A 283,440-nucleotide genomic window follows, 5' to 3' on the forward strand; every position below is an offset into this window, starting at 1 on the left:
GGCCCGGGGCAGTGGTGCAGAGGGCACAGCAGAGCACACACAAACACACACACACATGGCTGTTGTGGAGAGACAATAATTACCATCACTGGGGTATTTAAAGACTATACAGCTGGGGCAACAACACACCACTAATGACTCACTGCACGCTGATCTATAGCTGTTTAGGATAGTGAAATGGTTCATTAACACACATGCACACACACACACACACAGGCACGCCCTCACGCACACTCACACACGCATAAGCCTTGTTTTCAGCTGTCATCAGTTGTCAGGGTTTCCATCCGTGAACAAGGAGAATAAAAAACCAAGTAGAAAATAAATGGCACTTAGTCAAAGAGGAAAGCAGCAAGGTCACCAGTCAGTCACCACTAAATAACATGCTAATACCCCTGCACTTACTGTACTACCCATGTTCTGCTGTGTCAAACAAAACATACCAGGCCTGTCTGTTGGGGCTTAGAGTCTAATTTGGTTCTGGATTGCTGAGATTAGTTGGGGGTTAAACCTCTTGAAATGGGAATGGGCCTTTGACTACTGGTATGTATGAACTATAATGAACGAAAAATATAAACGCAACATTTAAGTGTTGGTCCCATGTTTCATGAGCTGAAATAAAAGATCCCGGAAATGTTCCAAACGCACAAAAAGCTTATTTCACTCAAATGTTGTACACACATTTCTTTACAGCCCAGGATCTCCATATCCAGCTTCTTCTGGGGGGCAGAGTGGTGCAGCGGTCTAAGGCACTGCATCGCAGTGCTAGAGGCGTCACTACAGACTCAGGTTTGATCCCAGCTGTATCACAACCGGCTGTGATCTGGAGTCCCATAGGACAGTGCACAATTGGCCCAGCGTCATCCGGGTTAGTGGAGGGTTTGGCCAGGGTAGGCCATCATTGTAAAAAATGATTTGTTCTTAACTGACTTGCCTAGTTAAATAAAGGTAAAATGAAATAAAAATGTACATTTACCAGCAGGATCGCCTGAGCTAGCCACCCGAACAGCTGATGACACTGAGTAGTTCTGTCTGTAATAAAGCCGTTTTGTGGGGAAAACATTCTGATTGGCTGGGCCTGGCTCCACCCATGGCTGCACCCCTGCCCAGTCATGTGAAGTTGACGGATTTCCTTAAATGAACTGTAACTCAGTAAAATCATTGAAATTGTTGCATGTTGCGCTTATATTTTTGTTCAGTATAGTTACCTGTCATGTTGTATGTTGTTTCACCGTCCATCGGAATTCCACTATGGCATTCCCATGCACATGCTATAGCTTATTTTGTCATCACATGATGCCCCTGGTCCACTGACAGCCTTTGAAATGATGTCAATACCTTTTCTCCACAAGATTCAACCTAGCATACAGTGCTAGGACCTGTTTGCATTTATAACACTATTAGTAAGATAGCTTGCAGACCAGCGGGAAAATATGACCCATAGCACTCATTGTTGGTGTTTGACTGAGTCACTGCTAAAATATTACCTCCCATTAATTATCTCCCATTAATAAACCTGAGATTAGCTGTTGTGCTTGTTCAATGCATGATTTAGCTATTTTCTTTGTTTCTTAAAGAACATTCAAGGTGGATGAAATCTATGGGTTTAGGCCTGTACCTATTTTGCGATACTTGTGGTAGCCTATAGCTGTTCTGTCATAATGAAAGTCCCCCTTGTGCTAAAAGGCAGACATATCACAGTTCACAGCTTTCTGCTTGGTAAAAGCTCCTCCTGTGTGCTCTCTCTGTGTGCACACATCATTGGACCAGCCATGAGTAAATATATAGAGAGGCTCCAGCTGTGCTCTTTCCCACCCCTGTGCCTCAGCCCTCTTATCCCCCCCCACCCCAGCCCTGCCTGCCTGGCTGGCTGGCTGGTCCTTCTCCCTGTCTATGGACTGGCTGTGGTTGAGTGGCTGGAAGGCTGAAAGATAATGACTGATCACTCTTCTCTGTGGGGTGCCCGTGCTAGCATCCTAGCACACAAGACCCAGCCTACAGACTACAGCCAGCCACATAACAGCAGTTGCAGTCCACAGCACTCTCTTATTTTAGGACAGTAGCTCACCAGGAATTCCCATCAGCTCCTCTGGTGGAATTAGCTGCTAGCCACCATTGACTGTACCATTATGACTGAGTGGTTTAAGGTTTGGCCTTAAGCACATTTTAGAGGAAAGAACAAAGAAAACAATCTCATACAAAGAGCTATTGTTATTTCATGCCGAAACTCCATATTTTTCAACTGTTGTAGATTATCTCCACAATTTCTAAATGGCTCCGAAAGGTTATTCCTCACAGAGGGATATGCATGTAAGCATGCCGAGAGAGCAATCAGCACACAGATGTGGAATAGTAATGACTGTAAAGGCATGCAGAAAATCTTATTTACCTGCACGGTTGAAGGCAGGCAGTGTGTAACCTACAAGCAACGGAATACGTTTCACGGCAAAGGAATACATTGTTGGCTCCCAGTACAACAGGAGAACTATTGAGATTTAGGCCAGGTTTCAGACTCTGTCTATTTGTTGTTGAGTTGGGAGGATTATCCTCAAACGAGCTGAATCGTCATGCTTCTGGTTCTGAATCTCCACTGACTGTGTTTAGGTAAAAGGGTCAGTCTCAGTCGGTCAACATCCCTCCCAATGATAAGAGAAGCATTTTGATTAAAGAATTCTAAGGCTTTGTCTGGTTTAATAGCATCCCTTGATAGTTGCAACTCACTGCATATGATAATTTTCAGGGACTGGTTAAGCAGTATAATCAAACGGCTGTTCTGACAGACTAATCTCGGTTAACCCAGAACTAAAGTCTCACATAATTGGTCAGCTGCTCGATTAAGTTCTGGGTCCATAAATGTTAATAGAAGACATCAAGAAATGCTCCCGGGTGGCGCAGTGGTTAAGGGCGCTGTACAGCACCAGCTGTGCCATCAGAGACTCTGGGTTCGCGCCCAGGCTCTGTCGTAACCGGCTGCGACCGGGAGGTCCATGGGGCAACGCACAATTGGCCTAGCGTCGCCCGGGTTAGGGAGGGGTTGGCCGGTAGGGATGTCCTTGTCTCATCGCGCACCAGCGACTCCTGTGGCGGGCCGGGCGAAGTGCGCGCTAACCAAGGTTGCCGGGTGTACGGTGTTTCCTCTGACACACCCGACTGGCTCCGGGTTGGATGCGCGCTGTGTTAAGAAGCAGTGCGGCTTGGTTGGGTTGTGTATCGGAGGACGCATGACTTTCAACCTTCGTCTCTCCCGAGCCCGTACGGGAGTTGTAGCGATGAGACAAGATAGCAGCTACTAAAACAATTGGATACCGTGAAATTGGGGAGAAAACAGGGTAAAATAAAAAAAATGTTAAAAAAGAAGACATCAAGAAATGCTAGAATGAGGAGCAAGATATGGGCGAATGTCCCCTCTCCTTCCGACATACGAAAGATGTGCCTAACGCCTGCAAAATCGATAGAGGTAAAGGCTGTAAGCATGAAGCTCTCCAGTGTGTCTGTGTGTGTCTTTAATGTGTCTATAATTATGTGATAATGTACTGCCTGCCTGTAAGCTCTCCCTGCCGTAACAAAGAAATATTTGTCTAATGGTGTTGTATTGTTTCTGTATATTAACATCACTTTTAAAACAATCATGGTTTTTATTCAGTTCATAGCGGCTTCTACCCTCATGGATGCGGCTCTTAGTTTGAGCTGTCTGAGTTGGAATACATTGTTGGTTTTCAGTAGTCAAGATCTGTTTCTCAGGAATGGCCTTTTTTTCTCAGGTGCATTTCCTAGTAAACATCCATGTGTGTCCTTGAGGGTTTTTTACTGTAGTACTGAGTGTTCTGTGTTGAGTTCTAGAAGCAGGATGCTAGAGATGTATGATCAAGTCATCAATGATACTTGTCCTCTTTAGTATGACACATCATTTAGGGCTGAGATTATGGTTTCAAAAGTAATAGGATGGACATGGACCACAGTGCAGGATTTTTTCTGGATTAAAATGCGGCTTAGGTGGAGGGCGTGGCAGGGAGTGGGCGTGGCCAATGGCACGGTTGGCAACCAGAACTTTTAGATGTCCTCCTCTTGGCCGCAGAGACAGAATGATGCTGTTTTACATCTAATTTCCTGCAATTATACACATTTTGTGATGAGGCACAGAGAAAATTGTACAGTTTTAAATATGGTTTTAGCAGTTTAAGGTTACACTGAAAACTTTTTACCATCCCGGCTTAGGCGGACCAAGATAAAACGTAGAAGACTTTTCGTCCAAGACGTCCAAGACTTTTCTATGCAGAAAAAACCCTGCAGTGTCTGTAATGGACTCATCCTTGCCCGTCGCCTTCATCAAACCGTTGTCAGCCCAGCACAATATCACTTAGGATCCTTGAACACACTGAAAATTCTGCATCATAATAATCCCATCTCGGTGGCGGGATCTGTGATGAAAGGACTTCTCAAGGCTCCCCTGACTTTGTTGTGCTAATATTGATGGTGCTTCCTTACTATTACCATAATGATTACTGAGTTGGTTTGAGTTCCACCCCCTCAACACACACACACATGGGTCAGTGGGTCCTTAAGGATGAGTGATTTGGATTGATTACTCAGAGAGTAACCAGCCAGGTCTATTTGCTGTGCAGTGAAACTCCTTATGGGTGAGGATGGAACAATATCGATCTGGTTGTGATGTGACGACCCTCGTCTGGGTATGAGGGGCTAAGCTCCTCCTGGCTGTGAGAGGATGATCCATGGATGATTCCATTGGCCGTTTGTCATCAGTATCGCCAATTCAAAGGCTGCTTCACCTCTGTGTGTATGACTTGTTACTGAGGCAGATGCATGGACACACGCACACACGCGAACACACACACACCACACACACCACACACACACACACACACACACACATACACGCACAGATGCACCATTCCATTCCTAGACATAATCAGTGGCTTGGGGCCAGTATTTAATATATATCTGGTGAGACAGTTGATTAGGCTTCCCAATGTAATTGTTAGCCAATTTGCAGATGAGTGAAACTCAATCATAATATTGTGCCCTGTAGGAAGAATTAACCATACCATGTAATTTCCCTGTAGAGATTGTCAGGTCTGGTTATTTTCAGTATTGCTAGTCGTAGTAATAACAGTGCTTCTAGCCACCAGAGGATATGTATTTGTATTCAGATATAAGCCACTGGTAGCCACTAGCCTAGCCACTAGCCTATAATTACCTTACAGCAGTGGTATTACCTGACTGTGGTATCAGCCAGCTACTGATTACTAGTGTAGTGAAAGGTAAGCCATGAATGCTTCCTTTAGCGGGATCATATTCCCAGACAGTGTACTGCAGAGAGATAGAGACGATGGATAGATAGGGAAATTGGATTTCATGGGTTCCCATCAGGAGAGTTGCTGATTTGATGTACTCTGCTGCTGTTGCTAGCAGCGTGATTGTGTTAGCATGCTCCCTCGACATGCATAACATTTAATCAGGACCCCAGACCTGGCCGTGCTAGGGATCTGCTGTAGCTACAGTATGCAGGGAGCCAGAGAGTCACATTATGTACAGACAGACTCAGAGGTTGTGTCCCAAATGCCACCCTATTCCCTACATGGTGCACTACTTTTGACCAGGGCCCTATAGGGAATAGGGTGTCATTTGGGATTAAGCCAGAGAGCTACAGTATGACCACTAGAGCCACCATGTTGCCAGGGGATATAGGTTACATTACTGTCTGTGGCTCTATGCAATGGATGGCATGTCCCTCCCTCCTAGTAAATTGTGTGGTGTTGTTAGTGAAAGCCATCATCACCCGCAGTAAGAGTAAAATGGAAAACGCTAACCTAACCTAGCCTTTATTCTTATATTGACCTGTGTCAATAGATCATTTGAAGAGCACAACCAATAATGTGACTATAGAAATGTATGAGCCTGTCCTGTTTTTAATCTATGTGTGTCACTGTGTTCATTGTGTATTGTGTCTGTTCATCACTCAATCGATTGTCTCTCTCTCTAATTGACTGATCATAAAATACTCTAGCGGTTGCCAGCACCAAGCCCCTGTTATCCATGTCCTTCTCCACAAAACAAATCAGTAGAGGACATTTTTTACGACGTCCGGTGGTCCTGTATTTAGGTATCCCCCTCAGTAAACAAACATTCAGCTTCAGCGAGGCTACAAACAATGCATTGTTCCTCTCTAGGGGGTATCACACAAGTAGCCATTGTGTGGTCCTGAAGGTAGCAGAATGCAGCGGAAGGGATGCTCTGTTAATTTACACAATGTGACTGTAAACACAGTGCCCGTAAAATGGTTCCTCTTCCTCTCTGTAGTACGGAAAACATTTATAGACGGTGGTGGTCTTAAGGAGACTCTTATATCCTGTGTGTGTGGGGGAATGAATGTATTTCCTGATGTGCTCATTGGTATTGTGTTGGGGGGAAATCCCTTTTTCCATGCTGCATTCTCACAGCATCATGGGCTGCTGACGTCATCCACCTGAGAAAGAGATGGGCCACCCATAATTCAGTATTGTTCTCACACTGTGCCAGTCCCTCCTTCACTCTCTGAGTCATGAACCACACTAAATGGAGTATCCCTAAAGAAAGTGACAGCGTCACACAGTTATTTTCTTTCTTTCTTGCACACTCACTCACTCTCTTCCTCTCTCTCTCTCTCTCTCTCTCTCTCTCTCTGTCTCTTTCTCTCTCTCTCTCTCTCTCTCTCTATCCCTCCCTCCATAAAAGACTGTCAGTGACTCAAGGCCCCATGCATTATTGAGTCCGGTGGTGGAGCCCTCATAAATTATACATCTCTGAGTCGCTGGCCGGGCCGGGTCGGGCGGAGTGAGGCAGCGGACGCAACGTCCCTGGACTCAGCCAAGAGACCACATTCAGCCACCCAGCTAGCCAGCCAGCCAGCCACCTAACCAGCCATACAGACAGTCAGACAGCCAGCCACCTAACCAGCCACCTAACTAGCCATACGGGCAGTCAGCCAGCCAGCTAACCGGCCAGACAGACAGCCAGCCAGACCAGAGAAGATAAATCTTTCTCACCCCAAAGCTGAAGGCCACAAACGGGCATGTCGCCCTGCCAACCTTTCTCCTTTAGTGTCATGTACAGTGATGTGTTTGAATTTAGTGGGCAGATCAATAGGCATTTTATACACATTTTTCAATGTCAGGCTTTTACACTGTGTTGGCTATGCAAATGTTCACTGTGAATCATTTTTCAGGCAATACACTTTGAGGTGTGGGACCACTGTGTGCTGATGGTTGGTTGTGTTAAGTGGTGTTTGATAGTATGAATCTCAGGTGATTATTTGCAATACATAATCCCTCTCCTCCTCCTCCATGCCACCATCGATCCCCTGACCTGTGACCTCGCCCGAGCCATAAGCCGTTACACCATTGAAGCATTTGAACAGTTCTGCATTATTTGTGTGTGTGTGTGTGTGTGTGCGTGCGTGTGTGTGTGTGTGTGTGTGTGTGTGTGTGTGTGTGTGTGTGTGTGTGTGTGTGTGTGTGTGTGTGTGTGTGTGTGTGTGTGTGTGCGTGCGTGTGTGTGTGCGTGTGTGTGTGTGTGTGCGCGCAGACAGAGGAGGGAGTATTTTGTGTATGCAGCACCCCTTGGGGAGATAGAGGCTGGCCTGACCCTGTAGCTGTGTTGAGTGCTGATAATGGATAGGCTGGAGGCTGGAGGCTGAAGCCAAGGCTTCTCCTTTCTACATCACTAATGTATTACTGAGAGACCAAACCAAAACAAGGAAGCAGAGTAATTGGTGTTTTAAAAAGGTCCGATGGTATTGAACAGGGCTAGTTCAGTAGAGATGCTTTTTTGTTGCTGAGAATTGGAAAATGCAAACTTGTAGTGTATTTGAGGTTTTAAAAGGCTTCTAAAGTTTGTAATTTCCACTTTAAAATGTCAAATTTGATTTGCCCTAACAAAAAATTGATCAACGCCTACAGAACATGTCTATTAATTATAATCCACATATATTTCACATTTCCTGTTGCTGCAGGATTATATTCCTGCTGTAACAAACTGGCTCAAATGAAGGTCCTACATCTGGAGATTGTCATTGACTGGTAGGCAAGGGTGTTGTGGTACCCCGAACACACACACACACACACACACACACACACACACACAGTCCCCCACCCCCTGGCTATCACCCATTTGACCTTATGGCTGCTGTCTTTTGCTGTTCAGTTTCACTGCAGGCTCTGGGAGCTGTTGTTCCCATAGGAAACAGGGCGGGTGCTTGGGTCATAGCTGCTGGAGGATTATCCCTGTGGTCCATATGCCCTGTAACTGTAATAGGCTGTAAATACCAAGCATCATCACAGAGTAATTACTAGAGCAACCTGCAGGCTAAATACCCTCAGTGAGCTGACACTGACCCCTGGGAATGCAATGCAACAGAATGCATTTTGATCTTGATTTTGTATATTTTCATCTGAAAATAGCAGTGAATTTATCCCTTCTGGACATATGAGATGAATTCTAGTACATAACATTGGTCATCTGTGGCTCAGTGGGTAGAGGCATGGCATTTGCAATGGCAGGATTGTAGGTTCAATTCCTGGGAGCACCCATATGTCAAATTAGGAGAAAAACCTCTGCTGGAGGGCATGTATTTGATCAGTTCTAACTTTACCAATGTCATATTTGTATTATTAAGATAATAATTTATTTCAGAACAGATGTCCATGTAATTTATATAATAAATGCTATTTATTACATTCATTTGTTTAGATTAATTTAATTCCATTTTGGTTAATGGGACAGATTAGTGCTATTCAGGACACATTGTGAATGAATGGGCAGCTTTTATTTAGCAACAGTCATCAAAATTGTTAAAATATTTTCAAAACAATTCTAATAAATGCAACAGTTTGACAATGGATGAAGATACTCCAAACTTTTAGAATTTTGAAAATCAATCAGATCTTGACTGAATTATAGTACATAAATATTTTACTTGCTTTGACAAATAATTCATGGATTTCAGAGATTATGGTGGAAATTCATGTATTCAATTTATTGTAAAATATTACTTTCCTTTTCTTAGAATTCATTCATATATACATTTTGTGTTAAAATAAAGAAATTTACAGACCAGGGTCACAGGCTGTGTCACAACCGGCCGTAACCGGAGTCCCATAGGGTGGCGCACAATTGGCCCAGTGTCGTCCGGGTTAGGGGAGGGTTTGTGGTGGGCCATGCGCCTGCAGGCAGACTTTGGTCATCAGTTGAAGGGTGTCTCCTCTGACACATTGGTGCGGCTGGCTTCCGGCTTAAGCAGGCAGGGGTTAAGAAGCACGGTTTGGCGGGTCATGTTTCGGAGGACGCATGACTCGACCTTCGCACTCCCGAGCCCGTTGGGGAGTTGCAGCGATGAGACAAGATCATAATTGGATCACAATTGGATATCACGAAATTGGGTTGGAAAAGAGGGTAAAATCCCACCCCCCACACAATTTTTTTTAAACATATTTTTTATGTGCCTAATTTTCTTAAACACACTGGGTGTACTTATGTATATGAATAAATGAATGCTTGCTGTGTCTAGGCTTACCTGCATTCACCTGCGCTGTCAATACTGTTGTTGTCACGTTCTGTTGCATAATTCAACAAGTGTGTCAATAGTAGGATACTCTCGGATTAAAAATGAACAAGCTTGGGTCTAGATTGCACCCATCTATACATACTTTACATTGTTTGACAGGTCAGTGTACTGTTTAAAGTGTTTGACAGGTCAGTGTACTGTTTAAAGTGTTTGACAGGTCAGTGTACTGTTTAAAGTGTTTGACAGGTCAGTGTACTGTTTAAAGTGTTTGACAGGTCAGTGTACTGTTTAAAGTGTTTGACAGGTCAGTGTACTGTTTAAAGTGTTTGACAGGTCAGTGTACTGTTTAAAGTGTTTGACAGGTCAGTGTACTGTTTAAAGTGTTTGACAGGTCAGTGTACTGTTTAAAGTGTTTGACAGGTCAGTGTACTGTTTAAAGTGTTTGACAGGTCAGTGTACTGTTTAAAGTGTTTGACAGGTCAGTGTACTGTTTAAAGTGTTTGACAGGTCAGTGTACTGTTTAAAGTGTTTGACAGGTCAGTGTACTGTTTAAAGTGTTTGACAGGTCAGTGTACTGTTTAAAGTGTTTGACAGGTCAGTGTACTGTTTAAAGTGTTTGACAGGTCAGTGTACTGTTTAAAGTGTTTGACAGGTCAGTGTACTGTTTAAAGTGTTTGACAGGTCAGTGTACTGTTTAAAGTGTTTGACAGGTCATTACAAATATTTCCGCAGTCGTAACATTAACAGGAAAAAACGACAGGCGCAAGCAAGAGTATGAAAGAGTCGCAGGAGTAAAATGAAAGCAATCAATCCAGCGAGATTTAAATGACAAGTGGATATTGCACCTCTCAAACACAGGAAATAGATTGCTGAAAAATACACATCCTCAGATGGGCGGGGCATGTGAGATGCTACTTTATAAGTCAGGTCCTTGTTACATCACTGTCAGGCTGTGTGATTAATTAAGGAGAATGAATAGCAGAATTAAAGGACCATGACACAGCGCCCCTGTCTTATTGTGTGTGGGCAGGCATGTGTGTTTGTGTGTGAGAGAGAGACAGAGACAGACAGACAGACACAGCCAGGCAGGCAGGCAGGCAGGCAGGCAGACAGACAGACAGACAGACAGACAGACAGACAGACAGACAGACAGACAGACAGACAGACAGACAGACAGACAGACAGACAGACAGACAGACAGACAGACAGACAGACAGACAGAGAGAGAGAGAATGTGTGCACACGGGAGAAGAGGAAGTACCCCATTAGCCCCCCCAGTGAGTTGGACGTGTGTTTCGGAGAGAAACCGAGAGAAAGAGAGTTAGACAGATAGAGAGAGAGGAGTAACAGAGAGGATAAAGAGATTGAGTAGAAAGCACCTCGGCACTTGAACAGGGCTGCTGCCTGCCCCGCTTCCCGGTTCCCATGCCGACGGGGAGGGTTGTTCAGTTGGAGCATGCTCAGTAGGGCTCCCTTCCCTTGCCTGTGACAATAGCCAGGCAGAGAGAGGGCTGGAGTATTCACACACACATACACATACGCTGCTAGAGGAGAGAGCAGAGGAGAGGGTGTCTGCCTACCTGCTGTACTAAACTGAGCTCATAGGGACGGCTACACGCACTTACAACAAAGGTGGGTCGGCATAGCGTCATGTCTCTCATGTTTTATGCATGTTTACAATTTTGTTGTGTAGTATTTTTCTCTTTCATGGGAAAAGGACTGGAGAGAAAACTGATGACAGTTGTTGCTGATAAATGGGCATTTTGTGAAAGGGCATTTAGCTGAAAACTCTGTCATGGTTAATGATTTGAGGAATGATTGTGTGTACTCATTATGTAGTAAAAAATATATATACTTTTTTGTGAGCAATCTGAATGTGAGACAGTCAGACTTCTGCATCAGTAGGCTGTTGATGGTCTGTAGGGGCTGTACGAACATGCAGCTATGTAGAATATCCAGAGTGTTATTGTTGGCGTGAAGTGCACATTTTGATTTCATTCTGAATGGCTATAGTAAGCATAGCTTAGGGAAAGCATATCTTGCAAGGTGTTGTGTTTTTAAGGCTGTATGTATTTGAGAGATACTTTAAATCAATTATTCATCAAGTAACATTGAATAGGAAACTCCTCGGATGACACATGGTGAATTGTCTGCTCTGCGTGTAACACAGTGCAACCTCTGTGTTCTGTACTGTACACACTTCTGACAGGACTGGAGACAAACCCGATTTACATGTTTGCCTATTCCGAACAGACATCAGATGTCAGCCTTTAGCCCTGTGTGTGTGTGTGTGTGTGTGTGTGTGTGTGTGCGTGTGTGTGTGTGTGTGTGTGTGTGTGTGTGTGTGTGTGTGTGTGTGTGTGTGTGTGTGGGGTGTGTGTACATGTGTGCGTGTGTGTTTTCATGTCCTTCCACTCCGGTGAGCAGAAAAATGCTGAATATGAGGATCTTCATCCAACACCCCTGTCACATGACCGGTGAAGGGTTGGGCAATATTTGGTACTCCAAATATCCTGATATTCGATATAATCGTTTTGCGCTGTTAATGACCAGATCATTCTAGACAGCTTATTTACGGTATTATAGTTGCATTCTTATTAAATAATCTTAGTATACTGAAAAACTAAGGCTTTGTTAATTCATTTAGACTTCTTTTTAAACATATTGATACAGCCTAGCAGATAAAACTGCACAGTTTTTTTTATTTTTGAAGTTCAAATAGAGTATAGTCCTGCACATCACGATATATCGTCAATGTCAAATATCACAATATTTGATTGAATCATTTATCGGCCCAACTCTAGACTTGTGTGTCGTGAGAAGGAACTTTGCAGTCACTGACCCTGTGATGCTTAGGTTGTAGCGGAGCAAGGCAGAGGCAGGGCCCAGGGTCATAACCATAGACATAGCAATAGAATTACCAGTCGTTCAGTGTACCCAGGAGTCAAATTCCTGTGGTCTGAGGGACATTTTCCATTCTAGTAATTCTATGTTTATGGTCATAACACTGGAGGGCTGGTCTGTTATTCCATTATACTGTATGTAATCTCTCATCTCGCTCCATTTCTGTCTGGCCCACATGGATTGGGATTAGTCACCCGGCCTCCCACCAGATGAATTGGGCAAGCTCGATGGGAGGATCGATGGTGTGTTCCTGTGCACTGGATCGTATCATGGTCTCATCTGGTCTGGGCTGCAGCCTGCAGCAGAGACAATGTTGTGTCTATGGGCGCTGGTCAAAAGTAGTGCACTACATAGGGGAATAGGGTGCCATTTGGGATGCAGATATTGACTGGCTCTGTCTTCTGACCTCAGTCGCACCAGGACGACCAGGGAGTAGGGAGCAGCCAGAGGAGAGGAGGGGAGAGGAGAGGAGGGGAGAGGGTAGGAGAGAGGGAGAGGAGAGGAGAGGAGAGGAGAGGAGAGGAGGGAGAGGAGAGGAGAGGAGAGGAGAGGAGAGGAGAGGAGAGGAGGAGAGGAGAGGAGAGGAGAGGAGAGGAGAGGAGAGGAGGTAGCAGAGCAGCAGCAGTCAGAAGCGTTAGGTGTCAGCTACCAGTCATGTGGGTGGAAACAGCACAGCATGCCGGCTCCCCTGAATATTTCATCTGCTGAAAGAGAGATAGAGAGCAGGAGAGAGAAGGAGAGAGACTGGGAGCAAGAGAGAGAGAGAGAAAGAGAGGGGAGCGAGAGAGCAGTAGAGATAGAGAGAAAGTAGGAGAGAGGTAGAGATAGATGGAGAAGATGAGATGGGGAGTGAGGGTAAAAAATAGAGGGGAGAGTCAACTCCCAGGAAATTAGAAAATATTTCCAGGTTTGTACAGTTTCCGTCAGAGCGAAGAAAATGTAGGTTGTGTAAAGGGTTCGGGACCAACCAGGTTCAGATGGGGGGTAATCATTTTGATTGCCACCAGTCAAGACTACTAACTAGAGGATATCCTAGGGTCATTCACAGAATATGGCTCCCCCACTCACTACTCTCACTGTAAAAGCAAAAATGGCACTCGTGCTACCTGCTAAAAAGGTTGATTTTTCAGTTGGCATATTATGTTTTTATTCAATTATAATGGAAACCCCTCTGGCGTTAGCTACAATTGAATAAATCAGACACACTAATGCTGAACATGCTTCCAGGATGAGAAGTTGTCACAGCTCCCAGGTAAAAATACTGTACTGCTATTTTTGGCTCAGTTGAATTAAAATAGTAGTAGACAGTTCAGGCTGCCAAATTTCATTCCTAAACAGTACAGCAGGTTGTGTAGGACTTTATGTGGCTCTGAACTGGCACATAGTGTGACTGTCTGTCTCCCTGCAACCCAGATATGACAGCAGCTCCATATCCCTACTGTGCTCTGCTGTGCTGGGTCTGTCTGAATGATAGTGATTGTAGAGCTGTGAGGAGTGATAGACAGCTATGTGTTCATCACACCAGCATGAGTGAGAGAGAAAGAAAGGGACTGAAAGAGAGAGAGGAGAGAGAGAGACTTATACCCTTTACAGACAGACTTTACAGTATGTTGCCTGAAAAAAATAATAATAATCTGCCAATGTTTTTTAGAGCCCAATTCATACAATCCAATTTACCACATTCTTGCTAGTGTAAGTCTTTTATATCTCCCGTGCACATGCTGGCACGTTTAGGATTGGGAGTAGATACATCCATTGAATAATCCATTGTTCTCCCAAGTGGCACTGCATCTCAGTGTAAGAGGCGTCACTACAGTCCCTGGTTTGAATTCAGGCTGTATCACATCCGGCCGTGATTGGGAGTCCCATAGGGTGATTGGCAGCCGTCGTTGTAAATAAGAATTTGTTCTTAACTGACCTGCCTAGTTAAATAATAATTTCCAAAAATCTAAATACACCATCACAAAGAAATCCATTATTCATTTATTTTAGGCAGGTCCTAAGAAACATTATAAGACAAATAAAATATATTTTCCAAAGAATAGAATTGCATATTTTGAATGTGATTGTGTTACTGGTCTGTGCAGCCTATATGCTAAATGGCTGCGCCATGCACATGAAATCAATACTTACTTTGTTCATTAAACATACAATACACATAGGATCACAGTCAACACACATACAGGCTATTTAATAGTAGGCTAAGAATATAATGAAATATACAGAATATAATACAAATAATATTTTTCTCACACAACTTGCGTCATGGCAACAGGTGGAACCACTGTCATATAAAAAAAGCCCATGCTTTTTTTGAATCCACATTTCATATTTTTCCTTCCTTTCCGCTTTGTTAGGGAGCTGGGGTTGGTCTTGCATTACGAGCAGGCCTTTCTTCACCGTCTCGTGTTCATGTTTCACAACCACCGCGGGCTTTTGCAGTTGCCTATACGCGCAATAATAATAGGCCTTCACTTGATTTAGGCTACAGTATTGCATGCTAAATGTTTCTGATCATTGATAGATGAGCAAATTAATAGATGCGCTATACCACCCTTCCACTTATTTGCCCAGCCAGAAACCCATGAACCAAGTAGCCTATACAGACAGAGATTCAGTTAAACAAAATCACATTGATTGATTAAGTAAAGTCACAGGTTTTGGTTGGGAGGAGGCCTAGGATACTAAACGACTGAGTGAAGAGCAAAATAATCCACTTGTTAAGCTAAATAACATTCTGGCAAAATGTTTGGATCACAAGCTCGGTTTCCATCCAATTGGCAACAGATTTTCATGTGACTATTCAAAAATCAGCATAAAAACAATATGCATATTTCCCCACTCGTGTTTCTTCCATCAAATGGACTTGTTGTGGATAAAAGGCTGTGCGTTATGACATAGTGCATATAAAAATAACTTTTGCGGTTGAATTCCCATGTACTGAATAAAAATGTAAAAAATGTAGTGGGTTTCCATTGCATTTTTAACTCTACTGATGGTTTTCTCACAAGAAAATGGCATCATGTAGTGAGTGTGCCTACTCTGCTATTGAAACTTAACTTACTTCATCTGTAATAAACTGCTTTCTGGACAAGTCGTAGTGGGAGGACCACACAACATGTCATCACGTGACTCCAAGTTTACTTCGTAATGATAGTTATTATATAAATATTTGTGCATAAATGTACAGTGTTTTCAGAAAGTTTTCCGACCCTATCACTTTTTCCACATTTTGTTACATTACAGCCTTATTCTAAAATTGATGAAATATTTTTTTCCCCTAATCAATCTACACAGAATACCCCATAGTGACAAAGCGAAAACATGTTTTACATTTTTTTTTGCAAATGTATAAAACATAAAAAACTGAAATATCACATTTACATAAGTATTCAGACCCTTTACTCAGTACTTTGTTGAAGCACCTTTGGCAGTGATTACAGCCTCGAGTCTTATTGGGCATGATGCTGGAAGCTTGGCACACCTGTATTTGGGGAGTTTCTCTCATTCCTCTCTGCAGATCCTCTCAAGCTCTGTCAGGTTGGATGGGCAGTGTCGCTGCACATCTATTTTCAGGTCTCTCCAGAGATGTTCGATCGGGTTCTGGCTGGGCCAATCAAGGACATTCAGAAATTTGTCAGGAAGCCACTCCTGCGTTGTCTTGGCTGTGTGTTTAGGGTCATTGTCCTGTTGGAAGGTGAATCTTCACCCCAGCCTGAGGACCCTGGAGCATGTTTTCATCAAGGATCTCTCTGTTCTTTGCTCTGTTCGTCTTTCCCTCAATCCTAACTAGTCTCCCAGTCCCTGCCACTGAAAAACATCCCCACAGCATGATGCTGCCGCCACCATGCTTCACCGTTGGGATGGTGCCAGGATTCCTCCAGACGTGACGCTTGGCATTCAGGCCAAAAATTTCAACCTTGGTTTCATCAGACCATAGAATCTTGTTTATCATGGTCTGAGAGTCTGTAAGTGCCTTTTGGCAAACCCCAAGCGGGCTGTCATGTGAGGAGTGGGTCAGTCTGGCCACTCTACCATAAAGGCCTGATTGGTGGAGTGCTGCAGAGATCGTTGTCCTTCTGGAAGGTTCTACCATCTCCACAGAGGAACTCTGGAGCTCTGTCAGAGTGACCATCGGGTTCTTGGTCACCTGCCTGACCAAGGCCCTTATCCCCCTGATTGCTCAGTTTGGCCCGGGCGGCCAGCTCCAGGAAGAGTCTTGGTGTTTCAAAATGTCTTCCATTTAAGAATGATGTAGGCCAGTGTGTTCTTGGGGACCTTCGATGCTGCAGAAATGTTTTAGTACACTTCCCCAGATCTTTGCCTCAACCGAAACCAAAACACTGTATATAGACAGTTGTGTGCCTTTCCCAATCATGTCCAATCAATTGATTTTACTACAGGTGGACTCCAATCAAGTTGTAGAAACATCTCAAAGATGATTAACGGAAACAGGATGCACCTGAGCTCAATTTCGAGTCTCATAGCAAAGTGTCTGAATACTTATGTACCTTTTTCTATATTTGTAAAAATGTCTAAAAACCAGTTTTTCGCTTTGTCAATATGGGGTATTGTGTTTAGATTAATGAGGAAATATTTTTATTTAATACATTTTAGAATAAGGCTGTAACGTAACAAAATGCAGAAAAACTGAAAAACGTCTTGGTTTGAAAGGCTTAAAAGAGACGGGGTTGGGGATACCCATTCAGTTGTACATCTGAATGCCTTCAACTGAAATGTGTCTTCCGCATTTAACCCTGAATCAGAGAGGTGCGGGGGGCTGCCATAATCGACATCCACGTCTTCGGTGCCCAGGGAACAGTGGGATAGCCTTGCTCAGGGGCAGAATGACAGATTTTCAACTTGCCAGCTTGGGGATACGATCCAGCAACCTTTCGAGAGAGAGAGAGAGAGAGAGAGATGGTGTTTAGCTCCTCGGCAAACAGATGACAGCTGATCAATGACTCTCCTCCCCTTTTATCCCAAATCACCTCCCCTGACCTCTCCTCATCCCCTCCTTCTCTCCCCTCCTCCCGCATGTAAGCCCATTACTAGCCTGGCCTTGGCTTAGGGAGACTAGGAGACCCAGGGAGCCCACCACTCCCCTGCTTTGATCTCTCCTCTCCCCCCTTTCCTCTCCTCTCTCTATGTTGGTTGTCACAGTTAGCTGTGTGATCCCTGTTCTGACACCAGACCCCAGAGCAATGAATGAAGGGCTCTGGGGGGAACGATCCTCTTCAGGTGTATGCCAATACTTTGATCAGCTCCTCATGGGGAAAAGCTACTACCGACATGACATTCTCAGGCAGCAGGGTGAAAGGGCCACATTGATCTGTTCTTTAAAAAGACAAAACCACGAGAGCATGTGGTTGCCTGATTGAATGTTTTGAATGCATGTATTGGTTTGAAGTCGTATTTAGTATGCATTTTTTATTACGATGGGATGTCTAATCATTTTCTATTGTAAAAGTTCTCATTATATTCTTTGGTGTTCCGTCCCACTTTCACAGAATGATTTCTCTGAGAAGAGAGCCTTTGAAACAGGAGGTTTATTAATAAGCACACTAACATGGGTAGAATTTTCTATTCGTTATTTTTTCTTGTGTGAGTCAAGGACAGAGCAGTCAGATACAGGGTGGTGATGTGATGGAAGACATGACTGATATCAATCACTCTAGACAGGAGCTACTTTAGGTCCCCCTTCTCCCTCCTCTCCTTCTCCCTCACTGCCCCGATCTTTCTCCATCTTTCTCTCCTTTCTCCACCCTCTCTCTCCATTCCCCTGTCAGTGATATGAATGAGTCATTCTGCCATCTGTTCCTGAGTAAATTCTCCCTTATTACCCTCTCTTTGTTTATCGACAACACTCCTGGGATTAACTCTCTCATTCTCTATCTTTATCTCTTGCTCCCTCATTCTCTCTCCTGTCTCTCTCAATCTCTCTCTCTCACACTCTTGCTGTGTCTCTCTGTCTTGCTCTCTCTATCTCACTCTCTGTTCACCCTGTCTCTCTTTCTCGATCTCTCTCTGCCCTCTCTCTCTCCCTCTATCGCTCTCTCTTTTTCTCTTTTTCTCTCTTTCATGCTTCCTCTCCCATGCTACCTACCGTCTTTAAGTCATGCGCCATCATTATTTGTTAGTATCTCTCTCTCTACCTCTCTCGCTTTCCCTCTTATCTCATTTCCCATTTCGCTCTCCTGCTCCTCCTCCTCCTTTTCTGTTTCGTCAACACATATTGTTTCCCCAAAGCTTTTATGTTTCCCCCTTCCCCTCTACCTCTCTACCTCTCTCTCTCTATCACTCTACCCCAGCCTCTCTCTCCTACTCTCTCTCTCTCTCTCTCTCTCTCTCTCTCTCTCTCTCTCTCTCTCAGGAGATGTATCGTGTAGGAATGAGATCACACTCATCTCACAGAGGTCCCTAGATTGTTTTTGTTATTGTTACCGTTGCCGCGGTGGTGGCGGTGTTGATGTCATTACCCCCTGCAGCAGTAACAACAACAAAAATAGGAAACACTGTAAAGGCGACAGCCGAGCTAGGAAGCCTCACTACTAGACTACACTGCCTGGGCTTACAGAGACCTCTATCTGAACCCAAATACTGTACTCTACTGGATCAGATCAGGTTGTTTTGTTTCCATCAGCCTGGAAAACAACAATGTTTTGTTTCCATTGCATTGTACATTTCTATAAGGCATAAGGTGTATTTAAATGAGACAGCAAACATACATATTTGATTTCAAGTAGTTTATCAACAACAAGAAACATACAGATGTAGGATCGTATTTGATCACCCTGTTGCAGGAGAACTATCCTGCAATCCAGTGTATTTTAGGTTTAAAAAGGCCTCTGAAGTTTGTGATTTCCACTTTGAAATTTCAGACTTGATTTTCCCTTATGAAAAATGTATCAACCCCTACAAAAATGTCCATACATTATAATTCACATAATAATTCACATTTCCTGTAGTTGCAGGATTATTTTCCTCCTGTAGCAAACTGGCTCAAATGAATTCCAAACACCGGTTCCTGTTGGGGGTACTCGAGGACTGGACTTGGGAGCCACTGTGTGTAGCCTACAATTAGATTTAAAGTAGTTGTAATTAGACCTCTAAATTCAATTTTTTTTACAGGGGTCTGCTGTCGGAACCCACGTTGTTTTGTATCCATTGCGTTAAACCTTTCTGTAGGGCTGATTATTTAAATGAGACAGGAAAGATATTTGATTTGAGGTAGTTATCAACAATCAGGTCCTGTGTTTATACAACGAGCCATTGAATTGAGAGAAACCTCTTGTGATACTCTTGTGTATAAACTAGGAATGAAATGCCTAATTGACAGAGCGCTACAAACACTGAGCTAGCATAGCTTGCTTCATTTTAAAAATAGTGCAGCTCTTTGTCACAGAAATGCCAAAAGTGGGGATGGGAGCGCGACCACCATCTTTGCCTCATGTTGTCCATGCAGCTGAACAGACATGGGTCCAAAAAGTGAACACTATCCGAAATCGTTCAAATACTTTGAGCGATTGGTTTAGCCCGTCTGGAATGCCTGACAGGCGAGGTTTATAATTTCGTGACAATTCTATTGTTTCCATTTTTGCCAGGCAAGCTCAATAAAACAAAGGTGAAGCTTTTGAAATGCTGTGAAATAGTATTTGAACCCAGGTGTGCAGCGGACAGAGCCCAGGGTTTCATATTATGTTCGAAGGAGAAGAAGAACAGCCTTCAGGGATGGAAGAGAGAGAGGAATGCTGTCTGCATGGACAACATTGATTCATAAGTCTAAAAGAGAATTAGAATGCTGCTTCGTTTTCATTCAGAGTCCCGATGGGGAAACCAGCTCACTATCGGGTTATGTTACATGATATACTGTACAGCAGCCATGCTCTCTCCAGGCCTACTGTACTGTATTCATCAGATCAAATCACATGTGGATAGGAATTATGATATTACTAACAATACAGTAGCATCTTCATCTCACTAAGGGCTGTCTGCCTGCCTCTCTCCAGGCCTACTGTACTTTATTCATCAGATCAAATCATGCACTGTCACATGTGGATAGGAATTCATATATTACTAACAATACAGTAGCATCTTCATCTCACTAAGGGCTGTCTGCCTGCCTCTCTCCAGGCCTACTGTACTTTATTCATCAGATCAAATCATGCACTGCCACATGTGGATAGGAATTAATATATTACTAACAATACAGTAGCATCTTCATCTCACTAAGGGCTGTCTGCCTGCCTCTCTCCAGGCCTACTGTACTGTATTCATCAGATCAAATCATGCACTGTCACATGTGGATAGGAATTAATATATTACTAACAATACAGTATCATCTTCATCTCACTAAGGGCTGTCTGCCTGCCTCTCTCCAGGCCTACTGTACTGTATTCATCAGCTTATGCACTGTCACATGTGGTTAGCAATTATTAGTCTACTGTACAGTACAGTACAGTACCATGTCATTAAGGTCTGGACTGTTTGATTGCGTAAGAGGGGAGAGCAATCTGCAAATGGAAAAAAGTAACTCTGGGAACTCACCAATGTAAAGCCCTTCAATTCACCATAAAAACTAGGAACTCAGATTCCCTGTGTTCCCCCTATTTCCAACCCTGGGAGTCTGCTTTATTTTGGGCTGTGTCCAAAGAAGCTGGTGGTAGTGACAGATCCATGATGGATCTATAACCCTCCATGAGTCAATACCCTAGCCGGAATGGAGTGACAGATACCCACTCCTCTGATTGGCTCTATTACACTGGATGTGTTCCAAATAGTGCACTATGTACATAATAGGGTGTCATTTGGGACATAGACACTGTTATTGGGTTGGCTGCTATTTACATCATACCCTCACCTCTAGTGCATTTGTGATCATTGGGTGATTACTTTATGTGGTGATTCTACAGAAGTGGTGCAAATTGCAGTACCACAAATATATATATATATATATATATGTAAATATGTATATATTTTTTAAACTGTTAAGTCTCCAAACGTAGGATATTTATTTATTATTTTCTAGTATTGAGATGCATAGCCAGCAAGGGGGCACCAACCCTCCAAGATCCCAAGCATTGACATCTAGTTGGCCAAAACATAGACATCTATAATGTGCTATACTGTACTGTACTGTACGGCACTCTGTACTGTATACTACTGTACTCTACTATACTATACTGTACTCAAGTTTACTCTACTTGATGGCAATATCTATACTAAAATGAGTCATACCCATCTACAGTCTATACTAAAACGAGTTATACCCATCTACAGTCAATACTAAAACGAGTTATACCCATCTACAGTCAATACTAAAACGAGTTATACCCATCTACAGTCTATACTAAAACGAGTTATACCCATCTACAGTCTATACTAAAACGAGTTATACCCATCTACAGTCTATACTAAAACGAGTTATACCCATCTACAGTCTATACTAAAACGAGTTATACCCATCTACAGTCTATACTAAAACGAGTTATACCCATCTACAGTCTATACTAAAACGAGTTATACCCATCTACAGTCTATACTAAAACGAGTTATACCCATCTACAGTCTATACTAAAACGAGTTATACCCATCTACAGTCTATACTAAAACGAGCTATACCCATCTAGTCTATACTAAAACAAGTTATACCCATCTACAGTCTATACTAAAACGAGTATATACTAAACAATTGTTGGAAAAATTACTTGTGTCATGCACAAAGTAGATGTCCTAACCGACTTGCCAAAACTATAGTTTGTTACCAAGAAATGTGTGGAGTGGTTGAAAAACAAGTTTTAATGACTCCAACCTAAGTGTATGTAAACTTCCAACTTCAACTGTATGTCTACCCAGCATATGTTGGAAGACATGTGTACTGAAAGTTTTGGAGAAATAGGATACAAATTAGAATTTTTTTCCCAGACCCCAATTTGCAACACTTCTGTAGAATGACCCATAGCAGCATATGGCTTCTGAACCTTCAATTAACCATAACGATGAACTATGTCGACATGGAAAACATATTGATTCTGGTTGGTATCTACATTGTCCATCTGTCTCTTTGACTTTCACAGTGGCACCAGCACCCTATTGACAGGTACAGTATACTACTATTGCTAAACCAGCCAGGGGTAAATTGTACCAATGCAAAGCTATATCATCTTGTACCCTAAAGGCACGGACACACCGGTAGCGTTTGCTGGCCGAGAGTAGTAAGCACCTCTGAACAGAGTGCCAAACGCAATTTGCAATCCAATTCTACATGTAGGAATGGCCGAAAACGTCCGCGGTCAGACACCTAACCCGGCGGGTGGCACCTAAACACACCGCGCCGAATGAACGGCGAACAAACAGCAGGTGAAAGGTGTGTGTGGTTCCTAACACTGTTACTGAGAAAGATGTGTCCATCAGTCGCTGAAGAACATACCAATACATTAGGCCTGCCATTTTCCACTCAATCAAATTGAAACATCCTATGTGCGTTACAACAAGCAAATATATGAAGAGGTCCACAGAACAAGCACATAGTTATTGCTCAAATAGTTTGGGACATATTTGACTTTGCTCATCATCCCTTCATTTAAACCATCATCCCAGCTTCTTATCTTTATAGTCTTTTATGATAGCCTTCCCTGGACATGATTTGCATGGATTGGTTGGATGTGTTCCTTTGAACAGTCTCTCTCTCTCTATTGAAGACTCTATTCATTGTCTCTTTGAATAAATAGAGTGAAGCGAAGCTGCATTTGGCTCCTCTGTGCTCATGGAAAAAATCATACAAAAGAAGAAAGGTGGCCGTGTCTGTGCTATCTATGAGTGTCCAAATGGCAGTTGCAGCCTATTCCCTATATAGTGCACTACTTTTGACCAGAGTCCTACGGGCCCTTGTCCAAAATAGTGTACTATATAAGAAAAAGGGTGCAATTTGGAAGGTAACCTACATATCACCTCATTCCCTGTCTGTATTATTCATAGAGCCAGTTAACAACTCAGACTGGTGAAATATTCAGTGGAAGGTAATGAATGACCTCCACTCACTCACCCACCGTCCAGGAACAGAACAGAGACATGCCCAGCCTTCACCTGAGCTGTAATCAGTGATGTGAAACATTCGGCACAATGCAGATAGAATTAAAGAATAGAGATGACATGTATTCTATCAATCATACAATCATGTCTGTTCTACACAATACAGTTGTATGTGATCGTTCTGTAACGTTACGTTCTCCCGAACAGGCCTGTGCACTACTAAACAGATAACCGTTTCACAATGACCCGTACAGTGCTGTTCTCGCTCAGATATTTTTCTTTCACATTGTCCTTTCCAGCATGGTTCAAGCAACTGGGGTGGATTCGTAACCAGACAAGCACAGCACTTGACTTGGCTTGACTCAGCTCAACAGTTGTCTTAGCTCTCTCTTTATGTAGTGTTGTCTCCCTCTTGTTGTGATGTGTGTTTTGTCCTATATTTATATTGTATTTTATTTTTTTAATACCAGGCCCCCGTCCCCACAGGATGTTTTTGCCTTTTGGTAGGCTGTCATTGTAAATAAGAATTTGTTCTTAACTGACTTGCCTAGTTAAATAAAGGTTAAATAAACAAATAAACAAATAATGAGAAAAGGGTAACACAGTAGACTCTTAGAAGAAAAGGTGCTATCTAGAACCTAAAAGGGTTCTTGGCTGTCCCCATAGGAGAATCCTTTGAAGAACCCTATTTGGTTTCAGGTAAAAACCCTTTTTGGTTCCATGTAGAACCCTTTCTACGGAGGGTTCTACATGGAACCTAAAAGGGTTCTACCTGGTACCAAAAAGGGTTCTACCTGGAACCAGAAAGGGTTCTCCTATGGGGACAGCCAAAGAACCCTTTTGGAACCTTTTTTTTCTAAGAACGTAGAGTGTATTCTCTGTGTTCTGAGTCTAAACTACACCCCCTCTACACAGCCTCTCCTCCCCATGGCCTTGTAGTTCACACACATCCCAGGGACATGTTGCCTAATTAACTCCAGACTTCCACGTTAGACCTTTGATGTTGCCAGAACGCTACTATGCTAGTCGTCTATACCCAGGTGGTGCTCTGTGGAGAGACTCTGTAGAGAGTGGTAGTAGGAGTTGATGACTGCTGAGCCCGGGATGATTCTTATTAACCCACATTTCTCTGACTGATGAAAGGGGAGAGAGGTGGGGAAATGGAGGTTATGCCTTCTTTTTTTGTCTCCTGGCATCTTGCTCTCGTTCAGGCTCTCTCTCTCTCGTCTGGTTGAGTATTCTGTCTCCTCCTACTTTAAAGAGTTCATCTGTCTGCACCTACAATAAGGATGGCTTGTCAGGATCCACTCACCCCTTCCCACCACTTCTCTCTCTAACCTCTCCTCCCTCCCACTTTTCCCCTCCCTCCTCTCCTCTCCCCTCCACTCTCTCTCCTCTCATTCCCTTGCCTTCCCTTGCCTTCCCTCCTCTCTCTCCCCATCCACCTCTTCTCCTCCCCTCCTCTACTTTCAACTTCCCTCTCTCTGTCTACCCTTTCCTCCCCCCTCTCCTCTGCTCTAGGGCTGACAGGAGACGGACAGGTACTCCACTTCATCAGGATCCCAGCATCTTATCACCCTGCCTGTACCTATATCAGCCTCCTGTGTTTGACTTTTTATTCAGCCTCTCCTGTTTACATGTTAGTCATTTAGCAGACACTCTTATCCAGAGCTACATACAGTTTGCCATTATACTCAGTGTACTTATTGTCTGTGAAGGTGTTGTGTCCTGTGTGCTGGTATTACAAACAGAGAGGCCAGAGGAAGCAGCCATAAACCTGTGTAATTTCAGTCCTTTCCAAGGGCAATTAGTGTTATTTCATATACAGACCTACATCAAGCTCACCATTTCATTGGTGTAAGTTCAGCTATGCGAGGCCTAAAATTAAGTAATAAGAGCCGAGGAGGTGTGGCATATAGCCAATATACCACGGCCAAGGGCTGTTCATATACACGACCCAACGCGGAGTGCCTGGAAACAGCCCTTAGCCGTGGTATATTGGCCATATACCACAAAGCCCTGAGGTGCCTTGTTTTTATTATAAACTGGTTACCAACGTAATTAGAGTATCAAGGTAAGACCCAGATGCAGAACTTGTCGAAGTAACAATGTTTATTACAGCAACAGGGGCAAAGGTACAGGACCGCAGGCAGGGTCAGGTTAGGCAGAGGTCGGTAATCCAGAGGTTGGGCAAAGGTACAGGATGGCAGGCAGGCTCAGGGGCAGGCAGAGTGGTCAGGCGGGTGGGTACAGGGTCAGGACAGGCAAGGGTCAAAAACCAGGAGGACGAGAAAAGAGAGACTGGGGAAAGCAGGAGCTGAGACAAAAACGCTGGTTGGCTTGACAAACTGAACAACAGACAATCAGAGAACACAGGTATAAATACACAGGGGATAATGGGGAAGATGGTTGACACCTGGAGGGGGGTGGAGACAATCACAAAGACAGATGAAACAGATCAGGGTGTGACATAGAGCAGTAAATATAAATGTTTTGTCGTACCCGTAATATACCACGGCTGTCAGCCAATCAGCATTCAGGGCTCGAACCACCCAGTTTATAATGTGTTTAAATTATTAGATTCCATCAGTAACTATTAAGTGTATGTGGTTTGTTTTAGTGAAATTATCTGGAGATTGATTCCCTTGGTGAGACCAGTATTCCATTGAAGGGTCATGTGAATGAATGGTTGTGTTACATAAGATATTGGCGATAAGCATCTCTAGTCGATCAATAAGCCCTTGGTATCCAAGGCTTCCAGCCTATCGGATTGCTACATGACCAGATCAGATGCAATCTCTGGGATTAATAGTCACCGCTGGAGTCCTTCCCCCAGCCCGTAAGACAGACAGGTTGTAGAATCTAATGCCAACATGGCCACTCTGTTTTGCTCTCTAAACTAAGGCAGGTAGCCTAGTGGTTAACAGTGTTGTAACCAAAAGGTTGCTGGTTCGGATCCCAGAGCCGACTAGGTGAAAAGTCTGTCAATGTGCCCTTGAGCAATGCACTTAACCCTAATTGCTCCTGTAATTTGCTCTGGATTAGAGTGTCTGCTAAAATGTAAATTCATGTGTTTTTAAGAAGAGTGGTATTCCACCCTGCTTTTGTAGTATTAGAGCTTTATTCAGGCAGTATGGAAATAGAGGCAGGAGACAGATCAGGAGGAAGCAGAACATGTGGAAGTAGGGATTGAACTCAGGACTATATCGAGCATCTAATAATGTGCTTACTGCCAGGAGTGTTCCCACTTGACCAGACATGCTCTCTAAATCAGAGCTTGTCTGACTGACTGCCAGTCTGCCACATACCAGCAGATCAGATCAGTCATCACAGGGAACCTGGTCTGAGTGAGTTAATTCCTAGTGGAGCAAAGGGCCTCAACATTGCATCTCCAGTGATCCTTGTTCTGGCCTTTTTTTAATCTTCAGTCCTGGCCTGGGTATATTACTAGCCTAATTTACTGAAGGACACTGCTGTTACTGATGCTCCGGTGACCTCGTAATGTTACTGCACCTGTATAATGGCAACTTCACCGTACGTCTGTCTCGGCTTATTGTAAAGCACAACATGAAAAGACCCTATATGGCATAGCTGACACACCAGTGGATAGGCCTAGATCACGTGTCAAACACGTTCCACGGAGGGCCAAGTGTCTGCGGATTTTCGCTTCACCCTTGTACTTAATTGATGAATTAAGGTCACTAATTAGTAAAGAACTCACGTCACCTGCTTGTCTAGGTCTTAAGTGAAAGGAAAACCCAGAAACCCGCTGATACTCCCCTGGCCTAGATGATACCTGTATTTGTACTGTTATCCAATGCCCAATACATTGCATTCACTGACCGTAGGACAATCTGGATAAGAGGTTTTGCTGAATTAACAAATGCATGTCTAACAGTTTAAACCTGTCTCATAGTCCAGCTCTCTACCTTTTAACCATCCACATAGCCATCCTACGTTCTAACTCTTGTCTTGACCATAACTTTGTTGTCAGAGGTCAATGTTATTATGGCAGCAGTGACACATGACACAGTCGTTGAGAATAGCATGGTGGTGGAAGAACCAAGACATTTTCCTGTGTGTGGATACGGTCTAGTGAATAGTCACTTCGTCTTAGTGCAGAATGACTGAGGCTGAGCCTTCAAATCTCCAACTGGCCAGGTTTTGTCTGTGTTTTCAGGCTCAATGCCACCTAATGACACGGGCTGTTGTATACTGTACAGGGCTTGGCTTGCACACACACCACCACGGATCCCACCCAAGTTTGGTACTGAGAAGTCAGTGAAGGGAACACTGAACACATCACCACACTTCACATCAGTCCACACTTCACCAGTAGCACCATCCCATGGTGTCCCAGAGTGAGGGACGGCCATTCCCTGCTCTCCAGCTGGGTTTGCTGGTGCTCCCTGTCACTCACACAGTACTCACACAGTATGGAGGATTAGCTTAAAAACACCTGCTGGGCCATCATAGTGGTCCATGATGTTTAGACAGACAGCCACTTACCACCCGCAGAGTATACACATGCACATGTGCGAGCACACAAACACACACACACACACGCTAGTACAACAGCACATACAAAGACAGGCATTTTCCGACTCAGACACACACGCACACACACACACACGCACGCACGCACACACACACACACACACACACACACACACACACACACGCACACACACTCACGCACGCACGCACACACACACACACACACACACACACACACACACACACACACACACACACACACACACACACACACACACACACACACACACACACAGAGACAGTCCCTGGGCCTTTATTTCTGCCAAAGTGGTTTTCTCCTTCTTGGTTGTCTTCCAGGGCAGGGAGATGATCTGAGACAGACAGACCCAGCACACATCACCTAGATGAGTCAGTGTGTGTGTGTGTGTGTGTGTGTGTGTGTGTGTGTGTGTGGGGGTGTGTGTTTCCTTTCTCCCTGGATAGGAACGGCTGGAGGGGGTGTCACAACTAACTGGCATGTTATTATCACATAATTATAGACTGTGTAAGAGTGCTCAGTGGTTAATGCTCAATGGGATACTGATACACACAGACAAACACACAGACAAACACACAAACAAACACACAGAGAAACAGACACACACACACGAAAAGTAATTAATACACGATAGTCAACTCATTGGGGCACTGGTATCCACTGATAGTGATGTCCCACATGACATACTGGATAAAAATGACTCCGACACCTGTCCAGAAGAGAAAGAAACGCACACCTATTTAGGCGAGGTGCTGGCTAGCGGAGTAGAAAACTTGAAAATAAAAGAGAGCCACTCAGATGCAAAAATGTAATTACCAACGTTTCGACAGCCAAGCTGTCTTCATCAGGGTATAACAAATGACACCTGTCCAAACACACACAGCTGCAATGTGTGTCAGATCAGGATATTGTTGTGGTAAGCAGGAAGTGAAGTGAGCAGCACCACCGTGGTTTTAAAGATAGATGAAAGAAGCTACTGGGCTGCAGCTCGTGTGTGTGTGTGTGTGTGTGTGTGTGTGTGTGTGTGTGTGTGTGTGTGTGTGTGTGTGTGTGTGTGTGTGTGTGTGTGTGTGTGTGTGTGTGTGTGTGTGTGTGTGTGTGTGTGTGTCAGCTCCTCTGATGCTGCTGCTGCTGCCTCACGTTCTACGTTCTAGGCACTTTGCTACTCCATTCTCCACCCTCCCCGCTACCTACCGAGGGGGTTGTCACAAATGGAAACTGTCTGGCTTCTAAAAGAAGTAACGTGTGCCGTCAGTGGCTGTGCTGCTTTTAGGCTCTGTCTCTCCCAGGTAGCTATGATGACTGAGGACGCAGAGATGCGTGTGTCGAGGATGGGATAGGGTCCTTTGGAATGGAAGACATAGGAATATATTCTCGAGGCTGGAAGCAAGTTTAGAACTAGGTAAGAATGTGCTTCTGTGATATTTTCTGACTTCTATTTCTGTGGAAATAGTTGTGTGATCCTTTCAGTTCTTCAGAGTTGTCTGTAGTTTGGCAAGAGATGTGTAGTTTGACATGAGATGTGTGATTTCGACTGTCTTGGTTGGTCTTGTATTTGTGCAGTTTTGTCATGGTGGAAAATGTTGTGTAATGTTGTCATTCAGCTTTGAAGCCCAGTAGTTGAATTGCATGATACAGTGACTAGAGTTGGATGTGTGAACATCAGTGTGTGTGTTTTCCTGAACTAATAATCAAACTCTAATGATGTTACTCACTTACGGCTAATTCAGTTCAGTTCGGCTTTTTTTACACTATTAAATACATCTAGAAGTATCTCTCTCGCTCAATTTCTCTCTCTCTCTCTCTCCCCCACCCCCTTGGGCTGGGAATTGCCAGAGACCTCACGGTATGATTTTATCATGATACTTAGGTGCCGATACAATGTTTATTGTGATTCTCACGATTCTATAAGTATTGCTGAAAACAAATTGGCTTCCTATTGAAAAAGAAGATGGAGAACAGGCTATGAAGGGAAAATACTGGAGTTTTGGTTCAGGTACAGCCAACGAACGCAAAAATAAGACTGCAATATTGTCAAAATTATACGCTACGATATATAATCAAAAATAATATCCCAATATGTAGCTATACATTTTTCCCCCCATCACTACCTCATAGAAGACAGAAATACTAGTTTCAGCTGTTTCTGCTGGTTTGTTTATTTGACTCTTATGAATCCACTTATTGATGGATTTGTATCTCTCTCTTCTTGCTCCAGGCCAGGACTGTCTGGGAATCTGGATGCTGTAATCTCTAGACTAGACACACTGTTGTTCTTCACTGAAGACAGACTGTGAAGAAACCAAAGAGGCTGTGTGTTTGGGATGGAGCCAATGACCAGGAGGCTAAACTGAAGGAGAACAAGGCCACCGAGATTGGATTCAAATGGGGTAAGTTTAGACTGCTACTGGGCTTAACGGGTGGTGATCAGAAGGTTACCGACATGATAGTTCACTGGAATATGATGCTTGAGGTTGTTGTGTAACCTCCTGAGAGCTAGACACACACACTGACTCATCTAGGTGATCAAACACACACACACACACACACACACACACACACACACACACACACACACACACACACACACACACACACACACACTGCCTCATCTAGGTGATTCAACACACACACACATACACACACACACTTCAACCAACACTGAAAGGAAGTCACCTTCCAGCAAAAACAAAACTTTCCCATATCATTTACGAACTAGCTCCTCTCTCTTATTAACTGGGGCCCTCTTCTCCTCACAGAGGATCAGTATGACTGATTTACTATGGGGTCAGAGGAGATGAAATACACCCTGGTTAGTGGCAGTGACAGTAGGAGCAGAGAGAGCAGGGAAAGTCGAGGCCCTAATAAAGCCTGCCTCACTGTGTGCCTTTAGATTAGCTGTAATTCAATCAGAAAGGGAGAGAAGCTTCAGAGACATTGGTTCTCATACACACGTACGCCACGCATGTACACACACACACATACACACACACACACACCTCTCACGCGCTTATCAGACACACGCTCTTAATGCAAATTAAGTCTGTATATTCACATCTGTATTTTTTTCTTCGAAAAGCGAGAGATACCCACATGCGAGAACACAACCCGGGGCAAAAAGGGCTTTCACAAGAATGATTGACAACCTCCAGCGCTGAAAGGATCCACTTGCCTGCGTACATTTAGATGCAGAGATAAATACCAGAGCCTTTGTCAAGGCACGCAGCTCATTCAATCCAGCCTAGCGGAGTTTTAAATTAAACCTGAATATCGTTCTTTTACCTCCAGCATGTTAAGAATATTAATATACTTATTATCTACCATCAAACTAAGCTATTGTTTTTCTCTAGCGCCATAGAGCCAGCTGGTAAGAGAGGAGGGGTGCATTGCTAAATAAACCTCATCTTATTGCATTCATCTATGCATCAGGGAGGGATGAGGGATGATGATTCTGCCTAACGCAGCCCTATTTTATAACTAAGTGCTGTCTGTCTCTTGACCCTAATTCGTGCTGAAGATTACAGAGAGGTAGCTAGCTATATGTATGGCCCTGTCCTGGCCCCCAGCCATGCAATTTGTACTAATTACAGCGATAGAGAGAGGAGTTGGTCCACTACGCAGCACTATTGCTCTCTTTCATTATTTCTCCTCTCTCTCTCTCTCTCTTCCTCTTCCTCTTCCTCTCTCTCTCTCTCTCTCTCTCTCTCTCTCTCTCTCTCTTCTCCTCCTAATCCACTGCTTTTATTTTACTGTTATATTTTCCTCCTCTCCGTTTTCATCATGGCCCAAGCGGATAGAGAGAGAGGGAAATAAATCCCTTCTTTTATTCATTGCTGCGGAGCGATGCCATTTAGAAAAAAATGAATGTGATTGTTCAAGTTAAGGGAAGAAAGCACGCATCAGGGACAATGAACTCGTTTGGAGGAGGGGATATTATCCACATGGCCAAAACCACAGTATCAACATCAGTGTTGTAGTACTCGAGTCCTGTCTCCAGACCACAGATTGAGTGTCTCTGTGTCAGATAACTTTTTTCGTTCTCGGACCATGAGGACTCATAATTTCTTCCCTAGTGCAGCTGAGACTAGCGGAGTGAAAAACACATTATTATCAGCTCCCATTCAGTAAGAGCATAAGAATTTCCTTGATTCACTGGTAGGGAAGAGTGGGGGAAATAGTTTGAAAGTTGAACGCTCACTATTAGTAAGGGGAGACTGGAGGAAGTTGTAACATATTTAGTATTGTTTTCTAGTATAGACCTGTTTGGGTTAGGGATCATTAGTAGAGTGGCTCTCTATTTCCCTCAGCATTCTGACTGTCTAAAGAATCCATATGTTGTTCTGAAATATCAATACAGAAATATTGGACATTTTGAACTTTAATTATGATGGCGATTTGACACAATTACAATCGTGGTCTTGAATTGGACCTTTTTCTGGTCTCGGTCTTGGTCTTGACTCAGTCTCACCCCTCTCCCGGTCTTTGTCTTGACTCGGTCTCACCCCTCCCGGTCTTGGTCTTGACTCGGTCTCACCCCCTCCCGGTCTTGGTCTTGACTCGGTCTCACCCCCTCCCGGTCTTTGTCTTGACTCAGTCTCACCCCCTCCCGGTCTTTGTCTTGACTCAGTCTCACCCCTCTCCCGGTCTTGGTCTTGACTCGGACTCGATTTGATCCGGTCTTGGTCTTGAATTGCTCTCCCTATAGGTGGTCTCGAACACAAGCTCAGAAGCTCAGAATGTTTTGGAAAATAATTTTGATCTCATTCATAACATTTGCTGTATGTACAGTGTGGAATGTATTTGCTATTTCAAGGATTATCTCAACAACCCTCAGTGTCTGTCCTTCAAATGAAATTCCTGAAATGTGTTAGAACAGCTCATGTATAGATGCACTGTGGCAGTGTGTGTGTGTGTGTGTGTGTGTGTGTGTGTGTGTGTGTGTGTGTGTGTGTGTGTGTGTGTGTGTGTGTGTGTGTGTGTGTGTGTGTGTGTGTGTGTATGTATGTGTGTGTGTGTGTGTGTGTGTGTGTGTGTGTGTGTGTGTGTGTGTGTGTGTGTGTGTGTGTGTGTGTGTGTGTGTGTGTGTGTGTGCATGTGTGTGCGTGCGTATGTATGTGCGTGCGTCCGTGCCTCTCCTTGCTCATTCTCCTGTGTCTCCTCTCTGTCCTTTAGGGCCAGTTTCCCAGAGCCTCTCTCTGCAGTATGGTGGCTCATACTGCAGCCATGCCGGACGTGAAGGCCCCTCCGCCATGTGATTACCCCTCAGCGGGCTGCTCCCCCGGCCACGGCCCTGCGGGTTACACCTGCACCGCTGGTCTCACCATGGACCTGGAGCCCTGCCTCAGCCTCACCGACCTGCCCCTTCCCCAACCCCTTTCTGGCTTCAGAGGCCACAGCGTACCCCCCTACCCTCCTTACCCAGGCCAGTGCCCCGTCATGCCCCGGTGTAACAGCAGTGCCCTGTTGACTAATCTTGGCCTTCGTTACTGCTCCACCAACAGTGTGCAGCACCCACCCAGGGGGCCTGACTCTGGGCTGGGGTTAGGGTCAGGGTTAGGCCTGGAGCCGGACCACGCAGGGCCCTGTGTGAACATTAACCCAGACAGCGGGACTAGACTCTACCGCAGCATGGAGAACCTGAACTGGAGTAATTCTGTGTCTGAACCAGGCCTCTACTCCTCCCCCTATAGCGCCCCCCACAGGGGCAGCATGGACAGTGAGTTCATCTTCCGCTGCACTGCCACCAGCCACTGGTACGATGGGCCCCCGGTGGGGACAGGGCCCCAGGGCTACAGTCCTGAGACCCTTGCCTTCTACCCCAATGCTCGTCTGGGGGGAGGTCTAGGGGGTCTGGGGAGGAAGGATCTGCCCATCTTCCCCCAGTGGCTGTTCCCCGGCATGGATGACTGGGGGGTGAACGCTACCACCACCGCCAGGAAGGGGTTAAGGGAGAAGCTCCGCCTCCAGAGTGCTCGGGCAGCAGCAGAACCCCTAAAGCCTCTTCGACCGCAGATAACCCCAGGCAGTACCACTCCCATCCTGGGGGGGTGCTCAGAGAGGGACTCATCGCCCTACCAGGGGTACGTTGTGAAACCCCTGTGTGTCCGGCGCATCACCAGCCCTGAGGAAATCAAGAAAGAGGTTCTGAGACGCCTGCAGCTCCGCCGGCAGAACAGCACCCCAAACCTGACCCTCCACGCCTCCCCTGAGAACCCTCAGACCCCGGACATGACCAAGTCCTACACCACCGAGTCCATCTCTGTCGCTGGGAGTTGTGCAGAGATAATAGCCGAACGCAAGAAACCCCCCATGGGCCGCCTGCACATCCCCACCTTTGAGGAGTTTAAGAGAATGAGGCAGAGAGAGGGAGAGGGTGGTCAGACAGAGAGCCAGGGTAATGTCACTACAGTAACAGCTTCAATATACCAACAGCCAGAGCCTGGTACTGGCAGTCAGACCCCAGGGACGGGCAGAGACTGTAAGACTCAGACAGCTCTATTGGGAAGGAGAGACTCTCAGTCTCCCACTGTGGGACTAAAGGAGGAGGAGAGGGAGAGCAGTGAGAGGATAGGCAGTGGAGAGATAGAAGAGATGGGGAGCTGTGAGGGGACAAGCAGTGGAGAGGCCAGGCAGAGTGACAGCTCCCCTGGGGCTCCACCACCTTGTCATCCAGACTTAAGAGCAGAGGAGAGGGTGATGGTGGTTGCGCCAGCTCCCACAGCCAGTGCTACTAACTCAGCCACTCTCATCTTTACCGGACCCACTCCCCAGCCAACAACCAGCATTCAGACCACAGTCTCTACCATGGCTATATGTACCGGCCCTACTCCCCGCTCTCCCCTCCAGCCCTCCAGTCAGACGCAGGGGCAGGGGACCATGGACCATGCCCAGGCCCAAGTCAGCAACCCCAGTGTGGAGATCAGTGTGCCGGGGGCCTCCTTAGTCCCCTTCCCTCCTCCACGCAGGGAGAGTGCTGAGGGACCCTCCAGCTGCTGCCCAGCCCTGCTCCTGGACAGGACTGATCTCTCCAGCTACGGAGCTAAGATCTACAAGATGAAGGATGGCTTTATCGGATCAGCCCTGGACCTCATCAAGAAGAGGTTAGTAAGAAGGTAGAGTTAGGGATAGTTGTCATGATCAACACGATCATCAATGGGCTTCAGTATTGCACAATATTGTACAGTAATGAGCTGTTTATCTATCTCAGTTTGACTCGTTATCTTGCCCTACTTTGTGGAAGTTATGTGCATACTCAGATGAAAGGTACAATTCTAAATGAAATGCAATATTGGACCTTAGCCATGTAAAGAAAGGATTAACTAGAAAATCCATTTATTTAGTAGTTTGTCAATCTGTGTAGCCTTCATTTAAGATGAACATACTTTTGACAAAAAGCTTGTTTTGAAATCTTGTAAAGCTCTTTGATGGCTAAATTGAATCTCATGGGTCCCAGCAAACATGACCCCATTGGCCCATGTGGGTATTCGGTGGGCAAGGTGGGCACGGGTTAGCCCACAACAAGCCCACATCAAAGCCCAACACAGGCTAGCCCACACCAGCCCAACACGGGCCATCCCACACCATCCCAACAGGGGCTAGCCCACACCAAGCCCAGCTAGAGGCGGGGGCTCATTAGAATAGTTGGGAGCGTGGAATGCACACAGTTCTTTTTGTGCAACCGTTACTGAGTTTGCTCTAACTGTTTAAGTGTTCTGTTGTGTGATGCCCAATTTTTCTTTAGATTGTACACTACCAATGATAGTCTTTAAAAATACTTAAATAAGTGCATGTGATATCAAATCAAATCAAATTTTATTTGTCACATACACATGGTTAGCAGATGTTAATGCGAGTGTAGCGAAATGCTTGTGCTTCTAGTTCCGACCATGCAGTAATAACGAACAAGTAATCTAACTAACAATTCCAAAAAAACTACTGTCTTATACACAGTGTAAGGGGATAAAGAATATGTACATAAGGATATATGAATGAGTGATGGTACAGAGCAGCATAGGCAAGATACAGTAGATGATATCGAGTACAGTATATACATATGAGATAAGTATGTAAACCAAGTGGCATAGTTAAAGTGGCTAGTGATACATGTATTACATAAGGATGCAGTCGATGATATAGAGTACAGTATCAACGTATGCATATGAGATGAATAATGTAGGGTAAGTAACATTATATAAGGTAGCATTGTTTAAAGTGGCTAGTGATATATTTACATAATTTCCCATCAATTCCCATGATTAAAGTGGCTGGAGTAGAGTCAGTGTCATTGACAGTGTGTTGGCAGTAGCCACTCAATGTTAGTGGTGGCTGTTTAACAGTCTGATGGCCTTGAGATAGAAGCTGTTTTTCAGTCTCTCGGTCCCAGCTTTGATGCACCTGTACTGACCTCGCCTTCTGGATGACAGCGGGGTGAACAGGCAGTGGCTCGGGTGGTTGATGTCCTTGATGATCTTTATGGCCTTCCTGTAGCATCGGGTGGTGTAGGTGTCCTGGAGGGCAGGTAGTTTGCCCCCGGTGATGCGTTGTGCAGACCTCACTACCCTCTGGAGAGCCTTACGGTTGAGGGCGGTGCAGTTGCCATACCAGGCGGTGATACAGCCCGCCAGGATGCTCTCGATTGTGCATCTGTAGAAGTTTGTGAGTGCTTTTGGTGACAAGCCGAATTTCTTCAGCCTCCTGAGGTTGAAGAGGCGCTGCTGCGCCTTCCTCACGATGCTGTCTGTGTGAGTGGACCAATTCAGTTTGTCTGTGATGTGTATGCCAAGGAACTTAAAACTTGCTACCCTCTCCACTACTGTTCCATCGATGTGGATGGGGGTGTTCCCTCTGCTGTTTCCTGAAGTCCACAATCATCTCCTTAGTTTTGTTGACGTTGAGTGTGAGGTTATTTTCCTGACACCACACTCCGAGGGCCCTCACCTCCTCCCTGTAGGCCGTCTCGTCGTTGTTGGTAATCAAGCCTACCACTGTTGTGTCGTCCGCAAACTTGATGATTGAGTTGGAGGCGTGCATGGCCACGCAGTCGTCGGTGAACAGGGAGTACAGGAGAGGGCTCAGAACGCACCCTTGTGGTGCCCCAGTGTTGAGGATCAGCGGGGAGGAGATGTTGTTGCCTACCCTCACCACCTGGGGGCGGCCCGTCAGGAAGTCCAGTACCCAGTTGCACAGGGCGGGGTCGAGACCCAGGGTCTCGAGCTTGATGACGAGCTTGGAGGGTACTATGGTGTTGAATGCCGAGCTGTAGTCGATGAACAGCATTCTCACATAGGTATTCCTCTTGTCCAGATGGGTTAGGGCAGTGTGCAGTGTGGTTGAGATTGCATCGTCTGTGGACCTATTTGGGCGGTAAGCAAATTGGAGTGGGTCAAGGGTGTCAGGTAGGGTGGAGGTGATGTGGTCCTTGACTAGTCTCTCAAAGCACTTCATGATGACGGATGTGAGTGCTACGGGGCGGTAGTCGTTTAGCTCAGTTACCTTAGCTTTCTTGGGAACAGGAACAATGGTGGCCCTCTTGAAGCATGTGGGAACAGCAGACTGGCATAGGGATTGATTGAATATGTCCGTAAACACACCGGCCAGCTGGTCTGCGCATGCTCTGAGGGCGCGGCTGGGGATGCCGTCTGGGCCTGCAGCCTTGCGAGGGTTAACACGTTTAAATGTCTTACTCACTTCGGCTGCAGTGAAGGAGAGACCGCATGTTTCCGTTGCAGGCCGTGTCAGTGGCACTGTATTGTCCTCAAAGCGGGCAAAACAGTTATTTAGTCTGCCTGGGAGCAAGACATCCTGGTCCGTGACTGGGCTGGGTTTCTTCCTGTAGTCCGTGATTGACTGTAGACCCTGCCACATGCCTCTTGTGTCTGAGCCGTTGAATTGAGATTCTACTTTGTCTCTGTACTGGCGCTTAGCTTGTTTGACGCAATACGAAACATCTCCCAGTCCACGTGATGGAAGCAGTCTTGGAGTGTGGAGTCAGCTTGGTCAGACCAGCGTTGGACAGACCTCAGCGTGGGAGCTTCTTGTTTTAGTTTCTGTCTGTAGGCAGGGATCAACAAAATGGAGTCGTGGTCAGCTTTTCCGAAAGGGGCCTTATATGCGTCGCGGAAGTTAGAGTAACAATGATCCAGGGTCCTTCCACCCCTGGTTGCGCAATCGATATGCTGATAAAATTTAGGGAGTCTTGTTTTCAGATTAGCCTTGTTAAAATCCCCAGCTACAATGAATGCAGCCTCCGGATAAATCGTTTCCAGTTTGCAGAGAGTTAAATAAAGTTCGTTCAGAGCCATCGATGTGTCTGCTTGGGGGGATATATACGGCTGTGATTATAATCGAAGAGAATTCTCTTGGTAGATAATGCGGTCTACATTTGATTGTGAGGAATTCTAAATCAGGTGAACAGAAGGATTTGAGTTCCTGTATGTTTCTTTCATCACACCATGTCACGTTGGCCATAAGGCATACGCCCCCGCCCGTCTTCTTACCAGAAAGATGTTTGTTTCTGTCGGCGCGATGCGTGGAGAAACCCGCTGGCTGCACCGCTTCGGATTGTGTCTCTCCAGTTAGCCATGTTTCCGTGAAGCAGAGAACGTTACAGTCTCTGATGTCCCTCTGGAATGCTACCCTTGCTCGGATTTCATCAACCTTGTTGTCAAGAGACTGGACATTGGCAAGAAGAATGCTAGGGAGTGGTGCACGATGTGCCCGTCTCCGGAGTCTGACCAGAAGACCGCTTCGTTTCCCTCTTTTTCTGAGTCGTTTTTTTTTTGGGTCGCTGCATGTGATCCACTCGGTTACACTGGTTGTAAGGCAGAACACAGGATCCGCATCGCGAAAAACATATTCTTGGTCGTACTGATGGTGAGTTGACGCTGATCTTATATTCAGTAGTTCTTCTCGGCTGTATGTAATGAAACCTAAGATGACCTGGGGTACTAGTGTAAGAAATAACACGTAAAAAAACAAAAAACTGCATAGTTTCCTAGGAACGCGAAGCGAGGCGGCCATCTCTGTCGGCGCCGGAAGTATTCCGATATGTGAGAAACTTAACATTTTCTCTTGTAAAAAATATACTGAACAGAAATATTAACGCACCATGCAACAATTTCAATGATTTTACTGAGTTACAGTTCGTATAAGGAAATCAGTCAATTGAAATAAATTCATTAGGCCCTAATCTATGGATTTCACATGACTGGGCAGTGGTGAAGCCATGGGTGGGCCAGGGAGGACATAAGCCCACCCACTGGGAAGCCAGGCCCAGCCAATCAGAATGAGTTTTCCCCACAAAAGAGCATTATTACAGACAGAAAGAATCCTCAGTATCACCAGCTGTCCGGGTGGCTGGTCTCAGACAATCCCACAGGTGAAGAAGCCAGATGTAGAGGCCCTGGGCTGGCGTGGTTACATGTGGTCAGCGGTTACGAGGCCAGTTGGATGTACAGCCAAATTCTCTAGAACGATGTTGGAGGTGGCATATGATAGAGAAATTAACATTAAATTATCTGGCAACAGCTATGGTGGACATTCCTGCAGTCAGCATGCCAATTGCACGCTCCCTCAAAACTTTAGACATCTGTGGCATTGTGTTGTGTCACTAAACTTCATATTTTACAGTGGCCTTTTATTGTCCCCAGCACAAAGGTGCATCTGTGTAATGATTATGCTGTTTAATCAGCTTCCTGATATGCCACAAGTGTCAGGTGGATGGATTATCATAGCAAAGGAGAAATGCTCACTTACAGAGATGTAAACAAATTTGTGCACAAAATTGGAGAGAAATATGCTTTTTGTGCGTTTGAAACATTTCTGGGATCTTTTATTTCAGCTCATGAAACCAACACTTTACATGTTGCGTTTATATTTTTGTTCAGTATACATATACAGTGGGGAGAACAAGTATTTGATAACCTGCAAAATCGGCAGTGTTTCCTACTTACAAAGCATGTAGAGGTCTGTCATTTTTATCATAGGTACACTTCAACTGTGAGAGACGGAATCTAAAACAAAAATCCAGAAAATCACATTGTATGATTTTTAAGTAATTAATTAGCATTTTATTGCATGACATAAGTATTTGATACATCAGAAAAGCAGAATTTAATATTTGGTACAGAAATATTTGTTTGCAATTACAGAGATCATACGTTTTCTGTAGTTCTTGACCAGGTTTGCACACACTGCAGCAGGGATTTTGGCCCACTCCTCCATACAGACCTTCTCCAGATCCTTCAGGTTTCTTGGCTGTCGCTGGGCAAGACGGACTTTCAGCCCCCTCCAAAGATTTTCTATTGGGTTCAGGTCTGGAGACTGGCTAGGCCACTCCAGGACCTTGAGATGCTTCTTACGGAGCCACTCCTTAGTAGCCCAGCCACAACCCATCTTCAATGCTCTTACTGAGGGAAGGAGGTTGTTGGCCAAGATCTTACGATACATGGCCCCATCCATCCTCCCCTCAATACGGTGCAGTCGTCCTGTCCCCTTTGCAGAAAAGCATCCCCAAAGAATAATGATCCCACCTCCATGCTTCACGGTTGGCATGGTGTTCTTGGGGTTGTACTCATTCTTCTTCTTCCTCCAAACACGGCAAGTGGAGTTTAGACCAAAAAGCTCTATTTTTGTCTCATCAGACCACATGACCTTCTCCCATTCCTCCTCTGGATCATCCAGATGGTCATCGGCAAACTTCAGACGGGCCTGGACATGCGCTGGCTTGAGCAGGTGGACCTTGCGTGCGCTGCAGGATTTTAATCCATGACGGCGTAGTGTGTTACTAATGGTTTTCTTTGAGACTGTGGTCCCAGCTCTCTTCAGGTCATTGACCAGGTCCTGCCGTGTAGTTCTAGGCTGATCCCTCACCTTCCTCATGATCATTGATGCCCCACGAGGTGAGATCTTGCATGGAGCCCCAGACCGAGGGTGATTGACCGTCATCTTGAACTTCTTCCATTTTCTAATAATTGCACCAACAGTTGTTGCCTTCTCTCCAAGCTGCTTGCCTATTGTCCTGTAGCCCATCCCAGCCTTGTGCAGGTCTACAATTTAACCCTGATGTCCTTACACAGCTCTCTGGTCTTGGCCATTGTGGATAGGTTGGCGTCTGTTTGATTGAGTGTGTGGACAGGTGTCTTTTATACAGGTAACGAGTTCAAACAGGTGCAGTTAATACAGGTAATGAGTGGAGAACAGGAGGGCTTCTTAAAGAAAAACTAACAGGTCTGTGAGAGCCGGAATTCTTACTGGTTAGTAGGTGATCAAATACTTATGTCATGCAATAAAATGCAAATTAATTACTTAAAAGTCATACAATGTGATTTTCTGGATTTTTGTTTAAGATTCCGTCTCTCACAGTTTAAGTGTACCTATGATAAAATTGACAGACCTCTACATGCTTTGTAAGTAGGAAAATCGGCAAAATCGGCAGTGTATCAAATACTTGTTCTCCCCACTGTATGATAGTAACAACTTTGTTGTCTTTCTGACACTCTATCATGTTCCCTTTAAGGCTTGAAAATAATGCAATTCATGCATTGAATTAAACTGTAATAAATGTATTAAATTAATTCATATTAAATAGAAAAAGGGCATCGTCCCAATGTGGGCAGCCTACATGGGGCCAATATTTTAGCGCGCATTGGTCTCACATCGTGCAAATGTGGGCATGTTTGCTGGGAAAAGATGGGTATATTTCAGGCAAAGTGAGTGCTGCCTTCAGCAGATATGGGCTGGCCACACTGGGCAAATGCCTTGGGGGCCAACGTGGAGCCGATGAGCAAAGGCTCATTGGCCCAATCTTGGCAGCCTACATAGGGCCAATATTTTAGCCCGCATTGGGCCCACAGACTTCAGTCTGGTGTGGTTTGGCAAATCAAGGAGAGACGTAAAGCCTGCTTTGGCATTGTTCATAGGCTTACAACCTGGCATCACCCAAGCCAGCACACAACATTCGACTCAGACAGGCACATGTAGCCTCAGACATGGGAAACACTTTCCCTGAGACATGGCTGTAGACTCCTATGGTATCTAACAGCCATACCCAGTGAACATTACTGATTGAAAACACCTAATTTCATTGACAAAAATGGTTTAAATGACATATTTTCGACCAGTTTTGCTCACTGGGATAGGATTCTACAACCATGTCTCAGGACAAGATGCAGTGGACTCGAGAAGAGTTATAGGACTGTACGTGTCAGTGGTGACCATGAGAGAAATGGATAGCCTTGTATTCTTCTCTCTCTCTCATGTCACAAATGGCTGTCTCCCTGACAGTCAAAGTCAGGGTTCTCCTCTGTGTTTGTTCCCACCCATAGATATCACTGTGTCCCTCACCTCTCTCAGAGAGTACTATAGAGGTGATGATGGATGATACAGACTGCGGACTGAACTGCATGATACCACAGAAGATATATTATATAGGTGGTGTGTTCACCAGATAGGAAAGCTATGTGACGTACTGTACATTCAAATACTACACTCCTTACACATGTTGGACATGGGACAGAGGGACCAGAGGACAAGGGACCGAGGGAGGTTTATTCGTTTTTCATCCCCATGCTAGGAATTCCTAGAATTGATGAGGTAGCTTTTACCAAGTGTATTAACACATGTATGTAGGAAATTTTACTAATATACAGTATGTTCATATTCTAACACAAAATGTATTCTTAATGGGTTTTAATATGACCTCTGTTACATATCCGTGATCTTTGTGAATATTGTAATAGTATAAAGTTGGTTATTCAAAATGAATCATTTTCTATTGTTATGTGTGCACCCCAAGGGTCTAGTTTTAACGACTCTGTTTCCCTCAGCTCCATTAAACAAGTCTTGTGTTTGCGCTCGTCTGTGTCCCATGCAGACTTACGATCACGATGGCTATCGAACTGTGGCTAGTCTGATGGGTTTTTCACCAGGCAATTACAATACTGGAGTTTACACCTGATGGGATGGTGGAGCAGGAATCTATTAATGGTGGGATGTTCTAGAACAGTGCTCTTGGGTGTGCTTAGTGTGCATTAAGATGTGGTTGCTCTCGCTCTCTCCTCATGACAAATACACAGGTTAGGTTGTGGTGTGTTGTTTTTTTCCTCACATTTTCCTCACAAAGACATTAACAGAGAGATTACAGAGTCACCATCCATGTTTAGAATATACAGTATGGATTCCTTATGAACAAACATGATATGGCTGGAGCGACTATATACTAATTTCAATAGCACAGTGTACCGCAGGCAGAGAGAGGTAATATATCATACACAGTCCATGAGCTAATAAATTACGTTTCAGGTTATTACCCCACATGAATCATCTACAGGCTGACAGGTAATAGTTGGAAGGAAAGGTTTTAATGAAAGTTATTCCAGTTGGAAGGAAGGATACGCACCAGCCTCTGGTTTTATTGCCTCTTTCTGGCAATATTCCCTACATCAGGGTTCCCTAATAGGCGGCCCGCATGCCAAATTCAGCCCGCAGGTGATTTTATTGGACTGTAAAATCACCAGGAAATCATCTCAAGAGTGATTTTAATTTAGGAATCTGTTCTCACAAATTTTCACACATAAACAGAGTGGCATATGTGAACATATTCCAATGTAATCCAGGTTTAACATTTCAAATGCTAAATCTGTTTGGGATTCTTGAGGTCAGTTTGCACTGTACAAATGATTTGTAACTATGTTGAATGTAATTGGGGACCCCTGCCCTACATAGTGCACTACTTTTGACCAGAGCCATATGGGAATAATGTTCTATATAGGGAATAGGGTGCCATTTGGGACACATCCCTAAAGAAGGGCCATATTAATTATTCATGTTATGCCCATGGCACCTGCATCGTCTGAAGATAAAGAGTTTGCTTTGTTGCATTTGAAAGATTTCAAAACTTTAGCAAATGCTAGTGAGTGTTGCTAATGTGTAGGCCAGTTGGTGTGTGTGTGTGTGAGTGTTGCTAGTGTGTAGGCCAGTTGGTGTGTGTGTGTGTTCGTGTGTGCGTGCATGGTGCCGGTGTGTGTTACTGATGGGAAGTTCGGCTCTTTTTACTGACTCTGATCTTTTCAACTCGTTCAGTCAAAAGAACGAATCCTTCGTTCATTCATTTGAGACAGTAATGTCCAGAGCACGCAGGACCCACTACCGGCGAACGATGAACTCAAAACAGTCATGATTCTACAAGCCTCTCGTTCACCTCGTTCAACATAAAAAGGCACTGCATGTTCAAAGTACGGAGCTCATTTTGACCTCTTAATGCCTCCGGATGCTCGGCAATTGTGTCACCCCTTCCATACAGAGCCTCCGACTCCATTCCAGATCAAGCATAAATTGGCTTTAAGGTGCTTATTGGAGCTGTTATTTGTAACTGAGACTTGTAGTAAAAGAGTGATTTAAACAATGTACATTTGTTCATTACGAGGCATACAAATACAATTATTTATTGGTACATTTGAAACAAGGTCTAGTTGTGGCCGCAACCGGACTAGATTGTGAACGACTCCTGGCGGAATGCATTGCTTGACTGCAGTGAGGGTGATTGATAAGCACAATATCAATTGCGAACTGCAGTACCCCAAACGGTTCGTTCTCGAGTTCCGAGTTTGCTGAGCAGAGGTTGTGTATGTTTTGCATCTACAAAGCTATGTCCGTCATAACATTCAATAATCAATTAACTGCATTCATTCTTGCACCATACGATCAATTACCAGTTCTAAACATGTATTTTGTTCTCTATCCTGCCTGCAGCACGATCTATTTTGCCTGCACGCCGGAGGAGCGCATATTAAAGGCTCTGTGTGGTCAATCTGAAGTCTGAAGTGGCCGTACAGTTTTAACTGCGATGCAGCCTCCTCAGACGTCAGGGCTTTCATACTTATTGCGCTTAGCAGAGCAGAGCTGTTGTGAAGGAAGTTGTCAAGGAAGTGAGTTTGTGTTTATATAGGATGTACCGCCCCCACCTACCATAAACCAATCATGTCAATGTGGAGCTATACGGAGCCCTCCGCATTGTTACAGCATTTGAGAGGCACACCTTGATGCGGTACAGAGCTTGATTTGGCCTCTGCGTGCCTCCAGAGGCTCCACAATTGCATCACACCCTCCATACGAAGCCTTCAACCATATTTTTGGATCACGCATAAATTGACTCTTTTTTTTAATGTTTTTTTTTCTTTCATTTTTTCCACAAACAAACAAACAAATAAAAAACATTGTAAAGCATAAAAACATTGAGCATGACATCCAGACATATCCTCCAACATAGCACACAGTCAAACAGTATCTCACAAGCTACAATAGTGAACTAAATGGGTTCACAAGCATAAGTAATCACCTCCCAGTCTGAGAAACATGACAAGTAAAACGCATCCAGCTTCTAGAATTGTTGTTTCTACCAGTGATCCGAGCAAGTATTTGTTCATAAGATGCCACCTCCAACATTGATTCTATCCACTGTTTCAGAATAGGAGTGTCATGAACCTTACTCTAGCTGCTGTAACCATACCAACAGTGATCAGTGCAAATTCCTCCTTTGTTACATTAGGTAACTCTGTTCTATCGCCTAAGAGACATTTTCTCAGTGAAACTGGAATTGTTAACCCCAACCATTCCTCCAGCTATTTCAAAACATCCTTCCAGAAAGGTAGCACTAATGTACATTCTCATATTGCGTGTAAAAATGTCCCAGTGTCTTTTTGGCATTTCCAATACAAAGAACTGTTGGTCAGCCACATCTTATGAAGCCTTGTTGGGGTCCAATAAAACCTATGTAGTATCTTATATTGAGTACGTTTTCCCCTGGCTTCCCTTATGTTCCTCCCTGAGCTGGACAAGATCTTCAACCAGGTATCATCCTCAATTTCCCATATTGAGGAAAAAATGGCTGCTTTATGTTTGGGTAATTCCAAATACTCAGCTATTGGGTTCTTTCCTGGATGTTGTTGATAGCCGGTTAACAAACATTCTCTCAATTGTAAATATTTCCAGAAATGTCCCTTGTCTCTGACATATTTTTGTACCAAATCTGAGTATGACATTTAAAAATCTTCATTGTACAGATAACTTATAGTATGAATTCCTTTCATTAGCCACTGTTTCCAGTACACAGACTTTTTTCCTATCTGTAAGCCTAGGATTGTGCCACAATGACGAGTATCCTTGTTTTAGATGTGATATTCCACATATCTTGTGTACTGTTCTCCACACCTCTTTTGAGGGTAACAAAATTGGGTTGGGAGTTTCAACAAACCTCTCCCCTGTAAGACTATGTGACAGAGTATCAATAGAGGTGAAAGTATAACTTAGTTCAAACTCTATTTTTATCCAATCCAAGCCAGCATCCCTTTTGCCCCAATGCTTCGCAAATTTAGCCATTTCAAATGATAAATTGTACAATTTAACATATGGTAAAGCCAAGCCTCCTACATCCCTTGGTGAGCACACCTTCTTCATATTAATCCTGGGTTTTTTCTTTTCCCACAAAAAGTATTTAGTTAATTTGTCATATTGTTTTAAAATACCGGTCTGGAATATTCTGTTGTGACTTGACTTTAACATTAATCTGAAGACTGTTATTTATGTAATTAACTATGTTTGATTGTTACCCGATTTAAATTAATCATGTAAAAATGAACTCATTAGGATCTGGGGCACCACGAGAGCGGGTTCTTTGAAAGAGTTACCATCTCCCGAATTAAACTCTAAAAGGTCTTTAGCTATCACATCTATAAACAGTCAATTTATTAATCATAACCTCGTATCATATCACCATTCTGAATAGTTGTAATCTCCTTGCATCTGCAAAAACCAGAGCCTTATTTATGATTCAGTACTACACAAATTGGTTTAATTATTTATTTACTGCCTAATTAAATGGAAACACAAGATAAACATACATACTCTGCACCGGTTATTGACTGGCTGAAAACAGGTCCCTAGCGGAATGACAACAACATGGATACTTGTTAAGAAGAGATGGAGAGGGAGCAAGGGACAGAGACACTTAACATTGGCAGATTCAGAAACTACTCTCACCTACACTAACCATATACTTTACACACGAGCCTCCGCCCACTTTGAGAAAGAAATCATGAATTTATTTACGTGAAATGCCTGGGTTTGCCGGGGATCTCTCAGTGAACGGGGCAGCCTTGGAAAGTGGGTTGGGCCTTTTCGCGGCACGCTTGTAAGGCACTGATTGTCCGAAATGGTTCCAACAACATCTCTACTGTTGTCCTTTTTCGTAGTTGTCCAGTATGCGGTGACTTGTCGTGTAGTCTTGAACAGAACTACAGAATTTATTTTTCTTCCATTCGCTATTGAAGATGCTTATTTGAAGATAGGCTAGCCATCTGTATTGATGGTTCCCAAATGGGGTGATGAGAGTAGTGTAATATTATGGTTTGAGCAGAGTAACAGGATGGTCCTACTTAAATTCACTTTCGAAGATACTTTACTTCACGCTTTTTCTGGAACGCTGTGATAATTCGTATCCCATCATTTACACCTTTTGCTCAAAAGGGGCGGTTCTGGCAGGCTGGCACAACTCCTGAACTCACTTCGGGCGGTTATTACTCACTGTGTAAAGTTATGGAAAACAATTATCTCTTATAACTTTATACTTCTGTTATAGTATAGTGCAGGTCCTGTACCTGGCCATCTGATAATCTAAGTAATTCTATACCAGATGAAAAAGTATCCATATCTATGGGGCTCTCTGAATAGGAGGATGAATATCAATTTTCATAAAAACATTGAAACACACTGTTTATCTCTTTCAATGAGGTCACCATCTTATTGCCCTTTATTGATGGAATTACATTAGAAGTGTTCTGCATTTTGTGTTGTCTTGCTAGTAGCCTGCCTTTCTTCTCACCTCCCTCATAAAAACTGGTTCTAAGTCTAAACAGTGCATATTCTGCCTTTTTTAAATACATTTCGTGCAACTGAAATTTCTATTTGCAGGCAGTTTGAAATGTGCTATCTGTGAAATGTCTTGCCAAATCCCTTTCCTGGCCACATATCTCAGATTCTAATCTTTTTACTGCCTCAGCCCCTTCTCTCTTCTTTTTTGGACTCATGTGCTATTCTTTTCCCTCAAATATATGCTTTAGAGGTTTCCAATACTGTGGAAACCTTTTCAGTTGACCCTATGTTGATTTCAAAAAGGATCTAAGATCATCTGCTTGTGTTTGGGTAAATATCTCATCTTGTAATAGAATGGTGTTGAGGCTAAATCTACCCTTCCTCACATTTTCGGAGTTTATATCAACATGTAACACTACTATTACATGATATGTGAGGGCAACGGGCCCAATCTTGCAATCAATCACATTATTAACCATGAAATGAGATATCAAGAAGAAATCTATTCTGGAGTGTGTTATGACAGTGAGAGAAGAAAGTATATTCTCTATCATTAGGATGGACTAATCTCCATATGTCTCTAAGGCCCATATCTTCTACTAGCATAAGTATTGCAAGTCTATCCATTGGTGTGGAGTTACTTGTACATGTACTTCTATCAATCATATTGTCCATTACTTGGTTAAAGTCTCCAGCAAGGACGATCTGCCCCTCCATATTTCCCAGTACAGTTGACCTCATAATCTGGATACTCCTTCTTTTATGTTGCATAATACTCCCTTAATCCCATTTATAAGAGCCTCAATGCAGATACACCTGCCAAATTCATCAGAGTGTTGCTTCAAAATTACAAAATTAACTATTTTGTTAATCAGAATAATCACCCCATTTTGTTTGGAATTAAATGAGCTATGATAAACTTCTGCAACCCAGTCTACTCTAAATTTCAGTGCCTCTGTATCTGTTAAATGTGATTCCTGTATGAACACAATATCTGCCTGTTTGGATTTTAAATATGTTACAATCGTTTCCTCTTCTTGGTTACCACAACCTTTTATAGTCCAAGAGATTATGTTTACATAACCATTAGCCATATTTGCGCTGAGTAGTTATAGCCTGTGAGCGTGAAGTGTCCCATTTAACACTCGTGACAACTCTAATGAACATCAATATATAACATTATATATGCTCTAGCTGTACAAAAAACAGTGTAAATAAACGTAGAAAACCAATCCCAAAATAAAACAAAACAACTAGGAACGTAACGTTGCTTCTCAATGAGTTAATCATCACAGAACTGTCTTTGATGCTGCAAAAGATAACCTGCTGTCTCAACTCAAAATTCCTTATGGGCCGTGAGACGCTTGAAAGGCTAAATTACTGTAGCAACACTCCCCAGAATCCCACAAACACATAGGCTGTACCTTGTCTCGTCTTCTTTATCTGGGCTAAACACCTTGCTCCAGCAAGAATCTCTCTGCCTCCACATTGTCCGTGAAAATAATCCCTTCCAAGTAAAGAGCGGGGTCACTGGGAATGCCAGTGTATGCCTGACTTTCTTCTCGTGTAGTTGGTTCTTCGCCATTGCAAACGTATTCCTCTTCATTGCTAGTTCCTTGGACAGGTCCAGCCGGCTGCCTTCTCACTGAACACCACTTTTTTCTTGCGCCGCTTTTAGTACCTTGTCCCGGGGTGTAGATCGTAGGAAGCGGATGAGAACCATTCTCGGGGGCCTATTCTTGTCAGGCATGGTTAAACTACGATGGGTTTGTTCAATTTCGAACTTCGTGCCTGTCATCAAATCCTTCTGCAATGATTTTCTGAGTTAGAGAGGGAGGCTTCAGACAGGGACACCACAGAGTTGTGTAACTACCAATTAAGAGGACAAATTATGCAAATTCACAGAGTAGATGTTATTCTGCATGACAGACCAGAGATAGATGGCAGTACAGCAGGTTAAATGGGACTAGAGAGACAGGGTTTGTGAAATAGTGTAGGGCCGTGATGTGAGATGACAAGACAAAGCAAATACACCACGAATGGGCAATTGGGCGGCCAGCCCCTCTTTTGTAGACCAATAATAATATATAAATATATATCTATTTTTTTAATGGGGGGGACTCAGTTGGGGTCTCAACATTCTGTTGCGAATTAGAATAATTATTACACAAGGCGCAATTTAGAAATTTGGTTGTGCATCAGCAGTCAATCAGTTGGCACATGTCAGCAAATATTTTTTAGATTGGTAAATTAGTCTAGCGGCCAGCTACAGTGCCTCAGCAATCTACACACAATACCCCATAATGACAAAGCGAAAAACAGGTTTTTAGGTTTGTTTGCAAAACAGAAATACCTCATTTACATAACTATTCAGTAAACCCTTTGTTATGAGACTAGAGCTGGCCTCCTGACCAAACTGGGCAATCAGGGGAGTAGGGCCTTGGTCAGGGAGGTGACCAAGAACCCCATGGTCACTCTGACAGAGCTCCAGAGTTCCTCTGTGGAGATGGAAGAACCTTCCAGAAGGACAACCATCTCTGCAGCATTCCACCAATCAGGCCTTCATGGTAGAGTGGCCAGACTGACCCACTCCTCACATGACAGCCCGCTTGGAGTTTGCCAAAAGGCACCTAAACACTCTCAGTCCATGAGAAACAAGATTCTCTGGTCTGATGAAACCAAGATTGAACTCTTTGGACTGAATGCCAAGCGTCACGTCTGGAGGAATCCTGGCACCATCCTTTGGTGAAGCATGGTGGTGGCAGCATCATGCTGTGGGGATGTTTTTCAGTGGCAGGGAATGGGAGACTATTCAGGATATAAGCAAAGATGAACGGAGCAAAGTACAGAGAGATCCTTGATGAAAACCTGCTCCAGAGAGCTCAGGACCTAAGACTGGGGCGAAGGTTCACCTTCCAATAGGACAACGACCCCAAGCACACAGCCAAGACAACGCAGGAGTGGCTTTGGGACAAGTCTCTGTATGTCCTTGGGTGTCCCAGCCAGAGCCCGGACTTGAACCCGACCGAACATCCCTGGAGAGACCTGAAAACACCTGTGCAGCAACGCTCCCCATCCAACCTGACAGAGCTTGAGAGGATCTGCAGAGATGATTGGGAGAAACTCCCCAAATACATGTGTGCCAAGATTGTAGCGTCATATCCAAGAAGACGCGAGGCTGGAATCGCTGCCAAAGGTGCTTCAAAAAAGTACTGAGGAAAGGGTCTGAATACTTATTTATATGTGATATTTCATTTTTTATATATATAATATGTAAATTTGCAAAAATGTCTAAAATCCTGTTGTTGCTATGTCATTATTGGCTATTGTGTGTAGATTGATGATAAATTAATAAAACATTTATAAAACCTATTTAATTATTTTAGAATATGGCTGTAACGTAACAAAATGTAGAAAAAGTCAAGGTCTGAATACTTTCCGAAGGTACTGTATCTAAACTTGTAGTAAGCATGTTCGAATTACCGACTGGTCTGGGGCCCATTGATCATCAGTTATCATATTAAAAACTGCAAACATTTCTCTCCACCCCATGGCAAAATGTGTAGAATTGCAGGAAATTAGCTGTAAAACTGCACATTTTTATCTCCACCCCATGGCAGAATGTGTAGAAATTCAGCAGACTTGCTTTAAAACGGCAACATTTTCTCTACGCCCTGTGGCAAAATGTGTAGAATTGCAAGGAATTTACTTTAAACATATTTTTTTCCCTCTTCACTGTCACAGGGGGGCTGCTATAATGTTTTGCTTGCAAGGAGGGGAGTGGGTATGGATGTGGGTACGCAGACCCACGAGCCACTGCGGCCCCTCATGAGTTCCGTCAAAATTGCCCATCCCTGAAATACACAAACATGATGTAAATATTGACTTTCACACTGATGATTGATGGAAATGAATAAAATGTAGAATGTTGCAAATTGCTAGGGTACAGTTTACATCCCTGGCCAAATAGCTAGGGTACAGTTTACATCCCTGGCCAAATAGCTAGGGTACAGTTTACATCCCTGGCCAAATAGCTAGGGTACAGTTTACATCCCTGGCCAAATAGCTAGGCTATTTTCTTGCCAGGAGAGATACATTTAAATGGAGCTTTGGGAAGGATATTGTGATTTTTCTTCTCCATTGTCTGTATAGTGCAGTCAATCACAATGTGACGTGAACAGACACCATGATTGTGGAAGGCAGACTGATCTGTTCTAATGTTCATTCAGCAGCTAGCTCATACTGTCTGTGTGTGTGTACATGTGTGCGTATGCGTGTATGCATGCCCACATACATGCATGTCTATGTGGAGAGAGCTCAGGAGCAGGCAATGTCCCTGGGTGCGCACACACACGGCTGACACATGCTCGGAGTATGGCTGGTCGGCACACAAAGGAACCAGAGGCAGATGTGTGATGCATGTAGAGTGATGGGAGGCAGCATCTTGCCATCCTGCCCTGTGGTCCAGGAGTTCAGGTGTTAATGGGAATTGATGCGTCAAATTACCCAGCCCCTGAGCCCCTCTGCTGGGGAGAGAAGAAGGAGAGGAGGGGGAAAGGTCCCTGGAGGGGTGGAGAGGAGGAGGAAGGAGAGGGAGAGAGGGAAGAGAGGAGGAGGGGGAGGTCTGATGAAACTGAATGATTTGGATGGTGGGAGGAGAGGAGAGAGGTGCCAGGAATCATAATTCTATCCTCTGCCATTCTGCCATCTCTAACACCCCTCATCTCTTCCCCTCACTCACTCCCTCTTTCTTTCTTTATCTCTATTCTTTCTCTCTCTCTCCTCTCTTTTTTCCCTATTCCCCCCGTCTTTCTCGTCTCCAGCTGCAGTGCAGAGATTGCAGCGGCGGAGGCCCCCGTCAGGCTGTCAGGTGACCAGGACGAAAGCACTGACATCACCGCTCCCCCACCGGACTGTCACTCCTCTGCTGTTTCCATGACAACCACGACGGCCTGCGGAGCGGAGTCTTGCGACAAGCCTGTAGCAGGAGGAGCAGGAGGAGAGGAACTAGCTGCAGAATGTGTAAGGAGAATCTCTCCCTCTCTCTCTCTCTCTCTCTTTCTGTCTCTCACTCACTCAACATGCTGGGGATAGCAGTGGGCTGAAGCACGCACACAGACAGGGGAATGTGAGGATGGTTAGGGAAGAACAGAACAGAATAGAGGGATTGCGTATCCAGGCAGGCAGGCGGACTACACACACACACACACACACACATTCATAGCCAGGCAGGCAGGCAGATGTATGTGATGAGCCCCTGACAACTGCAGGCATGCAGGTATGCAGCTCCAGCCTCAGCCTCAGCGTCTTCCTCCCAGCTCAGCTCAGCTTTGCATCTGCCTGGGAACAGGAGTCAGCAGAGAGGGAGGATTGAAGAGCAGGTTCATGGTGGTAACTAACTGGACTTCTTCATCTAATCTTTGTGCTGTGCTGTGCTATGCTGCTCTGCTGGCTCGGCTGTCTGTCTGGTCCTCTCTGTGTGAAACAACGCAGCTATCCAGACGCTAGCCGTCCGTCAGTAGCTGTCGGTGCATTGTGTTAATTTCTGCTATAATCCGAGCAACACGTCTCAGCCTCTGCTGGGGTTGAGGTTACAGCAGCAGCATCGATAGCCAGGGTCGTTGGGTTTATGGCCGTCATGTATTTTGTATGAGGAAGGATGCTATAGGTGAGAACGAATGCTAACGTTGTATATGCCACCATTGCTTTTTGCTCATAGTCATTGTTGCTGTTGCATGCACTGTTTATTAAATGCATGGAGAATGGCTGTGCATGTTTCCAGCAATGGCAAACCGCAATTCATTAGTACCTGCATCGAACTGCGTCATTAATTGTTCTGTGCGATACTAGAGCCTTAGCTATGAGTCTTATTTCCCATCCTCGTTTTGTTTGAATATGAAAACTTACCCCAATGCCCTTTTATCCACAGCAATGTTGTTTATCATGTAATGGTCTGCAGCTATCTGCTGTTTATCAAGCGGATGCTAGGAACCACAGAATCTAGACATTAGCAGTTTGGGGGCCGATCAATGATGATCTGTCAATCAATGAGCTGCTATCACTCAATGCTGTCAATCGCCTAATGATGCTGAATGTGCGTCTGTAGAGAGTTGAGGGGTCAGGGGTGAGGGTTCAGCGGTTACAAGTCAGTCTGATGACCTTTCACCTGATCCATAGTTCCATAATGAGGCCCACCATGAATAATTTGACAGACACCAACGCAATCCACCCAATCCATTCTTGAACAGCATCTAGCATGTGTTGTTGGGAAATTCCATTGTTTATCTAAAAAGGATAGACTTGTCCTGTTGTCTCTGCTATTTGGGATATTTTCTACAACCTCAAAGGTTTCCCTTGCATTCCTATTCCCTAGAATTCCTATTCCATTCCATTCCAAGGCTTCCCAAGTAATTCCGTGAAGGAAACAAATGTGTGCCCTTTGTCGGTCGGTCAGGCAGTCTGTCTGTCGGTCTGTCTGTTGGTCTGAGTACATACAACATTGAGAGACTCTCAGAGTCAAAGCTGTCCTGTTTAAAGTACAGTCTGTGTCTCAGGATGTTAAACACCATTTCATCTGTCAAACCAATCAGGTTCAGAATGGATTAATATCTGTTGCAATTCAGCCCATGATGGCACCATTAACAGGGGTAGTCTATGCTACAGAGATTGCTCTCTCAGGCCCCTGAGTGTATGATACAGTGAACCCACTTCCTATAGCCTCTCACATGACGCTTACATCTCTCTCTCTGTCTCCCTCTCTCTATCAACACTGACCATGCCTCTTTCAGCCACTAGCAGATGACATGTACAGTGTATTGACTGGTGTGTTTCTCCAATCAGCTTAACTCTGGCCTGGGCTGCAGGCGCTCCAGCTCAGACGCAGCCTATGAGCCGGCCGAGTCGGTGAGGGCCCAGCGCGAGTGCCGCCTCCGGCCCCACTACAGCGACCCCATGCCGGCCGATGCAACCAAGCGCAAACAGCTGGAGATGAAGATCGCTGCAGCTGCATGCCTCCACAGCCAGCGTCGGGACAGGGACAGTGGTGAGTGGAGCTACATATCAAGCATCCCTGTTCAGCCCATATCAAGCATCCCTGTTCAGCCCATATCAAGCATCCCTGTTCAGCCCATATCAAACATCCCTCTCTAGCCCATATCAAACATCCCTCTCTAGCCCATATCAAGCATCCCTGTTCAGCCCATATGAAACATCCCTGTCTAGCCCATATCAAACATCCCTGTCTAGCCCATATCAAGCATCCCTGTCTAGCCCATATCAAACATCCCTGTCTAGCCCATATCAAACATCCCTGTCTAGCCCATATCAAACATCCCTCTCTAGCCCATATCAAACATCCCTGTTCAGCCCATATCAAACATTTCTGTCTAGCCCATATCAAACATCCCTGTTCAGCCCATATCAAGCATCCCTGTTCAGCCCATATGAAACATCCCTGTCTAGCCCATATGAAACATCCCTGTCTAGCCCATATGAAACATCCCTGTCTAGCCCATATCAAACATTCCTGTCTAGCCCATATCAAACATCCCTGTTCAGCCCATATGAAACATCCCTGTCTAGCCCATATGAAACATCCCTGTCTAGCCCATATCAAACATCCCTGTCTAGCCCATATCAAACATTCCTGTCTAGCCCATATCAAACATCCCTGTTCAGCCCTTTTCAAGCACTCCTGTTCAGCCCATATTAAACATCCCTGTCTAGCACATATCAAACATCCCTGTCCAACCCATATCAAATCAACACTCCAACTTCATCATAATCACACATTTTCCTCTTTATCCAATAGTCTTTCCTAACACAAGCCTCTCTTCGTGTGTTAATTCCTCTGACAACGCACCATTCCACAAAACTACCCCAAAAAGTAATCACACACATCCTTTTCATCCTACTTACCGTTTGGGCAGTCTTCTCAGAGGCTTTGTCTGGCATGGAGCCCATGTTTTACAGTCTAACAATGAGCCAGATTAAGAAACCAAAACCCACATGAACCCAACCTCAGGCTGCCCAAACGCCCAAATAGTTCCACTGCCACAAACATTATTGTTCTTGGCTATGACCTCACTTACTCTCTCTAAAGTGCTGGCCTCAGCTTTACATTATGGACCTCAACACTGCAGTGTGACTGTCTTTCTGCCATTGAAACATTCTGAATCACTGGGCTCATATTTAGAGCCTCAGCCCCCCTCTCTGTTTTCCTCAGATTGTGTTCAGGGCAGCCAGCTGAATCACTGTAAAGGAGCTAGCTATCGCATGTGATTTTAGATGGCAATCTTTAGAGGCCCTTACACTAACTTACCCTGACATTTTAAGATTGGGCCTGTTTTGAAGAGTAGGAGCCTACAAGTATTGTCTCTTCAGGATAGGGCTGCTGTGCCGAGGTATATAACAACATACTCTCAGAATGTTTGTGACCTTTCACTCCCTAATTCCCTTATTGCTAACAGGAATTCAGCTAAAAATGTGTTTATTTTAGAACATCTGTTTCCAAGTATTCCCACAACTAAAAAAATGTTTGTGATCGCGTCTCAATGTAATCAAGGTATGAAATTATTGTTATTTTCAAATACACTCTCTTTTTGGGGCGGCAGGTAGCCTAGTGGTTAGAGCGTTGGACTAGTTAACTGAAAGGTTACTGGACTGAATCCCTGAGCTGACAAGGTAAAAATCTGCCGTTCTTCCCCTGAACAAGGCAGTTAACCCACTGTTCCCCGATAGCCCATCATTGTAAATAATAATTTGCTCTCAACTGACTTGCCTAGTTAAATAAAAAACAACTTGTATTCAATTTGCAGTGTATAAATTATTAGAATTGTGTTCCAACAAAAATTGGTCTGCGGCTGAATCTAGTTGCCTACCCCTGCTATATAGTAATGTTGACCTTACACTACTGACATTATTGTTAGAACAAGGGTCAAGCCTTAGAGGTGTGGGGGTAAGATTGTTTTTTACATATCTGACCATGTTATCCATTTAAAACTTTTGCGTTACAACAATGTGGGATTGATTGGAGACAGGGAGGCCTCCTGTACACTTGTTAACAATGACGTGTGACTTGAATCTAGCCCATAGACATATTGTGTGTTTATAAACATTAGTTGGTCTAACCTGTGTTCCTTTCTGTGCATGTGTGTCCCATAGCACCTGCCTCGGTGCGGGTGCGCTCTGAGCCCCGCGGTGAGGAGCGTCTTGGGGTTCTGGGCGTGACAAGGGCTGGGCATAACCGCTGGAGCACTGTGAGCAGCCTCAGTGCCGACAGCGGCGTGGTGGGCCTATGTGACGACCGCGACGATGACGAAGATACCCGGAGAATACACAGCAGCGGAGGGGCAGAGGTAGAACGGGTGGACAGCGGGATTGGACCCTGTCTGGCTCGCGGCTGGAAGAGACCCTCTAACTCCCTTCGGGCCTGGGAGGCCCAAAGACCCTGCCCAGACTGTGGCCAGAGAGACGGGCACGGGGTGGCCCGGACGGACGGGGAGGGTACCGGTATGTGTGAGCGCTGCTCCAAGCTGAGGACAGAGAGGAAGGAAGCCATCTTGGAGTTCCTGAACACGGAGTCAAGCTACGGGGAGGACCTGAGGATCATCAAGGAGGAGTTCTACGGTCCCATGCAGAGCGCCGGGCTGCTGACCTCAGAACAGCTGACTGTGGTGTTCAGCAACGTTCAGGAGCTCATAGACGTCAACGAACGCTTCACTGAACATCTGCAGGACAGCATCGATCAGGCCTTTGACCAGGTGAGGTGACACTTTCGAACCTAGAGCACCAGTCAGCTCAACAAATGTTTAAAATGATGCCAATCTCATAGGCAGCAAATCCTTGCATTCATGGCTCTGATTTTGAGTTGTGGTTACACAGTGATCAATGGAATCATTGTCATTGTTGTTGTTCCCTTTCAGGGAGATGAGGACCTCCTAACAGTGTGCATTGGAGAGATTTTCCTGGAGTTTGTCAACATGCTGCCAGCCTTCCAGACATACTGCCTGCAGCAGTCCACTTCTGTCAACATGCTCAACACCTTGGAGAAGGAGAAGGAACTGCTCAGGTAAAGACTGTATTTTTCCTAATTCAAGATCGAGAGTAAGATAAAATGTACACAAAATGTATTGTTTAGGAATTCTCTGCGCTCTTGCACTCTTCTGTGCTCTGAGTACTGGAACAGTAACTTTGAACCATAAGTTCCTACTGCGCAGTGTTATTCTTAATGGAAAAGACGGAAGGTTATGATTAATTCATAACTGGTCCTATTTTGAGAACAGTGCTGAAGTCATAACTTTTTTTAGACACAGCCAACTACATCACATCTCACCCATAATGACTCAGCCTGCCTTGTCTTCCCACTGGGCACAAACATCTGTTCAACGTCTAGCTTTGATTTCCTTATGGTTGAGTTGTCAACTAATGTGACATCAACAAAAAATGTCACCATGTCATTGGATTTAGATTAAAAGTTGGGTGAAAAAAAAGATGAAATGATGTGGAAACAACGTTGATTCAACCAGTTTTTGCCCAGTGGGTTGTGATTCCCACTTCTTTCAAATTTAGAATTAGGTCTGAGAACCTCTGGCCTACAATCGCAATTAAACAGTATGATAATATCATTCTTTGCCCTTCTTTCTCTTTCTCTCTCTCCCTCCCTCGCTCTTTCTCCCTACCTTCTCTCTCTCTTTCTCTCACTTTCTCTCTTTCTTTCTCCCTCCATCCCTCTCACTCTCACTCCTCTCCTCCCAGGATCTTCCTGGATGTCTCCCAGAATGACAATACAGCCCTGCGGCGTATGAACCTGCGGTCATTCCTCATGGCTCCCCTCCAGAGGGTCACCAAGTACCCCCTCCTGCTGAGCCGCATCAGCAAGGCCACCACAGAGTGCCACCCGGACCACGCCCGCCTCAGAGAGGCCAAAAGCCGCGTGGAGTCACACCTGGAGCACATCAACATGAAGACCAAGCAGGAAGGAACACTCACCTGGTCGCTGCGTTCCTTTCGCCGCGACAGCCGCAAGAACCGTGAGGTCATCAACATTGAGATGCGGGAGATGTCCATGAAGACGGTGGGCTGGGCCAGGGAGAACACACGCTTCGTCATGGAGGGGCCCCTGCAGCTTTCCCAGCCCGCAGACGGACAGTGGGTAAAGAAGGGCAGTAAAGGCCTCAAGTTCCAGAATGTCCAGAGCCTGCTGATGGTGCGTACACAGCGTCCTGGGGAGGGGCTGTCTCCGACAGATGGCGGGGCTAAGGTGGAGCAGCAGGAGCACGGTGTCTGGGATGGTGTGCTGGTGCTCATCAAAGACAAGAGCAGCGGCAAGTTCACTGTGCTCAGGGAGCCCATCTGCCTGGCCAACTGTGTAGTGTCGGCCGACCCTGACTGTGAGGACACCTTTGAGGTGCTGGATATACGGAAGGAGGCCTTTGTTTTCAGGGCATCTGACAAATCCCGCACGCAGCAGTGGTTCCGGCAGATCAAGAGGTATACCCGTGACCTGGGACCGTGGAGGAAGAGGCGTAACGCGCTCCCCAATATTATGATAAACACAAACCAGGGCAGGTCCTGAGACCGAACGCTGAGGAACACCGTTTTACTCTTTGGCGGGATACCAGTGTAAATAGATGTACTACTCCTGCAAAAACAAATGATCATGCTTCTGGTGGACCAATTGTTTCTGAAGTTTTAGGATGGGGTTTGTCTGAGGCTTGTGAGGTTCAATGTTATGATGAGGATAACACTTTTTTCTTAGAAAACTACAAGTGCACCATATTGTAACGAAATGTATGAAGATATACACTGAACAAAAATATAAAAGCAACGTGCTACAATTTCAAAGATTTTACAGTTCATATAAGGAAATCAGTCAATTGAAATAAATTCATTAGGCCCTAATCTATGGATTTCACATGACTGAGAATACAGACATGCATCTGTTGGTCAAAGATACCTTTAAAAAAAAGGTAGGGGCATGGATCAGAAAACCAGTATCTGATGTGACCACCATTTGCCTCATGCAAAGCGACACATCTCCTTCGCATAGAGTTGATTAGGTTGTTGATTGTGGCCTGTGGAATGTTGTCCCATTCCTCTTCAATGGCTGTGCAAAGTTGCTGGATATTGGCAGGAACTGGAACACGCTGTCGTACACGTTGATCCATAACATCCCAGACATGCTCAATGGGTGACATGTCTGGTGAGTATGCATGCCATGGAAGAACTGGTACATTTTCAGCTGAATTGTGTACAGATCCTTGCGACTTGGGGCCATGCATTATCATGCTGAAACATGAGGTGATGGCGGGGGATGAATGGCACGACAATGGGCCTCAGGATCTCGTAATAGTATGTCTGTGTATTCAAATTGCCATCGATAAAATGCAATTGTGTTCGTTGTCCGTAGCTTATGCCTGCCCATACCATAACCCCACCTCCACACTAGGGCACTCTGTTCACAACGTTGACATCAGCAAACCGCTCTCTCACACGTCTGCCATCTGCCTGGTACAGTTGAGACCTGGATTAATCTGTGAAGAGCATACTTCTCCAGCGTGCCAGTGGCCATCGAAGGTGAGCATTTGCCTACTGAAGTCAGTTACGACGCCGAACTGCAGTCAAGACCCTGGTGTGGACAAGCACGCAAATGAGCTTCCCTGAGACAGTTTTTGACCGTTTGTGCAGAATTTCTTCAGTTGTCCAAAGCCACAGTTTCATCAGCTGTCCTGGTGGCTGGTCTCTGATGATTCCGCAGGTGAAGAAGCCGGATGTGGAGGTCCTGGGCTGGTGTTGTTACATGTGGTCTGTGGTTGTGATACTTCCAGCTTATGGTAGAGAAATTAACATTAAATTCTCCAGCAAAAGCTCTGGTGGACATTCCTGCAGTCAGAATGCCAACTGTATGTTCCCTCAAAACTTGAGACATCTGTGGCATTGTGTTGTGTGACAAAACTGCACATTTTAGAGTGGCCTTTTACTGTCCCCAGCACAAGATGCACCTGTGTAATTATCATGCTGTTTAATCTTGATATGCTAAACCTGTCAGGTGGATGGATTATCTTGGCAAAGGAGAAATGCTCACTAACATGGATGTAAACAAATTTGTGGCAAGAATTTGAGAGAAATAAGCATTTTGTGCATATGGAAATGATTTTGAATCTTTTACTTGAGCTCATGAAACATTGGACCAACTCTTTACATGTTGCGTTTATATTTTTGTTCAGTGTAGTTTTTAGCTTCTGTCAAAAAACGATCAGCCACTTGGATGACCAAAAAAGACACATGGTTGGTTGGGAACACTGCCGGCCTTGATTGTCAAAATGGTTTGCTCTTAAAGAAGAATAGATAATTGTTTTCAGTATACTGACTAACAAGGTGTCTGCGCTGAAAAGCATGGTTGAAGTTGAAGATTGAAAAAACATGAAAAGGTTTACTCTGTAGTATTCATGAAAATGCACAAATGAGTGAAAAACAATGTTAAGTTATACAATGGGGACTTAGTAAAAAAAGACAGGAACTTTAGTTTTTTGTTTACCTGACCAAGGTAAGTCAAAAGCACTGGGTTCTTCCCTCTTTTTTTACCTTCTGTGTCAGGAGCACTGTCCACTGCCAGGAGAGAAGAGCAGCTATACGGCATCCAAATAAGAAAGTCACTCAAAACTCCCTACTACCCCATGAGACTTCCTACAGTACTATGGATGCCAGGCAGACCGTGTCTTTCAGACACATTGGGTGGACGTACTTATATCACTGGGCTGGGTTCAAGTCACAAAGCAGCAATAATTTGTGCAATTTTAGCTATTTAGTTTTGTTTCTTTACATCTGATCAGACTGTAATTGGTGTAAATTGAGAGCTTATTATACCACCTATGAGTGTCAGTGATATTATAGACACAAATGAGCCACAGAAGTTACCCTAGAATAATGTGCACTTGAACTTCAATCCTAGGCCTGGTTTTGCCCCAACCAGTATTTTCCAAACGCTTATTCATACTCGAAAAAGCCTTTACCTGTAACTGAATGTGGTAGTAGAGCTTGGCCAAAGTGGAGGTGGAAAGGCCTCAAACACTGGTTGGTCAACCTGGACCATGAGTTTAGTAGCTAAAGCAAACAGTAGCTCCACTCAAATGTCCCCACAGTGCTCCGTTCCACGACAAGCAGATGGGGAAATTATGAGCTTTTGTGCCTTGTGTATTTATTTCACTCTAAATTAACAAAAATAATTTTTTGTTGTTGTCAGTCACAGTAACATTGATAAAACGTTGAGTATCTGGAGATGGTCACCGAGTCAGACAGCCCTCTGCCCCTAGGTAGCAAAAGTGACATATAGCCTGGTTATACCAGTCTGAACACTGCATTTACCAATCTGGATGCCAGACTAGACCTTACAGGCAATACTTATCACTCAATCTGGCTACTAGTGTTACTACATTATTACGTCATAGTTTACCTGAGCTCTTATCTCAAGTGTGACTTCCCTACTTCTAACGTGTTTTTGTGTCTGATGTTTCTGAATCTAAAGGCCCTTCTTTCTGTTTGATGCACTTTATAATTAAGACTACAAACTAGATCCAGAGAATGGTGCAACTGTCACTCTCCAACAACGCTATCTGCAGTTCATGAATTCAAAAAGCTTTATTCTGTCTGTTGTATGGTTTATTTACAGAACTCTTTATGTTAGGGAAACGTAGAAGACCACAGCTGACTACACACAGCAGGTCAAGGCAATACTTATCATCTAAATCTAACCTATGTATACTGTTCAGTCTGATTAGGTCTAGTCCAGGAGTAGCACATGTCAATGAGGTAGTGAATCTACTTTGGGGCAGAGAATGGTGTACAGAGTAGACTACTGCCTGTCTCTTACTGTTCATCACCTTCCAATGGCGTTACCCTGTTTACAATCATAGAATTAGAATATCATTCTATTTCTAGAATCCCAATCTATTACTATGGTTAGAATTCTTTCCTGTTCCATCTTGTTCCACTAAATGATTACTACCGTGCAGAATATGAGAAGACTGATGCTGTGTAACAGTTTGAAAATGCCCTTTTCAATATCCTAGACCTGCTGAACTGTCAAATGTTTTCCTCTGTATTTTAAAGACCTAATGTAATATTTCCTTTATGTAAGATATTGTGAATTATATTAAAAAATGACATGTTAAATACATATGTCTTTGTACGTAACTTCTTTCCACTTATTGCTATCCATTGGCATCCACTGTGCCTTGAGGTAAGTGATATTCTGAAATAGTGAACAAGGTGTTCTCTTATGCAAATAAGGCTTGGTTCGTTCAGAAAAGGTACAAGGCAATTGGACTTACATGTACTGTAGCATGTTGTTTGGACAGAAGTCTCCCTTTTCAGTGAAAAGTGCTTCTTTGACACCAAATAGGACAAAAAAAAACAATACATACTATTATGTAGAAATATTTATTTGGAACATTTTCAAATTCATAAAAAAGACACAATATTCCTTTAAATCAGGTGGAATTGTTTGAAAGGAGTAACAAATAAAAAAATGCACATAGGAAGTGCCACAATACATTAACTACAATAACGTACATATGCAGTAGATGCATGGAGAGTGGCCATAACAACGTATCAAAATCTATATTTTAAGACAAAGCTTTTCCATGAATGAAGTACAGTATTTTCCTCTGTCTCCAGCTGACACTTCCATGTCTGCTGTGTACATAGCTGAGTGATGAGACGCCATTAGCAGACGTCAATAACCATTTTAACCTAAACCGGGATAGATCTCAATTGTATTTCCTTGATTACTCACATGCTTTCTTCTCGCCTTCTCACATGCAACGAGTACAACAGGCGTTAACTTTACCGTGAAATGCTTACTTACGAGCTCTTTCCCAACAATGCAATTGAGAAATGTAAGAAAATATGCGCATTGGAGCAGAAGCTCTGGGGTTACTCCCCTTGGATTCTTCAAGGAAATAAAGGAAATACTATAATTGAGATTCACCATGGCTCTTTCTTATGGAGATTCTCCATTGGTAAGGTAACTCCTCTCTCCTCCTTTTGAAAAAGATCAAAGGTAATCAAAGAGAAGAGGCAAGTACATGTGGAAACAAATGCATTTGTATGAACTGAGACTCTCCTTGTCCATAACCGGGTCATCAGGCAAATTACGTTTACAGAGGATTCTCAAAAGGTGTAAAGTAGTAAACATTTATTTTGCTAGTTGTTGCAGACATTTTATAGATAAAACTATAAGTAGCATATCGTTTTTAAACGTGGCAATTTTTTCTCCTCCAACAAAACAGCTGATTCAAAGGGGTGTGGCAAATATCAAAACTCTTCCGCGAACGACTCAGGTAGGATAAACATGACTATCTTCAACGAAAGTTGGTTATCGAGTATCAGTATCACTACTTGCACATCATCATCTGCTCATCTATCACCCCAGTGTTAATCTGCTAAATTGTAATTACTTCGCTACTATGGCCTATTTATTGCCTTAGCTCCTCAGCCATTTGCACACACTGTATATAGACTTTCTTTTTTTCTCTCTTGTGTTATTGACAGTACGCTTGTTTATTCCATGTGTAACTCTGTGTTGTTGTTTGTGTCGCACTGCTTTGCTTTATCCTGGCCAGGTCACAGTTGCAAATGAGAACTTGTTCTACCTGGTTAAATAAAGGTGAAATAAAAAATCAAGGAGGGGAGGACACTTCCGTTCGCTTACTAACAAATTGACACTCTCCTGACCAATTATCGGTTTCTGAGTCATCGAGGAGAGGATGGTCTTTTTACCAAATGAGAATCTCCCTGTGATTCATCTTGTCCTCTCCTACTAGGATGAACCTCAATTGCCTACTCCTCGCCTCTTTCTCAAAACCCATTGGATGAGACAGCCAGAGGTGCCGTCCCTCTGACCTTCTCCTACAATGGGTTTTGAGAAGGAGGCAAGGAGTAGGCAATTGAGATTCTCCCCTAGTCTCCTTGCTTCCCTCTGATGTTTTGTTGATTGGTTTTTTGAACATGTTGAGATATAAACCCTGAATAGAACAATCAGAGACCAAACTAGCCATATGAAAATTCCTATGTTATATCACGTGGCTTTTGGCAGACAAATGGCACAAAATCATTATTTATTTGCTCGTGAACTAAAACAAAATAAGCGCTTCTTAAACATGGTAGTTAACACTCTCTTTTCTTCTGGGTGGAGGTTTACACCCAGTCATCACCCCCCTTAAATGAAATGAACAACAATAATTCATACCAGTACAAAACATCAGTTCAAAATGTATGAACAGCAAAAACCACTGAAAGATAATAACAGGAATATTACAGTATGATGTTGGATATTACAGTGAACATTTCCAAACACCAGTAATCAAACTGGAACAACCCCTCCCCTTCAAACTGTGCCTCTATATCAAAGGCTTTCAAACCCCACTGACAAGACTGTCATTCATCACATGCACAAGTCTGTCCTAGGCTACTGGGGCCACAGACCTCCTATTCCTGCCATTCAGCAGGTCAAGACTCCACAGTCCCAGTTATGGAGAGGTCAGGTGCCAGCCTAGGGTAGAGCCCCAGCCCTACACCCAACAGCTCTACTTGTTTCCCCCAGCCTCCTGCTCCTTGGTCAGGCCACGGATAGACAGGTCGTAGACCACCTCTATCTTCTCCACGTCGTACTTGAGGCCGTCGTAGCGCTTCCTCAGGGGGTCGTTCTTGAGGTTAAGCAGTCGGAAGCCAGAGTCCAGCTCGTTGGAGATTCGGAGGGGGCGGCCAAAGTCCCCTGCTGTGACGCTGTTCACCGCCAGGCGAGACTAGAGAGAACAGACACAGATGAGTTTATACATGTAAATAATCCATCCAAAACGTAATCATATATTATTGAAAATGGTATTGTCTGATGTTATAGAATTTATGAAGCCACATAATTCATTCTCACCAGTTCACTGGCCATGATCAGCACACCTGCCAGGTAATCTTCAACATCCAGGTGGAATCCCTTCTTTCGCACCACCTCGACTGCAAGAAATAGGGAAAATGTATGACCACCACAGCATACTACTTGACTGCCGATTGACTGTCTGAGAGAAACAGTCTGCGAATGCACCCATTCCCTTAAGAAAAGCTCAACTCAAGGCAATAGGTGCATTCGTATTAGCTTGCCTAGTGCTCATGGTGGGAAGAGATTTACCAATGGAATGGTCTAAAATGTTCAAACTCCATCCACCGGGGGAACCGGGCAAGCTAAAAAAAGCACCAAAATGAACTGATCCCTACTTCCTAGTATTTGTGCCACTTCATCGCGTGTCATGAGACACGCACTCTCCAGGTAGACCTCGAACGCTGCCAGGAAGGCCAGGCGCTGCAGAACAAACCTCCAGTGCTCGTGGAACCTAGAAGCAGAGTGGAGGATGGAAAATTACGTGTTAGATTGTCCTTTCAATAACAAGGCGAGAAGACACGCAGACAATATCATTCCATCTCTTCACATGGTAATACAGTGACTTGAAATTTCCCTTGAATTTCATTCTGTGGACCGGGAACTGTGAATAAGTAGTTATGAATAAGTAGCCAACTTTAGATTCACCCATGTGTAGGGCCTACCTGTAGTACTGCTCCACTGGGAACTTGTTTTTGAGTTCTCCAAGTTGCGTCCTGACTGTACAAAACAGTTCCTTGGCCTTTGTGCACTTACTGGGGACTTGTGACAGACAGGGGGACAAGAAAGAGACGTTTACGTAGCTACCTGTAATGCTGTTCCAGGGGGAATTTTGGTTTGAGCTCTCCAAAGTACATACGGACTGTGCTTAATTAACAGTTCCAGAGCAATTACACACTTACTGGGAACTAGAGTGACAAAACAGAAACAGTTACGTCAAGGTGATGGAGACCTGCAAAGCAATGAGTCAGTCAGGAAGGTAAGCCACCATAAGTGATAGTCCAGAGTCGTATTCACTAGGCTAAAAACAGAAGAAACCGGAACACAACAAGTTAGGGACTACCTTAACTGATTCCAAAACGTTTTGCTACGGTTCACTAATGAATAACTAACTTATTGGGCACTCACTCTCTTTGAAGCCAGATGGTTGATGGACACTTTGGAGCAGGGTGAGGATCTCCCTCGCCGTCTGTTCCAGAACCTGTACCACTTTTCTTATGTCCTGCAAGAGAACGTCCGCTGTTAGCTAGCAAGACATCTGTAGTTATGATTTTGAAGAAACGAAATGCATGCATGTGTCCTATCAGCGGCCCTGACGTTAGTTAGCAATACATACATTTGCACACAGTGTTGAACATACAGTGCATTTAATGGATGCTATTATATTCCTCACATATTCAATGCAAACCTTACTGACTGTATAACTGACTGCGAGTGGTTCGGTGCTAGCTCGATTGACAAAAACATTAGCAAGCAGCCTGTTGATTGATTACCTCTTATTTCTTGATCCGCACTCAGAAAAGCCTGAATGTAGCTGAACATTTCCGTCACAGACATATTACACAAGTATTTTGCAAAAATATATGCTAGTTTGGTTCTTTCTGCAAAATGAATCAAAATAGTTGGTAGTTAAACCACAGTTTCTAAACCCAGAGCCGCAACATCGCGAGATTTCTGGGAACGCTTGGGAAACAGACCAAGTAAAGCAGACCAAGCCCGGGTTTGAGCAGTCAATGAGAGAAGTAAAAAATGATTCCTTAGTTGTTAATGTTTCTAGAAATCTAAAGTTACAACATAGTTTCGAGCCAAATGTATTTATATAGCCCTTCTTACATCAGCTGATATCTCAAAGTGCTGTACAGAAACCCAGCCTAAAACCCCAAACAGCAAGCAATGCAGGTGTAGAAGCACGGTGGCTAGGAAAAACTCCCTAGAAAGGCTAAAACCTAGGAAGAAACCTAGAGAGGAACCAGGCTATGAGGGGTGGCCAGTCCTCTTCTGGCTGTGCCAGGTGGAGATTATAACAGAACATGGCCAAGATGTTCAAATGTTCATAAATGACCAGCATGGTCAAATAATAATAATCACAGTAGTTGTCGAGGGTGCAACAAGTCAGCACCTCAGGAGTAAATGTCAGTTGGCTTTTCATAGCCGATCATTAAGAGTATCTCTACCGCTTCTGCTGTATCTAGAGAGTTGAAAAAAGCAGGTCTGGGACAGGTAGCACGTCCGTCCGGTGAACAGGTCAATGTTCCATAGAACAGTTGAAACTGGAGCAGCAGCATGGTTATTACCCCCACCTCGTGAAAGTGACACACTGACACGTTTTAATCTTTGTCAAATACATACTAGCTGTGTTCGAATAGTCATACTTAGTTTATTTTTTATTAACAAATCGATTCAAAACGTACATGGGGAACACAAGCATATACAAAGAAAATACAAAGGACATGTGGGCTAGGCCCGGGGTACAATATCACATTATACAAGGACCTTAAGGGACATACACACATTTATAATTCTAACAGCTTTTTTTTAGTATTTAATTGTCTTAAAATATTGTTCAATTTATTTTTGCAAGGTAATCAAATGTGGTGTTTTGTTTGTAAATTTACATTTGTGAATATGAATTTGGCTTGGGTGCTTGACTGCCGTTGAACGCTCAGATCAAACCTACTCCTCGGGCCAGAGCTGGCCAGAGCGTCCAAATTTTACAAATGGACAATCTGACAGCTCTCAGGATTTAGGAAGGCCCAGAGCACACTCTGGCACCCCAGATTGAATTTACGAACACACCCAAAATCATAAAATGTCTGGCTGGTCATGTGTTACGCTAACAAGCTAGCAAGACATTACATAGCAACAGCATCAACTTCCGGTAGACAGTCAAAGCTCTAGTACACTCAACTGGAACGATACTCTTAGTTTACAGTATACTAAAATCAACTAATAGTATTGTAAGGACCTGGGTTTATAAGCGCGGAAATCGACTCTGCTGCACTAGCATACTTTTGCAGCACAGTCGATAGCGAGCCGGACCTCGGGCCTGAAGGTCGAGGGTTCGAGACCTGCTCCCTGCTGTTTCGTTACAGTATGTAGTATATACTCATTAAGTATACAGTATGTTAGTGTAGGTATTCGAACACAGCTACTTAGTGCTTGAGTTGACAGCCAACACATGCGCAGTTTGGCGCGAAACGACTGTTACCAAAGATGATCGATCTCTCCTTGTTAACCATTTGAATCGTTGTCGACGAAGAGGGAATGGGGGCTGCGGATCCTTTAGGATCGGTGGATACGTCTCATTATTGTAGTTATTTGAATATTCAATGAGGGTTGTTGACGTCAACTGCCTGTATTCAATGGAGAGAGACGCTATGCTACTAGCCTTAGCCTCATGTCAGGAAACACCTGAGGGGCCCCAGTGTTAAGGATCAGCGTGGCAGAGGTGTTGTTGCCTACTCTTACCACCTGGGGTGGCCAGTCAGGAAGTCCAGGATCCAGTTGCAGAGGGAGGTGTTTAGTCCCAGAGTCCTTAGCTTAGTGATGAGCTTCGTGGGCACTATGATGTTGAACGCTGAGCTGTAGTCAATGAACAGCATTCTCACATAGGTGTTCCTTTTGTCCAGGTGAGAAAGGGCAGTGTGGAGTGTGATTGAGATTGCGTCATCTGTGGATCTGTTGCGGTGGTATGCAAATTGGATTGGGTCTAGGGTGTCTGGGAGGATGCTGTTGATGTGAGCCATGACCAGCCTTTCAAAGTACTTCATGGTTACCGACATAATCATTTAGGCATTCAGAGAACTGGCAGTGTGGTGCCAGGACAACAACCTCTCCCTCAATGTAAGCAAGACAAAAGAGCTGATCGTGGACTACAGGAAAAGGCAAGCCGAACAGGTCCCCATTGACATCGACAGGGTTGTAGTGGAGCGGGTCGAGAGTTTCAAGTTCTTTGGTGTCCACATCACCAACGAACTATCATGGTCCAAACATACAAAGACAGTCGCAAAGAGGGCACAACAAAACCTTTTCCCTCTCCGGAGACTGAATAGATTTGGCATGGGTCCCCAGATCCTCAAAAGGTTCTACAGCTGCACCATCGAGAGCATCCTGACCGGTTGCATCACCGCCTGGTATGGCAACTGCTCGGCATCTGACCGTAAGGCGCTACAATAGGGTAGTGCGAACGGCCCAGTACATCGCTAGGGCCCAGCTCCCTGCCATCCAGGACCTATATAATAGGCGGTGTCAGAGGAAAGCCCATAAAATTGTCAGAGACTCCAGTCACCAGACTGTTTTCTCTGCTACCGCACGGCAAGTAGTACCAGAGCACCAAGTCTAGGACCAAAAGGCTCCTCAACAGCTTCTACTTCCAAGCCATAAGACTGCTGAACAATTCATAAAATCGCCACTGGCCCTGCTACTTGCTGTTTGTTTGTTACCTATGCATAGTCACTTCACCCCCATTACCTCAACTAGCCTGTACCCCTGCACACTGACTCAGTACCGGTGCCCCCTGTATACAGCCTCGTTATTCTTATTGTGTTACTTTTTATTTTAGTCTACTTGGTAAATATTTTCTTCTTCTTGAACTGCACTGTTGGTTAAGGGCTTGTAAAGTAAGCATTTCACGGAAAAGCCTACACTTGTTTTATTCGGTGCATGTGACAAATAAAGTTTGCTTTGATTTGAATATGTGTAACAGTATAGCTTCAGTCCCTTTCCTCACCCCTACCTGGGCTCCTCTGCACACAGCAACAAATGCCTCCCACGATGCATCGTTACCCAACGCTCCACAAAAGCCGCGGCCCTTGCAGCAGAGCAAGGGGAACAACTACTTCAAGGTCTCAGAGTGAGTGACGTCACCGATTGAAACGCTGTTAGCGCGCACCCGCTAACTAGCTAGCCATTTCACATCGGTTACATATTCATAGCCATCTCGAATTCCGATATAAAAAAATGTTTTCTCAAAATACCGGGATGCCACGTGTCCTGCTTATATCAATACGCTCATAACTTAAGCATTACGAAACTTCTATTCGATCAAATAAACATCACGTAGCAAATAAACCATTCATTTTTTTATTTATTATTAAACAGTGACCTGCAAAACACAAGAAACAGAACAGCCAGGGGGATTACACAAAGAAATAAGGAAGAGAACCAAAAAACTATAATACAAAGCCAGTTTTATGATGTACTGACGTTCAATTGTGTAACCAGAGTAGTAAAATAACATGTCAAATTTAGATATATCAGTGGTTGTATGCATTTTCTTGCCATGGTATAGTTTAACATGAGTCCAGAACACCTCACTATGTAAACAATTACATAATAAGTGTTCAATAGATTCATTTTCTAGTTCACAAAAACTGCATTCACTGGTAACATCAGGTATATACTTTGAAATCAAGCTATTACACGGATATAATCTATGGATAATCTTAAAGGAGATGTCCTATACTTTATTGGTCACCATACATTTGTGTGGAGTGAGCCTAGCACAGCTCAAGTTTACATCAAACGATGAAGCCCAAAAACATATTGCAGAGGGAATAGATTTCCTGTAGAAAATATCCCTTAATAAACGATTGTTGAATTTCTTATAATAGTAAAGCTATGCCATTCACCTGGATATCGCTTACAATAATGTTCCAAAATATGCATTATTCTGAAGTAAAGATTTTATCCCACTAGGTATAGCTTTTATAACAGTGTCATATTCCTTGCTTGAAACCTCAAAGTTGTATCTTTCCATAAATTCTCTCTGCGTAAATAGATTCCCACTAATACTAACTAATGTGCTGACAAGGACAATGCTTTTCGAGAACCAGTTATGGTAAAATCTGGTTTCTATGTAATATCGACCCATTATTCCATATAAAACATTTATGAGGTGAAAAGTTGTTGCCATTCATTTTTGTGTTGAGCAAATTCGACACTCATTGACCTCCATACAAAACTCCTTGCTTGGTCTTGCATGGGTCCTTCGTAAATGTGTGCATTTAGATGATGTCATAATATCCCTACATCATCTTTTTTAAATTGTATTTTTAAAGTTTTTTTATTTTATTTTTTATTTTTATTAATATCAAATCAATACATAAAGCACATGAGGGAACACAAGCATACATAGATTACAAAAAATAGACAATCGAGCTAGGGGGTACAATATCACATTACAATTACACAAGGACCTTAAGGGACATGCATATACTTACAATTCTAACAGCTTTTTTGTTAGTAGAGCATTTAACCGTCTTAAAATACAGTTAAATTTCCTTTTGTAGGGTACGAAAATGTGTTTTTCTGTTTGTAAATTTTGCAACGTTTTTCACTGCAGTTCCAAAGGTCGTCACTAGTTACCACAGCCACAAAGTCATAAACTTCGCCTATTTCTACAATTTATCTTCTTAAAATGTGATTTTAACCCTAACATTAACCACACTGCTATCCCTTATGCCGAACCCTAACCTTAAATGTAGTAGCCTATTTTGACTGTGGCCGAGTGCCATCTAGTGGAAACCAGTTACAAATGATCAAAATAATGAAAATGTATCCATTGTACAATGTACATTGCAGAATAATATGAAATATGAATATAACGAGAGGAAATGTTTGTTTGTTGTGTTCATTTATTTGTCTCTAAGTAGAACACTTAAATCTAAAAGTACAATACATGCAAAAACATATTTAATATAATATCTGTTATTTCTGTCCTTTTTTATACATTATCAATATGAAAAACATCCATGTCCACTAGATGACAACCATAGTCCAGATTTTCAGTGAAGACAAATCCACTAAGCTTTATCCCCATTTTTCAGTTTGAATAATATCTCTTCTGGTCTTTCGTTTAAGCATATCACTAATACAAAACATAACTACACACTGATTCTTCATATGTCATGTGTAATTAACCATTATTCATATGCAAATATTTTGAAAACTGAATATATGCAGTGAAAAACATTTGTATCAAAACACAGCAGACAACTCCTGTAACACGACATAGTGAATACCTTGTCTCTACAAAGACCAAAGGAACCATAAGTGCTTGCCATCACAGAGTGGGTGGTTTCAAGGCATTCCCAGCCTCTGACAGACTATTTGCTGTTTTCTGAGGGTTCTGTAAGTTCGGGGGTGTCGTGTTCTTGGCTGCAGCTGCCTTGTCGCTTTGTGCTCGGATCAGTTTCTCTCTCTCTAGGGCTTTCTCCATCTCTGTGTAGTAGTCCAGGGCCTTACGCACCGGGTCTATGATGTGCTGCTACAGGGGCACAGAGAGGAAAAGGGATCTGGATATGTTTACACAAATATGGCAGCTAGGCAGTGCTTTAGTTGGGCCAGTGCCAACCAGTACAGAATACCGGCACAGCTGCACCTTGCATTTTCTACTGCTTGAGTAACGGCACCCCTTTTCACTCCAAAATATTCACTCTTAAATATTCACTCTAAAATATGAATGAGTCCCAGTACCTTTCGATTCCACTTCATGCAGAGCAGTTGGGGATGAAGTTGCATCACAGTGAAGCTACATTAGTGTAGTGGTTGTAGACTGGGAGCTCTTACCTCCAGGCAGGGGAAAAGGTTAGCCAGCTCTATGAAGAGGGGTAAGAGGACGAAGCCAATGAAGCCTGTCTGAGAGGATGGCTTGGTCACCTTGTCCCTGTCCATGAACGGGGTGACAGGAAGACCCTCCAGCTTCTCCTTGTCACTCTGAGGGAGGCCAGTTGAGAGCAGGACTGAATTAATATTACATTGTAGTAGGCTATCTCTATGGTACACAGTAGCATACCATTTAGAATTAAGCAGTGTTTTAGCCACACATTCCAAGTTGTATGCTGGAAGTTATATTGGAACATAACCAATATCTGTGTTGGTGTGCTTAGTTACCTGGTTGTAGAACTCCTGCAGGAGGCAGTCTAACCAGGGTTCAGCCACATCCATAGGCCGTGCTTCGTTGGAGATGTCACTCACTTTGATCATGATCATCATCAGCTGGAGGGAGACAGGGGGGATATACACTATTGTTCAGAAGTTTGGGGTCACTTAGAAATGTCATTGTTTTTGAAAGAAAAGCAAAAAAAATCCATTCAAATAACATCAAATTGAGCAGAAATAGTGTAGACATTGTTAATGTTATAAATGACGATTGTAGCTGGAAACGGCAGATTTTTAATGGAATATCTACATAGGCGTACAGAGGCCCATTATCAGCAACCATCACTCCTGTGTTCCAATGGCACGTTGTGTTACCTAATCCAAGTTTATCATTTTAAAAGGCTAATTGATCATTAGAAAACACTTTTGCAATTATGTTAGCACAGCTGAAAACTGTTGTGCTGATGAAAGAAGTGTCAACAGTGAACGGTAGTGTACATATCACTTTAATCCAGTCAGGAAGAGCCCCAGGCTGGTACCCTATCAGCACGAGTAGATACCAAGATTCTCCCATCTGATGTTGCTAGGCAACATGGCTGTAGACTCCTATGGTACCATGGCAACATCTGACTAAAAAGGAACAGGGAGTACCAGGATGACATTTACCTGACATCCAGTCAGGGTGACATTTACATGACACCTCATAAACACTGGGCTAAACATAGGACTATTTCTGAAACATACTGTTTATTCATATCCTTTCTTACCACGTCTCTGTGGTCCTTGTTGCTGAAGTCAAAGACAAGCAGGATGGACTTGAATTTGTTCAGGATCTCGTTATGTCTCGTCATATCAGTGGCCAGGATGCATCTAAGAATAAATGAAATGCCTTGAGTTGATGCACTCGCCACACATTACGGTTAGATCAAAGTAAACATATATTTGTGTTGGTGAAGAGGATGCAAAGAAATACATTCTTACTTGATTATGCCCTCTCTTATCCGTTTATACTGTTCAGTTGTCAGATTTCTGAAAATGTTGTTTTCATTCTGTAAGAAAGACAAACACTTTACTGTTGACATCTGAAAAGTTGGCCCACACACACCACAGCCCAACTTCAGTCACCCATGCCAATACCACCCATAACTTCTCCAGTCATCCATACTCATACCTTCTCCAGGATCTCAAAAGCCACAGCACAGTGGTGGTTCTCAAGGGGGGAAATGTCATTGTAGCGCAGGGCCAGTTCTGTACGAGCATTTATCTGAAAGATAGAGCTGATAGTGAGTTATCAATTCATACACACACATACAGTGCCTTGCGAAAGTATTCGGCCCCCTTGAACTTTGCGACCTTTTGCCACATTTCAGGCTTCAAACATAAAGATATAAAACTGTATTTTTTTTGTGAAGAATCAACAACAAGTGGGACACAATCATGAAGTGGAACGACATTTATTGGATATTTCAAACTTTTTTAACAAATCAAAAACTGAAAAATTGGGCGTGCAAAATTATTCAGCCCCCTTAAGTTAATACTTTGTAGCGCCACCTTTTGCTGCGATTACAGCTGTAAGTCGCTTGGGGTATGTCTCTATCAGTTTTGCACATCGAGAGACTGAAATTTTTTCCCATTCCTCCTTGCAAAACAGCTTGAGCTCAGTGAGGTTGGATGGAGAGCATTTGTGAACAGCAGTTTTCAGTTCTTTCCACAGATTCTCGATTGGATTCAGGTCTGGACTTTGACTTGGCCATTCTAACACCTGGATATGTTTATTTTTGAACCATTCTATTGTAGATTTTGCTTTATGTTTTGGATCATTGTCTTGTTGGAAGACAAATCTCCGTCCCAGTCTCAGGTCTTTTGCAGACTCCATCAGGTTTTCTTCCAGAATGGTCCTGTATTTGGCTCCATCCATCTTCCCATCAATATTAACCATCTTCCCTGTCCCTGCTGAAGAAAAGCATGCCCAAACCATGATGCTGCCACCACCATGTTTGACAGAGGGGATGGTGTGTTCAGGGTGATGAGCTGTGTTGCTTTTACGCCAAACATAACGTTTTGCATTGTTGCCAAAAAGTTCAATTTTGGTTTCATCTGACCAGAGCACCTTCTTCCACATGTTTGGTGTGTCTCCCAGGTGGCTTGTGGCAAACTTTAAACAACACTTTTTATGGATATCTTTAAGAAATGGCTTTCTTCTTGCCACTCTTCCATAAAGGTCAGATTTGTGCAATATACGACTGATTGTTGTCCTATGGACAGTCTCCCACCTCAGCTGTAGATCTCTGCAGTTCACCCAGAGTGATCATGGGCCTCTTGGCTGCATCTCTGATCAGTCTTCTCCTTGTATGAGCTGAAAGTTTAGAGGGACGGCCAGGTCTTGGTAGATTTGCAGTGGTCTGATACTCCTTCCATTTCAATATTATCGCTTGCACAGTGCTCCTTGGGATGTTTAAAGCTTGGGAAATCTTTTTGTATCCAAATCCGGCTTTAAAATTCTTCACAACAGTATCTCGGACCTGCCTGGTGTGTTCCTTGTTCTTCATGATGCTCTCCGCGCTTTTAACGGACCTCTGAGACTATCACAGTGCAGGTGCATTTATACGGAGACTTGATTACACACAGGTGGATTGTATTTATCATCATTAGTCATTTAGGTCAACATTGGATCATTCAGAGATCCTCACTGAACTTCTGGAGAGAGTTTGCTGCACTGAAAGTAAAGGGGCTGAATAATTTTGCACGCCCAATTTTTCAGTTTTTGATTTGTTAAAAAAGTTTGAAATATCCAATAAATGTCGTTCCACTTCATGATTGTGTCCCACTTGTTGTTGATTCTTCACAAAAAAATACAGTTTTATATCTTTAAAGACTGAAATGTGGCAAAAGGTCGCAAAGTTCAAGGGGGCCCGAATACTTTCGCAAGGCACTGTACATATCTGTGGTGGTCAGATAGATAGGTCACCTGGTAAGCATTGTTGTATCCCGTGTGATCAAGGTCGTGACAGACTGCAGAGGTCAGCATGGTGAGCAGGTCAATGCTGTCAATCTTACTTTTCAGGTCCGTCAGCCAGATCAGCCCATACATCTATCAGAGAATAAAGAATTGCAAGAGCAGCAGTCCAGAGAGAATACAACTCAATGATGGATAATTGCTATAACATTCATCCACAGGAATTATATGGATAGAAACATTGACATTTGTTTTTGTTTATTTCAAAAGGACTTTTAATGGTGGTGTGCAGTTGCACTGGTGTGTTATTGCATGTTATTTAAACTGTATATGCCAGGTTGTTCATTCTACATCATGGCAGGTTGTTATCCCCTGTGGGTAATAACGCAATGTCTTAACCGGCAAACCTCTGAATGATTATATTGAGTCTATTTCTAAAATCGGTTAAGGGGTCTGGATGTCCTAACCAATCAGGGTTTAGGGTGATTGGATAATTGGATCATTTTATATGATTTCACAGAGGAATGGGACTACATGATTTCCCTGACCACCCTCTTTTTCACACACACACACACACACACACACACACACACACACACACACACACACACACACACACACACACACACACACACACACACACACACACACACACACACACACACACACACACACACACACACACACACACACACACTCTCTCACCATCTGGGTGACACAGAAGCAGTGTTTGAAGTTGTGGAAGGGGATGTTGTTGTAGCGTTTGTACACCTCATACAGGAACTGGTGCAGCACCTCAGGCTCTATGTTAAAGGTGGCAATGAAGTCCAGGTCTGTGTACATGACCTGCAGTAGAACCATGATCTCTGCATCCTCCCACTGCCTGCACACACATAGCAGGACAAGTCAAGTGTCAAAAGGTCAAATCATTCATTTTTAGGAGGTCATAAAACCGCTTGTGTATATACTGACAATCACAAGTATAGCTTTCTTGAGATGAATATAGGCGTGCCCCAGGGTTCCATTTTAGCTCCTGTGTTGTTCTCAATTTTTATTAATGATTTGGGGAAATGGGATGCAACCAGCAAAGTTACATCTGTATGCAGATGATACAGTTATATATTCATGTGCTCCTTCTCTAGTTCAGGCTGTTGAAGAGCTCCAGACTGCTTTTCAGTCACTCCCTCACTCTCAAACTGGTCTTGAATGTACAAAAAACTAAATTCATGACCTTTACCAGAGCTAGAACTCTGCCAGAAAACATTAGCATTGTCACATCTGGTAGCTTATCCATTGAAAGTGTCATCCTACAAATATCTAGGTATTTGGTTGGATGACAAGTTGTCCTTTAAAGTTCACGTGGATAATGTTGTGACAAAGCTTAAATTGAAATTGGGTTTTTATTTTTGTAATAAGGCTTGCTTCCCACTTATGGCTAGAAAGAAGCTTGTTCAGGCCACTTTTCTCTCTGTAATTGATTACGGTGACTTGTTGTATATGCGTGCAACCTCCTCCGTCTTACAGAGACTGGACTCTTTATCATGCATCCTTGCCCTTTATTACAAATGCCAAGTCACTCACCCACCATTGCACATTGTACTAAATGGTAGGTTGGACCTCACTGTATATGTGCAGAAAGATACATTTGTATGTGTTCATCTACTGTACAAAGCCCTTTTGGGTAAACTCCCTCTTTACCTCTGTAGTCTGGTCTCCTACACTACTAGCAGTTACCATACCCGATCTGCTAGGTGGTTGCTACTTAGTCCTTAGGACATTCACAGTATTAGGCAAGACTGTCTTCTCTTCTTGTGCACTAAACACATGGAATAACATAAAATCCATGCTTCATCTAGATATGTTAGTGCCACTGAATGAATTTAAAATATTGATTGGAGACTGTCACAGAGGAGTGTAAATGCTTTTTTTAAAGGTTGGATCATGTTGTTGTATTGTTGTATGTTTTAATGATGTAATATATTGATTGTTGCTGCCTTCTTGGCCAGGTCTCCCTTGAAAAAGAGACTCTGGGTCTCAATGGGCTTTTCCATTGAAGGTTAAATATATATTTTTAAACACGGTACTAACTGTAACCTACTGTATGCTTCATATGTAGCAATAACCACTTTAAATGTGCCCTTTAGTGTCCTGGCCAAGGGTTGATAAATAAGGTAAAGTGATGGATTAATAGATTTCTGGATGCAGTAGCTCTGGGTGAGCTGCCCTTTTGACTAATCTCTGTACGGGTCTAACAAACACTTACTTGGAATATTTAATCATATATATTCAGAGAACAGTTTTGAAAGTGGTCCTAGTGTACATGTCACAAAAATATGGGTTATTGTATGGTAGCTAGGGTTTAAAAATTCCAGGAACTTTAAATAAATTCCCTGGTTTTCCCAAAATCCTGTTTGGAGGATCCCAGAACCAAGAGGAATTAAGCAGGAAATCCGAAACCCTCCAACCAGGATTTCTGGAAAAGTAGGGAATTTATTGACAGTTCCCTGAATTTCGTAACCCTAATGGTAGCTTTAGTTTTTTCCCCAAGTGGCCAGTATATATTCCCTCTTTTGAAGTGAGGTATTCACCTTATGTTAGTTCTAAAAGGCCCTGAAGTAATACATACTGTAACCAAACTGGACTGAAAGCTGTGATGTGTATGTCGTACGCATAATGCATCCTTCAAAAGTGCCCGTGTTAACGAAGCTTGTTATAAAGACCTCCTTTTGATTGGTAAACCCATAGCAGACAGCCATTCATATTGATATGAGCCTGTACGACAGATGAAAGGGTTGAATAACCCCATCCTCTTCAGGCCCTGCTCCCTGTCTCTCTTTTGAAGCAGCAGGTGCAGATGCTGTTTGTTTATCACGCAACAGAGACATTGCTCGACCCTCTCACCTCCCACGCACAACCAGCACTCACAGGACCCTGTCTGTAGTCTCTCTGTAACTCCTACTGTGTAAAAAAGTCCATTAGCACATTTTCTAAGGAAAGTAGAAAAAAGGAAAATAGATGGGGAACTCACCAGTTGTCAAAAGTTGGGGTCTTGAGGTACTGTCTCACTTCCTCTGAAACCTCCAGGGAACTATGGAGAACATAAAATTACTATTCTGTTATTTTCATCTCAAATTTTTATAATATGATATCCAAATTGTGATCTCAATTGCAACACCACTATTCAAGCAATGGAGTCTTGATAAGAGTGGCACAGCCTATTCATCTGATGACACATGGTCTCTATCATCATTGAGCTTAAGTAAACATGCCTCATCTGCAGGAACTTTTCTCGTACATGTTCACATTCCTCTCTGGTCTTGCGCAGTGTTCTCTTGTGGTAGAAAGGAGAGGGCTTCTGTGTTCCCTCAGATAGCTCTTTGAATAGGCCCAGCCAGCTGAGATGCTCAACACTCTGTGGAGACACAGATACACTAGGCTAGGCAGACACAGTGAACTTACATGATACTGGTATATGAATGAGCTTTTACACATAATTTATCAAATTCTATCTATACAGCATCAATAACACAACGTACCTCAAGTTTCTCCCGGAATGACTCCACCTGTCTCTTCATCTCATACACGACTGCAGGAGTCTCACCAGCCTCGATCAGGATCTTCTTCTCCAAGCCCTGCAGTCTGGGGTACAAAACAGATGGCCCTCCTGACTCACACAGCCCTGAAGTCTATGGCAATGCTCCCTCGAAGCTGCGGGTGTGCACGGGCACACAGCTCCCGGGACTGCCAAAGAAGAAATATCAGCCCACGGAGAGAAACACATGATTCAACTTCACTCAACTTTCTATAGTTTTCCCTGTTAGTTAATTAACACTATCAATGTTTTCCTTTACTGTGGGAATTGTGATTTAATCAATGCAATATAAGCCACTTTCAAGGCAATATACAAAAACAAAACAAATTATGCATGAGATTTTGTTGTAGGCAGAATGCATCCGAGTCCCGTACTCTACATAGACCGGTACGCCATAACCAATCAGAGTTGCAGTAGGCGTATATGCAAATGAGCCATTTCCATACAGTATATGGATCTGTGCCGTTCACTTTGAACTGGAATGTTTCTACAGCTTGAGCGGTCGTGAGTAGATGCGCTTGTTTTGAGATCAAAGTGAGAGCTTGATATAGCGACATTTGGACATTTGTTCATATCCTTTGCTAGTTAGTGAGTTATTAGCCCAGTTATAGATCATTTGTAGTCAGCATTGGGGGAGTGATTGCCTCCTACAAGAGCACAAAACGTGTGCATTTCTAGACATCTTTGAAAAGCGAGTCAAGTAAAGAGACTTTTTTTGTCTCAAAAGGGGCAGTGTTGTATTTTAAGACAGGCTTTAATAAGCTAAGTGGCCAATAGGCAGAGTACCCCATAATTTGTCTGATTCTCTGTAATAATGTTATGGGAACAATGATGCACTTTATTTTGTAAAGTGGTTTCTTGCATCAAACAACAACATCATCATTTGCAGTCACCTCCTTGTCTGAAGGACAAGTGGATAAACTGGTTAATGTCAATCCCTGCATTTTCTTGTTCAAAAGTCTCATAGAATGTAGGCCTACATTGAACACCACACATTGGCTGCTACTATTGGCTGAATGATAGAACTATTTCCATGTTCAAATGTTATGGGGGGCATTTTCTCCATTGTTTTTGATGGTAAGCAACTCTGGTATGTTTTTCATGGTATGCCACTCTGGTAGGCCTACATTTTGATCAAATAGCCACAGTAGCCTACGTGACCACTGTTAAAACTAACTTAAAGCGGGTACAACCTCAGTGTTCACAGTAAACACACGCCGGAAGTTGTACAGAATTTTTCACAACGTTCAAGTTTGCGCTCAGCAGACCTGAGATTTGCTCAGTGACTAAAACAATTAGAGGGAACATTGGTCTGGGGTACAGAACATGTGGTTTTCCTGACTCCCACAGCCCTGCAGTCTGGGGTACAGAACATATGGTCTTCCTGACTCACACAGCCCTGCAGTCTGGGGTACAGAACATATGGTCTTCCTGACTCACACAGCCCTGCAGTCTGGGATACATAACATATGGTCTTCCTGACTCACACAGCCCTGCAGTCTGGGATACATAACATATGGTCTTCCTGACTCACACAGCCCTGCAGTCTGGGATACATAACATATGGTCTTCCTGACTCCCACAGCCCTGCAGTCTGGGGTACAGAACATATGGTCTTCCTGACTCCCACAGCCCTGCAGTCTGGGATATAGAACATATGGCCCTCCTGACTCACACAGCTTGATCCCTTACATGGTCTGACAGTTTCAGAATGGGCCCCAACCTTGAGAATGGTCACTCCTGTATACACCATGTAAGGCTTACCTTTTCTCCATGGAGGAGAGGTCAAATCCTAGTGCCACAGCAAGCTCCACACCTTCAACATGAGGTACACAATTAAAATATTAACATCAATATACACAGGCCCTAATGAAACAAACAAGAGTTACAACACAATAACAATGCAAGTATGCCCACTGTCAGCCAATGTCTCTGGCGCCATGGCAGAGAATACCTAATGGCTCACTGTTGCAGTCAGCAGCCACCACCTCTAGCTTATAACAGGAGTTAGGACTGTTGGGCTCCAGGCGCGGGGAGATGTTGATGATGTTGCCCTTAGGGTTGTACAGCTTCAGAATGTCATGGGGTCCTGCCTCAGCTGCAGAGCGGAACAGATCTTGAAAGTAACAAACACACACGTGCATGCAAACACAGACAACATTTTAAGTTGATCTCCTGTGAAAATAGCTCAGGCAACCAAGAGCTATTTTTTCCAATACTGGACACTTCAATCAACACTAGTTTCGAGTTTTGCAATCAAACACACACAAACACCCCCTAGATCTCTCTCTGTACAGCAGGTGAACAAAATAATAGGTTTTTATGTGCTCAGCAGCTTGGCCAAGCTTTTGTCAATGCCATTCATACACACAAAGATTAGAAGAGAGGGACTATTATTGCCCGAGGCAGCTCTGTAAAGGGGTAATCTAAAGCTATCAATTCACACCGTGTCTGTGCCTAAATAGACGTGCAAAACATCTACCAAAGGAATAAAAGGGAGAAGAAAAGAGGCGAAATGAGAAGGTAAAGGATTCGAAAGATCATTTCAAACCCACAATCAATTGCACTTTATGATTGCATTTTATATCAATGCTATTTTTGTGCGCTACAATGGGGTTTATAGGCAGTCAAATCTACAGACAGTAGGCAGAATCTTTGAAAGAAAATTAATTATCATTACATTAGCATCTATGAGATGGATCTCAAGCTATTTGATCACTGAATTAAATTACATTCCTTTATGCCTGTCCTTGGTACTGTTTGGAAAATAATATTATTGACATGTTATGTATTTATTTATTTTAATGGACTTTCAATAACCCCTTCCCTCTCTCATTAGAGTAACAACCCACAACAATGCTGAGACCTCAATAACCCTCACATCAATACGTCACATCTCGACTCTATTCTAAAGATGCCATATGTACACCATATGTTAGCTTTGACGCAAATGCAAGTGCAGAGTGTTGTTGTCAGCTGCACCTGTCTCTATCCTGCTGAAGCATCAAGCATGCACTATTTCTCTCTATCAATTCAGAGACTGTTTGCTTCTTTTGATGAAGACAATGATTGCAGGTCTTTGCATCTTCTGATGGATTGCACTTACATAACTATTTTAGGTCTCAGTGCTTTACTTGAGTTCTGATCCATTGTTTGATCTGGTAGAGAAGCAATAAAAGTGCTTTGTGATTTTAACCTTTCCATGTATGTACTTTGTTTATATATTTCAAATCAAAATCAAATCAATTCAAAAATAAACGTTTATTGGATGTGTACACAGTATAGCAGATGTTATTGTGGGTGTAGAGAAATGCTTGTGTTACTAGCTCCTAACAGTGCTGTGAAATGTCAAACAAGTATACAAATCTTAAATAATTCAGAGGTTTTGAGAGGTTTTTCATATCAGAGTAATGAGTTCAAAAACAAAATCATGCTTCAGACAACAGTCAAATTTGATGATATTTCAAAGACACCAAAATAAAAAGGTGATATTATTTTAATTGCCTACCTTTGACATCCTGGGCAGGGCAATCCACTGGAAACTCTGCCTGCTCTGGTCTTCCATTCACAGTAAAGTAGATTATTTTTGTTGCCATATCAGTTTTTAAAGCCACTGCCCTCACTGTTCTGAATTTATTGTGTGACCACATTAATTTAGTAGACCCACTCCAACGACCCCTCCTCCCTCTCCCTCTGACACACACACACACACACACACACACACCCTCCCTTTGCAACAATTGAATCTGATGCCATGGATTTCCATAAACATTGCACTTCCCATATGATATACATTTTATTCAAAGTGATATTGCAAGTATTTTTCGGTACTCACTATTTTCCAAACTGTCATCATTAGTTCTTGTGAATAATATTGTTTTTGTGGTCAAGATAAGGCTTGCTGTCTTGATACCGCCAAAACGATATATGACGCTGTCTCTCATGTATATGCTGAGTCTAGTCACGTGTGTTAATGACGTCTGGAAGAAGAAACGTGTTTTCGGTCTCGCGAATCGTTTTATTTATGTAAAAATGGTCAAATAAGTGCCATGAGAGAAACTAAGGCACCGGCTAAAGCTTTTTTGGCTCTGAATCTGAAAGAGGAGCCTGAATTCAAGACGAAAGTCCAGGAGATGAAGAAGCGACCCAAAAAGGTTGGTTTGCCCAAATTGCACTGGACTGAAATCCACATCATGCACGTGGGGCCAAGTTCTCAAGCTAGCTAGAGTTTTAATACCCAAAACCTATACATTTGATTCTAAACAATAGATGTGTTCGTTCATCTAATCACATTGTTTCCGCAAGGGGTGTGCTATAACCACATTATCCTGGTAGGTAGCTAACTAGCAAGCTAGCTAACATCACCCAAAATTCAACCCAGTTTCTAAACCCAGAGACGCAACATCGCGAGACTTCCGGGGACGCTTGCGAAGCAGACCAAATCCATTTTTATTGGTCACATACACGTGTTTAGCAGATGCTATTGCAGGTGTAGCGAAATTCTTGTGTTTCTAGCTCCAACAGTGCAGTAATATGTAACAAGTTATATCAAACAATTTCACAACAATACACACATTTTAAAGTGAAGGAATGGAATTAAAAATATATAAATATTTGGATGAGCAATGTCAGAGCGTCGTAGACTTAAGATACAGTATAACGTAAACTCACATAAACTCGTACATCGCCATGGTCCGTACAATTGCCCTTATTTTAGCGCCCCAAAAACGTAATAATTCCAGATGAACTGTAATGTCAATACCTTTGTAAAGCACAATTTCTCCCCTTTCCAACAGAATCAATTACATGACCTAAACACTGCCCGTTTCTGCATAATTCAAGCAGGCAATGAGCCCCGTCGGGATGGCCGGTGGGGAATCGAAACTAATAGTGAGAAGGAGAGATGTCGTGTGTGAAAATTGCTTTTTTTCACTCGATCTGTCCAACTTATCACCATATCGCCTCTAAAATTTAAATAAAACACTATAAAGAGTTTATATAATGTGTAATTACATACCTATTTGAAGGTTTGTGTCGAATTTGAATGAGGTTTTTAGGGCGGTGTTAAAGTGATCTTAAAAGTAAACAGCGGCTTTGAGAATGATGATTGCATGCAATGATGACGCAAAAAATTACTAGGTATCCCCCCCCCCTTACCCCCATCACTGTCCATTTCTTGTTTTTAAAGGATGAGAGAAGTGCTATACCTGGTGGAGAGAGATTGTAAGACAGAAATAGTTGCTTTATGCATGCTGTACATTACGACATGTCTAGATGTAATGGAGGGTCTGTTTTTTTCAACTTTTCTCCAATACTATACAGCCATTACCATGTCGATCAACGCTTGAATAGAAACCTAGTTCACACCCCCGTTTTTTGAAGTCAACACAGTCACTACAGTCCCATTAGTTTTCTTTGTAGCCTCGTTTGAATGTTGCGCACATTTGTACGGAATGGGGTGAGTTTACGTTATACATATGAGATGAGTAATGCAAAATATGTTAACAGTGACTACTGTTCCATTATTAAAGTGGCCAGTGATTTCAAGTCTGCCTATAGGTCAGCAGCCCCTAATGTGCTAATGATTGCTATTTAACAGTCTGATGGCCTTGAGATAGAGGTTGTTTTTCAGTCTCTCAGTCCCAGGTCGGATACACCTGTTCTGACCTCGACTTCTGGATGATAGCGGGGTGAACAGGCAGTGGTTCGGGTGGTTATTGTCCTTGATGATCTTTTTGGCCTTCCTGGCCGGTGTATGGGGTTTGAGATGTCAATGAGAGAAGTAAACCATTATTCCTTAGCTATTAATTTTCTTAATCTAAAGGCACAACCTAAATACGAGACAATGTCTGAAGTAGTTGAACATGTTATAACACCAATCTCGTGAAAGTGACAAACTGACACATTTTAGTTTTCCTCAAAAACAACTTTATATAAGGAGTGCCTTGGAGTTGAAGTAGTTTGGCGTGAGGTGACTATTAGACCCAATGACGTGATTCTGCACATTTTCTTATCTACCCAATGTCGCCATGACATCGCCTACAAACCTGATCAGGGATTTCTATAGGAGAAGTAGTTTTAGCACATCTTCACACTGTACTGTCTTTGGTTCACGCTTCGTGGGGTCGCCAGAATGCAGATGTTTCAGGGATACAGTATTTTCAACCTAACTTCCGTTTCCCCTAAAAAACAGTTGTGGAGACTCTACTCATACGTCCTTTTATGCCTGCTACGTTAGGTTACCCAACATTTGAGTGACAGCATTTATTTGACTTAAAAGTTAGTAGTTAGTTAGTTAGCTAACTACTAGCCAGCAGATCCGACCCGCATGCTTACAACTGCACTAAGATCGGATAGCATTCCTGTGTATTCATGGTTTGCATGTTTCGTTACAATATTGTTTTGAACATTCGTTTTGTACATCCTCGACTGAGCATTCTACACAATGCATTGTCAATGAGGGCTGATGAAGATTTAATCAAAAGTGCATTACAGTTGCTTGGAAATACAATGACATTAAGAGGGAGGCATAACTAGTAGGAAAACCTTTTGTCATTTTGATGTCGCTAGATTTACTTTAGATGCAGTATAACATTAGCTAGCTAGCTAAGATCGAGGGCTTGCTACCTGATTTTAGCTAGCTAACGTTACCATAGTGTAATTTAGACTAAACAGTAGTTAAACCCAGTTATTCTGGACAGAGGCTATCACCACTTTAGGGCACCACTATGGCACCGCTGGTAAAGGGTGGCTTGAGAGCATTCTTAACAATGGTATGACGCAATGGAGATGCAACCAAAGGATATTCATCCTTAAGTCTATTGATGCAGACATGCATCAATCTAATTAACATGATTTAAAAAATAGCCTTCAAAATCCGTCAATTTAAGATAATGTTTTTTTTGCATGGGCTGTGTCTCAATCCACTGCATCCACCTGTCTCAATCCACTGCATCCACCTATATCCACCTAATATGTTTTGCTCTACAACCCCGACAGGTTTCACAGGACTCGTCTGATAGTAACCTATACAAATGAATGCACGTATGTGGGTAGTTTTGTGCGACCCCTGCTGGAGAGTGAACTTTGAGTGATGTTAGCTAGCTAGCAAGGCAAGTTAGCTAGCTACCAGGCCTTAGCTACTGTTCACTAGCTAGCAGGCTAATGCGGCTATAGCACATCCCTTGTGGAAACAATGTGGTTGGATAAACTATAAAATGTATTGTATGAAAATGACAGTATACTTAAACTAGCAGTTGTTTAATTTATTCGGTGTAACAGTAAATGTTAATGATAATGGGACAATTCGGAGTACAACGAATTTCTACACATACACAATGTTCTGTCTTACCCACATTTTCCTCTTTCTTTACAGGGACAACAAACAAGTCCAAGAGTGATTTATGTTGGCCATCTTCCCACTGGGTTGTTTGAGCCTCAGCTCAAATCCTACATTGAACAGTTTGGAAATGTTGTCAGGTTACAACTGGCCAGGAGTAAAATGGAAAAAAAAACTTGGGATCCATTATCTTGAAAATGTAAGAGTGGAATGTGTGTGTGATGCACAGGTGTGAAGAATGGCACCGTCTGAAAATTACCTCAGATGTAACAGTTGTCTGTGGTGAGATAACTGTGCCGACAGTATTGTGGTACGTTAAGCTTATTGCCTGCTTTGTATAGCAGTGTGATTAAACCCATGTCCCAACATTACAGCCCTTGACTCATGGAAACAGCCATGCACCAATCAGATTTAGATACCATTGTTAGAGTTCATATTGGGAGGTGATACAGGCTAAATTATTTGACCTTATACCACAGTGTTGTTGAATATTCGTTTCTGATTGGCTAGAAGGGCATTTTACCCAGATATTGGGACAGTTGGATGTCCTGATTACTGAAAGACCAATGGATTTTTTAAAGGCTGGTGATGATTTTTGGGGATCAAAGAGGCAGATGGACAATATATATCAATATCATTAAATTGGAAAAATTGACCAAATTTCCCAGACAGCCATGTATGCATTATTGCATCTGTTTTAAAATCAAAGAAATGTGACTTAGATTAGTAAAAAACAAACTACATAACATAATGGTAATCATTTTATTTGAATGGTAAAATCTCTGAATAAACTGGGTAAATTAAGATGGAATAGGCCTACTCACAATACAGGTGAATGCATATTCAATAGGAATGTGTGCATTTGAGTTATTGATCTTGTTACGGCTGATCAGTAAAATATATATTTTTAAATTGGAAGAAGCCTTTGACTGCATTCTGAAGTGCCACAGTACACAGCAGTTATTGTTTAGGGAGCACAAAAGGGTTTACATCAGCAAGAGCAGTACAGGCCGTGCTCATGATTGAGAACACCTATCCATTGCAGTGTGTAATGCAGTGTAGCCTAGTTTTATATACGTCATTCCAGCAGCACAAAAACTAGAAGGAAGTACATTTTCTTAGAAATATGACTTTGCCATACCCTAGGCCTATAGTTTAGGCTATGGATAATTTTGAGACCACACTCTGCGCACTTGGTATAGTGTGCCCAGCAGGGAATCAGTGTTGAGGGGCACACATGGACATCACAAATTATCAAACTCTGAGCAATATGACATTTCATCAATTACAAATTACATGACCCTCCCTTGGACTAAAAAAAGACTAAACCCTCCCCCTGACTGAAATTGAAAAAAGCAGGACCCTCCCCCATTTTCCTCCGGGTAACAATTATGTACATTTTGACCACTCCCTTATCTGAAGAAATAATCCACCTTTTCATTTATTTAATTCTAGAATCATATGTTCAGGTTTAACATTTCCCCTAGCACTTGATGTCTTGTAGTGTGCGTGCATGTTGTGGGAGGAGAGCAGCAGACCCATTTCAGCTTTACCAGAACTGGGATAATAAAGTTCTATTGCATTCTCCAGGTAATCAGGTTCCTACTGAGGTGCATGAGGAGTTGTTTGTGGGATCACAGAGCGCTTTTAAGAAGCTGTAGCTCGCTACAACGAGACACACACCAGAGGAGGTCAAGGAGATGACCGGACGACTCCTACATAAAGAGGCCAAGCTCCGTAAAAGGCTGGCAGACAAGGGAATCCACTACGACTTCCCAGGGTTTGTAAGTGTTGCATTTGACTCATCGGTTCAAAATATATATATATATATTATATATATATTTTGTATTCCTGACTTTTTAAACTATTTTAACTTGCATTATTTTCTTGTAGCCTAATTGTAAACTCTCTTTTTGAAGGCTTCTCAAGTGCAACAGAAGAAAAATTTAGATGACACTGTGAATGCATCCACGTGTAATGAGGTAAGGACAATTAATCTGAACTAGGCAACACTTTTGTGAATGACTACATCAAAGTACACGATTGCAATTTTTTTATGCATTTAGCTTTGATTTAGGCACAGTCTGAAAATTCCCTTCGATTTGCCAGTTGCCTGGGGTGAGAACTGTGCCGACAGTATTGTGGTACGTTAAGCTTATTGCCTGCTCTGTATAGCAAGGTGATTAAACCCATGTGCCCACATTCACTTCGCAACATCTAACAAGTAAGGGATTCTTGCACTCGGTAGGAATTAACATGTTCCCATCCATGGAAGAAAATCATTGGAGATGCTAATAGAGCCCCATACCTCCAAAATGTAAAACGTTGTTTCTCTGTGTTGTAAGATTCTCTGTGTTAATATGTCTTTCTCCTCAAGACGTGACTCCAGTGTGAACCACCTCAGTTCTGGACAGGAGGAGGTCCATGAAGATCCAGGATGAGGATGGTGAAATCAAGAATACCCCCGCCCAAAAAAAGTCTAAAGGCAAATGTAAAGAGAAAGGGGGAAACCTAGTCAGACTGTACAACTGAACGCATTCAACTGAATGCCTTCCGCATTTAACCCCAACCCCTCTGAATCAGAGAGGTGCGGGGTGCTGCTTTAATCGATATCCGTGTCTTTGGCACCTGGGGAACAGCGGGTTAACTGCCTTGCTCTGGCAGAATGACAGATTTTTACCTTGTCTGCTCGGGAATACGATCGAGCAACCCAAGGAGCAGAGTCTGACTTAGATTCCTCCTCTGAGGAAGAGGAGACTGAGGAGGAGTCCTTCCTAGAAGGGAGTGAGAAGCCCACAACGTGTGAAGAGCCCTCAGGGGACAAGAGCCAGTCATATAGGAAGGAGCATAGTGAACGGATGTCAACGCCTTGTTGTTTAAGGGACAATGACTCAATTGAATTGCCTTGCTTGTAAAAATGTATCTGCTTTACAAGGTGGTTGGTCCTCTATATAATTGCACAGAGGAGAAGGACTAGAGAGTCAATGACTGTTTGACAGTGTTAGAGCCTATGCACCTGTATAGCACCTCCTAAATTCCCATAGCCAAGGCCTAAAATTAACACCTGCCAAATGTGGGTAGATTTTGGTATTTGCTGGTAAGATGTTGATTTCACCAGCCCAGTTGGGGGTGGTCAGGGCTCCACAGTGCAAGCATTTCACTCGCATTTGTGAATAAAAATAGTAGAAGTATGATGACATTTATATAAAATAAATGCTGGAGTAGCTGTTTTCAAATTATTTCTGCCGTTTTGTTTCAGAGCTGGTAAATTAATTCACAAAGTCAAAGAACTAGCAACGAATCCTGGGTTGCACCGCCGTCTCTCTGTTGTGTTGTTGCCATTGTTATCAACGTTCTACAGATGCCGCAGCATATTGATGTCTGACTGATGTTTAATGGAAAGTCTTTCTGAACAGGGCTAATGACTGTTTTTTGTCAAATTTACTCTATAGTGGCCTGGAAATACAATGACAAAAAAACCTTGTCATCATTATGTCAAGTATATTTATATATTTTTTAATTCACATTTTTTTATTTCATTTTTATCCACTGGGCTGATATGCTTGATCCATTTTTGCTGTAGCTTTCTGCTCCCCAGATTGCTGAATCATATTGAATCACCTGACTATGATATCTGGTACTATCCCCAAGGTTTGGAAGGTGGCCCATGTACTCCCCCTTCACAAAGGTGGAGACCCTTGTGACCTACAGTTGAAGTCGGAAGTTTACATACACCTTAGCCAAATACATTTAAACTCATTTTTCCACAATTCCTAACATTTAATCCTAGTAAAAATTCCCTGTCTTAGGTCAGTTAGGATCACCCCTTTATTTTAATAATGTGAAATGTCAGAATAATAGCAGAGAGATTTATTTTAGCTTTTATTTCTTTCATCACATTCCCAGTGGGTCAGAAGTTTACATACACTCAATTAGTATTTGGTAGCATTGCCTTTAAATTGGTTAACTTGGGTCAAACGTTTCGGGTAGACTTCCACAAGCTTCCCACAATAAGTTGGGTGAATTTGGGCCCATTCCTCCTGACAGAGCTGGTGTAACTGAGTCAGGTTTGTAGGCCTCCTTGCTCGCACACGCTTTTTCAGTTCTGCCCACAAATGTTCTATAGGATTCAGGTCAGGGCTTTGTGATGGCCACTCCAATACCTTGAATTTGTTGTCCTTAAGCCATTTTACCACAGCTTTGGAAGTATGCTTGTGGTCATTGTTCATATGGAAGACCCATTTGTGACCAAGCTTTAACTTCCAGACTGATGTCTTGAGATGTTGCTTCAATATATCCACATCATTTTCCTGCCTCATGATGCCATCCATTTAGTGAAGTGCACCAGTCCCTCCAGCAGCAAAGCACCCCCACAACATGATGTGCCACCCCTGTGCTTCAAGGTTGGGATGGTATTCTTTGGCTTGCAAACATCCCCTTTTTTCTCCAAACATAACGATGGTCATTGTGGTCAAATGATTCTATTTTTGTTTCATCAGATCAGAGGACATTTCTCCAAAAGGTATGATCTTTGTCCCCATGCGCAGTTGCAAACCATAGTCTGGCTTTTTTATGGCAGTTTTGGAGCAGTGGCTTCTTCCTTGCTGAGCGGCCTTTCAGGTTATGTCGATATAGGACTTGTTTTACTGTGGATATAGATACTTTTGTACCTGTTTCCTCCAGCATCTTCACAAGGTCCTTTGCTGTTCTGGGATTGATTTGCACTTTTCGCACCAAAGTATGTTAATCTCTAGGAGACAGAATGCTTCTCCTTCCTGAACGGTATGACGGCTGCGTGGTCCCATGGTGTTTATACCTGTGTACTATTGTTTGTACAGATGAACGTGGTACCTTCAGGCATTTGGAAATTACTCCCAAGGATGAACCAGACTTGTGGAGGTCTACAATTTGTTTTCTGAGGTCTTGGCTGATTTCTTTTGATTTTCCCATGATGTCAAGCAAAGAGGCACTGATTTTGGAGGTAGGCCTTGAAATGCATCCACAGGTACACCTCCAATTAACTCAAATTGTCATTTAGCCTTCCAGAAGCTTCTAAAGCCATGACATAATTTTCTGGAATTTTCCAAGCTGTTTAAAGGCACAGACAACTCAGTGTATGTAAACTTCTGACCCACTGGAATTGTGATTAAGTGAAATAATCTGCCTGTAAACAATTATTGGAGAAATTACTTGTGTCATGCACAAAGTAGATGTCCTAACCGACTTGCCAAAACTATAGTTTGTTTAAGAAGTTTGTGGAGTGGTTGAAGAATGAGTTTTAATGACTCCAACCTAAGTGTATGTAAACTTCCAACTTTATATAATTATCGCCATATTTCTAAACTTTCTTGCCTAGCTAAAATATTAGAATCTTTGGTTAATTCACAGCCAAGATCTTTATCTTTGAAATGTAATCGAAATGTCCATCAATCGGGTTTTAGACCAGGTCATAGCACTATCTCTGCTGCATCCCTAGTTATAAATTATGTGGTTAACTGTATGGATAAAAGGCAACATTGTGCTGCCCTCTTCATTGACCTGTCAAAGGCTCTCGATACTGTTGATCACTCACGGCTAATTCAGAGGCTTTCCTCAATTGGCCTAGACCAGGCTGCATGTAACTGGTTTACAAATTACTTGACAGATGGACCTCAGTGTATCGACTGATGGTGTTAAATCAGGTTTCCTGGATGTTACGAAAGGTGTCCTGCACAGGTCGATTCTGGGTCCTCTACCTTTTACAGTTTACATTAACAATATCGACTTTTCTGTAAAAAACGAACCTGCACTTGTATGCCAATGATATTGTTGTGTATGCTATTCCCCCCCATGGTTGACCAGGCTCTATCTGAACTACAGTCTGCCTTCATTGTATTAAAGAACATCTTTATTGACCTGAAATTAGTATTGAATGCAGGTTAAACTAAGTATATAATGTTCTCTAGAGCTCATAAAAATTACTCTGATTTAAGCATGTGTACTTTTGATGGTGTCCATATTGATGATAGTGTCCCTGCTTACAAATATCTGGATAGATGAAACGCTGTCTTTTAAAAAGCATATTGAGGCGTTAGTAAAGAAGCTGAGAATAAAAATGGGCTTCTATAGAAATAGATCCTGCCTCTCACTAAACAGTAGAAATCAGATTATTCAGTCGACGTTCCTATGGGTCCTAGACTATGACGACGTCTATATAAATGCAGCTGCCACTTCATTAAAGCCTTCAGATGCAGTTTATCATAGTGCACTGCACTTTATTATAGGCAATAATTTTAGTACTCATCACTGCATTCTCTATCAAAGTTGGTTGGCCCTCTTTGATGTCATGTAGGTTGATACATTGCTATGTTATTTGTGGAACAATCTTCAAAATGTTCTAAAATGTTATGTTTTGGTGCCTCTAGGGAAATTCAGAAGGATAATTGAGGACCTTAATACTGATTGTTTTTTTTTATGACCATGTGTTACTTTCTACTTGCATTTTGTATTTATATTGATGTGTAATTTATGGCTTTCTGTAAAAGAGACCTTGGTCTCAGTATGACTCCTTGATAAAATAAAGGTTAAATAGAACGTTTTAAAGAGATGGCAATGTTTGCATGAGTAACTAGTAGAAACGTTGTTTTCGCTTCCCTGGCAGTTGAAACTCAAACAGAAGTTATACTGCATCTGGAGACATCACAATGATGACAAGCTTTTTCTACTAATTTTTTGCCTCCTTTTGAAATGTCTTTGTGTTTCCAAGCCAAAGTAATGCATTTTAGACAAAATCTTAATCAGTTGCAATTGAGACTGCATTGGGTTGAATGCTCAGCTAGGCATCAATCCTAAAACGAACATTCCTAACATTATTGTGACGAAACGTGCAGCCATGAATATAGCCTATTCCAACTCGCGCTGCAACATTGCCTGGATGGGGGCTGTGCGCACGTGAAGAGCTATGCACAGACAAAAAAGTTGTTCTAATTTACTTGAAACAAAAGTCTAAAGTAAGACTTTGTCCTTGAGTTTGTTGGCAATTCACTATGTATTGTTCACAAGCAAAGTTGTTTTTCTATGTTTGAGTTTCAACTGCTAGGGAAGTGAAAACAACATTTCTACTAGTTAGACTCAATTCAAGGGGCATTATTGGCATGGGAAACATGTTTACATTGCCAACGCACCTGAAATGGATAAACAAAAGTGAAATAAACAGTAAATATTACACTCACAAGTTCCAAAATAATGGAGACATTTCAAATGTTATGTGTTATACAGTGTTGTAACGATGTGCAAATAGTTAAAGTACAAATAGGAAAATAAATAAATATAAATATGGGTTGTATTTACAATAGTGTTTGTTCTTCACTGGTTGCCCTTGTGGCAACAGGTCACAAATCTTGCTGCTGTGATTGCACACTGTGGTATTTCACCCAATCGAGATGGGAGTTTATCAAAATTGTGTTTTTCTAATTCTTTGTGGGTCTGTGTAATCTGAGGGAAATATGTGTCTCTAATATGGTCATACATTTGGCAGGAGGTTAGGAAGTGCAGCTCAGTTTCCACCTCATTTTGTGGGCAGTGTGCACACAGCCTGTTTTCTCTTGAGAACCAGGTCTGTCACTGTGTACAGTACTCTCTGTTTCGGGCCAAATAGCATTCTTGTTTGCTCTGTTAATTTTTTCCAATGTGTCAAGTAATTATATTTTTGTTTTCTCATGATTTGGTTTGGTCTAATTGTGTTGCTGTCCTGGGGCTCGGTGGGGTCTGTGTGTTTGAACAGAGCCCCAGGACCAGATTGCTTAAGGGACTCTTACAGGTTAATCTCTCTGTAGGTATTGGCTTTGTATTTGAAGGTTTGGGAATCGCTTCCTTTTAGGTGGTTGTAGAATTTAACGTCTCTTTTCTAGATTTAGATCATTAGCGGGTATCTGCTTAATTCTTCTGCATGCATTATTTGGTCATTTACATTGTACTCAGAGGATATTTTGCAGAATTCTGCATGCAGTCTCAATTTGGTGTGTCTCATTTTGTGAATTCTTGGTTGGTGAGTGGACCCCAGACCTCCCAACCATAAAGGGCAATGAGTTCTATAACTGATTCAAGTATTTTTTGCCAGATCCTAATTGGTATGTCAGATTTTATGTTCCTTTTGATGATGGCATAGAAGGCCCTTCTTGCCTTGTCCCTCAGATCGTTCACAGCTCTGTGGAAGTTAACTGTGGCGCTGATGTTTAGGCCGAGGTATGTATAGTTTTTTTCTGTGCTCTAGGGCAACGGTGTCTAGATTTAATTTGTATTTGTGGACCTGGCAACTGGACCTTTTCTGGAACACTATTACTTTTGTCTTACTGAGATTTACTGTCAGGGCCCAGGTCTGGATGAATCTATGCAGAAGATCTAGGTGCTGCTGTAGGCCCTCCTTGGTTGGTGACAGAAGTACCAGATCATCAGCAAACAGTAGACATTTGACTTCAGATTCTAGTAGGATGAGGCCGGGTGCTGCAGACTGTTCTAGTGCCCTTGCCAATTTGTTGATATACATGTTGAAGAGGGTGGGGCTTAAGCTGCATCCCTGTTTCACCCCACGGCCCTGTGGAAAGAAATGTGTGTTTTTTGCCCATTTTAACCGCACACTTGTTGTACATGGATTTTACAATATGTTTTTCCCCAACACCACTTTCCATCCATTTTTATAGCAGACCCTCATGCCATATTGAGTCAAGCTTTTTTGAAGTCAACAATGCATGAGCAGACTTTTCCTTTGTTTTGGCTGGTTTGTCAATTAGGGTGTGCAGGGTGAATATGTGGTCTGTTGTACGGTAATTTGGTTAAAAGCCCATTTGACATTTGCTCAGTATTCAGACCCTTTACTCAGTACTTTGTTGAAGCACCTTTGGCTGCTGGGCCCTCAGGTCATTTGTGCCTATGTAATGGATGTGAAACGGCTAGCTTAGTTAGCGGTGCGCGCTAAATAGCGTTTCAATCGGTGACGTCACTTGCTCTGAGACCTTGAAGTAGTAGTTCCCCTTGCTCTGCAAGGGCCGCGGCTTTTGTGGAGTGATGGGTAAAAATGCTTCTAGGGTGTCTGTTGTTGATGTGTGCAGAGGGTCCCTGGTTCGCGTCTGGGTATGGGCGAGGGGACGGTCTAAAGTTATACTGTTAAACCTAATGTGAATTATAATGTACCTGGGGGGACCCTAGTCTGTCCTCTAACAGCTCCAGGGCATGCCTAGTGTTTGGGCACCAGTGTTCTAGCCACTTTGTGTTGGGGAAAATGTTTATGCTCTTGAATGTATTTGGCATTTGAGTTAATGAGGAGCACAATTTCTGCTTTTGTGTGTCCCCAGTGGATGTGTGGGGGTTGTCAGGAAAGCTATCGGGGGAGCTGACAGGGAGTCTGTTGGGTTGGTGGGTCCTGTACTGTCTGTCCCATTGTGGTATTGAGGTTGTGGTCGAGGTCTGAGGTGGGCTGTTCTGCTGGCTTTTCAATCTCACAGGCACAAACATGACTCGAGTCACGTGACCACAGTAACCTCCCACTTTTAATTAAAGTAGCAGATTAATATTTTTTTCTCATCTGATATTTTGCTAAAAAGAGAGAAATTTAACAATATACCACATGACTTCTTACTAGTAACACATTTATTGTTTTAGAAACGTAACAAAGCATGCTCATCTGTTTTTTGTGTGTGTGTGTGTGTCTAATTTGAGCAACAACAAAAAATATTTTGGCTGGTAAAAAGAAAATCTGAGTGGCTGGTACTGTAGATTTATTTATCTAACTGCCACAGTGGCTGGTGGACCAAAAAGTTCATTTTATGCCCTGCTCACAGCTTTACCATAAAGTGAAGTGAATTCTCAACAACAAAGGATCATAATTACTTGTGTCCTGCCTGAGGCGGCTCTGAAGTGAGCCACACATTTTTGTAAATATAACAAACCATGAGAAAATACCCATTCTCAATATTGATCATGTCGCATTTGACATTACATGGACTCTAGCCATACTGACTAAAATTGTAATTATTTTTTAATTCTATATAAACTTGGACTCATGCTTCTCTTATCCATCTGCAGTTATGCTTGATAAGGTTTATTTGTCAATGTGCTTTGATATTTTGGGTTGTGAAATAAATATGGTAACATCAAAATGTATTTGTTGCATACACAGTATAGCAGATGTTATAGCAGACGCAGCAAAATGCTTATGTTACTAGCTCCAAACAATGCAGTAAAATGTCAAACAAGTACACATCTTTTTATAGGCTATTTTTTTTTTTACAAGAAATATTGGAACTAGGTCAACATTGGATCATTCAGAGATCCTCACTGAACTTCTGGAGAGAGTTTGCTGCACTGAAAGTAAAGGGGCTGAATAATTTTGCACGCCCAATTTTTCAGTTTTTGATTTGTTAAAAAAGTTTGAAATATCCAATAAATGTCGTTCCACTTCATGATTGTGTCCCACTTGTTGTTGATTCTTCACAAAAAAAATACAGTTTTATATCTTTATGTTTGAAGACTGAAATGTGGCAAAAGGTCGCAAAGTTCAAGGGGGCCCGAATACTTTCGCAAGGCACTGTAATCCAATTGACGACCAAAATAGCACTGTAACAGTAAACCAGATGCAATCTTTACACTAGATATACTAAGAATATGTACAGCAGTAGATACTGTATATTTGTGAGCTTTGTCAAGAATCCAGTATATAAATAAATATGTGGTGTGTATAAAGTGTAACTAAAATGCAATGTGGAATGCAGTGTTTAAATACACGGTACAAAACCCCATGGCAAATGGATAGGATTGTAGGAAATTAGCATCCGGAATATAAATATTTGTGAATGTTGTGTAGACAGTATATGAAAAGAAAAGTTATGTACAGCAGTAGTTATAGGATAAGCCTTGAATAGAAAACTGTATATAAACTCAGCAAAAAAAGAAACGTCCCTTTTTCAGTACCCTGTCTTTGAAAGATAATTTGTAAAAATCCAAATAAATTCACAGATCTTCATTGTAAAGGGTTTTAACACTGTTTCCCATGCTTGTTCAATGAATCATAAACAATTAATGAACATGCCCCTGTGGAATGGTCATTAAGACACTAACAGCTTACAGATGGTAGGCAATTAAGGTCACAGTTATGAAAACTTAGGACACTAAAGAGGCCTTTCCACTGACTCTGAAAAACACCAAAAGAAAGATGCCCAGTGTCCCTGCTCATCTGCGTGAACGTGCCTTAGGCATGCTGCAAGGAGGCATGAGGAAGGCAGATGTGGCCAGGGCAATACATTGCAATGTCCACACTGTGAGACGCCTTCGACAGTGCTACAGGGAGACAGGACGGACAGCTGATTGCCCTCGCAGTGGCAGACCATGTGTAACAACACCTGCACAGGATCGGTACATCCGAACATCACACCTGCGGAACAACAACTGCCCGAGTTACACCAGGAACGCACAATCCCTCCATCAGTGCTCAGACTGTCCACAATAGGCTGAGAGAGCCTGGATTGAGGGCTTGTAGGCCTGTTGTAAGGCAGGTCTTCACCAGACAACACCGGCAACAACGTCGCCTATGGGCACAAACCCACCGTCGCTGGACCAGACAGACAGGACTGGCAAAAAGTGCTCTTCATCTGACGAGTCACGATTTTGTCGCACCAGGTGTGATGGTCGGATTCGCGTTTATCGTCGAAGGAATGAGCGTTACACCGAGGCCTGTACTTTGGAGCGGGATCGATTTGGAGGTGGAGGATCCGTCATGGTCTGGGGCGGTGTGTCACAGCATCATCGGACTGAGCTTGTTGTCATTGCAGGCAATCTCAACGCTGTGCGTTACAGGGAAGACATCCTCCTCCCTCATGTGGTACCCTTCCTGCAGGCTCATCCTGACATGACCCTCCAGCATGACAATGCCATACTGCTCGTTCTGTGCGTGATTAGGCATGCAAGACAGGAATGTGACCGTGTTCTGCCATGGCCAGCGAAGAGCCCGGATCTCAATCCCATTGAGCACGTCTGGGACCTGTTGGATCGGAGGGTGAGGGCTAGGGCCATTCCCCCCCAGACATGTCTGGAAACTTGCAGGTGCCTTGGCAGAAGAGAGGGGTAACATCTCACAGCAAGAACTGGAAAATCTGGTGCAGTCCATGAGGAGATGCACTGCAGTACTTAATGCAGTCGTTTTGCCATACCAGACACTGACTGTTACTTTTGAGTTTGACCCCCCTTTGTTCAGGGACACATTATTCCATTTCTGTTAGTCACATGTCTGTGGAACTTGTTCAGTTTACAGTATGTCTCAGTTGTTGAATCTTGTTATGTTGATACAAATATTTACAAGTTAAGTGTGCTGAAAATATACGCAGTTGACAGTGAGAGGACGTTTCTTTTTTTTGCTAAGTTTACATATAAAATGTCCAGAGTTGAATTATTATTATATATATGTTTTATTTAACCTTTATTTAATTAGGCAAATCAATTAATAACAAATTCTTATTTACAATGATGGCCTACCCTGTGCACCACCCCTATGGGACTCCCTATCACGGCCGGTTGTGATATAGTCTGGAATCGAACCAGGGTATGCAGTGATGCCTCTAGCACTGAGACGCAGTGCCTTAGACCGTTGCACCACTCGGGAGCCCCAATGACTATGTACAGCTGTCTCTAAGGTTCAGGACAGGGTACTGGCCGGAGGTATGCTAGTGATGACTGTTTAAGAGTGATGGCCTGGAGACAGAAGCTGTTTATCAGTCTCGGTCCCAGCTTTACTGTATCTGTAATGTCTCTGTCTTCTAGATGTAGCTGGGTGAACAGCCTGTGGCTCAGGTCCTTGATGATCTCCTTGGACTTCCTGTTACACAGGGTGCTGTAGATATCCTGTAGGGCAGGCAGTGTGCCTGGGATGATGTGGTGGAAAAAGTACCCAGTTGTTATACTTGAGTAAAAGTATAGATACCTTAATAGGTTAATCAAGTGAAAGTTACCCAGTAAAATGTAGTATTTGGTTATAAATATACTTAAGTATCAAAAGTTAATGTAATTGTTCAAATATTTGTATTTTATATTATTTCACCATTATTTAACCAGGTAGGCAAGTTGAGAACAAGTTCTCATTTACAATTGCGACCTGGCCAAGATAAAGCAAAGCAGTTCGACACATACAACAACACAGAGTTACACATGGAGTAAAACAAAAATGCAATCAATAATACAGTAGAAAAATAAGTCTATATACGATGTGAGCAAATGAGGTGAGATAAGGGAGGTAAAGGCAAAAAAAAGGCCATGGTGGCGAAGTAAATACAATATAGCAAGTAAAACACTGGAATGGTAGATTTGCAGTGGAAGAATGTGTGAAGTTGAAATAGAAATAATGGGGTGCAAAGGAGCAAAAAGAAATAAATACAGTAGGGGAAGAGGTAGTTGTTTGGGCTAAATTATAGATGGGCTATCTACAGTAATCTGTGAGCTGCTCTGACAGGTGGTGCTTAAAGCTAGTGAGGGAGGTAAGTGTTTCCAGTTTCAGAAATGTATGTAGTTCGTTCCAGTCATTGGCAGCAGAGAACTGGAAGGAGAGGTGGCCAAAGGAAGAATTGGTATACTTAAGTATCAAAAGTAAACATAGCAAATGCCTTATATTAAGCAAAGTAGATGGCACCATTTTCTTGTTTTAAAAATGTACAGACAGCCAAAGGCACACACTCAGACATCTATACTTTTATAAAGAATGCATTTGTATTTTGTGAGTCCGCCAGGTCAGAGGCAGTAGGGATGGCCATGTGTTCTCTTGATGAGTGAGTGAATTCGTCCATTTTCCTGTCCTGTTAAGCATTCAAAATATGAGTACTTTTGGGTGTCAGGGAAAATGTATGGAGAAAAAGTACATTATTTTCTTTAGGAATATAGTAAAGTAAAAGTTCAGATTCCCCCCAAAACTACTTTAGTAGTACTTTAAAGTATTTATACTTAAGTACTGGGGCTGATCTCGCCAACCTCTGGAGAGCCCTGCAGTTGCGGGCAGTGCTGTTGCCGTATCATGCGGCGTTACAGCATCTAGAAGTTTGTGAGGGTCTTATGGGCGTTGGTCCTCAGTGATGTGCACGCCTAGGAACTTTAAGCTTTTTAGCCTCTCCATAGCGGCCCATTCGATGTGGATGGGCGATCTGTATTTAACATATGATCTGTAATAAATATAATATATACTATTCAATTAAATTTCAATTTGACACCAAATGTAAAACTATTCTCTATTTAGGCCACACGATGTCACCAAAGACTCGTGGCACTGGCTTGACAGGTTTCAGAGCATCGGAATGGGAGTCAAATGGGTGGCACAATTTCGCCTCCCTTTAGTTCTAAAGGTTCTGAGTTGCTGTAGCACTCTCTTCAAATGAAGAAACGATGCATTCACGGAAGTACTGGTTACATAGATGGCCATGTGATCCAGGAAATGAAATATATTTATCTAGTAGAGTGAAGTAGTGAACAACAGAAATGTGCATGCGTCAATTTCCAAGTGCCAAAATCCCCAGATTGACGCGTGCGCACGACAATCCCATTCTTTGTCCACCAAACGGCATTCCGGGGTGGAGACTGAGGTGCCTCGATGCTACTGTCATAACCCGACAATATTTACAAAGCTGTTAGACTTCAGATATTTGTGTTGCTCTTTCTGAACAGGGTATGGTAAGTACGATATTAACCTATTCAAATGTATTCATGCATGCTTTCATTCAGAGTAGATCCTCACATTGTGTGTTCTGGCAGCTACACTAGCTGTGTGTGATCGGACGTTTAGCTAGCTAATCAATGAAAAAGGGTTAGCGCCATCTAGCTTGCTTGCTAGCTAGCTAGTTCGTTCAAATATAGGGTTTCTACTGTAGCGGTTGACTCCGATCCATAGGAACACTCGTCAAAATATGCGGTTATTTTTATTGTGTTTCCACTGAACTACTGCATTTTTGGTTTATTTGAACCAGATAGAGCCTGACTAAGTAATAACGGTTTAGCAATATGAGTGATACGAATGGATACGGCTGCTGTTGCTTTGAGTTATCTGTCAGCCACAAGCAAATACAAAAACTAGCTAGGTAATGTTAACTACAGTACTAGGCTACTGTACAAAGATTCAAACACAAGGATGTTGGTCAGAATTATATCTGTTCATTCATTGTAGCTAAACGTTTGGTTTCTCTGACGTACATTCAGACAGTGTAAATAACAAAACAAAAGAATGGTGTCGTACAAGTCCTACGTTTGTTCTATGACTGCTTAGTTTGTGGGTAGCTTTAGGACACTGCATCGGGAGTCTGTGTATTGATTGGACACCAACCAAGTAAGACTCACGATGATGTGTCCCAGAGCTAGGTTGTGGGTCTGAAAGTCTTTGTTTGAATAATCCTTTGTGAGTGTGCTGTGTCTTCATGCAATCTGACAGTACCCACAAACTGAGAACCATGCTAATAAAACCGTACAGTTGACATGAAATTAGATGATATAACCTGGTCCCAAAATTCACATGGCATAACAACTACCATGGGAGTTAGTAAAACAACACAGACTTAGGCCAGGGTATATCACTGCTGCATTTACAGTTATTTATTTGACAGATATTTCATATAAGATATACTTCATGGTTCTTAGTATGTGGGTAATGTCAGAATTTCTGGCAGTGCAAATCTCTTAGCCCTTTACCAGTTTGGCATATCTGACCAAACACTTTGACTACAAATGTATTGTCCAGACAGAGACATATTCTACGTACTTAGGAGAAGTAGGCATTGCTCGCTGGCAGGTCACTTCATACACAAACAAAGCCATCTTATTTGCAGTGAACAAGCTGTCAGCATGTCAAAGAGAGAGAGAGCAAGTGGTATGAATGTGTTTGAAATGGCATGTGTCAACGCTGCAGTAACACACTGGGTTTGGGTGCTCCCGTGAACTCTTCACTGACCCCAGTTGCTATGGCAGCAGGTTGTTGAGCATTTACTATTTGAAGAGAGGAGGGTGGGATTGTGTTAACTGTCTCCCCTTCTCTATCCTTGACCCCGGTAGGGCTTCCTGGGAACCAGGGACCACTAAGTTATGAAGCTCTTTCCTTCCAGACCTTCCCTGTACTCCAGTTACTGTCACAGCCTAAGCTTTACCCGCTGCTGCTCTCCCAACCACCATCTCTGCTCTCCCAACCACCATCTCTGCTCAGCCTGGTACTAGCAGCTTGGCTCAGACTCACTTCATCACAAAGAAGAAAAAAAGAGAAAGAGAGAGGGAGAAGAGATCCCTCCCCAGCTGCCATCCAGACACACATGGTGCATAGCTGCCATTCTCTAGCCTCCATCTATCTCCGTGACCCGGCCTCCAGCTAGCTCCTGGCACACATCACATAGCCTAGCCTAGCCCAAGGCGCTCCCAAGGGATATAAATAGGCAGCATCCAGCTAGTGTGTGGAGTGTGCACTTGTTTCCTTTTTTCCCCGGGTCATACACACGCCTAGTAGGGGTCACACCCATTTGTTTTCTGTCTTCCCTCTGCCTGGAGCAGTGGTAGTTAGTGGTGGGACCGAGGAGAGAGTGACGAGGCAGAGACCATGGAGGTCAATATGGAGTATTGTCTGGCCCAGGTGGTGCAGAAAGACCTGGGGCGGAAGGTGCAGGTGGGACAGGAGCTCATAGATTACATCATGGATAAGGACAAGTCCCAGGACCTGGAGCAAGACCAGACGGCTCTGGACAGGATGGTGGACGGCATCGCTACCACCTGGGTCAACTCCTCCAATTTCAAGGTAAGAAGGGTATTCATACCCCTTGATGTATTCCTTATTTTGTTGTGTTACAGCCTGAAATGAACATTTTGTTAAATAAAACATTTTCTGTAACTAGGACACTCAAACAGTCAATGTCGTATTGGTAAGCAACTGCAGTGTATATTTGGCCTTGTGTTTTAGGTTAGTGTCCTGCTGAAAGGTGAATTTGTCTCCCAATGTCTGTAGGATAGCAGACTGAATCAGGGTTTCCTCTAGGATTTTGCCAGTGCTTACCTCTTCTGTTTCTTTTTATCCTGAAACTCCCTAGTCCTTGCCGATGACAAGCATACCCATAAAATTATGCAGCCACCACGGTGCTTGAAAATATGGAGAGTGGAACTCAGTAATATGTTGTATTGGGTTTGCCCCCAACATAACACTTTGTATTCAGGACATAAAGTTAATTTCTTTGCCATGTTTTTTGCAGTTTTACTTTTGTGCCTTATTTCAATCAGGAGGCATGTATAATACTATTTTTATTCTGTACAGTCTTCCTTCTTTTCACTCTATATAATTTAGGTTAGTATTGTGGAGTAACTAGAATGTTTTTGATCCATCCTTTTCTCCTATCACAGCCATTAAACTCTGTAACTCTTTTAAAGTCACCATTGGCCTCATGGAGAAATTCCTGAGCAGTGTCTTCCTTTCCGGCAACTGAGTTAGTAAGCACGCCTGTATCTTTGTAGTGATTGGGTGTATTGATACTTTGAACTTCCAAAGTGTAGTTGATAACTTAACCATGTTCAAAGGGCTATTAATATCTGCTTTTTTTATTGCTACCCATCTACCAATAGGTTCCCTTCTTTGCAAGGCATTGGAAAACCTCCCTGGTCTTTGGTTGAATCACTGTTTGAAATTCACTGCTTTACTGAGGGACCTTACAGATAATTGTATGTTTGGGGTACAGAAATCAGATAATCATTCAAAAATCATGTTAAACACTATTATTGTAGGGGCCTCCCGACGTGGTGCAGCGGTTTGGGGGGGGGCTTTACTTGTCCTATCGCGCTCTAGCGGCGGGCCGGGTGCCTACAGGCTGACTTCGGTCGTCAGCGAATGGTGTTTCCTTCGACACATTGGTGCGGCTGGCTTCTGGATTAAGCAGGCGGGTGTTAATAAAAAGAGCAGTTTGGCTGTTCATGTTTTGGAGGACGCATGACTAGACCTTTGCCTCTCCTGAGCCCATTGGGGAGTTGCAGCGATTTTATTTATTTATTTATTTCACCTTTATTTAACCAGGTAGGCTAGTTGAGAACAAGTTCTCATTTACAACTGCGACCTGGCCAAGATAAAGCATAGCAGTGTGAACAGACAACAACACAGAGTTACACTTGGAGTAAACAATAAACAAGTCAATAACACAGTAGGGGAAAAAATAGTATATACAGTGGGGCAAAAAAGTATTTAGTCAGCCACCAATTGTGCAAGTTCTCCCACTTAAAAAGATGAGAGAGGCCTGTAATTTTCATCATAGGTACACTTCAACTATGACAGACAAAATGAGAAAAAAAATCCAGAAAATCACATTGTAGGATTTTTTATGAATTTATTTGCAAATTATGGTGTAAAATAAACTTTTGTTATTGACCAAATACTTATCTCAATACTTTGTTATATACCCTTTGTTGGCAATGACAGAGGTCAAATGTGTTCTGTAAGTCTTCACAAGGTTTTCACACACACTTGCTGGTATTTTGGCCCATTCCTCCATGCAGATCTCCTCTAGAGCAGTGATGTTTTGGGGCTGTTGCTGGGCAACACGGACTTTCAACTCTCTCCAAAGATTTTCTATGGGGTTGAGATCTGGAGACTGGCTAGGCCACTCCAGGACCTTGAAATGCTTCCTACGAAGCCACTCCTTCGTTGCCCGGGCGGTGTGTTTGGGATCATTGTTATGCTGAAAGACCCAGCCACGTTTCATCTTCAATGCCCTTGCTGATTGAGTGTGAACCTCCTTCCATCTCACGATACTATGGCCCCATTCATTCTTTCCTTTACACGGATCAGTCGTCCTGGTCCCTTTGCAGAAAAACAGCCCCAAAGCATGTTTCCACCCCCATGCTTAACAGTAGGTATGGTGTTCTTTGGATACAACTCAGCATTCTTTGTCCTCCAAACACGAGTTGAGTTTTTACCAAAAAGTTATATTTTGGTTGTCATATGGTCAGATGAATTCTCCCAATCTTCTTCTGGATCATCCAAATGCTCTCTAGCAAACTTCAGACGGGCCTGGACATGTACTGGCTTAAGCAGGGGGACACGTCTGGCACTGCAGGATATGATTTCCCTGGTGGCGTAGTGTGTTACTGATGGTAGGCTTTGTTACTTTGGTCCCAGCTCTCTGCAGGTCATTCACTAGGTCCCCCCGTGTGGTTCTGGGATTTTTGCTCACTGTTCTTGTGATCATTTTGACCCCACGGGGTGAGATCTTGCGTGGAGCCCCAGATCGAGGGAGATTATCAGTGGTCTTGTATGTCTTCCATTTCCTAATAATTGCTCCCACAGTTGATTTCTTCAAACCAAGCTGCTTACCTATTGCAGATTCAGTCTTCCCAGCCTGGTGCAGGTCTACAATTTTGTTTCTGGTGTCCTTTGACAGCTCTTTGGTCTTGCCCATAGTGGCGTTTGGAGTGTGACTGTTTGAGGTTGTGGACAGGTGTCTTTTATACTGATAACAAGTTCAAACAGGTGCCATTAATACAGGTAACGAGTGGAGGACAGAGGAGCCTCTTAAAGAAGAAGTTACAGGTCTGTGAGAGCCAGAAATCTTGCTTGTTTGTAGGTGACCAAATACTTATTTTCCACCATAAATTGCAAATAAATTCATTAAAAATCCTACAATGTGATTTTCTGGATTTTTTTCTCATTTTGTCTGTCATAGTTGAAGTGTACCTATGACGAAAATTACAGGCCTCATCTTTTTAAGTGGGAGAACTTGCACAATTGGTGGCTGACTAAATACTTTTTTGCCCCACTGTACATTGTGTGCAAAAGGCATGAGGAGGTTGGCGAACAATTTAGCAGATTAACACTGGAGTGATAAATGATCAGATGGTCATGTGCAGGTAGAGATACTGGTGTGCAAAAGAGCAGAAAAGTAAATAAAAACAGTATGGGGATGAGGTAGGTAAATTGGGTGGGCTATTTACTGATGGACTATGTACAGCTGCAGCGATCGGTTATCTACTCAGATAGCAGATGTTTGAAGTTGGTGAGGGAGATAAAAGTCTCCAACTTCAACGATTTTTGCAATTCGTTCCAGTCACAGGCAGCAGAGAACTGGAAGGAAAGGCGGCCAAATGAGGTGTTGGCTTTAGGGATGGTCAGTGAGCTACACCTGCTGGAGCGTGTGCTACGGGTGGGTGTTGCCATCGTGACCAGTGAACTGAGATAAAGCGGAGCTTTACCTAGCATGGACTTGTAGATGACCTGGAGCCAGTGGGGCTGGCGACGAATATGTAGGGAGGGCCAGCCGACTAGAGCATACAGGTCGCAGTGGTGGGTGGTATAAGGTGCTTTAGTGACAAAACAGACGGCACTGTGATAAACTGCATCCAGTTTGCTGATTACAGTATTGGAAGCTATTTTGTAGCTGACATCGCCGAAGTCGAGGATCGGTAGTATAGTCAGTTTTACTAGGGTAAGTTTGGCGGCGTGAGATAGCTCGCAATTGGATATCACCCCTTTGTTAAATTGGGGAGAAAAGAGGGGGTAGAGTGAGTCCATGTGACTTGTTAAGCACATTACACCTGAACTAATTTAGGCTTGCCATAGCACTTAATACTTATTGACTCAAGACATTTCAGCTTTTCATTTTTAATTCATTTGTAAAAAATAAACAAAATTCCACTTTGACATTATGGGGTATTGTGTGTAGGTCAGTGACACAAAATCTCAATTAAATCCATTTTAAATTCAGGCTGTAACACAACAAAATGTGGAAAAATTCAAGCGGTGTGAAAACTTTCTGAATGCACTGTACAGTTAGCTCCATGTCTGTCATCACGTAGAGATATGAAGGTTCATGAGTGTAGCTAGCTGCATGTCATCGTTCAATAGAGAGAGATATCAGTCACTGGAGATATTGAGAGTAGAGTATTGATATTCACTATTGGATGTTCTTATAGGCACTATAGTATTGCCAGCCTAATCTCGGAAGTTGATAGGCTTGAAGTCATAAACAGCGCAATGCTTGAAGCATTGTGAAGAGCAGCTGGCAAACGCAGGGAAGTGCTGTTTGAATGAATGCTTACGAGCCTGCTGCTGCCTACCACCACTCTGTCAGACTGCTCTATCAAATATCAAATCATAGACTTAATTATAATATAATAAACACACAGAAATATGAGCCTTAGGTCAATAATATGGTCAAATCCAGAAACTTTTATTTAGAAAACAAAACGTTTATTCTTTCAGTGAAATAAGGAAAACAGTTCCGTATTTTATCGAATGGGTGGCAACCCTAAGTCTAAATATTGCTGTTACATTGTACAACCTTCAATGTTATGTCATAATTATGTAAAATTCTGGCACATTAATTACGGTCTTTGTCAGGAAGAAATGGTCTTCACACAGTTCACAATGAGCCAGGCGGCCCAAACTGCTGCATATTACCTGACGCGAATGCGCTTTTGTTAAATCATCACCCGTTTGGCGAAGTAGGCTGTCATTCGATGATAAATTAACAGGCACCACATTGATTATATGCAATGCAGGACAAGCTAGTTAAACTAGTAATATCATCAATCATGTGTAGTTAACTAGTGATTATGTTAAGATTGATTGTTTTTTATAAGATATGTGTCATGCTAGCTAGCAACTTACCTTGGCTCCTTGCTGCACTCGCGTAACAGGTGATCAGCCTGCTACGCTGTTTCCTCGTGGATTGCAATGTAATTGGCCATAATCGTCATCCAAAAAGGCCGATTTACCGATTGTTATAACTTGAAATCGTCCCTAATTAATTTGCCATGCCGATTAATCGGTCGACCTCTAATTGAGAGTAGGGCTGTTGCGTTGACGGTATTACTGCCACACTGGCGTTCACGAGTCATGAAAGCAGTCAAATTCCACGTGACCGTTTAGTCACGGTAATTAGGCTTTTCCAAGCGCTGATGCTGCTCATGGTCATTAGAAGCCTACCAAACTTGCTAACTGCCTTGTTCTCTACATTCTATTGTCCCTCTAATCACTCTGACATCAATGCAAATGTATTTGAAAATCTAATCAAACACTTCATGAGCTCATGTTGCGCAACATTTCTATAGGCTATGCAATTGTGTGAGAGAACTGAGTGATGGCCTCTACTAAAAAGAGGATCCCATCAGCTTTCTATTGGCTAGGCCTACTTCTCAGCTTTCCTAATATTAAGCACATTTTTTATCTTTACAACTGGAGTATAGCCTACTAGGCTGGCATGAAAATGAAAATAGTTGTCGATTCGCTAATTAAAGTGCATAAATGCCATGTAAAATAAAAAGTAATAATGCCACGAAATTCTAAGCAAATCTTGTCTGCTAAATTAACTAGTGTAGCCCAGATCAGGACCTAACATAAGGACAACTCAGAGTATGCTATACTGTTCTTCTGAAATAGGTCTAAAGAAGCATGTCGTCTATCTAAAATAAATCATGGATTTATTGTGAAGGTGTTCCAAAGGTCTGCGTCAGTGGCTTGTAGGAGATGCTAAATGTGTTTGCTAATTAACGGTCAATTACCGGGAGGCCGACATTTATTAGCTTGACAATCACCAGATGACTAAATTTTGTGACCACCACAGCCCTATGTGAGAGCATCAAATGGATGCAGGCTGAAGGGCTTGCTTTCAAGAGATGATTCAGGGGAATTGGACAGTTAGAGCAAGGAAAAGAAGTTAAGAGAGGTTTTACTGGTTGGTCAGACTGTCCAATATCCTTTGTCCTTAGGCTGTCGTGGAGCATGTTCAGTTGGTAGACAGAGTAGGCTAATGGCATCGATCCTGTGTTGGAATTCGAACATTAGCCTGTTGGTTTTCAGAGGTCAGAGTAAATTTGCCATGTCATCCGAGTAATTCAATAGTCACCAACATAATCACGCTTTTCAGATGAAAGATTGGAATAGACATCTTTTTGGGGGGGGAAAGCACACTTTCATTTCAGATAGTTGGACACATTTGATGATCATTTTATGTGCTCTGAGAACAATTATGTTAGAATTAATGCTGATTTGTAAAGGAAGCATCTTCGATTAAGTGGTGTCATTAAGTTTAATGACATGAATCCACAAACATGATTAAAACATGAATGTCATATATTATGCTGCTGTCCCATAAGATATCCGCTCCAAAGCAGATCTTAACAGGGTAATGGTTTAAAATCTCCTTACCATGCATGTTTTTTTACAGCAATAAACTGGCCTATGTATGTAGCATATGTTATGTGCCTGGGACAAACGGACGAACTCCACTGAATTAGAATGGCAGTACGGACATTTTACCTGAATCCTTCCTTCCCAATTCTCGAAGAATCACTTCTCCTGAATAACGTGAGATGCATTGCACCTTAACATAAACTCAATCGTTCCCCTTCAAAAACAGATATTCATACAAAAATGATTACATAGGCCTATGACTTATCTATCACAATTGTGAGGACATCAACAGGCCAATTTATCAATGTGCCTTTTCTTTCCCATCTGTCTGTGTTGATATTTCCTGTTATTATTTACAAAGCTGGTGATTTCTTGTTGTGATACGTAGTTTATTGTATGCTGGTACCGCAGATCTCTATCTGAACAAAGCCATACTTGCCCTGGCCTACATAGTTTAGTTGGATTCAGACATTTGTGTCTGCCCTGTTTTGCACCCTTGCAGTCTTTGTGTTTAGCTGTTTCTGCCTCAGGCCCTCTGAGCTGGTAAACTAAGGCAGAGCACTAGAAGGTGGTCTTTAGGACCTGAAAGCTGTGTTGAAAAAGAGAGAGGCCTCATTGGAGATGCCCTGGCCTGGCTACTGCTTGGATGAAGGGACTCCATAGAGGTTCAGTGATGACTAAGTGAGAGGGGTTCAGGCATGGGGCTCCACAGGTCCTAAGAGGGTTGTAATCACTTTTTGATTGCAGCCCAGACGTACCGCAATCCATATTGATCCTTCACAGTGATGACACTAGTGCAGTGTCACAGGTTAAAAGTTGGAAGTCTTCATTGTCTGGTAGTGTAATGATTTCTCTGCTGTGCCTCTGAACAGCATGCCAGGCAGTGGCTGTGCCTCGGAGCGATGCTTGCCTGGATGCAGACTGCGGTTAATGGGCCGAGTAATGTGGAAAGTATTTGGGTAGAACCAGAGAGAGAGTCTGTGTATGGGGCATTCTCCATAAATGGAGAATTGGGGTAGATGCCTGAGAACATTTTAAGGTCAGACTAAGTAGCGCAGGCTTTATGGTCACTGACATCTCCCAATACATTGCCCTGTAGCCTAACCAAAGGATATCCACAGCTTTTCACTTTGAACACATTGACTGATCCTCAAACCTAGAACTAGGCCTATATCTGGTCCTGTCGTCACTACAGGCCTGTTGTTTGTCTCTGTTGAATGGATCAAGATAATATATAATGGAATGAAGAAGTGGCATACTCTCCAATCCCTCATGGAAGAATAGTGAATCTCCTGCTCTTCTACATGTAGCCTAGTCCTAGCCCGCCTACGTAGTAACTGACACTGCACTAGCTTAGTGTGTGATGTGTGTGGAATTACTATAGTAGTAGTACTGTAGTATTTAGTCAAAGATTTTTGTAACTAAACCAAGATAGACCACAGCTTGTCGTTTCCAATGGGAACAAATTAGTCATAGTGGGCATAACAAGCAAGGAGGTGGGCAGAACCAAGCACGCGCTAGTGATTATCCTATTGGCTCGTTCTAGTATGCATCTGCATATTTCCGTTAGGGAACGCCTACTCTGTGAAGTGTGTATGTGCAATAACTCAACTCAACTTTTGCAAAGGGTAAAGTCTACAAAATGTAGTCCACTTTGTTCATAACAGATTTTAGTTTTGGGTACAGAAAACTATATTGAGATCCAAATGTTTAATCGATGAGAAAATTTCCAGAATGTCGGCCAAAATCTATCTCGTTCCATCTACTCCTACTGCCCGCCATATTTGGTAGTGAGTGGAAACGCCAACCGGATGCTTCACATTTATACATCCGCTGAAATATCTGTCTCATTGTTCGGTCTGTGATTTAGTCCTTCATTTGGCAGACTGTCCCATTAAGACTTACACAGAGGGCAGGGATAACAACAGTACATGTCTGTACTCTCAGCTCACAGTGGACATCATCATGATTTGTACATATGTAATGAGGACATACAGGCTAACAACCGAGGGAGAACTGTGATCAGTGTGCTAGTAGTTGACATTTCCTTTCTCACAATGGTTTCTCTGCTGCAGTCTTTCTTTTCACGTCTCTGCCATACAAGGGTGTGTCTGTAGACCCATCAGCCTTGCCTCTCTTCAACTCTAAAACAACATTTAACATGTAATGGCAGACCTAATGATAGTTTAATGATGCAGGTGTGTCTGATGTTGAATAAATATCACAAAAATGGGAGCAGTATTTTTCAAAGGCATATTACACTGCCATTATAGCAGCTAATCCTGAGGTTTCTCCAGGCAAGATGAATGTGTGTCTAATGTCTGTGCACTGTGGCCTGTCAGAACATAGGCCTGCTTGCGGTACTGTGTGTTTATGTTTGGTTCAGTGCTTGCTGGCCCTGCTCTCCTGGCGCTGCAGTATCCCTTGAGGCATCCACACTCAGGATCACGTCTTCTGCAGCAATTGCCACCTGATTCTGCCCTGCTCCAATCCACCAAAACACACTAAACCTCTCTACCAAAACACACCAAATTCCTGTAGCTCTATTTAAATCTGTTTTGTTACCCAAAGCAGCAGCTTACGCAGATTCTATAGCTCAGGAAATAATACTCAACTCCAAGCTCAGCAAAATAGAACCTAAGCTCTTGCCTTTGTCTCACATTTTTGCCACTTCTAAATCTGAGCAGGATAGGGCTACTCTCTCTCTTACTTCTCTCAGCCATCAATCTGCCACTCACACTGTAGCACACCGTAACCCTGGGAAACCAGGTAAGCTGGGCCGTCTCTCTGACCAAATCAATGACCTCACAGAATCAGCTGTTTTGATGAGGCTTGAAGAAACCAGTTAGACAACTCTGCCTCAATGTCTCCACTCAGCCTTCTTAACTTTCCTACCCTCCCCATGTCTCAGTGGATGGTTCAATGGTCCTCTCTCTCTCTCTTTCCCAATAACTATTTTTCTCTCCCTCTCTTTCTCTCTCTCTCTGCCTTTGTCACGCCCTTTCTCTTTCTCCCATATGTCCCTCTGACTCACTCTTTCCCTATACCTCTCTCTCTCTTTCTGTCTGGTTCAGAGACACCCCAGCAAGAATCCTGTCTCTCTAGATTGGGCTGAAGCGTTGTCACCCTGTGCCAGGGTGTTAGTGAAGTCTCTGTTTGCACCGAGGCACAGAGCCTTATGACACTGAGGTGCCCTATAGGCCCTGGTCAAAAGTAGTGCACTGCAGGGAATAGGATGCCATTTGGGACAAATACCCTGTGTCTTACAGGCTGCAGCAGTGAAAGAGAGGTTGGCTCACTAGCTGGTGTAGTCCTGACCTCTGGCTGGAGGAGTCCTGTGTGTCGCCCCCACTGTCCCCCTCTCCTCTGAGGATGATGGCCATCTGCCAGAAGAGAAGAGGACAGAGGGCACAAATCTCACAAAACCATTATAGTGGCTGGCTGATATTGGCCTTGTTGCTGTACTGACATGATATACAGTATGCAGTGTCAAAATCAGGATAAGCCAATAAGCCCTGTGGGTACATTGAAGGTGTATTAGCATTAAGTTGTCACTGAAGAGGCCACCTAAATCATACAAACCTGAGGCAAACTGGCACTGGTCCAACGCATCCTCAAACCATATTCTATGTATACAACTAGTTCCTCAATAATATGTTCTGCTAATTGTGCAATACTGCTTGTCCAATGTAGCCTCAAACCATATTCTATGTTCTACATACTTCCTCAGTCAGTATATTCTGCATTGCTAATCCAGTACTGCTACTTGTCTTTCCCCTGGGGATGTTCTTTTATGATAGATGGCATTTGTCATGGAAAGCTGCTCCTTCGTTTAGCTCAGCTGCAGTTGTTCACGGTCCCACTTGGCTTCAGGTGGTGAGAGGCAAGGAGATGAACATGTCCCTTGTTTGAGTGATGGGAGCAGTAAGCCTCAAACCTTTCCCCAAAGCCTGTGCTAATGCTCTGGTCTTAATTCACCTTGTATGATATGTACTGTACAGAGCAACACAGCACTATGTGTGGCTTACTGGCTTGTTTGTCACTGTAATATGATGCACTCTGTACAGCACAGCAGCAAGCCCAGCCTTTTCTTCTTGGAAACCTGACTGACTGACTAGCTGACTGACTGTTGAAGCTAGCACTACTGTGGGACAGGTATGACTGTAGGGTTCAGTACTGAAACGTCTCTGGGGTCATGTCAACCCACTGAGGAGGACTTTGTGCCGGTAGAACCAAGACAAACGCAAGCCTGTGTTAAACGTTAATCCAAAATATTTCCTTGTTATGTTTTGCGAAGCCTTAGGAATGCACTGAGCCCCAGTGTAAGGATTAGGCAGAGGAAGTCTGAGTGGACACAGTCTCTCTCCGTGTTCTTCTTGTAATGTAGTGTAGCTATTTATTTGGTGCAAACAGCCGTTAGACTGTAAACACTGATGTGCGGTTGGAGGGAACACAAGGCTGCAGTCAGTGATGTTTACAAGGGGGGGTTAGGTGTTCTATCTTAGCTTCCTGTCCTCTGCTCTGGGCCTCCACACGACCTCCACACACTGTCTGTCTTTCTGCCCCCATCTGAGCCAATGCACTATTGGAAGACTGCCATCTACCTCCTTGTTCTCTTGTGAGATTCCTCTTAACCCTGTCTGAGACTAGCCCCCATATGGCAGTCCTTCTGCATCATATTTAATTTCTTTAGCTAGCTACATTCTGTCCTTGTTCTCTGAACTGAAGTCATTGGATGGATGATCATATTGTATCTTGCTGCAACGTGTTTGTGTCTGTATCCATGATCATATGTGTGTGAGTGTGCAGTTAACCTAAGTGCCTGTTCGTGTGCTGTGCAGCAGGTTTTAATGCCGGTGCTGCTGCGGTAGTGGTGTTTTTAAGGTGGCAGCGCTGTACTGTGGTGATGTGGGGCACCAGCGAGAGCACTTCCGGGCTGGCAGCAGGGCAGCGCCATGTTGGGGTTGACACAGAGGGGAGGAGGATGGGATAGCATGGGGAGAAAGGGGACTGGAGTATGTCTTAATGAACTGATACTGGACTGCTAGTGTGTGTCTTCTCCTCTCTTTGGCTGCCTGCCAGCTCCCCTTTTCTCTCCCTCCCCTCTGTCTTCTCTTGTTAACCCTGTCAAGGCATCATCTCTAGGCTAAACACAACCCAGAGTCATGACAAGCTCTTTGTTGTCAGTGTCCCTGCTGCAGTCTCATCTGTGTCTTATTGGGCTGCATCTCTGCTTTGTCTGTCACGCCTCTTTGTACTGTTAATATTTAATTTGGGCTGTTATTTAATCTGTGGGGTAGTTTATTTGTCGAGTTAGGCAGCATTGCACATCTCAATCCCAGGCATGCTTACATTTTCCTTATACGTTGCATTTTTTCTGTGTATTCTGTGGTTGTGTCAAAGCATTATGCTGGAGGGAAAGAGAACCGATTTTGAAAAGTAAGCAAACATTCAATGTTATCACTCTTAAAATTCTTAACCTAGTTCACCAGCAGGTGAAATATGGGATCTCTGTGGCAACCAGACAAAAGAGATGGGAAAGGATAGGCATTACCTCACTCAGTCCTGCCCTCAGATGCTCATTAGAGCCCTTTCAGAGATGATTGGGGAACATTTGATCATATTATTCATCAGGCCAATTAGAGAAAGGTTTGGTTTCCTGTGAGATTTATCTAAGATGATAGGCCTATTTCTCTAATTAAAGGTAGGTAGGATATATGTAACATATGGATTTCCATTAGTATACACACACAGTCCCAATGCAAAGTTAGACCTGACTTTACTTTCTCAAGTTGTTACATAAAAACGATCAGAATGCCAGAAGGAGTACCCGGAAACGTCAAAGTGTATTCAGGAGTTTCAGACCCTTTTGACTTTTTCCACATTTTGTTACGTTACAGCCTTATTCTAAAATGGATTAAATCATTTCCCCCCCCCATCAATCTACACACAATACCCTATAATGACAAAGTAAAAAAAGGTTTTTAAACATTTTAGCAAAATTATTAAAAATAGAAAACTGATATCACATTTACATGAGTATTCAGATCCTTTAATCAGTACTTTGTTGAAGCACCTTTGGCAGTGATTACAGCCTCGTCTTCTTGGGTATGACGCTACAAGCTTGGCACACCTGTATTTGGGGAGTTTCTCCCATTGTTCTCTGCAGATCCTCTCAAGCTCTGTCAGGTTGGATGGGGAGTGTCGCTGCACAGCTATTTTAGTATTTAAATTACTATTATTATTATTATTATTATTATTATTAAAATGTAGAGCATTTGATTGCTAAATCTGGGAGTGAGTGAAGTGATAGTAATGGGAAACGGGTTGAATTTCCAATGTGTTTTGTTTTGAGTCAGTGAGGCTTCTGCCCATACTGTACAGTTCTCCATCAGGCCCTTTGTTGAGCGGAGAGAGAACCTTTGAGTGTAGCTGCTGTCCATAGTGCTGCAGTCCGTCAAGACTCAATATGACTCAAGCACAGCTGAAGGTGCCCGTTGACCATCTAATAGCATTTTCGACTCCTCTGTATCTGAGACTTCTAAATTCTGACACTGTACAATATAATGCCTGTTTATATGAGATGTACTGTACCTTCTGTTTTACTATAATACCGTGTGGTCTTGGTCAGTATCCGTGCTGCAGAATTCTGTATGTTTTGCAGTTGACCAATAGCTTTCTTGGGTAGACCAGACAGAAGAGCATTACAGTAGGGAAGCCTTCTTGTAACCAAAGCATGGATGAGTCTCTCTGTATCAGCCTGAGAGAGAAATGTCCTCACCTTGACAATGTTCCCCAGGTGGTAAAAAGCTATTTTGGTTACATTCCTAATGTGTGTGTGTGATGAAATTTAATTCAGAATCTAAAATAACAACTAGGTTTTTTGCCTGGTGTTTTATCTGTATTGCCTGTGATTTCAAATGTGTGGCTAGATTCTAAGTAAAAGGTAAATAAATAAAAAATTCTCTCTGTGCTTTGGCTCCAACAATAAGTACCTCGATCTTGTCTTGATTTAGCTGGAGGAAGTTGTGAGCCATCCAAGTATTTAAATCACTAATACGGTTTATTAATTTATCCGTAGAGCTAAAATCCTCTGGTGACACAGAAATATAAAGTTGTGTATCGTCTCTGTAGCAGTGAAAATCAATGCTGTGCTTTCTGATAACGCTGCCAAGGGGTAACATATAAACTGAACAGTGCAGGACGCAAAATCGAACTTTGGAACGCCAGGTGATATGTATTTTCTCTGAGTTATGTTCACCAAGGGTGACAAACTCTTGACTGGTTAAATAGGTGTTAAACCAATTTAGAACTTGACCGGGTAGGCCACCCACCTCTCCAGTCTGAGTACAAGGACAGAGAGCTGTTTGGCATCTGTGTTGGTCCTAAGATAATTTACCACTTTAACTAAGGCTGTTTCTGTAGTGTGGTGGGCACAAAAATCTGATTGGAATTGTAAAAAAATACAGTTGGCATTTAAAACATTTAGCTGTTGCTAGCGTCCCACCTGGCCATCATCCGGGGAAATTGCAGAGCGCCAAATTCAAAAACAGAAATAATCATAATAAAAATTCAAAAAACATACAAGTGTTATACATCGGCTTAAATATGAACTTCTTGTTAATCCAACTGTTGTGTCAGATTTCAAAAGGGCTTTACGGCAAAAGCATACCATACGATTATCTGAGGACAGCGCCCAGCACACACAACATTACAAACAGTTACCAGCCAAGTACAGGAGTAACAACAGTCGGAAATAGCGACAAAGTTAATAACTTACCTTTGATGATCTTCATGTGGTTGCACTCACAAGACTCCCAGTTACCCAATAAATGTTTATTTGTTCGATAAAGTCCCTCTTTATATCCAAAAACCTATTTTTTGGTGCGTTTTGTTCAGTAATCCAATGGCTCCACGGCGGTCACCACAGGCAGATGAAAAATCCCAAAAGTATCAGTTAAGGTCGCAGAAACATGTCAAACGATGTTTATAATCAATCCTCAGGTTGTTTTTAGTCATAATAATCAATAATATTTCAACCGGACAATAGCTTCGTCAATATAAACAAGAAAGGGGCGCTCTCGGTCGCGCGTAGTAAACAGCTCTGGGAAACTGCAGGGTCCACTCATTCAAAGTGGTCTTACTCTCTCATTTTTCAGAATACAAGCCTGAAACAATTTCTAAAGACTGTTGACATCTAGTGGAAGCCATAGGAAGTGAATTTGAGTCCTAAGTCAATGGATACTGTAATGGCATTCAATAGAAAACTACAAACATAAAAAAAAAAACACTTCCTGGATAGATTTTTCTCAGGTTTTCGCCTGCCATATCAGTTCTGTTGTACTCACAGACATTATTTTAACAGTTTTGGAAACTTTAGTGTTTTCTATTCAAATCTATATGCATATCCTAGCTTCTGGACCTGAGTAGCAGGCAGTTTACTTTGGGCACACTTTTCATCTGGAGGTGAAAATAGTGCCCCGTACCCTAGTGAGGTTAAGAATGGAAGGTTGGAGATTGGCCAAAAATTGCTGAACGCTGAAGAATCAAGATTACTTTTCTTCAGAGGGGGTTTCACCATAGCTGGGGTTTTTTGCAGTGGAGAAAGTGCCTTTGAACAGGGAGTGATTAACAATAGCTTTCACTTCTTCAGATATGCAATTCATTTTTTTTATAAGAAGGTGGTGAGGATAGGATCCAGAAGGCAGGTAGAAGGCTTAAGTTGTGATATCACTTTCCTGAGCATGTCTGTGTCAACCAGGGAAAATAAATCCGTAGTGCCTTTGCGTGGTAAGCTAGGGAACGTATCATCAAACTTCTCATCAGGTCTTGCTTGACTGATACCCAGCCTAATGTTGGTTATTTTATCTCTGAAGTATGCCGCAATCTCATCACATTTAGATTAGGAGGAAAGTTCACATAGGTTTGCGGGGTAGGATTTATCAGGCTATCAATGGTCGAGAAGAGCACTCTTGAATTATTCTGATTTAATAGTGATCAAGTTAGAATAAGCATTTCTAATTGCCTTGTTGTATATGCCAAGTTCCTCTCTCAGAATATCATAATTGACCTGCAACTTTGACTTTCTCCACTTCCGCTCTGCCTTTCTGCAATTTCTCTTTAATTGATTAGTTTCCTCACTCATCCAAGGGGCTCTCCCTTTTGGATGTGGCCTTTTTCAACTTTACTGGAGCCATGGCATCAATGGTTGCCCTTTAATTTGCTATTAAAGTTATCAACTAAATCAACACAAGAGGAAGGCAAAATAGGGGATGGAGTATTGTTCATACACTCAGTAAAGAGGTAAGATAGCGTTTCTTAATAATGCGTTCAGTATTACCCTGTGCTATGGGCAACATGGTAGTACAAAATACACAGTGGTGATCAGATAAAGCAACATCAACAATCGAGGATATGTCAATAGAAAGCCCCTTGGTAATAACCAGGTCCAAAGTATGGCCGCGGTTATGGGTTGGCCCAGTAACATGTTGGGAGAAAGTCCATAGTAGAGCTCGACCGATTATGATTTTTCAACGGCGATACCGATTATTGGAGGACCAAAAAAGCCGATACCGATTAATCGGGCGTTTTTAAAATATTTTATATATATATTTTGCATTTATTTATTTGTAATAATGACAATTACAACAATACTGAATTAACACTTATTTTAACTTAATATAATACATCAGTAAAATCAATTTAGCCTCAAATAAATAATGAAACGTGTTCAATTTGGTTTAAATAATGCAAAAACAAAGTGTTGAAGAAGAAAGTAAAAGTGCAATATGTAGCATGTAAGAAAGCTTTCGTTTAAGTTCCTTGCTCAGAACATGAGAACATATGAAAGCTGGTGGTTCCTTTTAGCATGAGTCTACAATATTCCCAGGTAAGAAGTTTTAGGTTGTAGTTATTATAGGAATTATAGGACTATTTCCCTCTACCATTTGGATTTCATTAACCTTTTGACTATTGGATGTTCTTATAGGCACTTTAGTATTGCCAGTGTAACAGTATAGCTTCCGTCCCTCTCCTCGCTCCTCCCTGGGCTCGAACCAGCAACACAACGACAATTAGCGCGCGCTAACTAGCTAGCCATTTCACTTCGGTTACACGAGCCTCATCTCGGGAGTTGATAGGCTTGAAGTCATAAACAGCGCAATGCTTGACACACAACGAAGAGCTGCTGGCAAAATGCATGAAAGTGCTGTTTGTTTGAATGTTTACGCACCTGCTTCTGCCTACCACCGCTCAGTCAGATACTTGTATGCTTGTATGCTCAGTCAGATTATATGCAACGCAGGACACGCTAGATAATATCTAGTGATATCATCAACCATGTGTAGTTAACTAGTGATTATGATTGATTGTTTTTTATAAGATAAGTTTAATGCTAGATAGCAACTTACCGTGGCTTACTGCATTCGCGTAACAGGCAGTCTCCTTGTGGAGTGCAACAAGAGAGAGGCAGGTCGTTATTGCGTTGGACTAGTTAACTGTAAGGTTGCAAGATTGGATCCCTCGAGCTGACATGGTGAAAATGTGTTGTTCTGCCCCTGAACGAGGCAGTTAACCCACCGTTCCTAGGCAGTCATTGAAAATAAGAATGTGTTCTTAACTGACTTGCCTAGTTAAATAAAGGTATAAAAAATATAAAAATATCGGCAAATCCGCACCCAAAAATACCGATTTCCGATTGTTATGTAAACTTGAAATCGACCCTAATTAATCGGCCATTCCGATTGATCGGTCGACCTCTAGTCAATAGAGCTCAAAAGATTCATAAATTCAATGGGCTTTGTCGACATAAATATTTAAATCGCCCCACACAATGATTTTATCAAGGACAATAGTTCATATAAATCAGTAAAGAAAGTGGGGCAGTACTTGGTGACCTATACAGGGTTATGGCCAGCACTGGTGGCCGACATTTAACATGATGCTCAAAATACCCAAAGACGCCGATCGAAATGCCTTACAGCTGAGAGCATTAATAAAAATAGAGGCCGTCGCCCCACTCTTTTCCCTTTTCTGATAGAGTATGAAAAGCTGCAGCCCGGGGAGGCTTCAATAAGAGAAGCACTACAGTCTGAAGACAGCCATGTTTCAGTGAGAAACATGCAATCAAATTTGTGCTCAGTAATGAGGTCATTCACGAGAAAGGTTTTACTTGTGATTGCTCAAACATTTAAAACAGCCATATTCAATGAGTGTGGGCTACTCTGCCCCTGGGGCATCTGCCTCAAGGTAACGAATAGAATAACTACCAAATGATTAACTTTACAACCATTTTTTCTGACAGTCTCCAATCTTTCATAATGGTAACACATGACAGTTTGTATAAACTTACTAGAAGGCGGAGTTAAAGGAACATAAATTAGGTTACTCATAATAACCATAGTGCCATGTCTACAGGAGTTGATATGCTTTCCAAGTCCTCCGTTGCTTATTCTGACAGGGAGAACTGGAGCACTACCAGACCCTGTCCATCAGTCTCTAAAACAGTTTCGATGTTGCTGGAAATAATACTGGAACCCCTGCGGTTGGGGTGAATCCGGTCTCTTTTTTTAAGAAGTGCTGGTTGCTCCCACAGCAAATCAAAGATGTCACAAAAAGAGACATTCCTGTCGTTGCAAACTTTCTTCAGTACTTGTTCAGGGCAAAGAGTCGGCTGAAATGTTCCAAATCCCTTCGGCAGCCTGAGAGAATTATTCTCTTCCCTGTGCTAGCGAGAGTGTTTAAAAAAAAATGTTTATAGTCTTCCCTCAGTTCCACAGATGACCTAAAACATAGGTAACCTATGAGCGTGACGATGGTTTCAGTATTGGAGTAGTTGGCCAGAACCGTGGGCAAGGGAGAGTTGATGTCATGGACATGGGCTCCTGGATGACCGTGGACCTTGGTCGGTCCACAGATCGTAGGCAGGCCAAACTCTCACCTTCGAGCTTCCCACAATGATGGTGATCGTGCTGGAATCCGATGGGGAAGCGACCTTCTGCACTGCGGTGGGCGTGGGGGAGGGTGCCACTGGGAGGCCGCCGGCTGTTGGTATACACCAAGGATCTGTGCTGACTCCCGGGGCTGGTAGGTCCATCTCAAGCAGGGCAAAGCTGTTTGATAGCTGGATCAGATCTTCTCAGGTAGGCCGCGGAGTTGATTTTGAACATCTGTCCGTTAGATTGGGACAGATCAACGCTGCCCGACTTATTGACAGCTTTCCTACAGGAGGCATTTAAAGCTAAGATTGGGTTTGCTTGGGTTACAGCAAGGTCGGGTGTACTTAGAAAGCAGGTCATCTTTTTCTCCCAGCCAAGCTAACAGCCGGAGGATCTCTTCCCTAAACTGCTTGATGGTGGTGCATTTAGGGCAGACAAATCCCTGTCCATCCAGTTCCACCTTCATCTTGATCTTGTGATTGTGTGGAAATCCTCTCCCACCTGAAGTATTTCTGCCCAGACGTGGATAAAAACGCCGGTGGGCTAGCGCTGCTAGCATTCGCCTGCTCTGTTTTGAGGATGACAAGTAGCAGTTAGCTGCTAAACAGGAATCCGGGGACACAAACTTGCGGTCCCAGCCGTAAAGGCTGACCGCGTCGCGGAATCTGTAGCAGTACAAACTTTAGCTATGATTTAAAAACTATTTCATAAAAAAAACATACTGAGTGTAGACAGTACACTGTTCTGTTCTGTGCTTTGATGATGTCTGAAGGTTATCTTGGGTATATCTTGCCTGTCATCGGTATTCAAACTTTGCTACAGGACAGGTGACACTCTCCCTGACATTCTGCTTCTCTGTCGTTGTTTGAGTGACTAGGATCTGTCAGTGTCAATCAATCACTCCAGCCAGACTTTGATGTTTTCTTTTCTCTCTGTCCTCTCTTCTTGTGATGAACAATACATCTGGCTGACTTGTGTGCTCAGCACACTCCAATGTGTTTTCTTAGGCTTTGTGGCAGCCTCTCCTTTAGCAATTGGATTACCACAGCATTGCATAGGGCTAGGCTGGCCTGCTTTGAAGTAGAAACCAGGCCCTAACAGACTCAATAAGCAGACTGGCTGTCTCTGAACCTGCTCTGTCACCGATAAACAGGATTATAGTGGAGAAGGGCCTGTCAAGGCTGCACTTCCTGAGATACTGATTCTTCTGAAGACCCCTTGGGCATAGATCCATGCAAATTGTTATTGACCCTTTGTGCAGGTTAGATGTTTCTGTTCAAATGGTTTTTAGGAGAACACCTTCCGTTAATCCTCTGGATTCTGCCCTATCATTTTCCTGTGTATCTATTCTATCTATATCGCATTGTCAGAGTTGTTCCGTTTTGCCCAGTCAGCCTTACTGAGGAAGTGAGTACAGGTTAGGCTAGAGCTGCTGTGTCATGGCAGCTCTACACAGCTAGCACCACTGTTCTGCTGATCGACAACAATATGATACTGTAACTGTACCACCATTCTACTGATCAACTCACATCTACATCCTTATAGGGTTATTGGTGAAGGGAAGGGTGCTGGAGGTTCTGCAGCACCCCTGATAAATGGAAATGCATTTTGCCGAAGTTATAGAATTACTGTTGTCAGTTCAGAAAGAAATGAAATAGTTCAGGATACAGCAGGAGTAGGCCTATAATATAGCCACAGATAAATAGCTTGTTTTTAAAAAACACAGATTGGAAAGCAAATGGCTCCTGCTGAAAATAGAAGACAAACATACCAAATATGTTATCAACTTCCAAATAGGCCTATTGAGCGAACAGCATTGTTTTACAAAGTTAAACGAGAGAGAGGCTTTTTACACAAAGACTGAGTGAGCCTTGCATTCTTGGGTGCGTCAGTGGAACTGGAAAGTTTTTTGAGGACTAATTTCCTCCTCATATTGTCCAGTATGTGTGTCTCCATACACCTAGGCCTAGGCTATTTATGGATTCAAGACAAGTTTGTTGTTATTGATCTCAGATTCTCAAGATGAAATGCGTTCATAAAAGGCCAACTTTTTCCCGGACCCGAGGCTACAAAAAAATTCCCCATGTGTGCAACTTCTGCAAGTGTCTCTACTGCGCTATGCCAGAATGCAAAAGTGATGATAGTGCCATGCAATGCTTTATTATAAAGGTGGGGGTGTTTTCAGGCATTCCGGTACCTCCCAATTTACAAGCACTGGAGAGAATGCAACACCTTAGCAAGCACCTACACCAATTAATATATGTCTGAGGAACACATCTCAAACACTCTTCATGTGTTAGAAACACAAAAGTGAAGATGGGGACCTGTCTCCTCTCCCTGACCCATGCTCTGTAATCCAATCATTCAGAGTGATGACTTTACATGGGTTGCACAGGCCCATAGCCTCTCTTGAAGATGGAATATGTTCTCTTAAATGAGTACTACAGTATGCATTATGCTTATCTGGACCTGATGGACAGGCTGAGTGTTATTTACACTGAATTCATGGTTTAAAGTTACATAACAGTATGAGTGTATACTGTAGCTCCTATTTTTTCAACGGCTGTGGTTAAATGAGCTAGTGCTCCATGTGCAAACAGTTACGCCTAAATCCGTTATCAACAATACACGCGATAGGTAGCTAAGCGCTGACAACTGTCCTAACCCAACAAGCAGGTCCCATCTCCAACATCAACAATTTGCACGCTGATTAGACCTACACAACAACTGATTGTACTGTCAGCGGTTGGAATTCTATCTCAGATGCCCCATCATGACCTCCTTTATGAGTGACCTTTAACCCTGAGGTCAGTGGCTATCAGCGTGCAAATTGATTTAACAACTCATGGTGTAATTGTAACAACATACAAGAACTCAAAGTCCTTTTGTTCACCTGACCTAGAATTCCTTACAATCAAATGTCGACCGTATTATCTCCCAAGAGAACTCTCCTCGCTTATCGTCACAGCCGTGTTTATCCCCCCACAAGCGGATACCAAAACGGCCATCAGGGAACTTCACTGGACTTTATGCAAACTGGAAACCATATATCCTGAGGATGCATTTATTGTAGCTGGGGATTTTAACAAAGCTAATCTGAGAACAAGGTTCCCTAAATTCTATCAGCATATCGAATCCAGTACACGAGTGAGTAACACACTCGACCACTGTTACTCTAACTTCCGCGATGCATTCAAGGCCCTCCCCCGCCCTCCTTTTGGCAAATCTGACCATGACTCCATCTTGTTGCTACCCTCCTATAGGCAGAAACTAAAACAGGAAGCGCCCGTGCTTAGGTTTATCCAACGCTGGTCTGGCCAATCGGATTCCACGCTTCAAGATTGCTTCGATCACGTGGACTGGGATATGTTCCGGGTAGCCTCAGACAATAACGTTGATGTATACGCTGACTCGGTGAGCGAGTTTATAAGGAAGTGTATAGGAGATGTTGTACCCACTGTGACTATTAAAACCTTCCCTAACAAGAAACCGTGGCTACATGGCAGCATTTGCGCAAAACTGAAAGCATGTACCATCGCATTTAATCATGGCAAGGCATCTGGAAACATGGCCGAATACAAACTGTGTAGTTATTCTCTGCGTAAGGCAATCAAACAAGCAAAGCGTCATTATAGAGACAAAGTGAAGTTGCAATTCAATGGCTCAAACACGAGACGTTTGTGGCAGGGTCTACAGACAATCACGGATTACAAAAATAAAACCAGCCCTGTCGCAGACATCAACGTCTTCCTCCGACACAAATTAAACAACTTCTTTGAGGACAATACAGTGCCATCGACACGGCCCGCTACCAAAGACTGTGGGCTCTCCTCCTCCGTAGCCGACGTGAGTAAAACATTTAAACGTGTTAACGCTCGCAAGGCTGCCGGCCCAGACGGCATCCCTAGCCGCGTCCTCACAGCATGCGTAGACTAGCTGGCTGGTGTGTTTACGGACATATTCAATCAATCCCTATCCCAGTCTGCTGTTCCCACATGCTTCAAGATGGCCACCATTGTTCCTGTTCCCAAGAAAGCTAAGGTAACTGAACTAAATGACTATCGTCCCGTAGCACTCACTTCTGTCATCATGAAGTGCTTTGAGAGACTAGTCAAGGATCATATCACCTCCACCTTACCTGTCACCCTAGACTCCAATTTGCTTACCGCCCCAATAGGTCCACAGACGATGCAATCACCATCACACTGCACACTGCCCTATCCCATCTAAACAAAATAAATACCTCCAACTCAATCATCAAGTTTGCAGACGACACAGTGGTAGGCTTGATTACCAACAACAACGAGACAGCCTACAGGGAGTAGATGAGGGCAATCTGAGTGTGGTGTCAGGAAAATAACCCCTCAATGTCAGCAAAACAAAAGAGATGAATGTGGACTTCAGGAAACAGCAAAGGGAGCACCTCCCTATCCACATTGACGGGACAGCAGTGGAGAAGGTGGAAAGTTTTAAGTTCCTCGGCATACACATCACGGACAAACTGAAATGGTCCACGCACAGACAGTGTGGTGAAGAAGGCGCAACAGATACTGCTGCACTGTCGGATCTAGAAGCATAAGCATTTCGCTACACTCGCAATAACATCTGCTAACCATGTGTATGTGACCAATAACATTTGATTTGATCTATTATCAGTCTTCAGAGTTGGGATTCCCCCAAATGTTTGCTCTTTACCACCTTATCCCACTGACCTCAGACATACAGTGGGGCAAAAACGTATTTAATCAGCCACCAATTGTCCAAGTTCTCTCACTTAAAAAGATGAGAGAGGCCTGTAATTTTCATCATAGGTACACTTCAACTATGACAGACAATGACAGCTGCTGTGTGGTATTCTGACTTACAGAGACTACACACTGAGGAAACACACAAACACATGGACATACTTGACACACACACACACGGGTAAGTCTATGTCAGAGAAAAGGAAATGGCCTGCCTCCTCTATAAGGACGGGGTGTGGATGTTTGTGGTAATTCTGCCTGCCCCTCCTGTCTTCTGTTATGGGTTGGTCTTAGCTAGTCAGGGCTTCATTCCTGCCCTTCTGTCTCTACAGGTAGCCACAACCTCATTCTTTACCTTCTAATAGCATTCTGAAAGATAGCAATCTCAAAGGTTTCCCCTAGCTACTAACTACATGATACCAGCAAGAGACCAACAGTTAGGCTACAACAGTTAGCCCATCTTCTCCATGAAAGAGACTTCTTTGTTCAATAACATGAATGGTGTTCGTTTGTGGAATGTTGATCAAATATGTCCCCTGTTCTCTTCTTGTTTGTTTCCATGGGCTAGCCAATGCTTAGCCTATTTAATAGCTTGGGCCAAACTTGAGGGAGTCTCTTTTTTGACCCATTTTACCTGCAAAACTAGTCACTTTAAGACAAGTCCTCCCAGAGAAGAGGCAGTCCGATCAGGCTGTAGATCCCAGATTTCTGTCATGTAGTGTCAAACATCACAAATTAGCTGCTTCCTGTATGTCATCATGTTGCAGACTGATGCCCTTTTCTATCCTGTAGGACAGGCCTGTCCCGTTACTGGCACTGTGCTTCCGCTGTCCGTGTGTGTGCGGGTGTGTGTTTGTGTATCTATCCCTGTGCATGTGTGTGAGGGGAATGTGTGTGTGGTCACTCTGTCCTCAGCCCAAGTCGACCCAGCCTGGCCCTACCCTGCCCTGCCCCGTCTGGTGATGGTGTGTCATTTTCACTCACTGCCTCTGCCCAAAGAATAGGCTTGGAGGGGGAGAAGACAAAGGGCTAGGGGAGGGCAAGCGGTAAACCTGCTGAGTAAAACATCAGCTGCCACTAGGGTTGCAAAGGGTCGTAAACTTTCCAGTAAATTTCCAGATTATCCCCCAGAATCTTCCATGGAAATGTTGCTTAAATTCATCAAAAAAAGATGGCTTATAACAGTGAACCTTTTTTGTGGGATACACACAAGGCAATTCTAGATCTTGTGGCATATTTTGGTTGAACTATCCCCAAATTATCCCCAATTCAATGGAATTGCAACCTTCTGCATGCACAGTGCATTTTTCCATCACTTCCATCACATGTAAAGCTGATTCTCAAGATCTTGCATGCTAATGAGATGCTATTGAGCTCACACTACTACACTGTCTGAGCCAAGGACTATGTGCTTTCTGGTAAGTTTTTGATTACAATACAGGATGGGGTGAATATAATTTATATAGTAAATAGTAACCTGCAGCAAAGTGTTTAAATCATTTCTAACTTGTTAACAATTTCTACTAGTTAGTTTTTTGCTACCATGTGGGTTTTAGCTTGTTTGAGCCTGCTAACTGAGGAGTGTTAATTCACCTGTTTCCATACTTGTTTCATTTTAAAACATTTATCTTTTTAAGGAGTTGTTTAATGTAACTACTTAACTATTCATCTGTACATGGGAAGGAAATTTTTATTTTATTTAAGTAAATAAATATTTTTCATCTTTATAGGAAAATGCCACCGGCACTATCTGATGTGTGGAGACATTTCACTGCAGCTAATGTAGAAGGAAAAGATGTGTACATTTGCAAATACTGTGCCAAATCATATGTGAAGAATGCAACAAAGATGCAGAATCATCTGGCCAAGTGCATAAAGTTCCCTCAGCGCTCACAACAAGCAACCTCTGACAAAAGTCCCTCTACTTCTATTCAAGGTTAAAATGGTAGCAACAGCTCATGGTCCTCCTGGAACCATGTTTTTTTTACTCAATGGAGTCAAAGAAATGTCTCAGAGAAATGCTGGGACAACAGGCACACCGGTCTCTACATTGCAGATGAGCTGAAGGCAGTCATCAATGACCTTGGACCACAAAAAGTATTTGCACTGGTGACAGACAATGCTGCGAACATGAAGGCTGCTTGGTCTGAAGTGGAGGAATCCTACCTGCACATCACACCCATTGGCTGTGCTGCTCATGCATTGAATCTGCTCTTCAAGGACATCATGGCAAGGAAATGGTTCGGTATGTGAATGGTCATCAAGTTATAGCAGCAATCTACCTCACCAAGCAAAATTAGAAGATTAAGAGCACCACATTGAAGCTGCCCAGCAACACCCGTTCGGTGGTTGACAGTCTCCTGGAGGGAAGGAGTCTCTCCAAGAAATGGTCATATCACAATCTGCCGATATGGACAGCCCCATCAAGAGGATCCTCCTGGATGATGTATTTTGGGAGAGAGTGGTAAGCAGCCTGAAACTCCTGAAACCTATAGCAGTAGCCATTGCACAGATTGAGGGAGACAATGCCATCCTGTCTGATGTTCAGACTCTGCTTGCAGATGTAAGAGAAGAAAACCGTACTGCAGTTCTGAAATGCATCAAGAAGTGTAAAGACTTCTGCCTGAAGCCCATACACGCCACAGCGTACATGTTGGACCCCAAGTGTGCTGGCAAGAGCATCCTGTCTGGTGCAGAGATCAACAAGGTCTATGGTGTCATCACTACTGTGTCTCGCCACCTTTGCCTGGATGAGGGCAAGGTTCTTGGCAGTCTGGCAAAGTACACTTCCAAGCAAGGGCTTTGGGATGGAGATGCAATATGGCAGTTGTGCCAACATATCTCATCAGCCACCTGGTGGAAGGGACTTTGTGGATCTGAGGCTCTTTCCCCTGTTGCCTCAATCATCTTCCAAATCCCACCAACATCAGCCGCCTCAGAGCGCAAGTGGTCCTTGTTTGGGAACACACACATCAAAGCACACAACAGGCTGACCAATACAAGGGTTGAACAATTGGTGGACATCCAGGCAATTTTGAGGCTTTTTGAGCCTGACAACGAGCCATCCTCAACAAGGTTGAAAAGTGACAGTGAAGATGAGGCCTCAGTCTGATGTTCAAGAGGTGGACATTGAGGAGGTCCAGGGAGAAGACAGGAAAGCCTGAGAGGAAGTTTCTAGACTAAAGCTTTGGTTGTCTATCATTTTACATATGTTGAAAATGTATTTGGGAGATGCGATGGATCATTGGGATCATTCAATATTCCCTTTTGTTGGTTCAGTGAAATCATAATTAGTTCAGTTCAATTAATAACTAAATCGTTTTTTTATTTCGATTGGAAGGATTTAATAATTAGCAATTGTCTACTTATGATAAGGTTTATGTTTCGGTCTTCATGTGATATGGTAAATATATCCAATGCAAAAAACATCTACATTTAAATGGTATTAATGTTGCATATATTCCCGTTAATTCCCATGGAAATTTTCCACCTCTGAATATTCCCCAAAATGTGCAACCCTAGCTGCCGTGTGTGTGTGAGAGAGAGAGTTGTGTTTGACGTGTTGTCAGAGGCTACCCTTTAACTCAGCTTTTCATTTATCCTGCGCTCATACACCGACAGATTGTCATGGAGGAGCATAATACTTGTTACGCAATAATGTTCGCCTAACAAACCTGCAAATCCTCTCTATCGTCACTTCATCATAACAGTGTATTTTTTACATAGTGTCAGTATGTTGTGTGGTCACGTTGCTACGCATCCTGCCTGCAGTAACCGGTCCCATGCGCACCTCCAGAACATCAGAACACTGGTCCCTTACACACAGTTTGCCTAAAAACACCAGACTATCAGAACATTGATGTCCCATGGTTTGGGCCTAATACATAGAAATAGATGGAGTGTTTATATTCATCTCTATGGCCTCTCTCTTATAACTCTCTACCTATGCCTCCAGCACCCATCTCTATACTGAACTATGTGAGATGGAGGAGGTGTGGGGAATGTAACTCGTGGATGGTAGTGAGCTGTCTAACAGGCTAGTGTTAGTTCTGTAGGGATGGTTGTACAGCCTCAGGCAGGAGCAGGGATGTGGCCTTTACTAGATGCAGTAATGTGGAGGTGTGGAGACACAGAGCCAGGGCTAAAGCCTCTGCACACACGCAGATACACACCGCTTATCTGGAAGCCCTGTCCCATGTAATATCTCATCTCGATCTGAGATGTGACCATAACACAGCACTAGGGAATGGCTGAGTCTAGTGAATATGCATATAGGGCCTAAGCATGAAGAATACACGTTGGAGCTTAAGTTCAGGCCGAATCGTCGGCCTTTAGACCCTGGGGCGGCAGGGTAGCCTAGTGGTGAGAGCGTTGGACTAGTAACCGGAAGGTTGCAAGTCCCCCGAGCTGACAAGGTACACATCTGTCGTTTTGAACAGGCAGTTAACCCACTGTTTCAAGGCCGTCATTGAAAGTAAGAATTTGTTCTTAACTGACTTGCCTAGTTAAATAAAGGTAAAATAAAAAAAGATAAGTCTACTATGTCCAGTAAACGATAAATACCAGAGCTATAGCCGTAGTACCTCCTGTAGTACTGCATTCAGCAGAGAGAAGATATGATGGGTAGGCTACTCATCTCTATAGAACTGGAGGAGGAGACTCTTATTTCACGGTTTTCACTTCAGGAATTCAAGCATTAACAGGGGGAGTCAGGGAGCATCATATGTGTAAAGTGGACTGGAAATACTGGTGTGTGTGTTTGTTTTGTGTTTACTTGTTAGTTTTTTTACCCTACTTTAGTACTGCCTGCTGACTAGCCTACCTATTGCTGAGTCACTGTGCTAGGCTGCTGGGAACAACACACACAGTAGCTGTAGCATAATATTATCAGGATCACTCACTAACAGCCCCAAGCACTGGTCTAGGACCAGTCCAGTCAACCCCCAGTTCTGACTCCAACCATGGTAGTGCTAAGAACACAAAACTGATCCAGAATCAGCTGCTAAACCTTTGATATGAGGGAGGGAAGGAGGGTCAGGCATCCAGAGTAATGACAGGGTGCTATGTGTTAGGTAACTATGGTGTAGCTCTGCCTCTGGGCTCTGTCTGTCCGGACAGGGACAGGTTGTCTAACTGGCTGGCTGTCCTCTCCTCTCCTCTCCTCCAGCCATTCAACCACTCAGCCCAGCTGTTCCCCTGACTCATGGAAAATCACTGCAGTGAGAGCCCACAGTGTGTGTGTACGTGCATATGAATCTGCATTACATCCATGCCTGTCTGATCTAATATGTACTTCTACTGTCTCAGCAGAAAAGGGAGGGAGGTCACTCTGCGTTTGTGTGTGTGTGTGGTTTGTCAAGCTACTGGAAGTAAAATAAAAGGGAATGGGCTTTGCCATGATTAAATCTAAGCCTGGTCCAGCCACATCAGAGGAGTGTGGGGGGAATCCTTCTTTTCCATGACTCACAGGGATGAATAGCAGACATGTTTGAGTGAATGAGATGTCATTAAGTGTCCATTGTAATACAGATTGGCTGATGGATTTTGGCACAAGAGGAAACTGTCTACTAATGGAGAACACATATAGCTGACTATACCGAGCTAGGACTGGCTGGCTATACCGAGCTAGCCCTACTGGCTGGCTATACCGAGCTAGCCCTACTGGCTGGCTATACCGAGCTAGCCCTACTGGCTGGCTATACCGAGCTAGCCCTACTGGCTGGCTATACCGAGCTAGCCCTACTGGCTGGCTATACCGAGCTAGCCCTACTGGCTGGCTATACCGAGCTAGCCCTACTGGCTGGCTATACCGAGCTAGCCCTACTGGCTGGCTATACCGAGCTAGCCCTACTGGCTGGCTATACCGAGCTAGCCCTACTGGCTGGCTATACCGAGCTAGCCCTACTGGCTGGCTATACCGAGCTAGCACTACTGGCTGGCTATACCGAGCTAGCCCTACTGGCTGGCTATACCGAGCTAGCCCTACTGGCTGGGGCCGCTTGCTTTGTGTGGCATGTCTTCATGCTAGTAGGATGGGCATGTACTCCTCTGATGTCCCCTTCCTTGTTTATTATCTTTGACAGCCATTCAACCACTGTGTGTAGGACTGTAGGTGCTGTTTGTCATATATAATTGTCTGAGTCATTTGTCCTCTTGGCAAGTGATGCCACTGTATGCTAGAGATGGCTACAGCATACAGTGCTGTAGCGAGAGCTGCAGGTTTAATGGGGACGCGGGTCCCACAGCGACTGAGCTGAGCTTATTTTTACCAGCGTGTCATCAGACAGGATGGCCACCAGCCTCAATATCCTTTAGCATATATCTCTGGGTGGGTATCCATACTCTGTTACTCGCTAGTTAGCCAAGGTGGGACAGACAGACAGGTCTGGGAATTGTCTAATTGTGTTGTAGGTCAGAATTGATTTGGGCTGGCGGGAGAGGGGAGAGTGTACATTCTGCCTGTATTTATTCTTCATCACCACCTCCTGTGAACTTTTAAAACAAACAAGATAAACAAAGTGTTGACTAAAAGTAGAACGGTAGACCCAGTCAGTCTGCCAGCTTGTCTCAGAACATCAACATTCCCCTGGTGAAAGTCACAGAGGGGAAATGACAGAGAAGGCCATGTTGAAATGAAGTGTAGAGTATTCATGATCATAGGACAAATCCCTACTATGTTTACCAGCCCTGAGCCAGGGGGAGACAGGAGGGGGTAGCCATCTGTCTGTCTGAAGGGACCAGGGAGTGGGAGGGGTCTGTCTCTCAGACTGGGGGTGGAGACTAGAGAGAGGACGCACACACACACACGCACACATACCACACACACACTACCAACAGGCAGGAAGGGGGCACTGCAGCAGCCATCCTCCATCCGCCTCTCCCCCTGATGACCCTGCCTCCCGGTACTATTGGCCAACACCCAAGTCTGACATTGTGTGTGTCTGTGTGTAGATGAGTACAGGAAGAGTGTGCATATGAGTGTAATCATACGCTTTTGACAGCAATGGGGTAAGCAGATTCTGGGGTGAGAAGTTTCTGTCCATAGAGGGAATCTAAATTCTGCTCCGAGAAGAGACTAAATGTGGTTGAAATTAGAGCTGCAGTTTGGGGCTCTTTTTAAGGTCTGACTCACTGTACTGTTGTCCTCTCCTCTGGCCACCCAGTTTTAGTTCTCTCCTCCAGGCCTTTTGTTTCAGGCTTGTCATCAGTATAATTACTGTAATTCCCATTTGTCTGCGCCTGGGAACAAAGGATCAGGATTATACCCCCAGAGGAGACATGCCTGCTGCTGGTAGTGTTCAAGTAAACTTTAACCAGTCTGTAGCCTAAATTGAGGAAAGGATATTTATTTTGTTAAAGTTGTGCAGTATAAGGAAGCTGACTGTTTACTGTTAAATTGGATAACATGGACCAGGGTTCCCCAATATTTATTCAGTTATTTATTTTATTATTGGACATAAGACTTAAAACACCAGCCAATCAGCACCAAATTCTAAACTTTTTTCCCCGAAATATTCCCGAACATAATAAAGGTTTAAAATTATTATTTTAGTCAAATCTATTTTTAGGATTTTTTTGCGGTCAATTTACAGTCAGCAAATTATTTGTAATTTAGTAATGGCCCCCTGACCATTGGCTGAAGAAAAAAATCGACCTTGGCTGAATCAAGTTGATGATCCCTGAAGCTGTAATGATGTCTGGAAAATCCTACATTTCTCACACATACCAGTAGATGCCAGTATTCTTCAATGCAGCTGGGATCCTTGGTCAGTGTGGCATGTTATTTTACAAGATTAGGTTCCAAAAATTGCACCATGGACTGAGCAAGCTCAGGTGATGCTTATGTGTCGTTATGGTGTTAGCAGGGCTACTCTCACTAGACGTTCATTGAGCAGCTCCCTCACCCCATGACAAGGAAAGTTGTATACATTGGGGGGGCAGTGCACTTACCTTACATCAGCCATGGTTTTCCCATGGTGGGTGGCAATTCTTTAAATAATTTTTCTATGGCAGTGCTGTACTAAAGTGTAATAGGTCAACATTACAAAGGTTTCAGATCAGCAGCATCATCCATTGTTCTCTTATGAGCAGATCAAGTGAGGATATTTCAGTTTACCCACAATCCTTTGCAACAATAATTTGCATACGGAACTCAATCTGAAGGTGGGGGAAATTGTTCGTTTTAGTATAATAATGTTGGTAAAAAATGACATTTTATGATGTTGTAATTTCTATGTGGCTTTTCATATTTTGTCATTTTGTATTTTTATGTTTATTAAAAATGTCCCTCTTGTGTTTTCCAGGTGGCTTTGCTAGGTATAGACCTTTTATCTGCCTTAGTGACAAGGTTACAGGACCGATTTAGGAACCATGTGGGAACAGGTAAGATTGTCATTTTATTATTTAAAAAATATAACTTTCTTCATGGTTAAATTAGTTCAAATATAAATAGGTTTCTAGACAAAATGTCTGACTAAAAAACACTGTATTGTATCCCTGCATAGACTAGACTATTGAGCTTCATTGGATTTTAACTCCTTGTTCACACCTTTTAGATAACAATGCTACCTCTTTCCCTGTCTGTTCTTCTCTTCTCTGTGTCTCCATCTCTCTCCTGTGTCTCTAGTACTGGCCAGTCTGATAGATCGTCTGGGTGATTCCAAAGACCAAGTCAGAGACCAAGATCAAATCCTGCTGCTGAAGATCATGGAGCAGGCTGCCTCCCCACAGGTACACACACACAGGCAGACGAGTTATTGACAAACCAGGATCATAGGATTCCCTGGCTTTCTTGTTGAGATACTACAGTACTATCAAAGGTCAATCTTACAATCTCAAATTGATAAATTCCAAGTTTATTGATTTCTGAATCCCTAGTACTCTTTGATTCCTGACTCGATTGTATGTTAATTTATATGACCCTGATCCATGATAAAAATAAAAATAAATGTGATTGATTGTTGACCTGGTACAAATATCCTGTCCTCTCCTCCCTAGTATGTTTGGGACAGAATGCTGGGAGGCTTCAAACACAAGAACAACAGAACCAGAGAGGGAGCGTGCCTTTGTCTCATCTCAACTCTCAACATGTAAGACTGCCTGGCCTCTCAATCACCCATCTTTGAATCTGTTTTTTCTTCCTATACACCAGATGTGTATTACAGCTCTCAGCTGATTTATTTTAACATTGCTGATGTTTTTTGTCATTAGTGCGTAATGGACAGGGTATAAGTATCTGATAGCAATGGACATTTTGCTGACTGCCAAGAGTATGGATGAGCCTTGATTTGATTTAAAATGTGACAATATTATCTGATGTGTATCATAGAGATCTATACAATGATATTATGGTAAGGTCTTTATTTTCTTGTGATGCTATAGCTAATGCTTACCAAATGATGTCATTGACATCCTCTGTCTTTGTTCTTCCAGGTACGGAGCCCAAGGCCTAACCCTCAGTAAAATAGTCCCTCACATATGTAATCTTCTAGGAGATCCCACCAGTCAGGTATGTACAGCCTATTTGTGTCCCAGTCTGTTTGCTGTGTCATGAATCCGTTTATTACATTGCTGGCCAGGGAGAGAGAGAGAGAGCTCTAGCACAGACAAAGGAGTCGACTGCAGCAGCATTTTACCATAGGGACATGGAGCCCCCTAGTGGCTATACAGACATGTACAACTATACAACATGACAGTGCCATCTGCTGGTGGAGGCAGGTTAAATGTTTATCTACAGTTACTGTTTTAAGAGCATTAGACATATACTAGTGGGTGTATAAACATCTGTTGAACGTTTTCAAGTAATATGGCTGAAACAGGGTTTATATAAGTGAATGATAATTGCATTCTCCAGCTAGTTCTAACAGACAGTTGATCCAGTCTAAGAACGCTAAGATTGCCTTTTGAACCTTACCCCCGTTGTCCTCAGGTGAGAGACGCAGCTATGGGCTGCCTGGTGGAGATCTACAGACACGTGGGGGAGAGGGTGAGGATGGATCTTAGCAAGAAGGGCCTGCCACAGTCACGGTACGATGGACCGCCTGTCTCTCTCTGTGTGTGTGTGTCCGTCCTCTCTCTCGCTCGCATTCTCCCCCATCACTATTCATACTTCTTTCTCCCCCTTCCACCCCTCTTACTGTACCGAGCGTGTAAATGGGTCAGGTATAGTGCTGATTCAGCAGCCTTCCCAGCACAGGGTGTTAGGTTGTGATCATAGTTAAAAACACTGAAGCAGAATAAAGGAATTTGATTTCTTAGTTGAAAAACAATGTGCATTGATCAGGTAAACACTTCCCAGAGTGGGAGGCAGTGTGTGTATGGAGGGTAGGACACACACCTCAGCCCCACCCCCAGGTTATTGTGCAAATACTGTAGCCAACAACAAAGGAAAAGAGGGGTGTGGTCTAATTTAAAGGCCTCTTCCATTTCATCTTAAAGTGCTTATTGTACACGTTCTCTGATCCTTTCAACAGCCTACAGAACACTGTAGACCAGAACACTCAAAACAATGTAGACCAGAACACTGTAGACCAGAACTCTGTCAAAACACTGTAGACCAGAACTCTGTCAAAACACTGTAGACCAGAACCCTGTAGACCAGAACACTGCCAAAACCCTGTAGACCAGAATACTGTAGACCAGAACACTGTTAAAACACTGTAGATCAGAACCCTGTAGACCAAAACACTATAGACCAGAACCCTGTAGACCAGAACACTGTCAAAACACTGTAGACCAGAACACTGTCAAAACTGTGTAGACCAGAACACTGTAGACCAGAACCCTGTAGAAATGCCCCTGTAGACCAGAACCCTGTAGGCCAGAACCCTGTAGACCAGACCAATGTGGAGGAGGTGTTGGTCTCGTGTAAAGGAAACAACCTAGACTAAATGATCTGTTGATATCAAGTGTTAGATGTGTTTCATTCAAGATTACTGTATAACACTGACAATACAGAATCTTTCAATCAAAAGTGCATTCTGAAAATGATCGTCTCACTTTTCTGCAGTGCCTCACTGAAAGCTGATCATTTCATTTGTCCCTAGTGTCCAGCTATCCACATAAAGCCTCATATCCTCTGGTAGCCTCAGACCATAACCCCAGAATGGCTGTCTAGTGTCTTCTATCAGCGGTCATAATCTACTGATCCCCCTCCACGAGCTCTGCCCTGCAGCGTTTAATAAAGGAACACTCCTCCATAACCACCAGCTAGCTGCCCTTTCACTGTGGCTGTCAGACCTCCAATTAGTGAAGCACCATGGGTAATATATAACGTTACCGCTGCCGCAACAGCCTGCCTGTGGATTGGCTGTAGGGAAGGGATAGAGTGTTGTAGCCAGACGTCAGTCTTTATTGAATGAATCCATACACCAATACACTTGTTATTGGATTAGACCGTCCACTGTATCGTGATGCCTCATTGGAGAACAGCTACTGAGGAGAGCTTGGACGCAGGCCTGCGATAGGCTAATTTTGGCCACAGAGGCTCTTGAGTTGCCCTTGAAGTCTCTCAGTGATATGATACGAAGTGATACCACAGTATTTAATCATGATGGTAGTGGGTGTGACGGGGACCATTGTGATGACTCAGCCTGGCCTCCAGCTAAGTGCCTGCATGGTTGAGCGGGGAAAGAGAAGCAGATTGATTAATTCCCATTTGTCTCTGTGGTTCGAGAGTTAAAGGGGAACATCTGTTCTGACCGAGCCATCTGTCTCTCTGATCGCCCCCCCCAATTTAGTTTACTGCTGCCATTTTTGGTCCTTGTATTATTTATCATACCACTCTTCATTGTTTTAGCTAGTATTGCAAAACTATTTCCCAGACCCAAAGGGAAGAGATGCCTTTTTATAAAGGGAACGTGAAGAGGGTAAGCTTATTTGGTCTCCCTTTAGGAGTGCTTCCTCTGTCCACGATTAGATTTGGTCTGGGGTGTAGGCCAGGGTGGGTGCTGAGGCTCTCTTGTGGCCACCTGTGCCCTCCTTCTGTCTGTCGTCACACTCTCAATCCGTTTACTCCAAGAGATCCATGAGCAATTACAATGGAGATGAGTTAGATCCAGTTAAATACTAACTAAGCCTTCATATCCATATGTTCAGAGGAGATTCCTCCTGCCAAATAGCTTGTATTTATTTGATTCAACATTTTTAATAAAGCTTTGAATACATCAGTCTTCCACAGTTAGATATAATGAATGTGATTTAAAGTCACTGTCCAGTGAAAATCTCACTTTTAAAATTCAAATAAGATTCTGTTACCCACATAATGTTGTTGACTCATCCTATTTTGTGTTTTGTATTTGTGTCCAAAGCATAAATTGGAGAAAAAAAACACTTAAAAAAAAACCCCACCAAAAAATTGTTTCAAAAATGCTTTCTATTTCCTCATAGAGGATGATGTCATCCTCCTGAGGAGGAGCAGCTGGCCAATCAGCGATCTACTCTGATTTATATTTTGTATGAATTGCTATACACCCACACCATTCTGTTGTTGGAGTGTGACCACATCAGGGTTTCCGTTAGCCGGTAATTGTTGTCTTTTTGGTCATGAAAAAATATAATGAAAAGCTGATAAATAAAAATGTGGCCAGCCAAAATGACTGGGAGAAAAACAAAGCACTCCAAACAAAAGACAGTGAAAACATTTATACTCGTAAATGACGATTATGAAATAAACCAAATCTTGTTTCTCAGAAGTGAACTCTACAATGTTTCTCTCAGAGAACGGTAAATGACTGTATGCCTAATTAGTAATACAATGCACTTCTAGAGTGAGAGGACAAAAACAGAAACAGTTATGTCGAGGGGATGGAGACCTGCAAAGCAATGAGTCAGAAAGGAATGTAACCAAATGATGGGTATTAACAGTTACTGTACATTTACGATGTGTGACATATGTAATGGGGAATTTGTCAAAATAAACAATCAATCAAGAACAAACAATTCACATGAAATAATGAATGCACAAAATTGACAGGAGACAGCTGAGTGGATTCTGGAGGCCTGAGCGCATGCATTCTGGAGAGAGACGGGTCTGTAGGCTATTTTCGCCTCACACCCCTCCCCTTCTTCTTGTCTCAACATTTTAAATTATACTCAAGACACATTATCTTCACACATATTTCACACGTAACTCAATAATCAGCTTTTTGCCACTCGCCCTGCCTATGAAAGACTACCTCAAATGCCATTTCCCTCCTGTTCTATTGGTTTTCATATCAACAGTTCTTTCATTGTCTAGAAGACAAATGCACAATCCTAGTCACAGTAGCAACCCATCCTAGTTGTTGCATCTTTAAATTCACCCTCTTTCTGAGTTTTCTAGATGAGATTTTCACCTCTGTCATATACCGCTTGCATCAGGTGTGCTTTTTATGCTGTTTTCCCTTTTCCACGTGAATCGCATTTTGGCAAATGTTTGAAAATGACTTTTTATTCGCTGCTTCCTTACAGGAGTTGCATGTTTTGTTAAGATGAATTGCCATAATGGAAATGTGATTTGTGTCATGCGGAGAACTGCTAGTGGACGCCCTAATGTGTTACACACCCAACGCATAAGTGTCCGGTAAATTTCTCTATTGGCCGGTAAATTAAAATCTTCCCGGTCACGTTGTCTGGCGTCATATGTTCTTAACGGAAACCCTGGACCACACCGTTCCAACACAGAAAAGCAGCTTTTTAAAGTACTTAATAAAAAATAAATGGAAGGAAAACAATTTCACTCATATTGTAGTTAATTAATTATAGGATATATTTAATAGAAATCTGGAAACACTGGACAGTTACTTTAAATAACCTATGTTGCACACAGTGTGAGAATGTCATTCTAATTTTGTCAATTTAACAAACTGCCATCTGTGGGAAAAGGGGATATTGAATTAGAACTGCTTGCGAGGCCCCTTTTATACTATACCAAGTATACCAAACATTAAGAACACCTTCCTAATATTGAGTTGCACCCCCCCTTTTGCCCTCAGAACAGCCTAAATTTGTCCAGTCTTGGACTCTACAAGGTGTCCAAAGTATTCCACAGTGATGCTGGCCCATCTCGACTCCAATGCTTCCCACAGTTGTGTCAAGTTGGCTGGATGTCTTTTGGGTGGAAAAACCCAGCAGCGTTGCAGTTCTTGACACATACCGGTGCGCTTGGCACCTACTACCATACCCCATTCAAAGCCACTTAAATATTTTGTCTTGCCCATTCACCTTCTAAATGGCACACATACACTATCCATGTCTCAATTGTCTTGAGGCTTACATTTTAAATTTTTTTTAAAAAACTTGTCTCCTCCCCTTCATCTACACTGATTGAAGTTGATTTACCAAGTGACATCAATAAGGGATCATAGCTTTCACCTGGATTCACCTGGTCAGTAATGTTATGGACAGAGCAGGTGTTCTTAATGTTTGGTATACACAGTATATGTGTATGTGAATATAATGAGAGCAAATTGTGTAAAATTGCATTCGAGTGTAAAAGGATTTAGCTGCCTACTAGACACGTTTTTGTTAAGTGCGTCTATGCAGCATTTTCCCTATTTGACACCAAATATGTTCCCTGGCTCATTTTATCAGTGTAATGCAGTGATGATAAACCCTAAATCTGTAGTACATCATACAGTACGTCTATACATGTTGTTGATTTGAGTTTGCAGAGAACTGTAGCTTAGAAATATCTGTGTCGTAAACATTAGTTAGTTAGCGACCGCTCTCAACACAGCAGCTGAGCCAGTCCTCACATATTGAAATTCCTCTGTCACTTTTTGTGTTTGAACTGATGTCTCTGGGACTGTCAGTGACTGATTATCCCTGTTCACTAAATAACACATTCTTTAGATGAGATGGAGAGGATCTGTGTAAGTATGAGTCAGCAGTAATTCTCCAAGTGCTGCAGGATGCTTTTGACTTACAGGTACAATATGGATACAGAGACACTGACAGAAACACGTATGTGTCTCTTCCCCACTGTAAGGGGAGAGAATCGTTATTATGTAGAATGGGGGAACTTAGAATGTAATACAATTTTATCAGTCCTGCCTTCAGGTTTCTATTCTACATTCTCCTGGCCACGGTCATTCCAAACATCCATTCCACCTATTAAATGATCAACTGCCAGTTTTATTTGATCTATTTTAGGGGTGGGAATTGCCAGCGACCTCACGATACGATATTATCATAATACTAACACTACTATTCAGAAGTTTGGGGTCACTTAGAAATGCCTTTGTCTTTGAAAGAAAAGTAAAATATTAAAATACATCAAATTGATCAGAAATACAGTGTAGACATTGTTAATGTTGTAAATGGCTATTGTTGCTGGAACGGCTGCCCCGGTGCACAACTGAGCAGGAGGACAAGTACATTAGTGTCTAGTTTGAGAAACAGACGCCTCACAAGTCCTCAAATGGCAGCTTCATTAAATAGTACATGCAAAACACCAGTCTCAACGTCAACAGTGAAGAGGCGACTCCGGGATGCTGGCCTTCTAGGCAGAGTTGCAAAGAAACAGCCATATCTCAGATTGGCCAATAAAAATAAAATATTAAGATGAGCAAAATAACACAGAGCCTGGACAGAGGAACTCTGCCTAGAAGGCCAGCATCCCAGAGTCGCCTCTTCACAGTTGACATTGAGACTGGTGTTTTGCATGTACTATTTAATGAAGCTGCCAGTTGAGGACTTGTGAGACGTCTGTTTCTTAAACTAGACACACTAATGCACTTGTCCTCTTGCTCAATTGTGCACCAGGGCCTCCCACACCTCTATTCTGGTTAGGGCCAGTTTGCGTTGTTCTGTGAAGGGAGTAGTACACAGCGTTGTATGAGAACTTCAGTTTCTTGGCAATTTCTCACATCGAATAGCCTTCATTTCTCAGAACAATAATAGACTGACGATTTTCAGAAGAAAGGTCTTTGTTTCTTGCCATTTGAAGCCTGTAATCGAACCGACAAATGCTGATGCTCCAGATACTCAACTAGTCTAAAGAAGGCCAGTTTTATTGCTTCTTTAATCAGAAGAACAGTTTTCAGCTGTGCTAACATAGTTGCAGCCAGCTACAATAGTCATTTACAACATTAACAATGTCTACACTGTATTTCTGATCAATTTGATGTATTTAATGGACAACATTTTTCTAAGTGACCCCAAACTTTTGAACCGTGGTGTAGATGCCAATACGATATGAATTGCGATTCACACGATGCTTTATATATTTGCGATTCGATACTTAGATTTTTATTGCGATTTGATATTCCAAACATATTGCTCACCATATATCTGCAGTAGTGGGACCAGAGAGCCATAAGACAATTGAGCTTTGATCTGTCATTGAAATAAATGTGCGGAACACAAATTGTCTCCCTATTTAAAAAGAAGATGGGGAACAAGCTAGGAAGGAAAAATACCGGCGTTTTGGTGCAGGTACAGCCAACTTGTGCAACAATTCTATTCCGATTATTGTCAAAATCATACGATATAGAGTCAAGAATAACATCCCAATATGTAACTGTATTGAGCTTCTTCCCCCCCATCCCTAGTCTAGTTTGGCTCTCCACTCTTCTGAGCAGGCCAGGGGGAAATGTTCTCTCTGACAAGTGGAGATCAATACAGTCCGTTGAGTCTCGGCGATTCATCTTCCTGTCTCTCTCTCTCTGTTTCCTGACTTGTTTTCTCTCTCTTCTTTTCTCTTCCTTCCTTTCCTCAATCTCTTAGGTTGAATATAACCCTCTGTAACTCATCTTTTGGTTGAATATAACCCTCTGTAACTCATCTTTTGGTTGAATATAACCCTCTGTAACTCATCTTTTGGTTGAATATAACCCTCTGTAACTCATCTTTTGGTTGAATATAACCCTCTGTAACTCATCTTTTGGTTGAATATAACCCTCTGTAACTCATCTTTTGGTTGAATGTAACCCTCTGTAACTCATCTTTTGGTTGAATGTAACCCTCTGTAACTCATCTTTTGGTTGAATATAACCCTCTGTAACTCATCTTTTGGTTGAATGTAACCCTCTGTAACTCATCTTTTGGTTGAATATAACCCTCTGTAACTCATCTTTTGGTTGAATTTAACCCTCTAACTCTCCTTTTGCAGGTTGAATGTAATCTTCAGCCGATTTGATGAAGTCCAAAGATCTGGGAACATGATCCCATCCTCAGGTTCAGGTGAGTGATGCAGCTGTTGATTCATGGTTATTACCATGGCTTCTCGAGGTGTTTGTCTATGATTGCTTCCTGTGTTCCTCTCGTTCCTGTTCCTGTGTATTTTGTATGCGCTTCTAGTTTCTGGAACTATTTGAAGGACTCCACATACGGTGTTATTGACTGATGTTGACTAAGCTGAAAGCAGTTTCTCATGAAGCTATAGGGCTCTGCAGTGTTGGCAATGAGGAGATTACCCCATCTCTCTCTGTCTTGCACGTGACTCTGTCTCTGTAGGCTGGATATTTAGGCACATTTTGATTTGGGCTGTTTGTCTGTCTTAGTTTTTGTTGTTCTCATCTGTGTGAGAGAACTAGGCCAGCAGCTATGCTTAGAAATGGAGTTCCTCTCTCCTACGGTTGTATTCTCACTCACTCCTCAATCGTTCCTCAGCTTTCTCTCTTCCCCCTCTCTCACCACTTGTTTTCCGTCCTCTCCTTCCTCCCCCTTGCTGTTCGCACCTTTGTGGCCTGGCTGTCTCCTGCCCATGTTAGGTCCACTCAGCCGTCATGCCAGTGTGTGGGTTAGTGTGTTGGTGAGAGGAGGCCTGAGGGCCAGACGGACATCCTGGGGCTTGAGTGGAGGAGTTTCCCCACAGGAGGGCAGGCTCCTCTGGGCCTCAGATGTCGCATTCCCTCAGTGTGTGCGTGTGTGCGCGTAAGACTGTCCTTGTGTGTTTCATAGAAATTTCAGTGTTCACTGTCGGTGTATAAGCAGAGCTGTGAGTTCTCTTTGCAGTGTCATGGGCAATGGCTCGCTGACTCCATCACATTCTAGCTGACTGGGTGTAGTGTTTGTCTGCAGGACAGGTAGAATGGCTGAGCTGAGGAGAACTGTAGAAGCTGCTCAGCATTTAGGAACTATTTTCCATGCCCTCAGTAACTTCTCCCTCAAGGACAATTACTATGGACTTTACTGAGAGACAACACATCTATCATGGCAATCTAACCACCCTGAGAAGTAGCCCAGTGAATATATTATATTTAAGTTAACCATATGTTTTCTGTTTTATTGTGCATCACAGCATTAACAATCCACCATGTCTGCTTTTGCTCAGTGTTGATCAGAGTCCAACTTTACAAAGGGAGGAAACCGTTCAAGGACATCTCTCTCGGTGTAAGGGCTTTGTTGCTTCACCCCCTCACTATTTAAACTCATATTTCCAGATTACTTTTGGGCTCACACGGTTTTGATGACATTTTCATCGGAAAAGGAAAAGTAATAGATGATTAATTCCATGACACTTATTAAACTGTTCATTATGTACTTGGCGCTGTCGTTTTGTTCTCCCCTAACGCTTCTGCTCAAATTAGGCGATGACTAAGATTTTCCCCTTAGCTTGCAACAAGGAGCTCAGCTCTCCACTCTGAGGGAAATAGTTTCTGTGGGTACGTAAATAGCAGAGGACAGGAGTGCAGTCAACAGAACACAACATGTAATGAGGGCCTTTTTGTTGTAGAGACGTGGGTCATATTCATTATGCACCAAACAGACTGAAACCGGGAGGGACTACCTGAACTTGGCCAATAAGAGATGCTTGTTGTTGTTGCAATGTGTTCTAATGAGCACTGCCATGTGCTGTGCAGTGTTGTGTGGGCCCGCTAGCCGTTGCCTGGAGACACAGATTGGGGTCAGAATGCTCTCAGCTAGTCAGTGAACTGAAGGAGTAGCTGTTCCTTTCCTTCGGACGAGATTAACCTCAGCCTCTCCTCAACCAGCTGTATCACCCCAAAGGAACACAGTAGAAATGTGGCTAATGGACTGAAACCAAAGGAAAGGGCATTGATTGTTTGTTGGAGTCGTTATAAATAATGTTCTGAATTGCATGCCCAAACATTTGTCTCCCTCTCCCTGGGCCAGTTTGGTTAGAGCAAGGAGACTGAGTACTACTTCTACTGTCAGGAGGAAAACGTATACAGTATCTCCCTCCACAAGAGTACACTTCAGAAACCTATTTCATCTCTATCTCTAGTCGTAATCTATATTCCCCTAAAAGGCATACATATGCTGCAAGTAGACCATGCTCCAGTTCAGTTGACATGAAATAGGAGCTTTAGCAATGAATCGTCCTTGGATAGAGAGATGATGGAATATGATGTTTGGACTGTCCTGACTCCTGAGGTGTCAGCACTGGGCTTTCCTCCTCGAGAGGTGAAAGGTTGTGATATGTAGGGCGCTTGGCTGCTTTCTGATTGTGGCCTGGAATCTCATAAAAACGTACAGTGATGTCACATTGCTACATTGTGATTTGGCCTAACTCTCCAGATGACTCTTGCAGAAGGCTTCTAGGTACTGTTGATGATACACTTATGAGATAAAGATACAGACAGAGCAGCCATCTATTGACTCAGTTTGTGCTGCTTGTCGTACTGTATGTTCACCCTCCATGAGGTCTCTGTTAAATCTCATGCCGAAGTGGTAGGAGAAATGTTTTTCAGCTGAAAGCCCAAATGTTACTCCTCTGCAAAATGAGGGGGCCACTGCAGCCTGAGCCTCTTGTTCTGGTGAGGGAGAGGTATGGCAACGGTATCGGGTGCAGTAGTCACAAGACTAGAACAGGATGAAGGAAAGGGAGGGGATGGAGAGAGGAGAACAGGGAGAGAGACACACGCAGACGTAAAGCAACATTCTCCCTGACTGTTCACTCTTCTCTCTGCGTGGAAGGAAGGAAGGCTTTGCACTATGACAGCCGGGGAAGGTAAGAGCATGATTGGACTGGACTCTTTAATGTCAAGGGCAGAACACACTGGACTCTGGTTCAGGTGCTAATGGTTGTAGAGCTTTTCCTTCCATCTTTCTCTCTTTCCTCGCTCTCTCTCCTGGCCTATTTAGAGTTGCTACTGCGGAGGGGGGCAGTGTTTTGCAAGGGAGAGAAAATCATATTAACCCTTTTCCTATTTATTTTGTGTCTTTCTTATGAGACAATGTACCAGTTTGAGATTGTATGCTCAGTTCATATTGTCCAGACGATGGGCTGTTGTATTCCAGCACTCTGATTAGAGAAGGATTTGTTGTTATTTACTATGTGAGCCATTCTGACTCTAGGAGTTGTTATTATGATAAAACAGACCACTGTTTTGGTGTGTAGTTTTATATAGCCTATATCACACTGCTAACATTTCAAACATTGTGTTTCACGCCTCTTTGCCTCCCTGCAGTTTTAATGTAGGAATTGTTTCGCCCCCTCAGCCTGCTGCTTCACGAGTCTGTTGTTGGGTTCTGCTGTTTTGGCGATGCTGCGTCGTCGGTCACGGCTCAATCTCACTGTACCTGTGCCTAACCTCAGATCATCCTGTTCAATAAGCAGTATTGAGGGCACTTTAACTAACATGTGTTTAATAGCCTACCTCAGGTAATGATCTCTTATTGAGGTCTCCTCCAAGATGTCCCTCTCCCTCTTCACAACAGGAGGCTGCAGTGCCCCCAACACTTTGTGACGTCTGTGTAAAACCTTTTTTGTTTATTTTTGTTGCAGGACATTTCTAGAAGTCATATACATAATGCAGTGAGAGGACTGAAGGATGGCTCTCATTGGGGTGTTATTAATAACTCTGCCTGGGTGATGGGTCTGAGCCAAGTCACTGTGAATTATGCTGGAATTATAATGTGTCAGCTGGTGCTTTGGTTAGAAAGCATCCTTGTTGTGTTAAATCCTTGGGGTTCCATGGTACGTTAGCTCATGTTAAGACTGTTTGTCTCCTACACGGTCCTGTGGGTGGGTGTGTTATATTAAACACTGCAGACTGGAGATGGCCTGCTTGTCTTTCCCACAAGGCTCAGCTCTGAGGAAGCAGAACACCAGTTGTTGCCTTGTTGTCACAGTTAAGACCATGTACCTGTTATAATGAGTCACACGCCTCACCTTCTACTGCTAGTGTTGTGGTGCTGACTGGGAGCGCTGTGTGAGCAGCCTTCAGTGTGTGTGTGTGTGTGTGTGTGTGTGTGTGTGTGTGTGTGTGTGTGCAAGGTTCTTGAAAGGGACATTTTAAAGGAGTGGAAGAGACGGGTAACAAAGAACAGAGATGGAATTAAGATTCAAAAGAAAGCCTTTTAATTACATCACACACTGAGGATTGCACGGTGCAAGCTGCGACACACACACACACTGAGGATCGCACGGTGCAAGCTGCGACACACACACACACACACACTGAGGATCGCACGGTGCAAGCTGCCACACACACACACACACACACACACTGAGGATCGCACGGTGCAAGCTGCGACACACACACACACTGAGGATCGCACGGTGCAAGCTGCGACACACACACACACTGAGGATTGCACGGTGCAAGCTGCGACACACACACACACTGAGGATCGCACGGTGCAAGCTGCGACACACACACACACACACACACACACTGAGGATCGCACGGTGCAAGCTGCGACACACACACACACACACACACTGAGGATCGCACGGTGCAAGCTGCGACACACACACACACACACACACACACACACACTGAGGATCGCACGGTGCAAGCTGCGACACACACACTGAGGATCGCACGGTGCAAGCTGCGACACACACACACACACACACACTGAGGATCGCACGGTGCAAGCTGCGACACACACACACACACACACTGAGGATCGCAGGGTGCAAGCTGCGACACACACACACACACACACACACACACACACACTGAGGATCGCACGGTGCAAGCTGCGACACACACACACACACACTGAGGATCGCACGGTGCAAGCTGCGACACACACACACACACACACACATTGAGGATCGCACGGTGCAAGCTGCGACACACACACACACACACACACACACACACTGAGGATCGCACGGTGCAAGCTGCGACACACACACACTGAGGATCGCACGGTGCAAGCTGCGACACACACACACACACACACACTGAGGATCGCACGGTGCAAGCTGCGACACACACACACACACACACTGAGGATCGCAGGGTGCAAGCTGCGACACACACACACACACACACACACACACTGAGGATCGCACGGTGCAAGCTGCGACACACACACACTGAGGATCGCACGGTGCAAGCTGCGACACACACACACACACACACACACACACACACTGAGGATCGCACGGTGCAAGCTGCGACACACACACACACACACACACACTGAGGATCGCACGGTGCAAGCTGCGACACACACACACACACACTGAGGATCGCACGGTGCAAGCTGCGACACACACACACACACACTGAGGATCGCACGGTGCAAGCTGCGACACACACACACACACTGAGGATCGCACGGTGCAAGCTGCGACACACACACACACTGAGGATCGCACGGTGCAAGCTGCGACACACACACACACACACACACACACACTGAGGATCGCACGGTGCAAGCTGCGACACACACACACACACACACTGAGGATCGCACGGTGCAAGCTGCGACACACACACACACACACACACACTGAGGATCGCACGGTGCAAGCTGCGACACACACACACACACACACACTGAGGATCGCACGGTGCAAGCTGCGACACACACACACACACACTGAGGATCGCACGGTGCAAGCTGCGACACACACACACACACACTGAGGATCGCACGGTGCAAGCTGCGACAAGCTGCGACACACACACACACACTGAGGATCGCACGGTGCAAGCTGCGACACACACACTGAGGATCGCACGGTGCAAGCTGCGACACACACACACACACACACACACACTGAGGATCGCACGGTGCAAGCTGCGACACACACACACACACACTGAGGATCGCACGGTGCAAGCTGCGACACACACACACACACACACACATTGAGGATCGCACGGTGCAAGCTGCGACACACACACACACACACACACACACACACTGAGGATCGCACGGTGCAAGCTGCGACACACACACACTGAGGATCGCACGGTGCAAGCTGCGACACACACACACACACACACACTGAGGATCGCACGGTGCAAGCTGCGACACACACACACACACACACTGAGGATCGCAGGGTGCAAGCTGCGACACACACACACACACACACACACACACACACACTGAGGATCGCACGGTGCAAGCTGCGACACACACACACTGAGGATCGCACGGTGCAAGCTGCGACACACACACACACACACACACACACACACACTGAGGATCGCACGGTGCAAGCTGCGACACACACACACACACACACACTGAGGATCGCACGGTGCAAGCTGCGACACACACACACACACACTGAGGATCGCACGGTGCAAGCTGCGACACACACACACACACACTGAGGATCGCACGGTGCAAGCTGCGACACACACACACACACTGAGGATCGCACGGTGCAAGCTGCGACACACACACACACTGAGGATCGCACGGTGCAAGCTGCGACACACACACACACACACACACACACACACACACTGAGGATCGCACGGTGCAAGCTGCGACACACACACACACACACACTGAGGATCGCACGGTGCAAGCTGCGACACACACACACACACACACACTGAGGATCGCACGGTGCACGCTGCGACACACACACACACACACACACTGAGGATCGCACGGTGCAAGCTGCGACACACACACACTGAGGATCGCACGGTGCAAGCTGCGACACACACACACACACACTGAGGATCGCACGGTGCAAGCTGCGACACACACACACACACTGAGGATCGCACGGTGCAAGCTGCGACAAGCTGCGACACACACACACACACTGAGGATCGCACGGTGCAAGCTGCGACACACACACTGAGGATCGCACGGTGCAAGCTGCGACACACACACACACACACACACACACACTGAGGATCGCACGGTGCAAGCTGCGACACACACACACACACACACTGAGGATCGCACGGTGCAAGCTGCGACACACACACACACACACACTGAGGATCGCACGGTGCAAGCTGCGACACACACACACACACACACACACACACACTGAGGATCGCACGGTGCAAGCTGCGACACACACACACACACTGAGGATCGCACGGTGCAAGCTGCGACACACACACACACACACACACTGAGGATCGCACGGTGCAAGCTGCGACACACACACACACACACACACTGAGGATCGCACGGTGCAAGCTGCGACACACACACACACACACTGAGGATCGCACGGTGCAAGCTGCGACACACACACACACACACACACACTGAGGATCGCACGGTGCAAGCTGCGACACACACACACACACACACACTGAGGATCGCACGGTGCAAGCTGCGACACACACACACACACACACACACTGAGGATCGCACGGTGCAAGCTGCGACACACACACACACACACACACTGAGGATCGCACGGTGCAAGCTGCCACACACACACACACACACACACACTGAGGATCGCACGGTGCAAGCTGCGACACACACACACACACACACACACACACACACACACTGAGGATCGCACGGTGCAAGCTGCGACACACACACACACACACACACACTGAGGATCGCACGGTGCAAGCTGCGACACACACACACACACACACACTGAGGATCGCACGGTGCAAGCTGCGACACACACACACACACACACACACTGAGGATCGCACGGTGCAAGCTGCGACACACACACACACACACTGAGGATCGCACGGTGCAAGCTGCGACACACACACACACACACACACATTGAGGATCGCACGGTGCAAGCTGCGACACACACACACACACACACACACACTGAGGATCGCACGGTGCAAGCTGCGACACACACACACTGAGGATCGCACGGTGCAAGCTGCGACACACACACACACACACACACTGAGGATCGCACGGTGCAAGCTGCGACACACACACACACACACACTGAGGATCGCAGGGTGCAAGCTGCACACACACACACACACACACACACACACACACACACACACTGAGGATCGCACGGTGCAAGCTGCGACACACACACACACACACACACACACTGAGGATCGCACGGTGCAAGCTGCGACACACACACACACACACTGAGGATCGCACGGTGCAAGCTGCGACACACACACACACTGAGGATCGCACGGTGCAAGCTGCGACACACACACACACACACTGAGGATCGCACGGTGCAAGCTGCGACACACACACACACTGAGGATCGCACGGTGCAAGCTGCGACACACACACACACACACACACACACACACTGAGGATCGCACGGTGCAAGCTGCGACACACACACACACACACACTGAGGATCGCACGGTGCAAGCTGCGACACACACACACACACACACACACACACACACACACACACTGAGGATCGCACGGTGCAAGCTGCGACACACACACACACACACACACTGAGGATCGCACGGTGCAAGCTGCGACACACACACACACACACACACACTGAGGATCGCACGGTGCAAGCTGCGACACACACACACTGAGGATCGCACGGTGCAAGCTGCGACACACACACACACACACTGAGGATCGCACGGTGCAAGCTGCGACACACACACACACACTGAGGATCGCACGGTGCAAGCTGCGACAAGCTGCGACACACACACACACACTGAGGATCGCACGGTGCAAGCTGCGACACACACACACACACACACACTGAGGATCGCACGGTGCAAGCTGCGACACACACACTGAGGATCGCACGGTGCAAGCTGCGACACACACACACACACACACCCACACTGAGGATCGCACGGTGCAAGCTGCGACACACACACACACACACACTGAGGATCGCACGGTGCAAGCTGCGACACACACACACACACACACTGAGGATCGCACGGTGCAAGCTGCGACACACACACACACACACACACACTGAGGATCGCACGGTGCAAGCTGCGACACACACACACTGAGGATCGCACGGTGCAAGCTGCGACACACACACACACACACACACACACTGAGGATCGCACGGTGCAAGCTGCGACACACACACACACACACACTGAGGATCGCACGGTGCAAGCTGCGACACACACACACACACACACTGAGGATCGCACGGTACAAGCTGCGACACACACACACACACACACACACACACACTGAGGATCGCACGGTGCAAGCTGCGACACACACACACACACACACTGAGGATCGCACGGTGCAAGCTGCGACACACACACACACACACTGAGGATCGCACGGTGCAAGCTGCGACACACACACACACACACACACACACTGAGGATCGCACGGTGCAAGCTGCGACACACACACACACACACTGAGGATCGCACGGTGCAAGCTGCGACACACACACACACACACACACACTGAGGATCGCACGGTGCAAGCTGCGACACACACACACACACACTGAGGATCGCACGGTGCAAGCTGCGACACACACACACACACACACACTGAGGATCGCACGGTGCAAGCTGCGACACACACACACACACACTGAGGATCGCACGGTGCAAGCTGCGACACACACACACACACACACACTGAGGATCGCACGGTGCAAGCTGCGACACACACACACACACACACTGAGGATCGCACGGTGCAAGCTGCGACACACACACACTGAGGATCGCACGGTGCAAGCTGCGACACACACACACACACACACACACACACACACACTGAGGATCGCACGGTGCAAGCTGCGACACACACACACTGAGGATCGCACGGTGCAAGCTGCGACACACACACACACACACACACACACTGAGGATCGCACGGTGCAAGCTGCGACACACACACACACACACACACACACTGAGGATCGCACGGTGCAAGCTGCGACACACACACACACACACACTGAGGATCGCACGGTGCAAGCTGCGACACACACACACACACTGAGGATCGCACGGTGCAAGCTGCGACAAGCTGCGACACACACACACACACTGAGGATCGCACGGTGCAAGCTGCGACACACACACACACACTGAGGATCGCACGGTGCAAGCTGCGACACACACACTGAGGATCGCACGGTGCAAGCTGCGACACACACACACACACACACACACACACTGAGGATCGCACGGTGCAAGCTGCGACACACACACACACACACACTGAGGATCGCACGGTGCAAGCTGCGACACACACACACACACACACACTGAGGATCGCACGGTGCAAGCTGCGACACACACACACACACACACTGAGGATCGCACGGTGCAAGCTGCGACACACACACACTGAGGATCGCACGGTGCAAGCTGCGACACACACACACACACACACACACACTGAGGATCGCACGGTGCAAGCTGCGACACACACACACACACACACTGAGGATCGCACGGTGCAAGCTGCGACACACACACACTGAGGATCGCACGGTACAAGCTGCGACACACACACACACACACACACACACACACACTGAGGATCGCACGGTGCAAGCTGCGACACACACACACACACACTGAGGATCGCACGGTGCAAGCTGCGACACACAACACACACACACTGAGGATCGCACGGTGCAAGCTGCGACACACACACACACACACACACACTGAGGATCGCACGGTGCAAGCTGCGACACACACACACACACACACTGAGGATCGCACGGTGCAAGCTGCGACACACACACACACACACACACACACTGAGGATCGCACGGTGCAAGCTGCGACACACACACACACACACACACACACTGAGGATCGCACGGTGCAAGCTGCGACACACACACACACACACACACTGAGGATCGCACGGTGCAAGCTGCGACACACACACACACACACTGAGGATCGCACGGTGCAAGCTGCGACACACACACACACACACACTGAGGATCGCACGGTGCAAGCTGCGACACACACACACACACACACACTGAGGATCGCACGGTGCAAGCTGCGACACACACACACACACACACTGAGGATCGCACAGTGCAAGCTGCGACACACACACACACACACACTGGATGCTGCAGCTCTGTGCAAGCTGCGACACACACACACACACACACACACACACTGGATGCTGCAGCTCTGTGCAAGCTGCGACACACACACACACACACACACACACACACACACTGGATGCTGCAGCTCTGTGCAAGCTGCGACACACACACACACACACACACACACACACTGGATGCTGCAGCTCTGTGCAGCATAAAGAAGTGTTAAGTGCTCCACACGGTCTACACAACAGATTCGACGGAGCATCATTTGCGTTGGTCTCTGCGTAGTTCAACGTACTTTTCTGCGGCGGAATTTCTGGAACGTGACGCAAACTGTGAAATCGCTGTGGCGAGCCCTTTGAAGAGAGTCTGTTAATAGCTGTACTGTTATGTAAACACCAGAGTTCAGTCGGTTTTGTGCTGAGTCTGACGGTGTTGGACCTGGTGCATTGACCTGCTCAGGTAAGATGGCCCACCGTGGTCTCTGTCTTTCCTCCCTGTGGTGACGGAAGACGGCAGGTTGAATTTAGTGCTGTTTTCTGCGCTCTTAAAATGCCACAACCACCCAATGGCCCAAACAGCTCTGCACTTAACAGTGGTCAGTGACTCATAATTTGTTTGTTGTTTGTGACTGAGTAACTTCATGGGGCTGGCTGTCATGCATCAGGTCAAGCTGCTTTTTACCCTGTCGTGAAAGCTTTGTGTTTGTTCCCAGATTCAGAAGATATTTGGAAGGAAAAGCTTAGCTCATATTTTCATCCAGCAGCTTTTTGATCAAAGCTTTCGCTGTCAGACACGCTAGACTACGGCCGGGCAATACATAACCACACAGTTGATGCTCGGTCCTCCCTGGAAGAATCCATCTTGTCTGTTGTGACAGAGAGCTGAAAGCTGCTAGGAATTTCAGATGGGGTTGGTCAATATTATGGTGAAATGAGAAGATTAGATGTACACAGGCAATTTGATCTTTTGACTTCCGATTTATACCACCTCCATATGTGGATCTGAATCCTAATACAAAGCCGATCCTCCATATGCCACCTCTGTCTGGACGCTCGGATCAGATTTATGTTCCTCTGAAGTGGTTTTTATGCACATGACCTGCTGTTACCACGGCAACCAAATCAAATCAATCAAATGTTACATGCTTTGTAAACAACAGGTGTAGACTAAAAGTAAAACGCTTACTGACAGGTCCTGTTCCAACAATTCAAGTTAAAGATTAAAACAATTGAAATAGTGACACAAGGAATAAATAAACAGTGAATAACAATAACGAGTAAAAAATAACATGGCTATATACGGGGAGTGCCGAGTCGATGTGCAGGGGTACGAGGTAACAACCACCCCAAAACTTAAAGGAACAGTGACACGATATGATCACTACATCTGTTTGCTACATCAAGAGGCTGCATCAGAGTGAATGTGCACATTTTATATGGGTCACGTTCCAGTCACTGGGGCAGAGTACCATTCCAGTGCTGGTCACTGGGGCAGAGTACCATTTCAGTGCTGGTCACTGGGGCAGAGTGGGGGTGGTGGCGGTGGCAGGGTGTACGTAACTTAGACCCTAGATAGCTGTGTGTGTGTGTGTGAAGGGTGGACGAAACACCAGAGGCCTGGTGAGAATAACCTGTACCCATTCATCAACTTCCAAGTGCTAGTATGTAAGAGAAGTAGCCTACGTGTCCACGGGGATAAAAGAGAGAGTTCAAGGACAGAGTGAAGCTCTGTTCATTCAAACCAACCATTTGTTATGGCTTTTATTCTCTCTTTGACTCCCTATCATATCCCCATCACTGTTGTTGGGAAATGTGATGCATAAATATGGACATGCATGTTGTTCATTAGATAAGAGATACAACTGTTGGTTTTGATAAGATGGATCTTGAATGATGTATTATGTTTTTGATTCCAGAGACCGAGTAAGCGAGACTGAAATCACTTACCATAAACCAACTGTGTGAATGTCCCTGTTGTCCACTTCATTCTCTGTCCATGAGGGTGCCAACCAAGTGGATTCTGTGAATAGCCATCTGCCCACGTGGACCTTGTAATGAATGAATGGATGTCTTTGAGGTTTGTGTAAGGGTTACAGGACCTACTTGCCAGGGCATGGGCGGCTCTGCCAAAGCTTAACTAAAGGTTTGCCACCCATCGGGGAAAACAGTCAGTGCATGTTACCAACTGGGTTTTTGCTTGGCCTACTAATCTGGTCTTCAGACAGTTTTCATCAAGTATGTTTGTTGTTGTCTGCTGTAACAGTGTTGGTTTTCAAAAATCTCTCCCGGCTTCAGTGTTCATTTGATCGGACTGTGTGTGATGGGACTTGTGTGTCTCAAATGCAAAACAAGCCGTTGCTATGTGTACAGTCTTAACAGCAGCAGTCAATGCACTGTGACTCTCTCTTTCTCTGCTCATCCCTCTGCTGCCTGCTCAGAGGAAATGGCTTCTGATACATAACACACGGCCTCATTGCCTTCGTATCATCACCTCTCTGCCATCAGAAATAAATGAAGCTCTGAGTCTTTAATTCAGTTGCACATTAACTATTGGAGCCCAAAGACAGTCACATTAACTAGCTGTTGAATGTCATTAGCTGAACTCTGCTCTGCTGCCACTACAGTCATGTTTATGCTTCCTACAGGGAGATAACGGGAAATTAATGCCTTTGACAGTAGGGGGGTGCATGAGACAAATTATAAGATATATATCCGGCCGCATCCTAACAAATGAGATGACCATAGAAAGGTATTATACAAAGAACGCTAGGACTATAATTTCACTGCGTTATGTTGCTGAAGCTATGGCTGGGCCAGTCAGACCCCTAGGTGAAAAGTTGATGCACTGACCTCTCTTACTGCCCTTGCTACAACCATAGGAGTACCAGTGACAGAATATCCATGATCTATCACTGTCTGTCTTGCCATAGACCCGGGGGATATCTCAAAGTTCTATCAGTGTTGGGTTAACTGACGTTGCCCTTCAGCCTGCTGTATGGCCTTCCTCACTGACAGATAGATGGCTGCTGTCTTTCATCTCAACCTTTTTGATTGACTTGTCATTAGAACTATATGCTCCTCTGTAGACAGACAGATGGACAGAGAGCAAGGGAGAGAGAGAGAGCAAGGGAGAGAGAGAGAGCAAGGGAGAGAGAGAGAGCAAGGGAGAGAGAGAGAGCAAGGGAGAGAGAGAGAGCAAGGGAGAGAGAGAGCAAGGGAGAGAGAGAGAGCAAGGGAGAGAGAGAGAGCGAGAGAGAGAGAGAGCAAGGGAGAGAGAGAGAGCAAGGGAGAGAGAGAGCAAGGGAGAGAGAGAGAGCAAGGGAGAGAGAGAGAGCAAGGGAGAGAGAGAGAGCAAGGGAGACAGAGAGAGAGCAAGGAGAGAGAGAGAAGCAAGGGAGAGGGAGAGAGAGCAAGGGAGAGAGAGAGCAAGGGAGAGAGAGAGCAAGGGAGAGAGAGAGCAAGGGAGAGAGAGAGAGCAAGGGAGAGAGAGAGAGAGCAAGGGAGAGAGAGAGCAAGGGAGAGAGAGAGCAAGGAGAGAGAGAGAGCAAGGGAGAGAGAGAGAGCAAGGGAGAGAGAGAGCAAGGGAGAGAGAGAGAGCAAGATGAAGAGAGAGCAAGGGAGAGAGAGAGAGCAAGGGAGAGAGAGAGCAAGGGAGAGAGAGAGAGAGCAAGGGAGAGAGAGAGCAAGGGAGAGAGAGAGAGCAAGGGAGAGAGAGAGAGCAAGGGAGAGAGAGAGAGCAAGGGAGAGAGAGAGAGCAAGGGAGAGAGAGAGAGCAAGGGAGAGAGAGAGAGCAAGGGAGAGAGAGAGAGCAAGGGAGAGAGAGAGAGCAAGGGAGAGAGAGAGAGCAAGGGAGAGAGAGAGAGAGGGAGCAAGCAGGGAGAGAGAGAGAGCAAGGGAGAGAAGAGCAAGGGAGAGAGAGAGCAAGGGAGAGAGAGAGCAAGGGAGAAGAGAGAGAGCAAGGGAGAGAGAGCAAGGGAGAGAGAGAGCAAGGGAGAGAGAGAGCAAGGGAGAGAGAGAGAGCAAGAGAGAGAGAGAAGAGCAAGAGAGAGAGAGAGAGAGAGAGCAAGGGAGAGAGAGAGCAAGGGAGAGAGAGAGAGCAAGGGAGAGAGCAAGGGAGAGAGCAAGGGAGAGAGAGCAAGGGAGAGAGAGAGCAAGGGAGAGAGAGAGAGCAAGGGAGAGAGAGAGAGCAAGGGAGAGAGAGAGAGAGAGAGAGAGAAAGGAGAGAGAGAGAGCAAGGGAGAGAGAGAGAGCAAGGGAGAGAGAGAGCAAGGGAGAGAGAGAGCAAGGGAGAGAGAGAGAGCAAGGGAGAGAGAGAGCAAGGGAGAAGGAGAGAAGGGAGAGAGAGAGCAAGGGAGAGAGAGAGAGCAAGGGAGAGAGAGAGAGAGCAAGGGAGAGAGAGAGAGAGAGCAAGGGAGAGAAGGGAGAGAGAGAGCAAGGGAGAGAGAGAGAGCAAGGGAGAGAGAGAGAAGGGAGAGAGAGCAGAGAGAAGGGAGAAGAGAGAGAGAGAGCAAGGGAGAGAGAGAGAGCAAGGGAGAGAGAGAGAGCAAGGGAGAGAGAGAGAGCAAGGGAGAGAGAGAGAAGGGAGAGAAGGGAGAGAGAGAGAGCAAGGGAGAGAGAGAGAGAGCAAGGGAGAGAGAGAGCAAGGGAAGGGAGAGAGAGAGAGAGAGAGAGCAAGGGAGAGAGAGAGCAAGGGAGAGAGAGAGCAAGGGAGAGAGAGAGAGCAAGGGAGAGAGAGAGCAAGGGAGAGAGAGAGAGCAAGGGAGAGAGAGAGAGCAAGGGAGAGAGAGAGAGCAAGGGAGAGAGAGAGAGCAAGGGAGAGAGAGAGAGCAAGGGAGAGAGAGAGAGCAAGGGAGAGAGAGAAGGGAGAGAGAGAGCAAGGGAGAGAGAGCAAGGGAGAGAGAGAGCAAGGGAGAGAGAGAGCAAGGGAGAGAGAGAGCAAGGGAGAGAGAGAGAGCAAGGGAGAGAGAGAGAGCAAGGGAGAGAGAGAGAGCAAGGGAGAGAGAGAGAGCAAGGGAGAGAGAGAGCAAGGGAGAGAGAGAGAGCAAGGAGAGAGAGAGCAAGGGAGAGAGAGAGAGCAAGGGAGAGAGAGAGAGCAAGGGAGAGAGAGAGAGAGCAAGGGAGAGAGAGAGAGAGCAAGGGAGAGAGAGAGCAAGGGAGAGAGAGAGCAAGGGAGAGAGAGAGCAAGGGAGAGAGAGAGCAAGGGAGAGAGAGAGCAAGGGAGAGAGAGAGAGCAAGGGAGAGAGAGAGAGCAAGAGAGAAGGGAGAGAGAGAGAGCAAGGGAGAGAGAGAGAGCAAGGGAGAGAGAGAGAGCAAGGGAGAGAGAGAGAGCAAGGGAGAGAGAGAGCAAGGGAGAGAGAGAGAGCAAGGGAGAGAGAGAGCAAGGGAGAGAGAGAGGAAGAGAGAGAGAGCAAGGGAGAGAGAGAGCAAGGGAGAGAGAGAGCAAGGGAGAGAGAGAGAGCAAGGGAGAGAGAGAGAGCAAGGGAGAGAGAGAGAGCAAGGGAGAGAGAGAGAAGGGAGCAAGAGAGAGAGAGAGAGAGCAAGGGAGAGAGAGAGAGCAAGGGAGAGAGAGAGAGCAAGGGAGAGAGAGAGAGCAAGGGAGAGAGAGAGAGCAAGGAGAGAGAGAGAGCAAGGGAGAGAGAGAGAGCAAGGGAGAGAGAGAGAGCAAGGGAGAGAGAGAGAGCAAGGGAGAGAGAGAGCAAGGGAGAGAGAGAGAGCAAGGGAGAGAGAGAGCAAGGGAGAGAGAGAGCAAGGGAGAAGGAGCAAGAGAGAGAGAGCAAGGGAGAGAGAGAGAGAGAAGGAGCAAGAGAGAGAGAGCAAGGGAGAGAGAGGAGAGAGAGAGAGCAAGGGAGAGAGAGAGAGCAAGGGAGAGAGAGAGAGCAAGGGGAGAGAGAGAGAGCAAGGGAGAGAGAGAGCAAGGGAGAGAGAGAGAGCAAGGGAGAGAGAGAGAGCAAGGGAGAGAGAGAGCAAGGGAGAGAGAGAGAGCAAGGGAGAGAGAGAGAGCAAGGGAGAGAGAGAGCAAGGGAGAGAGAGAGAGCAAGGGAGAGAGAGAGAGCAAGGGAGAGAGAGAGCAAGGGAGAGAGAGAGCAAGGGAGAGAGAGAGAGCAAGGGAGAGAGAGAGCAAGGGAGAGAGAGAGAGCAAGGGAGAGAGAGAGGGAGAGAAGAGCAAGGGAGAGAGAGAGAGCAAGGGAGAGAGAGAGAGCAAGGGAGAGAGAGAGAGCAAGGGAGAGAGAGAGAGAGCAAGGGAGAGAGAGAGAGCAAGGGAGAGAGAGAGAGCAAGGGAGAGAGAGAGAGCAAGGGAGAGAGAGCAAGGGAGAGAGAGAGCAAGGGAGAGAGAGGGAGAGCAAGAGCAGCAGGAGAGAGAGAGCAAGGGAGAGAGAGAGAGCAAGGGAGAGAGAGAGAGCAAGGGAGAGAGAGAGAGCAAGGGAGAGAGAGAGAGCAAGAGAGAGAGAGCAAGAGAGAGAGAGCAAGGGAGAGAGAGAGCAAGGGAGAGAGAGAGCAAGGGAGAGAGAGAGAGCAAGGGAGAGAGAGAGCAAGGGAGACAGAGAGGGCAAGGGAGAGAGAGGGCAAGGGAGAGAGAGGGCAAGGGAGAGAGAGAGCAAGGGAGAGAGAGAGAGCAAGGAAGAGAGAGAGAGCAAGGGAGAGAGAGAGCAAGGGAGAGAGAGAGCAAGGGAGAGAGAGAGAGCAAGGGAGAGAGAGAGAGCAAGGGAGAGAGAGAGAGCAAGGGAGAGAGAGAAGATGAAGAGAACAAGGGAGAGAGGGAGCAAGATGAAGAGAACAAGGGAGAGAGAGCAAGGGAGGGAGAGAGCAAGGGAGGGAGAGAGCAAGGGAGGGAGAGAGCAAGGGAGAGGAGAGAGCAAGGGAGGGAGAGAGCAAGGGAGAGAGAGAGCAAGGGAGGGAGAGAGCAAGGGAGGGAGAGAGCAAGGGAGAGAGAGAGCAAGGGAGAGAGAGAGCAAGGGAGAGGGAGAGCGTGAAGCAGAGAGACTGGCAACTGTGAATTTTGACTTCTATGTTTAGTTATAATGAGGTCATATAGCCCAGGCCATTGAAATGGCTGCAGTGTGTCTCACAGTACAAATGTGTGTCTGCTGTGATAACATTTCCCCCCAAAAATGGCCTTTGTTTGTTTTCTGTCCATGGTATTTTAGAGCCTGTGTGTTCCCCCCCCCCTTCAGATCTGCCCTTTTAGTATCAAATTTGTCATAGCAGAGTCTGAACCCAAGCTTTTAGTGTACTGCCCAGTCTGAACTAGGCCTGGACTTATCTTTTTTGTTGAATGCTTTTTGCGAATGTCATGGTTCAGAATACATTCTATGTTGTCTGGACTTGAAGAGATAACTAAGCATTTCCCCTAACCCTGACTGTTAGGATGCTGTTGCCTGCTCTGTAGCCCCAGTCAGTCTGTCTTTTTTGTCCAGCTGTTACATTGGAAATTCACCTTCTGCTCCCCTCAAATCCCTATTACAACACTAAAACACACATATTTGAGAGGAGCACAGTTAAGCTAGTTTTGCCCTGCTTAAGGGTACAACGGTAGAATTGATAGGTGACCTCATGACAGTAGTACACAACCTGCTAATAACATTTTATTTGTCACATGCTTCGTAAACAACCGGTGTAGACTAACAGTGAAATTCTTACTTTCGGCCCTTCCCCATAATGCAGAGGGAGATAATAGAAAAATAATAACACAAGGAATAAATAACTTCTATATACACAGGGTGCCTGTACCGAGTCTATGTGCTGGGATATACAGGTCATTGAGGTAGATGTGTACATATAGGTAGGGTTAAAGTGACTAGGCAACAGGATAGATAATAAACATTAACAGCAGTGTATGTGATGAGTCTAAAGAGTTAGTGCAAAAAAGAAGTGCCATGTATGTGAAATGTGTGTAGAAATACATGCAACAAAAGAAAAACCTGTAAAACCTTTGAAAAACAACAACACTACCATTAAGTTTAGGGTCACTTAGAAATGTCCTTGTTTTTGAAAGAAAAGCACATTTTTTGTCCATTTAAAAAAACATCAAATTGATCAGAAATACAGTGTAGACATGGTTAATGTTGTAAATTACTATTGTATCTGGAAATGGCAGATTTTTTAATGGAATATCTACATAGGCGTACAGAGGCCCATTATCAGCAACCATCACTCCTGTGTTCCAATGGCACGTTGTTTTAGCTAATCCAAGTTTATCATTTTAAAAGGCTAATTGATCATTATAGAAGGCCAGCATCCGGAGTCACCACTTCACTGTTGACATTGAGACTGGTGTTTTGCGGGTACTATTTAATGAAGCTGCCAGTTGAGGACTTGTGAGACGTCTGTTTACTCATTCAAGGGGTTTTCTATATTTTACTATTTTCTACATTGTAGAGTTATGAAATAACACATATGGAATCATGTAGTAACCAAAAACGTGTTAAATGAAAATATATTTGAGATACTTCAAAGTATCCACTCTTTGCCTTGATGACAGCTTTGCACACTCTTGACATTCTCTCAACCAGCTTCATGAGGTAGTCCACTGGAATGCATTTCAATTAACAGGTGTGCATAGTTAAAAAATTAATTTGTGGAATTAATTTCCTTAATGCGTTTGAGCCAGTCAGTTGTGTTGTGACAAGTTAGGGGGGGTATACAGACGATAGCCCTATTTGGTAAAAGCCCAAGTCCATATTATGGCAAGAACAGCTCAAATAAGCAAAGAGAAATGACAGTCCATCGTTACTTTAAGACAGAACATTTTGCAGTCTCAAAAACCATCAAGCGCTATGATGAAACTGGCTCTCATGAGGACCACCACAGGTAAGGAAGACCCAGAGTTACCTCTTCTGCAGAGGATAAGTTCATTAGTATAACTGCCCCTCAGATTGCAGCCCAAATAAATGCTTCACAGAGTTCAACTAACAGACACATCTCAACATCAACTGTTCAGAGGAGACTGCTGTTGGGGCTGTATGCAAAATGGAGTGGGTCCAGGGTGTCTGGCATGATGGTGTTGATGTGATCCATGACCAGCCTTTCAAGGCATTTCATGGCTACAGATGTGAGTGCAACGGGGCCGTAGTCATTTAGACATGTTACCTTGGCGTTCTTGTGCACAAGGACTATGGTGGTCTGCTTGAACTATGTAGGTATTACATACTGGGTCAGGGAGAGGTTGAAAATGTCAGAGGCCTTTACTTGTGTTTCTTAAGCAGAGGAGATGTACTTTACGATGAGAGCCAGCACTCTGTTGACTTTAACACAGTCTCGTCTACAGGACTAAACATTTACCCTTTACTTGGCCACACTTTAGGATGAATACTTTGCCTCTGCTCTTTTTCAGCGGTTGCTCATTCCTGTCTGCTCACCCTGGCAACCATGTAGGCAATCACCAATCATGGCCCTTAAGTAGGAGAGACCCCACTGGGATGGCAGCTCCTTGGGGACAGAATTAGTCTACCTTCCGGAGGACAGCATTTTTACTTTGTTGGCAGTCTAACACCCAGCTAGGCTAAAATTAATGAGTAGGTAATGTCAAGCACAGAAGGGCCTTCATTAATGATCCGTGGTTTCTTATTGAAAGGAGTGGAGAGTTTTTGTGCTCTCTTATCATTGGCTGACCAGGCAGAGTTTGACCAGGCAGAAGAGCTCTGGTCCTCTGTGACACAGGCTCAACCAAGAGTCTCAGTGGTTTGTCACAGCTGTTCTATGGTTACTTTACCATTGCAACAGAGTGAATGTGAGCTCCTCCCATAGCGGGCTATCAAGGAATGATATCAAGAAAGAGAACTCTATTCTCTTCTTCCCTCTCTCTTTTCCTAGTCCCAGTATTAGATTCACATGTATTTCAAATCTCTGCATTATAGGGAAGAAAATTGTCAAACGCTTTAGTCATGGTTATTATTATTCAGTGCTGCATGAGGTACAGTTGAATGGGAAGTTTACATATACTTAGGTTGGAGTCATTAAAACTAGTTTTTCAACCACTCCACAAATTTCTTGTTAACAAACTATAGTTTTGGCAAGTCGGTTAGGACATCTACTTTGTGCATGACACAAGTAATTTTTCCAACAATTGTTTGCAGACAGATTATTTCACTGTATCACAATTCCAGTGGGTCAGAAGTTTACGTACACTAAGTTGACTGTGCCTTTAAACAGCTTGGAAAATTCCTGAAAATGATGTCATGGCTTTAGAAGCTTCTGATAGGCTATTTGACATAATTTGAGTCAATTGGAGGTGTACCTGTGGATGTATTTCAAGGCCTACCTTCAAACTCAGGGCCTCTTTGCCTGACGAATCAAAAGGAATCAGCCAAGACCTCAGAAAAAAAAGGTATTGGAGTGGTCAAGGTATTGGAGTGGCCATCACAAAGCCCAAGTTAAACAATTTAAAGGCAATGCTACCAAATACTGAGTGTATGTAAACTTCTGACCAACTGGGAATATGATGAAAGGAATATAAGATGAAATAAATAATTCTCTCTACTATTATTCTGACATTTCACATTCTTAAAATAAAGTGGTGATCCTAACTGACATTAGACAGGGAATTTTTACTAGGATTAAATGTCAGGAATTTTGAAAAACTGAGTTTAAATGTATTTGGCTACGGTGTATGTAAACTTCCGACTTCAACTGTATACGTGTGTATACAGTGTGTATGCGTTTGTGTGTGCCTAAGAGTAGCGAGGGATCAGGGAAGAGTGTTTTGGCTGAGCAGTCCCTGTTTGCTCTTTGTAGTCGTCAACATTTTGAGATATCACTGTAATGACATTGCTATTTGTGCTGAACCATTAGCATCTAGCCCTCATACTTCTCTAAACTGCTGGCTAGAGTGTCAGGTTCGCAGACTGACAGACCAACCTGTGGGAATGAGTTGGTGAAATCAGAATGACACTTTCCCGTAGACTTGGTCCCAGATCTGTTTGTGCTGTATAGCGAACTCCTATGGTCATTGCCATGCCAAGACCGCACAATCAAATCTGGGACCAGGCTAACCCCCCCCAGATTAGCTGAGTGCTCAGAGCACCTGGAGCCTGACACAGTCAGAACAGGACAGGAGAATCTGGCCTGAGAGGAGCTAAATAAAATATATTGTGTCAGGGTGTCTTTAGTCTCTCCCGCAGTTTAGGACAGACAGAAGAAAAGCATCTTGTGAGTTAAAAAAATCCCCCAAATATGAATCTGTGGCCCAGGGACTACCAGTGCTGCCTGCACTGCAGTTAGGATGCTGGGTGGGGAGTGAAATTAGAATTCTCATCTGCTTCTGCAGTCGCTGGAGCCTGCAGCTAGTGGACACATTATGTAGTGTGCTGTACTCTGTGCTTATGACAGTCACCCTCAGTGAGTTCTTATGACAGTTTTTGTCATGCTGGCCTTACAGTAATCATAACATGAGAATGGCCCACCATTACCTCATTAGTCCTCTCAGAGAATGTCATAATAACCCGTTTATCTTGGCAGGGCAATCACTTCCCCCTCTCTCTACCTTCATCCTATCTTTGTTTCTCCATTCTCTCTCTTCTCTGTTTCCTCCGTCTCCTCTCTATCTTTAGAACTCTGTTCAGAACAGTACATTGTCAACCAAGTTTCAGTAACATTCCTGAAGTCTGAGAACTGTGAGCTATTTTGGTCCTTCTGAACTGTCTCGCCTGGCTTATTTTCTCTTCCATGTAGTTGTCTGGCTCTAGCTAGCAGTTTCCTGCACAATATTGTTTTATAGCTAGATTCCAGCAGCAGTCAGAATGGGGTCAGGGATGTTTAACAGTGGAAGAGAGAGGATGCATCCAAAATGACACCCTAAGCTCCCAAGTGGTACAGCGGTCTAAGGCACTGCATCTCAGTGCAAGAGGCATCACTACAGTACCTGGTTCGAATCCAGGCTGCACCACATCCCAGAGGGCGGCGCACAATTGGCCCAGCGTTGTCTGGGTTTGGCCGGGTTGGGCCGTCACTGTAAATAAGAATTTGTTCATAACTGACTTACCTAGTTATATAAAGGTTAAAAAAAAAACATGTAAATGCATTGCAATACCTTTTTATTTATTTTTATTTAACCTTTATTTAACTACATCGGAAATAGGGTGCCATTTGGAACCCAGTCAGAGACTGTTGCAGTGCGGTGGACACTTGAACCGTTGAACTTCCTGAAGGATACAGACCACAGTCAGACAACTTCCTATGAAGATAGATCGGGCCGAACAATGATGTGAATGTGTCTCTATGGGGGCAGATAATGCAGTGTTTCACCTCAACCAGCAGAGGGAGCCAGAGGACAACCTCTCTCCATGACATTATCACCTATTATACTTCCTCTATCATCAATGACACTTATGAACTTACCTGTCTGCTACACCACTCTCTTCCTTTGAGAGTTCAGAAAAGGAAATATGTAATACTCTGCACATTTATACAGTAGCCTACATACAGGGCACACAGTAGCCTACATACAGGACTGTCCAGCTTACAGTAATCATATCACTGGACAGAGCAGGCATGATCTCATCGAGCCATGTGGATCACTAACACGACCCCTGCTCTGCCACAGGCACCAAGCACACAGCTAACAACCAGGCTACTGCCCCCAGAGTTGGCAGACGCGTGTGTGTGTGTGTGTTCCCGTAGGGCATGTGTGTCAGTCGTGTGTCTCTGCAGGCTTTGTTAATTGGTCCCTATGTGTGTATAAATCAGCTCGACATTTGTGTCAGAGTTTGATCAAGTGCTGCTCTGACTGCTCTGATCAATAAACTAAATGCATCATCGTGTTTTGCTCTTTCACTAAAGGTGTTTCGGTTAATTGCCTTGCTGTTTAGAGCTGGTATTTACCTCGGTTATCTCATAAGTCTTGTGCTCAAATTCTGTGAAATTCATCATGGATCTTGTCTCAAGGAATGTTTCTATTTCAGCTCTCTAAAACCTCTCTGCAGATAATTTAACGATCAGTAAAAAAACGGATGGAAGATGCTCACTCAATGACATTACTGCTAGCGAAGGATTGATCCATCCCACATGCGGCAGTCCCCTCCCTGTCTCTGGTATCGTCATGTTACTGGCCTCAGTGGAAAGCAAATGGAAAGTGCGCCGTCAATAAGATGGACGTCGTTGGACGACGCTGATCTTAGGATTGAGCCTTTTCACATGCTGCAGTCTCCTCCTGATGTCTTTGGAACAATAATGCTAATCTCAGTCCTCACGGTATTGACTATTTTCTCATAACGATAATGCTAATCTCAGTCCTCACGGTATTGACTATTTTCTCATAACGATAATGCTAGCCCCCACACTCAACACATAATTCACTGGAGAGCCGGGGGTTAATAACTAGTATATCCTCACTGTCCAAGTGATAAAGCACTGCGGTGGGTATGTATACATGAGAGAGACGTTTTCTACCACCAGTATGTGCTTCATGTTCACCACCTTTCTCCAGATAAACAAAAAGTGGATGGATACAGTGAGACTCAAGGGACAAACTATGTATCATTTCATCCATGATGAATTTTGTTATGTTGGAACCAAAGCTTCTTATCTCTGGGTGGGTGAGATGGTGACAGTGTGATTACTGCGTTTCACAGCATGCTAACCAGGCTTCAGGGGACAATAAAGCCAACATAATGTTGAGCTCTCATAGTGTTATGGTGCGGTGCCAAACACAGTGCAAAAAATTAATTTACATGTCATTCCTATGCATTTATGCAGTGTAAATAACAGCGGTGGGACTATAAACAGTGTTTGTCCAGGACCAATGACCACCAGGCTAGGTTTCTTTGGTTTTTCCTCACCCAACGCCCTGTATAAACAATGATTGGTCTGAGATGACATCACAGGTGCTGGCCCCTCCCCCTCTGTGGTCGAGAGTCAGTGTCCCTATGGACATGTCACACCATGCTGGCACTGCAGGAGCTGCCAGTATCCTCCTGCTGCACACACACACACACACACACACACACACACTGCTGTTTTTGACAGCTAACCCTTGGCCAGAAGGGCTTAAGCTGGTCTAGCACCGTGTCATCAGAGCTGCACGCGTCATGCAGACACACACACACACACACACACACACACACTGTTGATGCAGAAGCCTGGTTGGGGAAATCTTTAGTGAGTGTGCCATAAATCATGCTGCTGAGGAAGCTGGTGTGTAAGAAGATCTGTGCCTGTAAGAACCTGCTGCTATTATCTCTTCCTGTGGTGTTTCTCTCTCTCCACCATTCCTCTCACACTACCTACCGACATTTCTACAAATGTTTTCCTCCTCTTTCCCCTAATTGATCTGCCTTTCTCAAATGTCTCTCTGTCTGTCTGTCTCTGTCTCTGATAGATGTATCAGTTTCATGGTAATTCCAGGTTAGCAGTCTAATGGAGGAATGGATGGTTGTAAGAGGAGGATGAGGGGGACAAGGAGGGAAATCGGAGTGGTGAACGGGGCGTTTCTGTCTGTGCCTGTTGCTTTGTTTATGGAGCTTTTTTGTCTTTTAGTGTGAGTGGTGTCTTGTTTTGCTATCTTTCAGAATGACCACTACTATTGTGATCTGTACAGACTAGCCTATATTAGTTCAGACTCTGATGGCCTATTGTATGTTTGGTTTGTTCCTAAAAATGGTTTATTATTGTCAATTGTGGGCATTTGTTTTACGTGCTGAGACATATAGGTTTGAGATTATTTTCTGTAATGAAAAGCGCTACACTTGTTAAATTATTATATTGATGCCTGCTCTAAAATAATGCTGGCTTGGTCGAGGCATATCTCCTGGATCATATTTTCCCTGTATTCATAATCCCTCATGTAAACTGGAAAACTGGAGAGGTGACAGAACGGCTTGTATTTGTGTAACAGTGACAATCCAGATGACATGGGCTAGCTACACTCAGCACTGCAGATGACATGGGCTAGCTACACTCAGCACTGCAGATGACATGGGCTAGCTACACTCAGCACTGCAGATGACATGGGCTAGCTACACTCAGCACTGCAGATGACATGGGCTAGCTACACTCACTCAGCACTGCAGATGACATGGGCTAGCTACACTCACTCAGCACTGCAGATAACATGGGCTAGCTACACTCACTCAGCACTGCAGATAACATGGGCTAGCTATACTCAGCACTGCAGATGACATGGGCTAGCTACACTCAGCACTGCAGATGACATGGGCTAGCTACACTCACTCAGCACTGCAGATGACATGGGCTAGCTACACTCAGCACTGCAGATGACATGGGCTAGCTACACTCACTCAGCACTGCAGATGACATGGGCTAGCTACACTCAGCACTGCAGATGACATGGGCTAGCTACACTCAGCACAGCACTGCAGATGACATGGGCTAGCTACACTCACACTGCAGATGACATGGGCTAGCTACACTCACAGCACTGCAGATGACATGGGCTAGCTACACTCACTCAGCACTGCAGATGACATGGGCTAGCTACACTCAGCACTGCAGATGACATGGGCTAGCTACACTCACTCAGCACTGCAGATGATATGGGCTAGCTACACTCAGCACTGCAGATGGCTGGGTTCAGGCACGCACACTCTCAGCCCAAAGAACAGGGTCGTCTTCAGTCAGGTAGCAAGATTATGGGAACTTTCAATAAATTCCCTGGTTTTCCAGAAATCCTAGTCTTCCGTAGGCACAAAAACATTAGAAAACTGTCAGAAAACCGAGTGAAATTGGGACGTACTGGGGTAGCTGTCCAATAGAAAATGCTTGTTTTCGGTTCCCTGTGGTGTGTCCTAATGAACATGGTCACAAATGCAGAGAATATGACATCAAAATGGATGAACACCACTTCTTCTCACTCTCCCCTGGCAGATAAGAACTTTGATGATGAGGACTCTGTGGACGGAGGCCGGTCCTCCTCCTCTGCATCGTCCTCCAAGGCGCCCCCCAGTGGTAGGAGGGCTGTAGCTGCAGCTTCTGTCCGCAGGCCCAGCTCTGCCACCGGACCTGGCAAGATCTCTGCTAAAGATGCTGCTGCAGGTGCTGTTGATGAGGAGGACTTCATCAAGGCTTTTGAAGAGGTTCCTACTATCCAGGTAACCTGCACAGATAGGCGCGACGTGTGTGTGTGTTTACAGTTTGAATTGCCATCAACCCCAGTCTGACTCCTGTCCTTGTCTTTCTGTACATCTCCAGATTCACTCCAACAGAGATATGGAGGACAATCTCTCCAAGGTTCGGGAGGTTTTATCTGACGACAAAAACGACTGGGAGCACAGAGTCGTCGCCGTAAGGACCACACACACAAATGATCAGTCTCTAAATGAACTTTTCAGCACCTCGTACTGTAAATTCTTGCAGTAAGACATGATGTTTGTAGCGTATTATAGTTCTTTGTGTTTCCTTTTTTTTTTAGCTGAAGAAGGTGCGTTCTCTGCTCGTGGCTGGAGCCCTGGACTATGATAGTTTCCCTCAGCAGCTCCGTCTGCTGGAGGCCCCTCTCAAGCTGTCAGCTAAAGACCTGAGGTCCCAGGTGGTACGAGAGGCCTGCATCACACTGGGGTAAGGACCTGCAGACAAAACCGCTTTCAACCTCAGTCTTCCACACCAAGTAGAGTTAACTACACTGTTGAACCTATCTGTTCCAAGAGGTGCTATCTCGGACTTGGGTTGAGTAAAGGTTGACCAGAGAGATGATTTAGAGGTGTAGCAGCTCAGTGAAATGCCTCAGTGAAGGGGTTACATTAACATGATGAAAGCGACCTGGTCTCGCCTGTTCTGTCAGTCCATCAACCCGGATACTCTTTATATGTGGATCTTGACTCTCCGCTCTATCGCTCATCATCACTACCACATTAGGAGCACATCACTGACTGACAGTTAACCACTCTGAGTCTGGACAACTTGTAGGCGGCTACTGCTTCATATCTAAGTACGGGTTCACTAGTCTAGAGCCTCAAATCAAATGTATCTGTGGAGATTTGAAAACTGATTGATTCTCCCATCTCCTCTTCAGATACCTGTCCACGTTGCTGGGAAACAAGTTTGACCACTGTGCAGAGACCCTGATGCCCACACTGCTCAACCTGGTGCCCAACAGTGCCAAGGTGATGGCCACGTCTGGCATGGCAGCCATACGTCTCATCCTCAGGGTGAGTACTGTACACACACATATGCACGGGCAATCATATATGTCAGTGACCGACAGTGGATGAGTGTGATTCATGCATTTTCTACTGTAAAATAAATCATTTCCTGATGTATTTATTATTTAGTTGGAATGATGTCTAGTTGCAAAATGTTGTTAAGACACTGGGAGGTGTGAAATAAGCTGTATTGGATGATGTCTGGGACCTCCTCTTCTCTTCCAGCATACACACTACTCACGTCTCATCCCCATCATCACTAGTAACTGCACGTCCAAATCAGTGGCCGTCCGAAGGTAACGACTCAAGGGCTTTGTGTGATATTACTTTGTGTGAAAATCTTCTAGCTTTTCCTGAGGTTTCCCTTATAATGTGTTAACTCTCATCATGTCTTCTCTCTGCAGGCGCAGTTATGAGTTCTTAGAGCTGTTATTACTGGAGTGGCAGACACACACACTGGAGAGGTAAACACACACCCTTTCAGCATTCACCCTGCATGCTAATACTATTTATCCATGACATAAACACTAACAACAGACTGTAGCATGCTTGTCTGCTTTTCTGCTCAGGATCCAACCGGTGTTTGTGTACAGATGTAGGATCTTAATTTGATCTCCCTGTTGCAGGAGAACTGCAATGCAGGATATTTAAAACATGTAATGTATTTGAGGTTTAAAAAGGCTTCTGAAGTTCATAATTTTCACTTAGAAATTTCCCTTACGAAAATCATATCAACCCCTACAAAAATATCCATTTAATTATAATCCACATAATAATTCACATTTCCTGTTGGTGCTGCGCTTTAGATTTCCCTCTTTCCGCTCTTACTCTCCTCTCTCCTCACTTCTCTTCTACTCTCTGCCGTGTGACATTTACTGTAAGTAGTTGGGTGTTGGTTGACTGGGCGACTGATGATCCCTAGTTAAATTGATGATGCTGGAGGGCTGGAGCAAGCCATCACCATCAGAATCTCGACGGCGACGGAGCGTCTCCAGTGGTTGCCGTGACAACCCTGCTGAGATTTTAAAAAGCATGTAGAAAGCGTGCTATGTGGTCACTTTCCCCCCGTGGAGAAGAGAAGAAGAGAGGAGTGTATACTGAAGTCTCCGGGGAAATGAGGAAGTCTGTGTGTCCTCTCCATTGGTGTAGTTGTGGTTTCCTGGCTGCTGTACCTGAAGTTGTCTCTGTCATGTTTCCCTGCTACCCCACCAGGCACGTGGCTGTTCTGACTGAAACCATCAAGAAAGGGATCCATGATGCTGACTCAGAGGCCAGATCGGTCGCGAGAAAGTAAGTTTTTTGGGGGGGGGGTTGTTTATTTTTGTAAATGAGTCAGAATTTGTCTTCAAGTCTTAGCAGTTCACGACCGACACAAGTGGATGACGATATGGAATAATATGCCGTCTGTCTGTGTCTCTGATTTTACTACTAGTGATCATTTGAAAAAGTATTAATGCTTCTGGATTTTTATTTACAAAGCATTGTTTCATATGTCACTTTCTCCAGCGGTGATGTGCAGTATATATACAAAAGTATGTGGACACTCATTCAAATTAGTGGATTCGGCTATTTCAGCCACACCCGTTGCTGACAGGTGTATAGAATCGAGCATATAGCCATGCAATCTCCATAGACAAACATTGGCAGTAGAATGGCCTTACTGAAGAGCTCAGTGACTTTCAACGTGGCACCGTCATAGGATGCCACCTTTCCAACCAGTTTGTCAAATTTTGGCCCTGCTAGAGCTGCCCCAGTCAACTGTAAGTGTTGATATTGTGAAGTGGAAAAATCCAGGAGCAACAACGGCTCAGCCGTGAAGTGGTAGGCCACACAAGCTCACGGAATGGGACCGCCGAGTGCTGAAGTGTGTAGTGCTGAAAAAATCATCTGTTCTCGGTTGCAACATTTGCCACACGCCATGCCATGCGTTGGCTGGAGTGGTGTAAAGCTTGCCGCAATTGGACTCTGGAGCAGTGGAAACGCGTTCTCTGGCGTGATGAATCACGCTTCACCATCTGGCAGTCCGACAGACGAATCTGGGTTTGGCGATGCCAGGCGAACGCTATCTGCCCGAATGCATAGTGCCAACCGTAAAGTTTGGTGGAGGAGGAATAATGGTCTGAGGCTGTTTTTCATGGTTCGGGCTAGGCCACTTAGTTCCAGTGAAGGGAAATCTTAACGCTATAGCATACAATGACATTCTAGACGATTCTGTGCTTCCAACTTTGTGGCAACAGTTTGGGGAAGGCTCTTTCCAGTTTCAGCATGACAATGCCCCCGTGCAAAAAGTGAGGTCCATGCAGAAAGTTTTGTCAAGATCAGGTTTGGAAGAACTTGACTGGCCTGCACAGAGCCCTGAGCTTAACCCCATCGAACACCTTTGGGATGAATTGGAACACAGACTGCGAGCCAGGCCTCATCGCCCAACATCAATGCCCGACCTTACTAATGCTCTTGTGGCTGAATGGAAGACTCCGCAGCAATGTTCCAACATCTAGTGGAAAGTCTTCCCAGTAGAGTGGAGGCTGTTATGCCCATGATTTTAGAATGAAATGTTTGACAAGCAGGTGTCCACATACTTTTGGTCATGTAGTTTATTCAGAGTCAGGTGTGCTGTCATATGAGTCATGTGCTGACAGTTATGTTCATCTACTTAAACAAGGGGCTGTGAAGTCTGTGACCTTCATGTGACCTCTGACCTTTCTCCCCCCCTCCCTCACCCATAGGTGTTATTGGGGTTTCCATGGCCACTACAGCCGGGAGGCGGAGCATCTGTTCCAGGCCCTGGAGTCAACCTATCAGAAGGCTCTGCAGTCTCACCTGAAGAGTTCTGACAGTGTCGTGTCTCTCCCCCAATCAGACCGCTCATCCTCCTCCTCACAGGAGAGCCTCAAGTAAGATATCCCCTCTCCTTCCTCCCGTCATCCATCCACCCTTTCCTCCATTTCTGTGAAATGTTGCCATGATTCATAAGGATGTGTGGAAAGAGATTTAAAGGGTATTTAACATTGATTTGAAGATGGCACTAATGGATATGTCTACCTCATGCACAGCAATTATTATCAGATTAGGAAACCACTGGGAGTGATTTTATTGGTTGATCCAGTTTAATCATCCTCCTCTGCTTGTTGACCATTGATCTCATATACCATGATTCACCAGCACAGTGTTTGTTATGATGATACCGGGGTTGGGATTTGGACAGAGTGATGTCATTTTACTCTTAAGACTGAGGATGTTTTTTCTGCCTCATCACCAGAGGGGTCCGAGCCCTGTACTAATGTCCAGACCTATGCCTCTGACTTTGTCTTGCTTTGACAGTTTGATGCACAGCGATGCTGGGCTGTTTGTCATAAATCTGTTTGTTAACCTCATGGTGGTGTGTCCTTCTGTCTCAGCCGGCCCCTGTCTGTCAAGAGTGCCATAGGAGGCAGCATGACAAGGGGTAAGAGTACTACTAAAATACATTTTAATTTCTCAAAGTGTGTGGTTTATTCCATGTCACCATTTTATATGTTTTTATAATCAGTTGATATTTCAACCTCACCCCCATGGCAGGTAAGATGGTGAGTTCCAGGGTGAACTCCAACTCCGGCGGTTCCCTTCAGCGTTCCCGTAGTGATGTCGACGTGAACGCCGCGGCCAGCGCCAAGTCACGCCTGATCACCGTGCCCTCCGCTTCTCCCTTCAGCTCAGCAGCTGCCCTGCCCCCAGGCTCCTATGCCTCACTAGGTAAAAAACACTACTCCCTCCCCAGGTCCATCCATGCCAGGCCCTCCCCCACACACACCCCCAGGTCCATCCATGCCAGGCCCTAACTACCCCACACACACACTCCACCCCCTAACTACCCCCCCAGGTCCATCTATGCCAGGCCCTAACTACCCCACACACACTAAGTCCATCCATGCCAGGCCCTAACCCCCACACACACTCCCCCCCTCCCCAGGTCCATCTATAGGCCCTCCATGCCATCCATGGGCCCTAACTACCCCACACACACTACTCCCCCCCCGCCAGGCCCTAACTACCCCACACACACCACACCAGGCTATATTTCAAAGTGTCATGGTCACAGGATGTCAGTTCTGGAAAAGTCATTTCTCAAAGTCTCCACGATGTCTTAATTACGTTATTTAGAAGAAATATTAATCTGAAAACCACTGGTTTTTATGGCCAGAGTGGATATGTTAATTCATGTGATGTTGTTAGTAAGACATCATTAAGCTGTGCTCTGAAGAGAAACATACAAAAAGGCCAGACGTTTTGTCTGTAAACTAATTAAACTAAACATGACAAATGGCTGCCTATATTCACTCTAAGTTATGGCTACTGACCTTTGTCAATATTTAAGATTGTGATAATTAATGAACCCCCAAAAAAAAAAAAAAAAAAAAATTGGCACAGTTTGATACTGAAGCGTGCTGCAATCCAGATGCTGTCCCTCTGTTCTTGCCCTAACACGTCCCTGTGGAGTGTACTCTGCTTGCAGTCCATTACCAGTGAGACCTCTTTCTGCTGCTCACTCACCTCTCTTTCTCTCCCTTTTTCACTCCTGCCTCTCTCTGTCACCACTATCTCTCTCCTTCCCCACCCCTCCTCTGTCTCTCTCTCCTCTCTCTCTCTCCTGCCTAACTGGTACTGATGTCTAACTATACCTCTTCTTCCACTTGCTCCACCCCCCCGCCCCTCCGCTTTGCTTTATGCTCAAAAGATGGCACACCCGGTAAAATTGATACTGGTAAGATTGTGTATTTGTGTTCCTTGTCTGTCGGGGACTGGCCCCCCTCCCTTCTGTCTGTCCTCTTTTCCGTGTTGTCTACACACTAACTTAACCCATAGTGCACTACTACATCATTCTGACCTCTTCGTCTGGTATATCTGGTAGGTCTGCATGTTTGACCAATACGGTTATAATAATTGATTACTGACGACAGACATGGTTAGATAGCTATCTGCAGTCAACACAGCACACTACGACACCTCTCCTCCCTCGCACGTTATACACAATTAATTTTGTTATCCTCCTAAGTCGTTGTCCTTTACATTTTGTACTGTTTATTAGTGATTAGTGAAGGGAAAGGACCCTGTGATATTTGTGTAAAGGTGAATGTTGCATGCAGGGAAACTCGCCCACCCTGTGGTCTGAGTTAGGGGTCAGAGGTCGCTAAGGTTTAGTCTTGCCTGCTTCTCAAGCTGATCGTCTACCTCTTGGTTTTCTATATTTAGTCCCCTGTGTCTACTCTTTTTTATCTACATGTCACTGAGACTTTCTAGACCCAAAGTTTGTTTAAAGAAAGGGCTGTCCCCTATCCTGTTGTGTAATGCGGTTGTTCTAGAATCTAGTGCAATATTTTCTGACTAAGGAGGACCTCGCCTAACAAACATCTTCCAATGAAAATAAGGTCATAGCTTCCGCCCACATTCTAACAAAGCGCTTGTGAAGACTGTCTGAAAGTAAGAGTTATTATTGGCTAAGGTGTTCCTTAATCTAGGGATAAGTTCCTGCTGTTGTGGAAAGAGATCACTTTCTCAGCGTCAGTCTGTGTTGTCCTAGCTTTTAGGAATATTACATGGCTGGATTGCAAGTATGATGATGCTAGAGACATTTTATGTGGGATTTTGCTAACGAATATCATACATTGTGTATAATATGCACAGTTTGACATGCTCCAAAACAATGTGTGTTGGGTCATGATGTTACTAGTTGCTTTAGACAAACCTTACTCGGGCCTCCCGAGTGGCGCAGCAGTCTAAGGCACTGGCGTCATTACAGATCTGGGTTTGACCGGGAGACCCATGAGGTGGCGCACAATTGTCCCAGAGTCGTGGCTCTGCATGGCTCTCAACCTTCGCCTCTTCTGAGTCCGTACGGAGTTGGAGCAATGGGACTGTAGCTGTAGACTACCACGAAATTGGGGAGAAAAAGGAGTAAAAATTACCCCAAAAAACTGTAATAAAAAAGCAAAACCAAGACAAACCTTTCTCAGATCCAATGCATGTTTGATGGAGCCCTTGAGTGAGAACGTGGTCTTTGTGGGAATCTTTTGTTTGTCTCTCCCTATATCTGTGTTTCAGAACACTCTCTCTCCTCAGCCAGGTCTTTAGTCACCATCTGTTTATAGTAGTTTCTTTCAGTGTTTTGTGTTGTAGTGAACAGCTTCCTGGATACAGTATAATTTGTAGTGTAGTGTCTTCAACTCTCTCACTAACTCCCTGTGTGTTTGTCCATCTCTCCCTGTGTGTGTGTCCATCTCTCCCTGTGTGTGTGTTGTTGTCTCCAGGCCGTGTGCGTACGAGGAGAACAAGCTCCGGCAATGCTGTCGGAGCCAGCGCTACTGTGACTGACAGCAGGGGGCGCAGCCGAGCCAAAATGATGTCCCAGTCCCAGCGTGAGTATACACACACGCAGACATTGTCAGCAAAATTTCTCGCTCACTGCACTCTGTCTGAACTCAGGGAAGCCAGTCCACATTGTCATCTCCAGTCTCTTTCATGTAAACCCTCAGTATGACATTTAACCTGCCTGCTGTGAGGTCATACTAGGTTCTCCTTCAGTTTCTCTCGTCAGTCTGTGTGATGTTTTACCTCATGTACTTCAGCATCCTGAAGGAACTTGGAGCCACTGTTATTACTGAGCCCACAAGATGTATTTGTGTCTTGTGTGTGTTTTTTCTCTCTCTGTGTCTGTGAAGACTTGAGGGGCTTCAATGATTATTGCACGTGTAACATGACATGCACAGTTAACATCTGACCCAGTGCATGCTGGGTAAACACTACTTCCTGTCACATTGACCGTTTTTATTTTCACGTCCTGTTCTGCCGCTCGCTACCATAACAACCACAGGATCCAGATCTGCTAACCCCACTGGGGGTGGTAAGGCCCGGACTTCATCCAATCAGAGTAAAGCGTCCAGTTCTTAGTCCCGCCCCTTCATCCTCTGCAGATCTCTGCATGTCAATCAACTCATTCTTCTAGTTTTTAGATTCATCACGTCATACCAGCATGCTCCATTCAACTCAAGTGTCTGTATTATAATTCATTTTTTTTATAGTCTCACAAGCTGTTTGGCGTTTGCATTGTCGAATACGTGGTTCCTTCCGCATTGCCTTATTATCTTAAATTGTTGATTGTTAATTTTGGTTGTTAATATTGGTTTTCGTCCAATGTTGTTTATATTGGTTGTTGTCCAATGTCGTTAATATTGGTGGTTGTCTATGTCCTCTGAACTGTTGTTGTTGTTGTTGTAATCACTGGTTTGTTTTCCCAAAGCCCAGTTACAAACTGGATTTAACCCCATCTTGTTTGTCCTGCAACTGTTAATTATCTGTTTGTCTGTCACTATTTATCTCATCAAAGCTGAAACCCCATGCCTATGTTATCCGCCTTGTAGGATATACAGAGAATATCATTGTCCCAAAGCACTCTAAACACATTGTATGTGCACAGTTGGTAAGAGTGTGGCGCTAGCAAAGCCAAGGTCGTGGGTTCAATTCTCACTGGGATCACATACACATATTATGGACTCACTGTACTGTACTTTAGATAAGTGTCTGCTAGGTGTTATTACCACAATAAAAGCAACATATGCCTTTAGAAACATTGAAGTAATGAAACATCCCCAGAAAGAGGGAGGCAGAGCATGAGGGAGTTCAGCTTTGAGCCGTGACAGAACCTTCCCAGCATGCCATGGAGAGGTGCGTCACTCGCTGTGACCCATCATATCTTGTCTGAAAGGGTGGAATGTCCCACTCTCTCTGACTGTGGGTCCTGTGTGTTATCCTTGCTGCAGCTGGCAGTCGCTCCAGTTCCCCTGGCAAGCTGCTGGGCCACTCGTCTGGGTACGGGAGGATCAGCAGGCCCCCCTCAGCCTCCAGCACCCCTGCAGACAAGAGGAGCAAGGTCCCCCGCAGCCAGGGCTGCAGTAGAGATTCCTCTCCCAACAGGCTGGGCCTAGGTAAGGGACAGTTATATCACAATATCAGCATCATGCAAGTAAACCCAACATAGGGCATTCATGCACTCTATACACTAGGAAAAATACATTTGTCATTTGCTAACAACGCACATAGTAACTAAGTAACTGCTTTAATAAACACTGTGTTATATAACCTACACACCGGATGCACATGCATAGCATACAGCACATGCATAGCATACAGCACATGCATAGCATACAGCACATGCATAGCATACAGCACATGCATAGCATACAGCACATGCATAGCATACAGCACATGCTGATCAAATGACATTTTATGAGTCACATACACATATTTAGTAGATGTTATTGCGGGTGTAGTGAAATGCTTGATAAATAATACCACACCAATGATATATATGCCCAATGTCCTCATTGCACACTTTTTCTATCTAGTGATAACAGTATATACAGCACACCAAGAGTGTACTGTATACATGATCTATACATGATCTAGGTTTCCTGGTCATAAACACAAAACAAGGAAACACAAACACAGAAGATAAGCCTTGAACAAGGGACCCCCATATTACTATTATGAAGTACCAATGGACCTTTTGCACTCAAATAATGGATGAAAAAATGCTGAATAGCCAAAGTCAAAGGCCCCTTGTAGAGGGTGAATGGTAAGAGTTATATAACTGTAACTCTCTGTCTAGGTTAGCAGCTAAGTAGAACTGTGTTTTGGGAGGGTCTCATCTTGGTTGTGTTTGTTAGCATCTTCCAGGCGTGTCACATCAATGGGGTTGTGCCGCCTCTTTCAGGAAAGTGGATGAGCCTCTGTAGGGCTAGCCTGGTCATCAGCAGCCCAGCTTATGTCCTTCCAGTCAGTCTGAGTCACTGGCTCTTCTCTGACTCTGTCCTATCGCTGTGATTGGTCTGTGTATTTCTTCAATGCCAGGGCTGACCAACCAGCTCTCTCCATCTTGGCTTGTTATCAGCGTGCTGTCTGAGGTCACCCTCTTGTCTGTCTGTCAGTCTGTTGTGAACAATACCATCGTCTGGGGGAAGGGTGCCTTTTTTTCTATCTGTCCACACAATGATCAATTACATGTTGCAATGAAAGTTTTCCATTGATATGTAGTTGGTTTTCTTCTTGTTGTCTTTTTTCATCATATGTTTTGTATTTTTATGACAACTGAATTTAACTGTTTGTCTTTTATTTTCTTTGGCGATTTGACCGTATCTTTTTATACCCTCTTAAAAATGTTTTATTTGTTGTTGTTTATCTTTTTTGTTTTTGTTTTGTATGTTAACTCTGTATCTGTTGTAAGCTACGGTCATACCAAAAGTCTTTTCACAGACCAACTAAACCTTGTCGTGAAATAAGGAAAAATAATCTAAACTGACTTGCGCTAACGTAGGTGTTTAAAATCTAACCTGATGTTCAGCATACTCCAACCCAGCACCACGCCCCAGAGTCCTCCTACCCCTCACCCCACTCTCCCCCAAGTCTCCAACCCCAGCCCCACCCCAGGCCTCACCTCACTAACCCCAAACCTGTGTTCTACCGTCCTACTGACAGCCAGGCTGTGTGGTAAAGCTCTTGTTCCTGGTACTCCTCTCTCCTCTTACAACACGCTAGCAAGGAGCCGTATCCCCCGGCCCAGCATGAGTCAGGGCTGCAGCAGGGACACATCTAGGGAAAGCAGCCGAGACACCAGCCCTGCTCGGGGCTTCAAGCCTCTTGGTGAGTACCACAACCAACCGGACACCAGGAAGCCTCTTGGAAGCAGCAAGGCCCACTAGTACACACCCCTCAGTCTCTTAGTCCCCCTCCTCTAGACCCCTACTCTCTGTTCCAGCCTCTCTACACCCCAGGACATCTAGATTGTTCTCGAGTGGGATCTTCTAAGGGGTATAGACCTCTCCTTTTGCCTGTTCTGATCTAGTCTGCATGCACTAACCCTCTGAAAGGTTCTGGAATATAATCATTGCACTGTCTTCTGTCTGTTTTGTTGGGAATGCTCCAAATGTTATCCTATATGAATAAGTTTCTGTGTCTTTGAATGTGTAATAAATTACCACCAAAAGATCACCATTTTTTCTCCAATCACTTAGGCCCAATCATTTATCGTACATATCTCATAATAAATCTAAATCAAGAGGCAGAGAAAAAAGGCAGTGACTACAGTAAACAGTTTACTGTATGCATCATCGTATTCAATGTCCATAGCTGACCTGCTTCTCCGCTCTTTCCTGTGTTGCTGTCACATCACAGGAAATGACACAACTTTGTCACTGCTTTGTCATGGGAGACAGAGGGGGAAAAAGCAACAAAATTGTGTGACAAAGCGGGATGCGTGAGGGATACCCCTCCTACCCTATGACTGTTGTAGATGTGGGCAGCAGGAAGCCTAGCAGTTAGAGCATTGGGCCAGTAACCGAAAGGTTGCTAGTTTGAATCCCTGAGCTGACTAGATTAAATCTGCCCTTGAGCAAGGCACTTAACCCGAATTGCTCCTGGGTCGCCGTGGGATATGCAAAAAAACACCCTTCCATTTCACAACACACACTTGTACATTTGTGAAACAGGACAAATATAAGCACCCCCTGTTTGGCTGGTTGGTCATAGCTATAGTAGCTGAATGCAGCCAGGCGCTGAGCCTTAGTCATCTACAGAGGACGGTACCTGTCGTGTATGTGTCACTAACCCCACTGGTGTCACTCACCCGTCCTGTCCCTTGCAGCCTCCCGACGTACCTCCCGCTCTACCAGCGCCTTATCCACGGCTGACCCCCACAGCCAGTCAGGTGACCTGCATGCCCCACCCCTTTCTCCATCCCCCATATTAGTGACTATGCCAGCATGTGTCCATACATAGTACTGTGAGGGCTGTGCCCACCCTGCTGTGCCCACCCTGCTGTGCCCACCCTGCTGTGCCCACCCTGCTGTGCCCTCCCTGAGGCAACATTTATTCCAACTTTTCAAGCTTGTAATGGTCTTTTCTTTTAATTGACAAGAAGATTTTTCATATTATGTGCTGTGGTCATCTGCTTCAATGTGTTTTGTGATTTTATTTTAAAATGCTTGTGTTTCATACTGCGTAATCTTGATATCCCCACCTATATCATTTTCTCCTTGTTATTGACTTTTTGGACGTTGTATAATGTATTTGTACTTAATACAATAAAGTATCTCATATGAGATTTGTTTTATTTTCCCGTCTGCAAGTGTCAGTGGGGTTATTTTTTCTTCATTTTTCATGAGGTGTTTCAAACCAGTCATTCTGTGGTGATTTCTGTTGGTGGTTGGTGCCTCTTCATCTTTATTTCAGCATAATGTTTTTCATTTATCAGTCAAACTTTTTGGTGTTTTTCATTTCCAAGCTTTTTGGTGTTTTTCATTTCCAAGCCTTTTGGTGTTTTTAATTTCCAAGCCTTTTGGTGTTTTCATGCCAAACTCTTTAATTTCTTTGCCCTGTAAACCCCATCATATCTTACCTGAGATTTGATTACCGTATTCTGACGTAAGTCCCTGACAGCAATTCCAATGGCTTTCTCCTCTGTTTCCTCTACCCCCCTCCCCTCTCTTCCCTCCCCCAGACCGATTTGGTTTGATCCACCAGGCCCGCATTTCTGCCTCGGTGAACGCCATGAGAGTCCTCAACACTGGCACTGAGGTGGAGGCTGCTGTGGCTGACGCACTGGTAAGTCACCAATCAACTCTTACTAGTTGCCAGTTCTGAAGGACATCACTACCGTTTGTCTCAAGATAGAGTGACAGTTAATGGCCGAGGGACACCCAGGAGGTTTTGCCTGTTTTGCATTTGGCAGAAAATAACTGCATTAAGAAGTCAAATGTAATGACATGAAATCATCAAGAGTGCTTGTGTTTGTGTATGACTATCAGAATATACAGTGGGCTCCAAAATTACTGGCACCCATGACTGGCAATGCACAAACAATACTTAAAAAAATATAACTATAGAGAGAAACTCAAAATACCAACATGTGAAAAATACTGTACTTTATTATGTTTCAATGGAAACCAACAAAATAATTTATTGATTTAATTAAAAATCATTGTCTTCCAAATCAAGGTTTCACAATGAATGGCACCCTTAAAGATTATTGTAAATAACAATACCAAAATTAAACCAGGAATTAAATTCCACTTATTTAAGTGCATCTAAGTGTTATGGAACTATATTGAGCCATTACATCACTTCCTGTTTCACTAGGGTATAAAAATGAGGTAACAGGCATGCAATATCCCTTTGTCATCCAACACCATCAAGAAAATAACTGTCAGTTCAAAAGGGACAGGTGGTCGTAGACCTTCATAAATATGGTAATGGCTACAAGAAGATCCACAAACTATTGAATATAACACTGAGCAAAGTCGGGGCAATTATTTAAAAATTAAAAAGATATGGGACAGTTGAAAACCTCACGGGTAGAAGACGCAAATGCATTTTGCCCCCCAGGATAGGGAGGAGGATCGTGAGAGAAATGCTACAAAATCCCCAAGAATCACTGTGAAATAATTGCTGGCCTTGGTGGCGTCTTAAATCACCAGATTTAAAAAAGCACTGTCAGACATAACACTATCAGACACCACCACAGGCTCTTTGGAAGGGTTGCCAGAAGAAAGCCCTTAATGACCCCGAGACACAGATGCAAGCGCTTGGAGTTTGCCAAACGTCATTTAAATTATGATTGGAATGTGCTCTGTTCAGATGAGACCAAAATGTAACGTTTTGGTCAGATACAGCATCGGCATGTTTGGCATCGAAACAGAGATGCATACAAGGAGAGGCACCTCATACCCATGGTGATATATGGTGGTGGGTCAGTGATGTTTTGGGGCTGTTTTAATTCCAGAGGTCCAGGGGCACTGGTTAAGACTGATGGCATAATGAATTCCACCAAGTACCAGGCAATTTTTGCTGACAATCTGGTTGCCTCTGCCAGAAGGCTGGATCTTGGCCGTATGTGGACTTTCCAACAAGACAATGACACAAAACATACCTCAAGATCCACACAGAAATGGTTCTGTGACAACAAAATCAATGTTCTGCCATGGTCATCTCAGTTGCCGGACCTCAATCCAGTCGAAAACCTGTGGGCGGAGTTGAAGAGGGCAGTTGATAAGCGCAAACCCAAGAATGTGAAGGATCTGCGTAGAGGAATGGTCCAAAATCCCTCCAAATGTGTTCCTTAACTTTGTCAAACATTACAGGAAAAGACCATGCTGTTGTCCTTGCCAGAGGTGGTGGCACTAAGTACTAAATGAGGAGTGCCAATAATTATGAAACCTTGATTTTGGTGAAATGTATTTAGTATGATTTGGTGGGTTCCATTGAAACATTAAAACGGTATAGTATTTCTCACATGTTGGTATTTTGAGTTTATCTCTATAATTATATTGTTTATATTTTTTTTAAGTATTGTTTGTGTATTGCCAGTCAGGGGGGTGCCAATCATTTTGGAGCCCACTGTATATAGGGGATAAATTTAGACTGCAAGTAATTCAACATTGCTAAAGTGTAGAGAAAAACATTTTAAAATGGCTTCTCTTACTCACCAGCAGGACTGCACTCATGTTTTCCCTTCTTGACAGTTCACCTCTTTTCTTCTTTCCTCATTGGTTATCTTCAGCTATTAGGAGACTCCAGAAATAAGGTAATTGTCCAATTTGTGTACCGTTTGTATATTCATTCTATTCACTAATCAACAGAGATTATACATGCAAAATATTATCACTAAATGTTGCCCTTAGGCCTTAACTGGCAGATTTGATATATTATTCAATAAAATCTCCCATATTATGATTAACAGTATGCATTCTTATAACACAATTTAATAATCTCATTGCATGTCCATCATCAATCATGATAAATCAACAGTTGGAACAAATTGCATGGCAATACCTCATTCATTGTGCATCGTAGCTCATCAAATCCTACATCATGGCTGAGTTTGAGTGACCAAGTTTTTCCTACAGAGTTTTGTCCCACTTTTCTCCTGTTCCTATGACCTGTGAACTCACCATTAACCCATCCCTCCCAACAGCGGAAGCCTATGAGGCGGCGCTATGAGTCTCCTGGTATCTACTCTGACGATGACGCTAACAGTGATGCGTCCAGCGCCTGCTCGGAACGGTCGTACGGCTCCCGGAACGGAGGTATGTGGTCCGGTGTTAGTTGGTAAGAACGTGGCACTAGCAACACAAAGGTAGTGGTTCGATTCCCACTAGATGTACATATGCTAAAATGTACGTACTCACGTTGGATAACAGCGTCTGCTAAATTGTATATATTGTCGTTATCTAGGTATCCCTCACTACCTGCGTCAGACAGAGGATGTGGCAGAGGTACTCAACCACTGTGCCAGCTCCAACTGGTCTGAGAGGAAGGAGGGACTGCTGGGACTGCAGAACCTGCTGAAGAGTCAAAGAATACTCAGGTCAGCCCAGGGCTGGGGGGGGGGGTGTGGACCTTTTTAAAAAGGAATCTATAAGGATAAAGTAAGGGTTTGTGTTTATAATGTAGAGTTTGGAGAAGGTATAGTTTGTGTTTAGAGTGTTGTGCCTGCTGTGTTCGTTCATATTTCATGGTCATTTCCTTTTTGAAAATGTCCAACTTTTGAAGAGGCGAGCAGCTCAAGGGTCCTGCGATGGGTTTCTTTTTATAGCTTTCCTTAATTGGGGAAGAAATTACTTTGTGAGCAGCCTGCAGGTATAAAGCCTCCTGTCAGATGGTGCAGTTAAAGATTAATTTCAGACAAAGCAGTTTCATTGTCGGCTCTCTTTTAGTTTCCCTGTCAGGCCACCAACATTCTGTATCCTGAAGAAGGCGCTTTACGTCAAGCCTCTCTGATGTCTGTGTGTGCCTATGTTTATTGATGTGTGCTGGCGGATGCTGTTGTGTGTTGCAGCCGGGTGGAGCTGAAGAGACTCTGTGAAATCTTCACCAGGATGTTTGCAGATCCACACAGCAAGGTAGGTGACAGGATGTTCAGCTGTATGAGCGTTTCATATCAATACAATGATACTCACTCATAGCTTTTACTTTTGAAATCCAAAAACCCATTGCTTAGCAGTGATTTGTCTGAAAACTAATTGAGTGTGTTTTGTTGCATGGCCTGCTTTGGTGTGGATTTTAACAACAGAGAGTAAGTGTGTGTTTTTAATCTCAGTTTTCTACTATACAGACACTTATTGCCTGTGTTGTTACTTATAAAGATGATATGTTGTCAGTTGTTGATGGTAGCTGTGTGTGTGTGTGTGTGTGTGTGTGTGTGTGTGTGTGTGTGTGTGTGTTCCTCAGGTGTTCAGTATGTTTCTAGAGACTCTGGTAGACTTTATCCTGGTGCACAGAGAGGACCTGCAGGACTGGCTGTTCGTCCTGCTCACCCAGCTACTGAAGAAGATGGGAGCTGACCTGCTGGGGTCTGTCCAGGCCAAGGTTCAGAAGGCTCTGGACATCACCAGGTATGGATCTCTAAATCCCCCCTTCGATAACATCTCAAACCATTTTTACACTATCATGCCGACCCAAACCAAACTGTGTTGACTTGGATATTTTCTTTTTTACAGTCCTTTTCAGCACTGTTCTAGTGACTATGGTGGATTTGTAACTAGGCCAGCTCATTACAGCTGTTTTTGGTTCAGTTGTGTGAAAATACCATTTTGAGTATAATTTCACTCATTTAATTTAGTAACTAATATTGTTTTCTGTTTTGTTCTTCTCAGGGAGTCTTTTCCGTTTGATCAGCAGTTTAACATCCTGATGAGATTCATTGTGGATCAGACACAGACACCCAACCTCAAGGTACAGTATGCAGAGAAGGTCACATAACTAGATCATTCCCTGTTTGTTTTGGGGGTTTGGCTCTGGGTCTAACAATTTAAGATTTCATATGCCAGTAACTACAGTACAATGGTGATATTGTCAAACATTTTAAAAGTAAACTTGCTAAATGCCTGTGTGTATCGTGGAACTAAACCATGTGTGTATCGTGGAACTAAACCATGTGTGTATCACACAGGTGAAGGTAGCCATCCTGAAGTACATAGAGTCACTGGGAAGACAGATGGATCCTACAGACTTTGTCAACTCCAGTGAAACGCGACTGGCTGTATCTCGCATCATTACGTGGACCACAGAACCCAAGAGCTCTGATGTCAGGAAGGTATGTCTCAGTGGGAAGTAGGAACTACTACTTAATGTAGGTATCTGCTGCAATAGGTGCTGTAGTCCCTATGGTCTGCTCTATAAGGACTAGCTGAACCACATGCTGTCCAGGCAGAAAGCCATGCGAATACTGCACTGCTAATAGTACAGCAGCTGGATTAGCCTACTTCCTCAAACAAATTCAGCTTGAACTGTTTTTTTTATCATATATAGTTTTTCAATGTTATCGATATTAAGATCTAGTTATGTACTGTAGCTATCCACCCAGTGGGTTTCACCTCCTTTGTTTGTATTGGTTGATGTTCTAAGCGGTTGTCAATGATGCCATGTGCCACCAGGAATGACCTTAGCAAACACTATCTCCCTGTGCTGAGGCAGGACGTTCCAAATTAAGTCCTCAACTAGCTAGTGTTTTAACACAAGGCGTATCTCACGCAGTAGGGTACTAAAAACAGGGAGACTCAAAATGACCTTTGACGGTGGGGGAAATATATATATTTTTAATGCTTTTTATTGTTTTATAATAGAAACAAACTTTATATACCTTAACTGCATCCCACAGGAGGACCCGGCATACAGCTATAACCACGTCTAGGTTTATAGTAGTGTACTACTATAAACATCTGCTTTCCTTTGTCAAAACTACAATACCCATAATTCTACCCCCCTGCCACTGTGCCCCAGACCCTTCATAACTGGGTGGTGGAGGAGCTATCAGGCAGGTCCGGTACTGCAGCCTTACTGGAGGGGCACCTGGAAGAGAGGTGTAAGCAGGTAGTGGCTCATCAACCAATCACTGTCCAATGCCAAGCACGCTCCGCCCGCCGAGCCGCACCGACACCAAACTCCCTCAACGAGTGGGAAACGATCTCAAGTGTGGCCTCTCCCACCTCATCTTTACCCTCTCTAGCCCTTTCTATCGCTCGCTCTAACCTGCAGTAGCTATGCCTTGCGACTTTGATTGTGGATAAATGGACTGGTTTGAGAGTGAAAATACTTTTGTTGGCCAACAAAACACTACTACAACACTAAACAGTATTTATGTAAGGACTGTGAGAATGGATTGTTGCTTTGTGTTTTTGAAGTGAGAGTTCTACCGGCTGATGTCGTTGCTAAATAACAATGTGAAAACTTGACTGCTGTTTTTTCGTCTTCTGTTCTCTGTGCCAAACACATTTGTCTGTTCTGAACCACATTAACACCCTGTCCATATGCATGCTAACATGGTCGTTTGTAGTAGAATGAATCATTTAACATTGTGCTTATTAAGGGAATGTCTCAGTCCTAGTTGGAAGCAATATCTGACCCGCTAGAAGCATGATGTCTCTTACCGCAACATATAATGGACTATATTACAGCAATAGTTGCAAAAACGTGTTTGATAAAGTGACTAACGGTTACTCAGTACTGTTTTAGTCAGCATATAACACTACTCACTGTGTTCCAAGCCTCCCACTGGTAGGGATACCTGACAACAGACGTAGCTCTTAGTGGAGCGAAGGGCTTCCCTGTAGGGCTTCCCTATAGGGCTTCCCTGTAGGAATACATAAATACATAAGCCACTATTGACTATTATGTCTGTGCCCTACATCCCAAAGGAAGCCCACCTAACACACTGTTTACTGTAACTATCCCCTCTGCTCCCTACTGTATGTACCTATCCCCTCTGCCCCCTACTGTATGTACCTATCCCCTCTGCCCCCTACTGTATGTACCTATCCCCTCTGCCCCCTACTGTATGTACCTATCCCCTCTGCCCCGTCCTGTATGTACCTATCCCCTGCCCCCTGCCCCCCTCTGCCCCCTCCTGTATGTACCTATCCCCTCTGCCCCCTACTGTATGTACCTACTGTATGTACCTATCCCCCCTCTGCCCCCTACTGTATGTACCTATCCCCTCTGCCCCCTACTGTATGTACCTATCCCCTCCTCTGCCCCCTACTGTACTGTACCTATCCCCTCTGCCCCCTACTGTATGTACCTATCCCCTCTGCCCCCTACTGTGTATGTACCCCTCTGCTGTATGTACCCCTCTGCCCCCTACTGTATGTACCTATCCCCTCTGCCCCCTACTGTATGTACCTATCCCCCTCTGCCCCTACTGTATGTACCTATCCCCTCTGCCCCTACTGTATGTACCTATCCCCTCTGCTCCCTGTATCTGTCCCCTCTGCCCCCTACTGTATGTACCTATCCCCTCTGCTCTTCCCCTACTGTATGTACCTATCCCCTCTGCCTATCCTCTACTGTATGTACCTATCCCTGCTCCCCTACTGCCTATCCCCTCTGCCCCTACTGTATGTACCTATCCCCTGCTGCCCCCCCTCTGCTGTATGTACCTATCCCCTCTGCCCCCTACTGTATGTACCTTATCCCTCTGCTGCTGTATGTACCTATCCCCTCTGCCCCCTACTGTATGTACCTATCCCCTCTGCCCCCTACTGTATGTACCTATCCCCTCTGCCCCCTATCCTGTATGTACCTATCCCCTCTGCCCCCTACTGTATGTACCTATCCCCTCTGCTCCCTACTGTATGTACCTATCCCCTCTGCTCCTTACTGTATGTACTGTATGTACCTATCCCCTCTGCCCCTGTATGTACTATTCTGTACTGTATGTACCTATCCCCTCTGCCCCCTACTGTACTGTATGTACCTATCCCTATCCCCCCTCTGCCCCCTACTGTATGTACCTATCCCCTCTGCTCCTTACTGCCTATCCCCTCTGCCCCTTACTGTATGTACTGTATGTACCTATCCCCTCTGCCCCCTACTGTATGTACCTATCCCCTCTGCCCCTACTGTATGTACCTATCCCCTCTGCCCCTACTGTATGTACTGCCCCTATGTACCTATCCCCTCTGCCCCTACTGTATGTACCTATCCCCTCTGCCTTACTGTATGTACCTATCCCCTCTGCCCCCTACTGTATGTACCTATCCCCTCTGCTCCTTACTGTATGTACCTATCCCTCTGCTCCCTACTGTATGTACCTATCCCCTCTGCCCCTACTGTATGTACCTATCCCCTCTGCCCCCTATGTATGTACCTATCCCCTCTGCCCTTACTGTATGTACCTATCCCCTCTGCTCCTTACTGTATGTACCTATCCCCTCTGCCCCTGTATGTACCTATCCCCTGCCCTTACTGTATGTACCTATCCCCTCTGCCCCCTACTGTATGTACCTATCCCTCTGCCCCTACTGTATGTACCCTATCCCCTCTGCCCCCTACTGTATGTACCTATCCCCTCTGCCCCCTACTGTATGTACCTATCCCCTCTGTATGTACCTATCCCCTCTGCCCCTACTGTATGTACCTATCCCCTCTGCCCCTACTGTATGTACCTATCCCCTCTGCCCCCTACCTATCCCTCTGCCCCTACTGTATGTACCTATCCCCTCTGCCCCCTACTGTATGTACCTATCCCCTCTGCCCCCTACTGTATGTACCTATCCCCTCTGCCCCCTACTGTATGTACCTATCCCCTCTGTACCCCCTCTGTATGTACTGTATCCCCTCTGCCCCTACTGTATGTACCTATCCCCTCTGCCCCCTACTGTATGTACCTATCCCCTCTGCCCCTACTGTATGTACCTATCCCCTCTGCCCCCTGTATGTACCTATCCCCTCTGCCCCCTACTGTATGTACCTATCCCTCTGCCCTACTGTATGTACCTATCCCTCTGCCCCCTACTGTATGTACCTATCCCCTGTATGTACCTATCCCCTCTGCCCCTACTGTATGTACCTATCCCCTCTGCCCCTACTGTATGTGTACTTATCCCCCTCTGCTGTACCTATCCCCTCTGCCCCTTACTGTATGTACCTATCCCCTCTGCTGTATGTACCCCCTACTGTATGTACCTATCCCCTCTGCCCCCCCTGTCCTGTATGTACCTATCCCCTCTGCCCCCTACTGTATGTACCTATCCCCTCTGCCCCTACCTGTATGTACCTATCCCCTCTGCCCCTACTGTATGTACCTATCCCCTGCTCCTTACTGTATGTACCTATCCCCTCTGCTCCTTACTGTATGTACCTATCCCCTCTGCCCCCTACTGTATGTACCTATCCCCTCTGCCCCTTACTGTATGTACCTATCCCCTCTGCTCCTTACTGTATGTACCTATCCCCTCTGCCTATCCCCTCTACTGTATGTACCTATCCCCTCTGCCTATCCCTCTGCCCCCTACTGTATGTACCTATCCCCTCTGCCCTTACTGTATATCCCCTCTGCCCCCTACTGTATGTACCTATCCCCTCTGCTCCTTACTGTATGTACCTATCCCTCTGCCCCCTACTGTATGTACCTATCCCCTCTGCCCCCTACTGTATGTACCTATCCCCTCTGCTACTGTATGTACCTATCCCCTCTGCCCCCTACTGTATGTACCTATCCCCTCTGCCCCTACTGTATGTACCCTATCCCCTCTGCTCCTCCCTATCCCTCTGCCCCCTACTGTATGTACCTATCCCCTCTGCCCCTGTATGTACCTACTGTATGTACCTATCCCCTCTGCCCCCTACTGTATGTACCTATCCCCTCTGCCCCTACTGTATGTACCTATCCCCTCTGCCCCCTGTATGTACCTACTGTATGTACCTATCCCCTCTGCCCCCTATGTACCTATCCCCTCTGCCCCTACTGTATGTACCTATCCCCTCTGCCCCCTACTGTATGTACCTATCCCCTCTGCCCCCTACTGTATGTACCTATCCCCTCTGCCCCCAGGTAGTCCGTAACCCCACTATTGACTACTGTATGTCCCTCTGTCCTCTGCCCCCAGGTAGTCCGTAACCCCACTATTGACTACTGTATGTCCCTCTGTCCTCTGCCCCCAGGTAGTCCGTAACCCCACTATTGACTACTGTATGTCCCTCTGTCCTCTGCCCCCAGGTAGTCCGTAACCCCACTATTTACTACTGTATGTCCCTCTGTCCTCTGCCCCCAGGTAGTCCGTAACCCCACTATTGACTACTGTATGTCCCTCTGTCCTCTGCCCCCAGGTAGTCCGTAACCCCACTATTGACTACTGTCCTCTGCCCCCAGGTAGTCCGTCCCTCTGTTGACTCTGTCCCCCCCCAGGTAGTCCGTAACCCCACTATTGACTACTGTTTGTCCCTCTGTCCTCTGCCCCCCAGGCGGCCCAGGTGGTGCTGATTTCTCTGTTTGAGCTGAACACCCCGGAGTTCACCATGCTGCTGGGGGCCCTGCCCAAGACCTTCCAGGACGGGGCCACCAAGCTGCTCCACAACCACCTCAAGAACTCCAGCAACACCAGCAGCGTGGTAAAGGAATACAACCAGGAATATAAGATGTGTTTTACACTAGCAGCCATGTCAATTTTAGTGGGGTGATTTGAAAGATTGAGCTTTTGAACCTATTTCTGAGGTAGACTACTTAATTCACTTGTATGTGATCCAATGGTTTCATTCCATTTGGTCATGATCTTCGATATTAACTTTTGTAAGTAATGAACTTGTTTTTCTCTTTCTATTTCTCAGAGTTCTCCCAGCAACACTATTGGGCGGACCCCACCCCGCCACACCCCCAGCCGGACCAGCCCCCTCACCTCCCCGACCAACTGCTCCCATGGTGGGCTGTCTCCGAGGTACGTACCTCCCTTTTCTCTGACCTTTGTCTACAGGGATAGTGTCATTGTGTCTCCTAATGCATGGCTAAACCACGGAGCGCTGGTTGATGGCTTGTTCTTCTTCACCATGCATTCTAATACTCTTCCCTTGTTAATGCATGCCTACCTCTAACCTCAACTCAGATCAGACTAGTTTCTTTTTCTCTTTTTTCCTCCCTCTGCTGCACTCTTCCCTTCTTCTTTCTCTCTTTTTCCTTCTTTCTCTCTTCTCTGTGTGTGTGATCCCTTGTGTTGTTGCCCCCACCTTGCCCCGTTCTCTCCCTCCTCCTTCTGTCCGTCCTTCCCTCGTGGCCGTGCTGTGCTGTGGCCACAGTCGGTTGTGGGGTGGGTGTTGGAGTGGCGATGGGCTGTCTAAGCACCCCCCTCCCCCTCATCCTCCTCCGCCTCCCTCCACCCCCTCTGGCCCCGCCCTCAGGGTCCTCCGCAGAGCGTACTCTCCCAGGTAACACACCTAGGGGGCGGGGACCCAGGAGGGGCGGGACTGGAAGTCCTCCCAATTTCGCTCGACCCAATAGGGATTCCTTGCTTCAAGTCTCTTGTTACATTATGGCATCCAGTCTTCTCTGGATAGTTATCTCTCCCTTCTTAGTTATAGCATCACGCCAATCATCGATGGTCAGAGCTGCATCCTAAATACATATTTTACCTACAGCAATGAATCTGAGCCCTTGCATGGTATAAGACTAATACAACTAGTCTCTTCGTATGAGTATTTGTCTCTGTGTTTGTTTTTGTCCTTACCACCCTGTATATAACCCCTCACCCCTGTCGTCCTCTGTCTCAGTATGTTGGAGTATGACACAGAGAACATGAACTCTGATGAGATATACAGCTCCCTGCGAGGGGTCACAGAGGCCATCCAGAGTTTCAGCTATCGCAGCCAGGAGGACCTCAACGAACCAAGAGGGAAGAGAGACGATGCTGTGAGTCATTACCTCAGCTCTGGAAATTAAACTGACTGACTGACTGATGTTGGGGAAGGAAAGGGACATCAACGAGAAGCACATTACAAAATAGCTCATTATTAAATCAAGAGTAGGATTTAGGCTAATCTGTTTCTTCCTCCCTGGTTATCATAGCCATTTTCACATGCATGAGTAACAATCAATCACATTAATCTATAAAGCTCTTTTTACATCAAAACTTGTCATCTATAAGACCTCAAAACTGACTACAACTATGTTTCTTTTCTTTCTCTCTCTTCAGGTGGGGCGTGAAGGTGTGGCGTCCTCCCCAGGCTCAGATGCCCGTTTGGGGCTGGATGTGGTGGAGGGTGGGCGTACGGCCTTGGATAACAAGACCTCCCTCCTCAACACTCCGTCTCCCCGCTCCTTCTCCGGGCCGCGGGCCAGGGAGTTCGCCCCCTACGGCTATGGGGACACCATCACCTCATCCTACGACAAGAGTGCCCTAAAGGAGGCCGTGTTCGACGATGACGTGGAACAGTTCAGAGACTGTGAGTCACCTTTGACCTCTGCTTGGCCCTTAACCCTGTGACGCCACCTCCATGTTGACCAACTCTGATCCATCCTGTATTGTCATGACGTGTGGCTTCTTCAGGTTTTGGCAGCACAAAGGAAGAATAGGTTTAGCTCATTCTAGTGTTACATGGTGGCTGATGAAAAACATTGGGAATAGGATAGCCCTCTATCTGCAGTGAATAGTGAGTCTGCTGGCTATAGTCAGTCCTCCTCCCTCCTGATTATCTACCTTCCTCCTCTCCCCCTCCCTCCCTCCCTCCCACTACAGGCCGTCGGCAGGACAGCAGTGGTGAGAACAAGATGGTGCTGCCTAAGGGCTTTGCTCCGGGTAAAGACTCACTACTCTATGACTGTTTTTTCTTCTTTTCTTTCTGAAGTGTTTCATTACTGTTTCCATTGCCATCCATTTCAATGTCTTGAGTGATTTCCTGTCACTTTTGCTGTGTTCATGGGGATACTAGCTCGCTAAGTATGCCTGAGGGGTGTATGGGCCATACCACTCACCCAGTGCTCCCCTCTGTCCTCTCCTCAGGTTCCCAGGACCACTCAGACCTTGTGGCAGATCTTCTGAAGGAGCTGTCCAATCACAACGAGCGTGTGGATGAGCGTAAGGGGGCCTTGGTGGAGCTGCTGAAGATCACACGAGAGGACAGCCTGGCCGTGTGGGACGAACACTTCAAGACCATCCTCCTACTGCTCCTGGAGACACTGGGGGATAAAGACGTAGGGATCCTATACTCCTGCAGCTCTGATTATGCAGATCACTGCTATTTCAAAGGTTTTACTTGCAGTGATTGTGTCAAACACATGCATACAGAATAACTAGACCGCAGCTGTACCACCAAATAGCTTGTTTATTAAGCTGCTAACTTGAAAGCCTTGCTACGGGTTAAAGGTTTTGGTTTGGCTGTGGGTGTGTGTGGTGGGCATGCATATGGCTCCAGGAAGGCTGTACAGTATGTGTATATTTGGAGGTTTAATGGACACTCGTTCTTCCTCTTCCCTCCATACAGCACACCATCCGGGCCCTGGCTCTGCGGGTACTGAAGGAGATCCTGAGAAACCAACCAGCCCGCTTCAAGAACTATGCTGAACTCACCATCATGAAGACCCTGGAGGCACACAAAGACTCTCACAAGGAGGTACAATTCCTTTTATTCTTTACATTATTGCTCTACAGCCATTTACTCAATAGGCATCTGAAAAAGCAAGGCTGTCCCCCCCCATGCCTCGGTACTAGGACCTGTCCTGTTCTCTCTGTACACACCATATACCAAGGCATTATGAGTGATCTCTTCCCTCTCTGTCTAGGTGGTGCGGGCAGCGGAGGAGGCTGCCTCCACCCTAGCCGGCTCCATCCACCCAGAGCAGTGTATCAAGGTGCTGTGTCCCATCGTCCAGACGGCTGACTACCCCATCAACCTGGCTGCCATCAAGATGCAGACCAAGGTGATCGAACGCATCACCAAGGAGTCCCTCCACCAGCTGCTGCCTGACATCATACCAGGACTACTGCAGGTGAGAATCTGGTCCTGTTTCGAATTGAGTGTTTGGTAAGAGTTTACTGTATGTGTGTGTGTGTTCACTGATTTCCGCTTGTGAATGTGTGTGTGTGTGCATTCTTGTTTCTCTGTCTGTATTTCCTTCTGGCAGCCAGTCCATTAATACTGATCGTCGTAAATCTGTTCCCAGGGCTATGACAACACGGAGAGTAGTGTTCGCAAGGCCAGTGTGTTCTGTCTGGTGGCCATCTACTCCGTGATTGGAGAAGAGCTCAAACCACACCTGCAGCTACTCACAGGCAGCAAGGTACACTTCCCACCACTGTCATGTTCTCAATCAGCATCTCAAAGTCCTGACAGACAGACAGACAGACACACCACACACCAGTGTTAATTTTGGCAGCTATTTTAGATTTAGGTTTTGTCTTAGTCACATTTGAGTAATTTCATCATTCTTAGTTTGTTATTATCAGTCGAGTAAAACTGGATCATTTGTCATATTTTAGTCAATGCATTTTCCATTAAATAATTCATATTTACCTTTAACTTCCATCATGTGCATATTCAGCCTTATCCAACTAGGCCTACTACTACATACCCTGCAATTAGGTGGCAAAATTGCTATTGTGGCATAGCCATGATTAACAATACTACAAAGCCTTGATTACAGGTTAAAGAATTTTTCTCCCCAGCATAACCATTGGAAGGGGGGTAAATAGTGAAAAGGGGAGAATCTAAGATATATTTTTATTTAACATTTATTTAACTAGGCAAGTCAGTTAAGAACAAATTCTTATTTTCAATGATGGCCTAGGAACAGTGGGTCAACTGCCTTGTTCAGGGGCAGAACGACAGATGTTTACCATGTCAGCTTGGGGATTCAATCTTGCAAACTTTCAGTTACTAGTCCAACACGCTAACCACTAGGCTACCTTCCGCCCCATATATACACTACCGTTCAAAAGTTTGGGGTCACTTAGAAATGTCCTTGTTTTTGAAAGAGAAACTTTTTTTTTGTCCATTTAAAATACCATAAAATTGATCAGAAATACAGTGTAGACATTGTTAATATTTTTGTAAATTGGCACTTTGTGTTCTTCCACATGTGTCGTATGGAAGGAAATTTGCAACACAAACTTATTTATTTATTTTAGGCCTATATTTATTTTGTTTGTAAACTATAGTTTAAGTGTTTTCTATTGAACTTTTTTAGATTTTATACATTCATATTTTATATTTTGTTACATGCTTAATTGAAAATGTGCACAAAGGTTCTAAATAAAAGGATAAATAATCAAATATGAGTAAGTACCTTTTATTTGTTGAGTAGAATTCAAAATGAAATAAGAAATATGTGGTCATTTTATATTTGAATTTACAGAAAATGTGCTATATCGTGATATCATTATCTGGATATGAAATGACCTATATCTGGATATGAGATTTTGGCTATATCGCCCAGCCGTAGTGTTACTTGCCTCGAAGCGAACATAGAAGTAATTTAGCTCGTCTGGTATGCTCATGTCACTGGACAGCTCTCAGTTGTGCAATAGTTTACAAGCCATGCCACATCCGACGCGTAGTACGATTCGATCTTAGTCCTGTATTGACGCTTTGCCTATTTGATGGTTCATCTGAGGGCGTTGTGGGATTTCTTATAAGCTTCCGGGTTAGCGTCCCGCTCCTTGAAAGCGGCAGATCTACCCTTCAGCTCATTGCGGATGTTGCCTGTAATCCATGACTTCTAGTTGGGGTGTTTAGTCCAAGTCCTTAGCTTAGTGATGAGCTTTGAGGGTGCTATGGTGTTGAACTCTGAGCTGTACTCAATGAACAGCATTCTCACGTAGGTGTTCCTTTTGTCCAGGTGTGAAAGGGCAGTGTAGATTGCAATAGAGATTTCTGTGGAGATGACATCATCAATGCACTTATTGATGAAGCCAGTGACTGATGTGATGTACTCCTCAATGCCATCGGAAGAATCCCAGAACATATTCCAGTCTGTGATAGCAAAACAGTCCTGTAGCTTAGCATCTGCTTCATCTGACCACTTTTTTATTGACTGAGTCACTGGTGCTTCCTGCTTTAATTTTTGCTTGTATGCAGGAATCAGGAGGATAGAATTATGGTCAGATTTGCCAACCGGAGGACGAGGGAGAGCTTTGTTTGCATCTCTGTGTGTGGAGTAAAGGTGGTCTTGAGTTTTTTCCCCTCTGGTTGCAGATTTAACATGCTGGTAGAAATGAGGTATAACAGATTTAAGTTTCCCTGCATTAAAGTCCAAGGCCTCTAGGAGTGCTGCCTCTGGATTAGCATTTTCCTGTTTGCTTATGGCGGTATACAGCTCATTGAGTGCAGTCTTAGTGCCAGCATTGGTCTGTAGTTTGCCTCTGGTTTCGACTAGTTTGCTCTATGGTGTGTTGTTGAGAGGGTCATTTTTGCCCCACGTTCCATCTGCGGGGGCCCGTGTCCTTGGGTTGCATAAGGGTACAGGACTGGAGTTTGTCAGGGTTGTACTCATTAGGGAACACTGTAGTAAAACGTTGTGCAAAGGAAACATTTAATTAGTGTTTAATTACTAATTAAATTCCTGGTATTGGAATTTCAGTTTACTTCCGAATTGACAGTGCCATTATTATTTCTCTTACCACTTCTCCTTGCTCCACCATGATAATAACTATGTTTTAACATAATATTCTTCTTGCAGATGAAGCTGCTGAACTTGTATATCAAGAGGGCCCAGACGACCAACAGCAACAGCAGCAGTTCCTCGGATGTGTCCTCACACAGCTAGCTGTAGGAGGGATCTGCCTGTCTGTACTTTGCATCTGAATTAGGGAATATGGTGTGTGTGTCCTAAATGGCATCCTATTCCCTATATAGGCCACTACGTTTGGGCTCTGGTCAAAAGTAGTGCACTATAGTGAATATTATGTCATTTGGGACACAGTCATACAGTACCAGTCAAAAGTTTGGACACACCTACTCATTCAATGGTTTGTCTTTATTTGTACTATTTTCTATATTATAGAATAATAGTGAAGACATCAAAACGATGCAATAACACATATGGAATCATGTAGTAACCAAAAAAGTGTTAAACAAATCAAAATTAACTTTAGATTGTTCAAAGTAGACACCTTTTGCCTTGATGACAGCTTTGTACACTCTTGGTATTTTCTCAACCAGCTTCATAAAGAATTATTTTCCAACAGTCTTGAAGGAGTTCCCACATATGCTGAGCACTTGTGGGCTGCTTTTCCTTCACTCTGTGGTCCAACTCATCCCAAACCATCTCAATTGGGTTGAGGTCATGTGAATGTGGAGGCCAGGTCAAGTTCTTGAAATTTTCCACATTGACTGACCTTCATGTCTTAAAGTAAGGATGGACTGTAGTTTCTTTGATTTATATTTGAGCCCATAATATGGGCTTGGTCTTTTAGCAAATAGGGCTATCTTCTGTATACCAACCCTACCTTGTCACAACACAACTGATTGGCACAAACGCATTATAAAGGAAAGAAATTCCAGAAATTAACTTTTAACAAGGCACACCTGTTAATTGAAATGCATTCCAGGTGACTACCTCATGAAGCTGGTTGAAAGAATGCCAATTGTGTGCAAAGCTGTCAAGGCAAAGGGTGGCTACTTTGAACAATCTCAAATATAAAGTATGTTTTTTGGTTACTACATGATTCCATGTGTTATTTCATAGATTTGATGTATTCACTATTATTATAAAATGTAGAAAATACTAAAAATAAAGAAACACCCTTGAATGAGTAGGTGTGTCCAAACTTTTGACTGGTACCGTAGTTGTGCCTCTTCCAGACCTCTCCATTCCTGAGATTCTCTCTCCTTCACCACGGTGGATTCCTCCGGATGACCCTCTGCTTCAATCACAACTTTTGCTCCCGGCCATTTCTTTATTTTCTCTCCAGTGAACTTGTCCTTTCATTTGTCATCGAATTTCTTTCTCCCGTTTTGTCAATTTTTTAAAATTGTTTATATATATGTGAGGTCTGGGTATAGGGTGGTTTAACGCTTTTAAAATTCTCTATAAGAACGAATGGGGGTCAAGCTACTGTACATCTACGGCAACACTCTATTTCACTGACATTTTTCATAATGTAACTTTGGATGCTTATTTGGTTGAGCATTCAAAAAGTAACAGGAGGGGAAAGGCGAAACCAGGAGTTATGATATGGTCTAATAACAATGATATGGTCTAATAGCAAATAATGCCCTGAAATTGATTCAGAAGAAAATGTTAAAAAACATCCCTTTTAAAATGCAGTTGTACTGTAGTTGGACGAATTAATTCCTTCACATTTAACAAGGAAGGCCAATTGAGGTCGGAATACCTCTTTCCCATGGGGACCACATGGCATTCAGTTTGTGATAAACTAAGAATCATATGGCTGGCCCAGTGATGATACAAAGCCCTGATATAAACCAGGTTGAAGACTTGTGTTTGGGAACATTGAAAAACAAATATGGCAGCAATTGAAATTAGTAGAATGAGTAGTAATCTCACGTTTTTCTTTATAAATGGAGGGATGATGTTATGAAATCCTATAAAAAGTGTTAGAAGAAATGTTTGAACATTTTAATTTGAACATTTTAAGTTAGCCAATTATGAAGCCTCACTTCAGGTAGGCAAACGTTATGTTTTATTATTATCTATTCGTTTGTTACGGCGGAAACATTGTCAGAGACCAATTTGCAGCTAATAGCTTGGTTCTAACCTGAGAAATAAATACTGTATTAAATAAAGATACAGTAAAATACATTTGATAAAATCTACATTTTTTTCAACACAAAATTATCACTAAAATGTAAAGCTGTTCAAAATGTTTTAACTTTTTTTTTGTGAAATAAGGATAGAGATAAAGATGCAACTGTGTTTCTGTCTTACTCATAATAAATTATGATTGAGGTTAACTCCATTTGGATTTGTCAAATAAAGAACATTATTTAGAGAAGAAAACACAATAATACATAAAAATGTAAAAAATCCCTGAATCAATCAAGTGAAATTTAATGGATCCCTCCCAACTCCTAAAATTAGAATGAGTGTTCTCAACCTATTCAATGACCATGTTGCTAATGATGTCAGACACTGAATGAATGGGCTATTATCAGTCATGACAACAAACAAACCAGTGTCACATTTATTTATTCCCCCCCTTTTTCCACCTTTGTAGCCAGATTATGGCATTTAACTTGTTAACTATGACGCTGCTTATAACGTGTACTTGTCTGATGAGTAAAAACCCTACACTTGTAGATAATGCGAAGTTACATGCTCGGTTTCGGAAGGAGATCAGTGCATTCATTGAGACAGAATCTAAAGAAACTACAGGCTGGTTTCCCGGACACAGATTCATTCTAGTCCTGGATTAGAAACTATTCTCAATACAGAATATCAATTGAAAGTGTGTTTATAATCTTAATCTGTGTCCAGGAAACCGGCCCTACCAGGCCTTATGTTAATTTTCCTAAATAATGTTTGGATCACTTGTACTGTTGAAAGGAGAGGATGGATGTACATACAGAAGTTCTCCGATCTTAAAAATGTGAAACCATTACCCCATGAACTACACTCAACAGGCTTGCAAACAGATACAATCATATTCACCATGATGATGCAAATATAAGTTGTTTATAATAATACAGTATTACACACACCTTCCCTTCACCTAACTACAGCTTCTGCAATAAAGAAAATACCATGATGAGCAAACTAAGTATTTTGTACATAACTTTTGATCAATCACCGCTTCGCAATTTTCATGAAATGAAATAAAAAGGTTGGCTGTCTCACTTTGTTGCTCGTTAGCGAATTAGCTTGCATGTTTTTGGGCACACATCCAATTTGTGCTGCCTTAAATCGATGGGTCCTGTTTTGGCTGTTGAAGTGCACTTGTAACCTCATCAGTTTGGTCAGCCTTTACAACAATTAAGTTATTATTTTGGTAGGGGAGGAAGACACCTGGCCGCAATACACTCACTGAGTTCTGTAAATTGACCAAAACTTAACAGTCTGTCTGCCCTAGACAATTATGTACACTGTACAGGGCATAACCGTCTCAAAATGCCAAGCAGACATGCACTGTAAAAGCATCCTAGTTGTCCTTTAGTAAAGTACTACATATTTGGGCATGTGGCTTTATAAGGTACGCTGTGTGTGTACCTTGGTACTTAAGTACAGTATCTGGCAACGATTCCCATCTGCTTAAGTTTCAAATCGCAAAATAAATGTTTTTGTTTTCAAATGGGGCCCATCATCCTTTTACAAGTATGTTAATTGTATTTTATTGTGTGTAAGGGAGAAGCCAGTCATTTTGATACAGACATAAAGTACTGTATTGGCTGATGACTCATGAAGATCTGGCTCATTTACAGTCCACATGACCTACTGATTGATGATGGTATTCCTAGAAATCTGTTCACTATGCATGTTATTATTTGTGTTTGTTTTGTCATGTAAGATTCATATCTGTATTTATATAATTGTTTTATTTAGATTTTCATGACAACTTGTACAGAAGGGTTTCGTTAACATCCACCTGTGATAGATGATTTGCAACAATGTACATTTGTTTGCTCTAGAAATAAACAACCATGAAAGTTGATTCACCTTTTTATAATATACTTTATGTAGGTTGGTCTTTGTATATTTAGTTGATCCACTTTGACTCGAGGTATCAGCAGCATTGTTTGCAGTTGGATTGCTCAGTCTCCCATTCATTTACAGAGTTGAGTGCCGAGGTGTGCTTAGTTCTTCCGTCTAAATATTAACCAGCCGTGTTAGCCACATTTCTTTGTTACATGAATATAGATCTGACTGTGCTTGTCATTAGGAAAAAAATATTTGATTTTAGGTTACCATTACCAACGGGGCAGGGGAGGTGGGTCAGTGATTGTATCCCAAATGGCACCCTATTCCCTCCATAGTGCACTACTTTTGACCACAGCAATATGGGCCCGGGTCAAAAGTAGTGCTCTATATTGGGAATAGGGTGCCATTTGGGATACAAACGGTAAGTCCCAGTCTGCTTCTCAAAGGTCATGTAAGGTATCCTAATAAAGTGAAAGTAATGTCATAGCGGGTATATAAGCCTGTAGCAGGGTGCTGGCCAGCAAATGTCTGAGAGAGCTAGCAGACCTACCTGTGGAAGTGACAGATAAGGGTGCCATATCCTATTCCCATTCTCTGTTTCTGGGGATACCATAGACGCTGCACTGGAAAACATGTTGTTTTGGCACAACCAGCCCAAGCACTACCATCAGCATTCAACTGCAAGTTATATTCGGTAAGTGGACATCTCCAATCGGGAAACGTTTGTATTTTTAGGAGACGTTTTTATCATCAGAAAAGTTTCATGCAATAGAGAAAAACTTGACTTTTTTTCTTAAATGCTTTATTTGAAGGGGACTGAAATCAACAATAATTGTTTATTAGTGCACTAAGACCATGACACCCTCAACTTTTTAAACTTGTTTTACCTATTTCACCGTTATCACACTTGAGTCTTGCTTGCATGAACTTTGGCCGAGGCCTTGCAAATTGACCTATTCCAATTTATTTCAGGAATAAATATAATGTACACATCAATGCCTAAATAATTTTGTGCAATGTGATTATGCATCATACAAGTTGTTTTTTTTTACCTACTTTTGCACCTTGGCCAAGAGGTGCTGATGAGATCAATCTCTGGCTGACCATAAAGAAGCCTCTGACTTATTTGTGATTTGATAAATCTTCTAATGATCAACCACAACTCTCCCTCCCCTCTTTTTCTGCTCTCAAGATATTTTGTCACCTTTCCTGAAACACGATGAGGAATGACATGCAACAGATAATGGTGCCAAACTCTCCTTTTCAATATGTTCTCTGTGCAGCAACCTCGCCCGCTGTAAAACAGCAGGATGAAACACTGACTTATCTAAACCAAGGTAGCTATCTTTCTTTATGACTAAATGCACATGTTGTTGGATGGGATTGAAGAACTCATTTCATTGAGTGTAGGCCCACTCAGAAGAACATTCTCCCTCAGCACAGATAAAATGTGGAATAACAACTTCAAGCTCATCTTTAGGCAAAGGAAGTTAATGTATTGGTCATATTCTCTCTCTTGTATATGTTTATATGATATTACTATTCCACAGAAGCGCTTGCTAGGATGGATTTTGTAACAGTAAAGATTTGCAGTTTACAATTGGCAGGCTCAACCATAATGTGGTTGAAAACCTTTGGGGGGTACTGCAAGGGCTCTCTAGAGGCACCACCTGACTTTTAAAGTTTAAAAAAAAGAAAAGGTGTTGAATTGAATACATTCCTATTCCTACACTGCCCCTTTATATGATTCATTTATTTAACATTTTTCCATTTTAATCAAGTTTGTTTTAATGTTTTAAAATGTAGGTCAGTCCTACGAAATTCGTATGGTTAACAGAAAACTAGTGTAGTATACAGATATAAGCAGCAAATGTTTAAAGGTAGGTTAATTGTATTGTGTATGTATTTTTGACTTTCATGTATCCTATTCCCTGACCTTTTTTTCTTTATCTGTTTATGTATCCTCCATTTCCTGAAACTGTCAACACACAGGTGACTCCTCAATCCTGTTCTTTCCACTTCAGGGTTTGGGCAGGTGCCATCTTTGAAGACTTGGTAGTATCATCCAACTTCTCCCCTTCTGAACTTAGACAACACTACACACACCACTCAGGTCAGCTTACCCTACAACACACCAGCTTCATCACACAACACATCACTTACCTTCTAGTTGTGTTATTTGCTCTTTTTGCATATGTTTATCTTACGTACAATTCTGCTTTCTGGGACAATTCTGCTTTCTGGGACTTGTAAAGTTTTTACATCTTTTTACATTGTTGAAATGTAAATCAAGAGTGTTTTATCTTATAGCAGGAAATTAGGACAATCCTTTGTTTATATCTTCAGTAAGACACGTTTTGTTTGTTGTAAACGAAACCTTGTTTAACTTTTATTTCATTATTTGAAAAATAACAAGTGGTATATTGAAGATGCCATTTGGTTTATGAATAACACCCATTAGTACAACTCAAGTTGCCACTGTTTGTACATTTTGTTGCAGGTTGTTATAATATGTTGGATCTATGTTTTGTTTTTTAAGTGATTTCAATTATGGGAGTCAAGAGTTTGAATTTCAATGGTAATAGATAAAGATATGTCAATCAAATGACTTTCTTTAAAACAAAGGCTGATATGCATATTGCAAAAATGAAGTCATTTGATTGAATTTAGACATGTCTGAATACACAGCTTCATCCACTTGAAAGTTCCGTGTCGTCAGGCTGGAAAGGACCGTCAGATTTCGGTTGTGCTCAATGAAGCAATGTAACAACACTAGAATGGAACAGGTGGCACTTGGAAAAACGTATGACATGTTGGTCTGTCTATGGCCTTGGGCTCTGGGCAGTAATGCCTGAGTCTCTCCGTGTAATAGCCTGAAATGAACGGAAACAGGTTGTTTTTACAGGTTGTTTTTTACAATTTGTTTTATCATCTTAGTAGGTTTAAAAGTGTGCAATTAACTTAATACTAATGCAACCGCGAGGAGAAACATGAACTGATGTCCTTTTGTATGTGTGGAAACAATAATAAAGTATGTTATCTACTCTGTTGTTACCTGTCCAGACCAGCGGTTTAAACATTCAACGCTGTATGTATGTGCTTTGCAAAAAGTTGTCAATTGGTGACATTTCAAACGGCTACTATTGATTCCTCACTAATGTCTTAATAGCACTCATAGATGTTTTTATCCCACAGCTTCTGTCAACAAATAATTGCGATATAAAGGCAGTTATCTACTTCACAACAATCAGACATAATGGACTCCGATGGCTATAAAGCCGGAATCCTTAATGGCGAAACATTCATCGGACATCATCGCACGGTGTATTTTTATTTTACCATGCTGCGCGACGCTCCTTAGTTCGGCAACAATAGCGATGGTGGTGGGGCAGCCAGTGGCGCTGTTTCCCCCTTCTGCGGATTCCATCTTTAACGGCAGCATGATCTCCCTTGATATGTTTTTACTCTGTGGGAATCTGTAGGCTGTTCTTTTAAGTGTTACTCGTATGAGCTGAAGCCAAGGTTGATGAAATCCATAGAATTTCCACTCCTTTAATGCTGCCTGACGAAATGATCTGTAAATGGTTCTTCTGGGGGAATGTGTGTAGCTTTTCGCACTTTGCCGAACGTCATGGTGATTGGTCACATGCGAGACTGCCTTGCTTAGGCACTGTGCTCTGTACTAATGCTTTGTCCTGCTTGTCCACAGAGCATTGTGCATGTGGTGTTTCACGACTGCCGCCTGCAGTACACAGAACATCAGCAGCTGGAGGAATGAAAATGGAACATACCGGGGCCAGGATCCTGGATATAGGTGAGTCTGGTTGCCTGCAGACCAGTGTCGTGTCTTTTACTATCATTAAATGAAGACTTTTAGTTTTTATCAAAGATTCTCTGTAATTAGTATTATGCGATTAAACTGATTAATCATGTAACTGTAATTAACTAGGAAGTCTGGGCACCAAGGAAAATATTCAGATTACAAAGTTATAATTTCCTAATAACTTTTCAGATATTTTATATCTGATCAATTAGTCTTCGAATTAATGAATTATTTACTTTACCTCACGTTAGTCTCATTCCAAACATCGTAAATTGTTGGTTATCTGCACGAACCCAGTCTTCACTATGAGTCATCCATACATCAATTGTCTTAAATCATTTATTTATTAACTAACTAAACAATCACAGAAGTGCACACACAAACAAACAAAGTAAATATGGTTACAGAAATGATAGAGAAATGTGCCCTAGTGGGCTAAACCGGCATCGCGGCTTGGTGGACAAAAGGGGGAGTCAGCTGAGAAGTCACTACAGAGTGATAATTATAACAATTGAAATTCTAATCCTTTGCACATGAACGCTCACTCATTCGGGAACAATTGCAATCAATATATATATTTACGCTCAGTGTGTCGTCTTGATCGCTGTTGAAAAGTTTGTTTCTTTTGTAGAATTGTCCGTCTCTCTCTGTCTGTCGTGGTTAGAGGGGATAGTGCAGAGCGACATTCATTCATTCATGTTGTTGTAGAATGAATGTTTTGGTGGTTGTCGGTCTTCGCGTTCAATGATACCGAATTCCTAGCTGCAGACTAGTAATTAATATCAAAGACTTGTTCTTATTCTGTCGGTATCGATAGTCTAAGAGTTTAACCACGTGGTATGGTTAAAATATTCAGCAATGGTCTGCAACCTTCGTCCTATCATAATGGAGGAAATCATGGTCCAGTGAGAACTTCTCAAAGTTGGGGTTTTATTCGGAATTGCAGAAAAGTGGCAGTCCCAGGATGCCTGACCCTAACTGGGCTCATGGGCGGTCCTCTGATTCAGTTCAACTCAAAAGGGAATTGGAGTTTCCTTCATTAAACAGTCCAAAATCACATTACACAATTTTACAAACAGTATCATACTCACTCATTCATCTTATACAACAATTAGATGTAAATCTCATATCTGAGGCTATTATATAAACAGCGTTACGGTAATGTGGCTGCACCGTCTCCCATGAGCCTCACCAAAATGTAACAAACGGACCAGTTCGTAGCTGGATTCTTCACCAGTCTTTTATACCTTCTCCGGAACATAAATGTTGTTCGGACCTCAAGTTCTGTAAGGTGGAAGAAATTCCTTTGTTCTCTATGAAAATTCACTCTGTTGTTATACTGTGTAGCCATGAGGCAGGGTCTTCTCAGGAATTTACGACCTCTCTGACCACAGCAGCCTAGTTGAAGGAGGCAAGGGGGTGGCAGGGAGAGGGGGATGGGGCTTGCTGTACCCAAAGAGGGCAACGTCATGACACCAGAGAACGTCTTAAGTAAAGTCTGACCACAGTCTATGTTTGATAATTGACCTATGATATCTGAGGATTTCTACATTACCTTTTGTATCAACTTTATAACAGGTCTGATGTTGAAGTATAATTACTATTCAGTTATTAGGTATTTATCATTTTAACTAGTAATTTCTAAGTAACTACCTGGTAAAAGGCGGGGTGTAAAATAGAGCGTTACAATTCCTTCTTGCCTGCTGTGATTGACTGATTGTTTCATTGACTGATTTATTGATTGTGTCCAGATATTCCCCTCTCTGTGGGTGTCGTCAAGCCTCGTGCCCACTCGCTGCAGCACACCACTGTAAAGTTTCTCTGGGATCCTGTCAAGAACACATCCGTCTTCATTCAGGTAACACGGTCAAATAACTTTATTTTCCCTGCTTTCTATCTTATTTGGGTCCAGAGGTGGAATTGGGATTAAAGTAAAATCACGTTGACATATAAAATGATTTTTTTAAGGTGAATTTAAGGAATTTCTAAAGTATTTGTGAGTTCCCACTTCCCAGAGTGACTATTTTCCAATCCCACACGTCTCTTGCATTTGAAACTCTAATTACCATATAGAATGACTCATGGATTGTGTATGTTGTTTGTTTGTGTGCAGGTCAACTGCATTAGCACCGAGTTAACCCCTAGGAAGCATGGCGGGGAGAAGGGAGTGCCCTTCCGTATCCAGATAGACACCTTCACTCCGAACAAGCACGGAGAGTACCTGGAGCATGTGCATTTCTCCAGCTGTCAGGTCGAGGTCTTCAAGGTAAAGGGACTCTTAGTGGGTGTGGGTGGGAGCTATTTGTTCATTTATTTTCTTTCTGTACTTAACTAATGTTTTCTTGTCTTTTCTTGAAGACAAAAGGAGCTGATTGCAAACTGAAGACTGACAGGGGAAAGATTGATTAAAAAAAAGTCCTATCAAGTTAAGTGCTTATTGTTCCAGAACAAATAGTGATGGTTTTCTACTAACCTGGTTTTGGTTTCTTGGATTTCCCACCTATGTCTGTGTCAGACTACAATCACAATGTCCTAGTAAAACATGAACCAGACTTGCCACGCTCTCTGCCAGGACCATCTTATTTGAGAGCGTTCTGCCTCTTTTGTTTCAGTGTTCCCTTTGGCCTGATGCCCCAAATCTCGGTAGCACTAACTGCACTCCTTTCCCAGCCTACCACAGCTCCCCTACTTCATGTAGCTTCACTGAAAGGTAAAACTAAAGTTTCAAGTTTTATTAGTCAAATGTACAAGGTACACATGGTAAATACACCGTCCAATGAAATGCTTACTTTCAGGTTCCTTCTCGACAGTGCAACAACATTAAGAAGTAATAAAATATAAGAATACGAACATAAAGTAAATGACTCAGTAGAATAGAACAATCTTTTTTTTTATGCTCTTTACTTGTCAGTGTTCCAAACTGGACATTATTTGTATTTTTACCTAAACATACAAAGGCCATCAGATAGAATTCATAGCAAGCAGACTCATAGCAAACTGTGTAGAGTAGATTGAGATTAGCTTTAAAACTACACACTTTCCTCTATGCCCAATGGCAAAATGTGTAGAATTGCTGGAAATGAGCTTTAAAACAGCAACATTATCTCTCAGCATTACGGAGATTAGCTTTAAAACTGCAATGTTTTCTCTTTCCCCCATGGCATTTTTTATTTTTTATTGCAGGACGTTAGCATAAGTATAATACAGGAAGAAAGAATTTATAGTCCAATAATTACATGTGTTTTGGGGAAGGGGGGATTGGGAGGCAAGTGTTTAAATTGTGCAGTATTTAATTAGCAATAATGATAAGAGTCTGGTAGCAGCAGGTGTGTACATGCGTGCGTGCGTGCGTGTGTGTGTCTGCACACATTTTACTATACTTGTGAGAAACCAGAAGTAGTCACAAGAATAGTAAACCAACTAGAATTCAGAGAAGTGAGGAGGCTATTTTAGGCTTAGGTGTTAGGTTTAGGGTTAGAATTATTGTGGCTGTGGGTTGTGACTGAGTGAGTGCCTGTGTGCTAACGCCTTTCGTTTCTGGATGTATCTATTTGCATCTTTGGCAGTTCAGTTGCACAACCCATTTTGCAAAGAATCCTTATGTAGGAATCCTTATGCCAAACGCCTTGACCCCACTTACGCTTCTTCTCCATAATGGGTCTGGATATGATCTCCTCCCCGACTACTTCTCAAATACAAGCACATTTAAGCTGTTCTAATTGGTCCCAGAAACCGATGAATTGGGCCAGAGCCTTAACACACATGGGGAAAGCTGCATTTCAGAAATAGTCATTGGCTTTGATACTCTGATTGGTTAGAAACGATCCAAATGCTGATGACTTGTTTTGTACAATGCCCCTCACTTTGACGTCAGCAGAAAGGACTTCTGCGGTGGTAGTCAACGACTGAATGTATGTAGCGATAAATGGATTTAGGGAGGGAGGGAGGGCGGAATAAAATTCAGTATGATTCGTCAGGCAAATGTAGGACAAGGTCTCAGTTCAGCCAAATTGGATCCTCCATTATCTACCGTCCAATCCATTGGAACTGCCTATTTGCACTAGTCCGATCAGCACAAATCATTACTCAATGACCTAACTCTTGTTCTCTTCCCCGTTTGTGTTACACTTTACTTTTATAGCAACAGCTCTCCAATCCAGCAGGGGGAGCTGATTCTGTCTGGCTGCTCTTCTGAGTAAGTAACAGCAGGAGTAGTATTAATGCCATTGCTCTCATCTCTTATCTTTTTAGGTGATTGTTTGGAGACGAAGGGCAGTCAGTGGGTGCTACAGCTAGTTATTATTCTTCTTTTTGACATGTAGCATCTTGTGCCATCGTCCTCACCACAGGACACGCTTCAGTGTCACAGGTTCCCGCCTTTCTGTAGGATCATCTACACTTTCTCAGGTACTCTATAGTGTGTGTGTGCTCATTTTTAAAGTGGGCTGCTCATTTGATGACTACACAGAGCGGGCCTTTGCCGAGAAGCTGTTTAAGTACCAGCCCATCGCGGTACGCTTGGACAGCCTAGGGTGTAGGTGCAAGCTGGTGGCGCTGATATTCGGCAGTCTCGGCCAGGTACACAGGCTTGCAGTGCGCGGGCTCCAAATTGCAGGCCTGATAAAAACTAGGGCAAAGCAATTGGCTAGGTACTGCTCTCTTTCAGCTGTCGTGGGCAGCCTAGCTGTTTGGAGAAGGTGCTTTCTGTACCTGTGCCATGCATACAGGGACCTTTTGAAATGTTTGGATTCTTTTTTTGTACATTTGATTGGTGGATTCAAATAAAGTATTTAAAGTGTGTGTGTATGTGTGATTCATCTAATGTAAGACTTAACATACTGTTAGTTTGTTCCTTCCTGTACACTGTTGGCAGAAATTTGCTTGAAGATGTTATGTTTGTTTCTAAGTGTAAGCTGTCTTTGTATATTTTTGTTTTGATGCCTAGGGGTTTATTTTCCAGTGAAAATCAAAGTTATAGGTTAGAAAATGTATTTTAAAGGTGAAATAATTCACCCATGAATTGCACTCAGATGACTGTCAGACACACATCTACAAATCTATAATTGTTTCTCACTTTCTAATGCCAAAGGCCTGGGAATTTGGGAATTTTCTCTTTGTGTCTTTATTCCTCCAAAATGTCATCAGACCCGTTTGGAAGTAGCTGTGGATCTTTTGTGAATGTTGTAGGCGCTGACCTGTTGAAGATGAGCAGAGAGGACCTGATCCAAATCTGTGGTCTGGCAGATGGCATCCAACTGTTCAATGCCATCAAAGGAAGGTGAGACTAGACTACAGTTACAGAAAAAGTACCTATAACAGACCAACAAAATGGCAACACTTTACATCTTCACGTGTTTACTGCTTTGATTGTGATAATTAATGAACCCCCAAAAAAATGGCGCAGTTTGATACTGACGCGTGCTGCAATCCAGATGCTGTCCCTCTGTTCTTGCCCTAACACGTCCCTGTGGAGTGTACTGCTTGCAGTCCATTACCAATGAGACCTCTTTCTCCCGCTCACTCAGCTCTTTCACTCCTGTCTCTCTGTCACCGCTATCTCTCTCCTTCCCCACCCCTCCTCTCTGTCTCTCTCTCCTGCCTAACTGGTACTAATGTCTAACTCTATACCTCTTCCTCCACTTGCTGAGTTAGGGGTTAGGGGTCAGAGGTCGCTGAGGTTTAGTCTTGCCTGTTTCTCAAGCTGATCGTCTACCTCTTGGTTTTCTATATTTAGTCCCCTGTGTCTACTCTTTTATTATCTACATGTCACTGAGACTTTCTAGACCCAAAGTGTGTTGTTTGTTTAAAGAAAGGGCTGTCCCCTATCCTGTTGTGTAATGCGGTTGTTCTAGAATCTAGTGCAATATTTTCTGACTAAGGAGGACCTCGCCTAAAAAACATCTTCCAATGAAAATAAGGTCATAGCTTCCGCCCACATTCTAACAAAGCGCTTGTGAAGACTGTCTGAAAGTAAGAGTTATTATTGGCTAAGGTGTTCCTTAATCTAGGGATAAGTTCCTGCTGTTGTGGAAAGAGATTACTTTCTCAGCGTCAGTCTGTGTTGTCCTAGCTTTTAGGAATATTACATGGCTGGATTGCAAGTATGATGATGCTAGAGACATTTTGCTAACGAATATCATACATTGTGTATAATATGCACAGTTTGACATGCTCCAAAACAATGTGTGTTGGGTCATAATGTTACTAGTTGCTTTAGACAAACCTTACTCGGGCCTCCTGAGTGGCGCAGCAGTCTAAGGCACTGATCTGGGTTTGACCGGGAGACCCATGAGGCGGCGCACAATTGTCCAGTGACCCTTGGCAGGGTCGCGTTTCGGAGGATGCATGGCTCTCGACCTTCGCCTCTTCTGAGTCCGTACGGGAGTTGGAGCGATGGGACAAGACTGTAACTACCAATTGGATACCACGAAATTGGGGAGAAAAGGGAGTAAAAATTACCCCCAAAAACTGTAATAAAAAAGCAAAACCAAGACAAACCTTTCTCAGATCCAATGCATGTTTGATGGAGCCCTTGTCCATCTCTCCCTTTGTTTGTGTCCATCTCTCCCTGTGTGTTTGTCCATCTCTCCCTGTGTGTTTGTCCATCTCTCCCCGTGTGTTTGTCCATCTCTCCCTTTGTTTCTCTCCCTGTGTGTGTTTGTCCATCTCTCCCCATTTGTGTTTCTCTCCCTTTGTGTTTGTCCATCTCTCCCCATTTCTCCCTGTGTGTTTGTCCATCTCTCCCTGTGTGTTTGTCCATCTCTCCCTGTGTGTTTGTCCATCTCTCCCTTTGTTTGTGTCCATCTCTCCCTGTGTGTTTGTCCATCTCTCCCTGTGTGTTTGTCCATCTCTCCCTGTGTGTTTGTCCATCTCTCCCTGTGTGTTTGTGTCCATCTCTCCCTTTGTTTGTGTCCATCTCTCCCTTTGTTTGTGTCCATCTCTCCCTGTGTGTTTGTCCATCTCTCCCTGTGTGTTTGTGTCCATCTCTCCCTTTGTTTGTGTCCATCTCTCCCTTTGTTTGTGTCCATCTCTCCCTGTGTGTGTGTCCATCTCTCCCTGTGTGTTTGTCCATCTCTCCCTGTGTGTTTGTCCATCTCTCCCTGTGTGTTTGTCCATCTCTCCCTGTGTGTTTGTCCATCTGTCCCTGTGTGTTTGTCCATCTCTCCCTGTGTGTTTGTCCATCTCTCCCTGTGTGTTTGTCCATCTCTCCCTTTGTTTGTCCATCTCTCCCTGTGTGTTTGTCCATCTCTCCCTTTGTTTGTGTCCATCTCTCCCTTTGTTTGTGTCCATCTCTCCCTGTGTGTTTGTCCATCTCTCCCTGTGTGTTTGTCCATCTCTCCCTGTGTGTTTGTCCATCTCTCCCTGTGTGTGTGTCCATCTCTCCCTTTGTTTGTGTCCATCTCTCCCTGTGTGTTTGTCCATCTCTCCCTGTGTGTTTGTCCATCTCTCCCTGTGTGTTTGTCCATCTCTCCCTTTGTTTGTGTCCATCTCTCCCTTTGTTTGTGTCCATCTCTCCCTTTGTTTGTGTCCATCTCTCCCTTTGTTTGTGTCCATCTCTCCCTTTGTTTGTGTCCATCTCTCCCTGTGTGTGTGTTGTTGTCTCCAGGCCGTGTGCGTACGCAAAATTTCTCCCTCACTGCACTCTGTCTGAACTCAGGGAAGCCAGTCCACATTGTCATCTCCAGTCTCTTTCATGTAAACCCTCAGTATGACGTTTAACCTGCCTGCTGTGAGGTCATACTAGGTTCTCCTTCAGTTTCTCTCGTCAGTCTAAATGTAAATCGTCAAAATGGCAACACTTCACATGTTTAGTGCTTTGTTCAAGTGTATAGCTCTATATCTTAACAAGCCTATTCCTGTGGAATCCACTGTGCATGTGTATACAGCCCCGCCTCACAATCTATGTGTGTCAGCAACAGGCCTTGAACCACCACAGACCAAGCTTATTACATCCCACAGAATCTCCATTGAACATTCCTCTTAGTCCAGGACTAGGCTGTACAAAATCTGTCTCTGTTTGGGAAACCAGACCAATATTTCTTAACTGATTAGGATCTCTTCCCTCCCATGTCCACAGTATACCACACTCTCTATCTAGAGGACCTAACACTGTGAGCCCTCTCAGAGAAGATAGCTCTCCTTTTACAATGTAACTCCCCAGCAGATCAGCCACATCTACAGACAAGGACCTACTGGGATCCACGTGCTGGTCTCTGATGAGGTGAGAAAGTATGGAAGCAGAGTTGGATTGGTTTTTATTTATTCATGAGACCATTTTTTGACATGCTCCAAAGCAAGGTGTGTTGGGTCATGATGTTACTAGTTGTGAGTAGTGATAAGGGCGGGGATCAGTGACGAGTGCTAGCTAGGGTTTGAGGTCGTCATGTTGTTAAGTAAACCACATACTGAGGCCCTCGGGTGGTTGTTTGTCCCTCTGTGCCCTGGTTTGGTAGGGAACAGGGGTATGTAGGCCTATGGATTCGGGATCAACTCTCGCTCAGGCCTGGCTGTTTTGGCCACAGCTGTTTCCATGCACTTGATTATGATGTCTAGTTACTGATTGACTGATATATATTTGGGGTCTCTAAGCTCTGGGGCAACATAGCAGAAGGGCCCTTCTATACATAACACTGTTCATAATACTGTGAAGTAGATGATACTACCAGCATCAACCAAAACCCAGATGAAGACAGCCATCTGTCAAAACGTTGGTTAATTCATTAATAAATCAATTGGATCGGAGCAATAGAATGTGTGGCGACCTTCTTTTCTTTCTAACTACCAGAATCATACCAATAGAGAGAAAGATACAGTATGTCATTTTAATCACAAAACAAACGTCTTTCTCAGATGGTGCAGAACTTCACTGAGGAAACCAGCTTTGTTATCAGCACTCTAAAATGTAATATATTCCCCTCACTTAATAGCACAGAACCTCATCTAGATATGCAATTTTGAAATATATTTTTTAAAGTCTAATAGTTTTTCCTGATTGTCTTCTAATTGCAGATGAAAATAATGATGGCTACCATGTTGTGTTGAAGTGACTAGAGGAAAGTTCTGGAGTGGATGGTTTAAGATCACTGTCCAAGTGTCTGGAACCTATAGGTCTTATTGAGGAGCATTAGACTTTGTAACATTAAATGGTGCAATTCTATAGATTGTTCATAGCTCACCCTATATATCATTTTCTGTTCTGATTCATTTTGATGAGATGTGTAATTAGTTTATAAAACATGGTTAATTATAAATACCTTTATTACTCCTGCAAAATGGACATGTTTTTTAAGTCAATACTATGAAAATCAATATAAAATCACTCTTAAGTCATGTTTGTCAAATGTATCATGAAGTGCTGTTCAAAGAAATCCCAAATACTTTACACTAGATTGGCCTTCCTTTGGTACAATCTATAGTTTTTGATTTGTTTGATGTTACGTATTAGAAGGCAAACATTATTTTCTGCAGTATCCGTACAGTAAATTGAGTGGGGTCTGTGGGAGCAAAATTACAAGATTATGTTATAGGATCAAATGGTTGTTTTATGTAATCTAAGGGTGGTTCGTCAACCAGCCATCGTTAATATTCTGTGCTTTCCTTATTAATATGTTTTGAATAAAGTAATATCCTGATTGGTGATTGACCTTGTCGCTCCTCATTATTGATTAGAATTTCCACGACAGGACCAGCTGTTTTGTTGGAGTCACTAAAGTATTCATTCTCATATTCAAGATTTCATCTTCAAATGATCATATCTTTCCTATCTACATGGTGTGTGTTTATTCAAAAGCGCCTTGTTTTTTATACTAATGTTTCAAAAGTGATGTAAAGTATTTTGTTTGCTTCATACCAGAATTGCTTTAACGATTTAAATATTTTAGCGAAAAGAATCCAGACAAACATTTCAGCCTCCAATACTACAGATAAGGAAAATTTCCAAATAATATAGATGTAATAGCTTTATAATGTTTAGCTAATGATTCTATTCTGCTTCTGTTATTTATCTCCCATTTTATGTAACATTTTATGTACAGCATATCAGTTCTTCCACATATCTGTCCTGAAATGTAAATGTTTAATATTGTCCAACATGTTAAGGAAACTATTACCGCCCCAATGTTTCAAGTTCATCGTACATTCCAATCGTACATTTGGACTTGACTGCGATGATGTGATTTCACTCTACATAAAATATTTTTCACTGCTCTGTACTATTCTTCTGAGTTCAGTTTACTCTTCAATTAAGAACAAAAAAACTATGTTTTAAGTGAGAAGTAGGATATTTGTCTGAAGCAGAAAAATAAAATAAATTCACATGAGCACTACAATGCCTACTCCACCCATGCTCTTCCAAGGTTCTACAGCACACAGCTTTGGGCTACTACAGTAGCTACAGTGCCTTGCACTGTAAGTATTCATCCCCTTTTGGTGTTTTTCCTATTTTGTTGCATTACAACCTGTAATTTAAATGGATTTTTATTTGGATTTCATGTAATGAACATACACAAAATAGTCCAAATTAGTGAAGTAATAAAATAAAAAAAAGTGGTGCGTGAATATGTATTCGACCCCTTTGCTATGAAGCCCCTAAATAAGATCTGGTGCAACCAATTACCTTCAGTAGTCACACAATTTGTTAAAGTCCACCTGTGTGCAATCTAACTGTCACATGATCTCAGTATATATACCTGTTCTGAAAGGCCCCAGAGTCTGCAACACCACTACGCAAGGGGCATCATGAAGACCAAGGAGCTCTCCAAACAGGTCAGGGACAAAGTTGTGGAGAAGTACAGATCAGGATTGGGTTATAAAAAAATATCCAAAACCTTGAACCTCCCACGGAGCACCATTAAATCCATTATTCAAAAATGGAAAGAATATGGCACCACAAGAAACCTGCCAAGAGCGGGCCGACCAGCAAAACTCACAGACCAGGCAAGGAGAGCATCAAAGAGACCAAAGATAACCCAGAAGGAGCTGCAAAGCTCCACAGCGGAGATTGGAGTATCTGTCCACAGGATCACTTTAAGCCGTTTCCTCCACAGAGCTGGGCTTTACGGAAGAGTGGCCAGAAAAAAGCAATTGCTTAAAGAAAAAAATAAGCAAACACGTTTGGTGTTCGCCAAAACGCATGTGGGAGACTCCCAAAACATTTGGAAGAAGGTACTCTGGTCAGACAAGACTAAAATGTATCTTTTTGGTCATCAAGGAAAACGCTATGTCTGCAAACCCAACACCTCTCATCACCCTGAGAACATCATCCCCACAGTGAAGCATGGTGGTGGCAGCATCATGCTATGGGGATGTTTTTCATCGGCAGGGACCGGGAAACTGGTCAGAATTGAAGGAATGATGGATGGCGCTAAATACAGGGAAATTCTTGAGGGAAACATGATTCAGTCTTCAAGAGATTTGGGACTGGGACGGAGGTTCACCTTCCAGCAGGACAATGACCCCAAGCATACTGCTAAAGCAACACTTGAGTGGTTAAGGGGAAACATTTAAATGTCTTGGAATGGCCTAGTCAAAGCCCAGACCTCAATCCATTTGAGAATCTGTGGTATGACTTAAAGAATGCTGTACACCAGCGGAACCCATCTAACTTGAAGGAGCTGGAGCAGTTTTTCCTTGAAGAATGGGGGGGTGTGTGAGTAGTTAAGCACGCTCAAGTTTTCTGTTTTTTTGTCTAATTTCTTGTTTGCTTCACAATAAAAATATTTTGCATCTTCAAAGTGGTAGGCATGTTTGTGTCAATCAAATGATACAAATCCCCAGGTTTTTCCAGGTTGTAAGGCAACAAAATAGGAAGATGGCCAAGGTGAATACTTTCACAAGCCACTGTATGTTGGTCTATTATATATCAAACAAAACTGACAGACTGCCCCCAAGTGGTAAAGGTATGAAACCACATCTCCACTTCTCTGATCCTCAACACTGGGGCCCCACAAGGGTGAGTGCTCAGCCTCCTCCTGTACTCCCTGTTCACCCATGACTGCGTGGCCTTGCACACCTCCAACTCAATCATCAAGTTTGCAGACGACACAACAGTAGTAGGCTTGATTACCAACAACGACGAGACAGCCTACAGGGAGGAGGTGAGGGCACTTGAGTGTGGTGTCAGGAAAACGACCTCTCACTCAACGTCAACAAAACAAAGGAGAGGATCGTGGACTTCAGGAAACAGCAGAAGGAGCACATCGACAGGACAGCAGTGGAGAAGGTGGAAGGTTTTAAGTTCCTCGGCGTACACATCACGGACAAACTAAAATGGTCCACCCAGACAGACAGTGTGGGGAAGAAGGCGCAACAGCGCCTCTAACTCAGGAGGCTGAACAAATTTGACTTGTCACCTAAAAACCCCCACAAACTTTTACAGATGAACAATTGAGAGCATCCTGTAGGGCTGTATCACCGCCTGGTACGGCAACTGTTGTTTTGCACACATGGTCCTGTTTTATCAAAATGCTGAGCTGATCAATGGGCAGTTCATTACCTCTGTGAAATGAACATGTATACTGAAAAAATATATAAATGCAACATGTAATGTTTTGGTCCCATGTTTCATGAGCTGAAATAAAAGATCCCAGAAATGTTCCATATGCACAAAAAGCTTATTTCTCTCAAATGTTGTGCACAAATTTGTTTACATCCCTCATAGTGGGCATTTTTCCTTTGCCAAGATAATCCATCCACCTGACAGGTGTGGCATATCAAGAAGCTGATTAAACAGCATGATCATTTCACAGATTCACCTTGTGCTGGCAACAAACGGCCACTCTATGTGCAGTTTTGTCACATGACTACATTAAAAGATACAGTAGGCCTATATATTTAAATCCAATTGAAATCAATTTCACGTTCAATAAATGTAGATTTATTTTGCTAATTGTAGGCTACTGTATCTAATTTTTGCCTCAATTTCATGATGTGTAGGCCTAACAACATGTGCTCAATGATGTTCCAAATATTTGATTTAGTGCATAGGGAAAATTGCCCTGGCTATTACGTCATAGACATGGCTATTTGCATTTATACAAAACATATGGACTCTCCCTTTAAAGAGGGGAGCGGGGTGAGGTTTTGTTTCTGCTGAAATGCTCTGAATTTGTAAAGAGGAAACTGAGGAAAGGGATTGCCCAGAGGAGACAGACAGTGAAAGCCCACCCCGCACGCAGTTTCACTATAATGTAACACATAATCATTTAAAATACCTATTTTAACTGTCTTTGAAAATCTTTTATATTTATATTGGTGTTCCATTGAATTTGTGCACAACAATTACTTATTGTTTTACACTAATTCAGTTAAATCAGATGTTTGCCATCAGACTGTCTTCTCTGTGAGTTTAGCTATTTGTATGTCTTCTGTGTATCCTTCCAGATCTTTCTCCTCCTTTTGACAAAATCTATTCAGCACTGACTAGTATAAACCTAATTTTGCTTACTGGGTTCAGATCTTTGGGAACACACTGAAAAGTAACTTGTCAGTCACCGCAAATTTGGATTAAAATGGCATGCCAGCTACAGTGTCTAGCCAGTTTCATTGTAAAAAATCTGATATAGTGGTGTGGTTCTCGGTAACGGCTGGACAGATCATAACGAGAGGAGGAGAGTATGTTGTGTACCTCCAAGTTGATTTGCACATTTTCATCGACATTGGTGTTTTATTGGCTTACTGTAGATATGATGGTAGGGAGATTTTAATATTGAGCTTCAACCAATGCCAAGCAACTATAATGATGGCATATGTTATAAACAAAATAATCTAATGCATTTAATATAGATTAGATATAGATTTGTTTCTATTTAATATTAATCTATTTAATATAGATTTGTTTTATGTTAGGAACTCAGTCAGGGTCTCACCTACTGTTGACAGTTAGAATAATAGAATACACAAGGTGCAATTTTGAAATTTGGTTGTGGGTCAGCAGTCACTCAATTAGCCATGTCAGCATTTTTTAAATTAGATTGGTAAATTAGTCTACCGGCCAGCTATCTAGCCTTGTAGTAAGCATGGTCGAATTACCGACCGGGGTGAGTCACATTGATAATCAGCTATCATATTAAAAACTGCAAACATTTGCCGCCACCCTATGGCAAAATGTGTAGAATTTGCAGGAAATTAGCTGTAAAATCGCACATTTTTCTCTCCGCCCCATGGCAAAATGAGTAGAATTGCATGAAATCAGTTATACAATTGCTAAATCTTCTCTCAGCCCCCTGACAAAATTTGTAGAATTGCCGGAAACGAACTTTAAAACAAAAAATAAATGTTTCTTGCAAAGTAGGTGGATGGTCTGTTATGCAGACCCACGAGCCACTGCGACCCCTCATGGTGAGTTCTGTTTTTCGGTGGCCCCCACCCCCATCATAGATGCCCATCCCTGGTCTTAGGGCCCTCATTAGGTATTGGGATGTTGACTATTCACTGTTTTCTTCACCCCTGACATAACTTCCCAGTTCCTCTGTAGCAGTGATGTCAGTCTGGTCAAAAGGGGTAGGGAGTACCAGAACCAGACAACTTGGTAACAATGCCACTTTGTGTAGGACCGGCCAGCGGTTATCAACCTTTTCTGTTCCAGGGTCCACCGAATCACTATCAAAAGCTCTTGAGGACCACCATTCTGTATTTTTTTACATAAAATATCTAATCTGTCAAATTTAGTCAATTTTATCAGTGAATGTGACAGATTAAAGGCTTACTATTATTATTGTAATAAACCATTTGCATTATGAAAAACAATGTAAAATTGCTTATAATACCATTAATACTCCCAGCTGATTTTATCATTTTTTTATATAAATTCGCTGGGCTACAGTAACAATTTGAGTTGTACCTGATGATCCGTTTACACTACTCATTGGTGTTTTACATTATGTGTATGAAGTATTTATAACTTTATCACCATAGAATTACATACAGAGTAAATTATAGGATATATGGTTATTACAGAGTATTCCAGGACTGCATTTGTAGTCACAAAACAAAGTTCAAATTAGTCATACGATCAGGTTTCATGGTACGTTATTGAGCAGCAGACAGTAGGCTGTCCTCTCACCAATGTCCCCAACTTGGCTTTCAGCTTCGTCCAGCATGCATGTCCTGTAGCTGGTTCGGATCCTGTGACCAGGGTAGGAGGACTAAGAATGATCCACAATAATGGTCTGAGCTTTCAGCTTCAAGGTTGTAGGCTATGTTTGCTGGGTTTGTCTGCATTTGAATACATTTCAAGTAGATCCCTACTCTGGATTTACATATAATTTGTGTAGAGAAAATTTGGATAGGGCACAGTACACGTTTCAAGTTTATTACTCTTATGTATGGGATAGGCTTGGTATACATTGTCAACAAAATGCTTACTTGCAGGTTCCATCTCGACAATACAACAACAATAAGAAATAGTAAAAAATAAGAATATTAACTTAAAGTACAGGTATACATCATGGACATATCCTCTCCTTTCAACTCAGTAGCACAGAAGAAAAAGAGAAGACCGAGAGAGGACCACTGAGGACTATTGAGATACACCCCAAGTGAAGTTTCGTTTCAACTGAAATGCTCGGAATGTTTAAGGAGGAAACCGAGAAAAGGGATTGCCCAGAGAAGACCGCTAAAGCCCACCCCCGCACGCAGTTTCAGTATTACACACAATCGTTTAAAATAACCATTTTAATTAACAAAGTCTTTGAAAATCTTTCATATTTCTATAATAGTGTTGAATTGAATTTGTCAACAACAACTTCATATTGGTTTACACTAATTCAGTGAAGTCAGATGTTTGCCATCAGACCGCCCCTCCGTGATATTATTTGAGTCTTCTGCATCCTTCCAGATCTTTCTCCTTTCAAAAAAATATTTTCAGCACCAGACCATCGTTTCTTCTCACCACAAAGACCAGCAAGCTATGTCATGTTGAAAGCTGTCATCAAAACTATAATCACGAGTGGTAAGTTTGCATTACGTTTTACATTATAAGAAAGCATCCAATATAATTATAATTTACATAAAATATGTTTTATGGTCAGTCTGATATCGATCCTCATTTGACATCGACGAGCCCGCGCACGTAGGTTATCCATTATCTGGATGTCAAATTTCTAAAGGCCTATTATTATTAATGACATTAAAACGTCCGTTGGAACCGATTGTCGTGTATTATGGAAATCTAGGACATGTTGCAGATTGAACTACAGTAGCCTAACATATAGGGCGAAAACTACAAGAAAAGGGTTACACTACACTCTTGGGAAAAAAGGTGCTATCTAGAACCTTAAAGGGTTCCTCAGCTGTCCCCATTGGAGAACCCTTTGAAGAAACGTTTTTGGTTCCAGGTAGAACCCTTTCGGGTTCAATGTAGAACCCTTTCTACAGAGGCTTCTTCGTGGAGTTTTTACATTTTATATAATTAAAGCCACAACCCTTCATTTGTGTTTCAGCTTTATGCAACCCCACCACTTGTTTACTCCCGCTATTAAATGAAGCCATGCGGAGCTGAATCCTGGTAGTAGGCCTATGTAATGAAATATTTTTGTCCACATTCAATTTTCCACAGCCAACAACACCTGTAAGCAACAGCAAAATCAGACAATCCCATAGTAGAATAGTTTACCAATTAGATTGTTCAACCTGTTGCATTCTATGCAGGGCAACCCCTAGCATTTTTGGGGCCCTAAGCAAGATTTTGTTGGCGTGCAAAACCTTGTGTAACGGCTCTCATATAGCTCATCGATGAAGGACTCAGTGCTGTTCTCTTTCACGGTTAATTCTCCATCAAAGTTGAACAACTCTTTGCTGCGTGATCTTGCGAACATACAGTACCAGTCAAAAGTTTGGACACACCTACTCATTCAAGGGTTTTTCTTTAATGTTACTATTTTCAACATTGTAGAATAATAGTGAAGACATCAAAACTATTAAATAACAAATATGGAATCATGTAGTGACCAACAAAGTGTTAAATAAATCTAAATATATTTAATATTTAAGACTCTTCAAAATAGCCACCCTTTGCCTTGATGACAGCTTTGCACACTCTTGGCATTCTCATCCAGCTTCACCTGTCATTTCCTTTCCAACAGTCTTGAAGGAGTTCTCACATGCTGAGCACTTGTTTGCTGCTTTTCCTTCACTCTGCTGTCCAACTCATTCCAAACCATCTCAATTGGGTTGAGATCGGGTGATTGTGGAGGCTAGGTCATCTGATGCAGCACTCCATCACACCTCCTCCTCAGTCATATAGCCCTTACACAGCCTGGAGGTGTGTTGGGTCATTATCCTGTTGGAAAAAAATAATAGTCCCACCAAGCGCAAACCAGATGGGATGGCGTATCGCTGCAGAATGCTGTGGTAGGCATGCTGGTTATGTGTGCCTTGAATTCAAAATAAATCACAGACAGTGTCACCAGCAAAGCACCATCACACCTCCTCCTACATGCTTCACAGTGGGAACCACACAGGCAGAGATCATCCATTCATCTACTCTTTATCTCACAAAGACATGGCGGTTAGAACCAAAAATCTCTAATTTGGACTCATCAGACCAAAGGGCAGATTTCCACCGGTCTAATGTCCATTGCTCATGTTTCCTGGCCCAAGCAAGTATTTTCTTCTTATTGGTGTCGCTTAGTAGTGGTTTCTTTGCAGAAATTTGACCATGAAAGCCTGACTCACACAGTCTCCTCTGAACAGTTGATGTTGAGTTGTGTTTGTTAGTTGAAATCTGTGAAGCATTTATTTGGGCTGCAATTTCTGAGGGTGGTAACTCTAATCAACTTATCCTCTGCAGCAGAGGTAACTCTGGGTCTTCCTGTGGCGGTCCTCATGAGAGCCAGTTTCATCATAGGGCTTGATGGTTTTTGCGACTGCACTTGAAGCATCTTTCAAAGTTCTTGAAATGTTCCGTATGGACTGACCTTCATGTCTTAAAGTAATGATGGGCTGTTGCTTCTCTTTGCTTATTTTAGCTGTTCTGGCTACAATATGGACTTGTTTTTTAAAAATAAATAGGGTTGGCTTCTGTATACCACCCCTACCTTGTCACAACACAACTGATTGGATCAAATGCATTAAGAAGGAAAGAAATTCCTCAAATTAACTTTTAACAAGGCACACCTGTTAATTGAAATGCATTCCAGGTGACTACCTCATGAAGCTGGTTGCAAGAATGCCAAGAGTGTGCAAAGCTGTCATCAAGGCAAAGGGTGGCTACTTTTAAGAATCTCAAATATAAAATATATTTTGATTTGTTTAACACTTTTTTGGTTACTACATGATTCCATATGTGTTATTTAATAGTTTTGATGTCTTCACTATTATTCTACAATGTAGAAAATAAAAAATAAAAACACTTGTAAGCTGACGTGGCTTATCGAGGGACTGTCAGTGACTGAAAACTGCTGATTCACAACCAAATTGCACCATGTGTATTCTACTATTCTAACTCTCAACAGTAAATTGAGACCCCGAGTTGTAGGCCCCTCTGGCCTGACTCCGCACCCACCACTCCTAGCTACGTAACATGTCCTTGCATTAGTTGTATAAGTAATACAGTGTGCTATACAACAAAAACAGTTTCTACATACAGTGCCTTCAGGAAGTATTCATACCCCTTGACTTATTCCACATTTTGTTGTGTTACAGCCTGAATCCAAAATGGATTAGATTTTTTTCTCACCCATCTTAACACAATACCCCATAATGTTAAAGTGAAAAAATGTTTTTAGAAACGTTTGCAATTTTATTGAAGTCAAAACTGTAACTCGGCCACTCAGGAACATTCACTGTCTTCTTGGTAAGCAACTCCAGTGTAGATTTGGCCTTGTGTTTTAGGTAAATTGTCCTACTGAAACGTGAATTGATCTCCCAGTGTCTGGTGGAAAGCAGACTGAACCAGATTTTTCTCTAGGATTTTGCCTGTACTTAGCTCCATTCCGTTTATTTTTTATCATGAAAACTCACCGGTCCTTCACAATTACAAGCATACTCATAGCATGATGCAGCCACCACTATGCTTGAAAATATGGAGAGTGGTACTCAATAAAACGTGGTATTGGATTTCGCCCAAGCAAACAGGATACATGTTTTGTTATTTTCTGCAGGCATCCTTCTTTTCCCTCTGTCTATTAGGTTAGTATTGTGGAGTAACTACAATGTTTTTGATCCATCCTCAGTTTTCTCCTATCACAGCCATTAAACTCTGTAACAGTTTTAAAGTCACAATTTTCCTCATGGTGAAATCCCTGAGTGGTTTCCTTCCTCTCCGGCAACTGAGTTAGGAAGGACGCTTGTATCTTTGTAGTGTTTAGCAGTGTGTTAAATCTGTGTTTGAAATTCATTGCTCGGCTGAGGGACCTTTACAGATAATTGTGTGTCGGGCAACAGAGATGAGGTAGTCACTCAAAAAATCATGTAGAACGCCTTACACGGAACCCAAACTGGCCTCACGCGTGCGCGCCATCGTGCATACATTTATTTTGTCCCCCTACACCATACGCGATCACGACACTCAGGTTAAAATATCAAAACAAACTCTGAGCCAATTACCTTAATTTGGGGACAGGTCGAAAAGCATTAGACATTTATGGCAATTTAGCTAGTTAGCTTGCACTTTCGAGCTCATTTGTCCTATTTAGCTAGCTTGCTGTTTCTAGTTAATTTGTCCTGGGATATAAACATTGAGTTGTTATTTTACCTGAAATGCACAAGGTTCTCTACTCTGACAAATTTCATCCACACATAAAATGGTAAACCGAATCGTTTCTAGTCATCTCTTCTCCTTCCAGGCTTTTTCATCTTTGAATTTATTGGCATCAAAACTTTCATAGTATTACCACGACGACTGGCAACACAGTTCGTCTTTCAATCACCCACGTGGGTATAACCAATGAGGAGATGGCACGTGGGTACCTGCTTCTATAAACCAATGAGGAGATAGGAGAGGCAGGACTTGCATCGCGATCTGCGTCAGAAATAGAAAGGACTTGTATTTTAGCCCTTGGCAACGCAGACGCTCGTTGACCCGCGTGAGGAGTGTGGGTGCAATGATTGAATAACATACATTTCTACATTTATTTTGCAGCCACATGTGCGAGCGGTGTAGTCAGGGTATTAGGCTAACGGCCACTGACGTTTGATTTTGTAAATACCCCCCCCCTCCCCACACACACACTCACAAAAAAAGCTATAACCTGCTCCTTCCCTGACTTTTCCTAAATGTTTGAGTTTTACATTGCCCGTTTGTCAGAATGTTTATATCACAAACAGAAAACTTTTTTTCCACACCTATTCTGAACCTAACCCGCCAAGACGATGCATTGTGGGACATTGATACCCAGCCAGGTGCTAATGTGTATCTCTCTCCTCACTGAATGAATGACAAATTAATGAATGGGTGTTAATTGTGCACGTTACTTCACAATTTAATTTAAATTAGGCCTTACTGAATGATAAGAAGGGTGAAGAGGTTAATTTTGTAACGGCTTTCTTCTATCTCCTCCTCTGACGAAGAGGTGTAGCAAGGATCGGACCAAAATGCAGCGTGGCTATTGCAATCCATGTTTATTAAATAATAAAGAAACACGAACTTACAAAAAACAATAAACGTAATGTGAAAACCGAAACAGCCCTATCTGGTGCAAACACAAAGACAGGAACAATCACCCACAAAATACACAGTGAAACCCAGGCTACCTAAATATGGTTCCCAATCAGAGACAATGAGAATCACCTGACTCTGATTGAGAACCGCCTCAGGCAGCCAAGCCTATGCTAGACACACCCCTAATCAGCCACAATCCCAATGCCTACAAAAACCCAAATACGACAACACAATAAACCCATGTCACACCCTGGCCTGAACAAATAATTAAAGAAAACACAAAATACTAAGACCAAGGCGTGACAGAACCCCCCCCAAGGTGCGGACTCCCGGACGCACCTCAAAACCATAGGGAGGGTCCGGGTGGGCGTCTGTCCATGGTGGCGGCTCCGGCTCGGGACGTGGACCCCACTCCATAAATGTCTTAGTTCCTCCCCCTTGCGTCCTGGGATAGTCCACCACCCTCGCCGCCGACCATGACCTCGTAGTCCTCACCCAGAACCCCACTGGACTGAGGGGCAGCTCGTGACTGAGGGGAAGCTCGGGACTGAGGGGCAGCCTGGGACTGAGGGGCAGCCCGGGACTGAGGGGCAGCCCGGGACTGAGGGGCAGCCCGGGACTGAGGGGCAGCCCGGGACTGAGGGGCAGCCCGGGACTGAGGGGCAGCCCGGGACTGAGGGGAAGCCCAGTACTGAGAGGAAGCCCAGTACTGAGAGGAAGCTCCGGCAGATCCTGGCTGGCTGGCGGATCTGGAAGAGTCTGGTTGACTGGCAGATCTGGAAGAGTCTGGTTGACTGGCAGATCTGGAAGAGTCTGGTTGACTGGCAGATCTGGAAGATCATGGCTGACTGGCGGATCTAGCTGCTCTGGCTGCTCCATGCAGACTGACAGCTCTGGCTGCTCCATGTAGATTGGCAACTCTGGCTGCTCCATGCAGATTGACAGCTCTGGCTTCTCCATGCAGACTGGCAGCTCCGGCTGCTCCATGCAGACTGACAGCTCTGGCTGCTCCATGCAGACTGGTTGCTTTGTGCAGACTGACAGCTCTGGCTGCTCCATGCAAACTGGCAGCTCAGGCTGCTCCATGCAGACTGGCAGCTCTGGCTGCTCCATGCAGACTGACAGCTCTGGCTGCTCCATGCAGACTGACATCTCTGGCTGCTCCATGCAGACTGACAGCTCTGGCTGCTCTATGCAGACTGACAGCTCTGGCTGCTCTATGCAGACTGGCAGCTCCATGCAGACTGGCAACTCTATGCAGACTGGCAGCTCTATGCAGACTGGCAGCTCTGGCTGCTCCATGCAACCTGGCAGCTCTGGCTGCGTTGAACAGGCAGGAGGCTCCTGTAGCGCTGTAGAGGAGGAAGGCTCTGGAAGCGCTGAACAGGCGGGAGATTCCGACAGCTCAGGAGAGGAGGAAAACGCTGGCTGCGCTGAACAGGCGGGAGGCTCCGACAGCGCTAGAGAGAAGGAAGGCTCTGGCTGTGCTGAACAGGCGAGGCGCACTGAAGGCTTGGTACGTGGTGCTGGAACTGGTGGTACTGGATCGAGGACACGCACAGGAAGCCTGGTGCGGGGAGCTGCTACCGGAGGACTGGTGTGTGGAGGTGGCTCTGGATAGACCGGACCGTGCAGGCGCACTGGAGCTCTTGAGCACCGAGCCTGCCCAACCTTACTTGGCTCGATGCCCACTCTAGCCCGGCTAATATGAAGAGCTGGTATGTACCGTACCGGGCTATGCACCCGCACTGGAGACACCGTGCGCTCACTAGCATAACACGGTGCCTGCCCGGTCTCTTTAGCCCCCCGGTAAGCACAGGGAGTTTGCGCAGGTCTCCTACCTGGCATCGCCATACTCCCTGTGAGCCCCCCCCCCAATACATTTTTGGGGGTGACTCTCAGGCTTCCATCCGCGTCGCCGTGCTGCCTCTTCATACCAGCGCCTCTCCGCTCTCGCCGCCTCCAGTTCTTCTTTGGGGCGTCGATATTCACAAGGCTGTGCCCAGGGTCCTTTTCCGTCCAATATCTCTTCCCAAGTCCAGAAGTCCTTTGATCGCTGCTCCTCACGATTAACAGGGAGAGTTGGCTCAGGTCTGACTCCTGACTCTGCCACTCTCTCCCTGAGACCCCCCCCAATACATTTTTGGGGCTGCTTTTCGGGTTTCTTTCTGCGCCGCCGTGTCTTTCTCTTCGACTCCATTCTCCTATAGCCCTCTTCGCACTGCTCCAGCGAATCCCAGGCGGGCTCCGGCACTCTCTCTGGGTCGACCGCCCACCTGTCTATTTCCTCCCAAGTCGTATACTCCATACTCCTGCTGTCCATAACGTCCTCCCATGTCCATTCCTCCTTTCGCTGCTCCTGCTGTCGCTGCCTGTTACCACGCCGCTCGGTCCGGGTGTGGTGGGTGATTCTGTAACGGCTTTTTTCTATCTCCTCCTCTGACGAAGAGGTGTAGCAAGGATCGGACCAAAATGCAGCGTGGCTATTGCAATCCATGTTTATTAAATAATAAAGAAACACGAACTTACAAAAAACAATAAACGTAATGTGAAAACCGAAACAGCCCTATCTGGTGCAAACACAAAGACAGGAACAATCACCCACAAAATACACAGTGAAACCCAGGCTACCTAAATATGGTTCCCAATCAGAGACAACGAGAATCACCTGACTCTGATTGAGAACCGCCTCAGGCAGCCAAGCCTATGCTAGACACACCCCTAATCAGCCACAATCCCAATGCCTACAAAAACCCCAATACGACAACAAAATAAACCCATGTCACACCCTGGCCTGAACAAATAATTAAAGAAAACACAAAATACTAAGACCAAGGCGTGACAAATTTAATTTAGAAAGACAATAGTGTAATGATTAGTTTGTGTTATGCCTATTTATCAGCTTTGGTGCTCATGTTTATAGCAAATAATTTAACCGCGCGCCTTGCAGATTGATAGTTTTTCGTTTTACTTTAAAGAGAATGGTAATGACTGTTTTATTTACTATAATGCTATTACTAATTAGATGTATTGTAAGGGAAATGAAAACAGGCTACCTGTTGCAGTAGGCCTTTAGAATAATGCAAGTTGATGAGCAAGGGGAAACAATTGATGTCAGTCAGCCAGACCCATCAAAACTACAACTAAAATGTACCGAAACTCATTTCTCTTATAATAATAAGAGTTAGCGTATAGACACGATTAAATTGACAGTAGTCTGACGAGTGACATTATTATCAGTTGTCAAATTATACATGAAGAGATCTTATTTGACAGATGCAGGGAAAGGAGCATTACTTTATCAAATCCTCCTTCAGTCACATGCAGGTAAAACATTTTGATTTCTATGTAGTATCAGAAAGAGCATATTCTGCAGTTTCTATGACACTTATCTTTGTCAAGTAGCTCTCAAAATTCAAGAGATGCAGCTCTATTTTCAAATGTCACTTTTTCCAAGAATATCTGTGCTGTCCATGCTTTCATTACTTGACCACTAGCAGTGGCAGCAATGCTCTGGCTGCTAAGCAGACTAGTAACATAATAAACATACAATTCTCCATTCTGTTATCTTTTAAATACATTTTCTTATTTCCACAATGTTTGCTTTAAACCTGCCAAAACAAATGTATAATGGACTTCTTTGTGATGGACTCGTTTTTACATAAAGCCTAGAGCAGGGCTATTCAACTCTTTCCCTATGATGGACCGGAGCCTGCTGGTGTTCTGCTCTTACCTGATAATGAATTGCACACCCCTGGTGTCCCATGTCTAAATCAGTCCCTGATTATAGGGGAACAATGAAAAAACGCAGGCCAGAGTTGAGGTCCAGAGTTGAGTTTGAGGGGTCTAGAGTAACATAAACTAATGAAAATGCTATTATGTTCTTTGAAATAATAGTTTTTTAGTTTTCTAATGTTACCTGAGACCTTTATAAAGACAACCAAATAATTATTCTTTCAATAGCATATATGAAATGTTATTATTAGACTGTTATAATGTTGATGTGTCATTGACTGGAAGTGTGGAAATTTAGGACTTTTTTCACTAGGACAGAATTCTACAAAACATATCCTTGACTCTATCTAAAAACAATAACTATTGTTATATTTTCACATGGATGTATTTAGACTATTATTTCTTCATGAAATTCATGTTTTATAATGAATTGTTTATGCACTATTTATAAAGTCTTGGTGCTTATGTTTGCGTACCTTGCAGGTTGGTATGCATCTGAAATGGGACACCTGGCAACCTTCTCAACGTTCTCTCGCGGGCACTAATAGGCTAAAAGGCCAGGTGGTTCTAGTGTTAAGTGCTATTATTGCACACAGAGTCCATGCAACTTATTAGTTGACTTGTTAAGCACATTTTTACTCCTGAATGTAGTATTGCTATAAAAAAAGAGGGTGGAATGTTTATTGACTCAAGACATTTCAGCTTTTCATTTTAAAACATTTCGGAAAACATAATTCCACTTTGACAGTATGGGGTTATTGTGTGTATGCCAGTGACAAAAAATCTCAATTGAATTATGCGCTTTAGCGATTGCCAATGGTGTTGAATGCATAGGGAAGACTGGGGCTAAGTACCCAGGGCTAAGTGTAGCCTACATTATATTCACAGTACATAATCCTTGGTTGGCTGAATGCCAGTGGAACATTTCTTTTGGACATTCAAGTCAACAATATGTTGCTAACTTATGTTTAGACTTTAGAGTTTGTGATCTAGCTATTGATTAGCCCAATCCGGTAAATGTAGATGGGAAACCCCCAGCCTATTTATTTATAGCTGCTGTGCTGCATCAGGTGATAATGCATATTGCTAAATAGCTTTTTTTCTCCACCTTTATTTAACCAGGTAGGCTAGTTGAGAACAAGTTCTCATTTACAACTGTGACCTGGCCAAGATAAAGCAAAGCAGCATGACACAGACAACAACACAGAGTTACACATGGAGTAAACTATAAACAAGCCAATAGCACAATAAACAAGTCAATGACACAGTCGAAAAAAGAAAGTCTATATACAGTGTGTGCAAAAGGCATGAGGAGGTAGGCAATAAGTAGGCCAAAGGAGCGAATAATTACAATTTAGCAGATTAACACTGGAGTGATAAATGAGCAGATGATGATGTGCAAGTAGAGATACTGGTGTGCAAGAGAGCAGAAAAGTAAATTAAATAAAAACAGTATGGGGATGAGGTAGGTAGATTGGGTGGGGTATTTACAGATGAACTATGTACAGCTGCAGCGATCGGTTAGCTGCCCAGATAGCTGATGTTTAAAGTTAGTGAGGGAAATAAAATTGTCCAACTTCAGCGATTTTTGCAATTCATTCCAGTCACTGGCAGCAGAGACCTGGAAGGAAAGGCGGCCAAATGAGGTGTTGGCTTTGGGGATGATCAGTGAGATATACCTGCTGGAACGTGTGCTACGAGTTGGTGTTGTTATTGACCAGTGAACTGAGATAAGGCGGAGCTTTACCTAGCATAGACTTATAGATGACCTGGAGCCAGTGGGTCTGGCGACGAATATGTAGCGAGGGCCAGCCGATTAGAGCATACAGGTTGCAGTGGTGGGTGGTATAAGGGGATTTGGTAACAAAATGGATGGCACTGTGATAGACTGCATCCATTTTGCTGAGTAGAGTATTGGAAGCTATTTTGTAGATGACATTGCCGAAGTCGAGGATCGGTAGGATAGTCAGTTTTACTAGGGTAAGTTTGGCGGCGTGAGTGAAGGAGGCTTTGTTGCGAAATAGGAAGCCGATTCTAGATTTGATTTTGGATTGGAGATGTTTAATATGAGTCTGGAAGGAGAGTTTACAGTCTAACCAGACACCTAGGTATTTATAGTTGTCCACATATTCTAGGTTGGAACCGTCCAGGGTGGTGATGCTAGTCGGGTGGGCGGGTGTGGGCAGCGAACGGTTGAAAAGCATGCATTTGGTTTTACTAGCGTTTAAGAGCAGTTGGAGGCCACCGAAGGAGTGTTGTATGGCATTGAAGCTCGTGTGGAGGTTAGTTAGCACAGTGTCCAAGGAAGGGCCAGAAGTAAACAGAATGGTGCCGTCTGCGTAGCGGTGGATCAGGGAATCGCCCGCAGCAAGAGCGTCATCATTGATATATACAGAGAAAAGAGTCGGCCCGAGAACTGAACACTTGTGGTACCCCCATAGAGACTGCCAGAGGTCTGGACAACAGGCCCTCCGATTTGACACACTGAACTCTGTCTGCAAAGTTGTTGGTGAACCAAGCGAGGCAGTCATTAGAAAAACCAAGGCTATTGAGTCTGGAATACGGTGATTGACAGAGTCGAAAGCTTTGGCCAGGTCGATGAAGACGGCTGCACAGTCTTTTATCGATGGCGGTTATGATATTGTTTCGTACCTTGAGCTTGGCTGAGGTGCCCTCGTGACCGGCTCGGAAACCGGATTGCACAGAGGAGAAGGTACAGTGGGATTTGAAATGGTCAGTGATCTGTTTATTAACTTGGCTTTTGAAGACTTTAGATAGGCAGGGCAGGATGGATATAGGTCTGTAACAGTTTGGGTCTAGGGTGTCACCCCCTTTGAAGAGGGGGGTGACCGCGGCGGCTTTCCAATCTTTAGGGATCTCGGACGATACGAAAGACAGGTTGAACAGGCTGGTAATAGGAGTTGCAACAATGGCGGCGGATAGTTTTAGAAAGAGAGGGTCCAGATTGTCTAGCCCAGCTGATTTGTACGGGTCAAGGTTTTGCAGCTCTTTCAGAACATCTGCTATCTGGATTTGGGTGAAGGAGAAGCTGGGGAGGCGTGGGCGAGTAGCTGCAAGGGAGGGGGCTGTTGGCCGGGGTTGGAGTTGTTGGCCAGGGTTGGAGTAGCCAGGAGGACGGCATGGCCAGCCGTTGAGAAATGCTTATTGAAAGTTTTGATTATCATGGAATTATCGGTGGTGACCGTGTTACCTAGCCTCAGTGCAGTGGGCAGCTGGGAGGAGGTGCTCTTGTTCTCCATGGGCTATACAGTGTCCCAAAACCTTTTGGAGTTAGAGCTACAGGATGCAAATTTCTGATTGAAAAAGCTAGCCTTTGCTTTCCTGACTGACTGTGTGTATTGATTCCTGACTTCCCTGAACAGTTGCATATCGCGGGGACTATTCGATGCTATTGCGGTCCGCCACAGGATGTTTTTGTGCTGGTCAAGGGCAGTCAGGTCTTTGAGTGAACTAAGGGCTATATCTGTTCTTAGTTCTGCATTTTTTGAATGGGGCATGCTTATCTATGATGGTGAGGAAATTACTTTTAAAGAATGACCAGGCATCCTCAACTGACAGGATGAGGTCAATATCCTTCCAGGATACCCGGGCCACGTCGATTAGAAAGGCCTGCTTGCATAAGTGTTTTAGGGAGCCTTTGATAGTGATGAGGGGTGGTCGTTTGACTGTAGACCCGTTATGAATGCAGGCAATGAGGCACTGATCGCTGAAATCCTGATTGAAAACAGCAGCGGTATATTTGGAGGGCAAGTTGGTTAGGATGATATCTATGAGGGTGCCCATGTTTACAGATTTAGGATTGTACCTGGTGGGTTCCTTGATGATTTGTGTGAGATTGAGGCCATCTAGCTTAGATTGTAGGACTGCCGGGGTGTTAAGCGTATCCCAGTTTAGGTCACCTAACAGAACGAACTCTGAAGCTTGATGGGGGGCGATCAATTCACAAATGGTGTCCAGGGCACAGCTGGGAGCGGAGGGGGGTCGATAGCAGGCGGCAACAGTGAGAGACTTATTTCTGGAGAGATTAATTTTTAAAATTAGAAGTTCGAACTGTTTGGGTATAGACCTGGAAAGTATGACAGAACTTTGCAGGCTTTCTCTGCAATAGATTGCAACTCCTCCCCCTTTGGCAGTTCTATTTTGACGGAAAATGTTATAGTTGGGTATGCAAATCTCAGAATTTTTAGTGGCCTTCCTAAGCCAGGATTCAGACACGGCAAGGACATCAGGGTTGGCGGAGTATGCTAAAGCAGTGAGTAAAACAAACTTAGGTAGGAGGCTTCTGATGTTGACATGCATGAAACCAAGGCTTTTTCGATCACAGAAGTCAACAAATGAGGGTGCCTGGGGACACGCAGGGGAACAGAGGAAGAGTAGGATGAGGGTACAGCTAAAGGCTATCAAAACTGGTTGCCTAGAGCATTGGGGACAAAGAATAAAAGGAGCGATTTCTGGGCGTGGTAGAATAGATTCAGGGCATAATGTGCAGATGATTATGGTGGGGTGCGGGTACAGCGGAGATAAGCCCAAGCACTGAGTGATGATAAGAGAGGTTGTATTTCTGGACATGCTGGTTATAATGGGTGAGGTCACCGCATGTGTGGGAGGTGGGACAAAGGAGGTATCAGAGGTATGATGAGTGGAACTAGGGGCTCCATTGTAAACTAAAACAATGATAACTAACCTAAACAACAGTATACAAGGCATATTGACGTTTGAGAGAGACATACAGCGAGGCATAAAGTAATCACAGGTGTTGATTGGGAGAGCTAGCTAAGACAACAACAGGTGAGACAACAACAGCTAATCAGCTAAAACAACAACAACAGGTAAAATGGCGATGACTGGGCAGAGAGGGTCGGTTACACTGTTAAATCAGCTGTCAATAATCTTATTGTTAACATCCATATACAGTGGTTAACTACACACAGAGCCTGAGTTTGCGGCTGGGGCCGACAAATAAACAGAATGGAGTACCGTGATTGATGAACAGTCCAGCAGGCATCAGCTATGTAGCCAAGTGATCATAGGGTCCTGCCTGATAATATTGACAAATATGTTATTGGGAGCATTTTATGTCTAAGATGTCAGCATCATTTTATTTTAATTCATTTTGGAGTAGAATGTCCTTATAAAAAGTCACTAAAACTGACTTTCTCGCTGTCATTATCCCCCAAAATGACAAATCAAATCAAATCAAATTTATTTATATAGCCCTTCGTACATCAGCTGATATCTCAAAGTGCTGTACAGAAACCCAGCCTAAAACCCCAAACAGCAAGTAATGCAGGTGTAGAAGCACGGTGGCTAGGAAAAACTCCCTAGAAAGGCCAAAACCTAGGAAGAAACCTAGAGAGGAACCAGGCTATGTGGGGTGGCCAGTCCTCTTCTGGCTGTGCCGGGTGGAGATTATAACAGAACATGGCCAAGATGTTCAAATGTTCATAAATGACCAGCATGGTCGAATAATAATAAGGCAGAACAGTTGAAACTGGAGCAGCAGCACAGTCAGGTGGAAGTTGAAACTGGAGCAGCAGCATGGCCAGGTGGACTGGGGACAGCAAGGAGTCATCATGTCAGGTAGTCCTGGGGCATGGTCCTAGGGCTCAGGTCAGTTGAAACTGGAACAGCAGCATGGCCAGGTGGACTGGGGACAGCAAGGAGTCATCATGTCAGGTAGTCCTGGAGCTCAGGTCCTAGGGCTCGGGTCCTCCGAGAGAGAGAAAGAAAGAGAGAAGGAGAGAATTAGAGAACGCACACTTAGATTCACACAGGACACCGAATAGGACAGGAGAAGTACTCCAGATATAACAAACTGACCCCAGCCCCCGACACATAAACTACTGCAGCATAAATACTGGAGGCTGAGACAGGAGGGGTCAGGAGACACTGTGGCCCCATCCGAGGTCACCCCGGACAGGGCCAAACAGGAAGGATATAACCCCACCCACTTTGCCAAAGCACAGCCCCCACACCACTAGAGGGATATCTTCAACCACCAACTTACCATCCTGAGACAAGGCTGAGTATAGCCCACAAAGATCTCCGCCACGGCACAACCCAAGGGGGGGGCGCCAACCCAGACAGGATGACCACAACAGTGAATCAACCCACTCAGGTGACGCACCCCCTCCAGGGACGGCATGAGAGAGCCCCAGTAAGCCAGTGACCCAGTGACATAATTAATTGAAATGACCATTGAACAGCATTAGGTATTATTGACATACTATTTGTTTCTTTGGGATCATTACAACTGCATATTTGTACCATTTTGTTTTTTTTTCTTAGACACCCAGCTCCCTTCTTTTGGGATTTGCAGACCACGGCTACATCTTGTCTTACACAGAGTAGCTGCTAGTTACACAGAGTAGCTGCTACATTCAGAGCCTGAATCGAAACTGAATTGTTTAATTTAACTTTGTTTGACCTCGTGATTTTATCTGTTCATTGAAACTGTTTGTGCCTCGGACATTATTCAAAACGAATTTGGAAGTGATTGGATCAGCAAGTGTGCACCACCTTAGTTACAATGTTTGTGATGGTATCCTTTTACAGTTTCACAACAATATATTCTTGCCCTCCTTGTTTTATGTTTACAGCAACACGGCAGCACAGCCTTTATGCAGGTATGGTGAAGACAGAAAGAAATTGGGTAAATCAAGTTTTGTTGGTTTAATTCTGAATCTCTCTGGCCTATTCAATGGGTGACTATACTGAATTTCATGTAATGGAATATAATGTCGCAATATTTTTCAGCTTCTCTGTAACTTTGACTGAAGAACCACTTCAGTGAAAAGGATTCAATGGATTTCAGTATGGCTGAACAAGTCGAAATCAAGGTATATAACAAATAATAAATCATCTCTCCACAATATGCTGTTTTTTCAGAAACACCAAAACTACATTCAGAATCTGGGGTTGTCTTTCAATTTGTTTTCTGCTTGGTTTATACAGTATACACATCGGTTATGTTCTGCTTGTGGTCATAGCTTTAGATGGGATAAAACACTGTTAAATCAGCTGTCAATAATCTTATTGTTAACATCCATATACAGTGGCTTATACATTTGAATGAAATTTGACTATTTTATTTCAGAATGAAGATGACAAACCAACTGACCTGCCAGATGAGATTAAGGATTGGAATAAACATCACGTGAAACAATGGGCTCTCAACAAGGCTTGTGTGGATGGTGAATCTGCAAATATCTTGCTTCAGCAGAACATTAATGGGCCCAGTCTTTTACTTTTAGAAAAATCTGATTTACAAGAGGTGGGTGTCACACTGGGGCCTGCAAAGTTGATCATTCACAAGAGGGATGAACATTTGAAATTTAAGAAAGAGCAGTTGAGTAGCCCAACAACAAATCAGTCTGGGAGACCATGCAAGCCGTACCCTTTTCATCGACACCATGATGCCTGCAGATACAAGGCGAACAGCGTTCTTGATGTAACAGAATCCGGTGCATCAGACTATATTGAACCCTGTCATGAATATAAAGGATACATCCATATGTCAGAGGCAGCTGTAGAGAGCAAAATGGAAAAGTTCACTGATGAGGTTATTCGATTTGCAGCAGCCTGCATGAATAGCCGCACTAATGGCACCATACATTTTGGAGTTGGTGACAAGCCAGACTTTGTTCATGGGCAAGTTTTGGGAGTTAGCGTCCTGGATAAAGAGGCATATGTCAATGCTCTGCCACAAGCCATTGAGGGTCATTTTGAGTATAGACATATCCAGACAGCCAAGATGTGCATCAAACCACCTCGATTTGTTGAGGTTCTCAATCCTGATATGACATCCTCAGAGAAGTATGTGATAGAAGTGGACATCGTGCCAGACTTTGTGATCTGTCAAGAGAACTTCTATCACGTTTTCCGCTTGGATACAAGGAAATCAAAGAGGAAGTCCAAAAGCAAAGAAACCGAAAAGAGGAGAAAAACTCTTCTTCATTCGTGATCACAGCAGCAGCAGGGATCTCCTTGCACTAACCACTTTTGCCAAGCCAAATGAAGAATACAATAGGTTTATCGACGATGTGCCACAGCTGTCACTGCTAAGAAAACAAGCGGAGGAAAATCGCCTTAGTGTGGTTAAAAGTAGTGTCCAGGGCTCCAGACTAAGTGAAATGATAACAGGTGGATCCCAATCCTTAGACAAGTCCCACTTCGAGCGGTATTTGATAGTGACAAACAAATCACATTTAGTTCAATTGGAATCCCTGGGATTTATTCCTGAACTAAACCCAACTGCTGTTTTGGACTTTGACCCTGAGTCGGCAAAACATGGATTGATGAAGCACTTTGAAGAGCAGAGTACAATAAATATCCACTTGCCAGTACAATATAAAATCACAGAGGCTGTCGAGGACATTGCTAGCAAGCTAAAACTGACTCGAAACACCAGCTGGATCCTCTGCAATGGGGGTATCGAAAGAGAGAGACCCTCAGATGTAGATGACTGGTTAATAGAGAAAGGAGCGTCTGTACGAAATGTGATTTCATTTCTGTGTCGGAAAGACGTGCTACCACACAAGAGATTCCTGGTTATTTTTATATTGCTATCTACTGTGAGTGAGAAAATGGACCCTCTGCTTGAGACCTTCAGCACATTCTGGCAGGAGCTCAGAGGAACAGAGCAAATACTTTGCATCTGTGAAAATGAAGAAGCATTCACCTGCTGGAGGGACCTGATTGAATCCCGCTATGGATTAGACATTAAAGCAAGATCAATCTATGAGCTCAGTTTTGCTGAAGTTAACGGCACCGTCCTCAGCCTGTGGTCAGACAACCGGAAATCCAGCCGTTTCCTACCCTGTGGAGGAGGCAGCAAAGTGATGTTAAAAAAGAAAGAAGAGGGCAGCCTAGACATCCTGAATGTGCTGTGTGTGAATCAGTGTGAGGGAGGAAATGAAGACAAGGCCATCATACAGGAGAAGTTCTACAAAGGAGGAAAGGTGTTATGGTGGAACTTCTATTTCTCTGAGCAGCCAGGATCCATGCCATTCATCAAACGGGACAAGTTTGATTTCATCATGAACACTGTCCTACCAGCTTTGAGCTCTTTGAGAAAAGCTTGTGTGTCCTTCAAACTTTTGCATGTCCCAGGATGTGGTGGAACTACACTAGCCATGCATATATTATGGGCACTGAAAGACAAGTTCCGTTGTGCTGTTCTGAGGGACAGAACCGCGGATCATGTTGTTGTTGCCGAGCAGGTGGTCAAGCTACTGATGTATGAGACAACAAAGCAATCTCCCCGGATTCCTGTGTTGCTCATGCTAGATGACTTTGAGGAGATGGATGACGCATATGATTTGCAGCAGCTCATTGAGAAGGAATGTGTCAAGAAGGACATTGGATCTAGATCCCCGCAGGTCATTCTACTCAATTGCATGAGGGCTGAGTCTTGGGAGAAGACTGAATCAACTGAAGACACTGTGTTCATTGGCAATAACCTCTCTGAAATGGAGCAGAGGCAGTTCGAGAAAAAACTGGAGGAGATTGAGAAGACCTACAAGAATGCAGACACATTCTACGCTTTCATGATCATGAAGAAGAACTTTTCACCCGAGTATATACAGGGTGTGGCTCGCAACACCCTAAAGAGCTTCAACATAAATCACAAACATGCACAACTCATTGCTGTTCTGGTCTTGTTGAATGTCTACTGCAAGGGTGCAACACTCTCAGTCTCTCTCTGTGAAGAGTTTCTTGGCCTCCAGACCAAGCCACATAGTGGGTCCTCTGATGTTAAGGCTGGATTTGGGAAGTTTTCCACTCTAGTGACCTGCTGCACAGAGGAGGCTAAGGTTGTATTTGAGGCAGTGAGAATGATCCACTCAAGCATGGCCGTGCACTGTTTGAAGGAGCTTACAACCACATACAGTGTAACCAAAGCTGAGATCACTGATCTACTGCTCACCACAGACAAGCTTTATGAGTGCATACAGGGCAAAGATAAACTCATGAAGGATGTTCACACCATGTTAGTGAAAAGACATCACTCAGTCAAGGGTGAAGATTCTCAATTTTCACCTCTCATCCAGGATATTGCAAAGGAGACACCAGGTGTTGAAGAAAATGTTCTATTCAATGCAGCCAAGCGCTTTGAAAAAGATGCTGTCATCTCTCAGCTTCTTGCCAGATACCAATACCTGAAGAAAAGGGATTTCAGGGAGGCAAAAGACTGGGCAAAGAATGCGAAAGATCTTTCCAGAGATAACTCCTACATTTCTGACACATCTGCACAAGTGATCAAGCATGAGCTAAAGAGTGAAATACAAAGTGACAAAGAAGATCCCATAAGACCTGAAAGGCTCAAAGGCTATCTTAGAATGGCCCAGTCAGCAACAGAGGCCTTCAGGGATACACAGGAAATTGCAAAGAAGGAGGCTACTCTGAGAGTACAAAACAAGAGAGACAACAGCCCTTTCAACACTGCAGGGTGCCTTGGAGAAATTCAGGTTGCAGTCATCATCATCGAAATACTGGAAAAATGTCCAGTGTTTTCTTCAGGCAATTGCCATCATGATATTCTGAGTGAAGTTCTGTCTGGCAGATTTACAATCCAAGATGTTGCGAGGAATGATTCCAAACATCACAAACATGCCTTGTATTACTGCATTCTCCGGGAATTTGAAGATCTTTTGTACAACCTCAGACATAACATGAAGAGGCATTTTGATTTTCTTGACAGCTTTCATGTCAATTTGGGCCCCAGGTTCACCCTGAAAGACAGTCGAGAGGAAAGAACTCGACAGGAGCTCTTCCGGTGCTTTTATCAATACAGTGACCTCTTTTGCAAGACAGATTCCACAGAATTAATGAAAAACAAGAACCTGAGCATCATGCTCCAAATTCACAAGGCAAGGCAATTTTTGGAGATGAGAAAAGCTGATACTTACTCTGGGATTCTAAATTGTCTCTCTAATGTTACCTCAACTGACATGATGGTAAAGATAGTCCGGCAGTATGACTTCATTCTGAGTAAAACTCCTGAAAGGAGCGTGAGAGAAATGGTCAATTTCATCTATGCCAATGTTGTGCTAAGCTGTGTCAAACCTGAATCTCAACACCTTCGCCCGTATAAGATTCTCATTGATCTTCTTTGCCAAGTTCTTCAAGGTCAAATCCCATATGGTGAGACCTTGGCATTGCACTTCATTGCTGTAGCTCTGCTGTGGCCACAACGGATCTTTATGTCACAAACTGTGGAGTCTCAGAAGTTGGGAAGCTATGTGTCACAGATGAGGACATCATTCTGGAATGAGATGAAGTCTGTGTTGAATGGAAAGTCACCTGTTGTCCATTTCTTCTTGGGGAAGAAACAGGGCTATGACCGTCTTATCCACCTTGGAGAACTTGAGAGGTGTGTAAGCCCACAAAACTTTGCTTCGCTCTGGGAAAATGGCAAAATATGGAAGCATGAGAGGGTCAAGGAGCTCCTTTGCAGGGTGACAGGATGGGTTCAAAGAAAATTAATTTTGGCAGTTACCTGGAACACAGGCTCAAAGATCGAAGTCATTCCAATGTTCAAAAGCCAGCTTTGTGGAAAAATCGAGGGAGAAAATGTGTCTTTTGTCATTGGTTTCTCAATGAAGGGCCCACTGGCTTTTGACATATATTGAACATCTAGAACAGTGTAACGGATGCAATCCCGGCCAGAGTGTTAAAAATTGGTTCAACATTGAATCCTATTATAAACCTACTGTTAACATTAACTAACACTCACACTTTATCCTCCCCTTTTACCCTTTTAACTCTGACTTTGCTGATAGTACATTTTTCCTCAAAGTAGCTAACTATGACTGATATGAGGCTGTTCCATGTAGCTATTTTAAGATGAATGCACTAACTGTGTCTGTTAAATGACTAAAATGTACACTACCGGTCAAAAGTTTTAGAACACCTACTCATTCAAGGGTTTTTCTTTATTTTTACTATTTTCTACATTGTAGAATAATAGTAAAGACATCAAAACTATGAAATAACACATATGGAATCATGCAGTAACTAAAAAAGTGTTAAACAAATTAAAATATATTTTATATTTGAGATTCTTAAAATAGCCACCCTTCAACTTGATGACAGCTTTGCACACTCTTGGCATTCTCTCAACCATCTGGAATGCTTTTCCAACAGTCTTGAAGGAGTTCCCACATATGCTGAGCACTTGTTGGCTGCTTTTCCTTCACTCTGCGGTCTGACTCCTCCCAAACCATTTCAATTTGATTGAGGTTGGGGGATTGTGGAGGCCAGGTCATCTGATGCAGCACTCCATCACTCCCATTCTTGGTCAAATAGCCCTTAAACAGCCTTGAGGTGTGTTGGGTCATTGTCCTGTTGAAAATCAAATGATAGTTCCACTAAGCCCAAACCAGATGGGATGGCGTATCACTGCAGAATGCTGTGGTAGGCATGCTGGTTAAGGGTGCCTTGAATTCTAATACATCACAGACTGTCATCAGCAAAGCACCCTTACACCATAAACTCCTCCTCCTCCATGCTTTAGGGTGGGAACCACACATGCAGAGATCATCCGTTCACCCACACCGCGTCTCACAAAGACACAGCGGTTGGAACCAAAAATCTCCAATTTGGATTCCAGACCAAAGGACAAATTTCCACTGGTCTAATGTCCATTGTTCATGTTTCTTGGCCCAAGCATGTATGTCTCTTCTTATTATTGGTGTCCTTTAGTAGTGGTTTCTTTGCAGCAATTCGACCACGGAGGCCTGATTCACACAGTCTCCTCTGAACAGTTGATGTTGAGATGTGTCTGTTACTTGAACTATGTGAATCATTTATTTGGGCTGCAATTTCTGAGACTGGTAACTCTAATGAACTTATCCTATGCAGCAGAGTAACTCTGGGTCTTCCATTCCTGTGGCGGTCCTCATGAGAGCCAGTTTCATCATAGCGCTAGATGGTTTTTGCGACTGCATTTGAAGAAACTTTCAAAGTTCTTGAAATGTTTCGTATTGACTGACCTCCATGTCTTAAAGTAATGATGGACTGTCGTTTCTCTTTGCTTATTTGAGCTGTTCTTGTCATAATATGTACTCAATCTATTACCAAATAGGGCTATCTTCTGTATACCACCCCTACCTTGTCACAACACAACTGATCTCAACCGCAACTGTCTCAAACACATTAATAAGGAAAGAAATTCCATTTTGGGTGACTACCTCATGAAGCTGGTTGAGAGAATGCCAACAGTGTCCTCAGCTGTCATCAAGTCGAAGGGTGGCTATTTGAAGAATCTCAAATATAAAATACATTTTGATTTGTTTAACACTTTTTTGGGTATGACATGATACCATATGTGTTATTTCATAGTTTTGATGTCTTCACTATTATTCTACAATGTAGAAAATAGTAAAAATACAATGAAACCATTGAATGAGTAGGTGTTCTAAAACTTTTGACCGGTAGTGTAAATATAAAATGTACTGTATACATGATCTAATCTGGGTTTTTGTCACATTGTTGCAATATTATATCTCTAGCAAAGACTCCAGGATGTATTTCTTTCAAGCACATATTTAGGTTTAATATTGAGTAAGGAAATATTACTATTTTACCATTTACTATTACTACTACTGTATATGTGTTCCAATTTCATTTAACTGTTTGTACTGTTTTGCTGTTCTTCTTTGGTTTTACCATTTACTGTTAGTACTATATGCATTCCAAGTTTAATTTACTGTTTGTACTGTGCTAATGCTTATATTTCCTTGGTTTTACCATTTAGTACAGTGCCTTGCGAAAGTATTCGCCCCCCTTGAACTTTGCGACCTTTTGCCACATTTCAGGCTTCAAACATAAAGATATAAAACTGTATTTGTTTTGTGAAGAATCAACAACAAGTGGGACACAATCATGAAGTGGAACGACATTTATTGGATATTTCAAACGTTTTTAACAAATCAAAAACTTAAAAATTGGGCGTGCAAAATTATTCAGCCCCTTTACTTTCAGTGCAGCAAACTCTCTCCAGAAGTTCAGTGAGGATCTCTGAATGATCCAATGTTGACCTAAATGACTAATGATGATAAATACAATCCACCTGTGTGTAATCAAGTCTCCGTATAAATGCATCTGCACTGTGATGGTCTCAGAGGTCTGTTAAAATCGCAGAGAGCATCATGAAGAACAAGGAACACACCAGGCAGGTCCGAGATACTGTTGTGAAGAAGTTTAAAGCTGGATTTGGATACAAAAAGATTTCCCAAGCTTTAAACATCCCAAGGAGCACTGTGCAAGCGATAATATTGAAATGGAAGGAGTATCAGACCACTGCAAATCTACCAAGACCTGGCCGTCCCTCTAAACTTTCAGCTCATACAAGGAGAAGACTGATCAGAGATGCAGCCAAGAGGCCCATGATCACTCTGGATGAACTGCAGAGATCTACAGCTGAGGTGGGAGACTCTGTCCATAGGACAACAATCAGTCGTATATTGCACAACTCTGGCCTTTATGGAAGAGTGGCAAGAAGAAAGCCATTTCTTAAAGATATCCATAAAAAGTGTTGTTTAAAGTTTGCCACAAGCCACCTGGGAGACACACCAAACATGTGGAAGAAGGTGCTCTGGTCAGATGAAACCAAAATTGAACTTTTTGGCAACAATGCAAAACGTTATGTTTGGCGTAAAAGCAACACAGCTCATCACCCTGAACACACCATCCCCACTGTCAAACATGGTGGTGGCAGCATCATGGTTTCGGCCTGCTTTTCTTCAGCAGGGACAGGGAAGATGGTTAAAATTGATGGGAAGATGGATGGAGCCAAATACAGGACCATTCTGGAAGAAAACCTGATGGAGTCTGCAAAAGACCTGAGACTGGGAAGGAGATTTGTCTTCCAACAAGACAATGATCCAAAACATAAAGCAAAATCTACAATGGAATGGTTCAAAAATAAACATATCCAGGTGTTAGAATGGCCAAGTCAAAGTCCAGACCTGAATCCAATTGAGAATCTGTGGAAAGAACTGAAAACTGCTGTTCACAAATGCTCTCCATCCAACCTCACTGAGCTCGAGCTGTTTTGCAAGGAGGAATGGGAGAAAATTTTCAGTCTCTCGATGTGCAAAACTGATAGAGACATACCCCAAGCGACTTACAGCTGTAATCGCAGCAAAAGGTGGCGCTACAAAGTATTAACTTAAGGGGGCTGAATAATTTTGCACGCCCAATTTTTCAGTTTTTGATTTGTTAAAAAAGTTTGAAATATCCAATAAATGTCGTTCCACTTCATGATTGTGTCCCACTTGTTGTTGATTCTTCACAAAAAAATACAGTTTTATATCTTTATGTTTGAAGCCTGAAATGTGGCAAAAGGTCGCAAAGTTCAAGGGGGCCGAATACTTTCGCAAGGCACTGTATATGCATTCCAATTTTATTTGACTGTTTTACTGTTTGTTTTTAAAATTATATTGATATAATTGTTTTATGTTTATATGTGCAGTGCAGCTATCCAGTGAAACATTTTGATTCATGTGTTTCTAAATGCACTGATGTTTGTAAAAAGTATTATTTGTTAAAATAACTCCAAAGAACTCCAAAGCACTCGCTATCATAACCATGTAGTAAATACTCCAATCATGTTTCCTGAATAAAAATTACATTTACTTATTTGTTCTGTATTAAATGCCAAGATTAGGGTGTGTTACAGTAATCATATAATCAGTAAGGTGACCATCACTGCCATAAAAAGGTGTAAAGTTCAAGCAGGCTAGAACTATAATAATATATTGATGCAATATCTCTGCTACAATAAAATACAAATAGCTTAATGGTATGACAGATTCTCCAGACAGAACTTCCACCTGTTAGTCTTACTCCCATATCAACCCTCACATACTGTATTTTGTATTTGCCTCAGGTTTGGTCGATTTTGGGGTTTGTTCATGTACTATGGCCTTTCTACATTTGATATTACAGACTGTATTTTCAACAATGCAAGAAGACACATTGATGCAGTGACTATAATCAAAGATCCAGCTTATGGTGACAAGAGTATTTAAAAAAAAAATAATAATAATTCACAGTGTCTAAATTGCCGTTCAGTTAGGTTACAGCCACTGAGCCACATAATGTTATTTGTAGTGAATGACTGTCCCATCTCATTGAATGAAGTGGGTCAAATCTGACTCACATTTCCCAAACTAGCCTACTGATCAAATGTGTGCATTGATTAATTATTTCAATAATTTGCAGATATCACATTGCGGTCATGTTTGTTCAGAGCAATATTGTATTTTTACCTTTATTTAACTAGGCAAGTCAGTTAAGAACAAATTCTTATTTTCAATGACGGCCTAGGAACAGTGGGTGAACTGCCTGTCCAGGGGCAGAATGACAGATTTGTACCTTGTCAGCTCGGGGGTTTGAACTCGCAACTTCTGGTTACTAGTCCCATGCTCTAACCACTAGGCTACCCTGCCGGGTGTCCTTTTTTCTTTGAATAAGGAAGCACTTCCCAAGTCTGGCACATGATGGCACCTTGAGCAAAATAGATTACTTTATTGTCCAATTAATTGTAAATAAGGTCCAACCGAAATTCCCCTTTAGAACCAGGGGTTTTGTGTGCGTGTTTAAAACTACAGTGGCAGGAAAAGTACCAATAACACACCAACATAATGCAACACATTTTCACATGTTTAGTTCTTTGTTCAAGTTCATAGCTCTATATCTTAACAATTTAATTCCCGTTGCATCCTCTATACTGATGTATACAGCTCCGCCTCACCATCTATGTGTGTCAGCAACATGCAAGGAATCAACCACAGACTAAGCCAGGGGGGGTAAAGGTAGGTTACATCCCACAAAATCTCCATTGAACATGCCTCTTAGTCCAGGACTAGGCTGGAAAAAAATCTGTTTGGGAAATCTGTTTGAACTGATGAGGATCTCTTCCACCCATGTCCACAATATACAATGCTCTCTATCTTGACGACCTACCACTGGGGGACCTCTCAGAGAAGATCGCTCTCCTTTACAATGTAACTCCCCAGCAGATCAGCCACATCTACAGACAAGGACTTACTGGGATCCACGTGCTGGTCTCTGATGAGGTGAGAAAGTATGGAAGCAGAGTTGTATTGTTTTTATTTATTTATGAGACCATTTCTAAAAACAAACACATCTGAAGACATGTACAGAGTTCATATGAAAATTTGCTTAGAACCTCAGATTGGACTGTTACAGGTCCCTCTCCTTGGACCTTCTCTTCCAATGCATTTTGAGGAGGAGGACACAAGGTATCAAGGACATTTGGGAAAATGCCATGGAGAAGTACTAGGGGTTGTGGTCATGGGTAGTGGGTTTCTATCAGTGAGTAGTGATGAGGGTGAGGAACAGTGAGGAGTGCTAGCTAGGGTTTGAGGTCGTCATGTTGTTAGGTTATCTCCTCCAGAGGCTCTGGGTTGGTTGTTTGTCCCCCTGTGCCCTGGGCTGGCTTAGGTTAGTGGGGCCTCAGGCTGCCCCCTGGTAAACAGTGTATGATCGCTGGATGATTCTTTTTAAGTCTATTGCATGTAATATAGTCACCAATGACAAGGGTTTTCAATTTGTCAGAGCTTATGGTGGGAGGTTTTGGCGGCTCAGACCTCGTAATAGGTGGAGGAGAGACCTGAGAAGGCTCGGCCTCAGACTCCAAATCGTAGCTTAATGGGGAGAACCGGTTGAAAGTTTCTGTAGGCTGAATGAGCAACACTGGTTGAGCATGCCAACAGCGTTTCTTTCCAGAAGCCTTGACAAAATTGCCCGGCTGCGGGGACTGCGCAGGGACATTTGAACTACTATCTGTACTTACTGGTGGCACAAATGCTGTTTCATCCTTTCCTACACTTAATTTTCCCATGCCTAACAATTGCATCTGAAGCTATCCTCACCATAAGGCGATAGTTCTCCTGTAAATTATGAGTACAGCGAATGCAATTAGATGGCATAGTGTTAATGTTAAAGCTTTTTCATAGTGTTAATGTTAAAGCTTTTTTGGCATAGTGTTAATGTTAAAGCTTTTTTGGCATAGTGTTAATGTTAAAGCTTTTTCATAGTGTTAATGTTAAAGCTTTTTTGGCATAGTGTTAATGTTAAAGCTTTTTCATAGTGTTAAAGCTTTTTCATAGTGTTAATGTTAAAGCTTTTTCATAGTGTTAATGTTAAAGCTTTTTCATAGTATTAAAGCTTTTTCATAGTGTTAATGTTAAAGCTTTTTCATAGTGTTAATGTTAAAGCTTTTTCATAGTGTTAATGTTAAAGCTTTTTCATAGTGTTAATGTTAAAGCTTTTTCATAGTGTTAAAGCTTTTTCATAGTGTTAATGTTAAAGCTTTTTCATAGTGTTAATGTTAAAGCTTTTTCATAGTGTTAATGTTAAAGCTTTTTCATAGTGTTAAAGCTTTTTCATAGTGTTAATGTTAAAGCTTTTTCATAGTGTTAATGTTAAAGCTTTTTTGGCATAGTGTTAAAGCTTTTTCAGCTGGTGGAGGTCCTGTAGAACCATGTCCAGATGAAGCATCTGGGGTGAAAAAGGTTGAGCGAGGAAAAAACTAAGACGTTGGTAATAGTGTTAAATGCAGATTTTGATTAAACAGTTATTAAAAGTAAATTTGTCAGGTAGTCAAGTAACAACAAGCAGCACCTGGGACAAAACATCTCAAAAAAGTTTTTCTTATAGCAAGGCATCCTAAGTTGTTGGCCTGAAGTGAGAGTGTGGACGGAAAGAAGGTCCGCGATGATGGCCTGAGCCAAGGGAGTTCCTCTGTATGTAGGCTATCCTTACACCAATCTCTCCCTAACATGGTCTCAGCTTACCCAGCATGCCTGTAGCTGGTTAGGATCCTGGGGCCAGTTCAAGTAGATCCTGCTGGTGGCTGTCAGTTACCAGCCTGGCCAGCCTCAAGGCCAGACTTGACAACATGATATGGCATCTCTCTCTCGAGCGCTTTTCCTGTGAAGTACTACGTTCACTTTTGTAGCACAACACAAACGTTGTGGTGAAAGTATGTTGTACATTAATAAATAACAAAAGCATCAGGAACATATTTTGATCAATGTATGACAAAATATATGTTTAGTGTATCATTAATAAGCTATTTGTATTTTATTGTAAACGAGTTATTGCATCAATATATTATAGTTCTCGCATGCTTGAACTGCACACCTTTTTATGGCAATTGTTGATAATGGGGCACCTCACCCTACCACATCTAAAATAAGGGACACCCTAGGAGACAAATGATCACTTTAACACACTACACCATATACACACCATATTATTATTTTCTCCCCAATAGTAGTAGTTAGTCTTTAAAAAAAAAATATATATATATACAGTATATATTATTTTTATATTTATTTTTTTGAATGTTTATTGGACATATAAAGAAATACAAAATACAAATTGAACAGATACATCCTTCTACCCCATATACTTATTGAACCACCTCCCTCGCCTTAACAAAAGCAGCATAAATACAAAAATAAAATACATTTACGATTGGAAATAATATATAAATATGCACACGTACACATACACAAAAATAAAAAATATCACAACATGTTATTGTTCAACTTCGGTCAAACGTTTCAGGTAGCCTTCCACAATCTTCCCATAATAAGTTTGGTGAATTTTGGCCCATTCCTCCTGACAGGGCTGGGGTAACGGAGTCAGGTTTGTAGGCCTCCTTGCTCGCACACGCTTTTTCAGATCTGCCCACACATTTTCTATGGGAATGAGGTCAGGGCTTTGTGATGGCCACTCCAATACCTTGACTTTGTTGTCCTTAAGCCTTTTCGCCACAACTTTGGAAGTATGCTTGGGGTCATTGTCCATTTGGAAGACCCATTTGCGACCAAGCTTTAACTTCCTGACTGATGTCTTGAGATGTTGATTCAATATATCCACATAATTTTCCTGCCTCATGATGCCATCTATTTTGTGAAAGTGCGCTAGCCCCTCCTGCAGCAAAGCACCCCCACAACATGATGCTGCCACCCCCGTGCTTCACAATTGGGATGGTGTTTTTCAGCTTGCAATCCTCCTCCTTTTCCCTCCAAACATAACAATGGTCATTATGGCCAAACAGTTCTATTTTTGTTTCATCAGACCAGAGGACATTTCTCCAAAAAGTACGATCTTTGTCCCCATGTGCAGTTGCAAACCGTAGTCTGCCTTTTTTATGGCAGTATTAGAGCAGTGGCTTCTTCCGTGCTGAGCGGCCTTTCAGGATATGTCGATATAGGACTTGTACCTGTTTCCTCCAGCATCTTCACAAGGTCCTTTGCTGTTGTTTTGGGATTGGTTCGCAGCAAAGTACATTCATCTCTAGGAGACAGAACGTGTATCTGTTGCAGGAATTAAATTCCTCTGTTTTAATACCCAATTAAAATCAAACACTCTGTCAATTCATAAGGATTTGTATGACCCTTATTTGTATAAAATGGACAGAGCCCAGTCTTAAAGTCAACCAGCAGCTTTTATTCACGAGAGTACTGCTCATTACACATTTTACCACAGGTTATAAACTGAAAATGACATCATTAGTTTCAGTACTAGCCCGTGTCATCTCCTCTCTAGTACAATGGCTGTATGGTTCTCACATGTCTCTCCCTATTAAGATAATATATGACTGAGCCAAGGTCAGTTTGTGTAGATAAGCCTTCTAGCCAGACTGGCTATAAGTTCATTAATTTCTACCATGGTACAGACAGTCATTGTTCTAATTCTTGATTATATTTACACACATTATATTCAGTACTAAGATTAAAAATAAAATTCATACACATACAGTAACATAATAGTATTCTGATTAGTACATATTCTGTAACATTATAGTATTCTGATTAGTCAGTCCTGATTGAAATGTATACATAATTAGTCATCATTGATAAAAAATTCCCTTAACAGTATCCTTCCTGAGTGGTATGATGGATGCGTGGTCCCATGGTGTTCATACTTGCGCACTATTGTTTGTACAGATGAATGTGGTATCTTCAGGTGTTAGGAAATTGCTTCCAAGGATGAACCAGACTTGTGGTGGAGGTCTACAATTTTTTTCTGAGGTCTTGGCTGATTCCTTTTGATTTTCCCATGATGTCAAGCAAAAAGGCACTGAGTGTGAAGGTAGGCCTTGAAATACATCCACAAGTACACCTCCAATTGACTCAAATGATGTCAATTAGCCTATCAGAAGCTTCTAAAGCCATGACATAATTTTCTGGAATTTTCCAAGCTGGTTAAAGGCACAGTCAACTTAGTGTATGTAAACTTCTGACCCACTGGAATTGTGATACAGTAAATTATAAGTGAAATAATCTGTCTGTAAACGATTGCTGGAAAAATTACTTGTGTCATGCACAAGTAAAAAACATTTTTACTTGTGCAATTTTTTGTTGTTGTCCTAACCGACTTGCCAAACCTATACTTTGTTAACAAGAAATTTGTGAAGTGGTTGAAAAACGAGTTTTAATGACTCTAACCTAAGTGTATGTAAACCTCCGACTTCAACTGTATATAATAGTAGATCATCTGCATACAGTGACACTTTGTGCTTTTCACCAGCTCGGTGGATTCCAGTGAATGATGGTGATAAATTTAAGGCCAAGGAATGTGGTTCTATCGCAAGAGCAAAAAGGATCGGGGACATAGGGCACCCTTGATGGGTCCCTCTGGAGAGGGGTCAGTATTTTGAATGTTGCAAGTTTGTGTGTACACTAGCCGTAGGAGCAGAATAGAGCAGACGTATCCATGAGATGAAATTGGACCCAAAACCAAATCTTCTCAAAATCTTAAATAAATAATCCCACTCCACCCGGCCTTCTCCGCATCAAGAGAAACAACTTTTTGGGGGTCTGGGGAGATAGGAGACAGTATAATTTTCAAAAGCCGTCGTACATTGGAAAACAGTTGTCACCCTTTAATGAAACCCGTTTGATCATCAGATATGAGATCCTGAAGGCAGGGTTCCAACTGACATGCTGGAACCTTAGCTAATAATTTAACATCAGCGTTCAAAAGTGAAATGGGCCGATATCCACCACATTCCGCCGGATCTTTATCTTTCTTAAGTATGCAAGATGGAGGCTTGGGTTAGCGTCGGGGGGAGAGAGCCCTGTGATAACGAGTCGGTGAACATAGACGCCTCACAAGTCCTCAACTGGCAGCTTCATTAAATAGTACCCGCAAAACACCAGTCTTAATGTCAAGTGAAGAGGCGACTCCGGGATGCTGGCCTTCTAGGCAGAGTTGCAAAGAAAAATACATATCTCAGACTGGCCAATAAAAAGAAAAGATTAAAATGGGCAAAAGAACACAGACACTGGACAGAGGAACTCTGCCTAGAAGGCCAGCATCCCGGAGTCGCCTCTTCACTGTTGACGTTGGGACTGGTGTTTTGCGGGTACTATTTAATGAAGCTGCCATTTGAGGACTTGTGAGACGTCTGTTTCTCAAACTAGATATTAATGTACTTGTCCTCTTACTCAGTTGTGCACCTGAGCGTCCCACTCCTCTTTCTAGCGTCCCACTCTTTCTCCTCTCCTCTTTCTTTCTCTTTCTGTTAGAGACCGTTTGCGCTGTTCTGTGAAGGGAGTAGTACACAGCGTTGTACGAGATCTTCAGTTTCTTGGCAATTTCTCGCATGGAATAGCATTCATTTCTCAGAACAAGAATAGACTGACAAGTTTCAGAACAAAGGTCTTTGTTTCTGGTCATTTTGAGCCTGTAATTGAACCCACAAATGCTGATGCTTCAGATACTCAATTAGTCTAAAGAAGGCCAGTTTTATTGCTGCTTTAATGAGAACAACAGTTTTCAGCGGTGCTAACATAATTGCAAAAGTGTTTTCTAATGATCAATTAGCCTTTTAAAATGGTAAACTTGGATTAGCTAATACAACGTGCCATTGGAACACAGGAGTGATGGTTGCTGATAATGGGCCTCTACGCCTATGTAGATATTCCATAACAAATCTGCCATTTCCAGCTACAATAGTCATTTACAACATTAACAATGTCTACACTGTATTTCTGATCAATTTGATGTTATTTTAATGTACAAAAAAATGATAGTGTATGTCTGACTGCATATCAATTGGGCTTTTCTTCAATCGATGTCAAAAGCCAGTGGGCCCTTCATTGAGAAACCAATGAAAAATGATACTTTTGATCCCTGCTCTTTTCCACAGAGTTGATTTTTGTACATTGCACTGACTTCTATCTTTAAGCCTGCGTTCCTGGTATCTGCCAGAATGAATTTCCTTTGTACCTCTCCTTCCACTCTGGAAAGGAGCTCCTTGACTCTCTCATGCTTCCATATTTTGCCATTTGTCCAAAGTGAATGAAAGTCTTCTTCTGGTCTTACACACCACATTATTTCCCTAAGGCGAACTAGGCAAGCATAGCCCGGCTTCTTCCCCAAGAAGAAATGGACAACAGGCAACTTTCCATTGAAAACAGATTTCATCTCGTTCCAGTATGATGTCCTCATCTGTGACACATAGCTTCCCAACTTCTGAGATGCCACTGGTTGTGGCATGAGGATATGTTGTGGCCACAGCAGAGCTACAGCAATGAAGTGCAATGCTAAACTTTCACCATATGGGATTTGACCTTGAAGAACCTGGCAAAGAAGATCAATGAGGATCTTATACGGGCGAAGGTGTTGAGATTCAGGTTTGACACAGCTTAGCACAACATTGGCATAGATGAAATTGACCATTTCTCTAACGCTCCTTTCAGGATCTTTACTCAGAATTAAGTGATACTGCAGGACTGTATTTTGCATTATGTCACCTGGGGTATCGTTGGAGAGGCAATCCAGAATCCCTGAATGAGTATCAGTTTTTCTACTCTCCAAAAATTGCCTTGCCTTGTGAATTTGGATGCTGATTTTCAGGTTCTTGTTTTTCATTAATTCTGTGGAATCTGTCTTGCAAAAGAGGTCACGGTATCTTTGAAAGCACTGGAAGAGCTCCTGTCGAGTTCTTTCCTCTCGACTGTCTTTCAGGGTGAACCTGGGACCCAAGTTGACATAAAAGCTGTCAAGAAAATCAAAGTGCCTCTTCATGTTATGTTTAAGGTTGCACAGAAGACCTTCAAATTGACTGAGAATGTGGTAATATGAGGCATGTTTGTGATGTCTGGAATCATTCCTCGCAACATCTTGGATTGTAATTTTGCCAGACAGAACTTCACTCAGAATGTCATGACGGACATTGCCTGAAGAAAACACTGGACATTTTTCCAGTATTTCGATGATGATGACTGCAACCTGAATTTCTCCAAGGCACCCTGCAGTGTTGAAAGGGCTGTTGTCTCTCTTGATTTGTACTCTCAGAGTAGCCTCCTTCTTTGCAATTTCCTGTGTATCCCTGAAGGCCTCTGTTGCTGACTGGGCCATTCTAAGATAGCCTTTGAGCCTTTCAGGTCTTATGGGATCTTCTTTGTCACTTTGTATTTCACTCTTTAGCTCATGCTTGATCACTTGTGCAGATGTGTCAGAAATGTAGGAGTTATCTCTGGAAAGATCTTTCGCATTCTTTGCCCAGTCCTTTGCCTCCCTGAAATCCCTTTTCTTCAGGTATTGGTATCTGGCAAGAAGCTGAGAGATGACAGCATCTTTTTCAAAGCGCTTGGCTGCATTGAATAGAACATTTTCTTCAACACCTGGTGTCTCCTTTGCAATATCCTGGATGAGAGGTGAAAATTGAGAATCTTCACCCTTGACTGAGTGATGTCTTTTCACTAACATGGTGTGAACATCCTTCATGAGTTTATCTTTGCCCTGTATGCACTCATAAAGCTTGTCTGTGGTGAGCAGTAGATCAGTGATCTCTGCTTTGGTTACACTGTATGTGGTTGTAAGCTCCTTCAAACAGTGCACGGCCATGCTTGAGTGGATCATTCTCACTGCCTCAAATACAACCTTAGCCTCCTCTGTGCAGCAGGTCACTAGAGTGGAAAACTTCCCAAATCCAGCCTTAACATCAGAGGACCCACTATGTGGCTTGGTCTGGAGGCCAAGAAACTCTTCACAGAGAGAGACTGAGAGTGTTGCACCCTTGCAGTAGACATTCAACAAGACCAGAACAGCAATGAGTTGTGCATGTTTGTGATTTATGTTGAAGCTCTTTAGGGTGTTGCGAGCCACACCCTGTATATACTGGGTGAAAAGTTCTTCTTCATGATCATGAAAGCGTAGAATGTGTCTGCATTCTTGTAGGTCTTCTCAATCTCCTCCAGTTTTTCTCGAACTGCCTCTGCTCCATTTCAGAGAGGTTATTGCCAATGAACACAGTGTCTTCAGTTGATTCAGTCTTCTCCCAAGACTCAGCCCTCATGCAATTGAGTAGAATGACCTGCGGGGACCTAGATCCAATGTCCTTCTTGACACATTCCTTCTCAATGAGCTGCTGCAAATCATATGCGTCATCCATCTCCTCAAAGTCATCTAGCATGAGCAACACAGGAATCCGGGACGATTGTTCTTTTGTCTCATACATCAGTAGCTTGACCACCTGCTCGGCAACAACAACATGATCCGCGGTTCTGTCCCTCAGAACAGCACAACGGAACTTGTCTTTCAGTGCCCATAATATATGCATGGCTAGTGTAGTTCCACCACATCCTGGGACATGCAAAAGTTTGAAGGACACACAAGCTTTTCTCAAAGAGCTCAAAGCTGGTAGGACAGTGTTCATGATGAAGTCAAACTTGTCCCGTTTGATGAATGGCATGGATCCTGGCTGCTCAGAGAAATAGAAGTTCCACCATAACACCTTTCCTCCTTTGTAGAACTTCTCCTGTATGATGGCCTTGTCTTCATTTCCTCCCTCACACTGATTCACACACAGCACATTCAGGATGTCTAGGCTGCCCTCTTCTTTCTTTTTTAACATCACTTTGCTGCCTCCTCCACAGGGTAGGAAACGGATGGATTTCCGGTTGTCTGACCACAGGCTGAGGACGGTGCCGTTAACTTCAGCAAAACTGAGCTCATAGATTGATCTTGCTTTAATGTCTAATCCATAGCGGGATTCAATCAGGTCCCTCCAGCAGGTGAATGCTTCTTCATTTTCACAGATGCAAAGTATTTGCTCTGTTCCTCTGAGCTCCTGCCAGAATGTGCTGAAGGTCTCAAGCAGAGGGTCCATTTTCTCACTCACAGTAGATAGCAATATAAAAATAACCAGGAATCTCTTGTGTGGTAGCACGTCTTTCCGACACAGAAATGAAATCACATTTCGTACAGACGCTCCTTTCTCTATTAACCAGTCATCTACATCTGAGGGTCTCTCTCTTTCGATACCCCCATTGCAGAGGATCCAGCTGGTGTTTCGAGTCAGTTTTAGCTTGCTAGCAATGTCCTCGACAGCCTCTGTGATTTTATATTGTACTGGCAAGTGGATATTTATTGTACTCTGCTCTTCAAAGTGCTTCATCAATCCATGTTTTGCCGACTCAGGGTCAAAGTCCAAAACAGCAGTTGGGTTTAGTTCAGGAATAAATCCCAGGGATTCCAATTGAACTAAATGTGATTTGTTTGTCACTATCAAATACCGCTCGAAGTGGGACTTGTCTAAGGATTGGGATCCACCTGTTATCATTTCACTTAGTCTGGAGCCCTGGACACTACTTTTAACCACACTAAGGCGATTTTCCTCCGCTTGTTTTCTTAGCAGTGACAGCTGTGGCACATCGTCGATAAACCTATTGTATTCTTCATTTGGCTTGGCAAAAGTGGTTAGTGCAAGGAGATCCCTGCTGCTGCTGTGATCACGAATGAAGAAGAGTTTTTTCTCCTCTTTTTCGGTTTCTTTGCTTTTGGACTTCCTCTTTGATTTCCTTGTATCCAAGCGGAAAACGTGATAGAAGTTCTCTTGACAGATCACAAAGTCTGGCACGATGTCCACTTCTATCACATACTTCTCTGAGGATGTCATATCAGGATTGAGAACCTCAACAAATCGAGGTGGTTTGATGCACATCTTGGCTGTCTGGATATGTCTATACTCAAAATGACCCTCAATGGCTTGTGGCAGAGCATTGACATATGCCTCTTTATCCAGGACGCTAACTCCCAAAACTTGCCCATGAACAAAGTCTGGCTTGTCACCAACTCCAAAATGTATGGTGCCATTAGTGCGGCTATTCATGCAGGCTGCTGCAAATCGAATAACCTCATCAGTGAACTTTTCCATTTTGCTCTCTACAGCTGCCTCTGACATATGGATGTATCCTTTATATTCATGACAGGGTTCGATATAGTCTGATGCACCGGATTCTGTTACATCAAGAACGCTGTTCGCCTTGTATCTGCAGGCATCATGGTGTCGATGAAAAGGGTACGGCTTGCATGGTCTCCCAGACTGATTTGTTGTTGGGCTACTCAACTGCTCTTTCTTAAATTTCAAATGTTCATCCCTCTTGTGAATGATCAACTTTGCAGGCCCCAGTGTGACACCCACCTCTAGTAAATCAGATTTTTCTAAAAGTAAAAGACTGGGCCCATTAATGTTCTGCTGAAGCAAGATATTTGCAGATTCACCATCCACACAAGCCTTGTTGAGAGCCCATTGTTTCACGTGATGTTTATTCCAATCCTTAATCTCATCTGGCAGGTCAGTTGGTTTGCCTTCCTCTTCATTCTGAAAATAAATAGGCTGATTTGATTGAAATTCATAAGCCGTAAAGATGTTAACAAATATAAAACATTTTGATTTGTTTAACACTTTTCTGGTTACTACATGATTCCATTCGTGTTATTTCATAGTTGTGATGTCTTCAATATTATTCTACAATGTAGAAAATAGTACAAATAAATACAAATCCTTGAATGACTAGGTGTTCTAAAACGTTTTACCGGTAGTGTATATATAGAGTTGAATCAGGAAGTTTACATACACTTTAGCCAAATACATTTAAACTCAGTTTTTCACAATTCCTGACATTTAATCCTAGTAAAAATTCCCCGTCTTAGGTCAGTTAGGATCACCACTTTATTTTAAGAATGTGAAATGTCAGAATAATAGTAGAGAGAATGATTTATTTCAGCTTTTATTTCTTTCATCACATTCCCAGTGAGTCAGAAGTTTACATACACTCAATTAGTATTTGGGTAGCATTGCCTTTAAATTGTTAAACTTGGGTCAAACGTTTCAGGTAGCCTTCCACAAGCTTCCCACAATAAGTTGGGTGAATTTTGGCCCATTCCTACTGACAAAGCTGGTGTAACGGAGTCATGTTTGTAGGCCTCCTTGCTCGCACACGCTTTTTCAGTTCTGCCTACACATTTTCTATAGGATTGAGGTCAGGGCTTTGTGATGGCCACTCCAATACCTTGACTTTGTTGTCCTTAAGCCTTTTCGCCACAACTTTGGAAGTATGCTTGGGGTCATTGTCCATTTGGAAGACCCATTTGCGATCAAGCTTTAACTTCCTGACTGATGTCTTGAGATGTTGCTTCAATATATCCACAGAATTTTCCTCCATCATGATGCCATCTATTTTGTGAAGTGCACCAGTCCCTCCTGCAGCAAAGCAACCCCACAACATGATGCTGCCCCCCCCCGTGCTTCACGTTTGGGATGCTGTTCTTCGGCTTGCAAGCCCTCCCCCCTTTTCCTCCAAAAATAACGATGGTCATTATGGCTTAACAGTTCTATTTTTGTTTCATCAGACCAGAGGACATTTCTCCAAAAAGTATGATCTTTGTCCCCATGTGCAGTTGCAAACCCTAGTCTGGCTTTTTTATGGCGGTTTTGGAACAGTGGCTTCTTCCTTGCTGAGCAGCTTTTCAGGATATGTCGATATAGGACTCGTTTTACTGTGGATAAAGATACTCTTGTACCTGTTTCTTCCAGCATCTTCACAAGGTCCTTTGCTGTTGTTCTGGGATTGAATTGCACTTCTCACACCAAAGTACGTTCATCTCTAAGAGACAGAACGCGTCTCCTTCCTGAGCGGTATGACGGCTGCGTGGTCCTATGGTGTTCATACTTGCGTACTATTGTTTGTATAGATGAACGTGGTACCTTCGGGTGTTTGGAAATTGCTCCCAAGGATGAACCAGACTTGTGGAGGACTACCATTTCTCTTCTGAGGTCTTGGATGATCTCTTTGGATTTTCCCATGATGGCAAGCAAAGAGGCACTGAGATTGAAGGTAGGCCTTGAAATACATCCACAGGTACACCTCCAATTGACTCAAATGATGTCAATTAGTCTATCAGAAGCTTCTAAAGCCATGACATAATTTTCTGGAATTTTCCAAGCTGGTTAAAGGCACAGTCAACTTAGTGTATGTAAACTTCTGACCCACTGGAATTGTCATACAATAAATTATAAGTGAAATAATCTGTCTGTAAACAATTGTTGGAAAAATTACTTGTCATGCACAAAGTAGATGTCCTAACCGACTTGCCAAACCTATACCTTGTTAACAAGACATTTGTGGAGTGGTTGAAAAACGAGCTTATTGACTCCAACCTAAGTGTATGTAAACTTCCGACTTCAACTGTATATATTTTATTTAAGAGATATATGTATATACACACATACACTCAGCAAAAAAAGAAACGTCCCTTTTTCAGGACCCTGTCTTTCAAAGATAATTCGTACAAATCCAAATAACTTCACAGATCTTCATTGTAAAGGGTTTAAACACTGTTTCCCATGCTTGTTTAATGAACCATAAACAATTAATGAACATGCACCTGTGGAACGGTCGTTAAGACACTAACAGCTTACAGACGGTAGGCAATTAAGGTCAGTTATGAAAATTTAGGACACTAAAGAGGCCTTTCTACTGACTCTGAAAAACACCAAAGGAAAGATGCCCAGGGTCCCAGGTGCTCATCTGCATGAACGTGCCTTAGGCATGCTGCAAGGAGGCATGAGGACGGCAGATGTGACCAGGGCAATAAATTGCAATATCCATACTGTGAGACGCCTAAGACAGCGCTATAGGGAGACAGGACGGACAGCTGATCGTCCTCACAGTGGCAGACCACGTGTAACAACACCTGCACAGGATCGGTACATCCGAACATCACCTGTGGGAAAGGTACAGGATGGCAACAACAACTGGCTGAGTTACACCAGGAACGCACAATCCCTCCATCAGTGCTCAAACTGTCCGCAGTAGGCTGAGAGAGGCTGGAGTGAGGGCTTGTAGGCTTGTTCTAAGGCAGGTCCTCACCAGACATCACCGGCAACAACAGCGCCTATGGGCACAAACCCACCGTCGCTGGACCAGACAGGACTGGCAAAAAGTGCTCTTCACTGACGAATCACGGTTTTGTCTCACCAGGGGTATTGGTCGGAATCGCGTTCATCGTCGAAGGAATGACCGTTACACCGAGGCCTGTACTCTGGAGCAGGATCGATTTGAAGGTGGAAGGTCCATCATGGTCTGGGGCGGTGTGTCACAGCATCATCGGACTGAGCTTGTTGTCATTGCAGGCAATCTCAACGCTGTGCGTTACAGGGAAGACATCCTCCTCCCTCATGTGCTACCCTTCCTGCAGACTCATCCTGACATGACCCTCCAGCATGACAATGCCACCAGCCATACTGCTCGTTCTGTGCGTGATTTCCTGTAAAACAGGAATGTCAGTGTTCTGCCATGGCCCGGATCTCAATCCCATTGAGCACGTCTGGGACCTGTTGGATCGGAGGGTGAGGTCTAGGGCCATTCCCGCAGAAATGTTCGGGAACTTGCAGGTGCCTTGGTGGAAGAACTTGCAAATCTGGTGCAGTCCATGAGGGGAAGATGCACTGCAGTACTTAATGCAGCTGGTGGCCACACCAGATACTGACTGTTACTTTTGATTTTGAACCCCCCCTTTGTTCAGGGACACATTATTCCATTTCTGTTCGTCACATGTCTGTGGAAATTTTTCAGTTTATGTCTCAGTTGTTGAATCTTGTTATGTTCATACAAATATTTACACATGTTAATTAAGTATGCTGAAAATAAACGCAGTTGAAAGTGAGAGGAGTTTTTTGCTGATATATATGTATATATACACACACACACACACACACACACACACACACACACACACACACACACTTACGTTCAAAAGTTTAGGGTCACTTAGAAATGTCCTTGTTTTCAAAAGAAAAGCAAAAAAAAGCAGATGCCTCACAAGTCCTCAACTGGCAGCTTCATTAAATAGTACCTGCAAAACACCAGTCTCAATTTTAACAGTGAAGAGGCGACTCCGAGATGCTGGCCTTCTTGGCAGAGTTGCAAAGAAAAAGCCATATCTCAGACTGGCCAATAAAAAGAAAAGATTAAGATGGGCAAAAGAACACAGACACTGGACAGAGGAACTCTGCCTAGAAGGCCAGCATCCCGGAGTCGCCTCTTCACTGTTGACGTTGAGACTGGTGTTTTGCAGGTACTATTTAATGAAGCTACCAGTTGAGGTATTGTGAGGCATCTGTTTCTCAAACTAGACTCTCTAATGTACTTGTCCTCTTGCTCAGTTGTGCACCGGGGACTCCCACTCCTCTTTCTATTCTGGTTAAAGCCCGTTTGCGCTATTCAGTGAAGGGAGTAGTACACAGCGTTGTACGAGATCTTCAGTTACTTTGCAATTTCTCGGACACAATAGCCTTCATTTCTCAGAACAAGAATAGACTGACGAGTTTCAGAAGAAAGTACTTTGTTTCTGGCCATTTTGAGCCTGTAATCGAACCCACAAATGCTCATTCTCCAGATACTCAACTAGTCTAAAGAAGGCCAATTTTATTGCTGCTTTAATCAGAACAACAGTTTTCAACTGTGCTAACATAATTGCAAAAGTGTTTTCTAATGATCAATTGGCCTTTTAAAATGATAAACTTGGATTAGCTAACACAACGTGCCATTGGAACACAGGAGTGATGGTTGCTGATAATGGGCCTCTGTACGCCTATGTAGATAATCCATAAAAAATCTGCCGTTTCCAGCTACAATAGTCATTTACAACATTAAACATTTCTACACTGTATTTCTGATTCATTTGATGTGATTTTAATGGACAAAAAATGTGCCTTGCTTTCAAAAACAAGGACATTTCTAATTGACTCCAAACTTTTGAACAATAGTGTATATATACAGTACCAGTCCAAAGTTTGTACACTTACTCATTCAAGGTTTTTTCTTTATTTTGTTACTATTTTCTAGAATAATAGTGATGACATCAAAACTATGAAATAACACATATGGAATCATGTAGTAAACAGAAAAGTGTTAAACTGGTACAGTAAATATGATTCTTATTTTTGTTATGAATTAGATGATAAATACCTCCATTTGGACTTGTTCAGCCTTACTGAAATCCTTTGGATCCTTGTCAGTGAACTGGTTTCTCAGTCAAACTGATGGAAAAATAGAAAAATAGTTTAGTACATGAAATGCAATATAGTCAGTCACCCATTGAATAAGCCAGAGAGAAATACCATGAAACAAAAAACGTGATTTACCACTTTGTTTTCTGTTTTCACCATTTCCGCATAAATGCTGTGCTGCTGTGTAACTGCAACATGCTGTAAACATAAAACCAGGAAGGGTAGATTATATTATTGTGAAACTGTAAGGATACCACCACAAACATTCTAACCAAGGTGTGGCACACTCGCTGATCCAATCGCTTTAATGCCCCTCATTACAGACACAATCAGTTTCAATTAATATATTAAATCATGAAGTGAAACAAAAGTGAAATGAAGCAATTCAGTTTGGATTCAGTCTCTGAATGCCTACTATAGCAGCCACTCTGTATAAGGCAAGATGTGGTTGTGAAAATCAGGTTGGTTCAGGAGAGAATAGACAAAACCGCAAATGTACGTCTGATTAAAAAAAATGCATTACTTTTACCATGTCATTTCTAAGTACCAAGTAAATACCATGTAACAGAAATACAATCTTAACTGCTGTTCAGTAGTCATTTCAATTAAGATTAATTGATTCTTAAAAAATATAATTTAGGCCCATGTAAACAAACTGCCTTCTTGTTCAAATGTGTGTAAACATGTTGATCTCATGGGCTGTCCGTCATTGCAACCATACCAGCTCTCTCTATCAATTTGAGAGTGGTTACATTTCTCCAGACCCATTTCTCACTTTTATAGCAAGTGTGGCAGGGCTGCATCTTGGCTGAAACACGAACTAAGAGTGTTGAGAATTGAATTATTTAACTAAGAGCGTTGAGGCTTTAAATGTTTAAAAAGTAGTGTAGGCCACCACTTTTCTTATAGTTTAGGCTTTATATGTTAGGCTTCTCAAGTTTAATATGCATCATGTCATTGATTTTCATAATGCACGAAAATCGGTTCAAATAGGCGTTTTAATGGCATTAACTCTAGAAATGTATGTAATATCCGGATAATGTATAGCCTAACTGCGAGAGGTGTTCGATACTTCAGACTGAATATATTTTATAATGTAAAACGTTGTCTATGTAGCCTATAACGTTATGTAAAACTGCAAACTTACCTTTCATTATTATAGCTTTCCTGACAGCAACATGAAATAGTTTTCCGGTCTCACTGGTAAGCAGAAACGACGGTCGGTGTGGAAATTGTTCGATTAGGTCGAAAGAGAATAAACCTAAGAATGCGGAAGATGGGGACCGTGGTCAGTTGGCAATTTGGCAAGCTTTCGACTTCGCTGAAATATGGTGTAAATAATAGCAAGTCTTTCCAAACCAATTAAATTGAACACTAGTATAGAAATATTACAGATTTTCAAAGACTTGGTTGAAATAGGTATTTTAAACGAGTATGTGTTATACTGAAAAAATGCGGAGGTGAGTTTTAGCTGTCCGTCTCTTCTGGAAAAATTGTATTCCCTTCCTTCGACTTCCTCAATTCGGCGCGTTTCAGTTGAAACGAAACTTAATTTGAGGTGTATCTTACTAGTAAAAGTGGCTTCCCCAATCTCCTCATCTTCTGTGCTACATCTGTTCTACTGACCTGAAAATAATGGATATGCACTGTTGATGTAGTGCTGTATTGAGTTTTATCCCCTGTTCTCTACACAAATTATATGAAAATCCAGACTAGGGATCTACTTTGCAAACATACAGTAACAGTCAAATGTTTGGACACACCTACTCATTCAAAGGTTTTTCTTTATTTGGACTATTTTCTACATTGCAGAATAATAGTAAAGACATCACAACTAAGAAATAACATGAAATCATGTAGTAACCAAAAAAGTCTATGGAAAGGGCCTCCCGAGTGGCGCAGTGGTCTAAAGCTGTGCCACTAGAGAACCTGGTTCGAATCCAGTTCTCTGTTGCAGCCATCCACGACTGGGAGACCCATGTGGGGGTGCACTATTGGCCCAGCATCACCCGGGTTAGGGCAGGGTTTGGCTGGCAGGGATGTTCCTGTCCCATCGCACACTAGTGACTCCAGTGGTGGGCCGGGCGCAATGCACACTGACACGGTCGCTAAGTGTACGGTGCTTCCTCCAACACATTGGTACGGCTGGCTTCCCGGGTTAAGCGGGTGTTGTGTCAAAAAGCAGTGTGGCTTGGCTGGGTTGTGTTTCGGAGGATGCACGGCTCTCGACCTTCGCCTCTCCTGAGTCTGTACGGCAGTTTCAGAGATGGGACAGATTCTTCAAATAGCCACCCTTTGCCTTGATGACAGCTTTGCACACTCAGCATTCTCTCAACCAGCTTCACCTGGAATGCTTTTCCAACAGTCTTGAAGTTCCCACATATGCTGAGCATTTGTTGGCTGCTTTTCCTTCACTCTGCAGTCCAACTCATCCCAAACCATCTCAATTCGATTGAAGTCAGGTGATTGTGGCGGGCAGGCAATCTGATGCAGCACTCCATCACTCTCCTTCTTGGTCAAATAGCCCTTACACAGCCTCGAGGTGTGTTGGGCCATTGTTCTGTTAAAAAACAAATGACAATCCCACTAAGCGCAAACCAGATGGGATGGCGTATTGCTGCAGAATGCTGTGGGAGCCATGTTGGTTAAGTGTGCCTTGAATTCTAAATAAATCACTGACAATGTCACCATTACCCCCACACCATTACACCACCTCCTCCATGCTTTACGGTTGGAACCGTACATGCGGAGATCATCCATTCACCACTCTGCGTCTCACAAAGACACAGCGGTTGGAACCAAAAATCGCAAATTTGGACTCATCAGACCAAAGAACAGATTTCCACCGGTCTAATGTCCATTGCTCGTGTTTCTTTGACCAAGCAAGTCTCTTCTTCTTATTGGTGTCCTTTAGAAGAGGTTTCCTTGCAGCAATTTGACTATGAAGGCCTGGTTCACATAGTCTCTTCTGAACAGTTGATGTTGAGATGTGTCTGTCACTTGAACTCTGTGAATCATTTATTTGGGCTGCAATTTCTGAGGCTGGTAACTCTAATGAACTTATCCTATGTAGCAGAGGTAACTCTGGGTCTTCTTTCCCTGTGGCGGTCCTCATGAGGGCCAGTTTCATCATAGCGTTTGATGGTTTTTGCGACTGCACTTGAAGAAACTTTAAAAGTTCTTGAAATGTTCCATATTGACTGACCTTCATCACTTAAAGTAATGATGGACTGTCATTTCTACTTGCTAATTTGAGCTGTTCTTGCCATCATATGCACTTGGTCTTTTACCAAATAGGGACATCTTCTGTATACTACCCCTACCTTGTCACAACACAACTGATTGGCTCAAAGAAATTCCACAACCTTTAACAAGGAACACCTGTTAAATATATAAGATGGCGCCAAAGAACATGGCTGATGTTTTACATTCTCCCATCCAATTGTGCAATTGCGCAATTTTGTTATTTTTTGCATATTTTCTTCTTCTTGAACTGCACTGTTGTTAAGGGCTTGTAAGTAAGCATTTCATGGTAAAGTCTACACTTGTTGTATTCGGCGCATGTGGCAAATAAAGTTTGATTGGAATTTAAATGCATTCCAGGTGACTACCTCATGAAGCTGGTTGAGAGAACGCCAAGAATGTGCAAGGCTGTCATCAAGGCTACTTTGAAGAATCTCAAATATAAAATGTATTTTGATTTTGATTTGTTTAACACTTTTTTGGTTAGTACATGATTCCATGTGTTATTTCATAGTTTTGATGTCTTCAATATTATTATACAATGTATAAAATAGTTAAAATAAAGAAAAAACCCTGGAATGAGTAGGTGTGTCCAAACTTTTGACTGGTACTGTACAACCTTGGTATATGCTGATATATTTCACTCATGCTGAAAGCTCAGACCTTTATTTGCAGACCATTCTTACCCTCCACATTCTCACATCAGGCCAACACTCAATGTCTTGCTACTGTATGGCTAAACATTTTTCGATATTTTCCCCAAGCAAGTACCATAATAAATATATGACCGACTCTCCAGACAGAACGTCATTCTCCAGACAGAACGTCTGGAGAATGGAGAATCTCAGGTATCTCCCAAATGAACCCTGTATCTTTTATTTGCCTCAGGTTTTAGTATATGTTATTTTGGTTTAATCATATATGTAGGCTACTATGGCCTTTCTGCATGTGATAGATAGGCAGATTCTGTATTTTCAACAATGCAAGAAGACACATTGATGCAGTGACTAAAGTCTAAGAACTAGTTTATCATGGTGACATGAGGATTTGTCAAATATGTCAGAGTATCCAACATTGGTGCTCCAGTTTACCCATAGTACAGCATAAGATTGCAGGCAGTGATCAACTGTTCTATGTGGTCCCATTGAATGAAGTGAGTCAAATCTAACTTGTACATTTCCAAAACAGAGCACAATAATGCTGGCATCGGAGGCATCATGCTCTCTTTGAATAAGGACGCACTGCCCAAGTCTGACAGATGATGGCGCCTCAAGCACAAGAGGGGACTAACAAGTACCCTAAAAGAAGAAGTTACTTTTTTTTGTAGCAGGTTAGGAGAATTTAGGCATACGATTAGGAGAATGAACGTAGCAGGTTAGAAGAATTAGGTTAAGACTAGGAAAAGGGTTAGGGTTTAGGGATACTGAAAATGCTCTCCTAAACTGCTAGGAAAATCACTTCCAGTCATCGTTGTATCCAAGTGCCATGAAAAGAGTGTGCCCCTTATACGCAAGGTCCAACCATAGAGATAGAGGAATCATATTTATATCTGTGCCATTGTAACGTCTGTGACAGCATGAGCAACACCATTGAGGCTACAACCTATAGCAATCCCCACACAATTGACTACTTTAACATGGTGGGTGATGGCAATGCCCAATAGCAATGGCAATGTCAATGCTAAAACAAGTTATATCCATGAAGAGTCCTCTATCTATCTCTATCGGTCCAAGAGAAATTCAAACACCCTTTTCATGCCACTTCGATACAGCTACAACCGGAAGTAACTTTTTTGTAGCAGATTATAGGAGAATTAGGTTGAGGTTAGGAAATGGGTTAGTGAAAAAATGCTCTCGTAACCTGCTAGGAAAACCACTTCGGGTCATAGCTGTATCGGTGTGGCATGAAAATAGTTTGTCCTGTTTTGTGTGAGTGTTCAAAAAGGATTGTATATGCATTATTTATTTTGCGTTTTACAAGAAGTAAGTCACCTATGACAAGTAACTACTCATCAATACAAATAAACGATAACTGTAAGTGCCCTCGGTCATTACTGAACCAAGATATTTCTAGACCAAAATGATGTACTACTGAGAGCCAATCTCCCAAATATGGACAATAAATAGTTGGAGGCTTTGAGAGGGTGGTAAGACTTTTGATGGTAGCCTGAGTGACTCAAAGGTGTCGTGTCCTGATGATTAGCAGGTATTTGTAGTCCATACATTACAGTGGCAGATGGCTGCAATCGGAGAAGCTCATGGGAGGTGACATGTCCCTTTGCATGCTGGGACATTGTAGATTGTGGCAGACTTTTGAGGTCTGCAGGGTCAATGCACAGAAGATGGTGGCTGATCAGACACAAAGAGATACAAAAGCCAGATGTCCTAAGCGTTTGCACCAATAGGGACAAATCACCTGTTAAATTCCTTTTTGAAATAGATTCAAACGTAGGGGGAAGCTTAGTAAATCTGGCCCATATTCTTCTACCTGTGTCCACTTTCCTCTTCTCAGTACCTGACTGGAAGAATGACAGACAGGTGTGTGATTGATCCTTCTGGGAACCGTGTCACCTGCTAGGTCTCCCTGTTTATGAAGGTCTGGAGACACCTGCTTAATGTGGATGTGCTGGTAATGGCCAATGATGTAAGTATGTATGTCTATGGTCATGACTGAGGTCTCCATCATGCTCAGGGGATTGAGAGCTGCCAGAATGATATTATGATGACAAACGTATCTCTTTATGACAGTATTCTCTGGGTCAGGGTTTCCCAAAGTTGGTCCAGGGGTGGGGGGGTGTTAGACTGTGGGAGTCTGAATCAGAGTATTTAACATACGGTAGAGCTATTATTTAAGATTCCTCTAGATTTAACAAAATTACAACAAAAAAATAGTTTGGGGTTTGTAAGTCCTTATTTCATTGACATCCTATTGAATTGTTATCAGATTTTCTAGCAGCATGACTCCTGAGATATTGTATTATTTAGGGTCATTTCTTGTTTGTGACAGTTCCGTTTCCGAGATTTGTTCTAGGGTCTAAAACAAAGATGTCCACCTGCGTTTTACAATATCTGCCACTGACAAACGACACATCACAGCAGCTCTAAAGCATTCCAGAGATGCCCCAGCTCCTCTTACACCAGCCAAACTCACAGATCCTCATCTGACATTAGGTTGAGCTATCTATATGGTGAGGCCTGGTGGATGTCAGTACATAGCATTAATGCCATAGCACGTTGGTTACCTAGAGTTCATGTTCTAGGTTCTAGTGGACAGGGGTGAGTGGCCAAGCTTAAAGGAATCCACACCATGTCATGGGCTGAGGGTCAGGAGGTTAGAAGTAAGGGGTCAGAGGTTAGAGGTGAATCCACTGGAGCTGGTTGAAGACTGGGATGTGAGGGGTGGCATGTTGCTGCAGAGTCCTAGAGATAGTCATGGTTGGGGCTCCAAGGGTGAAAAGAGTCTCTACAGTTCAGTCATTGCATTCTATGCTCCCATGTGATTTATTTAACAATGTTTTGACCACTCAGGTCTTCATCAGGTCCAAGGGTCATGCCCCATGCAGGGCCACAGAGTGTGACATTATGCCCCCTGTTCTGTGTTTATTTCTGTCAGCCCCTGAGGGCCGGGTGGTGGGGGGGCTAGGAATGTGGGGATAGTATGCTTCAGAGAGTAATTTCTCATGTGTAAAGGGAACACATATACATACTGTCCATGATGATAATGGCTGATATTGTGTAAAACATGTGATCTACAATGACTGATCTTAGCTTCACATGCTTATTCTTTGAAATGTTTGATTGGATGTTCTATATGTCTTTTTCAGAGATACTTGGTGTCTGTATCTACTCTTTGTAACTCATGGATTGTATTGGAACAAAACCCAATCTGCTTTTTCCTCCAGTTTGGGATTTTAAAAGGAACCATTCTACTCCTTCACCACTAGAGGGCATATCACAGCTATTCTACAGTGAAGTACACCGAGCACTCAAATTGGCCTGAGCTGTTGTTGAGTAAAAGAACCATTTTCCCTTCTTCACACTTTTTCTCAGACATTGTTTGCCGTCCTGCTGAAAGTTTTTACATGCAGAATTGAAAGGCGTGTGTGTGTTCTCTCAAGGGCCAAGCCATGAAAATGACCCTGATCGTCTTGCACCATTTCTGCCATAAACTGCAGCTGTCCCCTCAGTGTTAAAACATTTCTGTATGGCTGTCTGGCTGAACGAATGGCTGACTGGCTGGCTGAAAATAGGAAGAATAACTATTTAATTCTGGGATTTTCCCTGGAGACGGTTTGTTTATTTTCTTGCACTCGCATATATTTTTTGTTACAGTGATTTAGAGGACATTTAATACAACACTGTTCTCATGGCAGTCTTCTTGAATTTTTTTAATCCTAATTGATTGAAATATTGCATTTTTATGTTTGTAATATGCAGCATTTGTAGAATAATTACTTACAGAAAATGTCCCAAATCATGTTGTATTCCACATTACAGAGTGCATGCACTGTTCACTCAGTTGTAAATTCAAATAAAGTCCAGGCCAGTTTCCCACAACCCTTCAGTCACCCAGAGAGGAGCCAGCAACACAATGCTCCTCAAATGCTCTTAAAATACATGACCTCATTGACCTCTTTGAATTATAACCGCTAGGATTGGCCCTGGCTGTAGCACAATATGAGGCTTGTGATTGTGTTTTAATTCTAATGGCAAGCAAAAAGATGGCTTCCTCCAAAAGAGAGAGGGGAGCTGAGATGGGTGGATTTATGGGCCTTGTCCTGGCCGCCGTCCTCACTTCCTCTCTGATCTGCTTTTACTCTGACGACCCCTGACCTCCAGAGTCATTAGAATGCTCTCTGAATGGTCCCATTGGCCCTCAGCCCATCTCACACTCACTCACTGCTTGTTTTTCGAATCAAATTACTATATTTAACAGGGACACTAGCCGCTGAGCCGCCTGGCCGGGCCAACTCCATCTAAACACACATCTGTTTGAAATTGTGACTGGCAATTATTTTATGTCATGTGCAAGTTTATTTTTGTCCCCCCGTTCACTTTTGTTTGTTGTTGTTTGTTTTTCAGTAAATGTCTCTTTCTCTGCATTGCTAATGGCCAAAACCCAGTAGGGATTCTGGGTCCTGGAACTGTGCTGTCACAAAGGTTAGTGGCAGGGCCGGACTACTGCATTTGGGGCACCAGGGCACCGACCTCCCAACCACTCTCAGCTAACTTACTGCATTTCAAGAGAAAATGTTTTAATTCAACGCTTTTTTTCTATGTGGCAAATATGTTTTGTTTGTTTTACAGGGCATCTCATGCTTCTGTTCCCATTTTTCCACGAGGCTGAGATAAATGTTTTCAGTTTTAAAGAAAATGTACTGCTATTCTACACATTTCCCTGCGTGCCTGTTCGGTAATCCGGCCCTGGCTAGTGGTGTGGCCGGAAAGAGGAAAATGGAAAACCACAGTAAGGTTTTTAATTCTGAAATACAAAGCAGGCAGATTTTTTATTCTATTCAGAGTGAGAGAGCAGGATTTTCAGACTGTCACTAAGTCAGAGAGAGCTCTGTCTGTATCGCTGCCAGATCATCATTTTGCCTTCATTTTGTCTGTCTGTTATTCATGGATTTTAAAACGTGGTCTGGTGGGAGAGGAGATGTATAGACTACACTGATATGAAATGAAATGTTTTATTGGTTTAGTCCACGTATGTGATTTACTAGCCTGACGACTCACACAAAATTCTTTGCTACATACTTTAGTCTAAGACTGCCATCATTGAAGTCCTTTGTGGTGACGAGGGGCGACTGAATCATCTCTAACCAGAGTATCAAAACCAATGACACGTTTTTAATCCGCCGCTTTACCCATGTGTGATCTGGCTCTGGCCCACAACCCATTGGTGTCTGCACCAATCAGACAGCCCAGAATGTGTTCTCATTCAGTGAAGGGTCAGGGAGGTACTAAGATCCAGACTCATTGCAGACAAGAAACTAATGTCCGTAGGCTTGCCGTAGCATTTGGCCAGTGCAAGGAGCCTGGGTAGCCAGGCAAGTGATTTACTAGGATAGGAGAGGCTGTATTCTTCTTGTATCTCATATTTATTGACTGTTGGCTGATACCAACTACAGATAGTATTAAGCCATAAGTGTTAACATGTGAGCATGTGCATGCGTGCTGCGCACATGCTCACTCTGTGACAGAACATCCCTCACATTCTTTCTGCCCCACAGTTGGATCACATTTAAAGGACAATCACTCCAGTTATGTCCTAACCTCATTTATTCTTCTTCCAGCTGGCTTCAGACCAGAAACCCCTTTGTCCTCCGAGACCTTGTTCTAACAGTGTACTTAAGGGACAGCCCAGGCCAGGCCAATGTTCTCACAATATCCTCTGGTTATCCAGTGATAAAGATGTCTTCCACAGATGTCTTTAGTCAATGGTTGATAGGGCCGAAGAGAGTGGTGGGAGAGGCCAATATTCCTGGACCTGGGGATCACGTTCCCTCTGCAACAACTGGCCCCATAATTGCCACAGAATATAATGGGCGTCTTCATGACCATTAAACTGGCCTATGATTAGTGGCTAAAACCCATAACAATCATGGTGGATTTTTTTCAAGAATGATTGGTTTGTCAAAAATATTTCACTTTATTTGTTTGACAACATACAGTGCACTCAGAAAGTATTCAAACCCCTTGCCTTTTTACACATTTTGTTACGTTACAGCCTTAATCTAGAATTGATTACATATTAGTTTCATATTAGAAATGTTTGCAAATGTATTACAAATAAAAAACAGAAATACCTTATTTACGTAAGTATTCAAACCCTTTGCTATGAGACTCGAAATTGAGCTCAGGTGCATCCTGTTTCCAGTGATCATCCTTGAGATGTTTTTACAACTTAATTTGAGTCAACCTGTGGTAAATTCAATTGATTGGACATGATTTGGAAAGGCACACACCTGTCTATATAAGGTCCCACAGTTGCAGTGCATGTCAGAGCAAAAACCAAGTCATGAGATCGAAGGAATTGTCAGAGAGCTCCGAGACAGGATTGTGTCAAGGCACAGATCTGGGCAAAACTAGCAATCGGGGGAGAAGGGCCTTGGTCAGGGAGGTGACCAAGAACCCAATGGTCACTCTAACAAAGCTCCAGAGTTCCTGATGGGAGAACCTTCCAGAAGGACAACCATCTCTGCAGCACTCCACCAATGAGGCCTTTATGGTAGAGTGGCCGGACGGAGGCCACTCCTCAGTATTAGGTACATGACAGCCCGCTTGGAGTTTGCCAAAAGGCATCTAAAGGACTCAGACCATGAGAAACAAGATTCTCTGGTCTGATGAAACCAAGATTGAACTCTTTGGCCTGAATGCCAAGCGTCACATCTGGCGGAAACCTGGCACCATCCCTACGCTGAAGTATGGTGGTGGCAGCATAATTCTGTGGAGATGTTTTTCAGCAGCAGGGACTGGGAGTAGTCAGGATCGAGGGAAAGATGAACGGAGTAGGGTACAGAGAGATCCTTGATGAAAACCTGATCCGGAGTGCTCAGGACCTCAAGATGGGGGCGAAGTTTCACCTTCCAACAGGACAACAGCCCTAATCACACAGGAAGGACAACGCAGGATTGGTTTTGGGACAAGTCTCAATGTCCTTGAGTGGCCCAGCCAGAGCCCGGACTTGAACCCAATTGAACATCTCTGGAGAGACCTGAAAATACACTCCCCATCCAGCTATGCTCCCCATCCAACCTGACAGAGCTTGTGAGGATCTGCAGAGAAGAATGGGATAAACTCCCCAAATAAAGGTGTGCCAAGCTTGTAGCATCATATCCAAGACGTGAGTCTGTAATCGCTGCCAAAGGTGCTTCTGAATACTTATGTAAATGTGATATTTCAATTTCTAAAAACATGTTTTTGCTTTGTCTACGTGGGATTTTGTGTTTAGATTGATGAGGTGGAAAAAACAATTGAATCAATTTTAGAATAAGGCTGTATAACAAACAAATAAAATGTGGAAAAAGTCAAGGGGTCTGAATACTTATCGAATGCACTGTACTTAGGCTTGTGGTTTGCTTATAAGATTCCTGGATAAAATAGTCAATAATTGTTTGCAAATGATAATATTCATATGTTTATGATAAATGTGTTGTTTAACATGAGAGTCAGGTTTAACTGTGAGGACTAAATTCACGAACAAGGATGTCCAGGGGAATGCACAGTACCACAGTGATAGCCACCAGAGTCTCTAGCTAGTGATAATGCCAGTCCAGTCCAACTGTTTTGGCCCTGCACCCCCACCCATGTTGATGTGACGTGTGAGAATCCTTTCCCACCTAAAATGGAAGGTTTTGACATGTTGCTAGTGCTAAAAGCCCAGATATTGGTGTGGGGTTTAGCACTATGCTTAAATTACACTAGTAAGTGTCTCTCTCCATCCCTATGGGCAGAATGACTGAGGGTATTGTACATGTTCTGGGGGGATAGTAGCAAGTAGCACAGGTTGACATAAGAATCAACACTTAAAGTGTAACTAGAATTGCCTTTCTAATGCTGATTTTATGAATTTATTGATTTGTTTTTTTCAGTGCTATTTCAGTGTCTTGGGCATCTAGATGAAATAATGATCAGTGTCATTACTGTGTATTAATCAGAGCTTGTTTTATGTTGTCTTAATAAACTCCCAAGTGCAACAGAGTCACTTAGGCAGATGGAGGGATATTGAACAACAGATGCTGATTTGCAAAGGGCCATATCATGAATAATTACAGGTGGATTATACAGTGACATCCGACTGGGAATACACTGGTTGAATCAATGTTGTTTCCACGTCATTTAAATGAAATGACGTTGAACCAATGTGGAATCGACATGTAATTAACATCTGTGCCCAGTGGGATCTATGGTTCGAGTGCCACGGTGGTAGACCTCTTTAGCTTTGTTAACATGTCTGTGTGTAAGGAAAGATAAAACATTTTAAAGTAGTAAAACGAGCTGTCTCTATTTGCAGTTATCTGTTTGCTGTTCATCTTTTATTTGTTCATCAATTGTGTGTACATTTTCATTCTGACATGTATGAGCAAAGTGAAAAAGAAAAAGGACTAGTGAACACTTTTACCCAACATAGGCACTACACTGGAGAATACCAAACAAGTGTCTTCCTAGAGTTCCCTGAAAACTGATTGGTTGTGAAATAACATGGCTGTCTTGGGGTATGCTGATTGCTCCTGCTAGAGCTGTTGGTACAGAGATGGGTTTCCTGTTCCTGTGTGAGGGCAGGAGGGCATGCAGGCAGGCGGGCGCTCTGGGCGGATAGGCCTGTCAGCGCTGTCAGCATCGCACCACAACTGGGTGGGTTCAAATACTATTTGTCATAATTTCAAATACATTAGCTGGGCTTGATTGATCTTGCCTGTCGCAATGGATACATTACAATAGTCGCAAAAGTACAAACTCCACCCACCTGGCACTCCAGACAGGCTAAAGAAAACACTCAAAGTATTTGAAAGATTTCAAATAGTATTTGAACCCATGTCTGCATCGCACCACAGCTGGGAAACCTCACTGCTCTACTCTGCTGTACAGCTGGAGTCCATTTTAGGTAAATGTGAACTGCTGGCCACAGCACAGCGTTTTATTTAGCATTCCTTGTAAAGCCACGCTGGTGGAGAACTGAAGAGCACACGAATGCGGAGAAGCATGCACACACAAACACATTGTTTTATAACTTCATAATTAACTGTGCATTTGTTAGGGCGCATGCAAGTGGTTTGAAAGAATGACCTTCCACAAGAATAATACTCTCATATAAACTGGAAGCAAAACCACAAGGCCATGTAAAATGGTTTCTACTATTTTATCACCGGCCATGTAAGGGGTTATGTTCGCACTGTTATGTGCTAGTAGCTAGCAAAATCATCTGCTTTTCTTTTCTGGGGTGTCTTAGTTGTCTGCACATGTAGCTTGTTAAAGTGAATATCAATAGAAACATCTTCAAGACACCTCAGGCGATCACGATCTAAAATGCCTTCTGAACAAACCCCCAGGCGTCGAGCCTCAGCTAACTCAGCTAGCTCTCTGACACTCAGTAAAATTTTAATTACGGAGAAGATTTTCCGTCTGAACCACTAGGGCCTCTCCTGGGGGATGTTCAGTGTACTGCAGGAGAGATGCCTTTCATGTTGGTGCATGGCACTAACCTGACTTGGGGTCGATGTATGGAGAGAGAGAGAGCCAATGACACTCTGTCACGATCCTTATGATAGTTAATGAACCCTTTTGATGGTTTTGGAGATGTGAGGTTGGTGGACTCGTTGAACCACCAGTGTCCAGTGGTTTCTCTGTCATATGTAAAAAGTAAGCGCATCAACCTAAATTATACAATATGTGTGCGAACAATTTAAAATGATGTGATAGTTAGCCACCACAAAAGCAAACTGGTCACACCAGGTCTTGAGGTAGAAACATAAAAATAAATTGAATCACAATGAAAGACAAGAATATCTCCAAATATTAAATCAAAATGTATTTGTCACATGCGCCGAATACAACTCTACAGTGAAATGCTTACTTACAAGCCCTAAACCAACAATGCAGTTTAAAGAAAAAATAAGTGTTAAATAAAAAATAACTGTAACAAATAATTAAAGAGAAGCAGTAAAATAACAATAGTGAGGCTATATACAGGGGGTACCGGTACAGAGTCAATGTGAGGGGGCACCGGTTAGTCGATGTAATTGAGGTAATATGTACATGTAGGTAGAGTTAAAGTGACTATGCATAGATAATAAACAGAGAGTAGCAGCAGCATAAAAAGGGGGGCAATGCAAATAGTCTCAGCAGCCATTTGATTAGCTGTTCAGGGGTCTTACAGTATGGCTTGGGGGTAGAAGCTGTATGGCTTGGGGGTAGAAGTCTTTTGGATCTAGACTTGGCATTTCAGTACCGCTTGCCATGCGGTAGCAGAGAGAACAGTCTATGACTTGGGTGGCTGGAGTCTTGACAATTTTTAGGGCCTTCCTCTGATGGCCTGGTATAGAGGTCCTGGATGGCAGGAAGCTTTGCCCCAGTGATGTACTGGGTCATATGCACTACCCTCTGTAGTGCCTTGCGGTCAGAGGCCAAGCAGATGCCATCCCAGGCAGTGAGGATGCTCTCGATGGTGCAGCTGTAGAACTTCTTGAGGATCTGAGGACCCATGCCAAATATGCACACCCTTCATGGGATGGAGCTATTTTCAGGATATGTACATTGGTTCATTCCCAACAATGTCACTGTGGTTCATCAGACCACTTCTCCCACAGTAAGTCTTGGTGTTAAAGGAGACGCATGAATGATTTGCCTGGTGGACTACTGTGCCATTGCATAGACCAGTGGAGGCTGCTGATGGGAGGACAGCTCATAATAATGCCTGGAATGGAGCAAATGGAATGGCATCAAACACATAGAAACCATGTATTTAATACTATACCACCTATTCGCTCCAGCCATTAACACGAGCCCATCCGCCCCAATTAAGGTGCTACCAACCTCCTGTGGCATAGACCCATCAAACTCAACTCTGGACCTCGAAGCCAGTTCCACTTTATTTTTTCATTGTTCACCTCTTGCCGGGGACTGTATTAGACCTGGGACACCAGGTGGGTACAATTAATTATCAGGTAGAATAGAAAACCAGCAGGCTGTAGGGTAAGTGTTGAATTCCCCTGGTAAGAGATTATAGAGGGAAACAGGCTGTTTGTTTGGGCAGCTGGTTTCTGCTGCATCATGACCTCTTCTTGTTTCCTGTACCATGTGACAGAGGGGGATTCTGGGGGAGTATATTATCCCTGTGACATGCTGAGGTCCCTTACCCACTTAATGTAATCAGGGGTAATTTACTTGCTGCAAATCCTCATCTGACCCATTCTTATGACGACTTGAGAAAAGACACATTACAAAATCAGACCATGGCATGTATTTTTAAACATCTCAGAGTGCTGATCTAGGATCATTTTTGACTTTCAGATTATAATGAATGGACAGGGGAGATATGATCCTAGATCAGCACTACTACTCTGAGATGCTTTGTGAATATTGTCTCAGGAAGTAAATTAAGGGTAGAGGATATTTAACACTAGCATAAATACCTGAGGTGCCTCTAACCCTAAAACCCTGTTTCTCTATTATTCTAGCTGTTCTGCTGTTCAAACTGTCATTTCAGATTGTATTTTGGGGTATAATTGCAATGGTAAAATGTTGAAAATAGGCACCCAGGACAGCCTAGCAGGAGTTTCCATCTCCGCCCACTGTGCTCCACTCTGTTGAATCCCTAGTTTAGGTCTGTCTCTCAGTCCCAGAACTAGGTGGTCACAGGGTCAGGGTTTGGGTGGACACCGCTCAGCCTATTAGTGTGATTCCCCCAGATGTAAAAACAGGGAATTAGAGGGCTTTTATAGTTAAGGGGAGGTTTAAGGTAGGTTCTTGGGTCAGTGGCCTGGGTTAAGAAAGACAAGTGAGCCAAACCAGTAGAACGTTAGCCAAAATCTTACTGCCTCTACTTACAGTACTAAATTTGATTGTTATATAACACTCTTTGCTCAGATTATTTTTTTGCCAATGGAATTCCCCCTCTACTTTCCGATTATAAAATAATTAAACAGAATGTTTGGCTCAATTAAGCATTTTAAAGTTGAGTTTTCCATACATAATGATTACAAAATTGTTTCTTACACTTTCTTAAGTTATAAAGTACTTACAACAGCAATTTCCGGAGGAAAATTATGTGGGTGGAGTGGTCAGGGGTGGAGTGGTGATGGGTGTATCCATCCCAAAGGCCAATTACAACAGGAAAGGGAAATATATTATAAACATAAAAGGAACTATGAGCCTCCCTGACCAGCTAGGGCTCGAACAGGGTCATCCATTCTCGCCTCTCCCTTACCTCTCACAAGTCTTCAATCAGCAATCCTCTGCCCTCAACCGAAAACCCCATTCACAAATGCATTCTTCTTTAACAGCCCACATAGCTCTTGCCCCCTTGTAGCCATTGACCTCTCCGGTGCTTCGTCACAGTAGCAGCGTATAAATGAAAGGTCACGGATCATAGCAAGGTCCTGTTTCTCTATGGTCTCTACCCAGAGTCAGGCCACAATGCAGTCCTTCATGGAGGAGTGTGCACATCCTCTGGGCTGAGACTAGAGTGATAATAACTTATGGTGTCAGATTAAGCCATATTGTGTTGCATAGGCTACTGCCTGGAGGCTTGGGTGATAGTCCAAGACCTCTCTGGTGTAGAAGGTGCCCCTTGACACAGTTCTCGCCCCTCTGGTCTCAATGGACTGGGCTGTGTACAGGAAGATTTTGATGAGCGAGAGTGAGAGGTAGCGAGAGTGAGAGGTAGAGAAAGAGAAAAACATAGAGAGGGAAACAGAGAGAGAGAGAGAGAGACATAGAGAAAGAGGGCCCCAGTCCAATCACTTTATTATGATGACCTGCCCTCTTGGGTCAAATGTGAAAATGCGACACTGTTGTTTCTAAAAATAGAATGAGATTCTTTCATCCACTCTCATCCACTCTCTGAGTGTACAGCCTCTTTTGATCTCCGTTTTGTGTGTGCTATCTAATGTTTCATTAATGGATGTATAAATTTGCATGATTAGTGGTCTTGTGTAGATATGAAGAGTTTCATTCCAAAACGCTCTATATCCATTTTTAGAATGAGCTTTTACTGTTTAAAGAACTTCTAAAAGAGATTGGTGTGTTTTTTCACCACCTAATCATGGCATGGGGTTGTTCAATGACACGTATTTGTTTGACGTCTATCACTTGATAGTTTCATTTCAGAAAGACAAATGATCATGTTTTATTGCAAAACGCTACAGTGAGGGAAAAAAGCATTTGATCCCCTGCTGATTCTGTATGTTTGCTCACTGACAAAGAAATTATCAGTCTATAATTTTTGCATTTGCATTTTTGCATTTTAATGAGGGAAATAAGTATCTGACCTCCTCTCAACAGAAAGATTTCTGGCTCCCAGGTGTCTTTTATACAGGTAACGAGCTGAGATTAGGAGCACACTCTTAAAGGGAGTGCTCCTAATCTCAGTTTGTTACCTGTATAAAAGACACCTGTCCACAGAAGCAATCAATCAGATTCCAAACTCTCCACCATGGCCAAGACCAAAGAGCTCTCCAAGGATGTCAGGGACAAGATTGTAGACCTACACAAGGCTGGAATGGGCTACAAGACCATCGACAAGCAGCTTGTTGAGAAGGTTAACAACAGTTGGTGCGACTATTCGCAAATGGAAGAACTGTCAATCTCCCTCGGCCCGGGGCTCCATGCAAGATCTCACCTCGTGGAGTTGCAATGATCATGAGAACAGTGAGGAATCATCCCAGAACTACACGGGAGGATCTTGTCAATGATCTCAAGGAAGCTGGGACCAAAGTCACCAAGAAAACAATTGGTAACACACTACGCCGTGAAGGACTGAAATCCTGCAGCGCCCGCAAGGTCCCCCTGCTCAAGAAAGCACATATACATGCCCATCTGAAGATTGCCAATGAACATCTGAATGATTCAGAGGACAACTGGGTGAATGTGTTGTGGTCAGATGAGACCAAAATGGAGCTCTATGACATCAACTCAACTCGCTGTGTTTGGAGGAGGAGGAATGCTGCCTTTGACCCCAAGAACACCATCCCCACCGTCAAACATGGAGGTGGAAACATTATGCTTTGGGGGTGTTTTTCTGCTAAGGGGACAGGACAACTTCACCGCATCAAAGGGACAATGGACGGGGCCATGTACTGTCAAATATTGGATGAGAACCTCCTTCCCTCAGCCAGGGCATTGAAAATGGGTGGTGGATGGGTATTCCAGCATGACAATGACCCAAAACTCACGGCCAAGGCAACAAAGGAGTGGCTCAAGAAGAAGCACATTAAGGTCCTGGAGTGGCCTAGCCAGTCTCCAGACCTTAATCCCATAGAAAATCTGTGGAGGGAACTGAAGGTTCGAGTTGCTAAACGTCAGCCTCAACGAAGATCTGCAAAGAGGAGTGGGACAAAATCCCTCCTGAGATGTGTGCAAACCTGGTGGCCAACTACAAGAAACGTCTGACCTCTGTGATTGCCAACAAGGGTTTTGCCACCAAGTACTAAGTCATGTTTTGCAGAGGGGTCAAATACTTATTTCCCTCATTAAAATGCAAATCCCCCAAAAATTTGACGTGTTTTTCTGGATTTTTTTTTTGTAATTCTGTCTCTCACTGTTCAAATAAACCTACCATTAAAATTATAGACTGATCATTTCTTTGTCAGTGGGCAAACATACAAAATCAGCAGGGGATCAAATACTTTTTTCCCCTCACTGTATATATACCCCTCACTCTCAGAGAAATAAGTAGTAGCAGTCAAATGTGACAAATAACTACATTTTTAATAAAGAACTTTTCAAATGATACATTTGACACATCCATGCACAGTACCAGTCAAAGGTTTGGACACACCTACTCATTCAAGGGTTTTTCTTTATTTGTACTATTTTATACATTGTAGAATAATAGTGAAGACATCAAAACTATGGAATAACACATGTGGAATCATAATAAACAAATCAAAATATATTTTATATTTGAGATTCTTAAAAGT

The 283,440-nt window shown here is 43.5% G+C and overlaps 5 protein-coding genes, 2 long non-coding RNA genes and 4 other non-coding genes across 47 annotated transcripts; 7 read left to right on the forward strand and 4 right to left on the reverse strand.

Moving 5' to 3' along the window:
- The first annotated feature begins 10,896 nt into the window (after positions 1–10,896).
- On the forward strand, positions 10,897–59,784 carry LOC112238651. Its single transcript, XM_024407208.2, has 8 exons — positions 10,897–11,191; positions 30,247–30,418; positions 33,201–35,128; positions 52,718–52,916; positions 54,735–54,936; positions 57,057–57,655; positions 57,818–57,963; positions 58,650–59,784. Exons 3-8 carry the CDS (start codon positions 33,231–33,233, stop codon positions 59,467–59,469), a joined length of 3,864 nt encoding a protein of 1,287 aa, XP_024262976.1. The 5' UTR covers positions 10,897–11,191; positions 30,247–30,418; positions 33,201–33,230; the 3' UTR covers positions 59,470–59,784.
- A 5,210-nt stretch (positions 59,785–64,994) lies between these two features.
- On the reverse strand, positions 64,995–67,623 carry LOC112245801 (translin). Its single transcript, XM_024413969.2, has 6 exons — positions 67,317–67,623; positions 66,952–67,062; positions 66,489–66,585; positions 66,162–66,277; positions 65,824–65,903; positions 64,995–65,698 (listed from the first exon to the last, which is right to left on the reverse strand). Exons 1-6 carry the CDS (start codon positions 67,378–67,380, stop codon positions 65,480–65,482), a joined length of 687 nt encoding a protein of 228 aa, XP_024269737.1. The 5' UTR covers positions 67,381–67,623; the 3' UTR covers positions 64,995–65,479.
- Positions 67,624–72,438: 4,815 nt separating this feature from the next.
- LOC112224278 (high affinity cGMP-specific 3',5'-cyclic phosphodiesterase 9A) lies at positions 72,439–84,196 on the reverse strand. 5 transcript variants are annotated; one of them, XM_042319547.1, is made up of 14 exons: positions 84,088–84,196; positions 82,207–82,350; positions 82,017–82,068; positions 80,197–80,299; positions 79,930–80,072; positions 79,689–79,748; positions 77,366–77,543; positions 76,673–76,795; positions 74,876–74,968; positions 74,686–74,753; positions 74,472–74,574; positions 73,717–73,821; positions 73,393–73,539; positions 72,439–73,090 (listed from the first exon to the last, which is right to left on the reverse strand). In XM_042319547.1, exons 1-14 carry the CDS (start codon positions 84,194–84,196, stop codon positions 72,887–72,889), a joined length of 1,632 nt encoding a protein of 543 aa, XP_042175481.1. In that variant the 3' UTR covers positions 72,439–72,886. The 5 variants fall into 5 exon arrangements, with proteins under 5 accessions (XP_042175481.1, XP_042175476.1, XP_042175471.1 ...); XM_042319542.1 differs by having other exon boundaries at positions 82,207–82,368; XM_042319537.1 differs by lacking the exon at positions 84,088–84,196 and adding an exon at positions 83,761–84,080.
- Positions 84,197–84,271: 75 nt separating this feature from the next.
- On the forward strand, positions 84,272–90,830 carry LOC112238661. 2 transcript variants are annotated; one of them, XR_002951663.2, is made up of 5 exons: positions 84,272–84,406; positions 87,628–87,901; positions 89,182–89,375; positions 89,511–89,573; positions 89,969–90,830. It is a non-coding gene; the product is annotated as an uncharacterized LOC112238661 (long non-coding RNA). The 2 variants fall into 2 exon arrangements; XR_002951666.2 differs by having other exon boundaries at positions 87,628–87,790.
- On the forward strand, positions 87,835–87,962 carry LOC112246357. Its single transcript, XR_002952913.1, has one exon. It is a non-coding gene; the product is annotated as a small nucleolar RNA ACA64 (small nucleolar RNA).
- On the forward strand, positions 89,671–89,796 carry LOC112246365. The gene has a single exon (XR_002952915.1). It is a non-coding gene; the product is annotated as a small nucleolar RNA ACA64 (small nucleolar RNA).
- Positions 90,831–102,132: 11,302 nt separating the features above from the next.
- On the forward strand, positions 102,133–200,412 carry clasp1a (cytoplasmic linker associated protein 1a). 28 transcript variants are annotated; one of them, XM_042319552.1, is made up of 45 exons: positions 102,133–102,267; positions 103,636–104,362; positions 135,716–135,794; positions 136,039–136,142; positions 136,410–136,501; positions 136,845–136,920; positions 137,341–137,438; positions 144,505–144,575; positions 171,366–171,589; positions 171,690–171,782; positions 171,910–172,055; positions 172,510–172,645; positions 172,865–172,935; positions 173,044–173,103; positions 173,852–173,929; positions 175,366–175,533; positions 176,038–176,084; positions 176,198–176,371; positions 177,354–177,380; positions 178,924–179,031; positions 179,487–179,543; positions 180,433–180,597; positions 182,147–182,311; positions 183,312–183,374; positions 184,167–184,270; positions 186,225–186,248; positions 186,639–186,750; positions 186,899–187,031; positions 187,503–187,566; positions 187,737–187,739; positions 187,895–188,058; positions 188,320–188,398; positions 188,616–188,759; positions 189,446–189,535; positions 193,907–194,053; positions 194,270–194,376; positions 194,732–194,860; positions 195,203–195,341; positions 195,625–195,874; positions 196,168–196,227; positions 196,432–196,622; positions 196,913–197,041; positions 197,211–197,417; positions 197,592–197,708; positions 200,106–200,412. In XM_042319552.1, the coding sequence occupies exons 2-45, from the start codon at positions 104,168–104,170 to the stop codon at positions 200,190–200,192; spliced, it is 4,977 nt and encodes a 1,658-aa protein (XP_042175486.1). In that variant the 5' UTR covers positions 102,133–102,267; positions 103,636–104,167; the 3' UTR covers positions 200,193–200,412. The 28 variants fall into 28 exon arrangements, with proteins under 28 accessions (XP_042175486.1, XP_042175498.1, XP_042175526.1 ...); XM_042319564.1 differs by having other exon boundaries at positions 182,207–182,311; XM_042319554.1 differs by having other exon boundaries at positions 102,135–102,262.
- LOC112246350 lies at positions 135,209–135,333 on the reverse strand. Its single transcript, XR_002952912.1, has one exon. It is a non-coding gene; the product is annotated as a U4atac minor spliceosomal RNA (small nuclear RNA).
- A 4,114-nt stretch (positions 200,413–204,526) lies between the features above and the next one.
- On the forward strand, positions 204,527–217,485 carry LOC112238685. Of its 3 annotated transcripts, XR_002951677.1 has the most exons (12): positions 204,527–204,717; positions 205,216–205,360; positions 206,048–206,136; positions 207,733–207,837; positions 209,598–209,704; positions 209,960–210,112; positions 210,205–210,556; positions 211,988–212,041; positions 213,034–213,124; positions 215,924–216,067; positions 216,697–216,748; positions 216,856–217,485. It is a non-coding gene; the product is annotated as an uncharacterized LOC112238685 (long non-coding RNA). The 3 variants fall into 3 exon arrangements; XR_002951674.1 differs by lacking the exon at positions 216,697–216,748; XR_006083109.1 differs by lacking the exons at positions 211,988–212,041; positions 216,697–216,748 and adding an exon at positions 212,098–212,253.
- A 5,745-nt stretch (positions 217,486–223,230) lies between these two features.
- On the forward strand, positions 223,231–240,096 carry LOC112238696. Its single transcript, XR_006083110.1, has 4 exons — positions 223,231–223,795; positions 238,801–238,853; positions 238,958–239,040; positions 239,298–240,096. It is a non-coding gene; the product is annotated as an uncharacterized LOC112238696 (transcript).
- A 16,557-nt stretch (positions 240,097–256,653) lies between these two features.
- Positions 256,654–266,145, reverse strand: LOC112238720 (sterile alpha motif domain-containing protein 9-like). Of its 3 annotated transcripts, none has more exons than XM_042319664.1 (5): positions 266,127–266,145; positions 265,705–265,818; positions 264,693–264,755; positions 264,517–264,587; positions 256,654–259,865 (listed from the first exon to the last, which is right to left on the reverse strand). In XM_042319664.1, exons 4-5 carry the CDS (start codon positions 264,520–264,522, stop codon positions 257,406–257,408), a joined length of 2,466 nt encoding a protein of 821 aa, XP_042175598.1. In that variant the 5' UTR covers positions 264,523–264,587; positions 264,693–264,755; positions 265,705–265,818; positions 266,127–266,145; the 3' UTR covers positions 256,654–257,405. The 3 variants fall into 3 exon arrangements, with proteins under 3 accessions (XP_042175598.1, XP_042175597.1, XP_024263030.2); XM_042319663.1 differs by lacking the exon at positions 266,127–266,145 and adding an exon at positions 266,003–266,072; XM_024407262.2 differs by lacking the exon at positions 266,127–266,145 and having other exon boundaries at positions 265,705–266,078.
- Between the last annotated feature and the right edge of the window lie 17,295 nt (positions 266,146–283,440).

Source organism: Oncorhynchus tshawytscha, linkage group LG03, assembly GCF_018296145.1.
Source record: "Oncorhynchus tshawytscha isolate Ot180627B linkage group LG03, Otsh_v2.0, whole genome shotgun sequence".
In the NCBI taxonomy this organism is placed as follows: Eukaryota; Metazoa; Chordata; class Actinopteri; order Salmoniformes; family Salmonidae; genus Oncorhynchus; species Oncorhynchus tshawytscha.

Coding starts and splice junctions, on each gene's coding strand:
- LOC112238651 (XM_024407208.2), top strand. CDS start 33,231: ATGGTGGCTCATACTGCAGCCATGCCGGACGTGAAGGCCCCTCCGCCA. Junction 35,129..52,717: donor CTGGACCTCATCAAGAAGAG/GTTAGTAAGAAG, acceptor TCTCGTCTCCAG/CTGCAGTGCAGAGATTGCAG. Junction 52,917..54,734: donor AGGAACTAGCTGCAGAATGT/GTAAGGAGAATC, acceptor TTCTCCAATCAG/CTTAACTCTGGCCTGGGCTG.
- LOC112245801 (XM_024413969.2), bottom strand. CDS start 67,380: ATGTCTGTGACGGAAATGTTCAGCTACATTCAGGCTTTTCTGAGTGCG. Junction 66,278..66,488: donor CCAGTGGAGCAGTACTACAG/GTAGGCCCTACA, acceptor CTCTGCTTCTAG/GTTCCACGAGCACTGGAGGT. Junction 65,904..66,161: donor AGTGGCACAAATACTAGGAA/GTAGGGATCAGT, acceptor TATTTCTTGCAG/TCGAGGTGGTGCGAAAGAAG.
- LOC112224278 (XM_042319529.1), bottom strand. CDS start 83,902: ATGTGGTCACACAATAAATTCAGAACAGTGAGGGCAGTGGCTTTAAAA. Junction 77,544..79,688: donor ACCCCAACTTTTGACAACTG/GTGAGTTCCCCA, acceptor ATGTGTGTGCAG/GCAGTGGGAGGATGCAGAGA. Junction 73,540..73,716: donor TGCAGGAGTTCTACAACCAG/GTAACTAAGCAC, acceptor GGCCTCCCTCAG/AGTGACAAGGAGAAGCTGGA.
- clasp1a (XM_042319552.1), top strand. CDS start 104,168: ATGGAGGTCAATATGGAGTATTGTCTGGCCCAGGTGGTGCAGAAAGAC. Junction 194,861..195,202: donor CGCAGAGCGTACTCTCCCAG/GTAACACACCTA, acceptor CCTCTGTCTCAG/TATGTTGGAGTATGACACAG. Junction 197,418..197,591: donor TCATACCAGGACTACTGCAG/GTGAGAATCTGG, acceptor ATCTGTTCCCAG/GGCTATGACAACACGGAGAG.